General features: G+C 46.1%; 7 protein-coding genes across 15 annotated transcripts in view; 3 read left to right on the forward strand and 4 right to left on the reverse strand.

Annotated features, from left to right (window-relative positions):
* Cbs (Cystathionine beta-synthase) overlaps window positions 1-49,667 on the reverse strand; it is an 80,007-nt gene extending 30,340 nt beyond the window's left edge. For 3 of the 5 annotated variants that reach the window (XM_065432544.1, XM_065432541.1, XM_070537804.1), the window contains exons 1-2: window positions 22,371-22,460; window positions 1-24 (exon numbers count right to left, since the gene is read on the reverse strand). The exon at window positions 1-24 is cut by the window's left edge and continues 115 nt beyond it. In XM_065432544.1, the coding sequence (XP_065288616.1) occupies window positions 1-24; window positions 22,371-22,395 (49 nt within the window). In that variant the 5' untranslated portion in view covers window positions 22,396-22,460. Of the gene's footprint in view, window positions 25-7,232; window positions 7,372-22,370; window positions 22,461-49,492 lie in introns of those variants that run through there. The other 2 variants (XM_065432543.2, XM_065432542.2) reach the window with 2 other exon arrangements.
* A 24,043-nt stretch (window positions 49,668-73,710) lies between these two features.
* Window positions 73,711-140,553, forward strand: Fas1 (fasciclin 1). Its single transcript, XM_065432540.2, has 13 exons — window positions 73,711-73,901; window positions 94,630-94,774; window positions 106,427-106,521; window positions 107,992-108,173; window positions 108,851-108,980; window positions 109,514-109,664; window positions 112,012-112,195; window positions 117,468-117,624; window positions 120,902-121,046; window positions 132,737-132,884; window positions 134,012-134,183; window positions 134,769-134,877; window positions 137,498-140,553. The coding sequence occupies exons 1-13, from the start codon at window positions 73,788-73,790 to the stop codon at window positions 137,701-137,703; spliced, it is 1,938 nt and encodes a 645-aa protein (XP_065288612.1). The 5' UTR covers window positions 73,711-73,787; the 3' UTR covers window positions 137,704-140,553.
* A 7,279-nt stretch (window positions 140,554-147,832) lies between these two features.
* Window positions 147,833-207,356, forward strand: LOC135902456 (nephrin-like). Of its 3 annotated transcripts, XM_065432538.2 has the most exons (21): window positions 147,833-148,061; window positions 149,706-149,815; window positions 162,611-162,757; window positions 163,044-163,165; window positions 164,365-164,422; window positions 165,421-165,573; window positions 167,085-167,252; window positions 168,100-168,390; window positions 171,112-171,326; window positions 174,422-174,509; window positions 176,756-176,892; window positions 178,695-178,848; window positions 181,054-181,112; window positions 187,230-187,470; window positions 190,144-190,431; window positions 195,074-195,355; window positions 199,661-199,957; window positions 200,051-200,347; window positions 201,022-201,192; window positions 203,798-203,922; window positions 205,238-207,356. In XM_065432538.2, exons 2-21 carry the CDS (start codon window positions 149,755-149,757, stop codon window positions 205,466-205,468), a joined length of 3,585 nt encoding a protein of 1,194 aa, XP_065288610.1. In that variant the 5' UTR covers window positions 147,833-148,061; window positions 149,706-149,754; the 3' UTR covers window positions 205,469-207,356. The 3 variants fall into 3 exon arrangements, with proteins under 3 accessions (XP_065288610.1, XP_070393906.1, XP_065288611.1); XM_070537805.1 differs by lacking the exon at window positions 200,051-200,347; XM_065432539.2 differs by lacking the exons at window positions 147,833-148,061; window positions 149,706-149,815 and adding an exon at window positions 154,845-154,910.
* Window positions 207,357-208,508: 1,152 nt separating this feature from the next.
* Window positions 208,509-212,623, forward strand: LOC135902491 (uncharacterized). Its single transcript, XM_065432600.2, has 4 exons — window positions 208,509-208,639; window positions 211,431-211,564; window positions 211,845-211,983; window positions 212,448-212,623. Exons 1-4 carry the CDS (start codon window positions 208,615-208,617, stop codon window positions 212,522-212,524), a joined length of 375 nt encoding a protein of 124 aa, XP_065288672.1. The 5' UTR covers window positions 208,509-208,614; the 3' UTR covers window positions 212,525-212,623.
* Window positions 212,624-216,490: 3,867 nt separating this feature from the next.
* On the reverse strand, window positions 216,491-240,282 carry LOC135902453 (uncharacterized). 3 transcript variants are annotated; one of them, XM_065432533.2, is made up of 7 exons: window positions 239,300-239,896; window positions 238,236-238,318; window positions 234,298-234,400; window positions 227,842-227,927; window positions 224,044-224,151; window positions 223,177-223,230; window positions 216,491-217,097 (listed from the first exon to the last, which is right to left on the reverse strand). In XM_065432533.2, exons 2-7 carry the CDS (start codon window positions 238,308-238,310, stop codon window positions 216,819-216,821), a joined length of 705 nt encoding a protein of 234 aa, XP_065288605.1. In that variant the 5' UTR covers window positions 238,311-238,318; window positions 239,300-239,896; the 3' UTR covers window positions 216,491-216,818. The 3 variants fall into 3 exon arrangements, with proteins under 3 accessions (XP_065288605.1, XP_065288607.1, XP_065288606.1); XM_065432535.2 differs by lacking the exon at window positions 224,044-224,151 and having other exon boundaries at window positions 239,300-240,282; XM_065432534.2 differs by lacking the exon at window positions 223,177-223,230 and having other exon boundaries at window positions 239,300-240,282.
* A 7,643-nt stretch (window positions 240,283-247,925) lies between these two features.
* On the reverse strand, window positions 247,926-251,301 carry LOC135902454 (uncharacterized). Its single transcript, XM_065432536.1, has 3 exons — window positions 251,260-251,301; window positions 250,553-250,638; window positions 247,926-248,138 (listed from the first exon to the last, which is right to left on the reverse strand). Exons 2-3 carry the CDS (start codon window positions 250,629-250,631, stop codon window positions 247,972-247,974), a joined length of 246 nt encoding a protein of 81 aa, XP_065288608.1. The 5' UTR covers window positions 250,632-250,638; window positions 251,260-251,301; the 3' UTR covers window positions 247,926-247,971.
* Window positions 251,302-265,476: 14,175 nt separating this feature from the next.
* Window positions 265,477-285,679, reverse strand: LOC139059412 (uncharacterized). Its single transcript, XM_070537806.1, has 2 exons — window positions 285,628-285,679; window positions 265,477-268,460 (listed from the first exon to the last, which is right to left on the reverse strand). Exons 1-2 carry the CDS (start codon window positions 285,670-285,672, stop codon window positions 267,945-267,947), a joined length of 561 nt encoding a protein of 186 aa, XP_070393907.1. The 5' UTR covers window positions 285,673-285,679; the 3' UTR covers window positions 265,477-267,944.
* Window positions 285,680-288,358: the final 2,679 nt, after the last annotated feature.

The following is a 288,358-nucleotide window of genomic DNA, read 5'->3' on the forward strand; positions in this document are numbered from 1 at the left end:
ACGAAATTTGTGGCGAGCACTCGCCTACGCAACAATAATAATAAAAGAATCACTCCTCCTGTCTACAGAGTAGGCGCAACGTAGCGCTATGGACTGGTCACTAGCCATTCGATCACAGCGTTTATTCTTGTTTGCATTCAACATCAAATTATTTGCTCTGAGAAGCTTGAATGAGGCTTACACATTCATTGCCCATGCCGACGCATATAGCTTAAAGAGACCTTCACAATGTTTGCCCGCTGCAATCAAGCGTGGTACATAAATAAACCGGTGATAACCGCGCCGACAAAATATTACACATTATTACACATATGTATGCCGGGAGAACAGCTGAAAATCCAAACGAAAGTGTGCCTCTTTGTCAGAGAGAGAAAGAAAGTTATGCAGATCCAACGCACATATTGCACTCCATATGAAGCGAAGCTAATCTGAAGCGGCTAATTAAATGCGATACAAATAAATGGTATACGTACAACTGTCTTTATCGCCTTCCATTCTCCACAACGTCTAATATTCTGCCTTGTTTATGGTTATGAACTGCACAATTCATAACTATTTTCATGCAATGTTGACGTTTATCCACTGTACATCATTCACAAACTACTTCGGAATGCAAATAGCAGTTCATATGGATTCACTATGATACGTCGACGCAGCGATGTCAAGAAGCCGAAGGTAATGTTTGATGTTTGTTGATGGAGGAATGGTGAGGAGTTTTAGGCAGAAATAAGTATGCGACAGATAGGTAAGTACACATGTAATACAAGTAAATGCAAGTGTACCCTTTGTGTCCTGTGGGGCATACCCAGTCGCCAAAGAACAGAGTAGGCTAAATATTAAAAAATTATGCAGATTCAACGCACAAATATTAAAAAATTATGCAGATTATGTGGAGCAGAGCTTTCACGAAGCAGTTAACGAAACGCTATAAGTAAACAGTCAGAACAGAAACTGCACGATCAGGCGCCAGCGGCAGTTTGTTCCAGGCACAGAAAAGGTGGTCTACCCGATTCCCTTGCCCTGTGGCCATGCCTTCATGGGCCAAACTAGCAGGTGTTTAAATGAAAGGCTCAGGGAGCCCAACAATAACGTCACTACTGCCTCCAGACACCTAGGCACACATTGCCGGGACTGCAAACGGTCTAAGGAACAGGGGCTTTGAGCAGACTTCAATTCCGCGCAGGTGCGCCGAGATGACCCCAAGGCAAATGGTTGAAGCAGGCGACATAGGAAAGCTTAAAGAAAATTGAGTCAGTATGCAGTCGGTGTTGTTAAGTGATAAGGAGCGTCCCTTTTTAAGCGTAGTGACCCAATAACGGTTGTTTCAAGCCTGTCGGTTCACGTGGTGATTTGGTCTGCAGAGTACATTCGTAGTGCGGTCTTCCTTTTGTTTTATTGCGAGAGCAATTATACGGACACTCCAGGCGCATCTTTTTGTCATCGCCGTGATGTTCCGTATAAAGTCCAACCGCGACAACACTGTCGCCACGCGTCGATATGCTGTATGCACGAGGGAAAGCACGCGAGGGAACACGATGATCGCGGCTCAATCTGGTGCACGAGAAGGAAGAAAGCGGAGAGGAAACGTGCCGTTTTCCGCCGCGGGAGGGAGGGAGGGAGGGGGGCGCCGTTGTGCTCTGGCAACAACTGCATATTTAGCGACTGTTTTTAGATTTAGATTTTTAGATTTGTTTTAGTCAGCGCTTGTAGTGTCGTCCTCTCGTCTCGTGTCTCGTCTACATTTTCTGCGCTGTTAACATCAGGATGTTTTTAGATGCTCTTCGCACGACCGAATTAACGAAACTGTCTCATGCCACTCAGTTTCTCGTTTGCCGCGTTTATTTTTTTAAAAGCACATTTTAAGTTGCCGTCGTACTGTAGAGCGTTTGTCGATATTTTTTATGACATGATGTGATCGACTGACTCAGCCAGGAAGCGTACTTACTACTTTGGAAGCTTATTTGCGCCAGTCCCAAAAATTAAGATTTTAAGTTCTCCTCAACAGACTGAGCTTTAATGTCTCAGGCGTGCTTCAAGATCTCTGAAATAGGACAAGATGGCAAATCTTGTCACTCATGCAGTAGTTTCATCAAGAAGAATGAGGCGATCCAAGCGGCTCAATTTTTGTCACTCATATCCATGCAAAGCAACAGAATGAAAATGGGGAAAGCACAGGGGATATTAATCGTGATGTTTTAATGAAATGTAGAAATAATATGACTAAGAGAAATTCAACTTGAATAAATAACTTGCCGCAGGTGGTAGCCGATGACACATCTTCCACATTATGCGCGCGGATTTTTACAGCAATTGTGGCGGCCATTCTCTCGTCCATTTTCTTGGTTATTTGTGTATGCACGTACGTGTACATGATCAGCTTTGGATTTGTTAGCCAGTGGCGCTCATGGCCATGGCCGCAGATGTGGAAGATGTGGACTGCTTTAGGAACATTTCACAAACGATGTCAGCACCACCACAAAAGCAAGCAGCACATCCGGGCATGGAAAGTTAATTTGGCTCGAAATAGCTGGGCTGGCCTTGTCCAATTTCTCAAGCGAACGCTTCTACGACGTTCTTGTGAAAAAGACAAGAGACTGAAGTGTGGACGTGTCGCGCGGCTTTCCAGAAGTTGTAACAACAATGGAAAGGCAAGCGCGCGATCATCAGCTGGAAAGCACACAGCACGCCATTTTGTTTGTTTTTTTCTCTTCTATACCTTCGAGGCTGCTCAAGATGCCTCGCTTTGCTCACAGATGACAACTATTCCTTCGGCACGTTACCATCCCCACAAGGTCGCCCAGCTGGACAACAGACTGGTTCGGAGGCCTCACTACACGTGAAAACTTTGTTGTGTCCCAAAAGTCGTGTTTGGATTTCTTACTGCCTCTTCTGCATTACTTGTCAGGTGCGCCAGAGTTTTTCATGTACTATCTTTTGCATCTGCAGGTTGTGCGCCGACCAACCTACTATTTCGTTATTTGGCCTCGCATTGCTTTCTCGCACTTTGTGCCGTACAACACTCAATACGCGTATTCGCCGGCAGAAAACGAAATACGTTCGTGTGGGGGCACACCGCTCTTGATTGTTTTACTTCTTGTACGCCGCGAACGCTCTGTACAACTCGGGTGCTTCTAATGAATACTTACTTTATGATGAAAGCACATACAATAATGATGCTTAGATGGCCATGTCGATTGGCAAGGAAAGATGAGAGTTTGAAACAGTAACAGCCGCGAAACTGTTAAACTGAAATTTGCTTGAATTCTGGGGTTTTACGAGCCAAAATCCCAAAGTGGTTGAGGCCCGTCGTGTACTAGGGGATGGCTAACAACAGACAGCGCACTGAAAAAGAAGGAAAGCGTAGACAGCACAAGCGCGGGAGTTGGGTCTACGCCTTCCTTCGTCTTCGCTTTCAGTACGCCGTTTGCTACTAGCCGCAAACCAACTTGCCTAGTTTTCTTTCCTCGGCAGTGGTGGATTTCAGATTAGTTTAGACCACCTTGGCTTCGTTAACGTGCACCTAAATTTAATCACACTAGCATTCTTAAAATGCGGCCGTCGCGGCGGTGAATACAACCCGCGACCTTGTGCTTATAGCTGCGCAACGCCATAGTCACTATGAGCTACCGAGCACCGCGACGTCTCCGTGAAACGGTCGAAGTCACCGAATGTTTCAGGAGTGCTGGAGAGAGGAAACAGGTGCTTTTGGTGTCGTAATGAAAAGAGACAAGAGCTGTATCAAAAAGAAGGCAATGACGGTCGACTGCAGTGGAAAGATCGGACGGGATCGACATCAAGACTACTCTTTGATAACATGCGATACAGTACAGCCCCAGTGTTGCTTTAAGAAACGGAACAGAGACGCAGTTATATGGCTGCACTCCGCACGCGAGAGCAGCTGCTTGAGGCCGCACTATATAAACAAACTGTGGGGGATTTTAAAACCTTCCCATGTAGGGGCGCAATTCATCACGAACACGCGAAATTGTCACTGCGAAGTTGCGCTCTAAGAAACCGAACCACACTTGCACATAATCGACTTTGATATGAGAAGAAACGGAAAGAGTCTGGGCCGCTTTTGCCTCATGTTCATCTTTTATTGCACCCTATACGTACGTCATATCTTGAAAAAAATAAAAGCGAGGGCATATCAGAGCTCACGACTCATTACAACTCAGGTTGCCTAAGATTACAGAAATTTACCAGCCTTCGACAGGACGACAAAACGCGGCATATGGCTTACTAATTAAAATCATTATTCAAGACACGGGAAACGTTCACTGGATATTCAGCTGTGTGCTGTATTGCTTTCTTTCCCTTGTAGACCGTAACCTTTACCTTTTCACTACGTTAATCATGCACCGACTATCTCAGGTGAGACTATTAACTCGGGTCAGTCGTAAAGGCTGACCGAAGGTATTTCTTTATTATTTAGTATTATTGATTGGTTGAGTTATCGTCCCAGAGCAACACGAGTGACACCGTGGTTGAGAGGGCGGCGGGGGGGGGGGGGGGGGAATAATTTTGACCACGCACACCCAAACGCCGCTACGCGTGTTTTTGCACTGGGTTCCCATCAGAATATGCCCGCCGAGTCGCGGAATCGAAGCCGCGAGCGAGCTTGTGCTCAACCACGTCGCCATAGCCGCTGAGTCGGCAAGGCAGGCCACGCATGCGTCGTTGCACCCGAAGCAGCACGGCGTAAAACGACGGCGACGGCGCGCGCATCTAAAGTTTCCGCACATTTTCAGTGCTCTAGCACTCCATAGCACAATTGATATCGCAATGAATGGACAGTCAAGCATGGCACAGCGGCTTCAGTCGCCAAAATCTGCGGCTCTTCTTAAGGGACACGAGGGTTGCAATGTGGGCTTGTTGGTAATGAATCTTCAAGGGGGGTATGGCAGCGCGATTCAGACGGGACAAAAGAAAACACAAAGGGACACACACAGCGCTATAGCGCTGTGTGTGTCCTTGAGGGACATGCGAACTAGCCTTAAGGGACATGCGTATATCAGTGTAATCATTGTAAGGAGTCGAGCATAATGTTAGTGGAATGCATGAATACGCATATTAAGCCAATTAATTTACAAGTTTCTGTAAATAGGCTAGAACATAACACTACCTAAAGGACAAGATTTATACCCGCAGATCGCCTATATCTGTAGATATAGCCTGCTGCCTGGAATTTAACCGAACAGTCAAAGTTCGTCAAATTCTACATATTTCTCTTATTTGTAATGGCTTTCATGCTTTATCTCTGGCTTAAGTATTCGTACGCTAATGAATAAAGCGTATATTAGTCGAGATGTTAGGGAAGTTTCAAGGACACAGCTAGAAAGTAGCACAGTATTTCCCGTCCTAAAATAATTGCCCCTGAATGCAGCCATTTTAAAAGCAGCAATGAATTGCACGACATTTTTGAATATAGATTTTATGGTTCATTTGCGACAATGCGGGGGAAAAATGTGTACAGAGTGTTTAACGGTGCAAGTTTCCAGGCCAGCTATACAAACGAATGATCGGCACTATTTCGCCAATCTAATTTGATGTGGCACAGCCCCGTGACGTGATGTCGCCACATTTGGCAAGCGAAGAAAACAAAGCGAAGACAATACTTAGACACCAATTCTTCATTTTCATAAAATCATTACCTACAACCTACGTAAATCTTGATTCTAGTCTACCAAATCTCAAATTTTGTTTTACTTCCTTTTTCTTTCTTTCTTATTTTATACTGAACTAGCCATTTCTGGCCAATCTCCCAGAATTGGTATGTGCCACGAACTTCTTGGCTCTACAGTGGGAAAGCATTGGTTACGCGTAAAAAACGAAAATAAAAAGTCCTTTTGCAAAAGTCGTTTTCGTGCATGCGTATCGAGGTCCGTGTACACGATTATCGTACCGAGGTATTCGCATTTGTGCGGCACCACTGCAGACATATGAAACATTTACGTGTTAGTAAACGTGACTGCATTACCACGTGCAGGCATTACCCAACGATAATCGGCAGCTTTCCACTATCGATGAAAAGTGTGCAATCATTGAATTTTACCGGTACCAACATATGAAGCAGAAGCTCGGAGGCTAGCAACGAAGCCTGAGAAGAATTTAAGAACCGCGCAGCGAGCGAAAAAATGGAAAATTTTAGGAATGACGTTAAGTGACACGAAGAAAGCAGTGTAGCTTAGAAAGAAATCGGGGGCCGCCGATATTCTGATCGATTACGAAAGAGCACAATGCCAGAAAGTCGTGGTGCATTCGAATTATTCAAGCGCTATTGCTCTGGAGGGGCAGTTTAACTTGTAACATTCGTCTGGTTCGTTCCACCGTAGAGCGGTCGGAGGCGCTCGTACTTTCGAGCCGGGAGCGCGACCAAGATCTGACGGAACTTCGGTCACGCGACTTCTCCGATTGCACTGGGAGCAGCCGCTGAGCGTTCGGCTCGAGCAGGCTTTCCCTGGCTCCAGCTTTAAGACGGCACCACGTCACTGCAAGCCAAGTCGCAACGCGGTAGGAACCATTCGAATGTACTACCATAAGTTTTAGTTCTTCCTGAGGAGCATGCACTATGCACTCCGGTTGTGCGCCTCCACCCCCTTTTCTTTCCCGCGTAGCTGTCCTGGTTTTTCCGTCAGGCGTGCATTGTCAAGTGAACAGAATCGCATCCTGCGTAGCGAAAAGGGCAGCAGAGGCGAACGCACGCTAATCTTCCAACGCTCTGATAGCTCCGCTGCTCGATTGTCTAAAGAAGGTCCCACCCACCACTGCTCCGACCTGATCTTAATGTAATGTCAAACGACAACTACCAAATTCGTAAGTCTGTGCTACATTTCTTGTTACAAACATGGTCGATCACATTTCATTTACTTTCTGCTGCTCTTTGCAGACCCTCTGCAACCATCGAATGCAAATAATTTTTGCGCGAAACGTCCCAGAAGGGAAACGCGAATTTTCGTTTATCCAGACAGCATGCCATGCAAGCTGTGCGCAATTTGCCCCGCAAGAAGCATCAGCCCAATCGCTACCGGTGCCGTTTCCGCGAGCGTGTATTACTGCCCGCGTCAACTGCCACGCGCACTGCCGCGTGAAGACGAGCAAAACCTCGCGCACCCAGGGAAACAATCGTAGGCGTGAGCGGGGAAATTCCGGGCTCTAGGTGCACGTGTATCTATACGCACGGCGGCAGGAACCTACAAGCGGAGGTGTAGATCCTGGGACGAGCCACTCACCCTTCGGCTGAACCGGCGCCATGGCTGTCAGCAAGCAGCTCACTGACGCAGTCGACGTCGCAGATAAGTGGCGGCCGGCCTAGTGGCGCGATGCGTGGGCAGCGGGCGCGCCACGCAGCTTCGGCGGACGCCGATAGAATTATTGCGGCTATCGGGGCGCCGACAGATACACCGCTGGCCTGCTTTGCGCTGCGGAATGCGGAAAGGCCGGTGACGGCGCCTGACCGCGGATCGCTTTCCCCGGCAGCGTACCGAGCACGAGCGATAAGGTGAGCAAAACATGGAAGTGTACTGCAGAACGGACGGCGCCGGATGTTCTCTATACGACTTTGCTCAAAGCATGTAGCAAAGTAACGGTTTCGTGTTGAGAGAAACGTTGGTTGCGAAAACTAGTGGGGAACCCCCGGACTGCAAGCTTGCTGGCCAAGCGCTTCGTACAGAAGTGGTCTTCCGGGCTAAATGTACAAAAACAAACAAGGTAACAAAAAGACAGAGGGAGATATTAACGCATAAAACATGTGTGATGCTGTGTCGCTCTTTTCCTTCTTTCTCGACTCCTCGTGTAGCTGCCCTCGTGCTTTACGCTATGAATATTGAGAAGCCTGAGAATGTGGCCTGCATGCTTTCTTACGGCTTCGGCTGCTGATGACGATGGCCCCGCGTTGAACGAGTCGTTCATCGATTAGCGTTTAAGGAGCAGCCGTCCATTCATCCACCGCGCTCTTCAACTTAATGGTAGCTCGAAACACACCAGTCGAAGCCCATAACATTAGTACAAGGTCCGTGCGCTGCTTGACAATGATTACTACGACTCATGCAGCGACAGTAGCCTGCTACGGCGTCCTTGGGCTTATCTCTGGCCATCAGATCTCACTTTTGCTCAATAGACATGCTAAAGGATGGCTTTTCACTTGCCGAGTTAATTCCTTACGTTTCTGAGCCATCGAGATAACTGCGATCGCCTGTGTTTGATGTCGTAGTGCCGACAGGATTGGTGAAAAAAGACACTTTTTTCTCAAGTGCAATGGGTCGTTGTACTAGTCAATGCGTCATTATACGTGCCGGCGAGGCTCACTCTGTGCACGCCCATAGAGGCTCCGGCCTGTACGTATATCTGGCTTCTCGAAGAGGTAGAAAGAGGAGAATTTCTTCGAGAAAGCGCAGAGCGTTAGAGGCCTGAGGTCCTCTAACGTGCTATTCTGCTCAGACCGAAAGGAAAAAAAAAGGAGTATGAGGACTGGTGATGAAAATAGGCAGTAGGATGCGATCAACTACTCTAAGAAAAGTTTGAACCCTCTGGGGATTACCTTGTCCCCAAACAATAATCTTCATTTGCCTTGCGTGTCTTTTCTTTCTTTCACGCTGTGCGCCCAGCACTACCCAGGGCGAGCGGGGTCTGTTTCGCAAGTGTCCACCCATAGTGGACACGTCCACCTCCTCTGCTGCTGTAGTTCTTATTGGCTGGGCTGGGGTACGCGTCAGAAGGAGACACACGCCCACAGCCAATCAGCACTTCAGCACCAGAAGAAATGGACATGTCCATTAGGTGGTCTCTTAGAATAGTCTCATTGGTCATAAACGGCATGCGCATTATCAGACTGACATAGCATTTTTGAAAGAGACGCAGCGAGCGCAGAATTTTCAAGAAAGTAAACGCAGGGAAGACAGATAATGATTATCGCTTGGGGATAAGATACGACCATGATTGGACAATCTTTTTTTAGAGTCTACACTGCGTCTACAAAGGGCCCGTTTGCAGCCTTTAACCAAGGACCGTGTTAATCGATAATTCTATGTGAGCCCCCTCAGATAGTTTAAAGAGGAAAAGAACCGCGACTTCAGACGGGACGTGAAGGAGTGAACGGACATCCCGTCTGAAGTCGCGGTTCTTTTCCTCTTTAGGCATGTCAGACCAACTGGCCCAAAGTTCGCCCCTCTTGAACCTCTTAGATAGGTAACACATCGCAGCAAAGGAAGTGCGTTTTACAACGATAAATTTGATACTATGGTTTTACGTGCGTGCGTGCGTACGAGTGCGTGCGCTCGCGTGCATGTGTGCGTGCGTGTGTGTGAAAATAGCAAGAAATATTGTACAAAAATTTACAACTTGACAGAAGAAGGAAGCCTTTTAAACCCTTAGGCAGCACCTCACATGCGGTTAAAACACGACATATATGATTCATTTTTATTGGCTTCAAGCAACACTGATGTCTTCAGACTGCAACTTTTGCGAAACTTGTATTACCGAAATAACAAATACGTGCACACAGTAAAGCAATATGTTGGCTTTGTTAGCTTGTCCTATTAGGTGCAATTTAAAGAATTGTGATAAATTATGCTGTTGCCAAATTATCAGAAGTCAATCATGCTGCTGAGTCGCTTACAAATTTTGTTTAGTATACCCAAGAGGAGTTCTATCTAATTAGGGAGAAGTTACCCAGGCAGAACTATTCTCCGACGTACTAATGGAGGATCCCTTCTCGAACTTTCACAGACGTCATAATGCACCACGTCATTGGACTTGAATGCCTGAAAAGACGGCGAAGAGAGCCTCCATTCCCCTTCAGAAAGCCTCGAATTCCACTTGAACATTCCTTACACCGAGCGAGTTACCCGCCGCAGTGACTATGACGTTGCGCTGTTGAGCTCGAGGACGCGGGCTCGATTACAGGTCGCGGTGGCCGCATTCCCTTGTACGGTGCAGCACGAGTGCACCTTAAAGACAACCAGGTGGTCAAAATTAATCCGGAGCCCTGCACTACGGCCTACCCCATAATCGGGTTGTGGTTCCGACACGTAAAACGCGTTGTCGAAAGTGGACGAGATCGTCGCCAGTGAAGAGTAAGGAAGCTTACATTTAATCAGACGCAGCCGGCTGTGCGATGCTTCCATTACCGGCATAGCAGCAAGGTATTTCTCTTTAAAGGAGTCGTTCGATTTCACAGCACGCTTTCGAGCATATTGATAAGGGAAAGTTCCAGAGGGGGCTCTGTGGCGCGAAGGCATTCCGCGCAATGAGGGTGCTGCTATAAGAGCTGTTCGCACTCGAAACGTGTTGGTGTTCAGAACTATGCACAGGATTTTCAGCGGCTTTTTAAACAACACTGCAGATATTTTGGTGCACTTTGCACACGTCACGCCAGCCATGCATGGCTACAAGTAAATGCGCGTCGTGCAAACTCACGCACTACTAACATCGTTACGCATAACGTCGGCTCGAGCGCCAGCACGACGTCGCGTGACAGGACTATTTCTGTCACCGTTGAGCGCATTTTGCTACAGCGACGTGAAACATCATTTGTTACACTGTACTGGGGTAAAGGCGGATAACAGCGCGACGCGACGTCGACATCTGCGTGCGCGTGTACGTAGAGATGTTGGCATGACGCGCACGCGGCGTTGTATAGCAGCGCCATCTGGCCACGGTGGTCTTCGCAAATGGCCATTCACCGTAAGCTCTAGAGACCATCTTGTTCCTTCTGTCACCGAACCTACACGCTTGGTCAGTTTCCAAATCCTTGCGCACACTCAGTCAGCAAGTATGTAGTACACGTGATGAGCTGAAGCGCACATGCGGTCACCTCGGGCCAGCATAGATGATGTAGTACAGCCACAAAGTCCTTTAGTACGCAGGTGTCTCGGATCCTTCTGAAGTTTATCTGTGAGGCTGATATATAGCTTCTCCCTCAATTGTGACGCTTATACTATCATCATTTGAAAGCGTTCAGCGTCTGATGGTTGGTCCGGAGGGAACATAGCCGACGTGACGATGCGCTACCATTTATTGTGTACTCTCTCAGTTTAACACTGTGTTTTATGCGGTGAGCTGCAGCCATATGTTAGAATAATTATGGGCTTCTACATGTCAACACAGCGATCTGATAATAGAGCACGCCATAGTAGGGACTCCGGATTAATTTTGACCACCTGGAGTTAATTAAAGTGCACCTAATCTAAGTACACGGGTGATTTTGCATTTTGCCCACATCGAAATGTCACCGTGGCCGCGATTTGATCCCACGAATTTCTGCTTAGCAGCGAGCCCTATGTTGACCAGGTATTCAACTTCGTCATTGCACTGAATGTAGTATGTGTTACGGTAAAGGTTTTGGTGATGAGCATACGCCGAAACAGTTGCTGCTGCACAAATTTTCTATGCTAGTCATTTGCCAAGATGCATAGGGGTTTTATACACAGCGAACAACGACTAGTCCGCTCATTCGTCACACACTGTTCCGCAACCATACGTCACTTCTAGGATTGAGCCTGCTGTTTTAGAGCGCAGCTTTTAGGCGCCCGTTCCTGCATTGGCGTTCCTCGGCTTTGCTGGTAACCGAACGAACGAGTACAGCGAAGCATGAAAGAGCGGACGCGGAGCGCAGCGGAGAAGGAGGGTACAGTGAAAGCATGAGACAGAAAGCGGAGAAGGAGAGTAGAGTGAAATGGTCAGGAGGAAAGCAGAGTGCTGCGCGAGACTAAGAGATGGCACCGCAGTAATTGTAATCTGATTGTATGTACGATGGGAATAGTAAAGTACTTTCTGGAAGCCACGCTGGCACCAGTGATTACACTGGAATCTTCGACGAGTCATGTATAAAAACCGATGCGTTTAACCCGCAGGTAAGATTTTCGACGATCGCCGACACTGCTCGTCGCTATCCTTGTGCTTGAGTGTTACTTGTTTTGCTGGGCACAATTTCGACAAATAAAGAGCTCAATTTGTAACTCACAGTTTCGACACTCTATTGTTCTTCCTTTGTATTACCACGTGACAATATAACCATAATACCCCCCTTCAGTCACGGCGTACACGGTTGTGGACGCGACTAATGACGTTTTTCACAGGTCGATCTAGAGCGGCCGCCGAAATCCTCGAGCGAGCGCTCGGGTTTCACAAATCCGAATCGGCCAGCGGAGCGAAAAAACGCTCCGCGGAGGATCACGCAGGAAGTATGCGTACGCGTGACACAAATCGATCCCGGAAACCATACCCGACTTCCGCTCTGTACGTTTCCCCGGCAACTAAAGTCGCCGTCCCCCGTGCGTAATCTGACCGCGGCAGTCACAGAGTCCGTCATTTCCATGTCGTGCCCGCAAGGATTGTGCATGGGCAACGTGCATAAAAGGCTTCGCACAGCACCTGCGTCACCTAGTAATCGCTGTCGTCCGAGCTCTCATCGCTAAACGCGAGCTCTGCAGCAGCACCGAACGCGGCCATTTTGCGAAGCAACCGGGTACCGATTTCGCTTGAAGACGGAAGTGACGCGAGCTATTTCCGCCCGAATCCGCGCCTCGGCGGCGGAGCAAGTGAGAGCGATCCGGCGCGGAGCGAGTTGATCCCAAACGACCAGTGGAACGCGCGAACCCGCTCCAGATCGACCCGTGAAATTCGGATTCGTTGCCGCGGAGCAAGAAATCCTGCTCCGAATCGACCAGTGAAAAACGCCATTACTTTTGCCATTACTTTGGAGTGGTTGCAAGGAATGGACAACGAGCATTAAGCTTTGAGTAAATCGAACATTCGGCTCCCCTAAAGTACACCCATTTCACTTCTGAGTGAATTTTATTGCTTCAGACGACCGCTTTGGTGAAGGCACTAGTGTGTTTTACGGGACATTTCAAGTGGAACGTTTTGACAGTAATTGCAAAAAAAAAATAAAATTTTCCCTCCTTGCAATGCTTCCACCCAATAATTAACCTGTGCTTGTAATTCGAGCGGGTGATTCATTATTTTTAACGAAGAAACACTGCATGGCTGACTGTACAATAAATGAATAATTAATCACTGTGTAGTTATGGTGGCTGTCTATAAAATGCAGAGTTATTCTCATCCCACCTTGACTTACTTTCTATGAAGTCTCCAGCACCTTGGCATAAAATTATGTACATTTCACACATTTATCAACAGTCGAACGTAATTCGTGACTGAATTGGATGCAAAATAGTGTCGGCTAGTTCCTTCTGAACAATGAGCGACACAATCCGTGGAAGTGCTTCGTCTGCCGCGGCTGCTAGACGAGCTTGCCGAGCAGAGGCTCAGCGCTGCGCCGAGAGGACCCTGCCGTTCAGATTCAATTTTTTTGCCACAGTATATCGCGAATTTAAAACGCCTAAACAGCTGCGTTCAAAATTAGCATCAGAGAATGTCGTATACGTAGGGGAATTTTTTTTATTATATACATTGTTTCTGCTTCCACAATCTCCGTCCCATTTACATATAGATTTGCTGTTCTTTCAGGGTCTCTTCTAATTCGCCGGCTACTCGCTCAAATTGTGGGCTTTAAGCTTTTCCATTACTTCTTGCCACCTCACCAGGACGGAGAAAATGTGCCCGCGTACAATTTCCGCCATTCATCCAGCCCCACTCCCCCATGTCTGCATAATGATTGCCCTTGGAGTCACCGTAGCTGGCCAATCGAATGAACTGACCGCTAACAGGGACGTAGCAAGGGGATTGGGGTGTAAGGCAACTTTGGGACTTCACAGCGACCCATTCTTGGCAACAGCCAACGCCAAAACAGCTGTTGTTGTCCGAGTTTAGGGATACTGCCCCGGTGGTGCACATATCTTTTTTTGCACGCGTCTCTCATGACAGTGACAGCTGGCAAGGCTCCATTGTTTGCGACAGGGACACAACGGTCTAAACAGAAGATAAAGTAAAAGGCGTACCCAGCATAGCTTCGCTTACAAGCAGTCGTGATCACAACACGGCGCCATGCGCTCGGACTGAAGTCAATGCTTTTGACCAAGCGCCGCGTACCATTCAATGAAACAAGCTATAGATGTCCTAATTCTCCATCGATGAGCAAGCACAAATGCACGCGATGTGAACTGCGCCTGATGCCGAAAAGATTGCCGAAGCGAATAGGTGCCAAGTTACAGACAAAACGACACGATGCGCCGCGCTTTGGGTGGTCTGTAATTCTGTCTAAAACATTCTGTTGCGTCTAGGGGAAGCATCTCACACTTTAAGATGATAAATTTCCTCACAGGGCTTTGTTTTAGTAAAGCGCTTAGTTAAACCCGTTGTTGAAAGAGCTGTACGCTCATGCGTTCCATAATATTTTGCTTATTTGCAGCGTTAAGTCATTTGCAATGAATGGTCTGGGCTCGCTATGGACATGAATGCAAATTACTTCGATGAATTAATTAAATTATATTAAATAAATATCTCGAACACGTCATTGCCGGAAGTAAACATATTTGTGTTATTCCTAGAGCTACTAACTCACTCCATTTAGCACTGGCTCTTCTCTTGATCCATAGGAATGATGCAAACGCATTCGACGGAAACACCGCTAAATGACCACATATTTGAGACAGTGAATTTCGAAAAGCACGCAATCCCACACAGCTTATGTTTTATTTATTTATTTATTTTCAGATAGCACTGAAGTTGCGTGTGCCACATCACGCTCCAGACAACTTGAGAACGGCTAACATTACCTTGAAAAACTTTTTTTTCTCTCTAGTCAACAAGAATTGTCATGACGGGTAGCGACCGCGAGCCTCAGTGGTTGCGACAGAGAGCAGTGCGGTTTCATCGAGATCATAGCACGTGACTCTCAAGTGGCTAGCAACGCGCTTCAGCGCAGCTTGTCTCTGACCAGCATGCGGTTGCTTGTCCGATAAGCGCAGAGGGCGACTGCTCCAATAATGGCGGATACAATGTTTGCAACGGAACGCCAACAGGACTAAAGCGTCTTCCACACGGGAGGCCTTGTTGTCCGTACTAAAGCATCGCTATTAATGTCTAGCGTATTCCTTTTGTCGGCTTTCTGTGCTGTAAACCAAATGAATGAATAAGGCGCATACATACATACATACATACATACATACATACATACATACATACATACATACATACATACATACATACATACATACATACATACATACATACATACATACATACATACATACATACATACATACATACATACATACATACATACATACATACATACATACATACATACATACATACATACATACATACATACATACATACATACATACATACATACATACATACATACATACATACATACATACATACATACATACATACATACATACATACATACATACATACATACATACATACATACATACATACATACATACATACATACATACATACATACATACATACATACATACATACATACATACATATGAAGCGGTATGAGCCTTCGAATAGAAGATGAAGAAGCGCGGGAACCGGGGGGACAGAAGAAGAGAAGAGAGAAGTGAGAAATAAATGTAGACGAGATGGACGCCAGTTCCACAGCAACGCTTTAAGTCTACTGTGTCCTTTAACTAGGAACGCTACAATATTTTGGCGCAGTCGACAACTGACTCCAACATGTGGGTGACATTTTTCCTCGAGGAGACCTCCGCAGAGAAGATCATCTTTTCGAGATACCAAGCTCAAGACGAACCAGCGGTGGAACTACCTCGCGAACTCAACTCGGCAGACCTCGTGAACCTGGTTTTAGAGAAGGCTTCCATAGACATTGCTGAACTACGTCGGAAGGGTGCGGTGAAAGTGAACTTGCGTCTGGCGATCTTCGACAAATTAGTTCTTGAACCCATGCGTCGAAAGGACACTGCATCACGGTCTTCGACAGAAGAGGTGAGCCTCGTTTTGAAAGCTCTTCAGCTACAACAAGAACAGATGGCGCAACAAAACCAACTGGTGACGTCACTTATAAGCTCTCTAAACGCTGAGAAGCCGGCGACTAAATTTGTCGAACCCGATACTTTCGACGGCAAGTCTTCAAGCCCAGAAAGTTGGCTTGAATTCTATGAATATGCCGCTGGGAAGAACAAATGGCACTCTAATGAGGACAAAATTACCAACATGCGTAGTTATTTAAGAGGTGTTGCACGTAAGTGGTACGATCTGCACATTATTGAAGATGTTGGCAACTCTTGGCACCAGTGGAAGGAAAAATTCTTGAAGACATTCCGAAGCAACCCAGTGCAAAGATGGGACGCCGCGCTCAATTTCAAATTCACGCAGGGCTCCCCCGTCGAGTATTTCTTTGAAAAACGCCGCCTTTTAAAGCTGGCCGAGCCTATGCTTCCTCCTTCTGCCATAGTAGCTCTAATAATGCACGGATTGCCCGCGGAAGTCCTGGAGATAGCGCAAGCACGATCACCTAAAACTATAGACGGGCTCTTGGAGTGCCTTCACGACATACCATCTACTTCAGACGAAAATATAACCGCTGGCTCAAGCAGTCGCTTCAGACGGACCGGCGCGGATTGGTCAAGCCGTAATCCGCGAGAACCGAGCCGCCTTGCAGGCAGTACAGAGAGCTTGGGTTGGCGTGCTCCCAGAGGTCGAGTGAATAACGTCGACAACGACCCTGTCCCCATACTTTCAGACGCTCAAGATTCTCCGACAACAAAAAACTAATAAACAAGGGTGATCAGTCCGACCCGATGACCACAACTGAGACTGTTTATTTAACTTGCTCTAGCTTACTTCACATTCCTGTCAAAGTGGGAAATAGACATATGATGGCTTTGGTTGACAGCGGTGCTTCTGTGTCTATAATAAATGCCAAGCTGGTAGATTCAAGTCACCTGCATAGTGGAAGAGTACTACGGGTGCAAGGGTACGATGGAAAAGTGACAATGCATAATCAGTGGGCCTCAGTAAACATCGAGTTCCAAGGTCATGAAATAGAGAGTGACGTACTGGTGATAACGGGGGTGACGTACGACTTTCTGCTATCCAGACCAGACATAAAGAAACTAAAAATCAACGTATATTGGGACGATGCAGTTTTAGTGGAAGGACTATCAAGGGAAGAGACACAGCAAGATAGAAAAGATAACCTGCGAATTGTCAAGTGCGCGGAAGATATTGCAACGACCTACCCTGAACTGGTATGCGTAGGAAGCTATCCACAAGAGATGAAGTCGCACAAGGTGCCTTTCGAACTAACTGACAAGGCCGTCATCCGAAAATCACCTTATAACATGTCACGAGAACGTAAGATATGGTTGAAGAAAGAATTGCAGGAGATGCTAGACGCCGATATAATCCGGCCTTCGGTGTCACCCTTCGCTTCTCCCATAACTATTGCGCCGAAGGAAGATGGAACTTTCCGACTGTGCACAGATTACAGGGTTCTCAATCGCCAAACAGACCTTATACCATTTCCCATGCCGAAGATAGACACGATTATAGATGAGACAGGTGGTTGCCGGATTTTTTCACGCATTGACTTGTGCAAAGGTTTCTGGCAGATCCCGCTAACCGAAGAAACAAAAATGTACACTGCTTTTATCACGCCCTTTGATCTGTACGAGTATAACCGGCTTCCTTTCGGCTGGAAAAACTCGCCAGCATGGTTCCAGAAGATTATGAACGAAGTCCTGAAGCCTTTTCTGGGTGTCTTTTGTAACGTGTACATAGACGATATTATCGTCTTCTCCAAAACAGAGGCTGAACATCAGGAAATCCTTTCTCAGGTATTAAATGCCTTGAGCTTGGCACAACTCAAGGTTAATTTTAAGAAAAGTGCATTCTTTCAAAGAAAAGTTGTGTTTCTTGGAAGAGTATTTGATGGGACTACCAAAAGCACGAAACAAGAGTCCGTCGAGAGAATATCCCAACTGGTTAAACCGTATGACGTCCACTCATTGCGTGTATTTTTGGGATTAGCCGGACATTTCAGACCTTTCATAAAAGACTTTGCTATAAAAACAAGATGCCTCACGTGCCTAACGCAGAAAGAAGTTCCATTTGAGTGGGATGAGGAATGTGAGAGAGTCTACCGTGATCTGGTGCACAGAATCTCTGCTGACCCTATTCTACGCATACCAGATTTCACTTTACCCTTTGAACTGAATACCGACGCCTCACATTATGGAACAGGTGCAGTCTTGTACCAGAAATGTCCAGAAGCATCCGGCCGAGAAAAGCGACATGTAGTAGGCTACTACAGCTACACCCTCAAGCCACCTGAAGTCAACTACACCACTACTGAAAAGGAAGCTCTTGCTGTCCTTAAAGCAATTCAGTACTTCCGTACGTACCTAGAAGGTGCGAAGTTTACTTTGTTCACGGATCACCAGGCACTCACTCATCTCTTGAATATGACCCAACCTAAGGGACGTATCGCCAGATGGGTGAACTACTTGCAGCAGTTTGATTTCACCATCTCCCACAGACCTGGACCCCTTTTGACTGATGCAGATGCATTGTCTCGACTGATGATACAGGCCAATAAAGAACAATCGGAAGAAATCAATGAAGTAAAATTGTGGGAAGGCACTGAACAATTAATTTTTATGGCAGGTCGCTATCAAGTCCCGCCAACGCTGGTTCCCAAGGTGCTTTATTTGTACCACGATAGCCCAGAATCTGGAGGACACGACGGATTTTGGCGCACATACAACAAGCTAGTCAAGAGATTTACGTGGCCTCACATGAAAGAAGACGTCAATCAATACGTTCGTTCATGCCACATTTGTCAAGTCAACAAAGTGAAATACAAGCAGCCTACAGACGCCATGATAATACCTTGCCACTCGAACGTGCCTTTTGAAGTTATACACCTGGATTTTGCCGAGCTAAATAAGAAACGAGAAGGAGTCCGAAAAACGCAAGCTTTTCTTCTGGCCATAGATGAGTGCACCAGGATGGTCGCGGCACGGGCAGGACAAGAAGATGCGAATAGTGTCATCGCCCTCCTCAAACGGGATATGTTTAGGACAACCAGAAAGATCGTATGTGACAACGGACCAGCGTTCAAGAGTGAAAAATTAGCAAGATGGGCTCGAGACCACAATATATCAATCAAATTCTGTGCACCATACCATCCCGCGGCGAATGGGCTTGCAGAGCGTGCTATACGAGATGTGAAGCAATACATCAGGATGTACGATAGTTTCCCTGGTGGATGGAAATGCTCTTTAGAAGCAGCTGTAAGACATCACAATCGCTCCTACACCAGTGGCTTGGGATGCAGCCCGCAGTTCGCTTCTTCAGGAGAGACCCCTATTCTTCAAGCGGACCTTGAACTGGGGCTGTTAGACAATCTCAAGATCGTCGAGGAAAGGAAACAAAAATCACAGGAGGAGAGGTACCGTAAACGAATGAAAAAAAATTTTGACAAGAGACATTGCTCAGCTATCCCAGACATTCAAGTCACCGACCTCATCCTAGTTAGGAAAGGAGTAAGAGAATCCAGTGCCAAATTTTATGGTCCTTACTCTGTGACAAAGACAGCCACTCAGAAAGGAATATTGAAGACTGTGTGGTACATTGGTGAACGGGGCTCAGTTGAATGTGCTTCGATTGGAAACGTTTTCAAGTATTACCCCAGGAGGGGTTAGCAAAAGAAACCTGGAAGGGTGAAGCGGTATGAGCCTTCGAATAGAAGATGAAGAAGCGCGGGAACCGGGGGGACAGAAGAAGAGAAGAGAGAAGTGAGAAATAAATGTAGACGAGATGGACGCCAGTTCCACAGCAACGCTTTAAGTCTACTGTGTCCTTTAACTAGGAACGCTACAACATACATACATACATACATACATACATACATACATACATACATACATACATACATACATACATACATACATACATACATACATACATACATACATACATACATACATACATACATACATACATACATACATACATACATACATACATACATACATACATACATACATACATACATACATACATACATACATACATACATACATACATACATACATACATACATACATACATACATACATACATACATACATACATACATACATACATACATACATACATACATACATACATACATTTAAAAACAATCCTCAGCAGGACTCGATTGTAAATGTAGTTTCTAGCAATTCAGACCAGATCTCGTTTTTTTTCTCAAGCGGACTCCCGGCTTTTAATAGGTCCGCTTGTCATGTAGGAGCATATTACTGCGCCTCTGCACAATTTCCTCATCGTTACATGTAATGACATTTATCTCTTTTCCCTTTCCGTCAGTGAAGAATGTCTGGCTAGACGAATGCGCTATAGACCGACCTCTCTGCGTTTTTTTTTTGATAAACTACAGCTTTGTTTCTGAACAGGGAAAACGTACAATTAAGCAAAATATTTTATCAGATGTTGGTATAACTGCCTCCCTCAATTTAACGTCATGGCAACGCTAAATGTTTAAATATTTGTTCTCAAGGTAAAGACGGACGAGGAATACACCAAGTAACTTCAGAGAACTATCTTGACGGTTATCCCATCCCAGTGCCGAATGAAGTTGACAGGTAATGTTGTGGAAGGTGTATAGATGTACTAAATTAATTGTTAGTTTATTCGCAAGTTACTGTTACAGAGCCAATTAACTTCGCTTCTCAATAATCAATTATGCAGAGGACATGGAATAATTTCAAAAGAGCAGTCTGGTACGAAGTATCGCCCCCCAAATTGCAAGGGATAGGCAATGACCACAACTGAAATGAAAAGACTAGACGCAGCAGAACAAAAACTAGTCATGTTGGCGGGAAACACCCTTTTTCTTTTCTGGCAACTTTCTAATAACTAGGTTTATTTAAAGGTCTCGAACATGGCACTAAATGCGGACCAGCAGACAGGACATTGTGTTTGATTTTGCTTGGACAGTCGGTAAGCGGTGGCTTAGATGCTGTCACTGCTATGTAAAGGAGCGCGTTGACGCGAGGACCACTGAGATAGCTTGCACCAGGTCCCGCAGTTGCGACCGCACTTTGGCTTCGAGCAACAATCTCCACCACGAAACGAGCCATTCTTCTATGCATACACACGAAGCATCTGCAGCCTGTGCAAAGCAATCCAACATAACCGCCACGTCATGTTCGCTTGAGATACATTGTGAGCTTAGAGCAGGTGCTTTCCGTGCCCTCACGCTTTAAATTTCAAAACGCAACAAAAACAAACAGCAAATTAGGTCCCGTGACGTTTGAAGGTACACTAAAGCAGATGTCATTACCGTCAAGAAACAATTTCTATGTATAGGACAGCGTTCATGCATGCCATTGCCTTATACAACTGTGCTGGTGCTCTGCGAGACAAACAGACAAAACAGAGGAAGATTCAATTTACTCTCCCTTTCAGATATCTGTGAAGCGCATAAGTGTCCTCCTTAAAAGGCAATCGCTGGGCCTATTTGGAACCAAGTAAAGCAATCGCATAAGTTGAAAATGCATTGTATAAAATACTATTTTTCGGAAAAACTGGACGCTATAGCTAGAAGTGTCGTGTAGTTCATCGTTTACTTCATCGGCTACGACTGCGTGTCCTCTACGCGCGTTCTCACAGCTGATGGTCTTCATACGATTTTTCAGGGCGTTGTGGCAATGTCAAGTCATTTGCAGAGATTGTCTTTCAGAAGGGCAAGCGTTTATTCCACTTTTTGAAAAGAATGTAGTTGCATGAAAATCCAGCCAATGAGTTGTACGTCCAGTTCTTCCAAACCTCAGCTGTCCACGAACCTGCCGGCTAACGTCACAAGCTTCCTGTCTACTGATGGAACCTCCCCCCTCCCCTCCCCTCAAACGATGTGCCGATGGTCCAGCATCTGCCACCCCCGTTCCACTCGCCGAAAACCTAGCTGTTGCGAGCCAACCGGCCAGTTGCGCAAGCTCCCCCCTCGCAGGGCGACGTCCCGCGAACCACTTTCCTCTGTGTCCCACTCGGTCCACATTGAGTCGTCAACTAGCCCTTCAGCAATGTCAGAGGCTTTCCACCCCACCGGTCTTCATTTGGGCACAATAACAACAAAACCACTCCAACAAGACTGCGACCCCGACCCCAACTAACTAAGCAAAGCACCCTGCGGACCAGCTCCAGATAGAGAAGACGTCAGTAAAGTCGTTGTCGTATTTTTTCCCTTGCAACATGCTTCTAATACGCATGAATAAGGTAATACGAGGGGCTCAATTTTTCGTTAGTCACAACCCCACGAAAAAGACAATAAAGCCTAGCGCGGCAATGCTGGGTGATTGCCTACACACATTGTGACGGTGGTGTATGACGCAAATCCGTTTAACTTTTCGTTTCAATCAGCAAGTTGTGGTCATGTTTATTACAGACCGTAAGAGAGATTTTAAATAATGCGCTCGTACCTGCAACCTGAAGTACTGCGCGCATGTTGTCAAGTAGGTCTGGGTCTAGTTGCTTTCCTGCCAACTGTGACACGCACTTTTATGATGATGGTGATACCTTATTCAATGGCACAAACCCACTGTTGGGGATAGGCCATGAATCGGGTGGTAAAATGATTTAGAAATAAAATTAATCGAGGATTAGAAAGAAAGCGGAACTAAATGAAATTAAGTAGTGTACAATAAGTTAGTCAGCGTCGCATAGAAAGGAATAGTTGCATGAACTTAATGTTAAAAATACGTAAAATAAAAGATAGACGTAAGAAATGTGTAAAATAAATTTGAATAACGACATTAATAATATTATAACAATGAAGTTGTGTTATTGCTGTTGGAATTTCCAAAATTGTACTTTGTCCCGCTTCGCTTGACGTTCTCTTCCTTGTCTACTAAAGCAAGAAGCCGCGACGTGACAAGACAAGCAGTTAAAACTGGGACGGCAAATGGACGTTATCCGGCATCCCTTTAGGTGCAGCAGTGATGTTCTGCTGCTGTTACTGGGGCTGCTGCTGCTGTAGTTCTTGCAGGTTACATAAGAGACGTATGATGATGACTTCGGAACCGGTGGGTGGGTGGGTGGGTGGGTGGGTGGGTGGGTGGGTGGGTGGATGGATGGATGGATGGATGGATGGATGGATGGATGGATGGATGGATGGATGGATGGATGGATGGATGGATGGATGGATGGATGGATGGATGGATGGATGGATGGATGGATGGATGGATGGATGGATGGATGGATGGATGGATGGATGGATGGATGGATGGATGGATGGATGGATGGATGGATGGATGGATGGATGGATGGATGGATGGATGGATGGATGGATGGATGGATGGATGGATGGATGGATGGATGGATGGATGGATGGATGGATGGATGGATGGATGGATGGATGGATGGATGGATGGATGGATGGATGGATGGATGGATGGATGGATGGATGGATGGATGGATGGATGGATGGATGGATGGATGGATGGATGGATGGATGGATGGATGGATGGATGGATGGATGGATGGATGGATGGATGGATGGATGGATGGATGGATGGATGGATGGATGGATGGATGGATGGATGGATGGATGGATGGATGGATGGATGGATGGATGGATGGATGGATGGATGGATGGATGGATGGATGGATGGATGGATGGATGGATGGATGGATGGATGGATGGATGGATGGATGGATGGATGGATGGATGGATGGATGGATGGATGGATGGATGGATGGATGGATGGATGGATGGATGGATGGATGGATGGATGGATGGATGGATGGATGGATGGATGGATGGATGGATGGATGGATGGATGGATGGATGGATGGATGGATGGATGGATGGATGGATGGATGGATGGATGGATGGATGGATGGATGGATGGATGGATGGATGGATGGATGGATGGATGGATGGATGGATGGATGGATGGATGGATGGATGGATGGATGGATGGATGGATGGATGGATGGATGGATGGATGGATGGATGGATGGATGGATGGATGGATGGATGGATGGATGGATGGATGGATGGATGGATGGATGGATGGATGGATGGATGGATGGATGGATGGATGGATGGATGGATGGATGGATGGATGGATGGATGGATGGATGGATGGATGGATGGATGGATGGATGGATGGATGGATGGATGGATGGATGGATGGATGGATGGATGGATGGATGGATGGATGGATGGATGGATGGATGGATGGATGGATGGATGGATGGATGGATGGATGGATGGATGGATGGATGGATGGATGGATGGATGGATGGATGGATGGATGGATGGATGGATGGATGGATGGATGGATGGATGGATGGATGGATGGATGGATGGATGGATGGATGGATGGATGGATGGATGGATGGATGGATGGATGGATGGATGGATGGATGGATGGATGGATGGATGGATGGATGGATGGATGGATGGATGGATGGATGGATGGATGGATGGATGGATGGATGGATGGATGGATGGATGGATGGATGGATGGATGGATGGATGGATGGATGGATGGATGGATGGATGGATGGATGGATGGATGGATGGATGGATGGATGGATGGATGGATGGATGGATGGATGGATGGATGGATGGATGGATGGATGGATGGATGGATGGATGGATGGATGGATGGATGGATGGATGGATGGATGGATGGATGGATGGATGGATGGATGGATGGATGGATGGATGGATGGATGGATGGATGGATGGATGGATGGATGGATGGATGGATGGATGGATGGATGGATGGATGGATGGATGGATGGATGGATGGATGGATGGATGGATGGATGGATGGATGGATGGATGGATGGATGGATGGATGGATGGATGGATGGATGGATGGATGGATGGATGGATGGATGGATGGATGGATGGATGGATGGATGGATGGATGGATGGATGGATGGATGGATGGATGGATGGATGGATGGATGGATGGATGGATGGATGGATGGATGGATGGATGGATGGATGGATGGATGGATGGATGGATGGATGGATGGATGGATGGATGGATGGATGGATGGATGGATGGATGGATGGATGGATGGATGGATGGATGGATGGATGGATGGATGGATGGATGGATGGATGGATGGATGGATGGATGGATGGATGGATGGATGGATGGATGGATGGATGGATGGATGGATGGATGGATGGATGGATGGATGGATGGATGGATGGATGGATGGATGGATGGATGGATGGATGGATGGATGGATGGATGGATGGATGGATGGATGGATGGATGGATGGATGGATGGATGGATGGATGGATGGATGGATGGATGGATGGATGGATGGATGGATGGATGGATGGATGGATGGATGGATGGATGGATGGATGGATGGATGGATGGATGGATGGATGGATGGATGGATGGATGGATGGATGGATGGATGGATGGATGGATGGATGGATGGATGGATGGATGGATGGATGGATGGATGGATGGATGGATGGATGGATGGATGGATGGATGGATGGATGGATGGATGGATGGATGGATGGATGGATGGATGGATGGATGGATGGATGGATGGATGGATGGATGGATGGATGGATGGATGGATGGATGGATGGATGGATGGATGGATGGATGGATGGATGGATGGATGGATGGATGGATGGATGGATGGATGGATGGATGGATGGATGGATGGATGGATGGATGGATGGATGGATGGATGGATGGATGGATGGATGGATGGATGGATGGATGGATGGATGGATGGATGGATGGATGGATGGATGGATGGATGGATGGATGGATGGATGGATGGATGGATGGATGGATGGATGGATGGATGGATGGATGGATGGATGGATGGATGGATGGATGGATGGATGGATGGATGGATGGATGGATGGATGGATGGATGGATGGATGGATGGATGGATGGATGGATGGATGGATGGATGGATGGATGGATGGATGGATGGATGGATGGATGGATGGATGGATGGATGGATGGATGGATGGATGGATGGATGGATGGATGGATGGATGGATGGATGGATGGATGGATGGATGGATGGATGGATGGATGGATGGATGGATGGATGGATGGATGGATGGATGGATGGATGGATGGATGGATGGATGGATGGATGGATGGATGGATGGATGGATGGATGGATGGATGGATGGATGGATGGATGGATGGATGGATGGATGGATGGATGGATGGATGGATGGATGGATGGATGGATGGATGGATGGATGGATGGATGGATGGATGGATGGATGGATGGATGGATGGATGGATGGATGGATGGATGGATGGATGGATGGATGGATGTTATGAGCGTCCCCTTTGAACCGGGGCGGTGGGTTGCGCCACCAAGCTCTTGCTCTTATACTGCCTAGTGTCCTACCTAGGTGAAACAATTCAAAAAAAATGAAAACACGATGAACTCCCACAACCAAATTTTCTGATCCCCTACTGCAAACTGTACGTTTGTACGTTTCCCTACTTTTCTTCCAATAATCCTCCAATTGCCTCTTACTAACCTCTATTGCGGATATGTTTACTTTTCCACTGCTCTGCCTGGACCCAAGAACTTCAAGGAGGCCAGTGGCGCCTAAATTTACCGCTGGGCCTTCACATTCTAATAAAACATGCTCCATAGTTTTCCTAGCTTTACCACAGCAAGCACATGCTTCTTCTTCCTTCTTATATCTCGCTTTATAGGTGCGTGTTCTAAGGCATCCCGATCTCGCTTCGAAAAGTAATGAGCTTCCCTTTGAGTTATCATAAATGGTTTCTTTCCTGATTTCGTTTTTTTCCTCTTAAGTAGTTGCTCATGACATGTTTCTTTTCCATTGCCGCCACCCATGAGATTATTTCAGCCTCTCTGACTTTCCGCTTGACCTTCTTTGTTGCTGCGCTGCCCACCCTACAGGCCGTATACTTGCTGGTAAGCTTCCTAGTTCTTTTCCTCCACTTTGAATCAATGTTTTTCCTGTACACATACCTGAACACTCTCCTAGCCCATTTACTTTCTTCCATATTCCTCAGCCGTTCTTCATACTCAATTTTACTGCGAGCTTCCCGCACTTCAAAACTAGCTCCAGCCCATATCAACCTGCACAGCTTCATTTGTAGTCTTCTCGTGAGCGCCCAATGCGAGGCGACCCACTGACCTTTGGTTCGCGTCGAGTCCTGATTGTACCGCTGATTTAAAGCAAACAACTGCATTTCCGAAAGTAAGTCCTGGAACCATTACATCTTTTCACATACCTCGGATGACCTCGTACCTATTGTATCCCCATAGCGTTCTGTGCTTCATTATGGCTGCATTTCTCTTCCCCTTTACTGTTATGGTTTTTCCTGTGTTTCCATATATCTATTGCCTTCGTTTATCCATATACCAAGGTATTTATATTCTGGTACCCGAGGTATTTCTTGGCCCTGCATCTCCCCTGTCTGTTTAGTGTTTTCAGTGAATACCATAAGACCTGATTTTCTAACACTAAATTTCAGGCCTAAATTGTTGCCTTCCTGTCCACAGATATTAGCCAGACGTTGCAAATCACTTTGCTTGTTAGCTAGCAACACAATGTCGTCCGCATAAAATAAATCTGGGAGTTGCTGCTTTACTACTGTACCCGCCTGTTTGTATGGTATGGTATGGTATGGTAAAACCTTATTAATTAAAGTCCTGCAGATCGTGAGTCTTCACGAAGCGGGCCGCTCCCACGTGGGAACCGGAAGGCCGAGCCTCTCGGCCGCATCGTGGGCCTGCTGGACAGCCCAGAGTTGGTCAGCCAGAAGAGGGCTGCGGAGAACCGCCTCCCATCTGGCCGAGCTGTTAGCGATGATAGAGCGTGACCGAGCACACCGCCAGAGCATATGGTCTAACGTGGCTATATCTCCACAATCGTGGCAGGTAGCGTTGGTGTAAGTATCCGGATAGATTTTATTTAAGAGCGATGGATTCGGATAGGTATTCGTATGTAGTAGACGGAGCGTTAATGCTTGAGCTCTATTGAGGCGCGGATGAGGAACAAAGTAGGTTCTACGGCTGAGATAGTAGTGTTTAGTTATCTCGTTGTAGGTGGAGGGCGTGTCCCTGTTCTCTAGTGAGTCCGCTTCCGATTGGTCGAGGGTAGCGCGGTGGGCAAGTTCACGCGCAGCCCCGTGAGCCGACTCATTGAGGTTGGGAGGAGCACCCTTTATCTGACCCTGATGTGCCGGAAACCAATAAATGAAGTGGTGCGTGATTGCCGTGCCCCCAAGAAGTCTGAGGGCCTGTTTGGAAATGGTGCCTTTTTCAAATGCTCTGACTGCAGATCTTGAATCACTATAGATGGCATCCCGTGAGCTATCCAGCAGGGCTAGTGCAATAGCCATTTGTTCAGCTATTTCGGAGTCCCTCGTCCGAACCGAGGCAGCATTGGTGATTCCTTGGCGACCATCAACAGTGACGATGGTGAACACCTGACGTCCCTTACAAGAAGCGGCATCCACAAAGCTGACCTGTCGCTGATCATTGTGTATTTGCCTAAGGAGGTTGGCCGCCCTTGCCCTCCTTCTACCGCGATTATGATCGGGGTGCATGTTCCTAGGTATTGGCGCGACCGTAATGTTCTCACGAATCGACGGAGGAACGTCAGAGAACTCCTCTGCTACTCTATCGGGGTGATATCCGAGTTCCTGCAAGATAGATCTCCCTGCCTTCGTTGTTGTGAGGCGAGATAGCTGTGCGCGCTCCTGGGCCTCTGCGATCTCTTCAAGAGTGTTATGAATGCCAAGCTGCAATAATCGCTCTGTACAAGTGTATACGGGTAACCCGAGAACCCGTTTGGTAATCTTCCTAAGCTGTGCATTCAGTTTATCCCTCTCTGCCCGTTTCCATCGATGCATGGCTGCCACGTATCTAAAGTGGCACAGAACGAAGGCATGCATTAGTCGAATGAGGTTATCCTCCTTGAGTCCATGATGCCGATTTGATACTCTCCGGACTAAACGAACAGCACTTTCAGTTTTAGTAATTAGCTTGCGTATAGTCTTGCCATTTGTACCCCCTGACTCAACGATCATGCCCAAGACCTTGATTGAATCGACTTTGGGTATACGACAACCGGTTTTTGTACATAAGTTAATATCTTTGTCTTCTAACGATGTCCATCCCTTGGGCCTTGGACCGCGTTTCTTGGGACTATACAACAAAAGTTCCGACTTCAAGGGGGAGCATCTGAGACCGGTGAGTTCTAGATAGGTTTCAATAGTGTCTATTGCCTCCTGTAAGGCGCCCTCAACCTGACCGTCATTGCCTCCTGTGCACCATATAGTTATATCGTCAGCATACATAGTGTGTTTGATGCCTTCAATCTCGAGAAGCTTCCTGCTTAGGTCAACCATGGCTATATTGAATAAACAGGGGGAAATGACGGACCCCTGTGGGGTGCCCCTCTCGCCAAGTTCCAGTAATTGGGATTCGAGATCGGCCACCCGGATGGTAGCCTTCCTATCCGAGAGGAACGATCTAACATAGTTATAAAATCTCTCACCCAGATTGAGCCGAGATATCGAGGCTAGGATATGCGAATGTAGAACGCTGTCGAAGGCCTTTTCAAGATCAAGTCCCAAAATGGCTCGAGTGTCGCTAGAGTCGTTGTCTATGATTTGATTCTTAATCAGTTTCATGGTATCTTGTGTGGATAGGCCTGGTCTGAATCCTATCATACTATGGGGGTAAACGTCGTTATTCTCCAGGAACCGGGAGAGTCGATTCAGGACCGCGTGCTCCGCTACCTTACCCACACAGGATGTAAGCGAGATGGGCCTCAAGTTGTCAACGCTAGGTGTTTTTCCAGGTTTGGGTATGAGTACTGCGAGGGCAGTTTTCCAAGGTAATGGGACGGTTCCACTCCTCCAAATTTCATTAATGTCCTCTGTGAGGTATGCGATTGATTTTTCATCCAGATTTCGCAACGCCTTGTTGGAGATGCCATCCGGCCCTGGTGCGGATCTACCATTGAGTCCATGTAGAACACTTCGAATCTCCCCAACGCCAAACTCTGCATCCAGGTAGGAATTGGCCTGGCCCTGGTAATCGAGATGTACAGGAGACCGCCCTGAGCCGACTGGGAGATATTTGTTGGCAAGCGTGCGGATTAGTTCGTCCTCAGAGGTCATTCGTGCAGCCTCATGTATGGTTCTAGCAATGACATGCCTCTGATTGGACTTAGTATTGGTCTCGTTAAGCAGATGCTTAAGCAAGTTCCAAGTTTTACCATTGCGCATTTGGCCGTCTATCGAATTGCAAACCTCGTCCCACTGCTGTTTAGAGAGGGTTGCACAATGCTCCTCAATGTGTTTGTTTAACTCAGATATCTTTTTGCGTAGCCTACGATTAAGTCGGTGACATTTCCATCTGTTGAGAATGGACTGTTTGGCCTCTAACAGATGGGCTAGCCTGCTGTCCATTTTCTCAACAGGAAGGTCGGTGCAGACCTTAGAGGTTGCACGCCGAACGTCATCTTGAACCTGAACCATCCATTGCTCTATAGTAGGTCGGGAATCTGAGGGAGGCCTCTCCTCCCGAAGCTTGCGGAATTTATCCCAGTCCGTGTACGAGAATTCGCGCTGTTTTTTACCCACGATAGGAAGCTGGGCCTCACAAATATAGTGGTCACTACCAAGGTTCTCAGCCAAGTTATTCCATTTGGCCTCAGTCACGTTCTTAACGAAGATGAGATCGGGGGTAGAGTCTCTACACGTGGATGTCCCGATTCGGGTAGGAAAGTTAGGGTCAGTGATCAGCGTCAGGTCCAGATCCATGGAATTCTGCCAGAGATGCTTACCCTTATTGGTATCATAGTTATAACCCCAGGCATGAAACGGGGCATTAAAGTCCCCTGCGACAATAAGAGGGCTTGAGCCTGCCATGTCTATGGCCTTGCGGAGCAGAGTCTTAAATCTTTGCCTTTTTTCGTTGGGACTACTATATATGTTAAGAACATATATGCTGCCTCGGTTGACCCGACCAGGTATGACCTCTACCATAATATACTCAATATTACTACCAGCCAATTTGAGATCATGTGTCACATGAGTGAGTTTCTTACTAACAAGAGTACATAACCCCCTCCCTCCCGACTGCACGGAGACCGAGCAAAACCCAGCCATCGAGATGCCAGGCGAGAGGGTTTCCTGTAATAAGATAACCTGGGGCATCTTTTCACAATTGCGTAGATATTGCTGTAGGGGAGCCTTCTTCCTAGAGAAGCCCCTACAGTTCCATTGCCAAATTCGGAATGTCTCAAGGGGCGGAGCCATCTCTTACGAGCTGAACGCCGACTCTAGGTGGGGCTAGAATCGGGGCTACGTTGCTAGCTGTTGGTTCAGAAAGACGTATCGGCGGGTTCGGTGGCGTTAGCGGGCCCACCACAAACTCGAGAAAGGATTCCATTTTGGCCAACCGTTGGTTGGTGTTTGCTTCTAAGGTCGTCATCTTGCTTTGCATCTCAGTGATCCTATCACCTAACTGTTTCAGACTTTCGCTGAGAGCGGTTAGCATCTCGCGCACCTCTGATTTAGCTTTACGTGACACGTTCTCCTGATCACAAGCTATTGCCCTCTTCTTCGGTGGTCGTGACCCGTCGCTACCCTCGGCCATCGGGACTTCCAGAATTTCCGCGTTGATGGTAGCGGTGGGTTGCGAGTTCCTAGCGCCCTTAATCTCTGCTATCTCAGCCATTAGCCTATTAATGTTCTCTCTCATGGCCGCGTTCTCGCGCTCTAATCTCGTGATTTTTTCCAAACTATCATCATGCTCTGGCAGCGACCTCGACATCACCTCTGACGGTCCTCCACGGACCCGATCTGCCCAAGTGGGACGGCCCTCCTTGTGGACCACCTGATGCTGATGAGCATGTCCCCGGGCTCTGGATCTCGACCTGGACCGGCTTCTGGGCTCGAAGCGAACCATGGAAGCAGATCGTCCCCTGGAGCGACCACGGGAATGGCTCCGGGATAAACTCCAGGAACGGTCACGATCCCTAGACCGCGATCTCGAGTGACGGCGACCTCCCTCGGGGGCTGTATGCTGGGACCGATGCTGGTCGAGCTCCGGGAACTGGAGCTCAGCACCGCGGTAATCCGGGGTAGGGCTTCTCATCCGGCTCCTTTCGGCTCTGGCTCGTTCTTTTCGGCGACGTCGAACGACGTATGGGATCTTAAAGCGTTGTCTGCATTCCTTTCCTGCCGTGAGATGGCCCTCACCGCACAACTTGCATTTAGGCGTGCACTGATGCTGCTCGTCTGGATTCGAGGCTCCACATCCTCTGCATACGGCTTCGCTGGGTGTCGGACAGACGTCGGCACGATGGCCAAGCCGTCCGCAAACGTAGCAGATGTCGATCTGCTTACGATATAAAGTACATCTGACCAATGCATTGTCATACCTGACGTAGTTAGGTACCCGGTATCCGTCAAAGGCAACTATGACGGTGCCGGTGTCCTTAATCCTCTTGGCTGCCAGCGCCAGGGGGTTTCTTGCATTAACAATCTTGCGCTGCAACACCTCTGGCCCGTCACAACGGGCAACGTCTCGTATTACACCTTTGCACGTAGCATGTGGTGTGGTGCGGTATGCCGCTACCTCGTGCAGGCGACCCGCCACCAAAATATTCTTGATTCTCACATATTTGGTTGCGTTCTCCTCCTCGGGAGTACTGACCACGACTATATTCTGTTGATAGTTAGGACAGATCGTGTCGGCTTCACGCTTCGAACCTTCGATGCAAGCAGCGGTGTTGATAGCATCAGCCACCACAGTCGGGCCTATCTTGGATATATTCAGGCCACCCCTCACTCTGATCACAATTTTGATGTCCTCCCTGGGAAGCGGCGGCATTCTTCCACGACGAATAATGCGGCTCTTGACACCAGCTCCGGTCCTGCCATGATTGTTGTGCCCGGGCACCGCGTTAGGCCTGGCTCCATTGCTGGGCCTGTCTATCGACGATTTCGTCAAATGGTGTCTTCGGCCAGCTAATTGCCAGCCGGAATCCTCGAGGAAATCGTCGGGAAATCGCCTGTTTGTATGAGAGATTAAACCCGATATTACTTCCTTCTAGCGCCATCTCCATTCTCACCACGTACATCATAAACAGCAGCGGGGATAAAGGGCACACCTGCCTAAGACCCATGTTGATGCGAACTTTCTCCTCGCTCCTCATCCCTTCCCATTCAACGCAAACGGTATTTTCTAGGTAAATGTCTCTCAATAGCTGTAGACAATCGTTACCTAAGCATTCCGGATCCAGAATATCCCACAAGATATTGCGGTCTACGTTGTCGTAGGCTCCTGTAATGTATAAAAAGGCCACATACAACAGTCTGCTTTCTGCTTTTGATATTTCAATACACTGAGTAAGAACAAACAAGTTATCATCCAAACGTCTGCCTATTCTGAAGCCATTCTGAAGCTCTCCCAAAATGCCATTATTCTCTGCCCATGCTTGAAGCTTTAATTTGATTGCCTGCATTGCTAGCCTGTATATTAGCGATGTAATGGTCAACGGTCTATACGAGTGAATTCTGTCTTTCTCCCCCTTACCTTTATAAATTCATTCTACTTTGTCGCCAACTGTCTGGTATTAGTCTATCTTTTAAAGTTTTTTTCCACTGCTTTCACCAGAGCTTCCTTACTTTTTGGTCCTAGTTCATTTATCAGCCTAACGGGAACCTCGTCTAGCCTTGTGGCTGTGCGCTTAGGAATTTTCTCTTCCACTTTCTTCCAGTTTAAACTTGTCAGCACCAGCTCCTTTTCCGCTTGGGTCTCTTTCATGCTCTTTTTTTGTTCAAGTACAACCTCGTCATTGCCTTGGAAAGATTCAGCTGTTACTTTTCGGATGTAATTTTGTGCAGCTTCTCCTTCCACATTGTTTTCGTCTTCGTCTAGGATATGTTGTTGTATTGTTATTGACTTCCTACCTAATTATTTTATGTGGTTCCAAAATATTCTAGGTGCGGCCTTCTTTTTCTCACGTATTTCTGACAACCAACGTTCACTTTCACCTTTTAATTTTGCTTGCACCAGTATTTGAACCGTAAACTTTTTCTCCCGGTATATTTTCCATTTACTGGTTACTTCATCCTGCGGCAACTGCGCCTTCTTTACCTGCCTGTGCTCTCGAGATGCTTTCTGTCGTTCGGTGATCGCTTCTCGTATTGCCTTGTTCCACCAGCTTTTCGGTTTCTTTTTTTCTTTCCAACGAACATGTTGTTTCTCTTTCCATATATCTGTCGTTGTTACACTTAGAAGCTCAGCATATTCCCATCCTTGGCCATTTGCCAAGTTCTTCCTCAACTCTAGTGACTATATTTTTGCTATTTGTTCAGCGTTCAAATTTGGACGGGCCATTTTGCTCTCCTTGCTCTCTTTCCCAACTACATATCCCATGTTCAAAATGATAATAATAATTAATAATATTTGGGGTTTTACGTGCCAAAACCACTTTCTGATTATGAGGCACGCCGTAGTGGAGGACTCCGGAAATTTTGACCACCTGGGGTTCTTTAACGTGCACCTAAATCTAAGCACACGGGTGTTTTCGCATTTCACCCCCATCGAAATGCGGCCGCCGTGGCCGGGATTCGATCCCGCGACCTCGTGCTCAGCAGCCCAACGCCATAGCCACTGAGCAACCAATGCGGGTTTCAAAATGATGCGTTTATGGTCACTCCCTATGCTGCTAAACCCTTCCTCATCGATGACCATTTCTCTCAACTTATCATGAATTCTTTCTGTCATCAGGCAGTAATCAATGGTCGATTGCCAGTTTCCCACTTCCCACGTGATCTGTCCTTCACACTTAGGCCCTGTATTCACGATAACAAGGTTATGTCGCTCACAAAGGTTTAGCATTGACTACCCGTTATTGTCGGTATAGCCATCTAAATCCTGTATGTGGGCATTCATGTCACCTAATAGGATAATTTCAGCACCATTCCCAAAACCCTTAATATCAGCGTTTATGCATTCCACTAAGTTTTTATTCTTCTCTGTGCAATTTTTTCCGGTCCACAAATACGCAACGGCCAGCCAAGTTTTTTTCCCACTCACCGTACCTGATAACCGAAGATGCTCTTGACATTGTGAATTTACTCTTTTCCATTTGGCTCCCTGATGGATGAGCATTCTGACTCCCCCTCTCTTTCTTTCCGACTTATATCTGTTGCACCCTTCCCAAACATAATGCTCAATCACTGGCGGCTTTTCCGAGTCTCTAAGGTGCGTTTCTGTAACCGCATACACCCCTATTTGTTCTCTATGTAACTGCTCCTCAATCTCTGCCCACTTTTCCTTTCTTCTGCCGCCCTGCATGTTTATGTAGCCTATTGCATGGCGAGCTCTTGTTCTTGCTTTCCTCCTTTTTCGGATATCGACGGCGATGCTCTTCTGATGTTCCCCTAGGGGACTCGTCATCACAACGAGCGTCCTCTGGTGTAGATAACGAGTAAACTCGTCGTGAACTTTCCGCAATTTTTTCACACGTTTAAATGTGCAGCTTCTTGTAATTTTGACAAACAACTGATACACAATTACTTTTGCTATTTTTTTGTTTTCATCAAGACCAGTAAAAATTCAATAGGCATCCCTGGTATCATACTTGTTTAGAAAAAGATGGTGCAAAAGTATGCAAGTGCAGAGAAAAATTCGATCGTTAATTTTTCTTGTTATTGAAATTTGTAGTGGCAGTTAAGGGATTTGACGAAATCTAGTGGCCCTAGAATTGCGACTTTGATATTCAATGAAAGTGGCATGCTGCAGCGAAAATGATTTTACGCTTGGAACATATAGCTGAAAAGTTCATTTAAATCCTGGGGTATTACGTGTGAAAACCGCGATCTGATTAAGAGTGGGGGACTTGGGAATATCTCTGACCACCTGGATTTTTTATAGGGCACTTAAATCTAAGATCACCGGCGTTTTTTTGCATTTTGCCCTTATCGAAATGCGGCCGCCGCGGCTGCGATTCGCTTCCGCGACCTCGTGCTTAGTAGCGCAACGCCGTAGCCTTTAAGCGACTGCGGCGAGTGCAGAGCTAATAAAGGTCGCCCGCTATTTCACAGCAGGCGTTGCCGCCACGCACACGTCAGCCAGTAGTTAGCTTAAATATTTGCTGCACACATTGGCACTCGACCTATAAAGGTTGTCTCTCGCGAGCCATGACGTGTGTAGAAGTGGCGGACGCATCGACTGTACCAGCATGCAAAGCATAAACAACGTGAGGCTGAGGAGTAATAGTTTAGAAAGACATAAAAAAAGTAAACAATCAAGTGCTAAATGCTGTAGTCATGCTATGATCGAGAGCGAAATTGCGTCCCTTGCGTGATCGCCACATCAAGGATTCTACGTTGAAGGATGTTTTTCGGAGCCACTCGAAGCAGTGCGGCTAGGTTCACTGGTCTTCTCGAACAGCCCAGAGCACATTAGATTTATTTTGTCAGAAATTATACAGACAGTCGAGCTGTGTTCGTGCCGTTGTCGCCGCGACTGCCACCCTATTGCGTTCTCGAAGGCGCATGCGCGGACCGCACGTGGAGGGTTAGGTCTCCAGATACGCGAGAAACGCGCAGTGCGTTTAACTGCAAAAACGATTCAGCCAAGTAGATGCACCGCCACGCTGGGCTACGCTGCCAGCATAAGGGTTGTGCGCACACATACACTAGCGTGCATGTTGAGGAGCTGCATGGGGTGCATATATACAGTGGTCTCAGCAGAGCGCATCGGCAACTTCGAGCTACGAACGCCGATGGTTTTGCGATCTCTGCAACTGCCGAATATAAAGCAAAGCTTTCTTTGCCAATGCTGCCGAACTTATTCGACCGTTCCTGCTCTTGCTGGCGGCTTCTGGCAGCCAAAGCTGCCTTGTCGAATAGCTTATGCATAGCTCGTATAACGAATCTGTTTATGCGGCACGTAGGCCTCTGTGCTATATACCTACGAATATGCCGGTGGTCGGCTCTCTTCTCTGCAGAATCACGCAGTGAAAAAAGTGGCACTTTTATTAAAGCATTAAAGCAAAGGCTCCTATGCCTTTGTTTCCCGCAGTTTGGTGCGTCTGCTTGGTCAGTTTCCACACGTCGCTGTAGGCCAGTGTGTGGTGCTGATGAAGTCGCAGATTCTATCGGGGCCGCGGCGGCCACATTTCGATGAGACGAAATGCAAAGATGCTCGTGTGCTTATTTTGGGTGGACGTTACATAACCGCAAGTAGTTCCGGAGTCTCGCGTTACTGCATGACTCATAATCATATCCTGGTTTTGGGACGCGGACTCCAGAATGTTTTTGTTGTTCCTTTATAACGCGGTGTAATCACTTTTCTCAATAAACGCCTATTTGAAAAACGCGGTTAATCTTTATGATGTCACCGGGAGCGAGTGCCGGAGCCTCAATGTGGCGTCGCTGCTCGTCTCTCTATGTGGCGTCTTTTCTGTTTCTTCAGTTCTTTGCTGTCGGTGTGACTGTCCATTATTGTATTGAAAAAGCGTTGCCTACTAATCCAGCTTAGTGTTAAATTAAACACGGGTTATTCGCATGGGAACTGGCTGCCGTTAACCTTCAGAAATTGCGTTAATGTAAACATATAAAAGCAGCCTCTCCGTGCAACTGCCAAACACACAAACATTTGTCCCCCATCGAACACAAGATAGAACGGTTCCCGAGACTGAAGTTTAGAATCCGCAGATAAGGCAGGGCAAAGGCTCCTCAAAACAGACTGCGTACAGTCATGAACACAACTCTGCCCAGTCTTCTTTCTTCAGAAGTTATCTTCGGGGTGGCAAACTGCAGTTATCTTGAGTTGCGCACGATAACGTCGACGAGGACACTACAAGAAGGTAATAATTCGCAATAACCTTTCTTGGTTGGTTATCACATTTAATGTCGCCCAGAAAAGGCTTGCTTCGCGAGAGCAGAAAGAGGTTAGAAAATTCTTCAAGTAACGAAGCTGGAAAATATCAGCGATAGTTCTGGTGCGGGAAGAAAAAAGCCACCAGTACGATGTGAACAGAACTCCACAATGTCGCCTTCTGATGGCAACCGAGAATTTGCTGTTTCAACGCCGGCCAACAAAGAAGGACGCAAAGCTCACACAGGAGCAATTCAGTTTGCTTCAGTTCAGTCCAGCTTTCGTAAATTTCAGATAAAAAATAGAGTTGTGATTTTACATCTATATGTACGACTGGAACTCTCGTCTATAGAAAATAGCAGCCTCGGCAATTTCGCTGCCATATACCTGGATGAGCAAGCCAGTCGCCCGTTTTCGCCAATCTAGCGAGCGAGTCTTTTGTTTCTGTAAAGGTGCTGGAAATGTCTTTTTTTATGAGGGTGGCGAGCATTGCTGGTTCTCTTTCTCGATCGACTCAACGGTGCCAAAATGAAGGCACATTGAACATCATCATTTGCAGAAGGACGAGCACAAAAATAGATATGCGAATCAATGTCAAGCGAGCACGAAGCGTTGGAGCCGGCGGCTACGTTGGCTTTAGTAATGAAATCTATGGCGACGATAATGGTGAGGGGTACGGTGCTTTGTCGCGCCTGGTGCAACAGCAAATCTTGTTGTCGCACAATCTTCTGAGCGCTATATATACGTCCATTCCTGGCAGTGGTCAGTATGCGGAAACCAGTGTTTGGTTTATGAGGATGAATGCACTGTGTAGGATTCTCTTGGCGTCAGCTGGCGTGCGTCATTACGGCTTTTTCCTGCCGTCGGTACGGCCGTCCTCAGCTGTAGTTTTCTGGCCGTGAACTATAAGGCTGTCACATGATCAACTGTGCGCAGCACATATCTCTTTAAACACCTGTTGGAGCCTTGCAAAGGTCTCCACAGCGTTCTTTTTTCTTTTCAGGTTGTTCACAATATCTGACACACATTCAGTTATTTGTACATTAGGTTCGTAGCGGAAGTCGTTTAGTTTTACATTCACGAAGCACGACATAAATGGAAGTATCTACTGCACTGATCATCCTGGAATTTCCGTATAGGCTAGTGTTGGCATCTAAGTTGAAGTACGTTACTATAACAGCTGTTTACTCATGGGGGGAGGGAGAATTATCTGGGCTGGACTCGTCCCAAAAAATTTTTTCGCACGTTGCACGGTTTATATATTCGCGGTTAAGCGTGCCTGTCAATAATTCGAGCTCACGCACAGGTCCAGTAATAAAGTAATTATACTGGAACGTTCCCGTATACCACCCGGTGTACGATCACATTGGAAAATTAAAATGAGAACAGATCGACGGGAAGGGAAACAACTATGGGGGTTTTACGTGCAAAAAACCACGATCGGATCACGAGACGCGCCATATAGTGGGGGACTCCAGAATAATCTGGACCCCCTTTGGGGTTCCTTAACGTGCACCTAAATCTAAGTACACGGGTGTTTCCGCATTTCGCCCGCATCGAAATGCGGTGGCCGTGGCCGGGATACGATCACGCGACCTTGTGCATACCAGCCCAACACCATAGCCACTAAGCAATCACGGGGCGGTAACGGAAAGTGAGAAGGCTCAGGAACAGTTAAGCTTTCCTGTGTCATCTGTCGCTGCTGTCAGTTTATGTTCGCTGTTAAATGGCAAATATGTAAAGCTGCCCCAACAACCCACTTTGCTAATATACCTCCATGTACAATATACACAGCGCTGTTGTCTGTGTGCCTTCACTCGTCCTGTTGTTTAGCGCTGTTTTTATTGCTCGTAATCATGAACCAACCAGCCCAAATGCGTACTCTTCTGCAGTATACCTCCATGTGTCTTACACTCTGTGGTTACGGAATTGGATTCTGTTGAAATTCCACGTAATGTACGTAAGAAGTATACCATAAGCATGGAAGTATTGTACCATACACAAACCATTTAAGTAAAGCACGCCGATTAGAAACGTATTCAGTGGGCATTTACGAAGCCATTTCAGAATGGGCCCAGAAAAAATTGCGAACTATGTAAGACTTGAGAGCGGTATACTGATGAAATTAAGTCCCTAATGTCAATGCTTTCTGTGGTATTTAACGTTACGAAAATACACAGCCAGTTATGAAGGACGCCGTTATTAGGGCTACTGAATAACTTCCACCATCGGAGGCTCCTTAACGTGCTTCTATATAAGCGCGTTGTACGAGTGCTTTTGCATTTCGAATCCACCTAAATGTGGCCGCTGTGGCCAGGAATCTAAGTCGCGATTTCTTGCTCTGAAGAAGAACGCCGTCGCCATTGAAGCACCACCAGAGGTGTGTGTTCCTATAAAATCAATAAACTAATCGTTGCCTTATTGATAAAGTTGCACCTTTTTCTGCAGCCCGCGTTTTCGCAAATGCGATAACTTCTTGAGACTCTATATTACGTGGGTAAACACTAAAGAGTAACTCGGCGTCAGGAGGGAGAAAATGTCAGCTGTCAAAACTCCGATTGTGTACCGCTTCACTCCTCATTGAAGCCATGCGCAAGAAACACAAGGGAAACAAAAGAAAAAAAGAAAAAAGTAAATCAGTGGTGAGAAAAGCCAAACGGGAAGTAAGCGACGCAAAAAAAGTCACTAATCAAGGGTCGAACCACGTCCAGAATCGCATAAAGCGTGCAAATAATTCCGCATAGGTGAACTGGTGAGGCTGCAATGTTACTCACATCAATATTACCCCTATTAACGCCGTCGGCGTCGTACAAATCACACGGATACCCTTTCAAGCTTTGGCCGTAACTGCGGAGCCAACAGATAACGTACAGAAATTTCAAGGCCGAACACAGTGACAAAACATGTTTAATCAGGTGACTTGCAATCCAGCTACGGAAATGAATATTGAGGATACACTGATTTGCACAGGTCTGGGGGTGCTTTAAAAGGAACAAAACCAAGTAACATTAAATCGATTTACCCTCATAAAGTATTACTTGAAAAACTCTAATTTCATGAATTTAGCAATAATGAGTTCATTTAAGAAGAGAAAATTAAGGTGAAAGTTCCGTTAATTGAATTTCGCGCCTAAAGAAAAGAAGGAAAAAAAAAGCATAGCGTCCGCCCATTCTTGATGTGAGTGTGAGATAGGGAATTTCAAACTATCTTTCTTTTTTTCGTAGTTGAGCAGCATTGGCTCCGTAAAGGTCCCCAAAACTTCTCATGTTAAAGCTTAGGCATTTCTTTCTTGGTTCTTTTTCGAAATATTGTAATAGGAGAGGTTGGCCCCTTTAGGTGGCACCGGCTACTCCTCTCGCTTGGCAGAGAAAGATATTGTCAAAAAACTTATGCAAAACGTGGCACAAAAGTACAGCAAAAGAAAGCAGTCAGCCAGCATTAACATAAACTTCTGTACATGAGTGGAGGAACCGACAGAAAACGAACGTGTGTACAGTTGCATATGTAAAAACAAGTACTTCGAATTATCTGAGAACACATAAAGAAGTTACACAATACAGTTCATTCTTACCGATAAAGAATTAACAAGGTCCAAGCTGACGGCGTCAAAATAAATGACGTCACGGCAATCTGATGCGGGAACTTCAACGTGGCGTCGCCCCCTGCCTTTCCTTTTTGCGCCTTTTCTGGCTCAGCAAGCGCCTTCTCGCAGTAACAGTGGCGCCTTTGGTATTGTAAATAGGTAATTTTCTCATACAGGTGTAAGCATTTCTCTATTTAGAGTCCCTGCAATATACAACGCATATTTGACATAACCACTCTCCGACTTCTATTCTTGCGCCTCCTTCGTATACGCGGGTGTCGGCGTCACGTTCAGTTTGTAACAACGCGCTGTCTACGAGAGACGACAGTGAGCATGAATATAATGCCTCCATATTTCTACTCGCTCCAACTCGACAAGGTTATAGACATTCGGTTTGGGTTAGAGAAGCCTTAAGGCCCATTTCACCCCTTCTTCTAGGCAACATTGCATGTTTTCTTTTACTTTATCGCTTATGGCAATAGAATATGACGGCATTAGCAAACCTAATGTTATGAAAGCTTAAGGTGCGTCAATTATGCCCAAATATGAATGCGATAATTTATTGATTTCCATAGAACACGAAAGCGCGGGTCGCTAGCCACAATGGCTCTGGCGTTCTGTTGTATAACGCAAGGTGACATATTCGATCTCCGGACTGTCCTACTACAAATATAAGATGGAACGAACCCACTCAGTCGACACATCTGGTTCAATTTGCAGGCTCTCCCACCACGCGGTGCGCCGCGAGCTTAGCCACGTGATGTCAATTCAACAGCAAGCGATACCTACAGTCAAGCAATATAAATCCCTCGGCATACATCAGCGGCGTATACATCGGCGTATACATCAGCGAAGGAAAGACATACTCAAGCACCCACCAAGAAAATCTGAAAATAAAGAGGAAGCGGCATGCAGCAATAACAAAACGGAGAACTTTGGGGCCACAATAAACATGAGGTGGTGCGTGGAACCTGGATAGGAGTAATGGTGCCAGCGCCAACGTACGCAAATGCCATTCTGTGCTTCAAGTGAGAGATCTTGTCAGGGTTGGAAGTTAAGGCTTACGGTGAAACCACAATCAGGTAAAACAGCAAATGAGGCAGTGCATGTTGACAGGGGCTTCATCGCTGCATGGGCAAATCAAGGCAATCCTTGCACATTTAATTCGTTCCTTGCGAATGCTGCTTACAGGAGTTAAAACGCCCGTTGCCAAGGCTGCGGTGCATATTCTCGACGTACTAGAACCAGTGCTTGCTGCTATATAAAAGCTAGCAAACACAATGGCATCATCACCTTCAAGGTTATTATTTAAGGAAAGGGTAAACCACTCCGTGATATTTCAGTGGAATGCACGAGGTCCACGGGATTGCCTGGGATATTTTAAACAGAGAGTGCTCAAGCATCGATTTCTAGTTATCGCGATATGCGAGCCGAATATGACATCGCCATTTAGACTCTCTGGATACGAACAATTCGCGTCTGAGACAAGTGGAAATCCTAGCAAAGTTTTACTATGTGTGCGATGTGACCTCGCGCATTCGCTAAACCAAAGCAAGTTCCATAACAGCACATGCTCGTTGCTGTTATGCTTGTTGCATAACAGCAACGAGTACTTTTCTGTAACACTGAAGCTAAAGCGCCAGACAATCTCGATCATCGGTGGCTATATTTCTCCCTGGGGAAGATTTGACTCTGCACACCTAAAACTTGTTCTTGACTCCAGCCAAGGACCTTATATTACTGTAGGTGACTTCAACGCGCACCACCATCTTTGAGGTAGTAGGGTTGCAAATGTTCGAGGAAGACAACTTCTTGACCTGTTCCGTCAGGGGAATAACTTGGAAGAAACAGCGAGAGGGGCGGACCGCGTGGCTCCGCGGAAAGGTACCGGGCTCAGCGCGTTACCGCATCCTCGCGCCAACGACCGACCTTTCTCAAGGACATTGCCTCGCGAGCACCGACACACCTATTACGGCAGTCCTTCGGGGTGGATGACTGTAAACATCCGGGAGAAAAAAAAGATATACGTATAGAAGAATACAGGGCAAGTGACGGTCTTGAGAAGTAGAAATGTGTCGTGCGTTTTTTCGATCAGTGGGGACGCTGGAAACTTTTTTTCGTTAAAGGAATTTTGCAGTGCCGCACTAGAGCCTATCCTTATGTGTCTTTCATTCCCAGAACTTTCCAAGAATGAAACCACCTTACATGCACAGTTATTGCGATTGATGACAACGCAAAGTATCGTATGGCCATAACCGACATTATCGCTCCAGGCTTCACTTGACCTTAATCATTAGCACTTACTGCCTTATTTTGTTGTTTTTGTGTTCTTTTTATCCACCCCTCTATAATACCTTTGGTTTTGAAGGTACAATAAAGCAAATTTAGTTAGGTTGTGCAAAACAAAAACAACGACAACGACGATATCAACAACATAAACAGCCAAATGCAAACGGCAAATTTATGAAAAGCATAGTAAATAAAGTGGCTGGCCCAGTTTATAACTAACGAACACTCTGGCTTTTTAAACGTTCTCATTTGGAATAATATTGTACCGGGCTCTATTATCTTTATATTCGTTTTCCGAAAAGCTGGATGACAGAGATAAATATATAGAATTGGGCGAGAATAAGCTATCTGTTTCAGCAACATGATCATTGTCAGTTTTCGGGGTGAGAGTTCTTAATTAAAATATCACCGCCCCTTCCAGTCCGTGAAGGTGGTCGAATAACGAAGTTGTGTTAGTTACACCGAGTGTTACCCCATGCAAGTGAAACTTCGCAAGCAGTCTATATTGTGAATCTTTTGTTTCACCATTCTTCCACCTCATTTTCGCTTTTGGGGCAGGCAGCGTCTTCTCCAGGAGTACACACTACTCGTGGTCTTCCCATAGTTGTAGCTTGGATGGAATGTGTGAAACCACTAATCCAAAGCTCCGTATATTGCGCGCAAGGCCCACCACCGGAGATGCGGGCGCTGCAATCCTTTTGGCGATTGGTTGGATTGGTTTCACGATTGACATGGTGGCCGGCACTTCTTTCTGGCGCAAGCAGTTCTGGCAGCCACACGCTCCTGGTATCGCGTTTCAATAGCCGGGCACTGTTCGTCGGCTGCAAACCGCCAGCATAACATTTTCTTTCGCTGCAGGGTGGAATCAATCTTCGATAAATCAGATGGCGATCTGGCTCGATCGCCGAAAATGCATCGTGTGACAACTGTATGAAATTCACGTATAAGATAGCATTCTCACGGGGGGAAAGGGTCACTCCAACCCCTTTCCCCGTGTTGAGCTCTCGTTTTCCTCTGCCGTCAGGTCACATGGCTCCTCTTTAGCGAAGTGCGACAATGACGGCAAAGGGTCCGCATAAATAGCTTCGCTGTAAAAGCAATATATCGGTGTCGTATGAGAGCTTTGGAATCTTTAATTGACCCCATCATACCATTCAAACGAAACTACCTTTGAACACAGTTGCTCTGCCCGTCTGCTCGGTTTGCTGCGCCAGTACTGTACAGCTGTGACACCACGTCAATGTGGATGTGAAGGTGAATGCCTTTCATTTTTTTTTTAATATACGCCTGTCGCAGTGCCATCCTCGCCCCAGACAATGGCAGCTGTGTCGAGTATACGTTCACAACGCGTGAAAGTGCAGTGTGCTATTATACGGGTATAACTGCTGAGCTGCGTAGACGTGATGCACATTTTCACGGCTGTTTCCTGCGGGAAATATGGCAGGAAAGTTACCATCTGTCAGGATGACGACAAAAGAAACAAAACAAGAAGCAGAAAGCGCAAGGCCCCACGTTAAGCATGACTGACGGCGAAGCCGTCTATTGGTACGAGTAAGCAAGAAGATAGACAAACGGAAAAAAGAAACTTACTTCTTAGCGGTTCTTATGATCACAAGTTTTAACCATCTCCCTTAAAGGGAAGCTGAAGAGTCTGTCGAATTCAATAAGACGCTCATATACGGATGCGGGAACCTTATAAACCATGTAGGTAAAATTTGGAGTTTTTTTTCAATTAGGGGCGACGTAATCGTCGGTTCAAATTGCGCTGTAGCTCCGCCCCCCGTTGAGTGAGCGAGCGGAGCGGAGACCGGAAACCGTGGTGTTGTGACGTCAACTCTGTTTTTGTGACGTCAACTCTGTCCGCGACCGTGCCTGACCGCGCTTGTTTCTGTGTGCGTGCCATCGTAATCTGCTTCGATCGACCCTGCATTCCTTTGTTGGTGCGTCTGCGTGTATGTAGAGTGGTAGTCAACGTGAGTGGTAGTCAACAGATGAAGGTCACTACACGTACTGCATGAACCGGGAAGCTTTTCACGCGTTTAAACCGTTTTTGTAGATTGCTGGCAGATTATGCAGTAATGACTGAACTTTATAATTATTTCGAAATTTCTGTTGAAGCCAAACATCATCGTTACGTGTGGATAGTGTAATATGTATTTTTCTTAGAGATGCTAGATTCATTAGAAAATCTTGGAAAGCTACAGTGGAAAAGTAAAAGGAGCGGAGCAAGCGATACGGATACATATATTCCGCCCTAATCATATTTTAGCTTATAAAAGCACTTCGCGTGGGAGACTGGTAATCAAGGTTTGCAATATGTCCTCTTTTGCAATATGATCCTCTTTTGAAGTACACCGATCTTTGCAACGTTTCCTTTTGTCGTTGTAGCCCATACTAGACCACAGTAGTAAATGTATGAAGCAAACAGTGCATGATAAATTTGGATTTTAGCCTGTGTTGGAAGATGTCGGCAACGAGATAAGATTCCCGTCATTGCGGCTAAGGTGACAAATTCGTGTCTGTTAGTAAGGTAGGCTCTGGTCCGAGTAAGTATCTGTTCATTTTTTATATGATACCCTAATTTATGAATTAATTTCTTATGTGACACCTTGTCAAATGCTTTGCGAAAATTCATGAACACAATATATGTTTGTTTCGCTTCATTAATCACCTGTGCGAGATCGTGCACAGTCTCAACTAATTAAGTACATGTAGATAACCTATGTCTGAAACCATTTTGGACATCTGCAAGTACCTTGTGTTCTTCTAAGAAACCTAATATATGTTTATGAATTATATGATCTAAAATGTTGCATGATATAGACGTTAGAGATACTGGTCGGTAATTCTCTATATGTGCTTTTTTCCCGGATTTATGCAAATGTTTGATTTTGGCCGTCCTCCAGTCATCCGGTAGTGAACCATCGCGTAAAGATGTGGTGAATACGACATAGAGATACTTAGCACACCATTCCGCATAACGCTTATATTATCTAGCATATTATATTATTAGTATATTATCTGGTCCTGGTGACTTTTTAGTATCAACGTTCAAGAGCAAGTTAAAAACGCCGCTCTCAAAAATAACAACGTCAGATATAACAGGAAGCGATATGGAAAAGTTGGGAAGGCAACCATTATCTTTGGTAAATGCCGACTGGAAGAATTTGTTAAAAGCAGAACAAACTACAGTCTCATCACTTACACATTTGCGGTCTATCGTGTACTCACTGGTGGAAGAAGATTTAGGTGTGATTTGGCGCCAGAGCCTCTCGGAAGACGCTTTAATTAGCGAAGGCAGGATCGTTCCGTAATATTTTTCTTTGTCGCAAATTATTTTTTGTTTGAGTTGTTCTGAAGTGCCGTCCACAGTAGATTTTAAGGTTACATTTGTTCTTGATTTCGTTTTTAACCTTTTAAGCCTTCGCTGTAAGCGTAACGTCTCACGAGAAATCCATGGGTTACGGTGCACAGAAGCTTTTGCAATTTTGGGAACAAAACGGTGGATAAATTCAGAGAAAATTCCCTTAAAGGAAAGCCATAAGTCATTTATATTACAAGTGCTGTTTCTGAAGTCATCGAAGTAAAATGGAAGCATATCGAGAATAGATTCATCATCAGCACAAGAAAGATTTGAAACAAATGAACACTGTTTTGGCGATCAGGGTAGATAACTGTGACTTCACAGTTTATCGCATTTCGAATGGCGCCACTTACAAAAAATAAGTCTAGAATTGAGCCTACGGCTCCTTGTACTCTCGTGAAATTATTCACCATTTGCAGTAAGTCAAACGTGAATACAACATAACAAACATTGTGTTATCAACACTGTGAGCAGAATGCAATGAAAAGGTGTGCCAATCAATGTTTGGTAAATTAATGCCCCCTGCCAGTAGTATTCTGTCATACGATTTTACATGGCAGTGCATATATTCCCTTAAGTTTTCAAGTACCGCAACAACAGTGTTTGAAGGCCTATAAAAATCAGCGCGTACCATTTGTGTTACAAGTTTGTTGCACAAAAATCTCTTTCCATTTTTTTTATCCCCTGTCACTATACACCCCTCACGGAGCAACATCTTTGACGGGTGCAGAACGAAAATGGCTTGGGATGAGACTTGAGCTACGAAGGACGCCGTACAAGCGAAGCGAATTGAATTTGAGGATATCTTTCGGCTATAATGCTACAGCTACTTAGATGACTCCACGGCGAAATTATGCATTTCTATGTAGAGGTAGATTTAGCATATCCTAATTTAGCCCTGCATCTAATGACCAACTGAAGAGTACGTTGGCTTCGCCCTGACACAAACGCGCTGGCATACTACAGACTTCTTGTACGTTTCACTGCACTTTCTTTTGAGGATTTATTGTGTTAGAACAGAAACAACCAGAAGTAAGTTTGAGAACGGCGCCGTGAAATATAATGCCCGCCTGGACAAAGTTGCTTGAACATGACAGTACAAAATGGAAATGCTTATGTAATATATTAACGTGGCTCGTCCTGTGGTCGTGGAGGTTGGAGGTGTCGTACGCGCTTCTGCGACAATTTGAAAACAGCTCATGAACAAATTTAATCACAAACTGCACAAAGCAGGTCGACAGTGGGGTTCAAGCATACGGTTGCACCTAGGTGCCGTAAACCACAGTGATTTGTCTGGTATGACGTCTGGCCGTCAGAATGAGACAAATTCCCCCTGAAAAATGTTTAGAAACCCTATAGGGCTCATACTTGTTGTCGGATCATATTTGGCTTCTTTCTCTAGAGAGTATCCGATATTAATATTAATTATGCGACAGATGCAAGAGTGCTAGTAAACATACTTCGCTGCACGAGGCATGTGCTGAAATCAGTTTTTTAGAAAACAAAAGCTGATATCGATGTACATCAAGTGACGTTCGGGTTGGTTCTTTTCCAAACTAGGCCCGACATTCTCACGCCATTCGGTGCAGTACAGTGTGAAAGGTAAATAAGCTTGGGAAAACAGCAATCTGGCTCATGAAATAATAATAAGGGATTCTTTCCCTCGTTAAGTACATCGTCACTACACATCTAGTGACTAATCAGATTTAACAACGAAAATGACTTTTGATCATGTATTACTTCACACGAAAAGTAGGGAAAAAAGATGGTCAAATGTACTCTACAGGATATTTCGACTGGGATTTTCGAATGAGGAGGGCAGTTCAGTACCATGCGTACCGACTACAGCCACACCTCGCCGGAATTTCCTGGCGTCTTGTTAACACCTTAAAGATGCATGTCGCCGACGAGAAAAAGAGACCTTTTTTTCGATTCCACTGGGCCGAAATTCTGCGATCGCTCTTACGAGAATTCCGGGGTTACGACGAACGACACGTGAATATACCACATTTCCTTCAACCCGTTAAACTGACTGCGCTGGTCGAGAGCGCGAACACAGTATGATGTATTTCAGCATATGCCATCTAACGTGACCCGCATCCTGCCGATGGCGCGCCTACATAATCAACTCGATCATACATTCGTACGATGCAGGGCTCGGATCTCCCATTCGTAATAAGCCTCACTTTCGACGCCTTGCGTAACCGACAGCTCGTGCAGTGGATGGTGTCGACACATAGGCGAGGCAAAGTTCTTGTTTCTGGCCACTCGAGCAGCGCAAGTAACCATTTTGTTTTCCCTCTCGCTCAACTATATACGCCGGCAAAGGGGAGACGGTCCACTGTTGATTCCCTCGCAAACATCCGATGCTTTCGTCGATGGCATCACCCGTGACGTCACCGCGACACGACCGAGTCAGGAAAGAGTTGCACGGCTCACCTAGGCAGGCCTGCATGGCAACACCTGGGGGAAACGGCGTCTCCGGCGGCGGCGACAACTCCTGCGATCAAGCGACTCGCTGCTAGCTGCCTCGAAGAGCGAGTGGCTTGCGCGGCCGCCTGCTGCAGCAGACTCGGCGCGTGCCGCTGCTGCTGCCACCGCCGGTCCAGCCTCGCGCGCACAGCCGCAGCCTGCAGGCCGACCTTGAAGAGCCAGTATCCGGCCACGACACGAGAGCAGGCAGGTTCCCGCCCTCGCCGAGCGATCATCGTTTCCTTATTCGCCGCGCGCGCAGCTGCGAGCCGCGGTGATTACAATCGATGACTGCCGGCTCGACGGCTCCTTCATGCCATCTGCCAAGTTTGATAGGTCATAATGCGCCCAGGTGGAATTATGCGAGAGCGGCCTGAATGCCCTGATAAGCGATTGAGCCGTTACAAAGGGGAACTGAGTAGTAACAAGAACTCAGTGCGGCAGCCGTATCAGTTCTTCCGAATTTTTCGTAAGGTTTAAGAATCTGGACTCATCTTACAATTAAACGAATGTTGCATCAAATTTACGAAAAATCAATTCTGTTCACGAAAACCCTTCACTCATCGGTCTTCGAACGGTCCGTTTGAAGTGTTGTGATGGCGAAAGGACGCCTGGAATACTTGCTTCGAGCAAGTTAATACAGACCAGTTCCTAAATCAGGTGAAATAAGCAACTGCAGATTCCCTGAAAAAGTCACTGTAACCTAAAAGGTCCCTCCCTGCGATACCAATTTTACAGCTGCTTGTGTCCTGCGTCTAAAGGTAAAATATTGTTAAATAAATTCCTATGTGTCCATCAAAAGGCATATTCTGAGCGCTAGCTTTATGAGAAAAAAAAATGCGCAAGCCTACCTGAAGAGTGGCTTAAAAAGCACGCAAACTCGACGCGCGCGACGAAGGCGTGCGGCGTGCGGGAACATTCGAAATATCCCGCGCGCGCATTAAGTTAGCGAATACTCAGCAGATGGCGATAGAAGTAATGCGTTGTTTTTCCAGACTCTCTATTATTCCTGCGAGATGTTTCATTCGCGTCTTCTTTCTTCTTCGTCTTTTTTTTTTCTTTTTTACTCGCATGTACGTCGACGGTGTATTCTTTGGCGTGGACTTTGGTTTACACGCCTTTTTTGTTTTCTTTCTTTTACCAAGAGGCCAGCTGGGCAGACTCCGGATTTCCTCGACTCTAGTGTTTCCGGTCCTTACGCGATTCTCCCAGTTCTTACCCGACTGTCATGAATCATAAGAACAATCTGAAATGAAGATTAAAGACTGCTTGCGCGACGTGTCTTGCTCATTGCCGCATACAGAAATCGAGCGCGCCCATTGCCTGGGACCAGCAGTTGTCCTCTTGGGGGGCGAGGACTTACGGAGTCGCATGGATGGATGGGTGATTGAGGCTCAACCCTTTGAATCGGGCGGCGGCGGCGCGCGCCACCTAGCCTTGAATGGTACTATACACTCTAAGAACAGTTTACACCCTTTGGAGTGTCCTTTCTGCCACACAACGATAATCGTCATCTGCCTTGATACAATTATTGTTGTGTGGCAGAAGGGGCACTCCAAAGGGTGTAAACTATTCTTAGAGTGTATGCATGCATACCTATGTATTTACTCCTTTACTTTTGCGTTGATATTATCCACCAATCAGATAGCCTCCGTTTAGTTATTTCTACCTGTTCAAAGTCTATTTTACTTTCACTGTCTTTAAAACCCAAAGCTTTGAATAGTTCCCCGTTATTCAACTGCAGGGTGAAGTTGTTTACAAGCAAGTATCAGGTGTTCAGCCGTTTCCTCTTCCTCTCCACGCGCTTCGCACAACAAATCTATCTCCTGGTATCTGGCTCGGTACGTTTTAGTCCGCAGTGCACCTGTCCTGGCCTCAAACAACAATAAGCTTCCCTTAGAGTTGTCGTAAATATTTTCTTTGGCTATTTCTTGCTTAAACGTCCTGTATGTCTCTAATGCTGATTTGGTTTGCATCTCTGTTTTCCACATGTCCCTCTCTGTCTCCTTAACCTTTTTCTTGACGGATGATTCCTTACCTGTCCCCCCCACTGCTGGCCAAGTATTTGCTTGACAATTTTCTAGTTCGCTTCCTCCACCTTGGGTCAACATTCCTCGTGTTTAAGTAACTGAAAACCTTCCTAGCCCACCGCATTTCCCCCATTTTTCTCAATCGCTCCTCAAATGGTATCTTGCTACAAGTCTCTCTGCCCTCGAAAGAAGACCATCCCAGATCCCCCTGCACCCCATGATTTGGTGTCTTGCCATGTGCTCCCAGAGCAAGCCTACGCACACCACGTTGCCTAGTTTCCAACTGTGCCCGGGTCTCTGCTCTCATACATAGAACTGCATTGGCAAAAGTCAGACCTGGAACCATCACCTCCATCCATATTCCTCGTACTACTTCATATATATTGTAGTTCCACAGTGCCCTACTCTTCATAATCGCTGCACTTTTGTTACCTTTTGTCGTTACATATTTTTCGTACTCTGTCAGATACTCAATGCCATTATTTATCCACACCCCAAGATACTTGTGTTTATCGACTATCTCCAGCGCGGCCTCCTGTATCTTATGCTCGCCGCAAATGTTATCACTAAAAATCATGACTGCTGTTTTTTTTTTGCTAAACTTCAAGCCTAATTTGTCTCCTTCTGTACCACATATGTTAATCAATCCCTGCAGATCTTCTATATTGTCAGCTATTAATACACTATCATCCGCATACATCAGTCCTGGTAATGACTGTTCAATCAGTTTTCCTTGTTTGAAAAATTATAGGTTGAAGCCGAGTCCGCTTTGCTGTATTTTAGCCTCTAGACCTTGTAGGTACAGCATAAACATCAGAGGTGACAATGGACACCCCTGCCTAAGCCCCCGCCGAATCATTACACGATCCGAAACCTGCTTTTCCCATTGTATAATCACCCGGTTATATTCATAGATTTATTTTAAGAAATTGGTTACTCCATCTCGCATTCCTAAAGTTTCCATAATGCCCCACAAGCGCTCTTGAAGTACACTGTCATAGGCTCCCTTGATATCCAAAAAAGCCAGCCATAGGAGTCTGTTCCTTTTCAGCTATTTCAATGCACTATGTTAGTGAGAACAGATTGTCTTCTAGCCCCCTATGCTTCCGGAACCCATTTTGTAGCTTTCCAAGCACCCCCTCGTTCTCTACCCATGCCTGCAGTCTGTCCTTTATAATCTGCATAACCACCCTGTAAACCACTGACGTGACTGTTATAGGCCGGTAGTTATTTATGTCAGCTTTGTCCCCTTTCCCTTACATATCATTCTCATCCTACTTAGCCTCCATTCGTCAGGTACTTTACCATCCATTAGCATTTTGCTCACCACCTCCCTTAATGCTTTCTTAGATTTCGGGCCCAATTTCTTTATTAACATAATTGGAATACCATCGGGGCCTGCCGATGTGCTACTTGGTACCCTCTTCTCGGCCCTTTCCCACTCTCTTTGTCCAAGCGAAAGCAGTGGATTGACCGGGCTATACCTCTCCGACGTACTGCATGTACCGTTCTGTAAATTTTTCCCTCATCATGGTTCCTAAATGCTCCATTGCCTCCTCTCCTTCTAACCGAGTACCTTAAGCTGCTACTATATACCTCTGCTCTAGGCTTGTCCTATTACCCAAGGAGTTCAGATGTTGCCAGAATTTCCTAGCTGCCTGTTTATCTTTTTATTGCTTATTTCTGACAGCCATAGGGACCCTTTTGTCTTAATTTTCTCGTTGATCAAATAGGATGCCTCCCTTCTGCAAACGATCTCTCCATCGCTCTTCACAGCATGTTTACAGGAGGTATTCAGAGACCTGGATTGGGAACAATTGGGGATAAGAGTTAATGGAGAATACCTTAGTAACTTGCGATTTGCTGGTGATATTGCCTTGCTTAAGGAACAAACTGCAATCCATGCTCACTGACCTGGAGAGGCAAAGTAAAAGGGTGGATTCAAAAATTAATCTGCAGAAAACTAAAGTAATGTTTAACACTCTCGGAAGAGAACAGCAGTTTACGATAGGTAGCGAGGCACTGGAAGTGGTAAGGGAATACATCTACTTAGGGCAGGTAGTGACTGCGGATCCGGATCATGAGACTGAAATAATCAGAAGAATAAGAATGGGCTGGGTTGCGTTTGGCAGGCATTCTCAGATCATGAACAGCAGTTTGCCATTATCCCTCAAGAGAAAAGTATATAACAGCTGTGTCTTACCAGTACTCACATACGAGGCAGAAACCTGGAGGCTTACGAAAAGGGTTCTACTTAAATTGAGGACGACGCAACGAGCTATGGAAAGAAGAATGATAGGTGTAACGTTAAGGGATATGAAAAGAGCAGATTGGGTGAGGGAACAGACGCGAGTTAATGACATCTTAGTTGAAATCACGAAAAAGAAATGGCATGGGCAGGACTTGTAATGAGGAGGGAAGATAACCGATGGTCATTAAGGGTTACGGACTGGATTCCAAGGGAATGGAAGCGTAGCAGGGGGGCGGCAGAAAGTTAGGTGGGCGGATGAGATTAAGAAGTTTACAGGGACAACATGGCCACAATCAGTACATGACCGGGGTAGTTGGAGAAATATGGGAGAGGCCTTTTCCCTCAACTGGGTGTAGCCAGGTTGATGATGATGATAATAATGATGATGATGATCTAGGGGCTTTTGCTCCTTGAATATATGACTCTGCCTAGGCACTTAAAGAGGAGGTTTCTTAGCGCGTGTTGTACGCGTTTGTCCCCTAGACATGCTGACATTGCGAAGTGCGGCCGAGTTTGTTACGCTCCACCGCTGGCTACCCGCGCGATGAGGCAGCGCATGGACGCCCCATATGGTGATCGCTGGGTTTGAAGGGTCAGTGTTCTGACTGGTGCTGCATAAATCGCAAGTCGCCTTTTTCGTCGCGGCGATAGATTGGACTTTACAAGCACTGTTCCAGGAGAGCACATGTAACTGGCAAACTGAGGCCTCATGAGAGCACGATAGTTTTCATGTGACGTCATGGACGCAGCTCTCACTGCGCTAGTACCCAAACATGGCGGTCACGATGACGCGCGTGCGTGCATTGTAATATCACGCGCACATTGTTTTGCTTATTGATGGCGAATGTTTTTCACCGATGTATCACTGTTATCGATTTGTCGTTCGACACAATATGGACCCGTCGTCCTGTCAACACTCCTTATCGACGTCCTAGTGCCTAAAGATGGCGGCCTCGATGACGTCTGTGCAAACTGTGCGCAGGATCTCCAGGGCACCCAAGTGGTAGCGGGGAGATCAAAGCTCGAAGCATGGTAACCCATGGGTTGAGGCCGCGGAGGTGGTGGTGGTGGTGAAAAGGCTAAACCCAATGAGCGGCAATTTTGTGCGCGACAGCGACGAGCGACGGCTTCGAGCGACGAGTCGGGCCGTCGGTTGAACAGATCGCGCGGTCTTGTCGCGCGATCGCTCGGGTCTGCAAATATAGAATCTGTCGCTAGTCGCCCGGAAGTGCTATGAGCTACTAACCAATAGCACGAAGCCGGAAATGGATGTACATAACCCAAGTACTTCCTATTGTCGCACGGAACGAGAAAACGATTGAATTTTCATACGTGCAAGGATAAGAACCTACTGGAAGACCTTCAGCAATATTTTATGCTGCTTTTTACAGTAAAACACATCAACTTAAGTTAATAAAGCGCGCGTCACGCTAGTTTCGGCGATTGATTGATTGAAACATTTATTAGAAGGGATGGCCCGTGGCCTAAGATAGGGGTGGGGGTCAGGTGAAAGGAAGGATGCCTGCCTCCTTCGCAAAGGAGAGCAAAGCGTTGATTCTTCTGGTGGCATCTGCTTTAATCTCTTTAAACGCGTTAATCTCTGTAATTTCGGATTCTGTGCTGTGCGCAAGCGCTGTTTTTTCTGATGTGCATTATTTTCCACTGCTTCCTATTACCATTGACCTTGATGGTGCTGTAAAGTTGATACAGACCTCAAAAGTTTCTGCATGCAGTGGAATAGATGGTATCAACTCGAAATTTCTTAAGGGAACTATTACTTATTCATGTATAATTCTAAGCGAAATTTTTGCTCCAGTCACTTCAAACCACCATCCTTCCGAACGATTGGAAGGCAGGGATGGTGATTCCCGGACATAAGTCCGGCAGTCGGTAGCCCCCACTTAATTACAGACCTATATGCCTAACCAGCGCTCCCTGCAAATTAATGGAGCACATAATTTACTCACAACTGGTTTCATTTCTTGAGTGAAACTTATTTTTCACCCCCAAACAACCCCCCCCCCCCCCCCCCCCCCCAGATTTAGAAAACACTATTTCTGCGAAACAGCTTTTGTCAATCACTAATGATTTATTCCAGGCGATGGATGCTAACGTTATCACTGAATGCATTTTTTTAGACTTCGCCAAAGCCTTCGATACTGTTTCACACGCATTACATTTAACTAAATTAAGTAACCTCAACATTGATCCCAACGTGCTTGCTTGGTTCAAGTGTTTTTGTCTAACCGTTCCCAATTTGTTTATGCTAACGAATGCTTCCCTTCCGCTGGTCGAGTAACCTCCGGTGTACCGCAAGGGTCGGTTCTAGGACGATCATGATTTTTAATTTATAAATATGACCTCCCAAACCAAATTAAATCATCAATTAAGTTATTCGCCCATGACTGTTTTCTCTGTCGTGTCATTTCCAACTCTGGCGACTGCGATACTGCCCAATCAGACATTGGCATAGTAACATCATGGTGTTATAGATCCCAAATGAAGCACAATTCTAAGAAATGTAAGGCGATGCGTGTCTCCCGTGCTGTCAGGAATACCACCCTTCCTACGTACAATACTAACATACCTGTAGAAAATCATGCAAATATCTTGGTATCTACATTACAAACAATCTTACATGCAACATTCATATAAATTACATTTACGGTAACGCTAATCACATGCTTAGGTTTTTACGGCATAATTTTTCGTCGGCAACTGCAGCTGTCAAGTTACTTCTGTACAAATCTTTAGTGAGGCCTAAACTTGAACATGCATGCTGCATTTCCGACCCTTTTACTCTAAAGCTAAAAAATACCATCGAATCCATTCAAAACCGAGCTGCTCGTTTTATTCTTTCAATTTATTCTCGTCATGAAAGTGTCTCGTCAATGAAACTAACCCTTGGCTTGCCTAACCTAGAGTTACGTCGTAAATACTTTCGCCTATGCCTTTTTCATAAGATTTTTTACACTAACGAAACACTTAAGGATGAACTAATCTCCCCGCCATCATACATATCGTCACGCACGATCATCGTTTTAAAGTTGAAGTTCCAACTTGTCGCACCAACGTTTATTTTGATTCCTTTTTACCAAGAACGACGAATGACTGGAACCGCCTCCCTGCCTCCATCACTGCCATTTCTGACGCCACAAACTTCAAGAATATTGTTAACGAATGTGTTTGTAATTATCACCACTCCTCTCTGTAATGCTCCCGGGCCTTGAGAGTGTGACAATAAATAAAATAAATAAATAAATAAACCCACTCTGGGCGATCAGCCATGAATCGGGTGGTGAAAGAACTGTTATCAATTATTTTTAAATAAATTATGGTGAAATCTAATAAGCATCTTACAGATGGGATTTAGAATGCCTACTGTCGCGGATATGAATAATCAATTCTCTAAGTGTTACATAAATAATTATTAAGAAGAATTCTAGCATGCAATTCGTTTTGTCTCACGCAGAAAGATGCAGAGGGCTTCACGAACGTTCCTGTGGCTGTGACATAATACGGCAGCCACAAAGGAAAGAATTACAGGAAGAGTCAAATTCAAGACAAGCTTTTAGAATGGTTGTTCTAAAAATATTTTCCGTTGAATAATAAAACTGTGGCAAGTCAAAAAGAAGTGTTGCAGAGAGAGAGAGAGAGAGATAACTTGATTATGTCCTTGATGGGGTCCAGGGATGGTGGGGGTCGGGAGACTAACCCCCAGTACCCCCCTTCCTCAGACGGCGGCCAGTCCTTGCTTTCTGGCGGCGTCTGAGGAAGGGGGGCGGGGTACTGGGGGTTAGTCTGAGATTCACTCTCATTGCATTAAGGGAACAAAGGCGATATAGCCGGGCCACACCTGTGAAGGTAAAAGTTTAGAGGGGGACTCGGCACCGTAGTCTTGTAATCGTTACTTCAATTTTCCTAGAGGATCACCATTTGTTATTCCTAGGAAAATTGAGATGCAGGAAATCAGATGTTGCCAACGATGGTTGCACGATTTTCAGTAGTATATTGCTGACGTAGGTAAAATGGGGATTATAGGACCATCGTGGGATGCTACTGCTAGTGCAACTGCACATTCGTTTAAGGCTAGACCTTTGTGGCCTGGCGCCCACATTAAACGAACGAGACGTATATGTCTTGGGAGAAGAGAATAGAAAGTTTCTAAGGAATCTGACAATTTGGATGTGGTTAATGGAGAGCAGACAGACAGGAAATCAGTTAAGGTTACGGCTGATGACAGAGATGATGGTAATTTGCGTGAAGCTAAGACAATTGTCAATAATTCGGCCTGAAAGATAGGTGTGAAGTCAGGTAGCCGAATGGAAAAATACCAATTTAGATGTGTTATCAGAAGCCAACAAACGCTGACATCAAGGACAACGTAGGGGAAATTACTTGTGCCTAATAAATGAAATAAAGAAACGATAAATTAATGGAAATGAAAGTGGATGAAAAAACATCTTGCCGCACGTGGGGAATTCCCACAACCTTCGCAACGTTGTCGGATCGTTCCCCACCTGCGGCAAGTTGTTTTTTCATCCACTTTCATTCCAAAGCGGGTCTTCTAACTCCACCAAAGGTTACAAGACCCGCTTTTAGTGGAGTACACAGTGAATTGAGATTTTCTTGCAGAATCTTTTAAAACAGAAAATAAACTTATGACCATTTCTTCTTCATTATCCCATTGCTGATCCGATCAAGTCATGTGTCAAATGTGCTCAGATGTGCTCAAATTAATAAAGTTGTCTTAATTATGTAATAATTATTTAAATAATTAATAAATACCTGAGGCATCATCATCATCATCATCATCTGCCTGGTTACGCCCACTGCAGGGCAAAGGCCTCTCCCATACTTCTCCAACAACCCCAGTCATGTACTAATTGTGGCCATGCCGCCCCTGCAAACTTCTTAATCTCATCCGCCCACCTAACTTTCTGCCGCCCCCTGCTACGCTTCCCTTCCCTTGGGATCCACTCCGTAACCCTTAATGACCATCGGTTATCTTCCCTCCTCATTACATGTCCTGCTCATGCCCATTTCTTTTTCTTGCTTTCAACTAAGATGTCATTAACTCCCGTTTGTTCCCTCACCCAATCTGCTCTTTTCTTATCCCTTAACGTTACACCTATCATTCTTCTTTCCATAGCTCGTTGCGTCGTCCTCAATTTAAGTAGAACCCTTTCCGTAAGTCTCCAGGTTTCTGCCCCGTAGGTGAGTACTGGTAAGACACAACTATTATATACTTTTCTCTTGAGGGATAATGGCAACCTGCTGTTCATGATCTGAGAATGCCTGCCAAACGCACCCCAGCCCATTCTTATTCTTCTGGTTATTTCCGTCTCATGATCCGGATCCGCCGTCAATACCTGCCCTAAGTAGATGTATTCCCTTACGACTTCCAGTGCCTTGCTGCCTATTGTAAATTGCTGCTCTCTTCCGAGACTGTTAAACATTACTTTAGTTTTCTGCAGATTAATTTTTAGACCCACTCTTCTGCTTTGCCTCTCCAGGTCAGTGAGCATGCATTGCAATTGGTCCCCTGAGTTACTAAGCAAGGCGATATCATCAGCGAATCGCAAGTTGCTAAGGTATTCTCCATCAACATTTATCCCCCATTCTTCCCACTCCAGGTCTCTGAATACCTCCTGTAAACATGCTGTGAATAGCATTGGAGAGATCGTATCTCCCTGCCTGACGCCTTTCTTTATTGGGATTTTGTTGCTTTCTTTATGGAGAACTACGGGGGCTGTGTAGCCGCTATAGATATATTCCAGTATTTTTACATATGGCTCATCTACACCCTGATTCCGTAATGCCTCCATGACTGCTGAGGTTTCGACAGAATCAAACGCTTTCTCGTAAGCAATGAAAGCTATATATAAGGGTCGGTTATATTCAGCACATTTCTCTATCACCTGATTGATATCTGAGGCAATTTACGGCAATGAGCACAAGGGATTATTATGAAGATGATTATGATGATGATGATGATGCCTCAAGTAATGGCACAAACCCACTGTGGGGGGATAGGCCCCGAACCGCGTGGTAATATGATTGAAAAATGAAATAAATTAGTTAATAAATAAATAAGTAATAAAAAAGGAACAGAAATGAATAATCGAAGATGAGAAATAAACCCTTAATAAATGAAAGGCAGTAGTGTATGATAAGGTCGTCACCCTTGCCTAGAGAAATAGCATTCTGGCTTGGAGACACTTCATCTTCGTCGGCAGCAAAATGTTACAATACTTACCAGAGTCTCGCAGTTGTCTTACTCAAAAATTAGTGGCTCATGTGAGAGCGGTGTATACTACATTAATTTTGTCCTCTTTAGATGTAGTATTAGGTGCAGTTTACAGAATTGTAATAGTTAATTTTTCATTATAGAATTACACATCTGTAAACTTGATACTTTAATTTTTTTCTTTTTTTAATTTTGCAATTGCAATATAGTAATATGGCATAAATTGAAAGTTCGTTACCTACAGCTACTAGGTTTTACATTTTGCTTTTGCTTTTAAGTGCAACAAATCTCATCGAAATCAATGCAGTGGTTGCCGAGAAAAAGGATTTCTCTATTCCTATGAATTTAGATCAGAGATCCCGAGTTGAAGTTCAGAGACATTAGCTCCCATCTCCCCATTCAAATACATGTAAGATGCAGAATTAAACTTTCTCAACAGAGAACCACTGAAAGGATTTGAATGAGATTTGTCACATTTAAAGAGAGCAAGGTATACCGACTGCCAAAGTAGAATTTGGTTGAGGGCCTTGATTTTTTTCCAATAGTGGCCGGTATTACAGACAGTCACCGAGTTGGCCTGATCATGCGGCTGACTCCGCTTTGCAGCGGCCCACGAGTCCCGAAGCGGCCAGGCAGAGGACACGGCGATGACGTACCGATGAACAAAGACGTTTAGCTGCATCGCTACGGAGCGGTCAGCTCTGCAAGCATCGTGACGGAGAGCGACACCAACTCTCTAGGTTCAGCCGAAGGCTCCGCAGCGATTTCTTTTCTAAAAGTCAACCTGTTGCACGGAACGCAACAAAGATAGAATTCCGAAAAACTATGGTATCGCTTGATAAACTCACTATGGGTTTCTCTTTAGTGTCCTTTCAAACGTGAAATGTGAATCAAATGTGAATCTAAGTGTCCCAATTGCTAAAAGGTTTGCCCAGTGTCCGGTGAACTTGCTTTAGCCTTCCTGCATAACGACCTTGGCTCCATTACGCTTGATGCGTCCGGTGCAGAGCCGTCCCTCCTGAATGACCAGGAGGCGTTTCCGGCGGTTTCGTTCCAGTGTGACAGCTTGTAGCCTCTGGAACAAAGCAGTCTTGCACAGACTCATTCACGTCTCGCTCTTTGATTCGACCCCTGCCTCCGAGTACAATAACGAGCGTCGGACTTCGTTGGCCTCGCTACGTACACGTCTGTCGAGAGGCTTCAGCTGCTTTGTTTAATGTCAAGGCCATTGTGTTCAAATACACGCAAAGCGTGGAAACGTCACTGAATAAAATTCGTTGCGTCAAAGACAAACATGAAATTCTTGGACTGTCTGGAAATATTTTAGTTTCAGATTTAGATCTCCTGTAAAAAGAACGAAATTTACAAAATCAAGAAGGAAGAACCATCAAGTTTACAAGTTTGTAATAGCGGAACTAAATAGGTACTGCAGTGTAGCAAACAGAGGCTATGTACAGGCGGTGTAAATAATTGGACAAAAATTAACGTATAATGCCATAGATTAGGTGAAACTGCTGTCTCAATTACGCGAATTTCGAAAGCTCCCATTCACAATATATGTACTTATTCCCCTTTTATCAGTATGTTGTGCTTTAATCTCTCAAATGTGTCTACTTCACAATGTGGCGGCATCGGTTTTTGTTGGGTAAATCGAGAGTTTTACTTAGCGTTCTTTTTTCTTAACATTTTTTACGCCTTCTTAGTGCGCTACACGATCACTAGAAGCTTACCTTTTCTTTTTTTTTTTTTTGAACGATGCAAATGTCATTCTTAACAGTTCACTTGTTTCGAAAGCACAGCGTTCCTGCGTTCTGTACGTAACTTTCAAGAGACCATCAATCATGTTACATTATGCACATTTTCACCGATATCCAGGGAGTAAGCGGAGTTTGAAGGTGTCACGCGGTTTTTAAAGTGTATGCTCGTGCGTAAATTACAATGTTGTTAAAATCAGCTGCTCAGCAAGAAGCACTGTGGGGAAAAGCGTGCCTCTTAGGCAAATACGATTGTTTTACAAACTATTTGCAACCTATTTATTTATTTATTTATTTATTTATTTATTTATTTATTTATTCTTTCACTTTACTGATCCGAAACCGGAGGGACTACCTAAAAATGAGAAAAATTTCAATTTGCGCCTGTGTGAGACGTTACCTTGGCAAAAGTCAACGCCGTTATTAGGGAAAATTGAATAATTAAATGAGGGGGCGCCGTAGTCGCGGTCACAGTTGGACGCTATCAGTTTTGAAACGCTCAGTCAACCGATTGCATAATCACGACGTAACGTAGCCGCATGCGCTGAGAACACCCAGCGCTCGTGCTGGGACGTAGGCCGTGCGCATCTGACGATTGCAGCTAGCGAGGCGGTGACCACAAATCCTGCAAACATCGCAGATCGAGAGAACGCACGTAAGGCATTGCGGGCAATAGATGTTGAAGGCAGCTGAAAAGACGAATTGCGGACATGTAGTCAGTCAATCGTGAAACAGAGACATGCAGAAACGTGTAGCACGTTATCAGGGGCATCGCAAGAGATTTAGAGAACACACGAAGCTCCCGAATCCGGTGTCTGTCACTGCGCCTCGTAGTACGAAAAAGCCACCCACCTTTTAAAGGCATGCAATGTTTATAGGCTGCGCAAGCGAGGTTTCCAGCAAAAAGAAATCGCAGAGCCCGGCGCTCTGAGTACTTGGCAAACTGCCTTTTTTTGTTATCTCTCTTGGCTTCATTAAATAAACGATTTCCATGTGACGTGTACTTGGCCATGGTAAGTGGAAATGATTATATGAAGGAAAATGAAATCAAGTTGCGACTGGATGAACACAGAGCCTGCTTTGCCCACTATGTCGAAATAAGGCAGAAAGTAATGAGAATGGTCAAAGACAACATTATCAACATCAAAGACAACATTATTGTCAAGGAGCGCTGTTGTAGGTGACTGCTCTAGTAGGCCGCTTGGACTACATTTGCAAGTTTCAATCGACTCTATCTAATAAAAAAAACGGACTATTCACGTTCACTGCGTGTTTGTTGCTAATAAAGCACGAAGAGCGAAAATTCATCGTCTCATATAACACAAGTGGTCCAGATCTTTATCATATGTTTTGTTGTTTAACCATAATGTCTACACACATGTGTTATGAACGCCGGCAAATTATGCGCTTTTACGCATAGGTGAGCTCACACAGTGGACGCATAACTCGTCGCTCGACGCCGACGCTTCCGCCTGGAATCACGCAGCGTGTGCGCCGCACTGCGGGCAGGCCTCCATTGAACACGATGGGCACTCGCTCGACTGCATGCTCTTCGACGTAGTGCGTGCAGCCCGCTGCCATTGTTAAAGATTTGTACATGCAATGAAGCTCGCGTGCAGCTTTACTGAGGCCTGTCATTCTGAAGAGGATGGAATCAACTTCGCACGATACACTGTCCGGGCGAGAAAAATATTTTCCTCATAAGGCAGGAGAGATGTATCTTTCTTTCAAATGTGAAAACAGATTGCAATGATGTAGCGACAATACTAGAGGACACTGCACAAATGCTGTCGATACATTAGTTACACCCTTCCTTCTGAATCACTGCATCTGCTTATGCGGGCAGCTAAGGATTGGCTAAAGCTTGCGCTGCTACCACTCAACACAGGTTTTCTGGTCGGCATATTATGGCATGGATTGTCGGGAAGCGGCAGTGCAATAAAGTGCAGCACTAGAGTTCAGTTATATGCAGCAAGGTAGATGAAGCGGCCAGAATATACACGTTAGCACTCGTGTCATTATTTAACGCTGTCCTCACCCAGTTCCTCTACAAAAGATATTGGGGGTAAGTGTGGAAGCTGTCGAGTGAGGCTAGCTTAGCAGAACTCTTTGAGGAAATATCAGGCATTGTTTGGGATATCATTGGCCTTAGTGAGATTAGAACTGGTGAAGCTTATCCAGTGCTGGCTAACGGTCATGTCCTCAGCTATAGAGGTCCCCCAGATAAGAAGCAATACAAGGTAGGATTCCTAATCCAGAAGGACATAGCGGGCAACATTGACGAATTCTACAGCATTAATGAGAGGGTAGAAGTAGCCGTAATCAAACTTAGTGAGAGGTATAGATTAAAGTTGTACAAGCTTACGCTCCAACATCCAGTCACGATGATGATACAGTGAATCAGTTTTATGAAGATGTTGAACTAGCGATTACAAAAGTGAAAACTCACTATGCTGTAGTAATGGGCAACTTCAATGCAAAAGTAGGGAAGAAACAGCCTGGTGAACAATCAATTGGCAACTATAGCGTCGATTCTAGGAACGCTAGAGGTGAGGTGCTGGTAGAATTCGCGAAAAGGAATAAGTTGCGAATAATGAACACTTTCCTCGGGAAGTGTAGCAAGAGAAAGTGGACCTGGAAAAGTCCTAACGGTGAAACAAGAAATGAAATTGATTTCATACTTTTTGCCGATCCCAGCATAGCGCTGGGTGTAGAAGTATTAGGTAGGGCAAAGTGCAGTGACCGTAGGATAGTGAGGGCTAGGATTCACCTCAATTTGAACAGAGAAAGAGTAAAATTGGTCAAGAAGAAACAGGACAACCTAGATGCAGTAAGGATAAAAGCATACTAATTCAGGCTGGTACTTCCAAACAAATATGCAGCTTTAGAACGAAGAGATGAAGATGACATCGAGGTTATGAATGAAACTGTAACTAGGCTGGCTTCAAAGGCAGCAATTGAAGTGGGAGGTAAGGCAGCAAGGCAACCAGTAGGCAAGTTTTCCGAAGTAACAAAGAAACTAATAAAGAAACGACAAATAATTAAAGTGTTCCACTCAAGAGATAGGATAGAATTCGCGGAAGTGCCAAAACTGATCACCAAGGAGAAAATAAGGAATATTCTAAATTATAATGTGAGAAAGACTGAGGAAGCTGTAAAAAATGGACGCAGCATGAAATCAGTGAGAAGGAAACTTGGCATAGGACAAACCAAGATATATGCACCGAAATAAAAGCAGGGTAATGTCACCAGCCATCCCGAAGGTATAGTAAAAACAGCGGAAGAATTCTATACTAACCTGTACAGTATCTAGAGGACTCAGAACTCCATTCGAAACAGCACTGAACAGGGTACAGAAACTCCTCCTATAACTAGCGAGAGTGAGAAGGGCCTTGCAAGACCCGAAAGGGGGAAACCTATAGGAGAAGATGGAATAAGAGTCGATTAATTCAAAGATGGAGGAGACATAATGCTTGGAAAAGTGGCGGCTCTCTATACGAAGTGTCTATCCACTGCAAGGGTCCCAGAAAACTGGAAGAATGCAAACATTATGCTAATCCACAAAAAGGGAGACGTTAAAGAATTGAAAAATTATAGGCCACTTAGCTTATTTCCAGTATTATATAAAATATTCACCAAGATGATTTTTAATAGAATAAGGGCAACACTGGACTTTAGTCAACCAAGAGAACAGGCTGGTTTCAGGAAGGTATAGTCTACAATGGATCACAGTCATGTAATTATTCAGGTAATCGAGAAATCCGCAGAGTACAAACAGCATTTCTATATGGCTTTCATGGATTACGAAAATGCATTTGATCCAGTAGAAATGCCAGTAGTCATAGAGGCATTATGTAATCAAGGAGTACAGGCGCTTACGTAAATATCTTGGAAAATATCTACAGAGATTCCACACCTACCTTAATTCGACACAAGAAAAGTGGGAAGATGCCTATAAAAAGGGGGTCAGACAAGAAGACACAATCTCTCCAATGTTATTCACTGCATGCTTGGAAGAAGTATTCAAGCTATTAAGCTGGGAAGGCTTAGGAGTAAGGATCAACGGTGAATATCTCAGCAACCTTCGGTTTGCAGATGACATTGTCCTGTTCAGCAACAGTGGGGACGAGTTACAACAAATGATTGAGTACCTTAACAGTGAGAGTGTAAGAGTGGGGTTGAAGATTAATGTGCAGAAGACAAAAATAATGATGAATTGCCGGGCAAGGGAAGAAAAGTTCGGGATCACCAGTCAGCCTCTAGATTCTGTGAAGGAGTACGTTTACCTAGGTCGATTACTCACAGGGGACCCTGATCATGAGAAGGAAATTCACAGAAGAATAAAAATTGGCTGGAGCGCATACGGCAGACATTGTCAGCTCCTGACTGGAAGCTTACCATTATCATTGAAAGGGAAAGTGAATAATCAGTGCACTTTACCAGCGCTGATATACGGGGCAGAGACTAGGAGACTTACAAAGAAGCTCGAGAACAAATTAAGGACCGCGCAAAGAGCGATGGAACGAACATTGCTAGGCATAACGTTAAAAGACAGAAAGAGAGCGGTTTTGGATCAGCTAGCAAACGGGTATAGACAATTCTAATTGACATTAAAAGAAAAAGAAATGGAGCTGGGCAGGTCAAGTAATGGGCAGGTTAGATAACCGTTGGACCATTAGGTTGACAGAATGGGTGCCAAGAGATGGGAAGTGCAGTCGAGGACGGCAAAAGACTAGGTGTGGCGATGAAATTAGGAAATTCACGGGCGCTAGTTGGAATCGGTTGGCGCAGGACATGGGTAATTGGAGATCGCTGGGAGAGGCCTTCGTACTGCAGTGGACATAAAATAGGCTGCTGCTCATGATGACGATGCAGAAGCTGCCTGCTGCGTGCTTGAACAAAGACGTCTGCGTGAGAGGCGACCGCAGACTGGTATGAGCATGGTGGTTGTCGCGGTTGTCAAAGCGATTAACGACTACACGACTACAGAAAGCGCTGCTTCCCCGACACCGTCGTGAAACATAGCGATCCCAGAGGGGCTCCGCGTCTAATGCGCGGTGACAGTTACATGAACAGCCGCGAACTGCATAAACAGTTGTCGACAGCCACAGCACATGGAATGTAAACAGAGGCGGCGCACGCAATTCCTGTCGAAGGCCTCTGTTTACGACTGCTGCATTGACAAGAGTACATCGAAAATCTGTGACCCCATCAGCGCTTTGGGGCTTTTGGTGCCATGCTGTCGCCGAGTGCTCGACTAAATGATGTGGAAGATAACGTGCAGTAAGAGCTGACTTTCCGGCTGTTGTTTTTCCACCATTGCGATCACTTTCCTCTTACCGCCCGCTTCGTGGCCTACCCCTCGTAAAGAATACATGTCATTGTTTGCATACTGGATCACCCAACACCATTAGAGTCAAGAAGTGACTGTATCCTTTCATCACACACAAAATGTGTCCAGTATGTTAAGTTATATTTTTAGATTATGCTTTTTGAAATAAAAATATTTAAGTGTTGCTCTGTCCTGAGGCTACAGGTGCCAGAAATGACGTAAAAACTAGTGACTGGTGGAAACATCACTGAAGTTCCTTCTCCTTTACGTAATAAGTTTCGGCCTTGCAATGACGGGGCTAAATATATATTCAGAGGATCCACTGAATGGACAACAGAGTAATCGAAAACAAGCAGAAACTCACTTAAGCAAGTTTTATGGAAGCTTCATGCACAAAAAATAAAGTGAATAAAAATGATATAGAGAGAAATCTGTGATGTCGGAACGACTAATTTTGCACCATGGTTTAGCCGCAATCACACAGAACTAATAATTTCAACTTCTTTGACATCTGTAATTGCTAATACCATTCCAACCGACCAAATGTAGATCCAGCTTTGAAGGAGTAATATGCCTTTTAGAATGAGTTAGGGCATTTGTGCAGTGCCTCTTTAATAAATATTCTTTCATCACGCTCATATGGCACGGAACGCAAGCTTCCAATCAGGAAAGGACCATGAAATGGAGGATTCCTGGGGCAAGTGAGCATCTATGGCCTTATGTCATCACTCAAGAATGAAGAACACTGATCATTAAAACAGGGAGAAAGGTCTTCAAATATAAACATAGTGTTCAGCCAACGCCGATTCACCTACGTGCTACTCTGTAGGGAATTCGACGAAAGGAAACAAATGTTATTGAAGAAAATAAGGAGACACATGAACAAAAAATGCACTTCCTCTGGTGTCTGAGCGGGATATCAAGTGTCTAGCTGATGAAAGCAGGTATTTAGTATAGAATATGTAATCTTGATGGTTGATGACACACACACACACACACACACACACACACACACACACACACACACACACACACACACACACACACACACACACACACACACACACACACACACACACGCACGCACGCACGCACGCACGTACGCACGTACGCACACACGCGTGTACATTCTTGATGCCAGAAAGAGAGTGAGTAACTGTTTGACAAGCCAGCCTGTTGAATCGATTACAGAAAAAAAGAAGTCTGAACAATGAAGCTTATGTAAGGAACAGCTTACTTATGACATCTTAATAAATAAATAAATAAATAAATAAATAAATAAATAAATAAATAAATAAATAAACCGGCGCATCTTAGCAGGACCTGGGCACTGCCAAAACACCGTATGAACGTAAACTTGAGCTCTTTACCGGTCGGGTACCAGCAGTCAACAGTCATCGACACATCGGTCTTCGGCACGCAGATTTCAACGTTCACACCAGACTCCACTTTGTTGTCGTAGTGACAGGCACAAACAAAACAGAGAGGGGGAGTCACGTTCGTTTATGGATCGTCGAAAACAGGACCATGCGTCGCAGCTGTGATCGCGTGTCGCTCTGCACGCTCTGACGCTCGCAGGAAGGATATCGCGTATACCAAGAGACAGTGCGTAGCGCTATACCGTGGGAACGCGTCAAGTCACGTGATGTTCGAAGCGCCAACCCAATGGGGACGTTCACGATTCGTTGCTTCGTAGCCAGTACATTCAGCTCACCAGCTCGCTGCTGACATTTGAGAATTCGCGGCTAGCAGCAATAGTAGACACCGAGAACAAACTTTGTGACGTCAGTATTTATAGTTTGCAAGGTAAACCTCAAGAGATACGCGAAAAATTTTACCCTAACCTAAATTCAGGTGAATGCGGCACTAAGTAAAGGTAGTGTAAGTCATCTTATTGCCACCAGTTTTCGATAAAAATTAATATTATTTGTGTTATACCATTGTACCATCCCCAACAGCGGAGATCGCCCTTGAAGACTACGCTTCATATGCTACGAGATGACGCCGCAATCCAGGAGAAAAATATGCAGCTCCGATAAACATGTTGGAATCAATGTGAAGCTTCACGTTGTTCACAAGGTGTAATTTCACAAAACATTTGTTTATCCACCACAAAGGCCGCGACTCTCGTGCAATACTGCGAGAGCAATTATATGCTCACTTCAGGCGAATTTTCGTTGTCGCCATTGCCGTGATGTTCCAAATAAAGTACAAGTGCGAGGAGAATTAGCGATCCGCGCAGCGTATACGCCGCGGGTGCGTGGGCAAGCGTACGAGGGTAAGGCTAGGAGGATGGTGACTTGATGCGCGCCATCTGCCAGCGTGCCCAGTGTTGCGAGGTCACGGGTGCGGACGCGCGCAAAGGGAGGAGAGCGCGCGTTTGCTTTCCCTGGTCCGGCCGTGGCTGCGCATGACTGTCCACGCGACCGAGCGCTTACGCAGCACTGGCGCCCTATGTTGACGGTCATCTGCGGCGGCTGCCAGGACTTCACGTGCGCCGACTTCTCACGCAAGGAGTTTTGCAGGTCGCGTAATATGAGTTTTGTAAACGCCGAAGGGTTGAAAGGGTGAAAGGGCCAGCCTTCGCTTTTGGACGAGCTCCCACTCCTCGCCATGCTAGCGTTGCGACTGTGAGGGCTCGCGCGCACAGAATACGCCGAAATGCAAACACCAAATGAAGCGGATGCATAGCTTATTTAGAGACCTTTCAAGGACGAAGACAATGTATGCAGCTTGCCGATTGAGGAGTGTAAATGACGTGTATGAACACAAAAGTACCACACATATGTCCAGCTACATTTAAGTAATACCTGCCTCTAGTGTCATAGTGGCGCATGCCTTTCCTGAAGAAATGGACAAAAATGCGTACTAATCCATTGGCACATGCCGAATGGCAAAATGAAACAAAAGCAAGTGGGTCTAAGCACACTTTGAATATATTGCACTATACAGTTAAGGGGTTCATATGCTTCAGATATGCTTTACGTAGGAATTTATTTCTTTATTACGGAGAAAGCATATACTTTTACAGCCACGAGTTTGTCGGCCAGTGTGCAGCGATTATACTAAGCCTATTTACTGGTACTTGCATTTGGCGCACACTTAACTTTCGTGTATCCCCCAAGACGATGATGATGGTTATGATGATGCTAGCGGTAGTCAATGTGCATTTTATATTTTCCTCTATGTTCACATTATCTGTGCGTACTTGTGTCACTATTGTAATCTGATAACAAACTCCCTATCGCGCATATAGGTGAGGTTCCAAGGAGATGGGAAGAAAGCGCAAGAATTATCCATTAGTAAATTACAATACCTAGGCAGTTCAAGTTGGTAAGTGTTGGACTCATAAAGGCGGGTATAATCGGACGAATCTACGCATAACGTCTTAATCTGAATGGGAACTATAGTCATTGAAGAGAAAACAAGTCCTTCAATTCGACATTTCCGGTGATTTTCTTAGCACACAGTCGTAATTATGGATAGAAGATTAAGCCAAGTGCTTGAAGAACGTCTACTTGGTTCAACACTTTGTATTCTGCAGATGAGCACGGACTGAGCTTACATTGTGACTGGACTTTGGTCAGAGTGTTATCATACTTTGTGACCAGGGCCACCATTCAGAAAACTCTAATGTAGGAGAGCCTTCTCATTCGTCGGCTCGCGAGTATCCGCCACTCATGTTAGTTGATCGGCGTCATAGCCAGACGATTGACCCCCATGATGGCTAATCACGAATATAACTGCTGTAAGATAAATTTTGCGAGTGCTAAACCTCAATTGTTACAGCCAGCACTGTGCGCTTCGATATATTAAATGCTATCTTGACTCGAATATTTTCGACGCCCCGCGAAGCCACGTGGATCCGATGGAAGCTATCCTTCGTAAGCGCCGTCTCATCTCTCGTTTACGGAACGCTGAATAGACTGGGGCAATTGAGCAATTCCTTGGCTGCCTCGCCCGAAGAGGGGCGAGCGTTTCTTTGTCCGCGCCCGTGGGCATTGAACTTGTTGAATAGGTAGGGGACGCCTGGCAACCCTGGTTGCGCACTATGCGAGCGCACGAGGCCCGGAAGGCGCGCTCGCTCCGCCCGCCGTCGACACCCCTGGACAACTGGTCCGGCATTTCCCCCCTCTTTTTGACGCTGCCGCCTTGCAAAGCCTGAATCTTCTTTTACGCTGACCAAATGCGAAGAATAAACAAAAAGAGTGGCGTGCTACTACCTATCATTTATCGCTGTATATGCGTGCCGCTGCTCTTAGTCGCTTTAGCTGCACACTGCGGCAGCGGCGTTCCCCTGTTCTCGCAAATGGATCATCGGGCAACCAAGACGTGCGCATCTGCCCGTCTGCGTAGTAAAAGGAAATACAAAGGCGCCGCCCTTTCCAGCATTGCCTCTGTTAAAGACACTTAAGGGGGAGTCATTTTTGGAATAAACAAGTGAGATGACAGCCCCATTCGCGGATTCTAGCAACAACATTCCGGCCGCATACGATGTCTGACTACTCCGAACTGGCACAATTACTTACTGTAACCTGTAGCGGGTCAAACCAAGACTTCTGATACAACTGTGAAGGTACATGCAGACTGAAAATCGATTGCGGTTATAGAGAAAAAAGAATGTCAGCTGGAATGAAGCCAGATATCAGACACAGGCTCCCAAAGGGCATTCGATCTCTTGCTACAGAATCTTCTCTAACTATAGATGCACCCGACCTTGTCGTTTGTTTGTTTACAGTTTAGGAAGGTACTCTTAATATTAAGAGTAACCAATGTTATCATTTTTTGCGATTCTTTAAGAGATAAATACACTCAAGCTCAAGAAAATGCTCGCTGTATTTTCTATCGGTCTTCCCACGATGGTTATCGTGCTGTACTACTGACAAAGGTGTTACAAGTTTCATACCTTCTAGAGAAGGCGCGCACGTAGTTAATGATTGGTATTTCCCATACCTTGTCATGACTGAATTTAGTGAAACAAAGTAATGAGATCGTCATCAAAATTATAGCAGGAAAGTATTTCTTATAGCACAGCTGGGCGGTCCAAGAGCGACAGGATCACATGCAAATTTACATGACCCTATCTTCCTGTCACGCATTGCTCAGACATACGAAATTTATTACATTAATTATTGCTCAACACAGGACTAGAGTCGCTCAGTCGCAGCGCTCACGATGGTAGACGTCTGGATTAGAATGATGGCACGATCTTGTGCAGTATGCAGTGTAGAAATGGTGGTTGTGGAGAGTTCCAGAAGGCTGTGTGCGGTGAGCGTACTTTTTGATCGGGTTGTCATCTTCAAAAAATATGGACCGGAGATTCCACATTCTGACAGGTTAACATACATCAATACCAACTAGCTCAAGTTCTGACGCTAGTACATGCTATCATTCGAGGTGCCCCATCACCCACCAATTTATTACAGTCCGCGCGTTACTCACAAGCACACTGATACTGCTCTATCATTAGCTAAATGTAAACTCTGCCCTCCCTGCCAATTGACACGGATAATAGGCGACCAACAAATTCGTGGGAAACTTATTCCGTGGGCTGCAATTATATTACCAATGCTGAAAGTCGGCGTTTCGGCAAAATGTGGCGCCAATTTCGACGCTCACGTTCCTCCGCCGTCCCCGTCTGCCGTGCTGCCAATCAGTGCGAAACCCGAGTCCCGCCAGTGGTAAGCGCTGCTGGCACACCTGGCCGCGCACGCAGATCAATTATCGTTGAAAAACTCTTCGCTCGCACCGCCACTCGAACTCGCAGATGCGCAGTCGGGCGCGCAGTCGGCCATGCACTCGCGACTTTCGCCGGAACACAGCGGGGGGATTCTCGCTGTCGCGAGTACCTTTTACACGGCGGGTCTCACCGCCTGCATGAAACTTGCGCACAGTAGCCGGTCACAACGTATAGTGGCCGTGAAGACGTCTCGCACCACCGGCTCGAAGCCCGCTATAAGCGGCCGGGGTCCTTATAAAAGCTAATCCATTATGCATTTGCCCCAGCTCGCAGAGCCAGGGGAGGAGGCCGGTACCGTCGTGAAGCGGAGTTGCTGCGTCTGAAGGGTGTCTCGACGCGCGCGATGTTTAAGTGGGTCCAATGTAACCTTATTTTTGGTGGCGGTTGTTGTAAGACAACTTGAGAGACTTGCACGAACAGTTTTGTTGAGTGGCCAGGTGCCTTTAATGCGGGACACGTTTGCCCCTGTTTTTTGGTGCGAGGGAGAGGAGGTCAGTGCCCATGCAAAGCGGAGTCCCTTTGCCCGATGGGTCTACAATACGCGGCCAGGTTTCCTGTAGGTGGGTCCATTGTAGTTTTGTTGCCGGTGGCTGCTCGTGGTGGTGGGGGGTCACACACCGGTGCGCGATGACGGTGCAGCAGCGGCAGCCGGTGGGCGCCGCCCAGAGCGTGGTCGAGCGGTCGGGCGCCCCGCGGTGGCTTTGTTGCGCGCGCGCGGGCAAAACCGGTGCTTGGCGGGGGGATGACGTCAGCTGGACGCCACGAACGCCTTCCCCCCCTCGTACCCCTTGGTCCCCCCTCCCTGCCTCCCCTCTCCGGCAGAGGCAGCGCCGCTCGCGGGGGAACAATGCGCTAGGCGTCGTCTCGGCCGGCGTCGTTCCGCGCTGTGTCCCCGTGCCACGATCATGATGACGCCGCCGATGGCCGTGTGCTCCGCGCTGCTCCTCGCCATCGTCGCCGCGCTAGGAGCGGCCGAGAACGTGCTGGATGCCATACGCAACGACGGCGAGCTGTCCTCGGTAAGTAGACCGGTTGCTTTGCGCGCCGTGGCAGTGCGCGCGCGCGACCAGTTTGGCGCCATGTTCTGTGGACCCCATGCATGGGCGAGCCGTCATGGCGCCGGTCGATCGAAACCGCCGCAGCGGCCCGTGCGCGCGGCCCGGGAGCGCCGCCCATTCCGGTCTTTCCATGCCGACCCGAGCGAACGCTGGCGAGCCGGCCCGAGCGAGCGAGCCGTGAATGGGGCGCGCAATTGACCGCACAAAGGAGGAACCCTCTGCAGGGCCGGAAGAAGCGCTTCGGGTCGTCGGCTCCTTGGAGCAAAGCCGGCGCGGACGCCGCCGTCACAGTGCGCGCGGACACACTCGCCCCATGGGGTGGGGTCGCGTCTTCGCCGGCAACGGCTTCCATCGCCGTGGTCAGGCTGCTCATCCTGCCTTTCTGGAAGCAGCGCGGCATGTGGGGCAGGGACGAGTCCCTTGCAGTGCGGGGCGTGTGGGGTTCGTCCACGCGCTTCTACCGAGTCAGAATGCACAGCGTGTCGAAAGCCGAGGCGAATCTCCCAAAGATGCGCCGCCTGAAGACTCCTCCTTGGCGCACGAGTACGCCGCCGAAAGGGACGTTGCGTGAAGCGGCCGCCACGGTAGCATTCGCCGTGGGGCGGGGCTACGAGCCCTTTCGCCGGAGAATCGCTCCGTGCGGGGCTAATCTCCGACCGTTGCGGATGCCCTCCACAAGCACTTCCACGGTAGCGTCTCGGATTTCAGCGTGACGCACGGGCGAGTCCTTATTCTCGGTGCTACAGCACGGGAACCGTCGCGGAGTTGCCGATAGAAAATGCGAAGCGGCGAGCGTTAATAGTTCAGCATGAAATGGGCAGGCGTGCCCGTCTCTGCCAAAAAGAAAACAGCAGACAGCGTCTCGCAGGCATACAATGTTTCAAACGAGGATGACGCTGCAGAAAACTGTGAACGCTGACAAGCCGTTTAAGGTGGATGAGTCACGATATTGCGTATCCCCCACTAACGTGGTTCTCCAACCGTCATGGTGGAAGGGCGGTGCTGCTTGCATCGAAATTGGCTGCCTGTCGTCAGGAGCGGTCGTTTGTGTACCGGTAGTGCATCTCTTTTTCCTTATTTACAACGCTATGCTCGTGCCTATGCATGCAAACAGGTTCTCGTGGAGCGGCACGTGCTTTCATTGACGCCGCATGTCTGCGGAAGTCTCTCACCCTCTCGACGCGTCGGCGTGTTGCCTGTTTGGGGCGCGTTTTTACACTACGGGATTTCTCTTTCTCATATTCGATTCTCAACAGACAGGTGAGTCGTCGCTTGAGAACCTGATGCGTCACTCAAACGCCAACAGTGCTCCGTCGCTGGTCGCTCGCGAGTTGTGTTACGCACTGGCCGACCAGAAAGAATGGGCGAGGAAAGCGGGCATTCGGCGCTGGCAAACAGCGATGAGGAAATCGTCCGCGTAGTGACTTTCTTGGGAAAACCACTGTCGTTAGCCATTCTCTCTCTATTTCTCTTTTACCTTTTCCTTAAGGCAAATTTGGGTGCGTACAAGAATAGCATCGACGTCAACATTGAGGAACAGTCCACGTATGCCTATTTTCACAGCTATCGGCAACGTGTTTTGTTCGTAAGCGTTTTTTTTTAGGTCTCAGTGGCATAACATGGGATGCGTTTCACCATAACTGGAAGGTGGGCGTGGCATGATGTATGCTGCGATCAGTTACTCCGTCTTAATACGCAGCAGTGTTAAGCTCTTGTCCATGCGCTGTTTTCATGCCAGTTTATTGGCTGTTCCTAAAGTTTCAAGAGCTCTTACAATTTGTTTTTGCAGGGCGTCCTGATGCAATTTGGTTGGGAGGCAGAAGACTGTGCTTTGCCGTTGAGTAGTTCAACCATAGCTGGCTAAGCTGTGGCCAATCCAGATACTTTCTTTTTACAGTCGTTCATTTTACGTATCGACATTAAACGTCTATAGCCAAGCCTCTGACACAGTATGAACTATAATTAATTACGAGGCACCCCAGAGTAACCGATTATAAAGCGCTATTAAACGTAGCTTATAAATCGACTTTAAATCCTTTGGTTTACCTATTTCGTACGCCAATACAGTGCCATTTTCGACACACAGTATTAATTATAAATTTCGTCCCAGTTTAGACAAATTCCTGTTCTTTGTTTTGTTGAACTACTACAGCGTGCTGCTTTCTTCTAACTTATGTTTACATTTCGCGCCATGTGTCTTCTCGGTTCATGTTGTGACCTACGTATATTAACTGTCCTTTTCAATTTCTTCACTTCAGTATAATTATATTCACCTAAATTTTCCAAAAAAATCTTGAAAGGTTTTTCGGAAGACGGGGCTGAGAAAATTTTCTTTACTCGGATTGTCTAAAAACATACGAAATGATAAGCTTTTCCTCGCACCTACCTCCCGCATAAGAAATGGAGCACTCCTTCTTTCTTTTTCATATCAGTCAAAGGAAATAACAACACTGTGATTGCAGCCCACGCGTATAGTGATTGGTTTCAAACCTGTTCGGCTTTCCGATGTGCCTCGCCTATTCAGTTAATTTGAGCTCTTGTTTGAGCCTTCTCTCCTTGAGCGTGTGAGCATTCATTATTAATTCGATTTTACTATGTTTAACGTTCGAGAGCGACACAGATGTTACGAGATCCGCCACAGTGGAGGACACTTTCGATTACGTGCGCCCGCCGCCTGGTACTGTACAGCGGCGTTCGTGCGTTCCGCCCTCAACGGAACACGGACGAGGAGGCCGGGAATCGAACCCGCTACGTCTTGCTCAGCAACAGTACGCCATAGCCAATGACCAACCTCGGCTGGTCCCTGTATATGAGTGCGTCTTCCACGCAGATTATAGTGTCCCGAGCGTGATTGACCTCTGCCGCTGGCATCACCGCAATTATAACTTCTCGCTCGGAGCATTGAACTCTTGTGGGCCGTGACACAACGCGGCTAAGGAATGAAATGCTTCTATCGTTCCCCTTTAGCTTTCCTCTACCCGCCGAACAGGTACACATCGATTCTGCTGTGACGTAACATCGTTGTGCAATTCATACCGCAGCAACAGCGATTAGCCATGCCTCGTGGCAACGACGGACACTCAACACGCGCGGCCGCCCCGTCAGTGTCGGCGCAGCGCTTGCAACAGCAGGACGTCCCTTCGCACGTGCGCCAGCGAGTCTCCGTGCGCTGCTTGCATTTGCAGCGAGCAACTGAACGACGTGACTCCTTCAGCGCATTCGGCCGAAGGAGTCACGGAAATGGTTTTCAGATTGCTTTTAGTTGCAGCCTTCTCGAACTTGGCAGGCGTATAGAGGCTGCCTTGAAGGAAGCGTGTCGCCAGTGTACTGGTACGACGTGACATTTCTATAGCCAAAGTAATGTGCAAACTCAGATCAACTGCCGCTCTTTTTGTTTTATTCTTCTTGCGATTTTTCTTTCTCTCCTTACCGCTTTTGTAAACATAGTAGGCCGACAACACCGCTATTTTATGGCTTCAAATGAATTTTCGATTAAGAATGCCCTCTAACGTCTCCCATCGAATAAGATAAGTTGGCAGGACTATTTTGAAAATTTGCCCTCCCATATCAACCTTGCTTTAGGGTGCACCGCTTAGGCGCTCGTTCCTGTGGCGAAAGTCGGCGTCGGCGTAACCGAACGAATGAGCACAACAGCGAAGGATGAAAGACGCGAGCCGCGAACGGCGAAGACCAATGAGAGCAGCCCCTTCAGTGGCGTGCGCACAGGAAACTGGTGTCACGCGGACCCGCCCTACCGTTCCACGCGTACTCGTATCTGGTCTCAGCCGGAACGCTCGTTTCGTATAGTACCGCCTGCTCGCGTCGGCTTTCGCTCACGCTTGTTTGGTTAGCTTGGTTTAGTCTTGTTCGCGCTTGTTTCGATTGTCGTGGTTTGCGATTGTTTTGCGATCTGATTGTATGCGCGACGCGAATTATGTAGTATACTTTCTGAAAGCGACGCGGCACCAGCGATTACATTGGAACCTTCGACGAGTCATCTGTAAAAGCCGTCGCGTTTAACCCGCAGATAAAATTTTCGACGATCGCCGACTCTGCTACGTGTCTCGCTCAGATTCTTTGCTTTAAAATATCGCGAAATGAAAACACGTATAGAGCTGCACTCAAATTTCGCATTAAGGAGTATCATAATCGTCGGTGAATTGTTTCGAGACAAGCCATTATTCAGAATGTGAAGTTGCTCAGAAATGGTCTGGAATAGTCGTAGTTTCCCAGCAACGCGTAATCCTTCGTTTGCCTCGTTGTCGCTTAACGTTACGGTTTCCTGCATTTTCTTTAATGTTCACGCCAGGGTTAATTATTGCTGTGTTGTAAACTCCTTTATTTGTTGAAATATATTTATTAGGAAATTCCAGAGTTCGGTATAGAATAGCTTGCCTTGAAGAAAAGTGGTGGCGGGGGGGAGCTCGTTAGCGGTTACATAGAGCGGCCAAATTTCTGTGGCAATGAAGAGAAAGCTACGGAGGCAAAGTGCGCACAAGCGAGAGCGATTCTGAAAAGATCGAGTCCCGCACTCGCTGCCGCCTTAGTTTAAGAAGGGGAAGAAAAAACACAATATCCTTATTGACAACCGCTAAATAAGACAGAACGCACCATTGAGTGCTGAAGCCGACTTACTTTGCGACTTCTCCCTTCCGCGTCCGGGCAAACGCGAAACCGTCGCACGCGGCAGCTGAGTCGATTCCAGCCTCTGTTCCGAGAAACCGAAAGCGCTGCCAAACGCTGCCGGACTACTTGGCGCAGTAACACATGTGCAGAAGCTCCGCCCCCTAGATTTTCTTTCATTTCCATCGAAAGTTGCGTGCGAGTATAGTCTGGTCTTGAAAGTCGGAAATTAACAGTTGCTACACGCTAATGCCCGTTTAGGTTACCTTATTTTTTGTTACGCGTACTAATAATGACAGACACAGCCACGAAAGCTCGTAATGGTTCTTTAGTACACCAAGATGACTATAACTTCCCATTTATGCCCGTGGCGTTCTGTACTATGCGTCTTACATCTATCCTAACTTCGCGAAGCTATAGATCAGGCACTTAGTCGAGGTTGTTTTCTCTGTGGTTCTATAATTACTCAGGTTAGTGCAGAATTTCATTTTCTGGTCTGTGGTGGATTGTGGGTCCGTATTCCCAAAAAGCTCTCACGCTAGAATTGTTCGTAAGTCCAAATTTCAGTCTATGCTGACGCTGTACATATCATTAACGAAGGCGGCGGGCCAATAGCAGAGAGCACTTACGAACAAAAAGCTTTGTTAGTTCAACTCCTGATTAATGGATTCTGTCTTAACGTGTTGACATTTGGTTTTTAAACAGCCATGAATTCAATGGAAATTCCTCCTGCCTGAATATAAAATGCACTCGCTACGACACTTTATCAGCGATAATAAGCGATTTCATAGAGATGTTTACAAGGATTATTTTGGACAGGAAGCGCATATATGTTATGAACGACTATGTTCTTTCTTCCTTTTGCGCTTCAGCCGAGCATGTTTGTTTTGACATGGCTGTGGTAAATCTTGGCAGTCAATCCGCATAATTATACAAATGGCCTCATGCCTGCAGCCCGTCTGCCGTAGCTGGGTAATGTGGTAATGTCGACGCCCATGGGTCCGAAGCCGATGGTGGCTCATTACGCATACCCATGTAAAAAAAGTAGAAAAAGAAGAAAGCGAAAGGCCAACAATAATCGCTGTCGTCCCAAACACACGCCTACTCATTGAGCCTTTTGGCAGTCTGCCTTTTTTTTTTTATTGTGCAGCTAGACCGTTGAGGCCATATGGGGAAGTAGGCACTTGTTACCGGAATATCACAAAGACGGCATGCTTCTATTTAAGGTAGACAATATATAGAAATACTTTAAAATTCCTAATATGGATAAGTTTCTGCGCTCAGAAACCTACGCACGCGTTTGTGCGGATTACGCCTCTGTCTCTCACTTTTCCTTCTTCATCTCTGAACCTCAGCTTCTTTGTTTGCAATATATACATATCCTGCTTAACGATAAATCAGCGCGCGATGTGTGACAAGTACTGGTGGCCTCTACTTGTGTTGAATGTCTCGAAGCAACTTGGGTTAGGATAACTGCGAGACGCATAGTGTACAACGCTGTGGGTTTAGATTGCAATGGAAGTTATGGTTATTATGGTATACTGACAGGGCTTGATGAGACGCCGTGATGGAGGACACTGCATTGGTACCGACCACTTGGGCTTCCGTAATGTGCGCCCAAAAACACGGCGCACGAGAGACGTTGCACTCCGCCCCCATCCAAACGCGGCTGCGAGTCCAACGCGCGACATCACGCTTAACAACAGCTAGAACGCCATGTAGCCACTGAACCAACACGGCGGGCACTGAAGATAACGCGAGTGACACGAGTATTGTAGCGCCGCCGTGACCGATGCATCGGTCGCTAGAACCGCGCATGTTGAGTGGGGGACCAATTCTCGGAAAGCCACATTGAGGCGGACGACACGCGACAGAGTAGGCACACAATGTGTGCGTACTCTGTTGTGAGTGTCGTCCGCGCATCAGCACATGCTCCGTTATAAAAATCACCGACATCCTAACGTCGTGTCCCACAACAAGAACAGCTTGACATTTGTGCCTTTTCTTTTTTTCGCTGGCTGTGTGTTTGTTTACATTTGGTCCGAGAACACCCGTGTACGTACATTTGGGGCACGTTAAAAACCCCAGGTGGTCCAAATTTTCAGAGCCCCCCCAGTACGGCGTGCCTCATAATGAGAAAGTGGTTTTGGCACGTAAAGCCCCATAACCGTTTTTTTTTTTTTTGACATGTGGTTCTTGAATTCAAAGCATAACAGTCTCCCCAGTGGGGGTCGTTCTCCATTCTGGCTCGATATCGCCCCGGGGTGGCGTTGGTTAGCAACATTGTTTTGGGAGATTTCCCGGCTTTGCATATCTAAATTTTCCTTGCTATAACCAAACTACCTACATGTTATTCCGCATGAACAGGGGCATGTGAGTTGAAGAGATCCCGGAGACTGGCGGGAAAATGCAAAATAATGATAATAAAGGTGTTAAAGAACGTAGAAGCTATTAAGTAACTAGCGCATGCTGAAATTGCCCGAATGCATCTTCCTCTTAGTGCTTTTTTCTTCTTCTTACTATTCCCTGTAGAGCAGTCAGAAAAACCGACTGCAGACGCCTGCACTCAGCCGAAGCTGCTCTCTCGTTCCCCTTTATTTTTATTTTTTATTTATTTATTTTTTGTTCGAGAGATGCAGCTCTCGACCCTTGGCGAAGGGCGAAATCACCATGCGCCACCATCATGAGATGCGAAGACATCCTGTTTTTGTGCGCTTTCGTGACGTTGTCGCGGGGTTAGCGGCGCGCTTGCTCGTCCCATGCAGGCAGTGCCACTCCGGGCAGCGAGGCGTACGCGGCGGCTTTATTTCGGTGCCTCTAAATTAGCCATGAATTCTGGTGCCCTCCTTCCTTAGCGGGGGGTCAGAAAAGAAAGGCAAATAAGAAAACATGTTTGTTACTTATCTCCAAGGCGGATGTAATACTAAGAATGAAATTGAACGAGTATATCATGGAAGTACTGTTGGACAGACCGAATATTATATCGCGCAGCAGCGTTGCTCTATGCAATCTCCCACTGCATTTCTTCCACAGAATGTGTTACGCAATTATAAGCAATGTTTTCGTGCTTTCCTCTCCAACTCTCTCGTCAGGTATGTGGAGTGGTGTCCAGATATTGAGACACATGGGGGTAATCACATTCGCACATATCTAAACATCAAAGGCTTGTCGTCTAGATCTGGTCCACGGAATACCATTCTGACGATTCAATGGGCCAACTTCAAATCTGAGATGGAAGATGCCTGCCGCGAGGGCCTACCCTCTGGGTTAGAGCAAACAATTAAAAATACGATGCAAAATGCCACTCGCATGATGACGATCTCTTCCACGCGAAACGACTTCAACATCGAATTAGAGCAACTTCGAGCACTTCGTCGCCGGGCGGAACGTCGATATCGGCGTACAAAATCAATCGATGACCTTAGGGCAGCCAGGAGATGCAAAAGAAGATTCAGCGTCGTATGGATAGATTAGCGTCGGAACGTTGGAGATCGTTTTGCCAGACACTAGACCCCCGCAAGCCACTGTCTCGCATTTGGAAAACGGTGCAAGGTCTGCGTTGCTTTCCGGAACAGCGTTTTCCATTCAAGACGGTCGCGCTTTTCCAAGGGCGGCAAGACGTCGATGTCGCAGGAGACTTTTGTGCGCGGATCGCAGACCAAGCGACTCGTCCAGATCCTCCAGCCCGAGGTGACGTCCCCGATTCCCGTGATTGCTGCATGGATCTTTCTTTTACAATGGAGGAGCTCGAAGCGGCACTAGCTCTCTGCAGGCGCTCTTCATCTCCGGGTCCAGATGGTATATCATACCGAGCCTTGTGCTATCTCGGAGAATCCACACGGAGAGAATTGCTGAGTCTTTACAACCCCTCATAGCGGGGGAAATGTTCCTGACGAATTGAATGGAAAGCCGCCTGGTGCCACTCTTGAAGCAGGGCAAATCCCCGCTAGAGCTCACCTCTTACCGCCCAATAGCGCTGGCCAGTTGTGTACGAAAGATAATGGAACGGATGATCTTCGGCCACCTGGAACAGTACCTTGAACACTACAAGATTTCTCCGAATTCCATGGCTGTTTCCGACGTGACCGCTCTTCCATCGACAATGTAGTTGATCTCGTTTCATATGTCCAGCACGAAAGGTCCCGTAAGCGTTTATCTGCAGCTTTATTCTAAGATGTGAAAGGCGCATACGATAACGTATTACATGAGGCCGTTCTCGATGCCGTTGCGACAATTGGCCTAGGTGGTCGAGTTTTTTGGGGGATAGCAAGTTACCTATCTGCAAGATCATTCTTTGTGTTAACTGACGATGGCCCAACTACGCGACGCTATACCAGCAGGGGCGTTCCTCAAGGCGGTTCTCTCAGCCCGACGCTATTCCACCTCGCTCTTGTTGGACATGCTGAATACTTGCCAACTACCATCAAGATTTAAATATACGCAGACGACGTTTGTGTCTGGACTTCGGCAGTTACACGTCCTCAGATGCGTGCGCGGCTTCAAAGAGCGGCAACTTTGACAGCGAGCTACTTGTGTAATCGAGGTCTCAGCATATCACCAGAAAAATGCGCACTAGTGGCATTTACTCGCAAACCAATGACGCTTATGTCATCTCAGCCAATGGGCGGACCATTTCCTATGTCAGAACCCACAGATTTCTTGACGTAATTATTGACCGCGACCTCTGTTGGAGGCCGCACGTGGCCTACATGAAACAGCGCCTGACAGCAACTTCCCAGTTGTTTAAATACTTGACAGGAAAGACGTGGGGGATGCCAGTAGACGCAATGCTGAAACTCTACAGAGCTCTCTTTCTCAGTTTTTTTAAGCTATAATCTACCTGTACTGAACAACACCTGCAAGACAAATATTTGCGTTCCGCAGGCAGCACAAGCTCAAGAACTCATTGTTTGCCTTGTTTTGCCCAGATGCACGTCAACAGAGGCAACTATTGTGATTGCTCGGGATCATACAATGCAAACTCACATTACGGTGGAAGCCCTGAGAACGCACATCAGACATTATGCACTTGCCCCCTATCACCACCTTGCAACACTACCTTCAGACAGGCACCAAGCATCATTCTCTAAAACTATCGTCAAGTACAACGACAAACTTCCCTCGGGCTTCACCGCTGCATCTAAACCATCGATACCCCCCTGCTGTCTTATTAGCCCCACATTACATCTCATTGTACCAGGAATAGGGAAAAAGTCTGAGCTGCCGTCGCCTGTGCTGAAACAACTGTCTCCGCTTTTTCTGCATGAGAGGTATGCGGACAGCGTACATATTTATACTGATGATTCCACAAACATCCAGTGTTCGTCCGGTTTTGTGGTTGTCCCAGCAAGAGTTATTACCATCAGCTTTAGGACTGACCACCCAACGACTTCGACAGCTGCGGAACTAGCTGCTCTTCGCGCTGCACTTTGTTTCGTCAATCGGGAACCCCCTCGACAAGGGTCAATCTTCAGTTACTCAAAGGTATCCCTGCAATCTGTGCTATCAGCTCTGCGTCGCGGGCCATACGAACAGCTCCTATTCGATATTAGATGCCTACTTCATACATCACATGAGAAAGAACATCACGTGATGTTTCACTGGCTGCCAAGTCACTGCGGCGTCATAGGAAACGAAGACGCCGATAATGCCGCCCGGGCAGCTCTTGAAGACACACAGGAAGAGGCCATACCACTTTCACGGTCCGACGCAGCCAGCAGACTTGGAGTGCTTGCACATGAGATCACGCTCTCTCTATGGTGCACACCAAGCAGCCAGCCCAACCGGAGCTATCGTCAATACCACCTGCCCTCTTTGATGCATCTCTGTATGCCAACTGGACTCCGCCTAAGAGAGGCCACTCTGCTTTATCGCTTATGGCTAGGGGTGGCATTCACGAAATCTTGCTCATTTCGCATTAAAATGGATGACAACGCTCTCTGGAATGCCTGTCTTTGCGAGGAGACGCTAGAACACATTCTGTGCGACTGTCCTGAATATAATGTTCAGAGACAGTCCCATATGGCGCCCGTTCTAGCGCACCTTGCCAATAGACCGTTGTCAGTTGAAACGATTTCCACATGTCGCCGACAGAAGACATCGCAGCTGAAGGCGACGAAGGGACTTCTTCGGTTTTTGAAAGAGGTGGGCTTGGACAAGCCGCTGTGACAGTGATGTCACGTACCACGCAAGAGTGACGGACTGTAACTGACGATATGTGTGCTGTGCTATGTGCTCTCTCTCTCCTCCCCATCTTTCATCCCCCATCCCCCTCCCATGTGTAGGGTAGCAAACCGGTTGAGATAAACTGGTTAACCTCCCTGCCTTTCCTTCTCCACCTTTTCCTTCCTTCCTCCTCCTTGCGGTTCACTCATCTAAGTCGTAAAGGCGGGCTTATTTATCACTTAAGAAGGATTCTGTACAGCACAGACGACGCGCGTATGAGGAAAGAAACGGAAAGCACCACCGCTGAATTTCGGCAACATGTACTACTGAAAATAGAACACGCAGATATAAAACCACTGGCGCGTGACCTTCACAAGGGACAGTTTATAACAAATAACAAACGCATACATTACATTGGCGCAGTGGGAACACCTTGTTCGCGCTCTTGTAATCTGCCGCTTGTGAAGGTCATGAAATATGACCCGCGTATTTAGAAGCTGCTCACGACACGCTTTAAATTTCATGGTAATGTTACCCTGCCCGCCCAAGACGCGTTGCGCGTTCCGCCGGCACCATTCGTCAACATGCTTGTCTAGGACACGCTGTCCAACGACTTTGCGCTTACTGACCTTCTACATGTCTAGGAATATAATACGAGGCCTTTTCTGGCATTTTACGTTCACTGCTTTGTCGACAAGGATGTCCGACATTCTATGGCATCCGTGTAACTGCACCGTAAAACGTATAGTTTAGGAAGCGGTAATTGATGGACAACCGGTCTTCAAGGTTGTGTAAAAGCAGCAGTCTGCTGTAAGAGGAAAACATTGACGTTCGTAGGAAAGCAGTAAATGGGCAGCCTGTTTGGGGCCGTTACAAGTCTATCAACTAGTCATTCAGGGTTATTAAGCTGCTCTGATGAAGGCAAAAAAGAAGAAGCAGAAGGGGAGATGGGGGAGGAGCTCTGGAACGAGTGTATATCCATTCACCAGAAATGTGATCACGTTGTCAGCACTCATATAATCCCTCACGGTCTCATTTTTATATTTCTCCACTTAGAGTACATAATAGGCTCAAGGGATCTAAGGTCGGCTCTCTCTTTTTTTTTCCCTCTTGAATGAATATCTTATCTTTTTCTCGCCATTCATATAAGGCCAAAGCACCATCTTCCATGCAACTGGATAACGTATGCAGCGAAAGACATTTCCAGATTTCCTTCGTCGACCTCTATAGCAGCTAGCTGTTGTGGCCGCGGCAATAGACTCGGCGCCTATTTTTACACGTGCTCTCCATATTTACTAGCTCTGCCAAGTGACGGCGGTGGTAACGCATGCGCTACAGATTGCCATAACTTTCACTTTCAACAGCGCTCGTGCATTTCTTTCCTTCTTTCTTTCCTTCTTTCTTTCTTTCTTTCTTTCTTCTTCTTATTTTTTTTTTTTGGTTCGGTATGTTCCTTTTTCCTCTCTTAAGTTGGCCGCGACATGTCTTTATCCTGGCCGGTTTTGCCGATAGCAAAACCCGACAGCTATTGCGAGAAATGAAAGCGAGGAAAACTAAAACTGGAACAACTTCACTCGGTATGAAAATTTCAGTGGGGCTCAGGTGCAACTTACAAGCGCGTTTGAGGAAGAGAAAACTTTTTCTTTTCGCACAGCCTCGTCAAGCATCGCTTCGAATTCCCCGCAAATAGCTGAATCACGCTAGCTGTAGGAAGGCAATATTCCGCAATATGGGCGTCGCCATCGCCTTACGTTGTGCCGCTGTTTTGCATGCACGTCTTTTATATCCTATCGCCGAGTACGTAAATCTCCATTAAATTATTGGCGTTTGACGTCATCCGTGATCGAAGACGCTTCGCAAACGTAGAGCAACTTTTTTAGCTCAGTGATACTTAGGTAAAACTCAACAGCAACATGATTAATACTACTTTTTACTTACTTAGTGTCCAATTATGTTCGTTTAATTAATTAATTTATTTATTTATTTATTTTACATTGTATCTTTGATATCTCCTTGAGAAAGCACTGTTTAAGACTGAGCCGATACATCCTCACCGTCACTAAGCAAGACATTAAGAAACGCTGTGCGTTCTTCCACCAAAGAGCGAGTGTAGTTCGTTGAACTCCGCACAACGAAAGCGCGTTGCAAGCCGTCGCCGAGTGGAATACTCCAGGAGAATGATACTCTGCATTTGCTGTAGCGTAGTGCTCCTTTATGTGTAACCATAGCGAATTGCCTGGGTTGGAAGGCATCTCTTCCTCTCCGACGGGCCACCCCGACTCGAAGCCGTGCCCGGTCTCCTGGTAAGACCCGGCTGCCGGCGAGGCGCACCGATGCTGGTGGTCTTAACGTGATGCGTGATAAAACTTGCGAAAATGCCACAGGCATGACATGGGCGTGGTTAGAGGTATGGTACTGACTGAACAGTATGACGTCACATGTCATATACCTTTTGCGGGCGTTTCATGAAGTGTTAAACGTGGTTTTTAGTATTAGTTTCTGGACACTCTAGATGGATGGCTGCTCATATTCCCATTTTTCAGCGATTTGAAATAATCGTTAGAGCTGTTAAGGGTAGAGGCTTGGACGAGCTGGTAATTAATGCAAAACGAACCCAGCGCAAAAGACGGGTACACAGAAAGAAAGGCACACCCGGCATTGACTTGCAATGATCACTGTTGGATTGTCGGAAGTCAGCGCCGTGTGCTTCTGTCTGTGTCCACATTTTCCACGATGTGCTCGTCTTGCTTCATATCCAAACACCGCTATCCCCGTTTGGTGAAATTCTATATGGCACCACTCAGGGATTTATTTCTCCGTGTGTCGTGCTGTAGTGTCAACATTGATTGTAGGTCAAAAAAAAACTTAAAGCATTTAGGATTGTCTCATGAAGGAGCATTGGCGCTAGTGCTTCTTGTCATTTGTTGGCTTAAGCATATAAATTACGTTAGCTTTAATGGAACTCGTTGCATTGAACATGTGTGAGCGAAAGGAAAGGAATGCCCATCAAGCTTCAACTTGGATGAATTATCTTGCTCGATGGCAACGCTTTACATATATAAAATAACGTGATTTTTTTAAAAGCAATGTGCGTGACTCTATCGACCTGTAGTAGGGACTAAGGCTATTTTCTAGCGCATCGCATTTTTAAGCGTGCTCAAGTAAACAAATAAGGAGACCTTCATGTCCGCTCTCTTTCAGCCTTCCGTTATTTCTAATAATGCTTATGGTTCTCATGAAGAAAAGTGCTCCACTATTCTGTGCGCATTTGGAAGATTGGTGATGTGTTTAATTCTTTACACGAAAGTCGAAGATGAACACAAGATCACTTCCTGGATAGCAAGGCTCGCTGTGCTGAGAAGAAAAAAGGGCTTTAATGTCGCCGCCTAATTATTATTCTTTTTTAGAGGAAAGCAAGGGACGGCTATTAAATTGATTGGTTTCTTAGGTTGGAAGCCGGCAAGATCACCTGATCCGTGCCCTTTGTGCGCTCTTAAATTTATCCTTTGTAATAATTCTGGGAATGATAGCAATAAACCGCTATGGTTTGCAAAGGAAACGGGTTTTACAATAAGGTCCAAACCGGCATCTTCAAATACATTTTCTTCGTCCACATGCAGTATATGGGCTGAATGGGCTGAATATGAGCTCCTCCAACTTTACGAAAATATGTTCCTTTTAACGACGAAATGCCTCGTACAAGCCATATCCGTTCCAAGAGTGGCCTATAGATCTGCTTCTCGCCCAGCAGGATGTGATGTAGCACATCACCAGAATGATCAAACCGAACATCCAAAGTGGAGCGAGCGTGGCTGACTATCTTTGCGAAGACAACGAATTGGAGCTTTGGTTAGCAGCGATAGCGATAGCGCAGCTATAATGGGGGTCGTCGTCAACCGGTCGTCATTGGACGAGGTATCGGAAGGAGTTAATGCAGATTGCCTTCGTGTTCGCAAAAATAGCTTCATGGTGTCGATAGCGCGCAGCTAGAAGTAGGCCTAATCCTCTTGATAGTGCGCACTGTGCTGGTCATTTATTCCGCTGTACTCGCTTCAGCTGCTCGCTCCTGCAGTACCTACAGCTGACGGATCGAATGAGCCAGTTGCAGAGCTTTCCCCTACTTCGTTTAGAAGACTCGCCGTACTCTCTGAAGAGCTCTGCCACTTTAGAGAATATTGTGGTATATTGTAACGAAGAGAAAGCCTGACGCACAAACGTATATATACTTCATTACATAGGTAAAAGTTAGTGGTAAACACGCAGGCTGATACAAAGGTCACAGCTCCAGTATAGACACTCTACCACGTCCTCTTCGTCTCCCTCATACGCGCACGGTCCTGTCCAAATGCACCGTAACGATATAAAGAGGCACGCTCGAGAGAGTAGCGCACGCCAGTCGAAACATTCTGCCGGTCTGACGAGGCCTGTAGGTGGCAGGCATCGCATCTTTGTGACGCCGCGTGCTGGTGGTCGAGCGCCGGCATGCTTGCCGCGTTGGGCGGCCGGTGTGCCGGATTGCCTCAACTGGCGCGGCCTCGCCAGAACGAAGCGGACGCGCTCGTGGGGCCAAGGACGCCTCATCGACCCGGGTTCCACTCTTTCTCTGGCTCGCATCGGAGGTGCTCCCGCCGGGTCCTTTTCTTGGAGAAGGGCACGCGGCCAGAGCAGTGTGGGCCGCCGATGCCGGCAGTAGGCCACGCCAGTTTGGGGCAGAGCGTCGGAGAAGGGAACGGGCGCTTGCTGTCCCTCCAGGAATGTGCGCGTATGCCGTGGCATGCGTTTCAATAATGCGGCTCGAAATCTGAGAATGCCAGCGCGTTACGATTTCGGCGGGCGCAGTGTCAGTAGGCTGGCTGTCTTCGAATGTGTTCCGGAGCCCCGTCCAAGAGTGTGTATCGGGAAGCATGTTTCAAGTTGCGCGACGTACAGGAACATTTTTTCTCGCAGTGAGGTCATTACGCAAGCACTTTGAATATGTGACGGTGGTGGTGCCTTGTGATTCCGGGATGCACAATTCAGATATGTTGGAGGAATTACAAGCAAATATACCCTGGATGATGTGAACCACCCATTCAGGTTGACACTTGCAAACAAATATGCAGCCTTATAACAGAGAGATAAAGATGACATAGAGGCAATGAATGAAGCCGTAACTAGGCTGGCTTCAGAAGCAACAATTGAAGTGGTAGGTAAGGCACCAAGGAAACCACTAGGTAAGCTCTCCCAAGTAACAAAGGACCTAATAAAGAAACTACATACAAAGAATGAAAGTGTCCAACTCAAGAGATAGGATAGAATTCGCGAAATTGTCAAAACTGATCAACAAGGAGAAAATAAGGGTTGTTCGAAATTGCGACATGACAAAGACTGAGAAAGCAGTAAAAAATGGCCGCTGCCTGAAATCAGTCAGAAGGGAACTTGTCATCGGAAAAACCAAGATGTATGCACTGAAAGATAAGCAGGGTAATATCATTAGCAATCCCGCAGATATAGTAAAAGCAGCGGAAGAATTCTATACTGACCTGTACAGTCCCCAAAGCGGCCAGGATACTTCCATTCGAAGTTTTAATGAAGAGGTTACAGAGGCTCCTTCTATAACTAGCGATGAAGTTAGAAGGACCTTGCAAGACATGAAAAGGGGAAAAGTGGCAGGAGAAGATGGACTACCAGTCGATTTAATAAAAAATGGAGCAGATATAGTACTTGAAAAACTAGCGGCCCTTTATACAAACTGTCTATCGATTTCAAGGGTACGAGAGAACCGGAAGAATGCCAAAATTATACTAATCCACAAAAAGGGGGAGGTTAAGGAATTGAAAAATTATAGGCCCGTTAGTTTACTTCGAGTATATAATCTCCAATATAATCTCCAATAGAATAAGGGCAACTCTGGACTTAAGTCAGCCAAGGGAACAGGCAGTTTTAAGGAAGGGAAGCTCTACAATGGATCGTCCATGTCATTAATCAGGTAATCGAGAAATCCGCGGAGTACATTCAGCCTTTCTATATGGCTTTTATAGATTACGAAAATGCATTTGATTCTGTAAAGAATCAGCAGTCATAGAGGCATTACGTAATCAAGGAGTACAGGACGCTTACGTAAATATCTTGGAAAGTATCTACAGAAATTCCAAAGCTACCTTAATTCTTCCCAAGAAAAGTAGGAAGATACCTATAAAGAAAGGGGTCAGACAAGGGGACACAATTTTCCCAATGCTATTCACTGCTTACTTGCAAGAAGTATTCGAGCTATTAAACTGACAAGGCGTAGGAGTAAGGATCAACGGCAAATATCTCAACAAGCTGCGATTTGCAGATGACACTGTCCTGTTCAGCAACAGTGGGGACGAGTTACAACAAATGATTGAAGACCTTAACAGAGGGAGTATGAGAGTGAGGCTGACGATTAATATGCAGAAGACAAAGATAACGATGAATAGCCGGGCAAGAGAAGAAAAGTTCAGGATCGCCAGTCAGCCTCTAGAGTCTGTGAAGGAGTACGTTTACCTAGGTCAATTACTCACAAGGGACCCTCAACATGAGAAGGAAACTTACAGAAGAAAAAAATTGGTTGGAGCGCATTCGGCAGACATAGTCAGATCCTGAGTGGAAGCTTACGATTATCATTAAAAAGAAAGATGTACAACCAGTGTGTTCTATTGGTGCTGATATATGGGGCAGAGACTAGGGGACTTACAAAGAAGCTCGAGAACAAATTAGGGACCGTGCAGAGAGCGATGGAACGAATATTGCTAGGCATAACGTTAAAGGACAGAAAGAGAGTGGTTTTGGATCAGCTAGCAAACAGGGATAGCCGGTATTCTAATTGACATTAAGAGAAAGAAATGGAACTGGCATGCAATGCGTAGGTTAGATAACCGGTGGACCATTAGGGTTACAGAACGGGTGCCAAGAGAAGGGAAGCGCGGTCGAGGACGGCAGATGACTAGGTGGGGTGATGAAATTAAGAAATGCGCAGGCGCTAGGTGGATCCGGTTGACGCAGCATAAGGGTAATTGGAGATTGCAGGGAGATGCCTTTGTGCTGCAGTAGACAGAAAATATGATGATGATGATGATGATGATGATGATGATGATGATGATGATGATGATGATGATGATGATGTGATCAGGTGACACACGAGCGCTAGACTGCTACGGCGCGGTGTGCCAGTTATCACTTTACTTCATTGTCTCTCTCTCTCTCTTGCACGCACGCACGCACAAACACGCGCACACACACACAACACACCGCGCATAGACGCACGCGCAAAACTCACCTCGAAGAAACAGAGATCTGTCGTGCGATCGTTGGTGTTATCGCTATACAACGTATGTAATAAACATGCAGTTTTTTCAGCTTATACGAGTGCTGTGAACCTTACAACACTGTTGCCTGAAAAGTCCAACAAACCGATAATGGGAAACGTGGTCTGCAAAGCTTTGAGTGTTGCACGCAGTTATAATTTACAGAATAAAGGAGCTGCATTAAACCAAGTAGCAGTCATTCGGACATTAAGACAAATAAAATATTTTGTTATTATAAAGGTTTGACAGGGAAGGGGAGCGAGTTTAACAGTGCGTATGCGTAGCATGTTTCAGGGAAAAAAATATTGATTGTGAACGCAGTGAGCTACCAGAGAATAATGGAATAAATTTGGCCGCCCGGATTTCCTCAACGTGCACATGAAGCATGGTGCACAAGTGTTCTTGCGTTCCCCCTCCTTCGGAATGCCGCATTTATCGCGAGATATCAAACTCGCGACTTCGTGCTCATTAGAAGAACGTTATAGGCCCTGAAAAACCGCGGATGGTCCATGTTGCGTTTCCTCAGCCTCCCTCCCCCTATCCCTCATCTACTAAGTTACATTAAACTCAATCCAAGAATAGCCTGCCGGCCAATTCTATTGCGATACCTACTTGAACGTTGTTGCTCTTCGTGTCACTTGGTGGTTCGTACCTTGACAGTGCAGCGACGAGAAAGTAGATTTCCTGTGCACAGTATTCGATTTGCCCTGCTTTGCGTGAACTAGTTCGCACCAGTTCCGTGCTAGTTTTTACTCGCGCGGAACCCTCCCGGAACCGGTAACTTGCACGTGCCCTACACTGCCGACAACTGCGTGGAGTTCTGCAAGCTTGTCCCGTACTAAGCTGTGTGAAACAAATGCCGACGTCCATGCAGTGTCGAAGTGAATCGGTAAGGTGTAGCGGTAAGGTGCCGGGCTTAGGATGTGTAGGTCGCACGATCGAATCCTGGTCGGAGCAGTTTTATTTGAAGCGCCTCCTCACTAGTTCATCGAGTGGACGTTATAAGTTCGTCGAGAATGTTTCGCGCATGCACAAACACCACAGTCTGCGTTGAAAACAGCCAGTCCTCCGTGCATTTTCAGCGTGATAAACTGCTACACTGTTATTGCTGTGGTAGCCGCGGCAGACGTCATATCGCTGCCGTCACATCAGGCGGCGGCTAATGTCAGCAGAAGCTCCGCTCCGCAGTTCTCGCATTAAGCGCGCTGTAGCTCTGGTCTGGCTTGACGACTGTGAACGACAGGGATACAGAAGACCGGCTTCATGCCACTGCACAGTAATGCGACGAACGAGAGAGCTATCAGTACTGTAGCTGAACGTATACTTATGTCTTTGAGACGGACAACGAACGACAGCGCCCACCTTCGCGCCGCTGGTGTAAATGTTTTTTGAACAAGCACGGATACGACCTGCCCTCCTGCAGGGCCGCTCAGTTCTCGCGTCCAGCTCAGCGCATTTCGTGTTCCTTCTTGCATGACGCTCTTAATCGACCTACGCGAATTCCTCTAATCGCGTGCGAGTCTGTGCGCCGTGCCTCACAATTGTCGCGTTCCTCATAATTTATCCCGTTCTTCCTCTGCGTTGATTCGGCGCGTCGCGCCACTTGTGCTGGTTCGCGACGTCAGGCATCACGTCGGGCGTGTGCTCTTACTACGTCTTGGGATTTCTCAGAAGACTGTCGATAATTGCGTCTGATTGTTGAGTGACGCTACCTCTCACCGTCTGTTTTAATGCACTGAGCGAAGTTATACACCGGACCCAACGCGCATCGATGCCTGTGTTGTCGCTTTCAGTTGCAACAAAATTCAGCAGAGGTTAGCTGATCGAGCCTCAAGCGGCGCCTTTTCAAACAGCCTCAAGAAGAGGCGCCAACCCTGTCGAAGTCAATGGAAAGCTCTCTATATGCTCCATGAGCCAAGGCACATTGAACGAGGCACATGGAAGGCTGCAACGTCTCTTCCAATTTCCGTGAAACTCGACGACCTTTCGTACGTCGCGATTAAGATTTGAAATGTTCGAGCACTATCGAAAGCTATAGTCGCTACAAAAATAAAAATAACTATTTTCGCTACAAAAACACAAATAAGAAAGGTGCTTTGAGTATGAACGTGCGCTTCTAAGGGGCGCATAATAAATAGTTTCTTTGAAGTAGTGACGTAATACGAGTTTCCTAACGAGAATTGAGTGAAAGCGTCCAGAATTGCTGTGCTAGATAGATTACGCTAGAAGTTTCATTGAAAATCAAACAGCATAATTTCAATTTAGCTTACTCATATGAACCAGCTAAATGTCCTGTAATGCCTCCAACTTGAGCTAGCAGCATCTATAAGTTATAGCCTCACCGTGTTACATGCTAGCATTTGCACATAAATGTGTCTTCTCGTCTATCCATTATTTCAATATCTCCAGCTGTAAAAGAGTATTCAATGATGAAGTCGCTGTCGTAGTCCTGTCTTTGATGTGACCGTATTACGCTTTTTGAGCCGATCAAGGTGTACCGGTTACATTCCAATGACGCTATAAACACGCTAGATGTTGTGGAATCCGTGCAATAATATTTTCGTTTGCCCTCTCTTTTCTTTGCGCATGCCCAGTTCTACCAGCTGGCCGAGCGGGTAAAGCTGTTCGTGGCATACAGCGAAAGCACAGACATCACGTGCTTCGCGCCCACCAATGACGCCATCGACAGCTTCCGCGAGAGGTTCCCCAACAAGCACATCGAGGTCACCTACCATGTCGGTAAGTCAGTGCAATCAGCGCGCATGCGTGGACAGCCACGTGGGAACACGCTCAGCCCCGATGACGCCGAGTCCGTCGCTGCGTCGTCGCTAACGTTGGGTGCCCAGCAATGTTGAACGTTCGCAGCCTCTGCGGTAGACAGAAACTGTACCTCTCAACATCTCTTGGGTCGGTGGCCACATTACGTGACAATTTATTTTACCTTTGACCTCCCACCTAGAGTAGAACCGGAACTTACCCCGGGATACCCTTTCAAAAATAAGCGTTTATTCCTCCTCCTCCTCCTGCCCTTCTTCATTGGCTCGCACGAAGCCGCGGCCCCGCTATTACCAAGATTTTAAAAATCTGAGGTTATACATGTCTTAAACAAAGCCTCATTATGAGGCGAAGTCATAAATTTTGCTCTCGTGAAGTTGTTTAGTACGCACCCTGTACATGGTACACGGACGTTCTTGCATTCCGCCTCCATAGGAATGCGGCCCGGTACCGAACCTGTGACTGCATATCGCCGAGGTGAGGAACTCGGTGAGACAGTCGCATTAGAATTTAGAAGAACATGCATCCGGAGCGAAATGTGGGTAGAAGAAAGGCCAGGGGGGCTTGCCTGCTGAGACTAATTATGCTTCTTTTAACGAGGAGAGGAAGGTGTTTACCATAGTTGTCGTGGGCAATGAGGGCAATGTCGTTAACGCTGCTACCGTTCGGACTGATAGGCCAGAGGTCGCGGAGCAAGCGGCTATTGCGCTCGCCCTGGTTAACAGGCGCAGGCCATTTGTATATAGCGATTCAAAGTCGGCCGTTAGGGCCTCTGAGAAGGGCTCGGTGGCTAAGGTTGTTCTTAAAATTATGCAGACATGCATATCTCTCAACACTACTTATGTTAGTTCCCTGCTCACCTTGGGATGATTGAGGGAGCCCCTCCGAATCTCAATGAGTCCGCTCATGAGGCAGCGCGAGATCTTACCCTCCGATGCTCCGCGCCACGGCGTGGTGGTACTGCCCGAGAACAGACTCTCCCATTCCACATACAATGAAATCACGAAATATTACCTTCTTAATCGCAGGGTTTACGGTTTGCCGCATCTAAACTAAACAGGGCTCAGGCACTTACATTACGCTTACTACAGACTGGTACTTATCCTTGCCCACGGAGACTAAACATGTTTCATCCGGAGACGTATACAGAGCCTTATTGCCAATATTGTGGTGCTTTAGCCACGCTCGAACACATGCTCTGGTCTTGCGAAAGAAGTGAAGACTCGGCGATCAAGGATGCGTCCAGGGGGGAGGCTGCACTTCGCAGCCCGGACCTGGATGAACAGTTCTGGGCTGTCCAGCAGGCTCACGACGTGGCCGTGAGGCTTGGCCTTCCGGTCCCGACGTGGGAGCGGCCCGCTTAGTGGTTAATTATCACTACTTGCAGGACAAAATAAAGTTTTCCATCCATCCATCCATCCATCTTCATGATCCAGTGACCCCCTTCTAAGCGGTTCCCTATTTAGTACAGCGTTCCATTGCGCATAGCAGATGAGTCTCGCCTGTACTTGTTGAGTCAATTCGAGAACATCTACTACCACTCATCATGACAAATGTGTAATCGGATACGAAGAGCCTCTCTTGCGATAATACGTTGCAACAAACGTAACCTTACCGCGTGGGGTGTGGCGTGTTTGAAGTATCAGGTCGCACAACGCAAGCAAAAGGTCACGAACACGACGCCTGAAAAACAGAATACAAGTTGCGCAATGAGTAATGTTAGTCCTTAGCTGCTGCGTTTGTTCATCTTGACATCCCATTCATCGGGCTCGGATTACCACTTACTCACTGACAGCTTTCTGTGGCAATGAAGGGAAAGCTACACGGGTGGAGCTTCCCGGCAACGCTTAACTTCACCATGTAGTCCGGCACACTATTGCAGCGCTTTCTTTGCTAGCTCCCTACTTACGACGGTTTCACATTTACCAAAACGGGAAAGAGAAAAATAACACGAATCTATAACACAGGGTGTTGTATTTTGTCTCAGTTTTAAAGATAAGTGCTGTGTTATATGCAAAATGCTATTTTTTTTTTCAATTTCCAGCTTATGCTAACGCGAATTAGATTGCAAGTCTGTTTCCAGTACCGCAGTGAAGCATGGGCTTCGCCTCCGTATAGTTCTGCCTTCATTGCCACGGAAAGTTGTCCGCAAGTATAGTGAGAATTCCACTATGCGCAATTCATTGTATTAATGATGCGAATCAGGATGTCGTCATAAAACATCTGCTTCGATATTTACGTTTAACTTTTATCCTCCAGTGTGAGCAGCAGCTCAAAATGCAGGTAATTAGCGAGTGAGCGAATAACGCAAGAGCTTCTACAATCACGATCGCTATCTTTTTACAATTGGGCAGCAGCTAAGTTTAAGAGGCGTATTATTTAGCAGTAAGCATTAGTCCCGCTTTATTCACTCCATTAGAGCTACTAATCACGAGGGCAGATAGTTTAGCTAATGAGACATTTGCAACGGCAAAATGTTGCAAATGTTTACCTGTGGTACAGGCGCAGTGACGCGGATCCAGCGACCACCACAAACTTCCGTCTAGTTTGAGAAATTTCACAAAGAAAAAGAAGAACACGGACGGAAAACGCGCGGTTTTCGTGCACTCGCCCACAGGCGTCCAGGAAATAGCAAGCCCCGCCGCGAGCGGGAACGCATACCGAGGGCGCCTTTTGTCGTCGGAAGCGCCGTCACCGCGGTGCCTGCCACCCGGCACCGTTTTCCGCGTCACAGCCGGGGCATTCGCCCCGCCGCGGGAAAGCAACGTGCCGGAGCTTTTAACAGCACTCCCGCGCAAGCTTTGACGCTCTACGTGTCGAATTCGGTGCAGTGGTGTAGATGCTGGCGCCTCGGCCTGACTCCCGCTGCGGCATGCGGCATCGCTGAGAATGCCGTTGCACGCACGCTTCGTGCAGTCTTCGCACTTGATACAATACCGTAACGCGACGCCACGTCGTCGTGGGTAAGTGCCCCCCGGGTTCAGGACCTGAATTTACAAAGCCGCTCGCATACGCAAGAATGGTTCCAAGAAAAAAACTTTGGGGTCAGGTCTTGATGGTAACAGCTGACCGGATTCCACGCCCTAAAGCTGCACCTGGGCCATGACAAGGACTGCGGTGAGAGGTTCGGGGCACTATCGACAACGCGGGGTTCTTTAACGAGTGATAAGTGATAGGCACTGGAATGCGAACTGAGCCTGCAACTTCGTGCCACCGCCGTGTGTCAGTCGTGATGGGGGAGCAATGTTAGTGAAGGTGCCAACCAGTGACAAATAACCGCTGCGATTCAAAACTGTGTTGAACCCGATGCTGCAACATATTAGTGCTATAACATAGTAACGGGATAATAATATGGAGACGCGTTCAAATGTGTTTATCTCCACAAATCACTTCGTAATTATCGTGTGTGTCATTGAGTGTCACTCAACTTCCTCTTGACTGTTGCAGCTTGCTTTAACCACGTATGAAAACTTCGCGGCGGAGTTACAGAAAGAGACATGCTTTAATGGTGTACTGGATATCTGTGACTGGCCATACGTCCAGCGCAAGTGTGATGCTTAAAATGACACAATCATGCATAATACGCAGATGCGCAGCGTACACTAGTAGTATCGCAACGAACACACATGGTGACAAGGACATAAAACGTCTCGTTCGGGCCAGTGTCCCACCACAGTGGAAGAGCAATGTTTAGAACTACTTTGGGCTCTCAAAAGTTTTTTGTTTACGTATATTGATATGGCCAACACTTTATTGTAGAAACGGACCATCAGCAACTTGAAATCATAAATTGTGTGAAGCATAAATAACATAGTGAGCAAATTAACAATTACTATGACTGGAGTGACGGATGGCAAGGGACGGGAAGGGGGGGGGGGATTAGTCGAAAGCAAATGTTACCGTGTCTCACGCGACTGCTTCCTCAGAACGAAAAGGTCACTATAGCACCTTCTGTGGGTTTGCCCTGGCGGGACACATATATTTGTTTATGTATAGACCTGCGACTTCAGCACGCAAGTTCAAGCAAACAATCGCGGTATGCAACAGAGATTCGTATCTGACACGGGGTCGCGCCCATGTATGAAACATTAGTTGGATTTTTGGTACTGTGAGCTTCAACCCGGCCGTTTTCGAATTAAAAAGTATGCGTTAGCATTGTGCCACTTCCTCGTCTCCACGCAGCCCGGTGTCATAATCAATTTTTAACAAGGAAAGGCGGGCTAGTTGGTGGTCGATATCGGAATGCATCATGTAACCGCGCAAACGACAACGGACGAGGAAAGAACCATTGAACCATTATGAACCGTGACCAGACGTACTCACTTCGTATGGCACCGCCGTGCGGGCCGCACTTTGAAAGCGATCTGCGATGCCGACAAGTGTGTTGACTGCTGACAGCTTCCCGCACGGTGTTCTCGCCGTTTGCTTAGCGTTGAAGAGAGACGCGCCGTCCCGTATCTCGAGGGTGACGTGCGAAAGTGGCAGAGTGAGGCGTGTGCTGAGAGCGCTGTGTTCTCGCCGCTTCGTTGGCGTTGAAGCGAGAGGCAGCGCAAAGGTGAATTCGCTCGCTGCTGCGGACGCTATTTCGAAAGCGGTCGTCTTATTACGGGACGGACGAAGGGACGGTTTTCTGGTTGGATGAGCTTAGAAATGCTTGCGGCTTAAAAGAACACTATAGTCACGAGAGCCACTGGACTCCGTGACAACTTTGTTGTTCGTATTGCAGCGTGGCGAGCGTACCTACGCACTCGCCGTATGCAGTCCTGCACGAAACTGCTGAGAGAGCGCGCAGACAACGCCATGCGACGTGTTCGTGTGCGCGATTGATTGCGTTATTGTCCCAGCCGGAGTGCCCCCACGCGCCGCGCCTCACGGAGTGCCTGCGGGCAAAGCTGCCGAGCTGCGCCGACAGCCGTGGGACGAACGGCTTCCGCATACGACGATGGACACACCCGAAAGTTTGCTCCTTGATGTGGGAATATGGAACCATTAAAGCTGTAAACGCTTCTTACACGCCGTTTACTTTACGAAAGGAGAACGTGAGCGTGACAGCTGCGAGAAAGGAATAAGACACACATCCTTGCCACTTGCCACTGTAAGCATTAAAATTGGTAAAATCCCACGGGCACGACAGTGAGCAGAACGGGGGGTACCGCACATTTTTTTTTTTCTTTTTTTTGAAATGATCCCTTCGACACACGCGTTTTGTGGGATATATGCGCACTTTACTAATGATGACTGTACTTTGGACTCGGCGCGCAGCAGCAGCAAATTTGAAGAGAAACGATCGAAAAAAGCAACTTTCTAGACCACAGCAGCTTTCTGCAAGTTCCTAAAGCAGCGATTTCAGCTGCTTTGGGAACTTGTCTGTGTAAACTTGCTCGCAGTAAGTACCCACTGGCGTGCTCACCCCATCAAAAGACTTCCAATGATGGGGCCGGAGACCGACTAGCAATACTTTTACGCAGGCAATATTTTTCGTAAATATTTATTCGACACCCGTAAAATCATAAAACTAGCCCTATTTTAAATCGTGAGAGTTGGCAGGTATGAAGATAGTAAGCTTTTGTGAGCACTTACGATCCGACAATATTGTGATTAGCCTTTCGTTTGTTTTTATTTTTTGTTTCCATTTATTTTTAATGATGATTCTTGCGCAACGACAGTGAGAGGGGGAAAATAACCCGCTGTAACAACTGTTAGCCAACGAAGCCGTTATAACGGGAGCGCACTGTACCTTGTCGACGACACAGAATCGTGCGCGGGAGCTTCTCTGGCGCCTGTCCATCCGAAGGAATAAAACAACGAAACACTTTGTGAACGACACTGTTTTAAAGATTTTTTTCTTCTCTTTGCATTAAAAACTCTAGGTGGGGAAAAGTAACGCGGACCGAGACCTCAACCACGGCGTGCCTCGTAATCAGATTGTGATTTTGACTCGCAACCCCCTAGAAATAATATTTTAAAAATTGCTCAAATACTCTTCCACAGTCCACAATATGCGAAACAGTGATTAAGGGAAAGAAATAGCGTTGTTGAAAATTGTATTGAAAAAGAAGACGCACGCATCCTCCGGACCAGCGATCATCATCATCGTCATTAGTTCGTTTCGTAAGAAGAAGAGTCCCGGCGAGTCCGCCAGCTCCCTTGGCTGTTTTTTTTTTTTCATGCGCACAATATTCTAGAGCAGTGTTACAGTTATTTTTTGTCTGCATCGTCGTCTCACCTGTTGTGACAGGTGAAACGCATGGTTGCAGTTTGGCGTTCTGGCAGATATCAGAGTCAAAATAATTTCAGCAATGATGCTTATCGATAATTTATTTTCGCAAAGCACTAAGGAGAACATGTTTGCCTGAACCAAACCTGAACTGAAAAAAAGAATTGTAGCGTCGGCACTCTACAATACAGTATAGAAATCGCATACTCAACAAAGCGTCATAAATGACAAAAGAGCAGCAGCTACGTTAGCAAAGGTGGGATAACTCAGGTGCTGTGCAGAAACCGACGGTGCTTTGTAGGACAAGTGATTTTCTGCGTGCGTATGCGATATTTTTGGTTGTTGGTCCACCTGAAGTTTCTTGTACAGTCGAAAGAAAGTTGGAGTCTCCTAGCTCTATGTGCTATTTTTCACATATAATCTTACTCTGGCAACTCTATCCGGCATTCTGTGTTAAAAAAAATAAATAGAACATTGGTATACATTAAATGTTTTGCTAGCTGTCAAAAGTATTAAATGGCGTGACACTATAAAAAATAAAACGATAGAACTTGGAAGACATAAATGTATTAATTCTGACACTATGATTGGGAGCATTGTCCAACGTTTCTACCTGAAGTCCGGTACATTGCAACAAAGTAATCAGGTTTAATATATTTCTTGTTGTACACCACGTGATAGTATATCAGCTGTCACAAGCAGTCCTGAAACGCGAGGCATACTACAAATATTATAACTCCCAATAGAGTTGTGTCACCATACCACCTGTGGTAATGAACATCCTAATAATTGTTAGTTTACGCAGTCCAAGACTAAACAAGAAACGCGGGCGTAAAATATGAGCACTGTTTTTAGTTACCACATGTGTGTGTACCAATTCATTACAGTTTAATAAAAATGAAGAGTAATTTAGTGCTCGTATCAAAACTTTTCAGGCAAACAAGGAGACCTGAAAACATTAATAAACTTTTCGTGATAAATAAATTAGGTGAAGATGGGAAAGCGTATACTTAAGCAATTCTCATAACCCAATTTATAGCACGAGTTGGGAGTTGACTGAAATAGGCCTTCGTACTGCTGTGGACACAGCCGGGCTCTAAATTATGGTGACGATGAAGATGACTGCGTATCAGGTCGAACTAGTGAACCCCTTCATTTTGTCGTAAATATGCATTATTTTTATTATAATGAAGATGCTTTTGCCGCCGACAATAAACGCGAGATGTAACGCCACCAATTTACAGATTCCAAAACTGCGATATTTCCCAGCACAAAAAACAAAAGAAGAAGAAGAAGAAGAAGAAAAAGAAGAAATGGAAGAAAGAAAGAAACACTAGAACGACAGTGACTACACTAATGTAATCACGAGCCATTCAATTCTGTGAAGGTGGATGACCATGCTAAGCTGTTTAGCACGCGACAGACATGCTGCATGAAATTTTGAATAAAGGTAGAAACATATTTATTGTCCCCATCGGTGGTCATCGTGACGCTAGTACACACATACATTCTCTCATCACTTGTGTTATTAATGAGTCCGCCACGTAAAACAATAACCAGCTCGTACCCCCTAACACAGTGGATCATACCACCGTAAATAAAGAAAAAAATTTGACGCGGCCTCCCTATTACGACGACAGAAGACAAATGAAATTCTACGCTGGAATGACGAGCAGCAACGGAGCCAGCCGTGGAAGACGACGACAATGCTCGAGCCATTGCTGCTGCTGCTGATGATTATATATATATATATATATATATATATATATATATATATATATATGTGTGTGATGAGAAAGAAGGACAGCGGCGGCGTGACCGAGCTATCGAGGCAGGCGGGGCATAGCACGCGCACTTCTTCCTTCTTAGCCTTCCTGCCTCTTCTTTTGCACTGTCCCCACTACTGCACGTGGCAATATTAACGCGACAGCGTTAAGGAGCTCGTGTCGCAGAAAAGCCGGTGTCGTCGGTGTCGGTGTCGGCGGCGTTGGCCGTGAGCGATAAATCCCAGCAGGTCCTTCATGAATAAAAAACAACTTGGAAGATGGGCTGGGTGGTAATCGAACCAGGGTCTCCGGAGTGTGAGACGGAGGCGCTACCACTGAGCCACGAGTTTTTTTTTTCTTTATTGTCTGAGCCACGAGTTCCATGCTTCAAAGCGGTACAAACGCGCCTCTAGTGAATGCGGTGTTGCCTTAGAGGCGTGCGTCGCTTGCTCAGGCGCACATTTCGTTGCCGCGCCGAACGCTGCGTTGCTCGACGCTCACGGCGTCCGATGCGGGGCGCGTAGTCGCTGCGCTGAAGCCCATTGTCTTACATCCCTTGGCGGGTCGACGGGAACGCTGTCGCGTTCCACTCTTGAAGGCGAAGCTTAAGCGTCCTCCAGTTTTGCTGTTGTTGTTGTTGATGATGATGATTTCCCCTTACCAATAAGCGGCAACGGAGCAAGCTGTGGAAGAATACGACGACGAGCGCGTGAGCAGTGGTACGAGCGCGTTCGCGCGGTTGCGGGTTGTTCGCGGACGACGGAAATGCCTTAGCCACATACAGCTTCGCTGTAAAAAAATCGCAAGCGGTAAGCACTGTAGTATCTTTCGTGTTGGCCAAACTTTACCACAGAACTGCAGACGCGAATAACTGTAGATTAAAACTACCTCATTTCTAAGATTTTGTGTGCTAGAAAGATTGACCAATAATAAAGCAATAAGGAAATTCGAGTTCACGCGAAAGATTCTTGTCATATACCTCTACGTACATGACACTGAATATTTTACCTGTCTTTAATTGGTTTGACCTCGAATGAGGAGTTGGGCAGGAAGTGCTAGAGCATTTGCAAAACTACGTTATGAAGAGTGCGAACATTATTACCGAGATTTTTTTGTGTAACGATTTCAATCTCCCGGCTATTGATTGGTCTACGTTTTCAGCTGGTAATAGTGATTACACTAATCATGAAGAACTCACTGACATTGCGTTTCGCTTTGATTTAAACCAGCTGGTCAAAAATTACACGCGCATTGAAGGTACCAGTATGTCTGTTCTGGATCTTCCCTTTGTATGTAGCAACATCCTCGATGAAAGTCAATGCGATGTCATTGATGGTATTTCAGATCATAAAGCTGTCTTAATTAAATTCAGCTCCATTACATAAAGTTGACTATTGTAACTCGCTTGTCAGTTTTTAATGCTGCCGATGAAAGAGCAGGTTTGAGGGCATTATCAGACCGAAATAAGAGAGCGGGCTTGAGTTTCTTAAATGCACTTCTTGTTGGGCTAGTTGGTAGCTGTTCATTATAAAATATGAAGACGCCAAATAAACAGCGCCCTGTCCCGTTCTCTTCTCTTGTGTGTGTCCGTTTATTTGGCGTCTTCATATTTTTGCGGTTCTTGTTTAAAGTTGCTTAAGGCAAATTAAAAACCAACGCTCATCAATACGTCACACATTCTCTTGGTTACGCTACGGGACGCAGAAATCATTTGACTTTGCTTCCTTTTCAAACAGAAAAAATAATGTTTTTAAATACTGCTTTTTTCATCGCTCGCTGGTCGAGTGGAACAACCTTGGTAGTTAGAGGGTTGAAGTGGTTGTACGTTGATCAATTTCAGGCGTTCATTGAACAGAGTATGTTAAGTCTGTTCAGTGCCATTTCTTGATTTTAATGTTTTGTACTGCCATAATTGTGTTTACTAATTATGTACAGTGTTATTGTCAAGTTTTGTTTTCTTTATTCGTTTACTGTTTCACTATTTTGATGTGTACTGATGTCAATCCCACCCTACCACGGCCCCTAGTCTGGGCTTGGAGTATTGTAAGTAAATAAATAAATAAATAAATAAAACAGTGCTTGACTGCATAGTTATGTAGACCAGTTGGAAATGCGCCGATACCCGCCACGTTCACATCTTTGCACTCATTGTCTACCAGAATGTCATACGTGAACTGTTGAACATTCCAACACTGTAAGGCTGCAAGGCAGGCAGGCAGGCTTTGATCAAGCTGGTGCGCACATAAAGAAACATTTTAACTCCGTTATGTTAGCAGCAGGCCCAACCAAATTTTAGAACCTCGCGCCTTAGTGAACATACTATACGACGCCATGTACATCATCATCATCATCATCTATTTATGTCCACTGCAGGACGAAGAGATCTCTCTGCGATCTCCAATTACCTCTTCATTTACACTTTTCGTTACATTAAATTTCTCGGTGTAGTTCATAAATTTTTGTTCAAGACAAATTCTCGTGACCAAAGATTTAGAACGATACTGGCAACTGCGATTCTTACTTCCGCTGTTTGGTTTGTGCGAACGAACCGCAGACATTACTAAGGTACCCCCATTAAAGCTGCAAACTGTGCGCACTCATAACGTCGTCAAACACAGTAAACCAATGCAAAACAATATATCCATGCTTGCGAGAAGAAAAAACTATGCATGAAAATCAACATAAGAAAGAACGTCCAAATTTAAATAAAGCCAGGACCACAGAACGACACTGCCCTTCCTGTCCTTAGTTTGTTTCTAGGTTACTTCGCGTTCCCATGAAGCTATAAAGACCAACGCAACGGAATTCCGAAAGACCAGAGTCTTACCTCATTGATGAGACTGCAGAGTGATGTAAACTACGGCTGCAAGAACTCCGCAGCAGTTCCAGTCACAATCGCGCGTCGGCATTACGAATAAATTCACGGGTGTTCACGAATATCACGGGTGTATTCGCCGATAAAATCTGGTGGCGTTGTAAACACGGACCCGGCGAGACACGAATCGCGGTGCTTGCTATCGCATAGTGTGCACAACAGCTTTCCGATAGAGCGACAAGCGTTCTATTACAACGCGTATTTTCACTATAGAAGCCAAGCTGCACTTAACATCGCTTGGTGAACGGAAATATTTGAAGCCTCTGTTTAGCTTTCTGTTTGGAACTAATCATCATTTCTTGCGATTGTCTAACCATTTTTTGTGAGCTGATCCCGACAACGGTTCAGTCTCACACAACGCTAAAACCCACACGGTGGTACGGTACCGCCAGCACCGCTGCCGATAGTACCGTGCGGTGGTAGGTTTCTCGCATTCTTCCCTGGTGACTGTTAGTGTTTTGAGACGCTGTCATTGAAACGCTGCGCCTCGGTTTGAGGACGCCGACGCTATATATCAGTCCAGATGCTGGGCCTCTAGTCGCCAGAGGCTGTCACATACGAATATCACGTGCAGCACAGGATTCCGAAATTATCCTTGTTGCGCTAGAAGTACCGGTTGATATCCCAGTTGGGATCCCACGTACGTGTAAGGCACAGGTGTCAGAAATAATTACTTCTCAAAGCAAGCTAAGCGCATTCTTGGATATAGAAACCCGAGCTGGTCCGTCAACATTTTTTTTATCCCTTCTTTCTTTCAGTTTCGCTCAATTTGGCGGAGGACAACCTTCCTTCGTCGGTGCCAACAATTGCCAAAGGGTCACCGCAGCTCTACCTCACCAGGGCGCGGGACAGGGTAAGAGCTCACACTCTGCCACGCGGACACGCAAATGCAGATAAGAGCGGGCTTCATTTTCTCTTATCGTTGACCTGAATGCGCCTTGACCTGAATACTTCCCGTCAGACTGCGCGAGCGCTAGCAGCCCGAAACCGTGTTTACGAGTTTCCACGCGGCCTTTCTGGCATAATTAATCGACAGCGTCAAAGAAGCAATCTCGTAAAAGCACCGGCTAGTTTCTGACCAAACTTTGGTCACCAGTGGTGTTTCCCAGTTAGCCTTGTTTGTGGTTGGGTTTAGGCGTAGCTGCTCGACCACTGGAGGTTTCGTGTAGCGCAGTCCGTGAATTAGTCAAAAGGTAAGCATAAACCTTCGGCCGCCTGAGCAATGTATATATAGCAACAAGGTACGCTTCGCCTCTGCTCCTCCGCGCGCACCGGGCCACTTCCAACAGGTGCATATTGACGTGTAATTCTCGCAATGTGTCTATGTCGAATGGCTCGACGTATTTAGTGTCGGTAAACGGACGTTGTAGATGGGGCTAACCAGACTGATCAATTAAAGTAAGTAATTTAGGGTAGCGAGAAATCCGTCTAAGAGTTTGCAATTTTGCAATATCTACATATATATTGTTCACTTCTTTTGGTATGACTAATAAAAATCGGGACCCTCCGTTTCCCTTCTTCTCGTTTGTTCATATATATATATATATATATGGTGCTATATTGGTCTTGTAGTCCAGCGTAGCACTCTCATAATAAAACCTGCGATGCTACAGAACGCTTTTTACGAAATCCGTAGCTACGCACTTAATTTTGCCATGTTCTTACTATGGCTCTATCTTAAACGCACATAAACGTGTATTGCAATGGATTACCGAGGCTTCAGTCACAAGTTCTGTACACAATGTATATACTTCTGCAACTTCTACCACCGTTACTGCATACCGGAGGTGAACCACATCGCCAGGCAGGCGGTCATCGTCCCTCTTAGCCTTGCGGTGATCTCGTTCAAGACGCACATTATAATCGCTACGAAGTTAACGCCCCTCGAATGTAGTATCCGGTGTGCTAATTTTCTGTCAACAAACTTATACGAGAGTCGTTTTCTTTTTCATATTTTGTACGCAGAGTGTTGAGTAGAGAGAAGGTAGGGTACTTCGCTGCATCACAGCGGTCCCACTGGTGTAGCAAACCTAAGAGAGTTGAAAACATTTTATGTATTCGTTTATTTTTTTTTATTTTATTTATTTATTTATTTTTTATTTATTTATTTATTTATGGCACCCTCAAGACCCCAAGGTATTACAGAAGGGAGTGCAAAAACGGGAAGCATAACGATGAAATACGAAAAATAAACAATGCAGCATATTAATAATTCCTAATTATACAGTGCTACGTAATATCTTGCCTAATGTTTGCAAGTGCGGCACATAACGTAAACAATGGGGATTTTGATTAGCACTTTCTCCGTTGTCGTGTCTCGCAGTTCTTCTTCGTGAACAACGCCAAGGTGATTCGGCGGAGGGAGCTCACGTTCGAGCAGTACAAGCAGAAGCTGTACGTGATTGACGACGTGCTCGAGGCGTTCATTCCGACCAGCGGTGTGACGCCGAACGCCTTCGAGTTCCTCAACCAGCCATCAATCTACAACATCAACCAGAGGCTCGTGTGAGTATTCTCAGCTTTTATTTTTACTTTCTCCTTGTGGGTGACACTGTACTACGCATGCTGTGAGCTCACCAGCGCTAGTGTGAGCTTTCATGAGGCACCGTTGTTTGCGAAGTGTGTAGCGTATTTGAGACGGAGAAGCATCCCGATTACTAAAAGGAAGTGCCACATGGATTTTGCTCGAGCAGTAAATTCAACAGTAGCGAGAAAATTAGGAATGGCATTGACGAAATCAGTAAGATCTTGGCTCGACCTATAGCTAGATGAATAGAAAGAGAACAGGTTTTTGCTTGATTAGTGACTAGTCTATGGGATAGCCGGTTGTAATGTAGCGCACCATTCCATCTTTATCCCCCTTAATACATAACGAAAGGTGGAGTGTGGGACATGCCCCACTAATGCAGAGAACAACGGCAATATCTATCAAAGCCTCCGCTCTGGAAACAACCAAGGACTACGGAGCGCATTCAGTAACAGTGTCGATTGCTGGTCCGAGATCTTGCCGTACTCTGGTGGGAACGTTCAGCAGACCATTAATAGTGTGTATAAGTTGATCCAACGAGAAATTTCTGCTTGCACGTGTGGCTTAGAAAACAGCTTTCGGCGGCCGCGTCTTCGCAATCACGTGCTTGCGCAGCATTGTGCTAAGCACAACTTTGTCGCCGGGGTCTGCGCAGGTTCTTTCACTCACGCGTCCAGATGGCGTACGAACAGAGCCTCTTCACAGAGGACGGCATGCACACGTTCTTTGTGCCTGTGGACGACGCGGACCCGGCCAAGCGCACCCGCGTCGAGATTGACAAATACGTGAGTCTTGCCCTCTGTTTACGTCATTTTCTTTGCCTGAGACGTAAGATCCACAATGTAGCAGAATGATACGCGCTACAGACTTGGAAAGGCTGAAGGGAACACTGTCGCAAACTCACTGTCAAAAAGACAGACTGAAAGCAGTTTCTCAGTCTTTGTTCTGTCGACTTCGTCTGTATTTGTTCCGTTTCAATTCTAACTGTGGGTTATATCGTTTGCGTGTTTACCGTTACACGTCTGTTTGTTTTCTATATTACCACACTGTGAAGCAATTAGGCCAAGAAGATTGGTCTCTTGACTGTTTCACTGTCATCTTCTAAAAACAATTAAAGAAAAAGACAGGCGGCACTGCACTCAAGCGCTGCCTTCAGAAAAGTTGCTACATGAGCGCGTAGCGATTGCGTACTGGCATGGAAGTTTTCGTTCGAGAGGCCAACATTTCGAAAAAGCGCGGCTGCAGCCGCACGTACTCGTCGCGGTTGGTTCGTGTTCCCCGCGCCCGTCGCAATGTTCTCGCCGATCGTTCTTACCAGGTGGTTCGCGGCCACGTGATCAAGAACCGCCGGCTCTTCACGCGCACAATGGGCAATGAGACGTACGAGTCAGCCGCGTGGGAAGAGAACGCCGTCAAGGTCGAGCTGTCACTCGCCAACCAGTCGGATTCGGCCGGTGCCGAGTACACGTGTGAGTTCGTTCTTCCTTCCCCGCTCACCCCCATCACGTAAGACTGGCAGCGAAAGGCAAGAACGACTTAAATGTTGTCGCAGTCACTGCCTAATGCGAAATATGATTGTGTTTGATGATTGAATTTGATGATTGAATTTGATGATTGTATACTTGATATTGTTCAATGTTGTTTACCCTGTCCGAATTACATTGTGAAAAAAATAAAATTTTTTGGACCCAAACTAGCCTAGGACTATGGGTATACCCAGTGTGTACAAGCTTTGTTGCAAATGAATTAAATAAAAGTCAGACAATCGATAGATCGATCGATCGATAATGGCGACACGTATTCCACACTTCCTTATCGAAACAAACTCAGTCATCGTATAAAATGTGTGTGGCAATATGTATATACCTTGGAAACAAAATCTGCATACGAGGATTTTCGAATATGCTGTTGAAGTTATAGTACAGTTTTTTAGGGATATATTTCGAAAAGCTCTAAACAAGTTTGTCCGGGCACCAGGAAATTAGTTGGTTAGTTGGTGCTTGCCACCATATGGACGTAATGAACTTGACTTAACATGGCGGGTTAGTTTGTTAGAATTCATGACAGAATGTGTAAGCGCTACTGAACGAAGACGTATACATACAGAAAAGAAGAGACACACAGGTACGGCGCTACTTTCAACTATAGGGTTATTTTCGCACGCATAAATAAGTATGTACCAAACGAGCGGAAGCAAAAGAGACAAAAAAGAACATTCAGTGGTGCATATCGAAGAACCGCAGGCGTTTACAAGGCATGAAAAAAATGTACACTACAATATTTACAGCGATAAACCGAGAAATTGCATCTCTTTTTCTGAACACTGAATGATTGCTTACGCACTTTTCTTCTAAATTCACAATTACATCTGGCCCGCGACGCGGCAGAGGGGCATGGCCTCTCTGTCCCGACGTGTGAGCGGCCCGCTGAGCACTAATCGCGCGCACCGACGGACCTCAAGAAAGTTATTCATTTATCCATCATCCATGGGCTTCCACAATTTCTCTTGCCATCCTACTTCAAGCCTTATACAAAATAGAAGTACTTTCAAACATGGGATTGCAGCCGCAATTTCGGCAATCAATGCCCAAATGGCCTGGAATTAATGTATTGTAGTAAAATCAAATTAAAGCTTGGGATTTTACGTGCCAAAATCACGATGAGATTATGAGGCACGCCGTAGTGGGGGGCTCCGGGAATTTGGACCACTTGGGTTCTTTCACGCGCACCTATATCTAAGCACAGGTGTGTTCGCGCATTTTGCCCCCATCGAAACTATTTGGCCGCCGTGGCCGGGATTCGATCCCTTGATCGCGTGCTTAGCAGCCCAATACTGTAGTCACTAAGCAACCACGGAGGGTGTGTAGTCACTGATGTTTATTTAGTCCGTGATTGGTGCATCTGCCTGTTTGACCGACATACGTTTTTCGCGCGAAAGCAGAATGGCGTAGACAACATTATGAATGCAGGTTACAAAATATTTGCGATCTTGAGTATAACCTGCGTTCGTCGTGTTATTTTCTGAATTAACCTGTTTGCATAGCTTCTGTAGACTCGCAAGGGCATAAAAAAAAAAAAGAAACCCACGTCCGCTCCTGACTTTCGCGCTATTATTTTAAGATTATGCGAAATACAATGAATCTACGGCACTACAGTAACTTTCTTTGCTCTAGCAGTGCTACTGCTTCCCCTTGACGCGTTTTTATACTTCCTGCTCAAGCGCTCAGCGACCGAGGTGAGTAGACGCAACCGGTAACCAAATTCTGTCAGGCGCTTGGCTTGATCCCTGAAACTGGTTTCCACCTTGGGTCACGTGACTTTGTGAGAGAATTATTGAACCAAGATATTACTATAGCGCGCTTGACGAGACTTAGATGAGCGGAAGGAAATGGTATAGGACTGGCTTATTGCCTCTCGGATGGTAACTGCAGCAGACCTTTTGAGGTGAAAAGTACAATTGTACTTTTCTCGGTTTAATTCCTCGGTTTATCGTTGTAACTATTGCAGTGTATGCTTTGATCATGGCTTAGACACGTGTACGGTTGTTCGATATGCACCACTGAATGTACTTTCTTTGATTCTTTTGTTTGCCTTCGATCGCTACGCATTGACCGGCTCGTGCGAAAATAAATGCTTAGTTGAAAGTAGCGCCGTCTATGTGCGTCTCTTTCTATCTACGTCCTCGTTCCGTCGCGCTTACACATTCTATCATGGCATAATGCAGTGCAAGGCACTGTAGCCATGCGCCTGTTTGGGATCTTTCCTGAGGCGCTGGTTGGTCCGCATAATGAAGTGGTCGCCCCGTTCTGGCCGAAGTGTTTGCGCAGAGCAACACCATGTCGACCGAGCCGCAGCGCCAGAAGGGTGTGGTCTTGTCGAAGATCGTCAAGCCAAACATCCCTGTCAAGAATGGCGTCGTCCACTTGATCGAGAAGCCGCTCATGGTCGTCGACACCTCCATCAAGGACTTCTTCCACCGGGAGCGGCACGGACGCCTCGAGTGAGTTTTCACCTTTCGGGTGGGGGATACAGGACATCGTCGGCTACTGTATATTTCGGTACCTTATATTCACAGTTCACACAGTTGCGCAATGTGGTTACGAAGCAAATCTCCTCTTCCAGTTGCGTTTTTTCGACAGACTACGTTACGGCAGAGTCAAAGTGGCGAGATAGCCCCGTCTAGGTGAAACACGTTCTGCGTTTAATAATGTAATCCCGTTGATCCGACAGTGTGTGCTTTGTTCCGTTTCCATACACATGCCGCCACCAAGTTGGACCACGAAGCCAGGAACCTAAAGGATACGTCTGCTGCCGCGATGCGCGAATACTGTGTTACTCATAATTATTTCCGAATACTCCTTATAACAAGGTGAGGCAGTGCCATATAAAACAGGCGCTTTAAGAAAATTTTCGAGTTTAGTCTGCACATCGAGAAACGGTATCGCAACAACGTGTCTACCACCAGACAAGAGATTAACGAATGGCTGCAGGAGCCAGGTCGCGTGATTAGAGTAAAAAGGTGCAATCAAAGTGACGTGTGACAAAATGTTTGGACACATCTGACATAAACTTCAAGCTTGCTCGCGAGCAGTCAAATGCATGCCAAAATTGTTTTCTACCGAGTCGTGCAATTGAGGATACCCAGAGAAGTTACTTTAACGCTCTGCTGCTAAACACGAAATTCCGGATGGAATTCCGGGCCTCGGCGGTCGCATACGGATGGGGGCGGAATGTAAAACGCTCATGCTTTGGGGGAACGTTAATCAAGTCCAGATGACTGGCATTTACCGGAGCTCGCCATTAAAGCGCCGTGGTGTCATGGCCCACGAGTTCTTTCGAGATGTTAAACGCCGCAATTTAATTTTTGATCCTACTGCCGAGCCAGATGTCGCTTACTGGTTTCGCGATGGCGGCGTTCTCGTCTCAACGGAACGGTGATCCGAAAACGCACACGCGCACGTACGTAGCTTGGTGAAATGGCGGTGACCGATGTTAGCCGATGATCCGAAGTTTTCATCCAACTTTGTTCAACTTTCGTACTCTGTTTTAATAATCCTGAGGCACACACGCGCCTGACTGCAACTGCCCCTTAGATGCCTGCACGATTGCCCACTCGATTAGTTCACCGCCGCGAGAGCAGAAGGCAGGCGCGTGTTCCGCCTGATGCAGGGTCCTCTCTCCGCCGCATTGAGCGAACGGTAGCGCACTCCTCATATCAAGCAAGCGACGGTCGAGATAAAGGAATAAGTGCGTCCGATATAAAGTACCTCACTTGCACTCCCTTGCAATACAAATAGATTTTTTTCGTGAACACGTACTCGAAACGTAATGATAATGGCCTCGAAGTGTCTATAGCTACGTCGAACGAACGTGCGAACAATCCGATTTGTCGGTCTAGAGATACGGCGCAATGGCGCATCCGTAGGGAGAACGCCCTTCCATAACCGCATTGCTCGAAGATACCTTAGGAATACAGTGCGTAAATTACGTACAGAGCTGATTATCACACACGCATACCTTGCCGTCATAGTGTGCGTGAGCTGGAATTCGGCACAAACAAGGGAGAGAAGTATACGTGCCGTAGCGCACTTCGATGACACTCTGTGCTAGCGCGGTGAAGGGCTCGCTATTCTGATGAAAAATCTGTTTAGAAGTTTCTGTAGGGGTTAAATATGTTATAGGTAAAATGTTAGAGCAGAATGTGCGTAAAGTAACCGGCCTTCAACATGCCAAAAGTGGCAAAAACAAAGTGGCAGAGACCCGAACGTTTTCAGGCAATGCTTACAATTACCGGAGTCCTTCCATGGAAGGACTCTGCTATTATACTGATGGAGAAGGAGCATTTCAAGATTATGCGGTGCAGCCGCAAGATTTGATGGAGATGTTCAATGCATGCGTATGCTTACCCGATTTTTAATTCTTTTGTGTAGCATTCTTGAATTTCTGTTTGTGCGGTTTCCATGTATGGTTTCCCATATATTAAAGAAAAAAATCTGCGGTGGTGCTAAGGTAACGTCTTACGTACCCCCTGTGGCCCAAGGTTTGATTCTCCGACAAAACGTTCTTTTTTTCTAAGTTAAATTTTGTTTCTTTTTCTCTGTCCTCTTTTTCAGCAATGTCTCTGACGTGGCCAAAGTATTTTCGCCATTTATATCTGATAACGTCAAATGACAGCAAGCAGCACGTCCTCACTGCGGCGTGGCATCCCGATCTAATGCACCGTCGGGTCATACGTACAAGTGGCATTGTTGCTTTGTTTCTACAACACGTTTCTTCCGGTGCTTTTACATGTACCGTGTATAGCGCATGTAAGGACGGCGCAATAAACTTACCTAACCGCGTTACCCGACCGTCCGATGAGTGCGGCAGTCCGGCAGCAGTGATGACGCACTGTTTCGTCTGGTCCTGCCTCGTCAAGTGTGATTGACGAAAAGGTTTTCGCCACGCCAGGCAAACTGCCGCAGACAAAAAGAAAGGAAACCAATGAACAAGCAATTTAGCGAACTGGTATTCCAACCAAGGTGCCTAGCGTAGCAGTCGGAGATTTTACCACAAAGCTATAACAAAGCGGCCGACTTGCAATAGTTTCTGAACTTGTAATATTAACCACTGACGGAAAACTGTTCAGCTTCCTACCGAATTAGTTTTCTTGATTGTGGTATTTCTAAACTAATTATTGGGCTCTTTAGGTAAGTTGTACCCTAACCTTTAATCTATAACGTAGTGAATACAAACATACACTGGATTTCTGGTAAGAAAACCGAGCCTTCAGCCAGCGTTGATTACCTTAGAAGTGAGCTACAGAACTATTCTTCATCACGTTTGCGCAGAACCTAATCGGTAGAGTATTCACTACTTTGAACAAATGAAACAGCATCAAAGTACAAGTTTGTACATGCGGACACAGCCGAAACTGCCTTTAAGCTGATGTAGACAGCGACGTCTTATACGACGCTGTTACATATGCTACCAATTTTCAGGCTTTCACTAGTGGTCTGCGTAGTGGTAGGATTAAAGCAATCTTCTGAATAAGTGTCACGAGATAACTACTTTCAGCGACAAAGTGGACGGTATGACAAAGGTCACTCGCGCGTTTTCGCGAACGAAAAGTGAATGCGACTTGAAAGGTGGTCAGCAGAACTAACTATTTGGATGAAAGTTGCACTTCTCTGCTTCCGTTAGTGAACGACTCTGTTAATTTCTAGATTGCACTTTCGACTTCGGCATCTTCGTGATTACGAAATGTGGCAACATGCACGGATTTCCACCAATCGCTTAAGTCAGAATCAGAATCAGAATCGGTTTTTATTGAGATCATTAGAATGATTACAAGTCATGATTACAAGTGGATCGATAGAGGAGCGTAATTGCATCCTTGCTCTTTTAGCGATAAGCGCACTTTGTCATAGTATCGCGTTGAAGGCCACCGAATGGAATGCCTTTTTCGGGCTGTGAGAGCGCTGCATCAACCTTATGGAGGCAAATACAGCAGTTGCTACGGCAAGGATCAGCGCTGTCTGCACCGAAGGCAGGCTGCACCACGACACACACAGAGAATAAGCGCTGGCGTGAAGCAAACATGTGTTCAGCTGTTCGACGTGCTTTTGCCCGACGTATCCAAACGCGAAACGTACTGCGAAACGCGAAACGTAATAAGAACATCGCCGGATCCGTCTAACGCACTCGTAAAGAAAGCTTTAGTAAGACGTAGTATGTACCATTAGTCAAAGCCAAATAGCCTAATCATTCGCATTTCATCGATCATCGGCGAACCTTAGCTATAGTAGAGTCGCATGGTTAATCTAGTTTGCCAGAAATTGGGTTCATTCCGAATGGTTATAACATATCGCACTGCAATTTGTGCCTCAGGATTCATGGCGCGTGAGCAAGGTCTTGCTTTTCGTTTTTCTTGTGCCAGTTTATCGCGGTTACTCCCTCTACTTTCCGACCGCGCTTCGTGCAAACATTCCACTAAGCGTGTCAGTGAAAGCCGCAATACGGTCCAGCTGTTCGACCAAAGATGGTTGGACACGAGAACAAAAGAAGGTACATTGGACGTGCAGGAGCTGTACCTGTGCCTTTTGCTGTCGTTTTTGTGTTTTTGTTGTTTCTGTGGCTTTTTTTGTTGGGACGTTAAATACCGCCAACGAATGAATTTGAGAAAGAAAAATACATACACAAAAGAGAAGGGAAACGCAGTCGAAGACGGCGAAACACTAGGTGTGGTGATGAAATTAAGAAATTCGCAGGCGCAAATTGGTATCGGTTGGCGCAGCACAGGGGTAATTGGAGATCGGATGAACAGGTCTTCGTCCTGCAGTGGATGTAAATTGGTTGGTTGTTGTTGTTGTTGATGATGATGATGATGATGATGATAATGATGATGATGATGACGACGATACAAAAATCAAAGGAAATATCATCGCCAATTCAGATATTCTGGCAGCTTTAACGGTTGTAAAGCTTTTGGTCAAATGATGTGTGTAAAAGCCCCAAAGAAGTCGTCTGGACGCTCAGCACGAAAGAAGAAGCTTGTAGAGCAGTTGAGGCCCCCATCAGGCTAAGTCGATCAAGCGTTTACCTTGAAATTACGGAGACGTTGATTTGACCATAGTTGAAATTGATGTGGCGCTTATTATTTTATTAACGGTGGACAGCTTGCAACGCATCGACGCTGCAGTCACTGGTACAATCCGCTCCAACATGCGACGTGTCAACGTCTGTAGTTCCTGGAATGGGGCATGGAAGTGGAGGCGGGAAGTCTATATAGCAATTCTATGTCAGCCACTCTATGTGTCGTCGCCTTATGTTGCTAATGCTGAAGTTCCTGCCGACTGTAGAGTGTGAAGGTGAATTTCGGTTATATTTGTACAGGCGGGACTGACGTTTCGCGAGAACATTGGGCCAGGCAGCACAGCCTCGGTCACCGACGCTTAGGGCGCGGAAACAGTGCCTTCCGCCATGAACAAAAGGTCCCACCGTTTCGAGGTTGAGTGGACGCATATGTTGATTGCCAAACATTCGCCTCCGCTTAGGGCATGTCCCTCTTTTCATTGACTTTCGTGTCGCCAATGCCACCCTTCCACAATGGCATCCTTGACAAGAGCGGTGAGTGTAACCGTTGAAGGCACGTTCGCATTGACTTCGAGCGTCTTTGTCACCCTCGTGCACGTGCGCGTAATATTTAGTCGTGGTTTAAGACAGCTACTAAAATGCATTAAAATAATTAACAGGAGCGGGCTGTTTACCTGCGTGGCCTTTCTTTCTGCCAGAGACTTCATGCGACTGGTGGACTACTCGCCGGATTTCCTGATGGACCTGGATGGAAACCAGCCCAAGACCGTGTTCGCGCCCACTAACGAGGCACTGAAAGTGATCCCGGCTAGCGTGCTGGACGCACTGAAGGCCAACACGTCTGGACTCACACAGGTACGTTTGGCTGAACGCTCCCCCCTCTTCAGTTTATCGAGAGATGGGCTCCTGAAGTTAGGCTCGACGGAGCGTATACCATGGTCATACATAAGACGATTGTTAGTCAGTTGTCAGTGTTCATGTCCAGGTTTTCGACTAAATGCTGAACGCTTTCCGAAAACGAAAGGCTTTGATCGGCGCCGGTCAGCTGCTACACTCAGCAACAGCGACTATTATCAAAATGTTCGTATATATCAACAAAAGACTTAAAGGGACACTAAATGTTAATATTAGGTCAACGTGGACTGTTGAAATAGCATCCCAAAAACCTCGGAACGCCTGTTTCATGCGAAGAAGAGACTTATTTCAAGAGAAAATGTGTTCTGAAGCGTGCGCGCACCTCTAGCGTAATTCAAATCGCCCGCCCTCCGATCGAGCAGTGGTGACGTCATGGTCTCATAGTGACGTTGCGCCGTCGGTGAGTAAAACGGCACCCGCAGACGGCGCTACGGCTTTTCTGCGCAAAACACAAATGAGAGGCCAGAAACAGAGCCAAGACAGAGTCTACAGCAGTGCGAAATTGGAACTATGGTGGCTAGCAGAAGGGAAAGCGCGCGACGATAAGCATGGTTCTTTATTTGTTGACGCCAACTTTGACGCTCGTTGCAATGGACGACCCTGACAACGAGACATTGGCTCGCGATGCTGGGCTCGACTTCAGCGATTTAAGCACTGATGAACGTGACTTGCTGCTGAGGGCTCGCGCTGCCGGCGTCGTTACGTACTACTACGACGGCAACTGTATGTCATGGCTGTACACATCGCACATTTGTAGCTTTTCCTCCGTGAAAACCAAATGCCGCACTTACCGCCCCGTCTTCGACCTGCAGTTGTTCTTGCGCTTCGGAGAATGCAGGCAAGACCGACGGAGCAGCGCTACGGGAAAGCATTGCTTAGAAAGGCACTCCACACGACTGCAGTATGTCGGCGTTGAACTAATAATCCTCTCGACGAAAGTGCAGCGAGCACACTATGCGATTTTTCGGCTATTTTCCAACGCACTGTGTCAGAGGTACGACTTAACCACTTCGAACGGAGAGGTTCACTCGTTGGGACACAGTGATAAGTAACGTTGGATTCGCCGCTGCAACTGCCCTCGGCCAAGTTCCGCGGACCGTTCGCGCATCCCACGAGATCACATGGACATGGCATCCTCGCTGCTTGTTCCAAATGCAAATTTCGCGAGCCAGCAGAACCAGCGCAGCACGACACGATAACAAAAAAACCGAAACTCCAAAGCGTGCGGCGCAGAGTCGAGTGCGCAGAGTAGAGCGAAAACGAAACCTTTCGATCACTCATACTACTGAAGGGTAACGTCAAAATGTTATTTTTTTCTTAGAATCGAACAGAAGTGGACAAGTAGCATTTTCTTACGTCTTATAACCTAATGAAATTATCTTTTTAATACGAGTAGTTGAGTACTAGTGACATAAGATATGATGAGTGCCTTCGTCATCGGGCTAATACCGGATGTCGCTGGGGGGGTCTCAAATCGCGTCATGCATTTACCTCAATTTCTCGGTTACTGAAGGTCTGTTCGCGATTATATTGGCGCCTTAGACGTTCTAGAGCATTGCTTTATCACTTTAACTTGACTTCATAGTAACCTTTAGCGTCTCTTTAAAGCAGGCGTAGAGCTAAAGTTTTCTGTTGTGTTTCTCAATCTATCTTTCTTTTTTGCTGTGTTCCGTAATCAAGTGTAATGCTGCTTGAGAACACCGCACTGTTCGGATAATAAAAAAAAAATGGTACGACCGGGTTAACAACAGTCCCAGTGATAACGCTTTGGTTGCGATACTAGCTTGAACAAACGCGTCTGGAGTTCTCGACGGTGCGTACGATGACTGGCACATCTTTGGCGTTGAGATCTGCTTTTCGGACGCGGACGCGTAGATGCTACCTAATGATCTCCCGAGGCATAACATGCTGTTCACCGCGTGTTGTAAACGGAAATGAGAGGGAGTAATGGAAGGTGGAGTACTACTTGAACATATGCAAAACTTGATAAAATGCGCGGGCTGGTTTAGCACCTGGATACCATTAGAATTTGCTTTTATTGAAGACTCCGTGGAACGAAAGAAGCTGTCTATTCTTTTTTTTTTTCTTTAGAGGGAATCACATACCCTGAGATAAGAGCTTTCTGCCGTGCAACCATACAATCTGGAGAACGCCCTCTGCGAGTGATCCTGCAGCGCCTCGGTCGTGCTGGGTGATTGGCTACCCTGTGAGATATATGTTTATAGTCGAGGTGGCGAAGTCGCAATACAGAAGATATCACGCTCATGCCGAAGCTTCATTCCTTGCATATTTTCTCATCATTCTATTTTCTTTCGTGTCACGATGACATGACAATCTGTGCGTAAGTAATGCGAATAACCGTGCCTTCATGTTTGATGCACATGGTCTCTGTCAGTCTCTTCTAGCATTTACCGTACGCTGTTCCATACTGGGCTTTTTTCTTGCCTTCATTTTTGCTTGCTTGCATTCCTGTGAGCATCCCTTTTATTTATCCAATTCTCGTTAACGTTGCACGTTTCACTCCATGCCAACTGGCTGTGTTATGCGCCGTGAACAACTTTTCATTCGTCGCCTCTACACGTAGTGTTTTTCGTCAAATCTGAAGTTTAGGGATAATTCGGGGCCATCGATTTTTGTGCAAGGGAAGCGCCGGATGTGCGCTGCGATGCGCGGGCCGACGCGCACGACACGCGCGCTGCGCAGTCTTTTTCGCGCTCTCCCTGTGCAGGCACGCGCCTTGACAGCAGTGGGCCTGCGTCATCGCAGAAACCTTCGGTCTCGTGTTCTAGCAAGGCATGTCGTTGGGCTTATTGGTTCGTGATACGCAGTATGGTGAAAGAGCGCAAGAAAGACGCGGACGTGTACCAGTCTGTTGTGCCGAAGAAAAAAATAAGCGTGTTTTCAACTTAGCTCAACGTAGGAGCCGCACTTTTATATGTTCTCGAGTAAAAGAAACCACCATCGTGCCTCAAGTAGGCATATTTATACATTTTCATGTATTACGTGGTGAAGTCGATAAGTGTATTTGTGATTATCTGCAGATTACAATTGTTAACTTTGCAGGGTTATGTTTCGGCGCGCAACTGTGTCTCGCCCTTGCCTTTCTTGTCCGTTCTGTTTCTGTTGTGAAAACCGCAAGCTTTTCAGGGTCGCTGTTTCTAGACAGCAAAATAGCAACGTCCTTTTCTCTCGCGTCTTATGCGCCCATTTCTCGCAGCTCCTCCGGTTGCACATGATCAAGAACGAGGCGGTGGCGTCTGACGAGGTGCTGGACGCGGGCCGCGCTGGAATCTTTGAGCGGGAGTCTGCCAGCAGCCGGCGGATGCTCTACATGCGCGTCGTCGAGGGAGAACACGGACGCAGTGAGTTTCGGCGTTCGATACAAAGGGCGTGTTCCAAGCGGACATGGCCACCCTCTTGAGGACCTCACGAGGTCGTCCTCACCCTCATATGCCATCCCTCTCACGGAATGAGGTGAGAGTGAAGTGAGGATCGCCCTCAGAAAGCTTTTGTAGGCAAGAATGAGGGGGGGCGGACATCGTGATGTGAGGCCGATGATGGGCGACTTCTACAAAGTGAGGTTAAATGAGGAGGGCGCTATTTAAGCAACGACGAGGGGTACGGCGAGCACCTTATTGTCGTTTCGATTTTAATGCGTAAGAATTTGAGAGCTACTTCCCTCAGAAATCTGTCCGTTTCTGGTGCGTGTGCAGCGCAAAATCCTTGGTTATAGAATGAACTCGGTGATTTACCGCTGTTTTGCGCTGCGAGTAATATTTGTATTAATGCTCGTTCCGCCTGCCATGTAATGGGGAGAATTGACGACGATAGTGGATTTCGCTGCCTGGCCTCTTCGCTCGTTTCGCTGCGTTTTTGCGCTCCGTTACTTCGTCTGCGGTGTACTGACGTGGACGGCCACATATCGCCTCTGCCGAGGTTCCGGCCGCCGACGATGCGGATGCTTCTGACACCATAGCGATACGAGCCAGCAAGCGCGAGCCAGCGTCGCGTCGTGGCACATTACAGTCACATCTTCCATGTGGGCTTAAAATAAGCCACGTAGTGCTTTTATTACTCCTCAGCGCTAAAACACAGGGAAGTATTTGTTGTAACTTTTTCCTTAGCTTAATTGTGTTAATTAATTATTAATGTCATATAGATCTGTTAAGCCAGTCATCGACGACGCAAATGCTCGATAAACGAAGTTTAACGTTCAGCATGTTCAGTAAATTGGTCTCTTACATGTCCATGCAGACTCTTCGCCACGAATATTGACAATTCCTGCCTGTTTCAATGAATTCTAATACGAACCGAGTTGCGATCCGGCGGTAGTTTTAAGACGCAGTGCCACTGTTTTTTTTTTAAGTTATAAAGCTGTTCGAAGCGTCAGTGTTGGTACGTTTCGGTCGAAGATATGGTGTTGCAGTCCAGTTTGGCAGACAAAACTAGCTCGCACTTGTAGTAAGCGGTGAAATAGCTTCTACTTTACTATAGTTCGAGAAAGAAGACGTTGCCTGCATTCTTCCACGGTGTGACGCTAGGATAATAGAGTATTTATTCTTATTTTGTCGCCGTTTCTCACCTATAACAAAAATGTTTCAGAAGCCACGTTTCCTCAAGTTGGCTTTAACTTTTCCATTCCTGACATTCCTTATCCGGCAACATCCTCCCTCAGACATTTTCACAAGGATATCTGCTCATCCGTCAATGAACTTATGTTTGTTTCAAGGCTTGCTAAATTCTTAGCACATTATGTTACTTTCACATCATTCAATATTTTCTGTTAAATGATTCATTTGCTTTCAAGGCAGGAGTAAATGTCATTTTCTAATTCCATACGAATCTTGGCTAATACTGGCCATTTTTACAAAGCGTCATCTTTAGAATGGTACCGAAAGCGCAGTGCAGGTTGACCGTTACCATTATGCCGCATGGCGTACTCTATGGCGCCCCCTGGCAACGAGGCCGACTTGAGAGAAGACAACAACATACCAGCGATAACGCTCTTACGCCAGAAATATGAGGAAACAAAGGGTATAAGTGACGCGAAGAACGGGAAGAAAGCTTGAAAAAAAAAAGAAAGCCGCATATCCTTGTGCGAGTATATCACAAGGATTTACGTCTATATTTATCATTCCAGTGTTCTATCTAGTCGCAAGGAATAATTACACGGGGCAACAGTTGTTGCCTACTCGAATTTTTTTTCTTTTCGCTCAAATTGCATTTAAGGTACGCGGAAGGTGTGCCAACCTGAAAAGTGACGACGTTTAGCAACTCGCAAGGACGTTGGGCTCGCTGAATTGCCCGCTTTGCTCGTGCACTTTCGAGATTCGACCAGCGTTGCAGCAACGTCAGCGCGCAGCTCGGCGCTCAATGGCGCGGGCGTGACGACGCCGAGAGCAGATCGCTGTGGAAGGAGCGATCATCACCCGAGGCGCGGCACGGCCCGCCGGTCGCGTGACGCGCCTGCACGCGCTGCGTGCGCCTGGAAGACCGGAGGTTCCTCTCCGCATCGAGCAGCGACGCGAAAAACGCGTTTATCGACGGCGCCTTTGTCAGGATGACGAAACCCATCGCTGCCGGCAAGCGCTACGCCGGGGTGCATACGAAAAGGGCGGCGCGCCCGGTCTCTGAAGCCGCGCCGTGTTTGTGGCGCCAGGCGCCGACTCCGTCGCTCTTCGAAGGCCAAATGTTGCTCTACAAAATAAGTAGAATAAAATAAAGTGAAGCGATCAGGCGAAGTGATATCACTTTGCGAGAAAGTACAACATCCGAGGCCACTTACTCTCTAGCTGTGCTGCCCTCATGCTGCCATTAACGGCCCAAGAACTGGCGGCTTGTCACGTATGGGGGGCCAACATCGACCCCAGATTTCGCAGTCTTTTGAACAGCAGCGCCATGAGCTCTCTATCGCTTTTCTTTAATAGTGGTGACCCGAATATACGTGACCACCTCGTGCTCGTGTGGTACTCTGTGCAGGCTAAAGATTTCTCGAGAGTTATAGTCATCAGGCAGTTTCGTAACAGGAGACCGTCTAGCGTCCGCGTGCAGAGAAATGAAGTGTAGTCGTGGTTTTTGTCCAACACGCGCCAACATTTTCCGTTTGCGTTTGGGTATGACGCACATGTAAACGTTGAGAAATGCCATGTGTATTTCAAGCTGATAACGTATTATAACGGTAGCGTTGGTTCTGCAGTGGTCAATATTAGGACAAGAACGTTGTCAAATTTATTTAGGTTGCTACCGTTTGAGAAGACTGTTGTTATTTTTAATGATTTGCCTTAAAGCCTGACATATTGCACACAGCGAGCACTTCTGCACTCAGTGCTGCCAACTTCGGGAAATTTGCCAATATGTAGCGATTTTAAGCCTTGTTTAGTGAAAAGATAACTTGTCCAATTCTAGGGAAATTTCGTGCTGAGACATTGAAACGGAGAAACTGCTGGCGTGACGGCCGCATTTTGATTTCAGTCACCGCAAATTACCTTCGCATTAGCAGATGAGCTACAGCTTTTGATCGTACAGCAATACAGTAAACGCACCTCGCTAAGTAAAGGAGAGGCTGTGGGTGCGCTGACCCCTTAACGAAGTACTGCTACTGCGAATTTCCCGTTCGTACCTCTAGCCGGGCTGTCGATGTCTGTAATCTCTGAATGAAATATTTATCAGTAACCGGCGAAACAAATGTATCCTGCAGCAACAAACAAACCAGCGCAGGTAAATCTGGGCGTAAGGGAACACATATACCTAGCGCCGAGCACTACAATACTAAACAGTCAACTATGCATGCGTACGCTAAAATTTACTGTACACCGCTCATAGGCACAGCAACCTTGGAGACAGTCCCAGTGACCATATGTGTGGGCGAGCTTTGCTTTGGAAGAAAGAGATTACTTAGCCGCGTATCTTCGTGCTTCATTACAAATGACGCGTAAACGCGCGTGACTATTGTGGTGCTGCGTCAGTACATGGCGTTACAAAAAAGTTGCGCGAAAGTTCATTAGGCCCGCCGGCAGTGAAGTCGCCGATGCGATGTTTGAACCCGCGAAGTAAGCGAGCGCCGGAGGAGGAAAGCGCCTGGAGGTGGAGAAGAGAATCGCACGCCGGTAAAACTACGGAGGAGCGCTCTGAGGATGGATGGATGGATGGATGCATGCTATGAGCGTCCCCTTTGAAGCGAGGTGGTGGGTTGCGTCATCAGGTTGTTATTATTTTTCCTAATGTCCTACCTCTATTTAAAAAGAAAGAAGAAATGAAAAGACAGAAAAGTTCACAGCATTAAGCTTTCTTAACCACTATTGGGAACTCTCTACCACCAAGCTTCCAATCGCCTCTTACTAATTTCTATAGTGGATATGTTTACTTTTTCCCTGCTATCGCTGAACCCAAGGGCTTCAAGGAGCCCAGAGGAGCCTAAATTAACCGCTGGGCAGATATCTTATAAGACATGACCCATCGTTTCCCTAGCTTTACCGCAGCAAGCACATGCTTTTTTTTGCTTCCTATTTCTGGCTTTATAGGTGCGTGTTCTAAGGCATCCTGATCTCGCTTCGAAAAGTAACGAGCTTCTCCTTCAGTTATCATAAATTATTTATTTCCTGATTTCGTTTATTCCTCTTAATTAGTTAATTATGGCAGGTCTCTTTTCCATTGCCGCCACGCACGAGATTATCTCAGTCGCTCTGACGTTCCGCTTGACGTTTTCGTTGCTGTGTTGATCATCATCATCATCATCATCATCATCTTGGTTACACCCACTGCAGGGCAGAGGCCTCTCCCATACTTCTCCAACTACCCCGGTCATGTACTACTTGTGGTTATGTTGTCTCTGCAAAGTTCTTAATCTCATCCGCCCACCTAACTTCCTGCCGCCCCCTGCTACGCTTCCCTTCCCTTGGAATCCCACAAAATGTTGCGCTACGGTGTCATATGCTCTTGTAATGCCTAGAAAAACCACATGTAACGGTCACCTTTCTGCTCCGGATATTTCAATAAACTGAGTAATAACAAATAAGTTATCATCCGGACACCTACCGATTCTCAAACCATTATGAAGTTCTCCCAGTATGCCATTATTCTCTGTCCACGCTTGCAGTTTTCCTTTAATCGCTTGCATTGCTAACATCTATACTATCGATGTAACGGTCAACGGTCTATATGAGTGATGGTCTACGGTGTATATGACTGAATTATATCTTCCCCCTTGCCTTTCCTTTATAAATTAAATTCATTCTCCTATGTTGCCAACTGTCCGATATGCACCTACCTTTTAAGCATTTTTTACTGCTTTCAATAAAGCTTCCTTACCTCTTACTCCTAGTTCGTTAACCAGCCTAACGGAAACCTCGTCCAACCACGTGGCTGTACGCTTAGGAATTTTCTCTTCGGCTGTCTTCCATTTCAAATTCAGCACCAGCTCCTTTTCCATATGCTGAAGAGAACTTGTTGGTCAAGTTGGTATCGATCGATTATTCTAAGACAACGGGACAGGCTCTCTGTCCCGCTGTCTTCTGTTGTGTGCTGTGTGTTGTTCTTTGGTACCTTAAAATAGTTTTCCGTCTGGTTCTCATTCATGCTCTTCTTTTTCTCTAAAGCTACCTCATCATTGCCTTGGAATGCATCGGCTGTTATTTTTCGGATGTAAATTAACGCCGCATCCCCTTCAATATGTTTCCATGCTCGTCTAGGATATTTTGTAGCGTTCCAGACTTTCTGCCTAATAGTTTGTGAAGGAGTACGTTTACCTAGGTCAACTAACCACAGGGAACCTTGATCACGAGGAGGAAATTCATAGAAGAACAAAAATTGGTCGGACAGCATACGGCAGATATTGTCAGCTCCTGACTGGAAGCTTACCATTATCATTGAAAAGGAAGGTGTACAATCAGTGCATTTTACCAGTGCTGACATATGGGGCAGAGACCTGGAGACTGACAAAGAAGGCTGAGAACAACTTAACAACCACGCAAAGAGCGATGGAACGAAGAGTGCTAGGCATAACGTCAAGAGACAGATAGATAGCGGTTTGGATCAGAGAGCAAACGGGTATAGCCGATATTCTAATTGACATTAAAAGAAAAAAAAATGAAGCTGGGCAGGTCATGTAATGCACAGGTTAGATAACCGGTGGACGATTTGGGTTACAGAATAGGTACGAAGAAAAGGGAAGCGGAGTCGAGGACGTCATAATACAAGATGGTGCAATGAAATTAGGAAATGCGCTAGTTGGAATCGGTTGGCGCAGGACAGGGGTAATTGGAGGTCGCAGGGACAGGCCTTCGTCCTGCGTGGGCCTAAAATAGGTTGATGATGATGAAGAAGTTTATGTGGTTCCAAAATATTCTAGGTGCGGCCTTTATCTTACGTATTTCTGACAACCAACATTCACTCTCACCTTTTATCTTTGCTTGAACCAGTACTTGAACCACGAATTTTTCTGCCGGTATATTTCCCATTTTCTGTGTAGTTCAACCTGCGGCGACTGCGCTTTTATGCTTAATAGAATATCGGTTATACCCGTTTTCTCTCTGATCCAAACCGCTCTCTTTCTGTCTCTTAACGTTATGCCTAGCATTCTTCGTTCCATCGCTCTCTGCGCGGTCCTTAATTTGTTCTCAAGCTTCTCTGTCAGTCTCTAAGTCTCTGCCCCATATGTTAGCACCAGCAAACTGTACTGATAGTACACCTTTTCTTTTTCAATGGTAACGGTAAGCTTCCAGTCAGGAGCTGACAATGTCTGCGGTATGCGATCCAACCCATTTTTATTCTACTATGAATTTCCGTCTCATGATCAGGGTTCTATGTGATTAATTGACCTAGATAAACGTACTCCTTCACCGACTCTGGAGGCTGACTTGCGATCCTGAACTCTCGTTCCGTTGCCCGGTTATTTATCATTATCTTTGGCTCCTGCATATTAATCTTCGACCCCACTCTTGCACTCCTTCTGTTAAGGACCTCAATCATTTGTTGTAACTTGTCTCCAGTGTTGCTGAATAGAACAATGTCATCGGCAAACCGAAGGTTGCTGAGGTATTCGCCGTCGATCCTTGCTCCTAAGCCTTCCCAGTTTATTAGCTTGAATACTTCTTCCAAGCACGCAGTGAATATCATTGGAGAGATTGTGTCTCCTTGTCTGGCCTCTTTCTGTACAGGTATCTTCTTACTTTTCTTGTGTAGAATTAAGGTGGCTGTGGAATCTCTAGATATTTTCCAAGGTATTTACGTAAGCGGTCTCTACTCATTGATAACGCAATGCATCTATGACTGCTGGTATCTCTACTGAATGAAATGCCTTGTCGCAATCTATGAAAGCCATATAGAGAGGCTGATTGTTCTACGCCGATTTCTCGATTACCTGATTATGGCATGGATGTGATCCATTGTAGAGTATCGCTTCCTGAAACCTGCCTGTTCCCTTGGTTGACTAAAGTCTATTGTTGCTCTTATTCTGTTGGATATTCTATTGGTGAATATTTTATATAATACTGGGAGTAAGCTTATAAACCTATAATTATTCAATTATTTAATGTCTCCATTGTTGTGGATTGCTACAATCTTAGCAATCTTCCGGTTTTCTGGGACGCTTGCAATCGAGAGATACTTCGTATAGAGAGCCGCCAGTTTCCCAAGCTTTATGTTTCCTCCATCTTTGATTGAATCGGCTGTTGTTCCATCTTCTCCTGCCGCTTTTCCCCTTTTCATATCTTGCAAGGCCCTTCTGACCTCATCGCTAGTTATAGGATGGCTTTCTGTATCCTGTTCATTACTGTTTCGAATGGAGTTATCCTGAGTCCTATGGGTACTGTTCAGGTCAGTATAGAATTCTTCCGCTTCTTTTACTATATCTTCGAGATTGCTGATGATACAACCCTGCTTATCTTTCAGTACATATATCTTGGTTTGTCCTATGGCAAGTTTCTTTCTCACTGATTCAGGCTGCGTTCATTTTTTACGGCTTCTTCAGTCTTTCTCACGTTATAGTTTCGAATATCACTTATTTTCGCCTTGTGATCAGTTTTGAAAGTTCCGCAAATGCTATCTTATCTCTTGAGTTGGACACTTTCATTCTGTGTTGTTTCTTTATTAGCTCCTTTGTTACTTGTGAGAGCTTGCCTACTGGTTGCCTTGGTGCCTAGCCTCCCACTTCAACTGCTGCCTCTGAAGTTAGCCTAGTTACGGTTTCATTCATTAGCTCTATGTCATCATCGTCTCTCTGTTCTAAGGATGCATATTTGTTTGCAAGTACCATCCTAACTTTGTCCGCTTTTACGCTTACTGCCTCTAGGTTGACCTGTTTCTTCTTGACCAATATTACTGTTTCTCTTTTTAAATTGAGGTGAATCCTAGCCCTCACTAACCTATGATCACTGCACTTTACCCTATCTATCACTACTGCATCCTGCACTATGCTGGGATCGGCAGAAAGTATGAAATCAATCAATTTCATCTCTTATTTCACCATTAGGGTTTTTCCAGGTCTACTTTCTGTTGTTACGCTTCCTGAAAAGGGTGTTCATTATTCTCAGTTTATTCCTTTCTGCGAATCCTACCAGTATCTCTCCTCTAGCGTTTCTAGAATCGATGCCGTACTTGCCAATTGCCTGTTCACCCGCCTGCTTTTCCCCCACTTTTGCATTGAACTCACTCATTACTACAGTATACTGAGTTTGCATTTTTCTTATCGCTAATTCAACATCTTCATAAAACTGATCTACTTCCTCATCATCGTGATTGGATGTTGGAGCGTAGGCTTGTACTACCTTTAATCTATACCTCTTATTAAGTTCAATTACGACTACTTCTACCCTGTCATTAATGCTGTAGAATTCGTCGATGTTGCCCGTTATGTCCTTATAGATTAGAAATCCTACCCCGTATTGCTTCTTATCACGGGAGACCTTTATAGCAGAAGACATGGCCGTTACTCAGCAATGTATGAGCCTCGCCAGTCCTTCTAATCTCACTAACGCCGATAATATCCCAAACAGTATCTGATTGTTTGCGAATTCAATGGTAATTCAATGTTCCAAGGGACTGGCGCCGCCTGCAAACGAACACATACCCACACTTGTCTCGTCTACACGCAATCTCCCCAGACAGTTATACGTCCGGGACATATGTCCTTGGTGTAGCAACGACACAGCGACACTCGCGCACATAACACACGAATGCACCGACCGTCTGGGCGACCCAATTTCGCCACGAGTCACAGCACACACACTCACTACGTGGTCTTGGGAGGCGAGACTCTTCGAACTGAACCTGGGAAGCCAACTGGCGACCCTCGACCAGGCCCGGTGAGCTGCGATCGCCAGTGGAGCCCTGTCGGAGGGAACCACCCGGGAATAAACCACGCAACGACTTCTGTAATAATAATGTTCCTCCTCCTCCTCGTCCTCCTCCTCCTAAAAGAGTCCTGCTAAGCTAGCCTAACTTGACAAAGTTCGGCAATTAAAGGTTGACAGGGTCAGTTTCCATTGGCCTGTCCGGACCCAGAGATTCGTAGCGCCCTCTGCTGCGTTACAGGTCTGGCCGCCGTCTAGGTCAGGTGCTCCGCAGCTGCTGGGGACTGAGGGCCGTGGATTAGTCGTAGGCATCATGAGGGAGGTAGTGACCGAATACTGCACCAGGGAGGCCAATTTCTGTTCTGGCGAGGGAGTGTCTTTGTTCGAGCTTAGTGGGCCTTCCTAATTTGCTTTACCTGGATTAGTAAAGCCCCACTCGCTCCCGGCATCTTTTGCCGGTGTGAGGCGTCACTCCAAGCCTGCAGATGTTATATGCAGTCATACTACATATAACATAATATTTGCGTCATAGACTTGTTTACTCCATATATTAATTGCTGTTTTCTTTTCTTTTGTCAATCCCACCAATAAAAGATTGAATAAGCATTGAAAGTTCACTCTATTCCTCTATTTCGTAGTCATATGTGCCTATTTTCTAGGCGATGGTCAAAACGTGAACGAGATGAAAGCCAGAGCCGACGTTTCGTCAAGTCCACTTGTCGGAACGATGGCTCCTGCTTTCAGCTTGTTCACGTTTTTATCATCGTCTTTAATTTAAATCTCCGGCATTCCCTCTGTTTTCTCTACATTCCAGAAGGCATTCTTTATTTCATTTTGCTGAGTATTGTTTTAGTGAAAAATCTGCAACCATATAATTATTACACATTTCTAGTTCCATCAAAAACATCAACAGCGGCATACCGTAGATACTCGTGCAAGGGCTGCACATTTTTTCTAGAATCTTGGATGGGTGGGCCACTTAGACGAATCAGGCCAATGACGGCCCGTTAAACGTCAACTCCTGCGTTTTTTAACCATATTAGAATACTGTCGTTTCCAAATAGCATTGACAATCCTGCCACTGTTCCGGGTGGTTCAATTTGCTTAGAATTTCATCAATAATTTTAAATAACCCATAAACAAGATACCGAAACCGAAACGGGTAGCTGCTTCGTGTGAGGTCATGATCATTCGATCATGTGAGATTCTACACAACCATAATGTAAGCACGCAGAACGCGTGCTAAACACGCAGTGCACGTGGTTCTAACGCCAAAGAAGGGAAGCTGATGATGTCTCCTGACGACACAGGGAGCTTTTATAGATTTTCCGAACTAGACAGCGGCGATTTCAGCGACGATTTCAGCTACAGTGGGGTGTAGTCTCTGACGTCACGAACACAGAGTGGCCAGTAAAGAAATCATGAGTCGGGAACGCACCTAATCTTTAAAATTCATTTTCAGGAAAACTAAATGACTTGCAGCCATATTGTTTAGCACAGATAGAGTGTAAAAGAGAACGTATATTCAAAATTTTGTTAGAATAAGTGGACATTGATAAATCGCCTGAGCTGCCCTTTAAATGGCCGTACTGATTCCGCAAGTGTGGCAGAGAGTAAGAGAGGCGTAAATGACATAACGCTGCAGTAAACGACCTCAGATGCCGGCCCATCGTTCCTGACCAGCGCTGACCCAAATAAAGCTCCCTTCATTAGAGGCGAAATGCCACCGATCTGACTGGAAACACTGCCAACACGGCCTAGACGACGCGCCACACAAAGAAATAATAGCGTGGCGGCGTCTGCATGAGCGGCGTCGACGGAAAAGCAGCTAACGTCATCTAGCGACAACGGAACCAGCTTCGCTTTCCGGCGGAATGTTTTGAATATCTTTCCAAAACTTTGCCCTCCAATGTGGAGGTGCGGCCCTTACATGAATATATACGGCCCGCAATCAAATCAGTATGAATAAAGTATTGTCACTAGTATTTTTAGTGTGTTCACCACAATATTTTACATCTATGCGGCTGACATCGATGTCCATGAATGTGAACATTGATGTGTCTTGCCGTTCGTGTCTTGATTTTGTCCCGTTTAAAGGAGTGAGTGATCGAGAAAGCAGTCAAGAGGGAAATGCAGAAGGGGTAATGTTTCCACTATACCTTGCCTACAAATCAGCGATCCCTTAAGATCTTGGAAAGGTCAGTGAGAGTGAAGCAGCGCTGTACCGTGAATGTGTAGCCTGAGTTGCCGTTAACAACTGCAACACTGCCTTTGTGACAGTAGTACTTAGTAATGTTAACTTGTATCTACGCGGTGTCTATATCTCTCTACTTCCTTCTCATCTTTCCGCCTCCACTCCCTTGTCTCCCATGACCAGCCGTGGTTGCTCAGTGGCTATGGTGTTAGGCTGCTGAGCACGAGGTCACGGGATCGAATCCCGGCCACGGCGGCCGAATTTCGATGGGAGGGAAATGCGAAAACACCCGTGTACTCAGATTTCGGTGCACGTTAAAGAACCCCAGGTGGTCGAAATTTCTTGAGTCCTCCGCTGCGGCGTGCCTCATAAATAGAAAGTGGTTTTGGGACGTAAAACCCCATAATTTAATTTAATTTTTTGTCTCCCCTGAAGCCCGACATCTTGCTCTGTTGGCCTCTTTACGTTATTCACTTTGTCGCCCTCTCGTTATGTAGCTTGAACTTGCGTCACAGGCAAATATAACTGCTGCCCGTTACATACGCTCACTCCACCGGTGATACTTTTGCAGCTCTAACCGTGGAAGGTGGCGGCGTGAATGCCACTGCCGTCCAAGCGGACATCGGAGCCACCAACGGCGTGATCCACATCATTGATCGCGTGCTTGGAATGCCTTCGCACACCATCTACGAGAAGATTAGCAATGACCCCGAGCTTAAGTGAGTATACTGTGACCACGGGTTCTGGAGGCGATGGTAAAAAGGTCGAAGCGAAAACAAATTATAGTAAAGAAAAAATAAATAAATCCTGCTTGAAAATATTTGAAATTGTAGGAGAGAGCTTAAGCCTCTTTGCAAATGTATTGCGGTCTGCTACGAAATACCGGAATACCGAATACTTAGGGTGCTTTGCTCAACCGACATGCGCTAAGGAATGTTTATGTTTTCTTTCTTTTGTTATATTTTTGCCCGTGTCGCGTGACCGTTCTTATCGAGTCACCAAAATAAAGCCACTTTGCATTAATGACTATGTTGCTGGCCACGCCTTTACGCGACGCGCTAAATAACCACGTAGTCCGCCATTGCAATTATAACCCAGAGCACTCCGGTTGAGCTCAGCATCGCAAGATGGCCCCACAGGCACTTCGGCTGACATCCGCGTCTCCGGCAGTGCGGTGTTCCAAAAAGCGTAATTGGTATATGCACAGGCCAAAACTCTATTAATTGTCACAAAACACTTTTTTTCATATCATGATAATGTTGTGGTTCTCGTCACATCACTGAAGCTTAGCAGCAGTGGTCTTGGTCAGTGAATGTTTGGGATGCAGTCCACCTGGAAAAGCTCAACGCTGTCAAGGAATATGTATTTATTCCATGACCTTTCTGTCACTGAATATGTCACGTGTCCACCTTAAGGTAGACAGTTACGGTATCAGCGGCTCAGGGGATCTGCTTTCGTATTCTCTCATACGTTGACATACTCTGTACAGCCTCAAATTTGATAGCAAGAGTACCCAAAGGCTTTCATTGAGCCAAAAGTACTGAGCGAGAATGTGGCGCTAAATGAGCGACGATGGGCGGGGTCTAATAATATTTTGTCTAATTTATTTACTGTTACATAAGAATCCTAGCGGAAGTGCTTTCTGTGAAAATGGGTCCAGGTTCTGACCAATCCTGTTCTTGCAAGTTTTAGGCTCATGGGCGGTTTCGGACTGGTCAAGACTGTTACGCGTTGGTCGGTGTGGGGTGCTTAATTTAATCAATTTCGTGTGGAAATATTGGCGTGATGCAAGGCACAGAGGGATGTCGCGACAATTAATCAACCGGCTCTTTGATTTTTGCCGCAGGGACACGAGGCGTTTCGCCCAACACAAGGGCTGGATTGAACGGCTGAAGAACACCGACAAGCGGTACACATTCTTTGCGCCGAGTGACAACGCCTGGCACGACATCAAGCTAGAGTTCCCGTCTGAGTACAAACAGCTATCTATGGATCAGTTCGGGTACCATGCGGAGAAAGTGAGTATTTTTTTATGTGCCATCACAGGAGCCATAAAACTGATTCCCCACATTAGAACACAATATTTTATTCAGCTTTTGTCACGTCTATCGTTATATTAGTAGCATCGCGATGTTTCGAAAGCTAACTTAGCAGTATATATGTCCGAATTTTCCGTGTGTATAACATTGAAAGTAACCACGTTAATTATTTAAGGGTATGTATACAACAACGAATAATCTCTTGAGCGTTGTACAGAAATAATTAAATAGGCAAAATCGAGGGCGTGGTTGAGATGATTGTACTGAATAAAAACACAGCACTAACCAATGTAAAAGGTTGATTAGCAAGGCATCAGTTCGTCCTTTTGAATAAATTTTGCGTAGATTGGCGATGTGCTTTTACGTAACAGAATAGAATATATGGTAGCACATGTTCGAGGATGTTGTTTCGCAACATGAAGGCTGTTAAACGAAACAGGACCGATTAACAACAGCGTTCCAGTGACTCTAATGCATGTTAGGAAAACTAAAATTTTCAAGAACAGTCTTCAGATCAGGTAGGCTGTATTGTGACCATGTTCTTCTTATTTCTTTTTCTGCCAGATTCTTGAGCGTCACTTAATAGTAGGACGAGAAATACCTCAAATGGAACTGGAGAACTTAAAGTCCATTGAGACAGCCAGAGGCAAGATGGACGTCCGAAATGTTAACGGTGAGCGCAGTGATTGTTTGTGTGGCTGGTCTAGAAATTATAATGCGACAACTCGTGGAATTCGTAAGACCTCGAGTTACTTAGTAATTAACCATCGTGCTTCAGATGAGGCCACGGTACCTCATATTAGCCGCCTTTACATGAATGCGACAGAAGCAAATCATACCGCATAAATTGCGCCAAACAAGGGTTTATTGTGAGATTGAAAGTGTGCATTTCAGCGGCGAATGTAAACATAAGTGGTGCTTGCATTTCTTTTTCTTCTGCCTTTTTTATAATCAGGAATCATTAGGGCTATCTTTTTTAAAAACTTGCCGCGTCATTTCACGCCAAAAGTCACAAACGCGTGGTTGACCGTCTGAGATTTTATTCTGAAAGTTGCAGTCTAGCTCATGGCGCGTAACGGTGACATGCTGGTCTGGAACGTTATTATACCCAGTATGTATTTATCGCATGCAGTTACGTATGGCATAAATTGGAGCAAACATTCGCAGCTACGCTCGAGTAATCTCCTTTCGAGAGGAAAACTTTCAATGTTTCAGGCCGCATCAACATGTCGACCTTGCTCCACGTCTTCATTTTTGGAGGTTGCGCTCCTCGGTGGTGGTGGAGCGGAGAGACACGGCTGCTGTCTCCTTCTTCTTTCCCTATCGCTTCTTATCGCTGGCTTCGTTTCATCTCGGTGCTGGTTTATAGATCAGGGCGTGGTATCATGTCATTCATGGCGGATCAACCAACCATAGCCACCCAGACACATATTCTTTTCTTGCAACAACTGCACCAGCTCAGTGTCATCAGTAAGTCTGGCGCTCTTTAGTGCAGCACCAATTGTGGTAAGCATTCGCAGACACGCGGCGCAATTTCCTCTCAACTGGAATACTTGATTCATTGTGAAGGTGGCGCTCCCCGCTGGTGGTCAGCCTTCGAGATAAGTAAGACACTTAGATAATTGGTGACTATAAAATCGTAGTCATTGCAAGCGTAGGTTACGGTACAGTATAGTGGTAGAGGTTTTAAATGCGAAAGTTAAAATGAAATCTGATAGGCACAACGCTAGATGACAATAGATGTCAAACCTGATTAAATGAAGCGGGCTAAGTGACCATTTGTCGCCGCCTCGTTTCAAAGTGGATGCCAATAAGCCTCATCATAATAATAATCATCATAATTCACGTTAGGAGACAGTTATTACTGCGAATGGCAATTATACGGACACTCCAGGCGCATCTTTGCCGTCTGCGTCGCCGTGATGTTCCGCATAAGCTCCAAGAGCTGTAACACCGTCGCCGTATGCTGTATGTGTGTGCGAGGGAAAGCCTACGAGGGGAGCCGGCGATCGCGACTCATCTTGCGCGCTCAAGGGAGGAAAGCGGGGAGGAAGCGTGCCGTCTTCCGTGGCGTGCGAGGCACCGAGCGGAGGGGCCGGAGGAGACAAAGGGAGGGAGCGACGTTGTACTCTTGGCAACGGCGTATTGCACGGCGGCGCGCAGTCGCGCAATATATTGAATGCGTTGGGGGCAGAGTCTAGGTGCGTCGACGGCTCATGCGTTCGTGCGTGCTGTGTTCTCGCCCCTCGGTTTGCGTTGAAGCGCTCGCTGCTGCAGCCGCGCTTCCTCGCGTGTTTTGATAATGAGTGTCCGTGGTCATCGAGTGTGATGTGTTCACGTTTGCCTGTGCGCGACAATACCATGATTGTTTATTTAGATAATAAGCGAGTGCTTACAAGCTTATACGGACGATAAAACTACTATCGTCACTTTATATAGCTGCCTACTAATTTGCTATCTCAATCAATGCTTCGCCTTTCAGACGAAAGTGCGACTGTTTTTTTTTTCTTCCTTCTCTTTCCTATCCTGCCTTTCAGATTTTATCGATGGCGTAAATTAAATTATTTTACCTTGACGCTCTTCCATAGATAAGCTGCAGAGAGTTCCGTCAGCCAATCATGACAGCTGGGCGAGTATTCTGTGTTAGAAGATCAGCGGAGTAGCTGAGATGAAAAAGCTTATCTTGAAAGAGTCATTGTACTGCGATAAACCGACAATAAAGAAAAAGAAAATGGCGTGCCTTAGAAGCAAAGTCTCCGAGTGCCACTGTGTGGAAATGGAGTTCAAATACACAGTGTGTACTGTAAATCTTTTTCGCTGCTCCTTTCTCTATTTCTTTATACAGTTCGCGCTAAACACTTTGTTCGTCCCGCAACGTACACCTGTGACGTGCACCTTTTGTCACCCTTTCCATTATGCTTTCTCTCCTTTCTGTGATCATTACTTCTTACTCGAATGTGTGCTGCTTAAGCTATGTGTTTTCCAGCCGCCTGGCCTGTTTGTTCAAGATGCACATTACCCTACACCCTCGTGTTGGATTTGTATTTAAATAAAGTGCTGGTGGTTCAAGGGAGGTGCAGGCAAGGGGGCTGGTGGGTGGGGGGATACTAAAATACTAGAAGCTGGTGCTTTCTTCAGCATCGTTTGATTGCCGTTTCGCCTACATCATTGACAATTGCACATTCTGTTTCGTGTTGTCTAGGCGATCTGTCTGCCCGTTTATTCCACCAACGTGCCACCCCCACCCCACCTTCCGAAGTATACTAATGCGCGTGTTCCTTTCCGTGATACAGGCAAAATCCACCTGCTGTGGGAAGGCCGCGAGGCGGTCGTCGTGCGCCCCGACGTACAGGCCACGAACGGAGTCATCCACGTGATCAGCAAGGTGATGATGCTGCGCAGGGACATGACTTCGGCGGCCGCCGCGCCGGCAACAGCGCTCGCCGCCGTGTTGCTGGGGCTGGCCGCAGGGCTCGTACTCCGGACGCCGCGCGCCTGAGCCCCGCGGCCGCCGCCACTCATCCGCATTCGCCCCGACCCACTTCCTTGTTTCGAAAAACAAAGCCGGCTCCATTCTGTTTCTGTCTCGGGTGGCGCACGGCGACTGCGCATTCCAGTAGCACACGTTGCTGGACAGACAGCTCTCAACGGTAGAGCAAGTTGCCCTGCGCACTTGCTGTACGAAACGACGGCGTACTTTGTCTAGCACGTCGCTGTGCAAGTCGCCGTGTCGATCCCTGGCCAGGGGTAAACCTCATTTTTGACTCGTTCTCTTTCGAGCACCTGTGTGAGTGTGCGTGTTAAGTTCGGATGCTTAGTGTGGCGCACAAAGGAAAAAAAGATAACTGCTGGCAGCTCTTCATTCAAGGATGGGCGACGTTAAGTTCTTATCAGCTTGAAAAAAAGAAAAAAAAAGTGCTTCTTGTCGAAATGGTGCGCCGCGCTGTCTGTTCGCTCCGGCCCGTTTTAGTGTCATTAACGTTGACTTCGATGTTCGATCACCCCTCTTCACTTTACTCGTCAAGCAGTCTTCATAAGGCCCACTCCTGGAGAGCGGGATTCTCGAGTGCTCAGCGGTCACAACGTGTCCCGGCTTTATACGCAGCGCAAGGAAGGGACGAGACAAGCCAATAATGCAACACATTCCGTGCCCCACTTCTTCCAACAGCTCTTTCGTGCTTGCTCTTGGAGTGGTGAGATGCTCGAGTCGACTGCGCCACGCACCCACACGACCTCCGGTGAAGCGCTAGGTAGCGGAGCTCGACACGGCCAACCCCCACCCGGAGCGCGCGAGCTGCCACAAGTGATGCGCCTTTGCTTTGCTGCCGCGGACACGCGTTTCTCCCATTGTTTCACTGGCGTTGGTGGTATTTTGTTGTAAGAGGTTTTTAGGTCAGCATCTCCATCACAGATATTATTACCCTGTACATAACGCACATTCTACGGGGTCTCCTAGAAATGCTTTACGAAATGGCACGGCGAATCTTTCACTTCTGTGCTGTTGCTCGGGCTTTATAAGCACCTATTTTTGTTTTCAGCAGCATAGCTAAAGCTCACCTATTCTAGCCGACTCGAGTCAATTGTTTTATTTTTGCGCAGTTATAGATAGGAGATAATTAATTTTGGTTCCTCTGCGAATGACTCGAAAGGGAACTGTACTGGCAGTATGAACACTGTATAGTCTATGTGTGACGTGCGTCATGAAGTTCGTGTGAAGCTTCCATTTAAAGAAAGCTGAGCCAATGCTCTAGATGTGATGTCTAGCGCGAATAACCGAATTGCTTCTGCCAACTTTATTCTGATTGGAAAGCGTTGCGTCGGAGCTGTTTAGAAAAATTTTGACAGAGCAGGAGAGAATGCGGGAGAGATTGGCTACTTAAGTCGTGGAATTTCAATTCACAGCGTTCATCAACAGTCAATTTGAACAAAATGTATTTTAACAGTTTTTGAATATGCGCTCAGAAGAAGTCATATAATTCGAAGAAACCTATTGCTGCTTTCCACATTTAGTCTGAAATCCTTTCATCCGCTAAGCTTTGTCTTTTGGAAATACCACAGAGATTAAAACATGTTGCGTCTCTCTCGTGATCCCTTAAACATCTTGTACATAGGGATATACATTGTAAGCTTATCTCTTGTTCGCGCAACCCGCAGAGATATTTTGGTGGCTACCATCCTTTGTGAAAAAAAAAAAGTTGGTGTACAGTAGTGTCACTTAATGTTAAACACTTTTCTTTCTGCTCAATTAAGATTCCCTTACAAGTATAGCATATTATATGTACACATAATGCAGACACTCTCTCATATGCATAACTATCTGTATGGAATACTCCACTGTTCTCCCATGTTTCTCTCGAGCTTCAAGTATTTGTGTGGCTTTGTTCGTTTTTCGTGTCTCTCTCGGGGGCGCGCCTCGCTCAGCGCCTCGTCGACGGCGTTTGCGCGGAAGCCTTCCCCGGGTTTGTGCGGTGTGCCGGGGGAAAGGCGCCGCCCGGTCGCACCTTCGTGGGACGCCTTCCTGTGCGAGGCGATAGCTGTTTTTGTTCCGTGTCCTGGTAGAACCAAAGAATAAAAGGGAACTATGCTTCAACTAAGAATACTATTTTTCTGTCTGGGGTCGCTGCCGGGGCGAATCAGTCACTCGGGAAGCGCGGCGCAGCACTCCCAATCACAGCCTGCGTCACCGACCTGGCTGGGTCGCGCGCGCTTCTTGCTTGGTTGATTCGCGAGGCAGAGGCCTCGGTGTGATACGGGCGCTAAAATGCGACGCATTGGGCCTGGATGAAGATTTCACGTAAGCAGCGCTAGCTCACCACGAGTGTCCGATTGCCTCGAGGTCACAAGGACACCGGCGGCGGGGCAGCACGGCCCCGGGGGAAACCTTGGCGGCCGAGTCACGAAAACGGCAAGATTCCTGCGATCAGGTCAAGCAGAGAGGGTCTTTATTTTTTTATACACGTTGTTGTTGGTTTGTTACGATAGTTGCTGCTATTTATATAGACGCATAGTATTTCATTTCGCTTTTGGTTGGCCGAGCGCCGTCTGCTGGTTGTCGAAATCCCCCTTGGGCTTCTCATAAATCTGGCCCTGTGGCCACGCAAACGATCAGGGTGCGCACAACACGCCTCTGGTTATTTACACGAGAACAACACTGCCATATTTTGAACGCATGTCGAACCAAGTGTGTCAAGGTGTGGGTCCATCTAATTTAATTGTACATCCCCAGCATACACACAGAACGCAAGTTCTCCATGATTACCATTGTGCGATAATGTTGCGGAGAAAAATGTTTTTTGTGCAAAGTATGAGTGTAAACTGAAAGATTAAATAAAATAGTGCTTCAAATGTTGACCAGCCACTCGCTTCCGCGTGACGCCTTCCTTTTTCTGTTCGTGTAACACCACGGGCATCGCATGTTCATAGATGCACTGCATCACTTTTTCCTACACTTCAGTCAACTACGCCGTCCTACAAAAAATAAAAGGTTATATTGTTCCGCTCAGGGCTTACATTATGCGGCGAGATTCACAAAAGATTGAGCATTGAAAGTGGCCACTCCGGAAAGAGATTTGAAAAGTTGTGGCAGTACGTCACTAGGCTTTTGGTCCTTTGCATTTACATAAATAATTCCTGCAGCTATGCCAGCGGAGATATAGGCTTATCTACTTATTTACCGCCTTGACGCCCTTTTCGTTTGCAATGACACTGTGCTTGGCAGCCGTTATACAGGGCATTTTTAAGCTACACCAATCTTTTTAAACAATTGTCTGTGACAGCACAATTCTAACCCTCCATCTGTTCAACTAGATGAGGCTCTAATTACTTCTACGAGAAATCAAAATGCCTAATTGAATAACTAGCATTTTCATGAAGGCGTATCCACTATAAACAAGGCAAATCCACTTGGAACGAATTCTCAGGACTACGCCAGCTTCGACACATTAATTTTCAATGTGTCCGACTGAATGCATTTGCGTTCCAGTTACTTTCGTGCTTCAATGCATAAAGCAGCGTTTTAATTAAAAAAGTAAGTGGAACAACAGTGCATTTTTACCGCAAGTTTGACGGTGCATATTTTGAAACCGGTGCCGTCCACGGAATTCTATCTAAGTCGATATGCCTTGCATATTAACTAGCTGCAATCGGTAGATGGAAATATGTTCCGTAAATTATTTGATTAATTTATGGAACAAATTTACGGAACAAACATTTACGGAAAAGTGATTATTTGAATTATTCAAATTAAGCTAGCTGCCACCAGCAATCGTGAAAAAAGTTCATGCAGCTAAAAAAAAAACCTTGTATAGGAGCTACAACGAAATCTTTCAGGTTTTATGTGATGTTAAGCTGGGAACATCTATGTACATGTCCATGTTCAGCTTTCCGGTAGTAATGCCGAAGACGCAGTTCTTACAACTATGCTGCGGTATTTCTGCCCATGTGTCCGGGGTTTTCAGGCAACAGAACGCTACTGGGCCTTGTCTATAGTCCAGTTTTCAAACGTATATATGAGTTTTTGACAAAAAACCTCCTTGGTAGCTTAGTGGCTATAAAACGTTGCGCTGCTGAGCTGGAGGTCGCAGCTTTGACCTCGACAACGACGACCGCATTCCGGCGGGGTTTAATGCAAGAAGGCTGTTGTGCTCAGGTTAATGTGCATGTTAAAGAACTCCAGGTGGTCGAAATTAATCCGCAGTTACCCACTACGGCTTGCCTCATGATCTGATCTTGGTTGTGGCACCTAAGACTTTGTAATTTAATTTTTTACTGTTCACAGAGCGTTTTAGAAAACTGACCAGCTGTTCACGCCGACGTGGAGCGTTCGACGCGTGCAGTTTCCTGGCGCACTCAGTCGCTATTGACTGTTTTGATCTGTGAATGGATGTGGCGTATCGCGTCGTTCTAACAAACCGTAGTAAAAGCGCGAGAAAAATTCACCGACGATCACGGTACTCCCTGATGTGAAATTTGGGCGCAGCTCTATACGTGTTTTCATTTCGCGATATATTGGCTGGCACGGACAATCCATCTCGTGCAGCACTTTCCAAACGGAGCGAAGTGTGGCGCGAGTGCCTCGCTAATCGGGAGATAGCGAGATGCAGCGCGTGGCTGACGCATGGCGCGTTTCCCAGCAACTGCCGCAGGCATACCTCTGCTCGTGCAGTGCTTTGCTGAGCAGGCGACGCGTAGAGTGCCTCGATGCGCGCGTCCGCGCGAATGGAGCGGAGGTGAGCGAGCGCATCGAGGCACCTTGACGGACTCTGGCGCCAGCTCGTAGCAATCGTCTCCATAGTCCGTCTTGCGCGGCACTACGCTTCTCACGCTTTCACCACACTCTCCTCCTCCGCTTTCCTCCTCACGCTTTCTTCGCTATTGCCGTCTTTCATCGCCCGCTGAGCTCCGCGTTCGATCTCATCTTTCGCTGTGCTCGTTCGTTCAGTTACGAGGTACGACACCGACGCTCGCAGCAGGAACAGGCGCCCAAGGGCTGCGCTCCAAAAGAGAAACTCTGAGGTGCACAACATTGATTTTAACCTGTCAAAGCGACACCGAAGACTACTCCGGTTTAACCTTGGCTACCGGGAGGTCTTTACATGCGCTCAAAGCGGAGTCTGTGCACCCTTCTCCACCAGAACGTCGCTGACGCAGCCGGAAGTCTAAACCGCAATTTCGTGCTGAGCTGCAGAATGCCGTAGCTACTGACTGGGCGATCGCGTGGCGGGTGAGGTGCGCGAGGTGGGAGCAACAGGCAGCTGGCACACATTTAGAACACATATTTGCTTGAACGATTAGGCCGCGCATTTTCTTCTTTCTTGGTTGTATTCAACTTCTTTAGTAAGTTGAATAAGATTCATCAAAGATTGAAGCTGGCAGTGTGATCAAATGCTTTATGCGTGCCTGCACAACGGCAGGATGCCGCGGGCTGTGATGCCGGCAATGATGAGAAGAAAGGCAGGCACACCTGACTACTTCTGCCTCAACACTGAGACACTGCATCATGCTCTTTCACGGCCTTCGATCGAAATAGGAAACCTAAGCTGGCGCCATGGCACACCGGCTGTTTCTATTTCTTCTTTACTGGCTCCGGCTGAGAGGGCTATCGCACAATTTGAGCTACGAAAAGCAGCAAGATATAGAACACAAGAAGTAATAAAATAACAAAGGGCTATGAAAACAAGTTAATAACTAGCGGCTGTCCCAGCCTGATTCGCATGTTTTCCGTTCGTATGTGAACGTCCAGCGGAAATGTTCAGTGGCATCCCCACAGAACGTGCCGTATTTTCCTCATGACATCATAGCATTGTTTCATAAATTACGATGCCCATGCTGTCATACAATTATAATGTTTCACAGCTCATTGTCACCTAAACCACAAGTTACATAAAACGCAGCTCGGCCGTGATTGTGGCCAAGGCGTCCCGCATCACGAAACAAATGTCGGGTATACCCCACGCCGAATGTATGCATCGGGGATAACGCGTACGTTGCTGCCGCGTTAATTCATAGGCCGGCACCTTCACTGACAGTTCCGGTGACCATTCTTACGAATGTGAGAATGGCCGCCAGATAACCGTGACTGGCCATATTTCGCACTGGAGTGCCTTCACCACGACAAGACTTTCCATTTTTTTCCTTCTTTTTTTATTCCCGGGATTACTCCTTGACCCTGCGCAGCACCATACTTCAAAAGGTAAGGCAAATCGTACAACATTCTACGTAAACGGCAACTGCGCACAGAGCATGCGCAGTCATTGGCCCACTCGGGAGAGGCGCATGAAGAGACAAAAACTGAGGGCCCAACGCTGACTCGTATCCTAAACTACCGACTGCAAGGAGCTGAATGCTAGCTTTAAATTGATGCTTCTTTTTGCAATTTGTATATTTTTTGCCACCTTGATATCAATGGCTTTCCAATCGGTACCTACGAATAGGATACAAGAGTAATTAATTGTTCGTCTGGTTTCTTTCTGTTCTTTTTTTTTTGGCTGTGTGTGAGGGATTATTTTTGCATTCAACATCAGCTTCCTTAAGTTGTTCTGTAGATCTGATGACACATCCCTGTTCAGTTTCAGATCTGATATCATGCGCACAGAAACACGGCAATTTTCATGCAGTAACTGCCTCACATGTTCAAGATTTGTAGCGGTATGTGACGTTGACGGGTAGCCGGCTCGGAGATCGCCTTGCGCCGAATCTCTCCCGAAAACTTTGTAGTTTCTCGATAATGCGTCATCACCATTACTTTGTGAATCACGTTTCATGTCTCGATAGGGGTCTTTCCCCCCATAACGCATAACTTAATGCTAACCTGCTCGGAGTGTGTGCCCTTCAAGTCACTCGTGTAACCTCCAACTAAATATGCCAACAAGCCGAACAGTGCATTGTTGAGCACAGCTCTGCCGCCTAGTGATATTACATTGAAACCCTTCCATGTCTATACGTGGCCTATACATGCCAAGCGCACCAATAATGGCCTTCTTGTGTTTGAATATCACAAATAAAACTCAAAATCAGTCCTTGAACTTTTCTGGCAAAGTGTATAATTGTCTGAAAGCGGTGTGAAGGACAAGCCTTTGAACATCGTGTGAATGGCACTCGCACAACAGATGCTTACTATTTGTTCAGCACCACGCATTGCAATTAGCACAGCCAACCATAAGTATGCAGTGTAGTACATCCTTGAACGACCTTGTGTCTTTTTACACCAGCTTTCTCGAAATTGATTTGTCACCGACTGTTCATTGCGTGAAAATAATGTCTCGTTTTGTCTTCTCTTGCCATTTGCTTGTCTTCAGGAGGTTACAGCAAACGAATATTGCATTCGTAAATTTCAAAACCTTGATAGGGCGCCGCAGTCCTGCAAGGATGGCGTCTGGATTGTCGACTTCACCGTTGTGGCAGCTGTGTTTGGCCCAGAGAGCTGCTACGGCCTCTCTGATTGGCTCAAAATTCCTCCGTCACAGAATTCAACCATGTGGCGGAATCTGGGGATGTCGAAAATAGCACCCCGGGACTCGCTTGATGCGGCAGTTTTAAGCTCTATAACACATTTTCTTCATTGTTATATTGAATCGCGGGGTCTTGTAGCACGCCAATGTCTAATGTTGACCAAGCGCTTTGCGGTTCTTGGCGCAAAAGAAAGAAAAGCTTGTTGGCATATCTGCTTGCAAACGCCTGCCGTAGAAGCGAAGTCGCATGCCATCTCGGAGCGTTTCGGTGATGTTTTCACTGAAGTCGGTGTCAGCCACTGTGAAAGTGCAGATACCGCTGCTGGTAAGAAATAATGTAATTTGCCATTTATTATTTGTGCGATACAGAAGGCAGCCAACTGATACGGCTCACAACAGGGACTCGCTTGCTTTTCAGTGCAGAAATTTAAACCGTGGTTATATTAGACGCGCTCGCAATTTAGCGAAAGCGAGTGTTTGCAGATAATTGATTTCGGTATCTTGTTATGAAGTGCAGGGGTATACGTGTGTTAGCAAAAATATCAATTGGTCGTCAGCTAATACGCGGCAAGTTACCACTTCGACCTGTTGGCGATTCTACGCGTCAGAGGCCGCGAATGCGTAAAGCATAATATGTGTTGCTTTATGGTCGCCTGACAGTTCGTGTAAGGCATGAACTTTATAAAGCGCCGCGTGGCTGACTTTGGATGTAAGCCAATCTAATTGGTAGTACTGATTAAGAAGTAGTTTATCGGTATTGGTGTTCAGTGCGGGTTTAAAATGTATGTTTATTTACTTAGGTTTCCCATTATCTCAGCTCCCGCATATTTGTAAAATACATAAATTGCGCTTTCTAACATCGTTTTTCTTGACAGAAAGCCCCCTTCCAGAGCGTGCAGCGTAAAAATTTTCCAGCGATCGATCTGCCCAACGACCCAATAAAAAGCATCAAGGCGCTCTTTTGATCGGTTTTTATGAAATTTGTCTGCATCTGTGATTTTGTAGTTACAGGTTTCAGAGGCACAGAAGACGTGAAGCAAGAGTTCTCATGTCCTTTGAGCGTGCATCGACAATATTGTCTCGTGAATAAAAACCCATAAGTGAGAAAATCAAAGTGCCAATGCTTTATTTATTTCTTTAAAGTATTTATGCTCCTAACCTCAGCGCTTTGTGCAATCTCTAGCGATGTGTGCATATAAATCGGTACGGTGTTTCCGTCTGCAGTTGCCACCAGCAGGCACCTTTAAATATGTGCCCAAAAATTCACATCTTTAAGCGCTAGCCAACATCAGTGTCTTCGAATAATCGCATACACGCGTCGTACGTCACGAAGATGCATCGGCGATGGCATGAGTTTCAGTGTACGTAAACAAAGAAAAAGAAACAGACGACGTCAGACATATTCTCTCGGCGTTCTCAAGAGATGATCTCAGCTTGGCGACGAATATCCTAAAGGGAACTTCTGTTGTCCGAAACGGAGCACAAAAAAAAAGCAATCAATGTCAACGTATTCGTCGGTCTCTTCGCCTCCATGCGCTGTACCATGCCGGCTCAGTGGCTCTCGTTTTCTGCTGCTGGGCGCAAGGTCTATTGCCCGCCACGATGGTCGTCGCATTTACACGGCGACAAATGCTCGTGTACTTAGGTTTAGATGCACGTTCAATCACCTTAGGAGGTCAATATTAATTCAAAGTCCCCCAATACAACGTCACTCACAACCCGCTGTGCCGTTTCGTCGCAATGCTACCCCTCCGCCCATTTATTATTTATAAAATGCACTTGAGAACATATTTCAGTCAATCAAGAGGTTCAAGAGGTCTCATTCCCACCCATTCCCAACAATTCGATGAAGGCGGCTCGCAAGTACAGCAGCAGTAAAAACAGATGTGCTTTATTCGTTCTCACTAGAAGAAATGGCACAATTTCCGTGTTGAAAATAGCACGAGAACAAAGAGCAGCAGATCTGAGATGTGCACTGTGCACAAACAATAAGTACACTATATAAACTAACATGGACATATAGACATTTTGCTAAACTGTAACAATTTTAATTATGTCGAGCAAGAACTTAAAATTAGACATAGCAGAGCAAGGGAAACAATACCGGCAGTGTCAAATGTTATTCAGATACCAAAACAGAAGAATGGAACGCATAGTACATAGCTGATACAGAGCATTCGTGCGTTTGTTTACGGAAAAGATAATTAATGTCAATCGTATCCTTTTGTTGCAAATCCCTCTTTCTTTCTTTGTCTTTGCTTTCTTTTCTTCTTTTTTGGCAACGAGAGAGTCGTGCATGAATTATCGGTTGTAGTGGTCCCGAAAAGAGGGTGCAGAAGTTCATACGTGTGGCAAGTAGGGCATTATAAATCGACCCGGAAGAAAATGGCTCCCTCATGACAGCGCACCTGTAGCTGATGACAGAGGTTTGGCCCATTTTTTTTAGGATAAGCACCAGAAACGAGATATTTGACGAGGAACACCTTCTACCACCCATAAAGATCCTTCGATTTTCTCGCTAAGGTTGTTTAACGACGTGATGGCAGAGCCACCGAGCATATTCGATTCGAGCGGCCTGCAGCGCGTATGGATTTGGATCGTCCCTTTCTTCAGCGTCATTGAGAATCATCAAAAAGATCTGGAGCAAGAAAGAGAGAAAGAGGAAGAAAAGGATGGAGGGAGGGAGGCTGTGCGATAAACACAAACGGCCAAAACAGTGATGGCACGTCCGTTGTTTTGTTCCGGAAACGGAAATGTCACGTGACCCAGCGCACCGATCGATGACGGCGGGGGAATTCGCAAGCCAGAGGCCTACCGGAAGAACTTGGGCCCGTCCTCGTAGGCAGCCCTAGTTGGTCAACCACAGAAGAGCAAGGAATCCCCATCGGCGGAATTGCAACCCACAAAGGTGCGCGCATCGCTACCTGACGGTCATTTTTCACACTGTTTCCTGGTACGGCTTCTCACGGAAAAGCACACCCGACCTCTATGGGTGGCGTCGTACGACGACTGGGTCGCACCGCAAGGAAACGCCACCAGAATAATTAACGCTTTGCTGTCCTTCGCTAAGCAGGCAGGCATCCTTCCTTTCACCTGATCCCTTACCCTTGTCTTAGGCCACAGGCCATCCTTTCTAATAAATGTTTTCAATAAATCGATCGGAGTTGTCTGCCTGCAACGTCGTTAGGAGGCAGCCGAGTCTGATTTTTCAGACGCGATGGTCTGGTGGCGCAGACCCAAAAGATGGGAATGCTTTTGTCGGACTAAAGATGGTCTGCTTCGGTGGGATCGCTGGGAGAGGTGGGGCCTCACAGCCGGCTCTGACGTCTTGCCAGTTCATTTCCGGGTCATGTGCGTCGTCTGCTTCATTCGGATATAAACTACGCCCGTGTTTCACGAATGAACTGCTTTATGTGCTTGCAACGTGTCATTTACGCATACTATAAAGCACTACGTCCGTAATCATAATATCTTTTTCTGTATTTTGTCTGTATCGTCTATAGGCAGTATTTTCTGTATGTATATTACCTTGAGAGGAAGGGCTCACTGCTTGAATAGGACTAATTAATCGTCATTAAAGAGAGCTTTCTTGCATTCATGTATAGTTTTGCTTGCAGACACCTCGGCGGCAGGAAACGTTCTTGAGAATTATATTAATTATGCACTCAAGGTAGTGATAAAGCGAGTAATAAAAACTCACGTGTAATTTTCTGAGTTCCTTCCGCACTTATACATTCGTGAAAGCGCTGTGTTCGCAGATTCACTCAATGTGCTTGACGTTGCAGAAAGGTAAATGTACACCGAAACGGCCAGTAAGACACAGCGGCAATGCCAACTCAAATAACGCAATCTAATGCTTTTAAAAATGCGCATCACATCTAGATGGCTAACCAAGCTGCACCGATTTCGGGCTTATAATCAATACGCAAAGCCCGGGTCGACGCGCGGGCAGCACAAATCGCAGTCCGAAACGCACATATGATTATCCAGCCGCAAAACAGCGCTGCGCGTCTCTTTCGTGAATGTCTGCACACACGCGGCCTGCTTCTGAATGGCAGCTTCACCGTCGATCTCTTTATTGTCAGCTTGCTTACCCATATCGGACTGCGCCTGGGAGTTGATCGAAACGTTGCTCCCGGGCCGGAAGTCTGCATTCCCTCTGCGCACTTGTTCCCATCAGATAGCTATCGGTCTGGGGTTCTCTAAACCCTTCAGCTGAGAAGCTCCCCTTCAAAGTGGGGCCATCTGCGGTTGCCAATATCAAGCGACGGTCGGGCGTACGCGCCGCCTACGAGAGGAAAAATCGTTAAGAATTTGTGTTGCACCAGCAAGTCTCGCCCAAATAGTTTCCTTTTCAGCACACAGGTGGCGCTAATAATGTGAGATGTCTAAATTAGGCGCTAATTTTTGCAGTTGTTAAAACGCAAAATTTCGGGAGAGTTTCACGAATGTTGTGATTGGAGAGCTTCAGTATCGGTCCTCCGCCCACTTTCCCTCGCACGCTCCGACGCACCCTGGGCTCGCTCACCGCCCTCTCTCCTCTTCATCGCAGCGAGTCCCCGGCCGGGCGGCCATCGCAGATTACAGCGGCCATCGACGTGATGGGTGCGCGCGGAGGTTGCGCGCGGCTCTCCCTGGCCTTCGCCTTTCTCGGATGGCAAGGTGAGCGCCGTAGAAGGCCCCGCGTTATTCATCAATCAGCCTTCTTAATTTAGACTCAACACACTCGAAAGCACTGAGGGCCACCGGTGCGCCTCCTATTCCTTGCGAAGTGATGCTCGGACGCTCGCGTTCACCTGGCGTGGGTGTTTCGGTTCTACGATCCATGACCCCTCGTTTAGGAGTCGGCTGCTTACGCACACTGCGAACCTCGTAATGACGCGTTTCTCAAAGAATATAGCAACTACGCCAATTCAATCACCGAATATATGTGACCCTTAAATCCTAAAGCACTGCCTCCCCCACCTAATGATGCCGAACAAGGAGAGATGGCCCGACTGCGGACGGCGCAGTGAAAATATAATTTTTGTAATCTCGGCTATTTCTAAATTAAGGACGAGAAAGACACTCGCACTGATTGTTGGTATTAACTGCAATTATCCTTGTCAATTTCTAATGCCTCAGTCATTAAGAATTTAGATCACGAGACAAGCCGGTAGCCTCGTTGAGGCCACGGCTTTCCTGGTCTTGATTTCGGCAATGCCTACTTGTGCATCCAACATCCTGTGAAAACAAGCTAACATGTTTCAGTTCCCTCTGAGCGTGCTTACGTTAGATACATGCTTCATTAGGATCATGTAAGCATGAAAGCAGTACCAATTTCAGAGGTACAAGTTAGATTGCTGGAGCAAATTTTCAAAATAATTTGTAAGCTCTCCAGATAATTATCACTTAATGTCACATCATAGTGCTGTAGTAACTTGCGTCCCACTGTCAGAAATCAAAAACATTGATGAATAGCAAATGTGTCAGCAAATGCGACTGCGCGTGATTATCTGGCGCCGACGGTATTAAGAAACTTGTATAGGCCACATGGACGCTCCAGCGCCAAGAATGGCACGATTCTTTGTAATTTGCGATGTGCGTATCAGATACGTAACATAAGATTGCGCTTAATCGCGCTAAGCACCCGTTCTTAATGTCAGGTTGGCACAGAACTGTCTGTTGAGGCGGATTGGGGTTGTAAGTCTGGAGCCTATCATCTCGTACTCCTTTGATGATGGCTTCCGCTTTTGCCTTTCAGGTAGCTGCAATTAATGTAATTGCTTTATACTTTCTTTTATACGATCGCTGTATGACAATGTCCAGACACAACTTAACACTTCAAGACATTCGCGGGTACAAAACACGTTTACAGAGCTATGGAGGATGAATCACGAATGCGAAATGCACTGCCAGTGGCCTTGTTTACGGTGCCCTGAAGTCGTTTCTGCGCGAACATTCTTAGACACGCTACAGCTTCAGCTCCGTGAGGTAGTCTAAGTAGCTCTGCTCTAGTCACTAAGATTGAGTTCGATGACATCTTTTCAAATAATGCTAAAGATTTGCCAGTACCTAAATGGTCTTTTGGAAGACCACCTATAAGCACACCTTGAAATAAAAACTTTTATTGCGGCTTATGCGTCCTTCTGTGAAGAGAATGCCGGTGTGGGGATTGCATCGACGCCTCTCAATTGATCTTCGCTTTATTCACCTACCTGACCTCAGGCCCGCCTTACAGGCTGAATTATTGGCAGCCGTTCTATATATTATAAGTTACCTTCGTCCTTGTTAGCTGTAATTTTAACAGCTTACCCGTCTGTTCTTCGCAGCAACGTCTAATTTTTCAACACCCTTAGAAGCATTCTTTATTTTTGTCCCAAGATGTTTACGCTTCGTTCGTTTGGTGTAGGTGCCAAGCTCCAAATATTTTATCATAGTTGAATCTGCAGATGTTCTCGCAGTGGTAGTCCATGATGATCCTATAGTCTCTGTTTAACCAACATCTCTCTTCGTAATCGCGGCGCGATTCATAAAGATTGCCACTGCGAACAACTTTTCAGAATCTTCATTGTTTTCCCCTGAGTTCCAGATTTTAAATTTCGTTGGAGCAAGATACGGTGCGCCACTAGAAAGTTGGAAACCTCGCTCGCGAGACTAGGTTGCCGAGTCCACCCCTCACCCCATATTTTAACTTAGTACCTACTACCTCAACAGGTTTGGTCTAGCTCCATCACTTTTATGACATTTCTGCCAATTAGACTTCACTTCTAGCGCATATATTCTTAGCGTGTCGCCGTTTTACTATTCAAAAGATAACATCTTCAGAACCATTGTACAAGCTTGGAGTGAGCTTCACTCATCCGGTGGTGCTTTACTTTAGAGGTCTGCTTTGAGTTTTAGCTATAACATTTGTGATGCCATCTTCAATTTTCTACACGAGAAATAAAGAATCGCATGCTAAGTTTTGTTTCTTTCTTGCATTTTCATGTTTTACACTATTATTTAGTTATTGTACTTTCTACATCTGTATCAGTTTTGGATTTCACAATGCCCGGTTAAATTCTTCTCAGCTTACTTCCTTCATTTTTTTTATTATCTTGAGCTCTCGTACCACCCAATCTGTGGCCGATTCTCCAGAATTGGCTGCGCTAATTCACTAAGGAACAACCAACCAAACGACTCACCGACAAGCCGACCGACCGACTGACCGATTAATTGCAAGACAGGTGCTGGATCTGCCACGTCCCATCCACAGAACGTGCATTTCATATTTATATTTCATCTTTCTCAGCGCGGTAACCATGTTTCAGAATGTCGGTAACCACACTACAAAATATTTCATTAAAAAATGATTTTTTTGGCAGCGGCCTTGCCGTAAACATCGGTAAAGCTCTGTGTTCCATTTTTTATTTTTCTGGTATTTTGTGTTAAAGACAGTTATCTGTTCTGTATTACTGAAAAAGTTCTTTTTCCTGTTTGATTTTTTTCTGTTATGCTAATAATTTGTTCTGTCTTATTTTACAGAGAATGTATGTGTAAAACAATTACCCTTATTGAGCCACAGGAAAAGTTATGTGTTCTGTTTCTGGTTCACTTCTTTATTCTGTTCCACTGTGCATAAATATTATGTGTTTTCTGTTTCCTGTCCCTGTTTGACATTTTTTTTTCTGTTCCACTGTACAAAAATTTGATTTGTAAAGACAATTTTCTATCGTGATGAATACTGGGCGAACCAGGAATGTCGTGTGAAACTAATGTTTTGAGGACATTTCCCTTCGTGAAGGCAGTGGCCGCCCTGACGAAGAGAATTTCCTTTGAGGAAACGTGGTCTGCGGCTGATATTCCTTGTTCGACCACTGCTTATCACTTGTAACCTCAATTTTCCTGTGAACTTCCATCCTGTTTCAATTTTGTGTCGTGCCTCACAGAAACGTGTTAAAATAACAAATATCCTGTAAATATGCAGTATTTCTCAAAACGAAAATTGGACCATATGGTAAAAGCTGAAGATATTTAACTGTAGGGCAAAAAGACAAAGGTCATACGTAGCGCTCCTGTGTATCCGTTACTTTTTGTTTGTCTTTTTTTTACTTTAAACAGTTTTCTTGCGCTACTGTTAAACACGGTAAACACTTCCTTTCTCAGTGGCTGTAAAAGGTCATTTGTAATTTAGAAAATTGTACAAGAAAATGAATTTCCGTCTTATTTTACATCAAGAGATCCTATGACAGCAACATGAAAACAGAAATGTCAATAGAACTGATTATGCGCCCTAGTTTCAGAAAACGAGCAACATCAGTTTTCCTCCTGTTGTTATAACAACTTAAAAGTCAATTTCCCAATCTGTAGAAAAGCTTCTGCTTGGCATGAATCGCAGGCGTAGGTAAAGAAAGAAGAATAAAAAAAGTACGTGCCCTTTGAAAATAAGGCAAGCGAAGTAAGTAAATACGCACAGCCTTGTGTATAATGGCCACTGGTAGCCAATTTACATAACTCTCCCGACGCTGTCAGTAAAATGTCTTGAATTAGTGACCGCATGTATTCATGTACAAATTTGCGACACACAATAGCATCAAGCTGGGTGTGCAGTGTGTATTATGTCATAGTGTACAGATATTGTTAAGTACGCACTAAGCAGATGGGCGTATTTTCAAAATGCAAATATAATCGAATGCTTTTTTTTGATGTAACAGCAAACTGTTATAGAGAGTCAGATATTAGTTTAGGTATCATCGCTGACTGGAAAATTAGCAAAACTGTCCTCACCTGAATATTGTTTAACCTAATTTGATTTTTACGCTTGTCCTTTTTTTCTATAAACCAAGGAACCAGATGTTTAATAGACTCACGTGTGGCAAAAATGAGGTGCCAGCTCTAACACTGCGGTAAATGACGCTACAAAGAAGAGCCAGGCTACAGTTCGTTTCGTACGAAAAAAGAAAATGGTTTCATTTTAAAGCAAGAAAAAGTGTTTCCTAAATAAGCTACATTAAAACAAAATAAAAGAGAAACAGCGAACTTTTTACTACGATACAAAAGAACCAGCTTACATATTGTTATGGATAAGATGGGTTTATTTACAAGATGGTCGAGGGGGCATAGAGATGAGATCGTAGGCAGTCAGGCATTTTCTACACCTCGCGCAGTTCAATCTCCTCTTCTTCGGCTGCGTCGCGGAGCGTAACATCTTCCTCCGGCGCGGACGAATTTCCCCGGGTGAGTTAGGGAACCACGTGATTTGTAATGCTTGATTCGGGAACCCTATGATAACAGTGCTTCAGGTGATCCACATGAACCACCTGTGTCTTCAGCGACCGGCGATTATTGGAAGTCAAGTTGATTATTACGTAGCTGACGTCACTTAATCGGTTGATCATCCCTAATGGGTCGTTATACATCTACCTTGAGATAAACTTGCGATACAAGCCTTTCTTCCGTAGAAGTGTCCACGTGATCGCCTGGAGCGAAAGTTGCAGTTATATGCCGGTAGTCGTAGTTCGCCTTGGTGAAACTTTCGAAGAGAGTGTTCTTAGGTGAGCAAGCCGACGCGCTTCTTTGGCACGACCCATTGTTCGTGCAATGAATGTGTATTCGTTCAGTGCGAATGCCAAAATTGTGCCCAAGAACGTTAGGGAACTGCGAGCGCACAACATAGAGAAAGGTGCATACCCGGTTACATCATGCTTGGCTATATTGCAGGCGTACACGTGACGAAGGGCAGCACGGCATCCCAATACTTCTGATCAGCAGAAACGTATACAGTGACAACATGTTGGTAAGCGCACGATATACGTGAGTTCGTTGAGGCCATCTGTATGTGGATGGTATGGTGTTGAATGACGATAAGTATAACCGCAAAGGCGCAGAATAGCTTTAATAACGTCGGCGGTGAATTGCCGTTTGTGGTCACACATAACACGCGGAGCGCCGTTGTGCAAGATGACAGACTGAAGCAGAAGGAGCGACAGATCGGCGGCGGTATAGCAGAGGTTAGCGCCGCAGTCTCAGTACTTCAAAAAGAAGTCGAGCAAGTCGATACCAACTTTTTCGAATGTTTAAGTAGGCGGTTTCACTGGTTGCAAAAAGCGCGCAGCGCAACAATATCAAATCATAATGGGGCTGAAAAAAAGCTCGAAGTGGTCGCGGCATTATGTTGTTGGATAGTTTTGCTTTAAAACACTATCGCGAAGATACCTGATTATGGAGACATCTTTTGGTGAAAGGCGGTGCTGCTTGCTTGGGCGCTGGACCTTAGTTCCTTTCGCAAGGTATCATGCTGCGACTGACCTGAAAAACAATAATGGTGCCTTTAATATACATATGGCGGCACTGTGATTGTACAGAGCTCAGTGAAGCGCTCTGGCACAAGTATCTTTGAATTCGTAAGCATTTCTATGCCTACCCAGCGAGAAAACCTGCCCGTCCGTCATGTAAGGCGATTGCTTTCAAGATAGGGCCCGCAGCAGCGAGCGAATTGGCCTTTTTGCTGCCTCTCTCTCCAAGGCGAACTAAGCGGCGAGAACACAGCGCACGCGAAGCTACCAGCACTCGGCGCTCCCTGTCCCCATCGCAGATCGCTTTCAAGATGCGCCCGCGCGGCCGCGTCATACACAGCCGCCGCCGGAGTACGGTTGATCGCGGTTGATAATTGTTCGACGGGAATGGATAAGGCGCTAAAGAGCGATAATGGCTTTTAATGATCGAAAAGCCATCAGCGTACCTGGCACCGCCACCTGCAGTAGTTCGCTTGGGTTATCATTGTTTTTTAGCGTTATCTGGGCAGTTTCTGCGTGAATCTTTTTTGTGAGGAGTAGTCAACAAAGTTATGCAGCGTGTGCGTATCTGAGTACTACGTGGCAGGTTACTTACAAATAATTTCGATTAAACTAGACGTGCCACTATTTATTTTCAGGTAACTGCAGAATATTAGTACGTGACCAGTCAGTGGCACCGTGTACACTTTGACACAAACAGCATTCACTATGAGACAACATATACAGGCACCCACCAACACACAACACACACGCACACAGCGCGTATACAACACGTAAACAGTACACACACGCACGCGCGCGCGCACACACACGCACACTCATACACACACACATAACAGATACACTACTCCATGTTGGTGGTCGCTGTTCGTTTAAGAAAATTAAGCTGTTGGTTCATGATAGCAGAAAACAACCATTGGCTGACTTCGTTGCACAGAAGGATACCGCAAGCTCACAATCATACTAGCGGCACAAAGGTCTAATGAGGTTGCGTATGACTGCCCGATCATCGCAAGAATCGCAAGCTGCACATGGCCGACCACTTCGTACAGTCGAAAATTACATGAAGGTTACCGCATTGGGCTTATGTTACATATATTAATATTCTCGAACCACACTTTCTTGCCAGGAGGCATAGAAAGCGTTGTGCAATTCGTCCGTGAGTAACTTTTTTTCGCACCTCTCCTTTCACAGAGAGGCAAGTTATCGCTCACAAAACCTAACTGAGCCTCTCGGAAAAGGGTAGCGATAATATAATATATTGTTACGTAGCAATCAGAAGTGGCGTGATTTACTTTCCGTCCGGCCGCCACCGTACTTTGTCCTTCGACACACTCCTTCCATTCTCGATGAACGCTCCTACGAAATATCTGTCCATACAATGTGTTCTTTTTTTTTCTTGCACGTAACAATATGTTGAGTAAATCTTTGCCCGGGTTTACGTGGCTCGCCAGATTGCTCTTTCCCGGTAAACGGCGTCACAGATCGCTCAGAAGATCGGAACGTTTGATTTCCTCCTGGGTGCTCCTACGAATACCGTGTCGACACATCGGCTTGTCCAAAAAGCTGCTGCCTGCCGTGCTACACAGGGCCCTACAAGACCCTTCATCACTTTGGCGATGAAAGGAAAAATTATCGTCTACCCTACTTGTAGCACCAAGCTTCCCCAGAAATTCTTTGCATTATTACGCTTGACGATGTTAACTACGAAATCGCTGCGCTGGACTTTCCTTGCTCGTCAGCAACTCCATCCATTGACTTTGCGCACGTGCTTCAGATCAATTTGTACACTTACGCGCAAGTTCGCCTCCATCACAGCTATGGAGTAGAACCTTTACATCCGGAGCAGAGGTTACAGAGCAATCAGAAGAGAGCTATAGATGAAGTTGATCTTCAGTAAAGAAGACGATTTGGTGGGACGAGGCGGCACCGGTTTTCACAGCCGCCTTGTTTTATATAGCGTTGCCCCCATTTTAAATAACTTGCCAATATGCTTTTATACTTGATCCCTTCATTAGTTTCGCCATGAAATAATATGAACAGCCAATGAACTTAAGACCTCACGTATTTTTGTTCAATATTGTCCAAATTTTAGAAAACTACACAATTTGGAGTCAGTGGAACACATTAAGCGTGAAGGAACATAAGGACAAAGAAGTCATGGTGGACACACATTGCTTTCTCTTTTGTATTCCTCCTCGCGTTTCTTTGTGCTTAACTCCCTTTAGTCAATATTTACCAACAAGCCCCCATCACTACCCTTGTCGACAGAAATAGACAGATTCCTTGACGACTTCTGTGCATATACAGTTGGGGCTTTACAAATATAAAATAATAAGTTCTGGTAAGATAAAACCACATTTCTACAAACAGTCTATGCATAGTACATCATCATCATCATCATCATCATCATCATATTGCTGTGTATGTCTACTGCAGGATGAAGGCCTCTCCCAGCGATTTCCAATAAACTCTGTCCTTCGCTAGCTGATTGCAAGTTGTGCCTGCAAATTTTCACATTTTATCACACAGTACATCAAAGATCTTGCGTACTACATCAGCAGCAGCAGCAGCCTGGTTACGCCCACTGCAGGGCAAAGGCCTGTCCCACATTTCTACAACTACCCCGGTCATGTGCTAATTGTGTCCATGTTGTCCCTGCAAACGTCTTAATCTCATCCGCCCACCTAACTTTCTGCCGCCCCCTGCTACGCTTCCCTTCCCTTGGAATCCAGTCCGTAACCCTTAATGACCATCGGTGATCTTCCCTCCTCATTACATGTCCTGCCCATGCCCATTTCTTTTTCTTGATTTCAACTAAGATGTCATTAACTCGCGTTTGTTCCCTCACCCAATCTGCTCTTTTCTTATCCCTTAACGTTACACCTATCATTCTTCTTTCCATAGCTCGTTGCGTCGTCCTCAATTTGAGTAGAACCCCTTTCGTAAGCCTCCAGGTTTCTGCCCCGTAGGTGAGCACTGGTAAGACACAGCTATTATACACTTTTCTCTTGAGGGATAATGGCAACCTGCTGTTCATGATCTGAGAATGCCTGCCAAACGCACCCCAGCCCATTCTTATTCTTCTGATTATTTCAGTCTCATGATCCGTATCCGCCGTCACTACCTGCCCTAAGTAGACTTCCAGTACCTCGCTACCTATTGTAAATTGCTGTTCTCTTCCGAGACTGTTAAACATTACTTTAGTTTTGTGCAGATTAATTTTTAGACCCACTCTTCTGCTTTGCCTCTCCAGGTCAGTGAGCATGTAATGTAATTGGTCCCCTGAGTTACTAAGCAAGGCAATATTATCAGCGAATCGCAAGTTACTAAGGTATTCTCCATTAACTTTCATCCCCAATTCTTCCCAATCCAGGTCTCTGAATACCTCCTGTAAAGACGCTGTGAATAGCATTGGAGAGATCGTATCTTCCTGCCTGACGCCCTGCTTTATTGGGATTTTGTTGCTTTCTTTATGCAACACTGCGGTGGACTGCGGTGGCTGTAGAGCCGCTATAGATATCTTTCAGTATTTTCACATACGGCTCCTCTACATCCTGATTCCGTAATACCTCCATGACTGCTGAGGTTTCGACTGATCAAACGCTTTCTCGTAATCAATGAAAACTATATATGGGGGTTGGTTATATTCCGCACATTTCCCTATCACCTGAATAATAGTGTGAATATGGTCTATTGTTGAGTATCCTTTACGAAATCCTGCCTTGAAGTTTGGTTGACAGAAGTCTAAGGTGTTCCTGATTCTATTTGCGATTATCTTAGTAAATACTTTGTAGGGCAAAGGACAGTAAGCTGATCGGTCTATAATTTTTCAAGTCTTTGGCATCCCCTTTCTTATGGATTAGGATTATGTTGGCGTACTACATATATTGTCTAAATTTTTTCTTATATCGCGAGTGGTCGTACAAGGTGTGGTATAGGCCTGATAGGAACAGGACAATTGTAATAATGGGACTAAAGGAGCCTACATTGTGGTAGTTCCTATTAATGGGATCTAAGGGTCAGTCAGTTGCAGAAGAATGTTAAAGCTGGACAGTACGTCTTTGGATGGAATCGTCTGCGCGTGGCCCTTTTAGTGGCCAACGCATTTACTCCAAGCACACCTATGACGCTCCCAACGCAACTACTTGGGGTAAGTGACTACTTTTCCCGCGGAAAATACACAGATCCAAACTTAAACACAGCTTTATCACAGCTCTCTATTGCAGTCGACTAATGAACAATTCTCATACAAAGTCCCTGCCTGGCGCTGAATCACAACAAGCTATGGTTGCCCGGCGTCCCCGTAATGAATTATGCGTTCGATTGACCAACTATGCTCAAAACAGCTACTTCTAGTTTTTCTTTCATTCCTTGCTCTTCATTATGGCGTGATATTTCTCAGCATCGAGTGGCGTACGTAGAGCTTTTGAAACCTTCGAGGCGTGGCCGCCATTTCACTATCGTTGCATGGCTTTACCTGTCGACAGAAAGGACCGATAAGCAGTCTGGCTTCCCGTTATGTGTATGTCATGCTTTAAGGTCAGCATGAATCACGATGTAGTGCCCCTGCATCCATCTTGATTGCTTTCTTTCGCATACAGATCGACATTAGATAAGTTACGGAGGCGTTAGGTTGCTCATGGTGATGACAGTGCACATAGAATGCAACGGCTAGAGCGTTACTTTCAGAATGGCAAGGCGGTGCACTTGCACATGTTGCTTGTACTTTCTCACACCACGTATCACTAACGTCTATCATTAAAAAGTACCATAGGCATTGAAGACTTGGGAAGCTCCTGAAGTTAGCGATATTTCTGCGTCAGTATACAATCACGTGACACCGCGTGAACAGTACTTTAAATTTATTTATTCATTTTCTGTATTCACGGTGCCAGACGGCATTGAAGAAAAAAGTGGAGGCGGTTGGTGACAGCTTCGTTGAAGTTTGTGGCACCTGAGATGGCGGTGAAGGAGACATGTGACCCGAGTCTCAGTACGTCGTTTGTTGTACTTGGAATGAGGTCCAGACATTGGTTCGGCATTGCGGGAGTGCTATAACGTAAAGCTATTCCAATCTGTTTCTATACCATTTCTGCCACTAGCCCTCCTTGTTTCAAAAAACTCGTTTCACTGAGTGCAGGCGCAACGTTACCTATCAGATACCGCTCAGCTGTGGAAAATCTTATACAGATCGAACGGGACAGGTGCTTCAATGAAAGAGCTCGTCAGCACAGCAGTAACCTAAAGAATGGCTATGGGAGTCATTTAGCCGGACACTGTAACAAGTGTCGCTGCACCTCCTTATTTTAAAAGACAAAATTCATAGGGGAAGAAAAGGGTAAGAGGGAAAGGGAAATAGTAGAGGCCTTTCACATTAAAAAGGCAGGAGATAAATGTGTAAGCACTCCCTCTCTTGCCTTGTCGGGAAAAGAAATCGCATTTTTGGAAGAAAGATTATAATGTCGTTGATTTGCAGATGTTTTTGCGACTGTGCGCATGCCTATGCTAAAAAAAAGGTATAAATGTCCGGTGAATTTCAAATAAACTTCCACTTGGCAGTCAGCGTTTGTCTGTGGTATTTGTTTCCTTGTGTCCTCGTCTTTTTCGCGCTGTTTAACCCCAGTTCTTAGTCGTCAAAGTACCACACATTTGAAAGAAAGTAAATCGAACACCAGAAACTGCAGGAAGTGGGTCAGGTTGGAATAGGCACGCTGTAGTAGGTAATTCCGTTAAGACACGGTCCAGTTTCGTTGTCTTCACGGTGTTTGTCCTAAGCTCTCCTGATTTTGAACTTGACCGCTTCACCCTTGCAGTAACACTTAAACAGCAGTATCGTAGCGGTCTTGTACCCTAACGTGTTCGTGTATAACTCCAGACATGCTCGCTCTTTTACATTGCCATATGAGCGTCAACTTTCCGCATGTCTTAGATGAGTTGCTTCTAGTACGACCTGGTGTTAGATACGGGACCTTTTTCTGAGCCTCCTTCGAGTTCACCAGACCACATCGAATCGCGCCACAGTCAATTAAGGAGCGCAGAAGCAGATCTACCCCGTTCCCGAGGCGCGGCACGTGCAAGCGAGTTGGCGTCCCCTACCTCGTGCGCTGCAGGCGGAGCTATTCACTGCTTGACTCTTCCCGAAAGTCTAGCGGGAGCCTGCCACGGTTCTAGGTAACGCAGGGCCCGAGCAAAGCTGCTTTGTAGCACTGAAACGGCGCCCCCTTCCGCCTATTGTGACGGCGCTTGCAAGTCAGCAAGGCAATACCGCAGAGAGAAGTAAGCACTCGGACAATTGGGGCCCAAGGAGCGACCCTCGGCGCCGGGTGTGACACAATCGCATGGGCGCCTACTATTGGCCGAAAATGACGACATCTGAGCGGGCTCGCCGATTGGCCGAACGTGACGTGACTTCGAGACACCGAAGGGCTTAAAAGCCGGAGACCGGGAGCAGCAAGGGAGCATTCCTTCATTCATCTCTTTCGAGCTTCTTGCCACGGGCCGCAGCGTACGAGTTGCTGCCGGCCTGTAATGACTTTATGACTCTTAATTTCTTTGTACTCTCATTGTAAATAATGTAAATAAACCTCCTGTTTTCATCTCAAAGTCCTCCTCAACCTTGGCCAACTCCCGCACCCAACGGTAAGGTCCAAAATCTGGGGGACAGCAACTGGGATCGTCTTCCAGATCCAACACTGGGCGCAACACAGGCGTTTGTTTTTGTGGGCACTGCCAACACTTAATATTGTATGCTTTCATCGCAGCGCAGCAGCTCGTATGAGAAATCTCATAAGCGATACTCTAAGCTCCCTACTATCACAGTGTTTTAAATAATGAAATCTCAACTTTTAACCTGTTTGTAAGCGTGATCATTCTTCTATAAATGCAGCAACAATAACAACAAAAAGACCCAGACATCATTACTCAATAAAGTGGTCGTAGTGCGTTATAGCGCGCACGAACGTTTTGGCGGCACATATCGCCTTGAAGGTCTAGAAAAATCAATTTAGACAGTGTATATATGTCCACATGCCACTCTCGCCAATTTTTTTGCAAGCCGGCACATCCGACCTGACGACGTATCAGGGACACGCTACGTGCACCACGACCCCTGTTGCGCATTCCAGGTGGTGCAAGCACCGTTACTTTATTCTGGAATTATCTTTCGGTTCAACGACGGCATTCTCCGCCACTCTCGCAGCGCTGTGCACATGGGCGGGCGGTCAGCAGTACTTCCGCGTGCGTCCCCGCGACACCCAAGCAGTCGAGGGACAGACGGCCGAGCTGCAGTGCCACGTGGCCAACCTGGCCGGACCCGTCCAGTGGAGCAAAGACGGATTCCTGCTCGGTGGGTGTCCGTGCTCTACACTTATTACCAAGCAGCTTAAGACAGCGCCGCGGTGCGTATGTGTTGGCCGCCTGCATTGTTTGACACCTAGCGTTGACATGACGTCGTTTGTGCTGCGAGCGTGTAACTTCTACCAGAAGAACCTTGTGAAGTTGTTCTTCGAGATTTAGTTGATCTCTCTCGTGACAATATGTTCCGTGGAACCGTGGAAACGGAACTCCATAAGTTGACTGCTTTGGGCACCTTGCTAACTTCTGCATATCTTATTCTTCCTTTGCTCCTACAGGTTTCGACCCGTCCATTCCAGGTTTCCCGCGGTACACAATGATCGTAGACAATCAACGCGGTGTCTATAACCTGCGCATCACCAACGTCCAGATGGAAGATGAGGCGGAATACCAGTGCCAAGTAAGAAAAACAACTGCGCGTGTTTATTTTTCTATGTTGGTTAATCAGTTGGTTAATCTCTGGATTCATTGGGAGATTGGTTGGGAGTATTTATTTCCACATCACAGGACACAGGTAAACATAGCCCTGTCGGACTGTAGCCATAGGCTAGTTGAAGGTCCGATAAACAAAATGCAGGCAATACCTAGCATAATAGCAACATACTAAGTAACACAAGGACTAGAGTGAATTCACTAGAAACGCAAAACAAACCAAATTGAAAATAGCGTACATATAGATAACAATGAACGAGATAGGAATGCTATGCAGAATAGTAGCAATTGCGATTAAATAACAAATACTAATAGCTTAAGAAGCCAACAAACACTGATACCAATGACAACATAGGGGAAATTACTTGTGCTTAATAAATGAAATAAACGATAAATTAATGGCAATTAAAGTGGATGAAAAAACAACTTGCCGCAGGTGGGACCCGAGCCCACAACCTTCGCATTTCGCGTGCGATGCTCTAGCAATTGAGCTACCACAGCGCCGTTTTCCCATCCACTTTCTTGGGTACTTATGTGTCCTAGTAGAAACCCGGGAGTGTTAGCCAGCGCCACCACTCACAGACCTTGGCGGCCGACGTAGAACGTCCTTTTTGCAGAAGGCGTCACGAGAACGTGATCTTTTGGGGTGAAGGCAACTGGCAACAGTTGAAGGCAACAGTGGAAAATGAGAATCCTAACTTTTTCTGTCTTTTTCAGTATTTGACTGCCTAAGACTTGTTGCGTTCCTATCTTTATAAAAATCAGCAAGCACATTTGTGCCTTATTCTTCATGTTCTTGCTGTTTTGTACATTTTCTGTCACTCTATAGTGCGCTCAGCATTACGGTGTGTGTGAAAACACATGAAATGAAATGACTGCTATAATGTAAGTAACTAAAGTAATTGTACAGACTGCATCTTCAGAGCAGAAAACTTTTTTGTTCGTTTTACGTTCGCTGAAATAGGCTTTAGGACTACCGCAGATGCTTCTGTCAGACATTTGGAGTTAGTGCTATAAAGATGCACTTGAAGTACTATTAATGCAGTCTTGAAATACTAGCGATAAACTTGTCACTGCATATGTAGGGAGTTCTCACGAGTTAGCGCTAGACAAACGATGGTATTCCCTACGCGAACGCGTAGTGAAGGTACATTTTAATCCTTGCAGGTAGGACCAGCCTACAAGAATCATGCCATTTGGACTGCAGCCCGCCTTACAGTGCTCGGTATGTCAGTAGCGTATCCAGCGAAAAACAATGATAGCGTGGCTACTGCAAAGAGATACACGTAGCGTGCCACCTGCTGTGATTACCAAGAACATTTGTCTTGATTAGCTTTCTTTACACTGAAAGCCGAACTTCTGTTGATTAGCAAAACTATATGCCCTGGTGAAGTGCGTGAATCTGGTAAACCTCTTCTCTGGATCTTGAAGGCTGCAAGAGAGTAGTAGCACTCTTCTCTCTACTTTTGGCATATTACAGTAAATCCTCGTTATAACTAAGATGAAGGGCGAGCCAAAGTTACGTCGTTATATTCATTATTTCGTTATAATGAGGTATGACTCTAATTGTATTTCTGCTTAAGCTACAAAAACAATGTTAGCCATGCCATTCCGGGACCTTGAACAAGAGTGAAATGGGCAACGATTAAACAAAATATCACCAAAAAAAGATCGAGTCATCAAATCCTGAGTGGTATCAAACTGCGCAGTGTCTTTCAAAGTAATAAAGTGATTGATACAATATTTGATCTAGACACCGGGACTAGTGTCACGCTACACTTCAAGGTATCTGCGACGGTGATCAACCGTGATATTCTGACAGCGCGGAGGTCTGTCAGTGCTTTAGATTGCATCCTCCTTGGTAGTATCAACGTTGCTCATTTTGGATATTTATACTACGTACCATTCGCTGCTGTTATTTAGTGTATGTGGCTGCTGTAATACGTATACATGAGCTACCAGTCATCAGCCTCGTCATTGGATGAGGTTGGAGTTTGAGATGCCGTCGCTTACGAGGGCAAGTACGCGGGTTTGCGGTCGTCACGTAGATTTATATTTCTGAAAGTGTTGCGGTAGCTACTTTGAAAAACACACGCAGGTGTAATAAACATCCATAAGTAATTCCCAAGCCAGCATCGCCACTTGATTGAGAGCTTGTCGCGCCCTATTTATTAACAGCATTCGTTTTTTTTTTTGTGTGTGTGTGTGTTGTCGACCTTCTAGTGCCGACAAAAGAGATCGAGCTTCGTCACCGAGGAAATGGCAGTGTAGTGGAAGTCAGAGAAGCCGAGAGCCTGGCCATTGCCTGTTGGGTGCGGAACACCAAGCCCGCAGCTAACATCAGGTGGCTGCGGAACTCCCTCCCTCTCGCGCAAGGTATGCTGCCAACGCTCATGGAACAACACTTGTATCAGTTAGTCTACAAGGTGTTCTTATAATCATTATGGCACGTTACGTACCCATTCATGATGGTGACATCAGTGAGTCTGTTATTCAAGCGCTTCGTGTGCCCTGTGCCTATTCTTGTGTGGGTGTATGTCAGCGTTATGTACAATGCGGCGTTTGCGGAAATGCGTCAATGTACGGCTCTCACATTGCTGGCACTCCAACTGAAATGCCGGCTAAATTTACTTCAGTGTGCTACATAGGGATGCAGAAAGTGCCAGAGCCACCAATCACACGTCTGCCGCAAAGCCGGGCGCTTCCACACTTGCCAGAAAGAAAAATTTCCACGTGCTCTAAAATCATGTATTTCCTTTAACTTCAGACTCCACCGTTCATCTGCATGATCACGATAATACGTAAGCAATTTGAGAGGGAACAACGAATGCGTTTTCAATTAATGGGTGCTCGCGATGAGCGAATTCGAATGTGACGTCTTAATATGCAGCAAGCAAAGATCCCATCGTCCATTTACTCGCTCTCAGCACTCTTATGTTTAGCCACTACAGCCTGTTGAAAGAAATTTTGGTGCTCCCCACCATATTGCTAGATCAAGTACTTCCCTGCTTTAAGTTGGGGACGTTGATCTAATTGTCCCTCTCAGAGTGCTTCAGAGCTTTCCCGTGACCTGCGGACTATGACATACACCTTAGAAACTGCAGTGCACATAATATGAGCAGAACTTATCGGCTATCTTCGCAACAACGAAACTAAATCGAAACGTATGGAGAATATTAACCATGAACAGTTACGACTGCGTCTCTTCTGTGTGTATTATCCCGTGTACGCTTGCACAAATCAGCGCTTCAGCGTGGTACATTATCGTGACATGAAACAGAAAGCGGCGTATAAGAGCAACCTTACATTGCTCTAGGCAGTTATGGACGTGGAGTTCGACGTCATTCAGAGCGGCGCGGAGCAGAGGGAGTCAGAGGATAAGCTTTTCATAATACAAGTTCGTCTCGCACAGCTGCAGCGCACACGCGGTACGTTTCCGGGCAAGTTGAAATTCTAGGCCCAAGAGCTGAGACGTCTTTGGCGAAGAGACAGAGACTCATCGTTCGGGGCGCGCTTTTGCCCAGCCATCGACACGCAGCCTTGCGAGCTATAGGCGCGACAATCAGCCACGCACGATCCTGTTCGGGCCTGGTGTTGCTCAGTGTACAGTCATTGATTCCAGGCTCGAGAGTCTGTCTTATCAAGTTTTTTTTTGCTTCTGCATGGTCGCTTTTGTTTACTTGTTATTTGGCCAGTTCACAGCTGCTCGCTACATTTGAATTCCAAATGTTTGAGCTTTGCGAAGTTTGAAGGTCGTCAATTATCTTGATTGCAGCTTGTGCATTTTGTGTTTTTTGAAGCTTACCTTGGCTGTGGCTTACTATGCGGCCGCCTAAACTGTAGATGAAAACGGAAATATGCTCGAGTTCTGCCTTTGCATATTTCAGAAAAAGTGCTGACGAGAAAGAATGCCTCCGGAGAGAAGCTATTTTCTGTGTACAGTTCTGTCACGCTGTACCCCAAGCTGGACGACAATCGAGCAGTCTACACCTGTGAGGCAACGCACCCCGCCCTCGAGAGCCCGCTGCATGCTTCAGTCACCGTCAGCGTGTTATGTGAGTCACAGTGAAAGCATTTCCTGGCTTTACAAACGGTCATATTATGTAGAGTGCTGTAATTCTGACAAACATTGTTGACGAGAAAAAAAAAAAAGGTTTAATGAGAAGAAATGCGGTGAGGACAGTTGGGTGTGTTGGTATTTATTTATTTATTTATTTATTTATTTACTTATTTACTTATTTAACGATACTGTCAACCCCCTTGCGAGGCTCCTTACAGAGAGGGTTATGAAAAAATATAAAAGAAAAGAACATGTGCAATAATCGCAAACACAGAATACTTCGGAATCAAGCGGCGCACTCGCACAGATAGTCATCCAGATATGCTTGACTTGGGACAGATCAGTATGTTCCACTAAACACTTAGTATGACCTAATTTCTTCAAGAAAATCGCAAGAAAAAAGAAAAAGGATGCCGGTGAAACACCTAAATGCGGCGGAGACCTTCTGGTGGGGCGGAAACGAAAACGCTCGTGCACCGAGCCTTTATTACACGTTAGAGAACCCCGAGCATTCAGTCAACCCTCAAGACATCAATACGGCATTTCTCATAGACAAACTATTACATTATAGGACCATCTATTAAGACGTCCTCACGGCACTCTTTCTCTCCCTCTTCCTTTCACCCGGCACGAAGTAGCTGGCTAGCGGGATGGCGAGGCATGCAAGTTGGTTGAAATGCATCAGGATCACTTGAAATCGCAGCAAGAGACCGAGACAGCCCCGGGGGAACAAGCGCACTCAGGCTAGACAAGCTGGGGGATTGTACCTTCATAAATTTTTCCTTCTACATTTCTTTTCGGGACGTAAAAGGCTCGCACGTTTACTCGATCCTCGCACGCAGACCCACCGGGGGCGCCCGAGATCGAGGGCTACCACGAGGGCGACATCGTGCAGGTCGGGGACACGCTCACGCTGGCCTGCATCTCGCGCGGCGGCAATCCGCCGGCCGCGCTCGCCTGGAGCCGCGACGGCCGGCCGCTGCGGGCGCGCTACAAGGCGGCCTCGCGCGAGGCCACCAGCGCCTACACCTTCGCGGTGACGGCCGCGGACAACAACGCCGCGTACCGATGCGAGGCCAGCAACCTGGTCACGCTGCAGCCGTCGCAGGCGTCGGTCACGCTGAGCGTGCTCTGTGAGTGTGTCGAAGCGGCGCGTCAATTGTGCATTCTCCAACGACGCTAGCAAGCATTTTTGCACGCCTTTGGTCGAAGATGCATTCAACTAAATTAACTGCCGCAAAATAAATTACCAACGTGGACGTATACTGGAAAACGTGGCGACACCAGCAGCGCTGGTGGCGAGATTTCGTGGCAGTGTAAAGCCCTTTAGCAACGGCTGTGACATAATCGCGATAATATTCTTCTATATTTTCTCTTTCCTAAACAAGAGCACTAGTCGAACGACACAGTAGGCCACAGAGCCAAAAGGTGCCGCCAACAACGTTGCTACTTTCTGATACGTAGTGCGGCATTCCGATGTACTTCCACACTAATATCTCATTTAAAACCTGTGCTCAAAACTCTGCGTGATAGATTATTCCTGGTACATAGAGCTCTAGGCAGGCACGTACCCTGGATTTTTTTCGGGGGGGGGGGGGGGGGTGGTGAGGGGGGACAACCCAAGGTAACATTTCTATGCAAATGAGGGGGGGGGGGTACCTTTACTAGTACAAATGTGAATAATGCCAACCATTTGCCGTAAAGACGCGTAAAACCGCAAAATATAATTGGAAGAAGGTGTACCTCACAAGTACGCCTGTGAGATACACCGCTCCTTTACTTGGCAAACAAAGAACCACATCAAATGGACTAGAGCATTACAGAAGCGCAGGAAGAACGCCGCCAAAAACAAGTAAATAAAGATTTCTAGTAGCGTTTTTGGAAAAGCTCCGGAAGAATATATATATATATATATATATATATATATATATATATATATATATATATATATATATATATATATATATATATATATATATATATATATATATATATATATATATATATATATAATTCTTTTGAATCCCTCGTTTACTGCTCTACCAATTTAAGTTGCCAAAACCGACTCGGGTTGTTATTCGGGAAGTTGTGTAACGATGCATGGTCACCAGTCCCGTACAACCACGTAGAATGCTGGACGCTGTGGTTCTAGACGCATTGCGCCCACCGCGGAAGGTTATAAAAACACCCAAATTAGCACAGCAGAGAAGTGGCTACATCAAGCGGCTTGACTGATAACCGTAGAAGCGTCATTCAAAACACACGGAATGATTCTCCACTTCCGGCCACCGTTTTCTTTACTTCAAAAGGTCGATCCAAAAATATTTTCGCAGAAAACTACTAAATTTGTTCATTTTCGCTTTTTCTTCCTGTGTGGCCGTTGCCTTGGATCTTCCCCTTAGTAGATCGCTTAATTTCTCAACTCATTGAGACAACTCAGAAACTCCAGTTGCCAATTTTGTACGAAAATTGCTGTACGATTAGGGAAAAGCCAGACGAGGTAACGGGTGCCAGTCATATTGCTTATGAATTTAATGGTTATTGCAGGGTGTGATGATGAACACTATTTCGCATTATTTTATTTTCCACCTTATCTAACCCGTATCACGGGTATACGGTTCCGAGGATCTGCCAGCGTCGCAGCGAGCTGTCACTTGAGGAAATAATGAAGCAAGAGGCAAAGTTAAACGTAACGTGCGTTTTATCCGGCCGCAACTCGTTCCACGAGCATACAGACCAGCTGACTACGAACCGAATCTCTTTCCTGGTCCCTGGATCAGTCTAAACAAAGAAGGTTGAACTAACACAGCAACAGCGATGCGCGTGATCGTTGAATAGATGGTGACAACTGAACTCATCTCAGTTTAATCGCACGGGCACCGAATGGATGATAAAACTGGCCTTCACACCCCAAGAGATGCCGATAACTGCCGCCATCCAAAAAGAGTGAAACAAATGACAACTATTCGACACTGTGAAGATAAAATGGCAGCAAGAGCTGACGACAGTCAAAGCTCTCAAACGAAAAGCAAAATGTTTCACCTCCGCCGCAAGTCGGCCCGAAGGTAGTGCAATGCCGGGCCGACCCGCGGCGGAAGTGAAGCAGGCGTTATGCACTCCCCATACGTGGGCCCATCCCGAAGTTTCGAAGGGCGCCTTACAGGTTCCCGAACGCACATGGGTATGTGCCATTGAGCTTGGTCCCTTTCTGGAATATCGCCAGGATCGGCCCACATGATGATTTTTTTTCTGTTGAGGGACGCCGAAAAAACTACGGAAGGTTAGTCATGTACAGCTTTCGCTGTAGAAGGCAGCAAAATGTTGACAGCCGAATAGATTGATTTGTCGGCGCTTTAGGAATGTATGTGCGGAATTGTGGCGTGGGCGGGGATGATGGGGGGGGGGGGGGGGCACCCCCCTCCTTCCTAGGTACGTGCCTGGCTCTAGGCAATATTATTAGATCGTGTCATCACGTCGGCTGCTTACAATATGTTCTTTCTATTTTTATTTTTGCGTTGGGAAGGGGGTGTCGCGTGTCTTTAATACATGTGCAAGGGAGCTGCTTACGCAGTGCGCTAGAATGTCTAAAATATTGATGTCTGAACACCTGTCGGTAACAATGGACCTGGAGAAGCTGACAAACTGGGTTGCTTACGGTTAGACGATGGACAAGGAAACTCAGAACCGAAAATCGGGCATTTCGTTTCGTTTGTACTCATGTGATGCCAATACCTCGTGAATACATGCAAAACGTCCTTATAAGGCGTAGCAGGTTTACACATGGGCACTACGCGATCGTTTGGCTAGGTCGCCTTTCTGTTTGCAGTGCACTGACGTTCCGACGCGAAACGCAGTCCCTCCCGCTCGCGTCTTCATGGCGGCACCAAAGGAGGCGAAGGCCGGCGACCTGGTGACCGTCTCGTGCACCACGGCGCCCAGCAACCCGGCGGCCGAGGTGTCTTGGAGGCTGGACGGTCGCGCCGTGCAGCCCGCTTCAGACCAGTCGACGGTGCAGAACAAGAATGGCTGGATCACGTCGTCGAACCTCACCATCACGTTGACAAGGCAGGTATGCCCGCAGCCCTGTCAAGCCATGCTCGGGGCTTGCCGCAGCTCTCTCACTTATGTGGGTCTTCTTGGAAAGATGGAGTTGCTGCCGCCCCTATTCCCTCTGACACTCGTGTATCTTAGGCGAGTTGTAACAAAAGACGATAGGCCACATTTAGTCAAACAATGATAACTGAGCTCACCTGATGCGCTCAGCTTATCCATACGTTCAGAACAACGCGTACCTTCACTTTGCGCTCTAAACTCACGCTTTTCTGCCAAAGGTTCGATAGCTGTTAACAAAGCGGTAACAAAATCTACAGGTCTTCATCAGTATTCCAGTCAGGTAATACAGTATCACCACCAGTCATCATCAATAACAACACATGCGAGACCTTTGCTGGACTAAAACCGCCACGAGCGATCCTGTGTACTCTATACAGCATCAGCCGACTGCATTCATTGCCTATGAATTTTCGCCCGCCACTTTCCAGTGAGTTTACCTTGCCCAGGCATAAATTTCTACTCTAACGAAATATCGCATATATCTGGTATCCTAATATAATTTCCTTGATTCACGTATTAAATTGCACGCGTAAATCGAAACTTGATGTGCATCGCGGCGCTAGGCAAAGCGTTTAAGAACATGCATCGCCGCATGATCTGCTTGTAGCGACGTGTTCAGATAGACAGGCCTTGCAACCTGAGCCGGCTTATAGCTCTGCCGCATAGCTTTCTTCTACCTCACCCCTCCCCCCCCCCCCCAGTGACGCAACCATTTGTCAACAAAACAAGTGCTGAAAAAAAAATGCAACGCAGGATGGTTTTCATAAAGTCATACGCCGGCACCCTATTTGTTTGTTCGATAGGCGTCAAATAGCTCAATGTCGCGTGGCATTGCAAACAAAAAGCGAGGTATGCCACATCTCAAACTATATTACGGCTTCCATTGCGAACAATGGTAGGATAACACTGCGCAGGAAAACATCTATCAATTCACTTCTCGTTACAATAATATGTATGTACACTTCCTGTACTTTACGTAGCAGCTTCTGGTTCATCTCTGGCGTTTAACGTCCGCGTGCCTGTTCTAAAAGTAACATATGTTTAAAATTCTGTGCCAAGAGTGTTTCAAGCTTCGAGGTAGTTTCCTTTAGTTTTAAATGCCGTTCAACCCATTTGCGTGAAGGCAGTATAGTATTGCCACCTGGCCGATTGAAGCTCAACATGTTCGAAAAGTTTAAGCGAATAACACGTTAGATCCTAACTGCACCTTTTCGGTTTGATGCCGGCTTGCTCTAGACTATTCTGTGTCGTATTCTGGCAAAAACCTTTCTATCATCTTCGCCAATACTCTTTGTTATGCGACACCGGAATTTCAGATAAAAAACATTAAGCATGCTCCGCACTAAGCTGTGCAAGAGATGATCACACCAAGATATTCGGTAAAGGGTAACAACTAAATAGTATAGAAAATAAACGCGTGATTTTTCTGAGCTAGCAAAACATTACGAAACACTGCGCAGGACATGGATCCCAACGTCACAAATGTATATATTTCTTAAGTACTCCACAAGGATAAGTACTGGGTGCTTATTGAAGGAAAAACGTTAGTCTTCCTTCTTTGCGCATAAAAGCCGCTGAATAGACAGATACTAAAGCACATCGTCTATGCCTCTTTATTTCGTAGTAGGAGCTGCCCTCTAAGGTAAATGGAATACTTGTTACATAATTCTCCGATAAGATATTTCTACAACAAGCAAGCTCCAAATTGCAAGAACCGACATTGGTTAGAACCCTAATGGTACTCTATCCGTTAAAAAAGAAGGCGGTTAGACGGACGTTTTATGGAGTGCAAGCACGTCAACGCAAGAATAAACCAGTGAGGAAACGAGAGATAACATTACATAACACTTCTATAGTCATGCCGATGGAAACCTAACCTGCCGAGAGACCTAACTGATGGAAACGGGTCATTACTGCTGAAGGTATTCCAGATAAACCCTAACATTGAAAAATGGAGCAACGCTACACTTTTGTACAGGGGACGTATGTGGTATAAGGCCTGAGTGCCTGCCTTATGAAAGTAACCTTAAATCGATATCGCTTTTCTCCATTCAAACTCTAATTTCGTCCGTAGGCTGGTTTTTTATAGGATCATCAACGTTACGCCATTCGCTAACCCGACGAAACGAAAGTCCTCGTGGCTTCTACCTTTACCAGCTTGAGATAACGGTGCTATGCGTGAAGCGGTGCCCATAGTCGTGATTATCGAAACCAAACGGTCATTCACAGCGTGGTATTCAAATAGCAGCACGTGTATACGCACACACAAAAAAAAAGTGTTCTCGTGCCATTCTGTCGGTTTATATTGTACTACATCTTAGGCACAGAAACAAATCGCAAATCAGTGGCGTTCCATGGGGCTGTATACATTCCTCTGCAACACCAGTGTAGCAGAAGATTTGTCTAATTGTCGCTTGGAGTTACGCTTATTATTCGCCCTCGCACTAGTTGCTAACCAACTTATGTGTAAATCTGCAATCGCAAAATGTAGACCTGTGCATGCGTTCATAATGTCTCAATTTCAAACGTATTTTGATAGTTTGGTGACTGATGCTCAATAATTAATTGCACGTAGGGGTTATATATTTGCACCAATAGATATACATCAAAATTGGTAGCGAATATTTCCATTACGCTGTTAACTACAAAATTACAAACAATAGTTTCTAGCTGGCAATTTATGAAGCACGGTAACAGCTATTGCTTCATAAGGCAGCGCTCAACTTCACATTGTATTCTTGTATTTTTGTTATGAATAACCGCGCCAGTCTGCATCAGGCAGAATACTAGGCTCCGAGCATACTTGAAATGTTAGTGATTCGACGTTCTTACTACTGCCTGTATTTATCATCAACAACGCAAAGAAACATTTGTTCTTACATGACGTTGGTTTTACAGGTCACGCGCTACTGCTTTTAATAGCTGCTCGACATATTCAGTGCAAGAAAGGCTTCTGCTAAAATAGTAGAGATGCGCACGCTTACGTCTTCCACTGCCCACAGTGCATCCGTCCTTACTGCAATCCCCCACCCCCACTTTTTTCTCTCGTAGGACCCCGACGTCAAGTCTTTCACGTGCATAGCAGAAAACCACAAGCTGCAGGCAACAGTCGTCCAAACGGTGACAGTCAAAGTCATATGTAAGACACTGCTCTTCCTTGTGTTTCCTTCTTGCCGAAGCTGACGTATCTTTCTCGCGCATTATGTAAGTGTCGTGCCAAAATTATCCAGCAACAGCCTTTTACAAATGATGTATCGCGCCCGGTTTTTCGCAGCCTTGTCTTGATATGTGTGGCTTGACCCACAAAGCTTGTCAAGCTTGTCAGGCTTGTCAAGGATAGTATAGTGGTTGCTCGCTTTCGGTCTGCCTTGTTTAAATCGTGTTTTCACTCTGTGAACCAAGCATTTGATCGATAGGTTGCCCGTTTACGGGATGCTGGCTAACTACTCACAGTATTGCAGGCGTCGTGTGGCAGACTAATGAAGAAGCTAAAACAAGAAAAGGAACCAACCACAGAAAAAAGCAGGCAGAACGAAGAAAATTTATATTTTTCTAGAATTACTTATGTACATGGCCTCTCCCATAGATTAAAAGAAGTACCAGGAAACTATGGAGTAAAGGTGTTTTTTTTTTCGGCAGCAAAACAATAACAAAATATAAGTGTTTGTTTGAAGCTAAGGATGACGTTAGGAATTATTCTATTATAAGGCACAAGTATCAGTTTGCTGAATGCATAAAGCATGTGGTTTATGGGATCCCTGTGAATTCCGCAGACGTGTAAGTCGGACAAACCACCAGATGTGTGAACACAAGGTACAGCGAACACTTCTCTATTTTAAAAGGACGTCCGAGCACACATTTGACTTTGCATTGCAACGAATGTTCATGTAAGCCCGGCTTCGCCAACACTACCATTCTATTTAAGCATTGTCAGAAAACATCGGGGGAAATCGTGTAAGCTTTTTATATTTCGCAGCAAAAAGAAGGTTGTGTGAGTCACCCATCCATTGCTATGTTAGACAAAAAAGTGTTGCTACTTTCCTTGTATCTATACATTTCCACACAATTCCCGTGATCGCTCTGTGCGCCCTATAAAGAATCCTGAGATGTGTTGCGCAGTTCTGTGGGGTACTTAAGTCTAATGTTTCCGAATAATAAAACCAGAATCTAGAAAGCGCTCGTCCTTGTGTGTCTTTCTTCGCCCCCGTTTGTGTATAGCGCAAAGTTTCACGATGAATCAATTCAAACTAGGCCGACTCGCAGTGATGCTTAAATTCGAGGTGTTTGCCGATGGAACATGATGAGACCTGTTGCTTCAATTGACTGAAAGTATTATTCGTCATCAGAGCATGTTTACAATCACTTAAGCATGCCTTTCAAAAAAACTTTCTAACTGCTTGGCTTCTCAACGCCTGTCCCGAGTACACGGACGTAAAAAATATAAATGAAGTGATGCATTCTTTCTGAAGTTTCTCTTCAGTGTTACGACGTTCGGTTTATTATTATTATTATTTCTTGCTTCATAAAGCATGCGCTTCAACCTACATGCAGACAACTGAGTCGAATAAAAACACTATAGAAAAATTGAGACCAACGTTATATAGATTCACTACAGCTGTTTGCTAAATGCTTGCTAAATCTGTATGTGGTTTCTTTCTTCTTCTTCAAATTGACCTGGAAAGTTTAGTTGTTTACCGCATTACAGCTTCACTTAGCGTTTAGCGCACTATAGACAGGTACAGTTTAGACAGACGCAGACGAAACTATCCAGTGTCCTTTGTGCGCTACATGCTAAACTAAAATACCAACATGCCCAAATTTATACACTCTTTTATGGCCTTTCTTTGTTTTCTGAGCATTTTCCGCTGGAACGTTAAGAGGGGAAATGTGTGCACATCCTTCCATTGAGAAGGGCCATTAGAGTGCAGTCCGTCACTTGCCGCTTAGCTTATAAAGGTGTACACTGTGGGTCAAATGTTTATGTACCGCAAGATCTGAGAAAATGCTGAATATATCTGCAGCCTGGACACGCAGTCTGATAACCAGGATTTTTAATTAATACTACTACATGCTGACAGAGTGCTGTGCAGCATTACTGGCTGCGTTCAGAAATTCATGACATCGTGGTCATCCACGTTTCGATGTCTGCAGGCTCATGTTTGTCACCACATTTACTAAGCACCGTAGGGTTACCCTAAATCACCTGATGATCGAAACACCGTAATAATTTCTCTAGCACAGATATCGTTGGCAGTGCTCGTGGCATATGCCACGAGGTGCACAAGCCTATCTACACGTTCAGGTCCCACGTGGGTAACGTGGCGCGTTTCTTCCTCGGCGGCAATGGGGAACACAGTGAATCACCCTCCCTGCTTTCGTGCGCAGATCCTCCCCGCGCGCCTGTGATAATCGGCTACGACGAAGGAACCCCTATCGTGGCCAACTCGGTACAGCGCATAAAGTGCGTCTCAATCGGGGGAAACCCGCTGCCGTCGGTCAAGTGGTACAAGGGCACCAAGGAGGTAACGCCGCCGCTCTCTCCAGAACTTTACCAGAAGTCATGCATTTGGAAATGCGCAACGGTTACATTTGTGCGGACTTGTGCCGAACTGCCTAAAGGGTGCGACTATGGCCCCTTTACGTGCTTTATTTCAGGCCAGGGCGATGGCCAGAAGGGACTTACGCGTCTACCCCGCAATGAGCATAACATGTGTCAGACTTCTATTTCATTTTTTTTTTCAGTTCGCGAACATGTAACATAATGTCGGCTATCCTAGTCATGTGCTTTTACTATTCAATTTAACGCAATAGGAGCATTAAAAAATTAAGAGAATGCGGGGCGGTCAGTCGTAATTCGTTTTTTCGTTCGTCTTTTTTTTTTCCTTACCGTTTCCCACCTGCCCTGCTGCGGCCATTGTAAACGGAACCTGGGGCCAGTCAAGCTGCTTCTCCGCAGCTTTTTTCCCCTTGTTTTTTTCCGCCACAACCATGTACCTACTTGCTTGTGGAAACAAATAAATAAATAAATAAATAAAATAATTTAGTTATTAGACGCGAAGTGAGAATGCTTGTGTCATGTATGCGAGAGTTTTCGTTCTATTTTCATTGAGGTCAGAGAATGCATGTGAAGTTCTTACTATGAGACTCATTAAGGCTTTCTTTTGTAACACTACGATAATAAATGCCTCGTATTTTTCTCAACGAAATTTGAAGTCAATAAAATTGACTTAGGTAATTAGAGCCTGACGGGACCGACTAAACTGATTTAATTATCCGGTAGGTAGAATTAAATAAGAATCAAGAAAAGCACCAGAACACATCGCTAATTCATTTGGAAGTACTTGTCCGATTCTAATATGTGCCTAAATCAAACGCGTGGTCACCCGCCGTGGTTGCTCAGTGGCTACGGTGTTTAGTTGCTAAGCACGAGGTCGCAGGATCGAATACCGGTCACGGCGGCCGCATTTCGATGGGGGCATAGTGCGAAAACATCCATGTATTTAGATTTAGGTGCACATTGAAGAACCTTGGTGGTCCTAATTTCCGGAGTCCCCCCACTACGGCGTGCCTCATAACCACCAGATCGTGATTTTGGCACGTAAAACCCCATAATTTAATTAAACGCGTGGTCACTTTCTATCTGTCCAAAGTAATAAATCAACGCATAAATGACATTATAGCTCTTAAGCAAAGTAGAAATCTAACGCGCACCTTATTTTCTTTAGCATTAAATATAGGCAGGGGTCTAATATGTGTACGAAATGACGGCTGGTTTTTAAAGTCAGCTTCGCCGCATTGTAGATGTGTCATGAAGTAAGGCATACGAACGCCGCGAACGTGGTTTTGTTTTAGTATCCGCTTGAACTGCGTGGGTAAATTCCGTTCCGATTCTTGTGAAAAGAAAGTTCCCGTTAGGATTGGGTAAATACCGTAATCAGACATTGTTAGCTATCGTCATTGCTTGAACTTAGTCCTGGGGTAAGCCGAAAATAGGCGTTTTCGAAGGAAGATCGATGCTGTGCAACGCACTCACTGTCTCTTCTGAGACAGACGCTGCCACAAAAGGGGTCGCTATTGGAGTCACCATAGCAGTCATGCGCGTTAATGCTAACTGGTCGAATGCGAATTATCTGGTGAGGGCCAATTTTGTGAACGAAATAATGAAAGTTCTGCCCCATAGATATGCATGGGCACCAGCCGGGCCCTTCAGTTGGGATCGAATAAACCGAAGTCGAATTAACAGAAGTCTACTATATGTGAAAACTACAATGTGCGAGCCGTTCCTTATTGCGGTTTGTTCTGCTGATTTCTTTTTTTTTTCTAGTACTCATCGCTGTCTACGGTCACAGGAAGCGGAGTGTCGAGTGTGTTGGAAATCATGGCGCAGCCGGACGACAATCAGGCGACGTTTCACTGCAAAGCCTCCAATTCGGCCACCACGGAGCCGCTGACGACGTCCGTCAAGACGACGGTTATTTGTAAGAGGCCTCTGAAACTTTGTTCATTTTACTGATTTTCGACTAACCGCTGACCGCGCAAAATAAGGAAACTGGATTATTCGCTGTGACTTCATTTGTAATTAACGAATCATGAAACAAAAAGAAAATGCAAGGACAAAAGTGCGGAACATAATGCAAGGGCTTACCATCCACTAAATAAATGTCATTTACGAAAACTATATTGCGTATGCAACATGACTATTACTGACCTACAGCTGTAGTTAATGAGGCCATATGTTGTCAGGAGCCATTTAATTTCGATAAAGCTTCCCTTGCTACCATGGTGGCATCCATTGCGCAAGAGTGATCGATGCCAGTGCTGACGGCTACGGGGCGACCATGATGGTAGCGACGTCCGATGCATGACGAAGGCCGACAAGAAAGAGAAGTGCAATGGGTCGTTACAAAATACAGCTGCTGTTTATGAGTGAACTCAAACTGTAAGCCTTAAACTATACTGATCACAGTGGAAACAGCTATTCTCGCCTACTACGTGTTTTCCAGAGATTCGTTAATTATTGTTTTCGCCTAACTGCTGGTGGCTCATCTGATCAAGAAAAACACACAAAAACATATACAAGCACACACTATTAAAAAAAATTAAATTATGGGGTGTACGTTATGGGAGCCCGGAATAATTTGGACCAGCTAGGGTTCTTTAACATGCACCTAAATCAAAGTAAACAGGTGTTTTTTTCATTTCGCCGCCATTGAAATGCGGCGGCCGTCATGGCCGGTATTCGATCCGCGACCTCCATGCTTAGCAGCCCAACACCATAGCCATTAAGCAACCCCGGAAGATAACATTCACACACACAAAAATAACACACTCGCTCAAAAGTGCATTTCTTATGTGTTGTCTGTGTGCTGTCTTCCCTATTGATCCTTTTCGCGGCAATCCTGTGTGCGCTGCCACGTTTGATCACGTGGTGACGCGTCCATTGCTTGCCTCAACTGCCTCCGTTGCCTCCGTGTTTACAATGGCTGTGTACGACGCCGGTGCAGCTTGGCAAACCTCTGTTGCGGGAGATATCGTAGATGGTGACTGGGCGGACGACACGAAGCTTTGGCCACTGCTTCAGGGAACATGCAAAAGCGCATGCGGCGCTGATTAAGCTATGTCTAAACGGCGCGAACAGCGCATATGGTGTTTGTTCTAAAAGCGGGGCTAAATATGTATTCCAAGCTATCCAAACTTTCCGCTCATGACTTGAATTGGGATTAGTCTGTTTTGCACTTCCTTCTTTATTTGGCAAATATTTTGAAGCAGCAGCTTGTGAAATTTCTGACTCAGTAAATTTGTTGATTCTGATTATTTCTGCCTAATCGCTCACGAGTGTGCTCAGTCCCCATAGATTTGCTCTTGCTATGCACAAGACTTGAAACGTAGTTGTTTTGCGCGTTGCAATGCCTCGTACCAAAGATGCATTATCGCTAGTAACTCGCTTACTCTTGTGGACCGTCATGAAACATTCAGCTTCGACCATTGGTGCTCTATCGGTGTAGTCCGTCATTTATTGTGCCTATATAGTGCGCATATATTCAAGCGTGCGCCCACTCACTCATTGACACGTTGGCGCTCGAGTGGGCGTAAGATTCCGCGCCAGTTGGGGTAGATGTGTATTCATTGTGCACGAAACTTACTATGAGAGGACGTGGCGCTACTCCCTTTGTCATTGTTTAACGAGTGGTACTAACTCTTGCCGACCTTCCGGGGCTGAAGCGCTTTCTTTGAAGGTTAGCGATACAACGCTCGCGGATGAGCAAATTTATGTATCTTCAAGCAAAGCCGTACATATCGAAGTGCCGGTAACACGTACGGACAATTGCAGTAGCAGTCCGCGAACTTGGCCACACATATTCATTCAGTTCCTTAATATGGCAGTCACTATTTTTGCAACCAACTACTGCACATGTCTTCAATCAACATGATTCAATCGAGCACGATTGAAGCACAGTGCGTTAGCGAAAACGCAGTTGCATTTGAGACAGCTGATCGCACAGAAGCAAGGTGGAAGCGCTAGTGGTTTCGTATTCGTGCGCCGCGTCGCCGAAATCGCCACCTCGCTTGTCTAGAACAAACTGCTCCGCGAAAAGGGTCAATATCACTCGCAGCAGTTCGTCATCATTGCGCTGGTTGAGATAACGACTTATGAAAAAAAAAACATCATTTTTATATCGCAGTTCCTCCGAAAGTAGTCTCTATCACGGTGGTTCCACAAGCTCCGAAAGAAGGTGACACGGTGAGTGGCGCCTATTTCTTGCTTGGTTGAAAGGAAAAGCGCCACCGTTCAACTAGATTACCTGAGGCTACTCATACAAGCTCGTGTTGAAACTCATTGCCATATAAGCACGTGCAAGAACAAAAAGCTCTTTAAGTTATCAAAAACATTTCTCTGTGTACGATGTACTGGTGGAAAAACCTTATTTTATTTGGATGGAGTTACATGACCGAAAGCAGATATAAATTCAGAGCGCGTTACTTCTACGAAAATGAGGAAATTTGGCATGAGCACATTTCGCGATTTACTCTTCTAGCGCTGCTTATTGTCATTTCCTTGAGTACCGTAAAAATTGTTGAGCGAGTTGGAGGTTTTCATTAATAATGTATTTTTAGTGAAGACACAGTGTGAGAGACCAGAATGAGAGTAACTACATGTGCTTTAAAGAAGGTAGCTGCTGCTTCTTTCTCATACCCTCGTCCTGATTGGGGCTAAAATACAATCTACGAAGCTTCCAGCAAACATTCAGTTACTGAGAGGTAGACTTTGATTACATGGGACACTGGACTCTTCCTTTAAGAGCTTCGTTCGTAATGCACTACAAGTGTCATTGTTTACTTATATTTTAATAGAATATTGACTGCAGTTAGTGCAGTTAATCTGGGAGTTGGGTATGAAGATTAAAAGCAACATATAGTACACAAGCATGCGTTCAAAATCATTTAATCAGCTATGACTTCATATTTTTCAAGTTTGTCATATGCAATACACACGACGTACAATTTCATTGTTCGTTTGTTTCATGAAGGCTTACTTGATTGGCGTGCGTCTTCGTTAGGCGAGCATCTCTGCGATGGTATGAGTTGCCTTCATATCAAGATAGCTACATCAGGACTCTGGTGAACAATGGCAGTCTAACAGAAAGACGCATAAAGCTCACATTCAGCTTGTTAGTGCGCTTTTCTTTTCCTTTTTCTTCGAACATTTCTCCCTTTCTCTCTCTTTCAGTACGTTGTTTGTGTGTGTGTACGAACCTCGACAATCTTTGGGGTGTCTTGCCAATGTTATACGACGCATACTTGTAAAGCTGGTTTCCTCAGTTAACACGAAGTGCGAGGAGAAGCCCATTTCTGAGGTTCCCCTCGCATAGCATGAGACGATCACCACGAATATCGACACCATATATTTTCTTTGCGCGTAGCGTATAAAATTACCATGACAACGTGTAGAGTCATCAATAAGTAAAACCTCGTCGCCTGAAATTTTACGTGGTACCTCTAACTTCTTAAACTGACGGTCAGTCGATTGCACCTTCAAGAAAGCGGTGTCAGTACACCTCTTCATAGCTAAATGGAACGCCGATGTCTATGACATTTCTTGCCTCCAAAAGAAAGAGTCAAATTGTATTCATTGATTCTTACGAACAGTTTGCTTAGTGAATTAAAAATTTGATAAAAATTGACAAATATAGCAAAGACATTCCCAAGACATTCCCAAGACATTCCCCAGACATTGAACGCCTCATTTACAGCGCTGTAACTTCGAAACAAAGACAAGTATTTCCTTCTGTAAACAAAGCCTCATGGCGCATACGAATTGTAAAACATGCCCACGTTATTTTGCATATTATACAAGGTCTCTTACACGACGTTCTCAATTTTCTTTCTTATGGAAACGTTCGTAGGCTGTACAGTCAGGCATTATATGTCACTTTCCCTGCAACCGGAATAATATATATATTACAGCGCAGCTGTCTATGGGTAGGACCTGGCGCGTCGCGTCCGCGCGTGGATCAAGAATTTTTCATTCGTGGGCCGCCCCCGAAGACTGTGCAATACAAGGCCGACCCGCGGCGGGGGTGCAGTTGGCCATTAAGGGGCCCCAGGGTGTCTATCAAGTTGACATTTCCAAATTCCCCGAGTTTTCCAGGTTTTCCATGAGTGCTTTTGCAAAATTTCCTGAGTAACACAGGACTTTGTTTTATGTCAAGACAGGCTGCCGCCGTCTCGCCCGATGCTGTCACTCTGTAATAAGCATGCTAAAAAATAAAAAAAAACATGACCCAGTTTGAATAGTAAGGAGTAGCGTTTATTTTAATCAAAAAGGAATCAGAAGGGAGGGTTAGCAGAATGCGCAGCGAATAAGATATATTTGAAAAAAAATTCAAAACTCATTCCAAATCCACTCGAACGTTCTCAAACCAAAAGAAAGAGATGCATACAGAAAAAAAATATTTTCGAATGTCCCCTTTCGTCCCGAATTATTAACGACTGTAGACACACGTGTGAAACATAGGTAGTGCTTGAGACTCCAGTGAAAGCAAATCAAAATGGTAGACTGACTCTATGAGCATTTTATGAAGGCTCATCATAATTAGAAAGTAACTCAATATTTGAATATTGTAAAGTCAGTCATGCTATGTTTCTTCATTTAAAATCATTAACTCGCCTGCTCAAATTAGATGTCCAAGTTATTCAGTGGCCTCGAGCATGTCAACAAAGAAGGAAAAATATATGTTAAGGTTGCTTCTGACATGCCCCATGCTAAACACCACATAAAACACGGTAGTGCATTCACCAATGTGGCACTCTGTAACGAGACATATTACACAGAAGTAAAATGGAATTTAGGTTATCAGAATGTTCAATTTGCCGTAAGTTCAATGTTTGCGCTCTATTCCTGGCTACGACTGCACAGAAATAGCAACAATAGGTCACGTCCTCAAATGTGGACGCCGTGACTGAAGGGGATATAAGCTATTTCTGTCAATTGATGACAAGCTCATTGGTATAAGGCCCGAACTTTCTCACAAGTGAGATTAGCTCTGAACATGTGGTGCGTCAACCTAAGCTGTCCTGACATACTCTCAGCCCACGTACAAGACCTCAGTGTTGCGTTTCAGTGCTTTAAAGAGTTTATTTTTATTTGGATGAGGGACACCTGCATCTCGGTGTCAGCCATGACTTTCATTGTTTGGTGCTCAAGCTCCTTGAAAGAAGTGGCGGCACACTTAAATTCCTTTCCTGTTCATTCATCAATGCGTAGGTCCTTTCTGTTCGCGTCCTCTTTCCACCGCGCGTTCTCCCCACGGGTCATCTGAATCATCCTCTTGGTCAGTTGTACAATCAACGTCCGATTTTTCGGACTCCCTAGGGGCCGCGAAAACGTCCAAAAAATCAGGCAGTTCGGAAAAATGAATGTATGTCTTTTACTGCTCTTAAGGGCTAAAAGCGCCACAGGTACATCCGAAAAGGCCTGCCAGTATGCTTATTAGGCATATCAGTGCTCGTACTGGGACAGGAAATGGCGGGTGGCCGCGTTTATAATTAAGGAATACATACTGCGTCCCGTGACAATTGCCCCGTTCCACTATTGTTATGCTACACTGCGTAACACTGATATATTGAGGCGAAGCTGATTTCGGGAACCGGTATTATGCATGCAACGCGCTGTGCTTTCCGAGCTTCGAAGCAAATGGCGTAGACCATAAATACGGAGTCGGTGCCATTGCTGACAGCGACGAATTCTTTCAATAAACAAACACGGCGGCGAGCAACGTCGAAGCAGCTAGGCCTAGCGTTTGCCGCGGTGGTGGCTACGGCTGCCAGCGGATCTGCGTGCGAGAGCGCCGGTTCGAAGCGGCGAGGTAATCAAAACGGCGGCGGTGGTGGCTTTGATTAATGCAGTTTCTGACCTGCGATCACGGCAAAAATTCCGGAAAATCGGACGGCGAAGGGTTCTTGCGTCCGAAATTTCAGGCGTTTTTGTACATTGACTCCATGGGGTACGTGGTGGTGCCGCGAAGCCGTCCGAATTATCGTGCGTCTGGAAAGTCGGTCGTTGACTGTACATTGGCAACGCCTCCAGCCGACGACACGGCGTCAAAGACGATTAGTTACGATCCCTTTCTGTTACTCGAGCCAGCATTGCCACGACTTTCGTTCCCTTTCAATAAAATTACAGCTGATTTCCCCTGATAGAAGTACAAAATCCCTGAGTTTTTCCTGAGTATTTCCAGACTACTCAAAATCCCTGAGAATTCTCAGTTTTCCCATTTTTCCCGGTTGGTAGACACCTTGGGCCCGCATACACAGCTTCGCTTGTCATCCTTCATCACAGAGTGGAAGGGCACGGAGCTTTATATATATATGCAATGAATACAACAACGTTACAGTGACATCTCCCTTCGTAAACGCGGGTGATGCGCAAACGTGTGGATGCTGTAGCGCACACGAAGCTATTGGCCCTCGGTGCGCCTAGGCTGTCCACATCGGAGGTCGCTTTCAAGAGAGGGCTCGCGCCGCTGCACCATACACAGCAGCCGCCGGAATATAAACTCTCCCCCACCCTCCCGGTTGGAAGACGGCGCGCTTCCTCACCACTTTCCTCCCTTGCGCGCGCGTGCTTGAGCCGCCGCCGTCGGCTCACCGTAGCCCGCTTTCACTCTCACATACAGCATACTGCGTGCGGGGACGATGTTATCACGACCCGAACCCGCTATACATCCATACTGCACACGGGACACGTAGCAGCCCAGCGCGCATCCGCCTACCCTCCTCCTCAGCAATCCTTTTCTCCTTCCCCGCTTCGCTCAATGCCACCTAGGCTTTCCTCTAGGCGATGTTGCTTTACCGCGAGTTCAGCGAACTGCTTCGTACTTTCCCCAGCGCGCGATTTTCTTCTCCACCTCTAGGCGCCTCCCTCCTGCAGCGCTCGCTTCCTTCGCGGCTTCAAACTTTGTAGATTTCACTGGCGGGTCATTTACGTTTGCGCGTAAAAGTATTATTCTAATCGGCTTCTAGTTTGAGTAATGAGAATGTTTCTTGCTTGCCTGCTAAACGTTGAATATGAATGCCGACTACGGGAGAGATCTAAAGTTTCATCTGAAATTTCTACTTGGTCCTCCAGGCTCCAGATGATCTTAATGGAGGCGTCTCCTGTCCGCGCATCTTTCCGGCGTGTCGACAGTGCCTACGATAGGCCACCACTCTCCCTACTATACGGTGAAATCCCCGGCTGGTCGTTCCAGAGCGCTACGACTGGGCTAAAGCTCCATGTAGGGAAGAGACGAAGCTTCATTAGAAAACTAAGCCGGCTACAGTGCGTATTACGAAGACTGAATGCCAGCGAATTAGGGCCCTCTTATCCTCGAAATGCATATTTAAGCAGCAACAGTGGTAGGACAACGGATCTATTTGCAATCAATGTTTCGACATAGGTACATTCCTTCGTTAAAGAAGCAACTGTTTTTATCTTCTTCTTTTTTTTTGCATGCAGCCTTTACGTACGTAGCTCACCCTCCTCTATACTCAATGGGGAAGGATCATAGGTGGGTGCATAGAGTAGGAAGAGGAAAACCAGTCTTCAAATGGCGGGTGCTTAGTGGGGATGGCGAGAGAACTGGAGGTGTGTTTGGTGCTGCCGGTTCTTCCAAGGAGTTGTAGTGACAAGACAAATGCAGTGCTAGGAGACGGGACAATATAGGAAGGAGCACATAGGCACTCAGAGCGATTTTGTCCTGTCTTCTAGGGCTGCTTTTCAGCGATCATGAAACAACTAGCCCACTAGTCAATCCTTGCTAGATGTGGCAAAAGCTGTAAAGAATCTTAATGGCTAAGGAAGCGTGAAGCGTTAATGCATACATTATCATGTATGCAATGTAAAACAGGAGGTCACCCAGACAGTTCTACTTTGGGGCCTCCTAATGTACTGCTGAAGATGTATGATTGTTATCTCTTGCGTTACAAATAAACTTCAAATTTGTCCAACCTGGTGGGCCTAATTTTCCCAGAAAAACAGGAACTAAGAAGAGGTACGGGATGGACGGCTGGAAAACGAGCAATATAGGAATTTAATAAAAAGATAGTTTAGGGAGCTGAATTTTGCCCATATGTGTTCTTTAAGAGTAACTTATACAAATGGGAAATGATAGCAATGAGCACAAATGCAAGTCTTGTCGAAAGTTGAAAGAGAGAGACATAGAGAGAGAGTGAGAGAGAGAGCAGTCCAAGTGACGTGAAATACATCTTTAACAGTGCTTTTCACGACGTTGTAGTCCTAGCGCCGCGTCCTTTAACGACCTGACGAAGATGCCATCAACAGACAATGAAAGCACCTGTCCCTGTCGTTCGCCGGCAGGTGGTACTGACGTGCGAGTCCGGTAGCTCGAACCCGGAGAGCAGCATCCGCTGGGAGCGCGACGGCCGCACCCTGTCTGGCCAGCACCAGAGCCGCGTGGCGGCCCAGCACGGCGGCAAGGCGACACGCAGTCGACTGCGCCTCAACGTGACAGCCGCCGACGACGGAGCCACGTTCACCTGCCTCGCCTCCAACCAAGTGCAGCCGGCCGCCACCAGGAGCGTGGCGCTGCGCGTGCGACGTAAGGGACCCGACCTGCCGCAGCAGTGAACGACGCAATAAAGTCACCGAAGGGAGGGCGGCGCTCACGTGGCTCAGTCTCGGTGTCGGCAGCGACCTCGCGCACGCGCGCACGGAGGACGGGAAGCCTTGCTTAGGGAAATGGGCTGTTTTTTTCTTTTTCTTTTCTTTTTATTTTTTGTAGGCGTGACGTGCTAGTAGTGAAAGTGATATTCATTTGCTCTACTTCCCCGGTAATAGATGCCATTACAGGTACACTAGAATCAGAATGCGAGACAGAAGGGCAGCGCCAAAAAACGACGGTCAAACGCAGTAATTTAAGACACTAAAAGCTTTCACAAATGCGTTTAGAAGAGGAATTATCTGACAGAACGGTGTTTCCTAACCTATTCTCAGATTTGTGTTTGCTTACATTTGCGTGTCGCGTCGCTGTAACTATTAACGTTGCCTTTCTTGAGAATGACAAGCTTTCGGGCGACCGGGGTGTGACCCACACTCATATAACCCACACTCCCAAACATGCCGGAGCTGTTTAGGAAAAGCCCGGCTTCGGGCAAACAAAAGCAATGACTTGTGCATCACGGTCAGAGCAGATTTCTTGCTCTTTGGGCTTGAGGCGACCTCGAAGCAAAGCTGTCTTGATTCATAATCTGACATTCCAATAATAAAATTTGTCTTTCTGCCTAACGCGCAGCAATCACCGCTTGAAAAGAACCGTTGTCTTAATGTACATTTCTCAAGTTACATTATTCCTGCAGCGATTCTTCGTATTCGTGTGTAAAGTGCTCACGTATTGCTTCGCATCCCCATGCGAGCACAGGCATCCCCTTTCGCTAGAAATTGAAGGCGTTGCTAAATCCTCTAGCACTAGCTGTATTTGTGGCGGGTTATATTTATTGGAATGCACCTGCAATGTAAATCCCATCTAGGTGAATCTGTTAATGATCGCCCAGGCAGCCATGTTTTTTCTACGACACTTTGCAAGATGCTTACAAGTCCTGCGAAATAATTTATGTAATTTTTTTAAATAGTCGACAAGGTATGAACTGACAGCACACGACAGCCTGTATGACGTAAGTTTCGATAGGACGCCAAAACAACAAATTGTTTGTTGCGTTGTTTTACTCACTGCTAGGTCAACTTGTTCCTTACAAAATGTGTATTATTCTTTGCAACATTAACTAAATGGTGTTTGCTGCTGTAGAATCTTTGATAAAAATATAATAACTCGTAACTAACTCCACACATGGATAGTTCTCAGGATACAACAATCATGTTCGGGATTTTCCATAGACGGCATTCTAAGCAAGCCGCCTTGCGCGAAAGCCACAGGGCTTGCGAGTGACTGCAATAAATATTTGGCGCGTAGAGAAGAGACGAAATTATTATTCTTATACGTAAACTAGTAGTCCGGAGCTTTTGGCTTTTGCTTTCAGATGTCGCTGCTTAGCAAGTGTAACCCGCATTTTGTGCGATAGGTTTCTTTCCTTCTGGCATTGATGCTTATATCATAACGAAACTTTTCATGCACTACACCACTAAAGGGAACGTAGTGATAAGTGTTGTCATAGGCGTTCGGTGGATGAAAATATACCAGGGAGGTTTACAAGTATGGGAATGCAACGTTAAAGGTCAACTCCAGCGTTTGAAGGCAACACCGTGTTAAGATATTGTCATATTCAAATGGCATTGACATACCTGTCACCGGTAGGGTGGTTCAAATTGCTTAGAAATTTATGAGTAATTTCAAATAAGTAATAAACAACATACCGAAACCGGAACGGGTAGCTGCTTTGGGTGACGTCACGATGACTCACTGACGTCACATCCTATACTACCATGATGCAAACACGCAGTACACTTGGCGCTAACGCCAAAGAAACGAAGTTGATGATGTCTCCTGGCGACACAAGGAGCTTTTACAGATTTTCCGAACTAGACAGCGAGGATTTAAGCGACGATTTCAACGACAGTGGCGGTGTAGTCTCTGACATCACAAACACAAGGTGGCCAGTAGAAAGTCATGAGTCGGGAACGCAACCAATAATTAAAATTGAATTTCAGGAAAACTAAGTAACTTGCAGCCATATAGTTTGGCACAGATAATCAGAGGGCAAAAGAGAACATATATTCAAAATTTTATTAAGATAAGTAGACATCGAAAAATAGCCGGAGTTGCCCTTTAAGGGATGCTGTCGGCGAGGCGTGTAAAGGAACGTAGAGTACAAAATAATGGAAAACGTGTACAAAGAAGTTCGTGCTTCTGTGTACGCAAAGCCGCTTGGGAACGCTATGTATTAATATACACGCTGCCTACGCTTTACTTTTGAAGCTTCTCAAGTTTTTCAAAGTATTATTGTGACGCAACTTTGAACACAGACCCAATCATAAAAAAAAGACACAATGCTGAGACACATTTCCGCCAGTGAGGCCAGTTCCAACACATGACGTCTCTGTGCGTTCGCGACTGCCGTCGCTGTTAAATGACCGCCACTCAGAGCTGGGTGCCGAAGCAGTTGGCATGTGTGGGCGCCAAAGGCGAGAATCTGTCGTCACTACAGTCTCATTCCTGCGATTTCGATCGGCAAAAGTTTTGTAAGTCCACTTTCGCAATGACGTACGCAGGCGAGGTTTAATATTGACGCGCCTTCGCCTCTGCTTTTGGTCTTCCCAGACAAGCCACTGTTCCTGCACCCGCCCGTGGCAAAACACGAGGTGAAGCAAGGCGACAGCGTGCTGCTGAACATGTCCGCGAAGGCTTACCCTTCGAAGATAAGCTACGCATGGACCAAGGAGGGCGTTCCGCTGCCTTTGGAGTCGTGGCGGGAAACGCGTAGGGTTTTCCACCGCGCCTCGGCGCTCTTCATCAACCACGCACAGAAGGACGACAGCGGACGCTACGAATTCGAAGCCAGCAACAGCATCGGATCCGCCAAGGCCACCGTTGTCGTCAAAGTGCATTGTGAGTACTCGTAGAGGTGCATGCACGAACACTTCGTGAAGGAATGTAAGCGAATTACGCACGGTTTGACTACCTGCCTTTCCACAGAGTCGGCACTAAAGCTGACACTAGGGTGGTCTGTTAAGATGTTTAACTCGACAATTCGCCAGTTTACAGGGACCGAGGCACCAAAAATTAATGACAAAGGTTTATATCAGTGAATTCAGTTATTCACCAAGAAGAAAAATAATAAATATTGCCCAAAGGCAGACATGTGTACGCACAACCTTTGAACAAGAACCGGGAGCACTCAAAAATAAAACTGTTCTACTGCCGTATAATGTATAAAGTACTTCAAGAAGTAATTCACACGAATACAAGCAAAAAATCAATATCGGCCGTAATAGCATTTAGGGCTGCTGCTTATTAAGCTAAAATATAATACGTCTAAGCGCTATCGAATTTCGTATATTTAAACCATGCCGAGGCGCATAACTTATTCAACTAATAACGCGGATACCACGCGCTCCCTGAAAACGGTCTTATTTTCAAAAAGCGAGAAACGTGAGAGCTGATCCAAAGGTGAGGGGGGGGGGGGGGGGGGGGGGCACGTGCTAATCTTTGATCAAACACGAGTCAGCAGTCGTTCCAACTATCCACTTGAATGAGGGTGCTTGCACTTGGGCATCTTCCTTCTTTTGCAATACGAGCGGCATAAAAGTGAACGCTATGCAAATTTAAATACGATATTTCCTGGCCTGCCATTTGTTCGAACGTTATAATGACGCAGTCTCTCTGGATAAAATGGATCGAAAGATTTCTAACGTCTCGCACCCAAATCGTTTTGGTAATGACTGTAAGTCACTCGTGTGTTCTGTCCCCCCTGGAGTACCACAGCGCTCGGTCTTGGGACCATGGCTATTTCTTACTTTTAATAATGATTTGTTTAATGAAGTCTCCTCCCCTATCAGATGATAGGCTGGCGGCTGTGTTATTTACCGCGAAATAGCCAACTCCTATGGCAGTGTCTGGCTTCATGCCGATCTTAACAATGTTGCGTATTGATGATGTCACTCAGTAATAATAAATGCAAGTCTATGAGAATATCACGCGCAGGTGAGCTTTCGCAGCTTTACCCGTATGTACTTAACAGTGTATCCCTACATTCATATAACTCGTATCCATATTACCTTCGTATCCATATTACGAATAGCCTGTCACGAAAAATGCACAGTGCCTACGTAATTAATAATGCTAACCGTAGCCCAGATTTCATACACCGTAATTTCTCCTCTACCCCGACATCTTTGAACTAGCTCTCTGCAAAACTCTCGTCAGGTCAAAACTCGGATATGGCTCATGTAACTGGGATCCCTGTTCTGTCCTATCTTCTTCCCTTGAATCAATCCAGAATCGATATGCCCGTTTTATTGCGCGCAACTACGCCTGCAACGCTCGCGCGTCAGCAATCAAGCGTTCTCTCGCTGACTTAGCAATTACACGGAAAGGTGCTCGACTGTGCCTCTTTCGTAAAATATTCTACCATATTCCAAAGCTAAAACGCGAGCTTATCGCTGCTCCTTCATGCATTCCCTCCCGCATTGATGACAGTCTTAATGTCCATGTGCCCAGCTGCCGCACAAACCATTACGCAGATTCCTTCATACCGAACACTGCAACTGATTGGAACCACGTCCCCGCCTTCGTCGCCAGCAATTCCGATGAGTCTTCATTCAAGACCACCACTTCTACATCGTTCAAGTGCCAACCACTCTCTCCCTTATTCTCTAGTGGACCTGAGAGTATCTAAATAAAAAATAAATAAATAAGGCCGTTTGTTATCGGCTTCAAGAACAAGCGAGTTTCACCACTGTTGCAACAAATGAGCATAAAATAAACACCCATAATATATGTGCTCGTGGAAACTGCATCGAGCAAAGCATGCCAAGCATTTAAATTAAGAAGTTTCGCGAAGGACTGGGGATTAAATGAATTTCGCCACATAAGCAGGACCTTTACTTAAAAGCTGCTGGGCACTCATGACCACAAGGTGGCAGCATATCTGGTTCGACGTTATAAGAGAACACTTGACCTCGGTCCTTCCGTGCTACCATGCATGTAGACAGAGAGAAAGATAACCGCTCATGTCTTTAATGCCGAGAGAGTGAGATAGATCTCCTCGCCCTCAGGTGGGCGGCTTCCTACTTCCAAGAATCCGTGGGCCCTTGCTACCACCAAGGCCTGCTCCACCAGCTTTCGCTGGTCATCCAGTTCTGGACAAGACAGCATGTCCTCCCACCTTATGACCTACCATGCATGTGGCAAACAGAATTTTAGCGAACTATAGACAAAATCGTAGCGACCGCTGAGGAGCAGATATTCATGTCAAATTTCATGTCGCATAACTCGGCAACACTATCAGAATTCAAGTTCTACAAAGTTCTGTGAGTGTGTAAAGGAGACCAATTGATTTACTGTACACAACTCCTCAATGTACCTGCGCCCTGCAAACACGACATTTAAACAAATTCAAATAAACGAACTAATTATTTCATGCAAGCTGAAAATTAAATACATTAGATTTGTCTAATTCAGACAGATTATATTGATTCTTGGTGCGGAGTTACGAAGTTGTAACCTTGACACTTTATTCGATATTTTTTAAATTGATGATTCTCGACCAATTTTCCAGAACGTTGAGTTACCTTAATAAAAAGTCTGCTCCCAATCATTTATCAGCTAAGTTTGATTGTTAAGATGCAGCAAATTTATACATAATTACTTCTGCAGGTGGCCTAATGGGAACTCTGCTTCATTTCACAGGTTAAAAAAAAAGCTGATTATCACTGACACCAAGCTTAAGTCTCCTCTTAAGAGGAAGCTTTAGCTCGTGCTCAACTCCGACGCGGCCTATTCAAATACATGTAAAATGCAAAAAACGCTTTTCTGAGATAACCCCTAGACCGATTTTAATTAAATTTGTTGCACTTGAGGGAGAAAGTTTAATTCTAGTGACTGTTGGAAGCGAAATTTTAATTTATGGCCTGAATTTTATGAATTTTTTTTAATTCGGAAGTTTATAAAAGATAGACGCACGAAGTGTATAAATGAATAGTTCTGCATCAAAAACAGATATCGTGGTTCTGTAAACGGCATCCATTAGATCACTCAAAGCGGACAAATTCTATATCTCAACTTATATCTTACGTGAATTTGTTACGTTGTGTACAAGGGTTCTGCAAAAGCTGTATTTACGGATTACTAATTTTTTTTAGGTTAACGTGCAACATATCAATTTTTTCCGCTTTAGATGTTCTATTAGATGCAATTCACAGAATTGCATTATTTTTTCTTGCTGAGTTACAGAAATGTAAATTTGATAGTTCCGTTTCTTCAAAAATTTTCGATTTTTGGCAACCTTTAATAATACCTTTACGACCTAAATAGAAAATTCGTAACCAACAGTCACTAGAGTGTAAGTTTTTCTTTTAAATTCAAGAAACCTAATCAAATTTGGTGCAGTGGTTGCTGAGAAAAACTAATTCTCCTTTTACATGTATTTAGATAGGAGCGCCCCAGCTAAATCTTCCTGTTAACGTGGAGTGTAAATAGCGCCCAAAGTACGAAATTTTAGTGGAACTTCCAGGAGCGAAAGCCGCGGTCTTGGCAGATAGCTAGTACTTCCCATAGCTGAAGACGAGCTCTTTTCTAGCGTGTGGGACATGTTAAGCATGCCTCAGCTCGCGATGGGAATATGCAGGACTAGGGACATTTTTTGACTAGCAGATACCCCATAGGGCAACTTCCTTCAACAACTGAGTGCATCAGTGGGCTAACATTAAAAACATTTAATTCACTACTGTGCTTCGCATGCAGAGAATCCATAGTGAGTTGTTTTACTAGTATTTTCCCATTTTTCACCAAATAGGCAGCGAACCATGTCCTGTCCTTCTTTCCTTCTCACCTTGGCATTTAGTATACTCAGGTTTTGTATTCTGTAGCACGAACAAACTACTTCACTGAGCTCATTGACGTTATAATCTCCAATACTTTTATGCATGGGCGCGTGGCTATACTACTGACATCCCCATATACGAAAGAACTCCTTGAGGGTACACTGCGACGTACGCATAGCCATGCAGCAGAGTGCTTCTCTCGGCGTCGTCTGAAAGGATAAATGTACACAGCTTGACATTATCACATGATGAGTGAAGAAGCTTGATGGTGGCAAAGGTTGGTAATACGATGCCCCAACGTATCCAGTTTGCTATCAAGACCTTCTAACTGCTGGCGGCTAAAATGAGACGACTTTCAGATCAACCAGTCTATTTCATGCCTTATCGATTGTTCGTCCGCCAAGCTTGCACAGATAACTAGGGCAGTGTGTGAACATCGAGTACGAGTGCATTATATCGTTTGACCACGTGTGCGCCTCTTCGTGGCTTGCATGTCGAGCTGCTCCGAAGCCAGTGCGCGGGCACTTGCGCTTCGAGACAACCAACCGCTGATCATGTCTCCGAACAATGTCGCTACATAAAGCCGTTAAAGAGTGCTTCACTGCATCACTACGACGGACGGTACGGCGCTACAGCGCCGTCAGTTGCGGAAGTTATACTGCGCCAGTTCCGCGTGGAAAAAGAATGTCGGCTTGGCCACTGCGCAGACCCTGCCCGCATCACCAAGATAACGGAGCAGGTGCTGGCCGGTGCGGGCGAGAACGCTTCGTTGGCCTGCGCCGCGGACGCGGACCCGCTCACGGGCGACGTGGTCCGGTGGCGGCGGCCAGGGTTCGACCTTCGTCATCGCGCCAGGCTGCTTCTGGAGCGGGGCCGTGCCTTCCTCACGCTGCTCAACGTGACCCGGGAGGATGAAGGCCTGTTCGAGTGCGTCGCCCACAATGGCCTGGGCAGCCAGGTGGCCCGGGCCGCCAGGCTGGTCGTAAAGTGTGAGCGGAAACTTTGTGTGGCGACGGTTGGCACGAGCTGGCTGGGTACGACACGACAGCATCGACAGAAAGTGTTATCGTTAAGTTACTGCAGGAAGCAGTGCACCTATAGGGTCTGTGCACGGATGCAGTACTGCGACGAAGCCGATTTGATTGGCACTGCATGCGTTTGTCTGTGCGTCTTCCGTTGCCTTCGAATTTCGTGGCTCTTTAAAGGGACACTAAAGCGAAACAATAAATCAGTTTAGACTAATGAAGCATTGTTTGAGAACCCTGCAGGCAGTCATTTCAAAAAAATAGTTTGATTATTAGATGAGAAAATGAAGGTCCAAGTATCAGTATTTGAATTTCGCGCCGAAACCCCAGCGCCGGTACATCAACGTGACGTCAGGGATTCCAAAGTTTGTTTTCGCATTTGGGCCGCGTTGGCTGAATAAAAGTTCCAGAAACTTGCCATGTTTAATATTTGGTTCCTTTAGAACACAATGTAGTCAATCTATACCGCTATATATAGTTAGTAGGCCCTAGAAGATGCCTTCAAAATCCAAGACGTCACAGCCCCCAGGTGCGGGAACTTAAGTAGGCGTCGCCACCCGTATTTCGTTCTTGCGCTTTTTCTGGTTTACCAAACGTCTTAGCGTTGCAAGAGTGGTGTTTTTGGTGTTGTAGAACGATAATTTACTGATGCAGAGGAAATCATTTTTCACTTTAGTGTCCCTTTAACACAACATTTTTGAAGCTGCTTTCATAAGTTCGTTCTGCAGCAATTAACACCATTGTGCATGCAACCGTTCTCAAAATTTTACTGGCAAAATGGATATTTATAGAACATGGAAAGTTATTTACCATGGTTACGGTGGCTAGATGGGTAAGTGAGCCGTCTCTCGTGCAGGAAGCGTAGTTCAGCGCTTCTCCGCCTCATGACGACAAACGTGGCGCTGCGGTCAGAGGCCTGTCGCAAGCGGCGCGAGTCGTATTTCGGCGTATTTGTCAGTGTAGTTAAGCTGCAAACCGTCTTCACGGTGACATCATAGACAGTTGCAAATTTCTGAACGCAGCGGAGCTCTGTCACTTGCGAAGGAAGGTAAGTACTTGCCTTGTCCATCAGCTTTCCCGGTTTAAGAGGCAAAAATACAGAGCTCTTGACACTGTTTAGTTCAGTAAACAAGTTAAGCATGATCATACTAGAAGGAGCACAAGCTCTACGCGAATGAACTAGCTTTTGATCAGTTCTTATAAACCGCGAAAAGCGAAATTTCTTTTACGAAACAATATGTATAGGTGTACGCGAACGTAATTCGTCCAGGAATTATCCTTATACCACAAAATGCGGAAGCGAAATGATTTCCTTTAAAGGAATGTAAACTACAATCGAATAAATATTGATAACCGCACAATTAAAGCCCCTGGTTTCCTTTTTTTTCTTTATAGGCCCTATTGTAAACGAGCCGTACATGTTTACAACCTAAATCAAACATAATTTTTGACAATAGAAATTAACTTGTTTCTATAACAAAAAAAATATTACCTTGTTCAAAGACCTATGCTTAATTCCATGAGAGCAGTAATTGTTAGCTTGCAAATTCACATTGTTTGTACTCGTGATGATCGTGCACACGTATATTTGAGTGCAATAGGGCAATTCGTCAGTCGCACGCGCAAACCAGCCACACCAAGCTTTTACAGCAAACTATATATATAGCTTTAAATGAAATACGGCACTGCATCACAGCGTCCTAGTGTAGCGTAAGGTGCTTTATTTTTTCTTTTATGGAATACGCTCAGTAGCCAAGTTGCTCTTGCCCTTTGCAAGAATTAAAGTTCAACCGAGCAAATGATTAACTGCATGATGCTGTTTGTAAGTAAGTTTGAGTTCGCGCTGCTCAAAACCGACCAGTCTTGTAGGATTGAGCTATGGAGAAAGGAAGAAACATCAGCCGATACATGCGGCAGTCGTTTTCTTGTGAACCACGGTCGCTGCACTTGAAAGCATATTTAGCGCCAGCAAACAAGGACTGAAGGGAGATGACAACACAATGCGCTAGCGCATTGTGTTGTCGTCTCCCTTCAGTCCTTGTTTGCTGGCGCTAAATATGCTTTCAATTTACCAACACGCCCAACAAATGGCAACGCTGCACTTCACGCCGAATTTTGCACTGCAATGTTGATATTTTTCGTCGTACTCATCAAAACTTCAAGTATCTCACACAGAATCGTTTTGTGGGCCTTATTTCAACAGGTTCACTTCTTCACTTATCTACATATACTTATTCTTGACCGGTATATACAACACGCGTCATTTTCATTCTCATCATATTTGCTTGAAGTGTGTGAAAGTATGGCTGGCTGTCTATTCAGGATTATTTCAAAGGCCGGCATCTGGTCGGATCGCATGTTCCTTTAGGGGTAGTTTGCTTCACTATGTGAGCCGGAGCGTCTGGTAACATCGAAGGCACCGAGGCGGAGATACACCCTCGAAATCTGCACAACCTTCCAGCCTGTCGTGTACACTCAGTGAAATACACCCCTCGAAGCGGCGTTCGTACACGACTAATGCAATTGAACCATTTTCTCCACACGATGAATTGCAAGCTCACGTTTCTCGGAAAGTTCTGGGTCTCGCTGCATTGAAACCAGCAAAGTTTTCGCCCGTGGCCGGCATTTTTGTAGCCGAACTTAGAATTCGACGTAAAGCAAGTGTTGCTTCTCCGATTAGTTTTCTTCTTTGCAGGAACTCACTCTGTCCCGGCGTCTCAGGAGCTTAGCACCCACGAACATCACCGTATTCCCTTAGCTCCTTAAACGTCGAGGTGAATTACGGGAACTTGGAGAGCTATCGCGACTGCGAGCGCAACGCACCGTACCGTCGGCGTGTGAACAGACGATATAAATGACCGATTTTCAAGATTACTCATTGCAGCAAGGAACCTCACACTTTTATACACTCTCTAACCATATGGTAACCATTCTTTTTCTGAAGTTTTAGTGGAAAAGCAATTTATTTTAAATACTACACACACACATACACACACAACAACAACAGAATGAGTAGCAAACGACGCGCTCTTCGCGACAGGCCTCTGGACGCAGCCCCATGATCTCCTGCCGTCATAATGCGGAGGAACAGTCAACTACGCCGGTCGGCACACCTACCCATTTAGCCACCGTACCATGGTGAACGTTGCTCTGCCAATGTCGCACATATTTAGCAATAAACACGTGCGAAAGCGTCGGAGTTTGGTTATCTGTTAAATATTACGGGATCAAAGTAAGGGACCACAAACATAAGAAACTTCATCGTTATAAAGAAACGTTTGAGGCAGGCGCATGGGACAACTAATGCTGAAAATGGGTGGAAGGAGCCACAACGTACATTGTCAACGAAGCAATGCCAAATCAGTAAAAACACCTGACGACAAAACGCACCTGACACAAAGGGCACCTGACGATCGCGGCTCAATCTCGCGCGCCATATATGGAGGAAAGCGGGGGAGGCAGCTCGGGACGGATGGGGGGAGGTTCAACTCCGCCAACAAGTGTTTTTATCGCCTCGGAGCTGGCCTCACCACATATTTTTTTTTATCTAAATACCAACTGTAATGCAGTTGTAATTTAGCGCGCTTCTTTTTCACCCTATTCTGTTGCATTGTTAACATGTGCCGTTACCGAATGGACTGTTTTGGTGACATAACTCAGAAAGCACCGCACGGTGTACTAACGAAGCACGGAAAAGAACTAGAGAAATGTCACTACAATATACCGTAATTCATGATTAAATGAATAGTTAGTTAGTTAGTTATTTATTTAGTTAGTTAGTTAGTTAGTTAGTTAGTTAGTTAGTTAGTTGGTGAGTTAGTTAGTTAGTTAGTTAGTTAGTTAGTTAGTTAGTTAGTTAGTTAGTTAGTTAGTTAGTTAGTTAGTTAGTTAGTTAGTTAGTTAGTTAGTTAGTTAGTTAGTTAGTTAGTTAGTTAGTTAGTTAGTTAGTTAGTTAGTTAGTTAGTTAGTTAGTTAGTTCAGCGTCCCCGATCAACAGCGGGCGTATGAGAATTGCCACAGTTAATCGTGCGGAATTCTTTGATTTGACGTATAGCACCAAATCTGTATTATGTATACACGATCGCTTTTGCATTCCGCTTTCATCGGAGTGCCGCAGTGAATCAAACCCGGAACTTCTTTTTCGACAAAGCTATAGCAGCGGATACAGCTTGGTGAACCGGGACAGTGGTTAAACGAGAGCGTCCCTGACCACCCATCGATGCGGCGACCCCGTAGCGACGCGATGTCCTGTTGCTTTTCGCGGCGCAGTCAAGGCGGCCATGCTGCAGGCCCGCGAGACGACGCTGGCGGCCGAACTTGGCCGGCCGCTGTCGCTGTCCTGCACTGCCCACGGTGCGCCGGGCCCCGCGTTCGTCTGGTCGTTCGGCAAGGTGGCGCTGGACAGCGACATGCGGCGCGTCGTGCGCAGCGAGCAGGAGGACGTGGTGCGCTGGAAGTCCACGCTGTCCGTGGAGAGGGTCGAGCTCGGCGACTACGGCCGCTACACGTGCACCGCGCGCAACGAGCTCGGCTACGACTGGTCCCGGTTCACGGTGCGACCAAGGGGTAAGCACTGCATTGCTCGCTCCATCCGTGGACATTTTCGTCAGCTCGGGCGCTCACTCCGGCCGCGCCTCGTGCGCCCCCTTCCCGACGCAGGAAAACCCGACCCCCCCACGGCCGCGCGCGCGCTCAACGTGACCCACTCGAGCGTGCTGCTGGTGTGGTCTCCGGGCTTCGACGGGGGGCTCGAGCAGCAGTTCCGCGTGCGCACGCGGCGGCTCGGCGGCGGACCGGGCTCCATCCGCTACGAGCACACTGCCTCGGCACAGGGCGTTTTCGAGCTGCTCGTGCAGGGACTCGAGTCCGGCGTCGAGTACGCGTTTAGCGTGCAAGCGCGCAATGCGCTCGGCGATAGCGTCTTCAGCCACGAGTCACCCGCTGTCACGACAAAGAGTAAGGGGTCGGATCTATGCTTTCCACCATCATGAAGTGTTAAACACATTACAAAACATCGTATGCCAAAGTCTTGAGCGTTAACCATGCGAACTATTGCGAACACAACACAAGGTGTGTCCCAGCTAACTTTAGCCAAGCTGTTAAAGAAAACACATGAGAAAAAGCAGGGTTCATGATATAATTATAAACCTACGGTGTTCAGTCGTCATACCTCTGACGAACGAACACCATAGCTCTTAAAATCGTGTATCGCAACGTGTTTTTTTCTTATCTTTGGTATTCATTTAACAGCATGGCTAAAGTTAGCTGGGATATCCTTCCGGAGCTCTCGCCATTTCGAAGTGGGTCGGTAGAGTAGCGCTGTATAGTCGAGTCCTTGTGTGGTGCGCTGAAAACGGAGGGTGATGACAGGAGCTGGGGGAATGCAGTGTCGTCACGTCAGTGCCAGAGAAAATAGGAGACGTCTACTTTCACTGCGTGACGTGCTTGAATAAGCTTGTAGGCGCGACAAGCTACAACCATCTTTGCCGAAAGTCAAGATGAATAGTTTAGACCGCTTATTAAATGCGTTCTCCTCATCATTACCATTCAAATCGGCAGACAGCAAAATCCAAGCACGGAGTTGTCTATCCACGCCCTCCAGAGCTCACCCACGTGACTTCCCCTCGCAGCCTTCAGCTGGCCTCACAGCGGCGCCGTGATGGACGCTCTTGGCGGACGCCAGGCGACGGTGGCACAGTTCCTGCTCGTCACCGTCGCTGCCGGTGCCACGCTGCTGCTCAACGGATTGCTGGCCGCCTGTCTCGTGCGCCGTCGACGCAGGAGGCGGCGGCGGCTGGCCGGTGCGTTACCAATAACACGGCGCCCTTGTCATTGATCATTCAATACGTACCAACTCGTCCACCTTAGGAATGATTCTGTTGCCTTTCGCCATATTTTGATACATTGAAACTTGGTTAACTTTGTAGATACTTGCTTTGTTTATCTTTTCACCCACTCTGATTGGACTTGCACAAGGTTGGCAGTATTGAATAAAGAAATTAAGAAAAATATTTCCGTTATACTTCAGTTCCTATCATAATTTTATTCTGACAGTACTAAGCCCATTATTCGTAGGCGCTTGACGTTGTGGGTTGTCTGCCATCAGCCGCCTGGAAAAAAAGGGAAGGCACGTGGAGGCCAAAAAAATTAAGGAAATAGGTCAAGAGGTGAGGAGTACGGAGCCGGAGAGAATGCGGGCGCAGGCTATTACGTCAGCGTCACGTGACGGCGCTCTCGTAACGGTCGTAAAGGAGGAGGCGAAGGCGTTCACGCCTGAGCAGGCTGCTGCTGCGGCGGCGATACAACCGTTTGCTCAGCGCAGATTTATGGGCGTAGAACATCGTATGATATACCCTCTCAAATGTTATTGCTTCACATCTCTTTTAGTCGATAAAATTAGCAGTTCATGATCCTGTTAAAGCGAACCTTTCTTAGCGAATTCACTCGAAATTTGCTGACCGTGGCTACTAATTGTGCCTATATGGCTACTGTCTCGCCGAATAGTTCACACACAGAAAGAAAGTGTTACGGTAGTTCCGATGCATTTGTTGAAATCAATGTTAACTGATACTTTCGGGAAACGTCTCAATTAAAGGCTATGCAAATACAAAAATATGCGTGCAATTTTATTTCCGAGCACACAGAAGGAACTGTTCACCTTTGTCTTCCATCACAGGGGTCCGCTGCATTTTCTGTTGCACCTCTCGTTGCGTGCACCCCATCTCATCTTCTTACGTTGACAAACATCAAACATTGCCTCTGTCGCCGTGGTATTACTACATCGACATCTCACAGTCTGCATTGACGTGAACTGCTGTTCACATTTGGACATAGCTTGTAGACGCGGTAGCGTGGAAAAATAAACATTGCGTACTTACATCACTTGGCCATTGCATCAGGCCACTGTAGCACATTTCAGTGCATACCGGCTCATTGTGGTATTCTGCCAACGAAAAAGCAGATGAAGCTTCTTCAACACATAAAATATAAGCGGATTTATTTCACTACATCTGATGTTTCTCAACTAGCTAAAAGATTTGCTTCTGAAGAAAAGGATCGGCTCTGCAGCTCGCCGACCCAACATTACCTTTTCCTTTGCTCAATCGACCCAAATCTCAGATCTATATCTTAGGATTTTACGTGCCAAAACCACTTTCTGAATATGAGGCGCGCCGTAGTGGGGGATTCCAGAAAATTCGACTAGCTGGTGTTCTTTAACGTGCGCCTAAATCTAAGTACACACGTGTTTTCGCATTTTGCCCCCATTGAAATGCGGCCTCCGGAGCCGGGACCAAATCTGAGATCCAGACTCTCATCCAGCATTGCTCGCCATTTGTAAACTCTACATCACCGTCTTCGCCTGAGCACCGCCTATGGAAACGGCTTACGGTACCGTTTCGGTCAAGTGACAAGTCCACACTGCAACAACTGTGGCTCAATAGGAACCGTGTAGCTAATCCTGTTTGAGTGTCGAGCGTATGTCGACGAGCGTGCGTTCTATCAACATTGCATGCATTCACTTACACAGAGACATTTGTCATTTAACTATGTCTTAGGCCCTTTAGCCTGCCTCACGCAACAGAGGCGTGCGATGAACTTTTTATTTATATACTTAAAAAACATTGGTCCACTCGACAAACTTTAGTTCTACTCTGTCACCCTCATGCACATCTCACGCGGCGAATTCTGTCACCTCATTGTAGGGCGGTGCATACACCGAAAGATGGACTCTACCATTGCACGCCGTTGCCCAAGAGTCAGAAAATTCATTGCTCTTTTTTTTTTACTTATTCCTTCTTTATGCGCCTCTCGTCTTCTCTCTTTCTCTCCCTCATTCCCTTCCACGCGCAGAGTAGCATGCCAGCGATGTCTTTACGCCGTCTAAAATCTCTCTCTCTCTCTCTCTCTCATGACATTAGAACTGTCACCATTGCATTGCATAAAAATTTACATAACATGGAGGAGGAGGAGTACATTTTAATTAAGAGAAAGGAGGAGAGGCTAGCATTTAATTTTTTGCGCATCGTATTTAGTTTTATAGCATCAGGTAACCGCTTCTCTAAAGGCCCAAGTAACATAGATTCCCAATGTGCGTTGCATCTACATATATTTCCAAGTAATTGTTCGCATTACTTGTATTATTTACACAAAGTACAGGGCGGAACGAGACAGAAGCAAGGACACAGATGAATTTCGCATGCGTTTAGAGAAAATAGAATTCCCAGTAAACTATAAGATCCGCTTATTCCGCCTCACTCAAGAAAAAAAAATAGAGCCTACGTGTTTTTTCTCTGCAGGCCTGTTTAATTTCCTAGTCGCTTTTCTTTTATGCTTCTGCTTGTACTTCAGCTGCCATCGCCTTCAGGACGTTAATTACATTAACCTCCTTTTTTATTATTATTGCAGCATCCGAGAAGAACTCTGTCGGCCATTCAGCGGACATGCAGTTTTGCAATTCGGCAAGCCATGAGTCCACCTTCGACGGGCACTCCATGGCGACGAGTGATGTTTACGTTGGTCAAGCCATAACTGTAAGTAAAGGCCCAGGCTCGCAAGGCTTCATTTACCACCAGCAGCAGTGCTATCAGCATACTCTTGGCACTAAAGTTTAACAACGTGATAGTTTTTGCCGTAGTTGTGCAGCTCCTCTGCATGATGGAAAAAAGTCTTGTTCGTAAGAGACATTCGCATGGACACTAAATCCCTAAGACGGCAACACCGGGCGTCCTCTGTCCTGTTCTGCTAACTTGTAATCACCTTTCCACTATGCTGACTTATGCTATGGCTAGTCGCGAATGTCGTTAGCTAGCTGAGAAGTATAATATGAAAAGTTGCGAAAAGTAAAGGTCGTCAAGGCATATGATTTTGTAGCTGACAGAATCCAGACAGTCGACAAATGCCATTTTCATATGCCATTCTTGCTTGCATGAACTGTCACAAATCTTCCAGAGAAAGAGTCCACCCATGCGTACCGCATAACACTATTCACAGATGCTTGTGTTGTATTGACAGTTTTTTCATCTATTTGTTAGATACAGGCTGCAGCCTGATCTAAACATTTTTACGAGGGGTGTTCCATGTCTGACAAATGTAAGTGTATAAGCGTAAAACAGTTTGCTAGGTTTTACAATGCTGCGTCAAAGGTTTTCCTCTTTATACCAGTCGCCATATACAACTGTTAAGGTGTCCATGTCATTATTTTTTAGTAATCCCTCTTCCTGTGATGTGCTTATTCCCCATATTATCAACAATGTTATTTGCGCGCACTTTTCTTCTGAGACCACCAACCTCCACCACCGCTTACACAGAGATAGAAGTTGTAGAACAATTATTTCAGCAGGACATGGTGATTCCAGCAGCTTCTCAAGCAATTAAAACAGTGCCGTAAACGTAGTCCACAGATTACGTGAATGTTGTTTCGTTTTGTCTGTGCATGGAACGCATATTTATAGGCATTGTGTAACGATCGCAAGTTTGACGTTGTCGTCTCTTCTTTTTTTATTTAATTTTTCCCAGAAAAATATATTGTCATGCTGCCTGGATGTAATTTGTTAGTGAACTGAAATAAACCACATTGAACAAGTATTTATTCATCTCATTTGGCGACCGTTCAAAGCTAATGCCGCTGTCATTGCTCGTTACATCGGCGCCTCGGGATCAGCGCTGTCTGGGAGTGGCTCCCACCACCGTGACTATCATACCGGTCAGTATTCTGAGTGGTCAGTAAACGCTCTTTCGTGGGACCAGACGTCACAGTGCTTACACTGACGCGTTAGAGCGGCATGAGCCTGTTTGAACATGTGTGCGTACGACCCTTCATGGACCCTATGCCCTGGTCCTTCGCAGGAAATACCTCCTAGTGAAGAAAAACCTGAGATCGAAGAGTGCTGCACGGACGCCATCTATGCGCCAGCTGCGCCGCACGAAGTGTTCGACCCCAGCGAATCACTGCTGCCCCGAGGCTCAAATCACGCACCGCCGGTCGCGCAGGACTCCATTGTGCGCACAACGCCCAGCCATCCGCATGCTGCGGCCGTGAGCTGCGTTCTCGGAAAGCTGGGCAGCCACATGGTGTGACCGCTCTGCCGCGTCAAGCAAAGCAATGTGCAAGCTTTGCTCACGGACACTCGCAGAATGCTGCAGCCACGCCGTATTGTGAGAGACTCCCTTTGAATTCGCTCCATTATTGTGACGGGAACAAGCGGCTGGAACATCGTATTTTTCCCGGCGTGTTTTTGAGAATGATTGAACAGTCTTTATACATATGTAGAATTCCTCGCGTTCATATTTTGCCGCGCAGACAATGTGATTCAGAGACCTGTTGTCATGATGCCGTGTACTCTGTGGTCCCTGTGATCTTTCAGACACCTTGAACTAGGCACTACCGGGCATTATTTCCGCAACCTCGGGCCAAGAAGCGAACGTTATGAGCCTGGTCAAATTACGGACAAAACCTTAATAAAATAACGCCGGCTTTTGCCGTCCTACGCCATTGCAGCCGCTTTCTCAATAACCTGAGCGTGAGCGAGTGCGTTAAGGGCTGCCTCATCGCTCTTCACGTGGGTGGCACACTGGTGGGTATATGAAACCCCTTGGCGCCCCTTCCGCACTCCAGGATTTCTCGCGCTCGCGCGTAGACCTTCGTATTCCATCTGTTCTTAAGAATAACGACAGGAATGCTCCGAAGAGGGCCAACGAGGGCAGAAAATGTTGACTGCAGTGTAGTTATGGCGCTGATATGGACACTACCTACACATAATAAGCAAATGCCGCGAAGTGCTGGAGGCGACCTTTTTTTTTTTTCAGAGCGCTTTATCACTTTGTCACCTTCTACTTTTTTTCCTCTCGCATAGGCGGCTGTTTGCAAACTTACAGCAATCGCTGAACGAGAGATAGGCCGACAAGTGCAGCAACCGAACTGCCTCATCCTCCGTCACCAGCTCCATTGAGCATTTACAACAGTGTCGAATAACTGATCAGTGGCGACAATGCTGAAGTGGCTTTAATGGCAGTGAGCACAGCTGAATGAATTATTTTCATGATGCCACTCGCCAGCGGTGCTCTGAGAACCGCGACTAGTTTAGATCATTTCAGCAATGCTCTCATCACGCTATATAACGGCGCTACGGAGAGGAGCACTGATCAATGCGGTCCGCAGAACCGAGCATACAAGCCGCGCAGCCTATCGAAAAGGGGGAAACTGAGGGCGTCTCCGGGCGCTGAGAACAAAGCGAAGTATGTAGTCGGGAAACGATAAAGCCAAACCCTATCAAAACACTTGGTTAGTCATTCCAACACGGCAAACATGACGCCTTAGCCATGTTCTTATGTAAGCAATTGGCGCGTTTCATTCATCCACTACATTTCCTCTCTTGCACAAAAAGCAGGCCGCCCCAATTTTTCCGACAAACACCGCCAAACCATCTTTCCAGCATTGTCATAATTACGAAGAAACCTAGTGATTCTTGGGAGGCACGATCAAGTTGCACAGCGTGGCAGATGCGGTAAGCTCGCTAGGAAAAGAACGTTCAACAATGAAGCACAGCTTTGTCCCAGTTTCTTACCTGCCTTTAAAGCATTTCTTTTATATAAATGGCGTATTCCTTGGACAATACTTCGCTAAGTACTCGCCTATTGTGCCTCGGACGTGATTGTGATAGTTTGTGTTTATGCGGACAAGCACTCGCTAATTGCCAGGATTTATTCTCGTGGCTCCAACTGAGTATTCGATTGTGCCGTTGCGCGGGACGTTATGGAAATCCCTGAAAAAACAAAAAAAAAACTCCTCATTCAACCTGCCACCGATCGTTTCTTTTTGTCTTCATTGAAGCAAAAAGGCGTTGGCACTATGGTGCCAGGAAAGCAAATGCAACATAAATGTTCTGGTACACTATGCCATACATCCTACTTGGTGTAAAAAAGAAAGAAAAAATATCTGTATTCAGCTAAGAAACCATATTGTTAACTGGACGACTTTGTACATAATAAAATGGTTGCACAAGTTTATTTTTGTGCACAGAAGTTCTCACTCCTGCGTCCGCATTTTTTCGTTTTCTTTCTTTCTTCTCGTGTGTTTGATTGTCGCATATTGTGGCACACTCTACGGCTGCCAGCACAAGCTTTTAAACAAGACTGTCTGTTAGCAGAAGATTATATAGCCATGTTTGTATCAGAAACGGGGCTTTTCCCAGAGACTATGAAGACTCCACGAGAAACAGCCTTGCATTACAAGCACTCATTTCAATGTGTGAAGCATCGCTTCAAGTTTTATATCAATAAAGAAAGGTGATGATTATACTTCCAACAAAAGACAAGAAATATGGTTGAAGTTATTTTTGACACGCATCGCTGCTATATGTATAAAAAATACTATACCTGCGATAGCTTCTTTTCTTAAAGAGAAAGCTTATATATATATATATATATATATATATATATATATATATATATATATATATATATATATATATATATATATAAAGCGCCCGCTAGTCTCGTAGCAAGAAAATTGATTGATCAAGAACGGTGATGACGTAAATTCAACTAAAACGAGGCATTTCAAGGTTTTCCGGTGCCTGTCCTGCTTTAAAAAGCCGGGTTCCATTCGGCGCTCACACTGGCTATCTCCTTGAATTTCACTGAATGCAGGCATTACATGCGAACGGCCTTTGCGAGGAAGGTGACATTGTGTTTGGAGCTCATGGAAGCTCGGTGCAGTGGACCAAACATGGTTACTGTCTGACACCTTGGTCAAAATAGGAACGCCGCAACGCAAAAAAAAAGAAAGAAAGAACGCGAGCATCGAAGGTAGTGACGTCCTGTCACGTGCTGGGACGCTGACAGCGCGATATAGAGGCACTCGGGAGCGTTGTGTGGTCCGTGCACGTATCTCAACCTAAGTGTCTGTGAAAAGCGCCAAGTATGTACACATACGAGTATATGGAGACGCATTAGTAAGGTACCAAATCGGTAGCAGTATGACGCGAGGTAAGCAACAACAAAAAAAGACAAGAAAAAAAAGGGAGGAAGCGACTTGCTAGCAGCGCCTGCTGACCTCGATTAATGTCGCGGGCGCCCGCTTGCCAAGTGATAATTGGGTTTCGCCCGCTGACTTCGCGAGGAAGTAAACCGACCAAGGCGCGTGCTCCCTGCCTGCATATAAAAGCGTCGCGCGCGGGTGCTCCAACGCAGAGTCCAGCTATACTCTGCTCCGCAGGGCTGCGATGGACAACGGACGTGCCCTGAGAGGTGAGCATATTCTCGCTCTTCATGTTCTAAGGAGAAGTGTACGCTGCAAGTAAACTTTCGTGCCACTATAGTTCTGGAGTTCGCTAACACCCACTACGATTTGAGCTATGTAAGGGGGCACTCAAGAGAAAAAGAAATAATTTCTTCTGTAATAGTAAATTACCCTTTTACTGTAATGAAGAAGACATTCTCAATGTTTGGGGTGGCTGAGTAAGCCAAAAAAGGCGCAACGAGGAAAAGGCTACAGTGGCGGCGCCGCCTTAAATTCCCGCAACAGTTCGCCGTGTCACTGGTTATTCATCGGCAAAAATTGATAAAGTTGTATCTGAAATGGCCAGATACTGAACTCGGCAGGTTGAGAGAGCTTTTAATGCCCCCTCCCCCCCCCCCCTCGACAGCCTTAAAACAAAAAATACTTGAAGCTTTGTGACGTCACGCTCGTGTACCGGCACGGTGGTTTCGACGCAAGATAAAAAACAAATCAAATTTAGCCTTCATTTTCTGTTTTAGTAATCAGCATCTTGCCACATAATTATTAAAAACGATGTTTTGAGATACTTCATCAGTCTAAATAGGCTTAGCCTTTTTTTACGCGAAGCATATTACGAGAGCTCAACCCAGCTCCTCAGGCGCGGCGGTGTCGCCTTGAAACCACGTGACACCGTGACGTCACGACAGAGGAGAAGTGGCTTTGGCTCAACTCTTGCAAGACGGGCTGGGTGGGAATCGAACCAGGGTCTCCGGAGTGTGGGACGGAGACGCTACCACTGAGCCACGAGTACGATGCTTCAAAGCGGTACAAAAGCGCCTCTAGTGAATGCGGTGTTGCCTTAGAAACGAGCTGTTTCTAAGGCGTGCGTCTCTTGCTCAGGCGCACATTTCGTTGCCGCACCGAACGCTGCTTTGCTCGACGCTCACCGCGTCCAATGCGGGGCGCGTAGTCGCTGCCCTGTAGCCCATTGTCTTACACCCCTTGGCGGGTCGACGGGAACGCTGTCGCGTTCCACTCTTGAAGGCGAAGCAGTAATGCATGAGTTGTTTCTTCGTCTAGCCGAACCAAATATAGCCAAGCAACAGCAGTTCACCAGGCTAAACAGTGGTTCAACAACTAAAATAAAGGCTAGTATGCTTCGCATCCTGGGCTTAACCTTACCTAAGCCACAGCCATTTTTTTTTTCTTTTCGTCCAGTATCCTTTTCAGTAGTCTGCCCCGTCTTTGATCGCTACCACCCCACACCCAACTTGCCCCACACCTAGATGTGCCGCAGTCGTCATAAGCTTGCAAATGCAACGTGCCTACCGCACGCTGTGCGTCACGAGGTGTTCTTATCGCATCCAGATGGCCAATGTCCTCGTGGTTTTCAAACAGGTCGGTGCACCTTGTTTGAGTTTTTCCTTACTATCACTCACGCACACACACGAGAGACGCACGGACATGCGAAGCGCTGTACCCATGTAAACACTTCCGTTTAGACTCGTTTCTCTCTAAAAACACCACGTTGTCTGTAGGGAGCTCTCGCTGTCTCGTCACCGTTTCTACTCTGGTGACGTTTGCTTAATGAGGCTTCCTCGTCGCATTTGCGGTGTCAAACAACGCCACGGGCATTCGTGACAACGGTACAACTCACAAGAGAGGCACCTTTTCACATTTCCGGTGTCCAAGAAAGCAATACTGCCGCTGCCAGTCAAGACAGCAACTGCGTATAGATTTGAACACCAGAAAACGAAGGGATTTCATGTCACCGCCCATCCACACCGGGTGCTCGTTTTTCACCAAATAAAGCGCGTGTGTCCCCTCCCGCCAGGTTAATTATCTGTGCCTTGCAGCTCATGCAAAAGTTGCTCTTTCTATTTCTCTCACAGACATACACTATTCAAACGCCTAAAAATACGTCGATGTTATTGTTCTTTGTGCATAAGGACGTCTCGTATCTCACGTACCTTGCGACAAATAAGGTAAGTATATTGTAAGTGTGAAAATTGCGCACAACGAGCAGCGGCGCCCAACCTGAACGGAGGAAGTCACGCGCCACGGCGAGTTGCGACTCCTTATCGCGATAGGGAGAATCGGCAATGCCTCAGGGAATGAGGCAACGTTTGGGTCTGAAAGAAGTTGCCGTATTCAGGTGAAATTGGCGCCCTACGTAAGTCTCGGGCAAGTTTTTCATTTGCATCTCAGAGGCCCCAGTTATGAGGCTTTCAATTCAACTCAGTTTTATTCGTGATCATTAAATATACACAGTCGCAGTATTATGGAGGAGGGCGACCCAAAGTCGAAACTGTACACTAGGCCTCCTAAAAGAGGGATGTGGGATTTCTTAATTTCAGGGTCGACTCGATGGCATTCTTGAAACGATGTGGATCGGAATAGAGCGCGGTGTCAGTGAGCAGGTCATTCCAGTCAGCACGTTTGTGGATTCATGCAGGAAGTCCCCGAACATGCTAGGAGACTGGAATGACCTCCCACATGACGTAGGATTGCATTCACATTTAAAAGTTTCTTTTCTACACTTTTTTTTTCCTTGAGACAGCCCTCCACGAAAAAGAAATGTTTGTGGATTTGCTACAGCGTAAACTGAAACTGACACGTCTACAGGCGGAACAGCAATCACGCTGGCTGCAGCATTTCTGTTGCACTCACGACAGTGCACGCGTGTGCATGCAGAGGCCGACCCCAGCGCCTCAGTACCCAAGGCTTTTACTGGGTCACGTGTTCTCACTTGTAGACATTTTCATCGTGGCTCTCGTGTGCCCGGGAACATGCTACCCAGAAATCACGTTGTTCCTCCAGGCTGGCTGCGTCTAGACGTTCCCATGAAGCTTTGCTGCTGCCTAGCCCTTCTAGGAATGACACAGGGACAGTTCTTTTCGAAGACAACCAACACTATACCTCGTATGGGCAGAAGGGCTTTTGACTACCCTCCGGTGAGTGACGTTCATTATGACGCGGCGTTGGCCGCTTGGTTTACAACGTAAAAAATTTAAAATAGTAAGGCCTTAAAAGGGGCGTTGAAGACACGTGCGATGTGCCAGTTGGGAACTAAGTATATTTCTTATTTTTATTTATTTATAACAAATAGCCTTCTGTTAATGACCAAATAGATCGCCATATTTTTCTACCGCTAACGCTATACTTCTACCGCTAACACGTCTGTACTAGCATGTCCCACGTCCGGCGTTGACATCTCCGACATGCGATTCGCAGTTGGAAGAACAGAGGTTGGGCCGCGTTCTCGGCCTCCTGAGGGCAGACCCGTCACGTCAGTCGGTGGCAATGGCCGACCTGGGATATCTACTGGGAGCGGATGGCATGCAGTACGGAGCCTGGCAAAGACCGACCAATGGTACGCAACGCGGCCCTGAGTGCCATACGTATAGCGCGTGTGAGAAGCCTGGACTTTGAACGCAGCTGTCCCGCGCGTGTATTTGTACTGGCGGGTGCCTGCTTTTTAACGCACCTGTGCGTGTGTGCGTGCGCAAACATCAATGATAAACTTGTGAAGAACAACTTTTGCGAGCAACTCCAACTCGTTAGTATCATGCTTTACGAAACGTTGATTGATTGATTGATTGATTGATTGATTGATTGATTGATTGATTGATTGATTGATTGATTGATTGATTGATTGATTGATTGATTGATTGATTGATTGATTGATTGATTGATTGATTGATTGATTGATTGATCGATCGATCGATCGATCGATCGATCGATCGATCGATCGATCGATCTATCTCGTATGCGCTTGTCTGCTTGCCGCTCTGACCAATTGTCTGGGCGCTTGGAAATTTGCATGCTTCGCAACAGGTTGCCGTGGAAGCCAGTGCCGAGTTCGGGGAGCTGTGCTGCTACGGACCTTGCAAGACGCCGACAATGTGCAATGATGACCCCTGAAGAAGCGGTTCCTCTTCATCGTGGCGAAGAAGCGATTATTGTTGGAAATTAATAAAACACACAGACGCCTCGGTCGGAGGAGGTGAAAACTTCATGCATTGTGAAATGCCACGTGTGCGCTGAAGCGGAGCTCACATGAGCTAGCTGTTTCGCAAGAAAACTCGCGTATGCCTCGGGCTCGGTCCCATTCACGCAAATGTGTATGGGGTTCAGCCACTACATGTAGGATATGGTTCCTGAGGCACGCGATCTTTGGCTGCAAGCGCCAGTTTCTCCGTCATTCATACTGCCATTTTTACACCTTATAGACACTTAAACTAACCAGCGACATCATGCCATCGCTTTTATGTAATGTGTCAGTGAAGTCGGTAATCTCGCATGTCTCGAAGAACGACGGTGGATCTCCTGAGACGAAAGCAGCGGCGGTGAGAAGGCTACTCAGTGAGGAGGCAGCTTAATTTTCTCTTGCCGTCCGAATCACCTCACGGTAGACAATGCGCGTCACTCTGACTTCGAAAATACAGCTTATGACATCGCAAAAACATGTCTGCTTCTCTGGACACATGAAAGATAAATGTAGGTGCCCTTACATTCGCTAGCGTGACGCGCCAGCTATACTATGACATTCCGTTAAAAGACAACCGACAAAAAAGAAATGAAACAGAATAAAGAATATTACTGCTCAAGTATTCTATTTACAGTAAAATTTGACTGATGTAGGACGCATCGTAGCATGTATTGAGCAACAGAAGCTGGATAAGAAACTTTTCATTGTAGTCTACAATATTCTCGTTTGCTCTTTTTCCCTAAATGTAATAAGGGAGAAGTTAAATTAACTGGGAGTAACTAATTGTGTAGTAAGGCAAACTACAAAAAATTGGCTGACTTGCTCAAAGCCACGATAAACAACATTACCTTGGTTCTGTCCAGCCAAGCGGCTCTTGCATATATATATATATATATATATATATATATATATATATATATATATATATATATATATATATATATATATATATATATATATATATATATATATATATATAATCTTATTTTGGCACAAGTTACGTGGCACACGTGGTATGTAATAAGCATTGCTGAAGTGTACCAGTAACTTGTTTCTATATTGTGGTAAAACTTCATAGCGCAACTTTGCCAAGGGGCGAGTATGCGCGCCGGCGGCCGCCATCATCGGCAAGCTCCGGCTTCAATACCGCGGCAGCACCATCCGTATCAAGTGGTTCCCGGCGCACGCCGGCGAGTGTGCATTTTCACCGAACCACAACGAGACGGCCCATTCGGCGACGCGAGCGCTTACCCTCCGCACCCCTCGAGAGTGACCGCTCCGTGTGGTGGTTCGAAACCAAGGACCAAGTGACCAGTTATGGCGAAGTTACCAAGTGTTACCGCTTAGCTCAACGAACAATGCCGCCTCCCCACCCGATGCTCAGTCGGGAGGAGGCCGTCATCCTAAGGCACATACAGACCGGGTCACTCCTCGCCCCGGCAGTACTACATGGGCTTCACCCAGAACTCTATCCGAGTGGTGCGTGCGGTGTTTGTGCAGTGGTTCCGGCGGACCAATGGGATAACATGTGGGACTGTGCCAGATTCCCGACCGAAGCTACCTCCGGGACATACCCGCCCGAACTTCAAAGTGCAGTGTAGTCAATTGATAAGGACACTCCACTATGGGCCATCCAGCAGGCCCGGGGTCGACCTTAGGTCGACGCTTGGCCAACGGCACGACGCGTTAAACCGTCAGTTGCCGGCATTTTAAAAAAGTTATTTCTATCCTATCCTATCCTATCCTATCCTATCCTGCCCTATCCTATCATAGAAGGTTTGGAAAGTCAACATTATGAAAAGTATAGTTTCATAATAAGTGATATATGTATGATGCAGGTGTCCCTAATGGTTCTTGCTCAGTTTCGCTTTCAGCGAAGTGCCTTGATGAGGGGATGCTACTGACAGCTCCTACAAATAAACATTGCTGGTACTGCAGTGTTGCGCGCCTCTGCTCTGCCTTATATGGGGCGAATCTACGCTGTTGGCTCAAAGCGACTAAAGACGATAAAGTTCAAACATCTTCGCTCGGGATTTCGAGGCTGCAGAAACCTTTCTGCACACATACCATAATGATATTGCCTATGGTGCCATCGAGTGTCGTACAGCAAAGGCGAAATAATGTTGCTGAAGAAGCACAGGTTTCTAAAGCAGAGCACTCTGCATCCGAAAGCAAGCTTGTCTCTGCGGGCCTCCCTCTGAACAACGCATCAATGCACGTGGCAAGCTATTGTTGGTGGCATCAATGTTCTTAAGTTTTCGGGGTTGACCATGAGGACAAAACACCACCCAACTCCACGAGAGCTAAGAGAGCTTCTTTCGCTTTCGTTTTGGACTGCGCTGCTGCAAGGAGCTTTAGAAGTGTTAGTATTTGACCACTGACCTTAAGGCAAGGACATTTCAGCGCCCCGGGCGTCGTTGCTGCCACTGGTGGCTCAAGCACGGAATCTTGATTCAAAGCGTGCGTGCGTGCGTGCATTACGCCTCCGCACGCATGTACCACAGCCTCCAAAGCTGTCTTCTCCCCAATAATATAATGTATGAGGAGAAGCCCACTTATTATTGCGATAGCATTTCTATGGACACTCCGGGCACATTCTTGCCGTCGCTGTAATGTTCCGTGTAAAGTCCAATGGCGATAACCGTCGCCACGCGCCGTGTGTTGTATGTGCGAATGAAAGCGCACCAGGTGAGTCGACGATCGCGGTCGAATCTGGCGTGCGCAAGGGGGGAAAACTGAGAAGAAACGCGCCTTCTTCCGTCGCGTGAAAGGCCGTGGCGAGATGGGAGGAAGGGAAAGAGGGAGGGAGGGGGCGGCGTTGTTCTCCGGCAACAACTGTGTATTTGTGACCGCGCGCAAGGGGATCCGACGATAGCGACTCAATCTCGCGCGCGCAAGGGAACAAAGTGGGCAAGTAGCGCGGTAGGGATGGCAGCGCGGCCTACCTATCTTGAAAGCGATCTGCAGACGGCTCATAGCTCTGTGCGTGTGTTCTCGCCACTCAGTTTCGGTTGAAGCGATAAACAGCACGAAGTTCACTTCGCTCGCTGCAGCTTCCGCGCTTCCTCTCGCCAGCATTTTGACAGCGAGTGTCCGTGTTCATCAAGTGTGACGTATTCATGTTCGCCGGTGCGCGCGGACACCATGGTTGTTTATTTAGTAGGCGAATTTTACCAAGTTTATACGGCCGATAAAGTTATTATCCTTACTTCGTGTAGCTGTGTACTGATTTACTATCGCAATCGCTCGTTTGGAGATAGATTGTTTTTTTCACTCCGCCAAATTAGATAAATCAGTCTGAATTCTTTAAGCAACTTTTCAAATATTATAATTAGGTGAAAAGTGCTATTGAAGAAATGGTAGAGCAGCGTGAAAAATTTCCGATACAGCTTTCTGTTGCTCAATATGTGTTACATAAGTCGTTTTCCAAGTGTGAAAGAAGCCCGCGAATACGCGCAAAGTGCCTCGAGCGGCCAGTCATGCGGCAATATTGGGTGCATTTGCGGGCTTCTTTCACACTCGGAAAAACACTTTTATGTAACACGTATTGAGCAACAGAAAGCTGTATCGGAAGTTTTCCACGTTGCTCTACAATCTTCTGACACTTTTCATCGAATTAAAATATTTGAGAAGTTGATTATTTATTAAAACTAATTATCTAATTAGTTTTATATTATAAATCTGAATAATATTCTGAGTATCTCCAAGTGACGGCGAACAACATTACCTTGGTTCTGTCCAGCTACGTGACATTGGCATATTTTTAATGTTTGGCTCCCAGTTACGTGGGACGCCCTGTATAGTGCCCGTGACGGCACGTTGGAGAAATATCATTTCGGCTGTGTTACAATCAGCTTAGTCCCTCACACCACCATGAACATGACCAGAGTGGGCTCTCAAAGCCTGTTAGAACTGAAATCTGCGTGCATAGTACTCATGAGCGCTAGCCGGTCGGACTGAGCAAGCGTCGTGCTGGACTGGGTCACCCTGCTCGAACGACTCAGCGCGATTCCCTTCTCAAGGTGATTGCAAGCGTGCGCTTGCCATTGGCATCCAGACACAAGGAGCCTAATGTAGCGTTGCCACGCCGTTTCCTCGCCTCGACGTAGTTTGCCGCTGAGATACCGGGCGCGTAAATGCTGACGCAGTAAATGCCCAGAGGACCAAAACCGAGGGAAGCAGCGCGACTGACGTCTTTTATGGTTGGTCTTGCGGCTTCATTGTGGAGGACTCTTCTTGATAGCGGAGGACTCCTCGCCACTGTTCGGGCCGGGCTCTCGCTTGGTGCTGTCGGTCACGTTGCGGCTCTCGGTCGTCCTGTGCGCGGTCTTCGTCTCGGTCGACTCCTCGTCGCCCTCCTTGCCTCCCACTTGGCCTGGCGTGGGTCCCGGCTCGACCAGGGCCATGTTGCTGGGCATCATCTCGCCGTGCGCATGTATGCGCACGCTGGGACGCACCAGCGAGCTGTAGTGGAACACGCGACGCGTGAAGAAGCCCTGCGCACAGCGAACGCTTCTGAGAAGGAACGGAGGAGAGAAGCCGCGCCCACGCGCAGAATATGAAGGGTGCGCCCTTTCTTCTTGTAGCCAGCTTACACTGAGAACCAATTTGAAAGAGGCGAGCTAATGCTAAGGAAGTGAACTAATGTGAAAGAGGCAATGAAATGCGCACGATGACATGACCTTTAGCTAAAGACAGAGTGCGCGCAGCAAGAGCTGCGTAGAATCTGGTCATTTGAAAGAAGACCACGTGGTAACTCCACAGACATCATAGAACAATCATGGCGCGTTCAGCGAAGAACGCAATACGTAAGGTGTTCTCTTTTCTTTTTTTTTTCGCTGTACCAAGTTTTTAAAATTGCCTGTGGTAGTTAGCACGATTCCAACCCTTGAGATAAAGTGCTTGATGGAGAGGTCGTACTTCTACGAGAGATCAAAAGGCTTATTTGAACAATTAAACTAATTCACTTTTTAATTAATTACTTTACGACGCGCATATAAATCTACGAATTGTAGCGATTATTGTGGTTCGCGCATCATAGCCCTACTCGCTTTTGCGGAATTAAATCCTACATACCGACCAACCAACCGAATTGTAGCGATTGAGCATGCAAGGCATGTCGATTTGCAAGGAATTCGGAGAATGGCACCGGTTTCGAGGTATGCGCCGTCAAAATTGCGGTAAAAATCTACTATTGTTGCACTTACTTCATTACGAACACGCTGTTTTATGCATTTAAGCACGCATGTAGCTTGAACGCCAGTGCATGTTATCGGACACTTTGAAAATGAATATCCCGAAAGTGGCATAGTCCTAAAAATTGCTTCCAAGTGAATAGGCCTTGCGAACTCACTGGCTACGATTCGTGAAATGAAGTATGCACCCTAAAGGGATTAATAATAAATGTAATTAGCTTAGTTATTGCATTAGGTACTAGATGTTTCATAGATGTAATAGCCGCCTCATCGAGTAATTTAGCTCGAGGGGTGGAATTGTGCTACCTGCCACAGGCAACGTTTATAATGTTGGTGCGGCTAAATAATAAGCACCTGGTATATATAGCGAGGAACCGTCTAGCATTCCTTTGTGATAACATTTTGACGCAGAAACGGTTTTTCTCGGTATCACCCGCAGTCATCCATTTCACAGAAGTTATGCCATCGCCCGGCATGGCTCAACACCGCGCACACGTGACGAGCCGGCGCATCGGTACTACACCGCTACAGATGTGGCTACCACCGGCTCTACGGAGCGCCTCACGCGAACATTTAATAACGAAAATAATAACAAATTTGCGAACGCGTTTTTAAATGTTTCTTGGGCAACTCCTAGTCCGCACTAGAACGCGTTCTTAAATTCATTATTATTTTCTTTATTAAATGTTCGAGCAAGCCGCCCCTGTTCTTTACGGTGTTACACTACGACACAGCAAACGCGGCCTTAAAGGGATACAAAATAAAAATTGAAGAATATAGAGAAAGCCCCCCAAATGCATTCCTAAGACACGATTGCTATAGTATATAGTCATTATTCGGGTTACTTTTGAGCGGATGGCTTTATTTTTGACTCTCTATGAGCGGCCACCGCGTCACTCGCAAAGCGCTCCCGACAACAAGCCGGCGGATCTGACGTCACACCTACCCTCAGCCGCCGCGGAGCGAACTGGTCGGCTGCGCAGTTTTGTTTTTCTCGCGCTGCGCAGTGCAAAATGCAAAGTTCTATCGAGAGCGATAGCATGAGCGGAACTTATGACTCCGACTTGAATGAGCCGCCTACTGCACTAAATATCCAAATACACGCAGTCAAGAGCGTCATTCCTTTAAAAAAACCTTCCTTTAATTCCTTTACCATTCCTTTAATAATAAAAAATTATGTTTTTAAAGTTGTCCCAGTTTTAAAGTGGATAGTTTTCTTTGGCGCTTTCATCCGAGTTCGGACTTGCGACCTCCGCTAAGATCACCGAACTCCGACCAGCTCTTCGAGATTGCTCGTGCTGACACGCGAGAGCTTTGTGGCGTCTGAAGGTTTTGAGACTGCGTCGCGTTTCTCCACCGCCTGGGCTGACGGTTCCGGGCCGCGTATGTCACCGAAATCCGCCGCGCGTTTCCTGTCGAACCAACGTATCATGGGCGACACACGCTTCAATGCAACATAAATGCAAACCTATTTGGGAGTACTTTGTGTTTATACGGCACTCAGCGGCCATGGCAATGGCGTTAACCTAGTTTGGTTCAAAAATCAAATAGTCCTCGATTTCAAATGCGTAAGCATTTTTACGTCGACTCACTGACGAAAACGGTCGCTGACGCGTGACTTGTGACGCTCAGAAGCCAACGGTCTTGCCCACTGGGCTAAGCACCCGCGATTGCAAAAGGCGAATATATCTGAACCAGATCAATGTATTGTACCGAGTTATCTATGCTGCAGCGCAACACAGACAGATAAGCAGTCAATGAGTTTATAAGGGTGATAAGGAGTGATGAGGGGTTTTATGAGTTGTTATCGTGGTTGATAATGGTTCGACTCGGTTGTATAACGTGCTAAAGAGCGCTAAGGGCTTCTAATGGTCGGAGCAATTCTGATAAGGTTGATAAGGACCAATAAGTGTTGATAAGGGTGGCATCAAGTCGGACTTTTACATGTATTTGTCTTGTCCTCCCCCCACTTGTGTAATGCCTTCGGGCCTTCAAGGTGATAATAAATGAAATGGAATAAGGCTCATAAGGACCGATAAGGGTTGATAAGGGTCGGATCGAGTCCGATAAAGTTGATAGCAGATAAAGTTAAATAATAGTCGTTTCATGCCTGATAGGGCCAATAAGGACAGATAAGGGTTGTTAATGATCGAGAAGGCTTGTATCGAGCCCGATCAGGTTGAACACAACCTATAAGGGTTGATAATGGTTTATACTAGTCGGACGAAGAGTGAAAAAAGATTACAAGGAGAATAAAGCATGCACTTAATGAACCGTCTACTGCTTCCTGAAACGCGGTAAACAGCATACGTCGCGTCATATGCTCGGAGATGAGCAAGTGGCACAATGCTTACGCATTATACTTATATAACTCCACTGGAGTTCCTGCATATTCTTTAAATGCATAAATCTAACAAGAAAACCGTCCGTCCGTTCTGTAAGACGACCGCTTTCAAGATAGCGCCCGCAGCAGCGAGTGAATTCACGTTCGTCCTGCCTCTCGCTTCAACGCCAAGGAAGCGGAACACAGCGCCCACGGAGCTGTCAGCACACGCCGCGCTCAGCCACTTTCGCAGATTGCTTTCGAGATACGGGCCCGGGTGTCTCTCTTCAACGCTAAGTAAGCGGCGAGAACACAGCGCGCGAAGCTATCAGCAGTCGGCACTCTTCGTCGACATCGCACATCGCTTTCGAGGCACGGTCCGCGCGGCGGCGCCACCGGCCGGAGGCGGTTTTTTTTTTTTTTGCCTTTACCCCACTACCCGCCGTGGTTGCTCAGTGGCTATGGTGTTAGGCTGCTGAGCACGAAGTCGCGGGATCTAATCCCGGCCACGGCGGCCGCATTTCGATGGGGGCGAAATGCGAAAACACCCGTGTACTTAGATTTAGGTGCACGTTAAAGAACCCCAGGTGGTCAAAATTTCCGGAGTCCCCCACATACGGCGTGCCTCATAATCAGAAAGTGGTTTTGGCACGTAAAACCCCATATATTATTATTATTGCCTTTACTCCTACTTTGCTGTTGGGCAAATTTTGCCACAATATCGCAATTATTGGCCCGCACCACTCTCTAAAGCGCTTCGTTCATCTCTGCTTTCACCAGACAAAATGAAGAACACCGTCGTATGCTCGCCTCGCCATCCAGACAACGAGCTCCTGCTGAAATAATGTGTACAAGTAAAAGCCTGCAGAAACCAGGCAGGAACTATGGAGGCAAGGATGCAGTGCGGAAAGTTATAATAATGTAATGATAACAGTTTACTTCTACCCCAAGAAATACAGACAGGGGAGCTGCAGAAAGAGCTCTCATAAACAGCTTGACTCGGCTGCAGCTCCGAAATACAAAGCAGTGACTCGGCCGTAGCCCAAATACAAAGCGCAAGTTGAATTTTTTACGTGAAATTTGGGTGACGATCAAGCAAACATGCCAATTTGAGGTGAGGAAGGAGTGAGTTTAGTTTGCTTTATTTTTCACCTTAGAAAAAAAAGGAACTCTATTCGCATAACCTAACATAGCCAAACTAAACCTATTCTAGGCTAACCTAACCCCAATTATGGGAACTTAGAGGATTTACTTAAAGGCATTAGGACAACCCTCGTCGCTCCACCGACGAGGGTTGTCCCTCTTGAGATTTCGGTGCACACCTCTGCGACAGTTCTCGCCCTTTATTTTTCTGAGTGCTCAAACACATGACACACGAAGGGCTTCAGACAAAAAGACAATAAGTAAACTAAACACTGAGTATAACTAGCTATAGCAAGAAAACTTTTTCATGATTAGACACGTCGGAGACACACACGACGCATAAGAAGCATCAGACAAGACATTTCACAAACCACTGCAAGCACTGCGAATAACTTGATCAACAAAACTGGCTACTTTCCACTGCGACTTGTTTTTTTACACTGGCGCATCGCGCATATCTGCACTTCAATCCCTTAGAAAAAGGCTGTAAAGTAGATCTTCATTTACATCTGCCGTGCAGAGTATTATCATTTCAGCTAGCTCATTTTTTTTTTGCAACACATGCTGCGTCATGTCATGCCCCCGTAGTGTCTCATGAAAAATTCACCATGCAAGATTTTATCGGGTGTGATTTACGGTTAACGTAACATGTGCCACATTTTTCAAAGACAGAAAATTATTCAGACCTACGAAGTTCATGACAAACAAAACGACTACATTATTCTGCCACACGATACGCATATAGGTATCCCTACAGTAAGCAAAAGGTATACACGATCAACAAATGCTTGCGCAGGAGCTTCTCCAGCAATTCTGTACTGCCACGCAAGCATCTCAGTTATTTTAAGGACAGGATAAACCACAAAAGGCCAGTTGTGAACCTCCTAGTGCGACAACAAATTTCAGGTAAATGCGACTGAAAATCTAAAAAGACTTTTGGGTGCTCGAGATGCGTCCAGAGGTGTTCGTAACAGCAATATGATATTGTGCGTAAAATAAAAACTGCGTTTAGCAGTTACCCTCTTAAAGATAATTTATGTAGGTTTCTGCAACGTTTTATTAGCGACAGCAGCTGGTTGTCGTCTGTACAGGGGGTGTCCCAGCTAACTTTAGCAAGAATTTCAAAAATATACGAATGCCATGTAGCTGTACAGAACCAAGGTAATGTTGTTTGCCATCGCTTGGAAATACTTAATTTTTTTTTCATTCCGTCTAATTAGATAGTCTTGGCTAATAATTAACTTCTCGAATATTATAATCACATTCAAAAATTTTAATGAGAAAATTGTAGAGCAACATGAAAAATTCACGATGCAGCTATCTGTTGCTTAATACGTGTTACACAGAAGTGTTTTTCCGAGCGTGGAAGAAGCCCGCGAATACACGCGAAGTGCCTCGAGCGGCCAGTCGCGCGGCAATTTTGCGTGAGTTTGCGGGCTTCTTTCACGCTCGGAAAAACACTTCTGTGTAACACGTATTAAGCAACAGATAGCTGCATCGTGAATTTTTCATGTTGCTCTACAATTTTCTCGTTTACATTTTTCATCTAACTATAATAGTCTAGAAGTTGAATAATTAAGTCTAATTATCTAATTAGGCGAAATGAAAAAAAAATAATTTGAGTATCTCCAAGCGACGGCAAACAACATTACTTTGGTTCTGTCCAGCTACGTGGCATTCGCATACTTTTAAACTTTGGGTAATGTTAGCTGTGACACCCTGTATAGTGCATATTATGAGGGTGTGAGGGAAAAAAGATTATCCGAACAGTCACGTAAACTGTTTACCGTGCTCAACAAATTTTTCACCGAAGGAATCAGCAAGAGTTGTTTTTCTATCCGGAATAATGGTGTAACCGTTGCATCGTTAAATCATTAAAGGTTCAACGTAAAGAAATGCCATTTCTTTGTTTACCTGAACAAGAAGTGTCAGACCCAGGCACGACAGGAAGGACATTATGAGAGTGAACTGCAAAACGGTAGATGATCATTGAAACAGCGAAACCATTGCTTACAGAAGATGCGATCACCTAGAATGCGCGGTACAACGTCTGTCACAAGTGTTGTTGCACGCAGTGTCGAGATTTCAAAACAGGCCGCGAGAAAAAACCGAGAAGGGTCTCCAATTAGGGAAATGCAAAGTCCTATAAAAAAAAAAGTTGTGTGCTGCGCAGTAATAGCACCGAAAGGATGCCTCTATACGCTTACTCAAACAACGACTAATGGAGCGCCAAGAAACATTTACAACCAGTTAATCATGCAGCTAAAACCGTTTTTTCATTAGAATGCCCACCGACTTCAGTGCGGGAGCGTTAACTTGCCCGTAGCAACCAGCATTGAAAGGACATCGGTTAGCGAGGAAAGTAGTTTTTGCGTTCAGAATGCAGTGCAACACGGTGTTCGATTGAAACTCGCGAGCGCTCATAATGGCTACGTTATACGCAACCATGAGCACTTTTCAAATCCTCCTAAATTATCGATCATGGGTGAAAGTACAGGCCAGAAGGTTTCGTGCTGATATTTTAAGTATAAGACTTCATGCAAGACCCACGCCGACGGCATCGAAGGTCATACAGACTTATAGCAACGCTTATTCGGCAAAACTCGTAATCCTCTTAACGCGAAAGGTGAATCGCTGGCTGACGCCGCGTATTGCTTAAACTTTTGAACTTCACAGCCTTTTCTACGATAACGACACGTGCATGAAATACAGCTAAACGCAGAAGTGATGATCTTCGACTTCGTCAGATCATATAAAGCGCGAGTATGAAGATATACTAACGTTTTCGCTGGTGCCCTTCCATAATCCCACGCCCACGATGGTAAGGACTTCGAGGAAAATGCGAAACGAGTTCCACCATATGAAGGTCAACATGCCCAGCCGGCAGTTCTGCATGGCAGGGAGAAAAAAAAGACGGGCGTATTATAGCTCAAACAAGCATACGAAATCCGTCAATTTTGCGCTGAGCATTCGTTGCGCCCCTGTTATGAAGGCTCGTGAAATGCTGAAAAAAAAAATATCTTAAAAAAAATCTGAAAAAGAAACAACATTCTGCACCTGTGCAGTAAAATTCAGAACGCGCCATCCTTAACGTCTTCTCGTGCTTCTTCATAGGGTAACAACTACGTTTCAGAACAAACTAAGGACCGCTCAACGAGCGATGGAACAAAAAATGTTGGGCTTCATAATGCAAAAAAAAGGGGGATAAGGCGTGCAGACACGGACACAAGAGAAGTGGACAACACGAACGGCGTTCGTGTTGTCCACTTCTCTTGTGTCCGTGTTTGCACGCCTTACCCTCTTTTTGCATTATGAATCCTTACCAACTAGCTCAACTTTCTGTCGTTCAAATGCTAGGCGTAACGTTAAGAGAGGGGAAAGTGGCTACATGTGTATATAAGCGTAATCATGCATTTATATTGTCATGCATCTTTTTTATTGTGTATTTTCATTTTTTCAGAGGAAGAAGAAGAAGACAGCTGTGTGGGTTAAGAAGCATACGGGGGTAGCCGATATTCCAGTTGATATTAAGAGCAAGAAATGGAGGGGCTGGTCATGCAACGCGTAGAGCAGATATCCCTTGGTCTGATAGAGTTACAGAACGGTTGCCAGGAGAAGCGAAGCGCAGTCAAGGAGGGCATGCAATTAGGTGCTGCGGTGAAGCTGGAAATTTATGCATGAGATGGGGGGCCAGCTGTAGCTAGGAGTGATTGGAAATAACTGAGAGAGGCCGTCATCCTGCAGCGGGACATAAATAGAATGATGAGATAATGATGATGATGCGATGATGAAATCTCTAAAAAACGCATTCTGGTGCGCTGTCATGCAATCAGTCGTAGATCGTGTAAGTGATAGATCATGACGCCTTACTTATCAGCGGCATCTGTCATTGAAAAAGGGGTTTCCTCCTTGCTCATGATGGCGCACTATAGTACTGTGGGAGCCTTTTGTGCCACCACGGATAAGGAACAAAACTGTCATGTGCTAAGTACGGACAGCTGGGCTAGTTGGTTGTGAGTAGCATTATGAAACATCGTTCCGGCGCACAATTAAACACGGACGAGAAGAGAGAACACGCCGGCGTTCGTGTTGTCTTTCTCTTCTCGTCCGTGTTCAAATTTGCGTTGGAACGATGTTTCATAATGCTAACCGTCATGTGATCGGCCGCACAATATATATCGGTCTGTGTCTATACTAGGGCGGCAGTGGAAGGAACAGGGCTTATCTGAGATTGTACAGTAAGCGTTCTGTCTTAAAGGGACACTAAAGGTTAATATTAAGTCAACGTGGACTGTTCAAATACCTTCCCAAAAATCTCGAAACACTTGTTTCCTGCGAAGAAGAGACTTATATTAAGAGAAAATGGGTTCTGAAGCGTCCGCGTACCTCTAGCGCAGTTCAAATCGCCCGCGCTCTGATCGAGGAGTGGTGACGTCATGGTCTCATAGTGACGTTGCGCCGTCGGTGAGTAAAATGGCGGCCGCAGACGGCGCTACGGCTTTTCTGCGCAAAACACAAACGAGCGGTCAGAAACAGAGCCAAGACAGAGTCTACAGCAGTGCGAATGTGGAACTATATGGTGGCTAGCGGAAGGGAAAGCGCGCGACGATAAGCTGGTTCTTTATTTTATGGCGGCAACTTTGACGCTCGTTGCAATGGACGACCCTGACAACGAGACATTGGCTCGCGATGCTGGGCTCGACTTCAGCGATTTAAGCACTGATGAATGTGACCTGCTGCTGAGGGCTCGCGCTGCCGGCGTCGTCGTGTACTGCTACGACGGCAACTGTATGTGATGGCTGCGCCTATTTGCACATTTGTAGCTTTTCCTTCGTGAAAAGCTAATCCCGCACTGACCGCCCCGTCTTCGGCCTGCAGTTGTTCTTGCGCTTCGGAGAATGCAGGCAAGACCGACGGAGCAGCGCTACGGGAAAGCATAGCTTTGAAAGGCACTCCACACGACTTCAGTATGTCGGCGTTGAACTCGTCATCCTCTGGACGAAATGGTAGCGAGCACACTATGCGATTTTTCGGCTCCTAGCCAACGCGATGGGGCAGAGGTACGGCACTTAACCACTTCGAACGGAGAGGTTCACTCGTTGGCACACAGTGATAGGTAACGTTGGATTCGTTACTGCAACTGCCCTTGGCCAAGTTCCGCGGACCATTCGCGCATCCCACGACATCGCATGGACGTTGCATTCTCGCTGTTTGTTCCAAACGCAAGTTTCGCGAGCCAGCAGAACCAACGCAGCACGACGCGATAACGAAACAACTGAAACTCCAAAGCGCGCGCGGCGCAGAGTCGAGCGTGCACAGTCGAGCGAAAACGAAACCTTTCGGCCACCCATACTACTGAAGGGTAACGTCAAAATTTTATTTTTTCTTAGAATAGAACAGAAGTATAGAAGCAGCATTTTCTTCCGTCTTATAACGTAATGAAATTATCTTTTTAATACGAGTAGTTGAGTACTAGTGACATAAATTATGATGAGGAATGCCTCCGTCATCGGGCTAGTACCGGAATGTCGCTGGGGGGTCTCAAATCGTGTCATGCATTTACCTCCCTTTCTCGGTTACTAAAGCTCTGTTCGCGATTGTATTGACGCCTTAGACTTTCTAGAGCATTGCTTTATCACTTTAACTTGACTTCATAATAATCTTTAGTGTCCCTTTACATATGCACCCGCAGGCACCCATCAGGCCATTACAGCGGGCTCACTACCCCCAACGCTAATTGAAAAGAGCGACATAACAAATACGTAATAACAACGTCAACTCATGTTGGTCTTATTTCTAATCCCGAACCCTTTGTAATATAACTTTTTTGCCAGTGCCCGCGGTGTCCAGTCTTATGGTCCTTGCGTTTATTTTATTTGTGCGCGGCAGGTCTACAACGCACGCACACCTCAATTAGCGATGCCTTTCCTGATGCTATTTCTTTTAGCGCTTTTCGGTTTTCGTGAGTAGTCAGAGCGCACTCCACCCGTGTTATCATTGGGAGTAGCCGATCGTGAACGGTGGATGATAAAAGTGGCACAGAATTGAGCAGAAGGCATCGCTACGAAATCGCCGCCCCATACCGGCCATGACTTAAGTTGCAATGAATCTCTCAGCTATGAGATTAATTGTCCGGGAACAAGTTATTTTCCTAAAAGAAAGGTGGTCTCAGTGTACAAAATTTCGCACTTTTCAGATTGTAGTACTTCTGTAAATGGGATCTGCTTGGGCTTGAAATAAAGTTTATCCCTACCAGTTAGCATCTGTAAGATGAGTGCTTTCTACTAACGTCTCTTGCATAACCAGTCCTCTGCAGGAACGTCACAGAACATGAGGCGTGCCGGAAACGATTCGACCTTCTCTTCCTCTTTCGATATGGCCTTGTATTTTGTAGTAACCAAATGTGGAACAAGAAACATTTCCAGCGACAAGGTCACTCGCATATTTTAAAGACTGGCGTGTACTTCCTCCTGTTTCCCTGTACTTAGTGGAGAAAAGGTAAAGTAGTCACCTGAAACGAAAGCTGCAAACTAAACTATTACAAAACATTAATGTGCTACTACAAACAGTTCTACTCACATCTTCGATGCCGATGATGAGAAATAAGTCAGCAAATATTGTTATGTAATAAAGGACAAAGCGTGAGCCCCCTGCGATGTGAAGCTCTGAAACGAGATTCGTCGAAATGGTTGAGACACGTAATACTGAGGCAGAGTCAACGCGAACGCGAGCATCAAAATCTATCTCGAATGCCCATAGCGATTTGCGCCGTTCGGCTGTCCGCCAATTATATGTAATGCCATTTTTTTTATTCCCTCTTAGGTTTCCATCAATCAAGGCAGCTAGAGAAGCGGCATCCAAAGAGACCACCCACAACTCCGTGAGTCAATTTCTCACATGTTTGCTTCTCTTGAAAGTACAAAGCGGCGCTCACCGAGCTAGGCCTACTGAGGTTTGCCAAGCTTCTCTCCCCGAGGCCACGCGCCTCGTGCCCGTGCTCGAGCTTCGGGACAGGGCTTCGTACCTTGCCATCTACGTGCCCGTCCTCGCCGCGCTGGGAGGGCGGAGCGAACGCATGCAGTTACCGAAGCCGCTGCACATATTGAGGGGACAAGAAGGCGAGGGAAGAAATGAATGGGGAAACAGCCTTCGACACAAAGAGTGGCCGAACGATCGAGACTCAGAACATATGGCGGTAGGTATGGAGGAGAACAAAACCGCAAAGAAGGGAAGCCCCATGGAGCGGTCGCAAGCAAGACAAGCAATGAACAACCTGGAAGCCAAGCAGAAAAGAACCAAGCGCAAGTCTCAAGGAAACATGCGATCGACGCAGCCAACAACAACAACAAAAACGTACAGGCCGCCACCACTGCCGGAAAAAGACCGAAAAGGCAGCAATCCACCTCAGCCCGGACTGCAACTTTCAAGGTGGTCAACAGAAGCACTCGCCTATGCCTTAGCCAGGGCAAGCAAGATGAACCCCGAAGCATTCAAAAAAAGTTACAAGAGAAGTGCAACGAAGCCAAAATTTCATCATAGCGAACACTCCGGACAACAACGTCGCTTTCGAAATCCTGCCAAACATTAAAACCATTCAATTGGATGGAAATGGCTACAGCCTGACCCCATACATGAAAACCCTGGCAGAAGCGTAAATAGGAGTCACTCACAGCCTAATACCAGGAATGACAGCGGAACAACTAATGAAATCCTCAGCGTCAGAAGGTTCAGAAGATCGACTTCAGCCATCACTTACTTTCACAGCCCGCATGTCCCATTCTACGTAAAAGAAGAGGGAGCCCAAATGAGATGCCGACCATACCGAAAGACAGTAAAGTGCTACAAAACCTGCGGAGACCTGGGACACAGGCAAGATATCTGCCCGCATTCAAAAGTCAATTTCTGTTAAAAGTTCTGTCAAGTCAACCAACCAGCTGAGCATCAATGCAATCGCATATGCAAGATGTGCAACCTCCCTCACGAAACTGCGGGAAAATGACTGCAAGAAAATACTAGAACTGGCTCCCCCTCCCCTGTATGTAGGGAATCACCAATTCAAACAACAGCAGAAGTCACAGCTGTCTTGGTTCATCATCTCAGTCTCGGACTTCTCACACACTCTCCCAGGCACTACGGGTAGCAGCATCGTCAGCACGCCGAGAGGAAGGCCCATATCGAGGGGAAGATCACGCTCCCGATCGAAATCAAGGCCGAGATCAAAGAAAACAGTGAGCTATGTAGAAGCTACAAGTGACGGCTCCACCTTCTCTTCTCGGGGACCCACAAAACAAACGCCAGAAGAACACGAAGTCGAGGAGCTCCGCAAAGAAATTGAAGACATAAAACGTGACAACTATGAGTTAGCCAAAGGTTGCAAAGACCAGCAAACTTACACCAAGCAACTTGAAAACAAGAAAAAACAACTAGAACAGGAAGCCAAGCTGCAAGCAACCCTCGAACCTATCTTGCAGCAGCAGCAACAACAGGCCATTGAGACCTTCACGGCAACGGTCAACCTACTCAAGGCAACCATAGTTCTGTTCATCGCCCATGTCAACAATACTTTCGCCGAAAAGGGGGTATGGACAGCAGCTTTGGAGAAAATGCCTGAGCAAAGCAGAAAGAAGCCATAGTATCCAGCCAAAGAAGCACGCATGAGCGAAAGCACGGAAGGCCAAGATAGATATCAGACCTAAGGATACGATAAAACAAAAGCAAACAAGAATAATGATATAGCACTGTAATTGTAGATCCATCCGAACCAATACTAAGAACGACGAACGACTGGAACCGCGTCCCTGCCTCCATCACTGCCATTTCTAACGCCACAAACTTCAAGAATATTGTAAACGAATTTATTTGTAATAATCACCACTCCTCTATGATCCCAGGCTTTGAGAGTATGACAATAAATAAATAAACAGACAGAACCTGTTATAACTAATTACACAAGAGAATACGGACGTCATAGCCCTGCAAGAAACCCAGACAGACAATATCAAAATCAGGGAGTACGAAACTCGCATAGCGGAAGGGAGGAACCGACAGCAGTCCTAACACAAAACCTACTAATCGCACAACCGCATCATATTAACAATCAGATCGGATACACCTTCGTGGAGACACTTCCCGCCGAGAAAACAGACCAGAGTCGTTTTCTACTCAACGTTTATAGTCCCGGAGGGAATCTCTCGCCAGCTTCGATGCCTTCGTGAGAGAAGTGAAAAAATGTATGAGAGGGCACAAGCTCGTGGTGTTGGGGGACTTCAACGCCTACCATACGGCTTAGGGCTATCACAAGATGGACAAGAAAGGAACGAATGTCCACAACACAGCACATCACGAGTTAACGTTATGGAATGACCTGCATACCATAGCCATGAATTGGAAACAGTGTATTAAGAGACACCAACTCAGATCTAACTTTCACAACGGGAATACCCCAAGTGGAGTGGATGAGACTCCAAAAAAACTCTGGGAAGCGACAACTTACCTGGTACGGACGGAAGTCGCTTACAGGAGAGCAACCCTCAAAACTGGCAAGGCAAAAATGATAGACTGGACCGCTTTCCGAAAAGAATGCTCCACACCAACTGCCGAAGACCTCGAAGAATAGACGAAATTCATCATAGAAAAGGTAGAGAAGTGTACCATGGAAATTCAATTCACCACGGAAATCCCAGCAGTAGACCCGCACCTGCTCCATGTGTGGGAAGCTCGTGGAAGCCTTATCCGTAGATGGAAAGAAACAGAAACGGAACAGACTCTTGAAAAAAAAACACATTGCGGAGCTGACCAGGCAAGCCGAAGAATACGCCAACCAATTAGAAAGGCAGAACTGGATCCAGGTATGTGACAGGCTTCAGGGATGTCCAAGCAACGGCAGGATATGGAGCATCATCTCACTGTCAAACACTAAGGAATCAAAAAACAATACAAGCAAGAACGTCACGAAGATCCTCCACAATTACGGAGGCTCAGAAGACGAAATCCTGGAAGAAGTAAAAAAGCTGACAGGAGGCACACAAGGCACGGCAATTTCTTAGATACACCTAGATTACACAGGCAACACAAATGAAGAACTATATCGTCCTTTCACACAGGCAGAAATGGAAGCGGCATTGGCAAAGCTCACTCGAAGCACAACCCCATAGACTTCATAAACGATATACGCTGCAACCTAAGCAAGAGTGAGGCAGAATACCTCTAAAAGCCATCAACAAAAGCTGGGCAAGTGGAACAATTCCATCAATCTGGAAACACGCGGAGGTCATCATGATCTCGAAGCCAAAGAAGTCACAGGGAATAGGAAATATGCGACCCATATGCCTAACATCATGCGCAGGCAAGCTGTACGAGCACATGGTCCTTAACAGACTAACTTCATACATGGAAGAAAACGGGTACATGCCCGACACCATGTATGGATTCCGCTCCCACTTAATGGCTCAAGACATCTTGCTACAACTCAAGGAAGACGTCTTCCATCATCTAGGGAAAACACAGCAAGAGCGTAATCCTGGCTATGGACATGAAAGGAACCTTTGACAATGTCTCTCACGAGGCTGTGTTGAAGAATTTTCAGGACATGCACTGTGTCGAAAGGACTTACCGCTACATAAAAAACTTTTTTTACCAGCAGAACAGCGACAGTTGGTCTGGGCAACGTGAAATCCGACATATTTGAAATGTCGAACAAAGCAACTTCGCAGGGCTCTGTCATCTCACTCTGCTTTTTAACATAGCTATGCTGAAACTACCAAATATACTGAAATGAATACAAGGGATAAGACACGCCCTCTATGCAGATAACATCACCATCTGGACAACAGGCGGATCTCCAGGAAGTCAACAGGATGCACTTCCAGAAGCGGTGGACCATGCAGAAACCTACCTCAAGGCTTGCGGTCTCGCTTGCGCGCCTGAAAAGTCGAAGCTTCTCACACGACAAATGAGAACCATAAATTTCAACCAGTCGCCAAAAGGCGAAACCCCGGAAGCAGAACTCCGCCTGGATGGGGTGCGAATTCTTAAAGTAGCGTCGCTCAGAATCCTCGTCCTACATACACACAAGGATGCATCAGGCGCCGCCACTCTAGCCAAAATGCAAGATACTGTCACGCAAGTAGCACATTCGGTACAACGGGTAGCAAACAGAAGACACAGTTTGAAAGAACAAGACGTGGTCAGAAGCATCCAAGCCCTCATCTTCAGCAGAATCACCTACTTAGACCACAATTACTTAGACCTCAAGTGTGCGGAAGTCGAAAAACTGAACACCCTCATCAGGAAGGTCATCAAGATTGCCATAGGGATCTCTGAACGCGCCTCCACACGACTACTTTGCTTATGTCTCCACAACACCCGGGAGGAGCTAGTCTAAGCACACAAATTTAACCAACTCGAACGTTTCAAAATTACTGAAACAGGTAGAAGACTACATTAGAAGCACACTCAGATTAGAAAGTGCTGAAGCTATGCAACTGGGGCGCGATGAGAAAAGGGTAATCCTAGAAACAACTCAAGAGTTCGTCTCTGTAGCCCCCATTCCAAGAAATATGCATCCAACCCACCATGAAAGAAGAAGAAAAGCCAGAATAGGGACTCTCCGAAAAAAAACTTACGGGCGAAATATGAACGCACACCAATGCAATGAAATATTCCGAAACTCCAGCACATGCTATCAGCGTCATCGATAGTAAGAGCAAAGAGAGAAAGGAGTATTATCTTAACAAGGGAAATAGATACGGCAGAAGACAATAGCAACAGCCCTGGGCATCTCAACCTGCGGGAAGGGAGCAACAATACTCACCGATTCACAAGCGGCTTGCAGAAATTTTCAGAAAGGGAGAATCTCCAGGCAAGCCCTACAAATCCTCACAACCACGCCAAAGAAGCACATACTAATTATGTATACATCGTATGGACCCCGGACCACGAGTTCGTGCTGGAGAATGAGGCAGCCGATGCCTCTGTCCGAGCTAACGTTCACCGCGCTTCCTCACACGACGCGCTATGGAGGAAGGATGAAGTCAGTACACCACTCTTAAGGCGAAAACCTTAGATGGCTCATGGATCGAAAAAGTGACCGTCCGGCTTTATAAAAAATTGACCATCCGGCGTTATGCCACAAAAATTCAATGGCTCCAAAAGTGATGGGAGTCGAACGCACGAACATTGGTGGGAGTCGAAACCACGACCTTTGGTATTAATTAAGGCGAATTATGGCATACGTTTTTTTAAGATAGAGTTAAGGCACTCTAACAGACGGCCTTTGTTGTTAATTGAGAAGTTAATTAAGGCACAGTTGATTATGATATAGGTAATTAAGGCACTTCAACCTATGGCCTTTTATGGGAGTCGAACTCTAGACTTTTGGTGGGAGTGGAACCACTAACCGAGGAGCAGTTGGAGGCCAAGCTAACAGACCCGGACCCAAAGAAACAGAGCAGCCTAATCGAACGGGCACGAAAGATGGCCATGGCCCGTGGCTACCTGGAACAAGGAGGCCGCCCACCTAGGGCGCACACTGCGCTTACTCAAAATTAAAGTTTATTCTATCTCTCTCTCTCTTAGGTTCAAGGGCTGCTTCAATCTTGCAGTAGGATAGCTGACTAGGCGTCTTGAACTCTCGGAACAGCGCAACGTAGCGAGGAATAGGAGACATGAAGTATAGCAAGCACTTAACTCGGAAATAAAATTTATTTCTGAATTAGAGTAATCAGTGTATGTTTGGAAAATCGCGCTTATGTGCCAGTGAGCTGGATTCCAACAAAACCAGCTCAATATCAATGTTCTCGTGAAATGTAATGTACTTGCAAGTCAACGCTTGCTGCATTTTGTTTCTGTGACCCTTGCTATCACCTGCGCTGTTCTGTTTCTTTCAAATGATCAAATGCGAGAACAAGGTGAAGGACGTTTATGTCAGAGATGGGCCCTTCCATACCGCCATCACTGCAGTACAAGTACCCATCCTTGAAATGTCACTTCGTCAGTCGGCAGTACTATAGTACTTGCTGCGGAGTACGTTCATACCCGTCACTGTCGATTCGATGCCGTTCAGCTTGAGCATCACGATGGCGTCATCAGCGCTCATGGCGGCGTACAGCACCGCGACGAGATGAATGCTGTTCATTGCCTGCGATAGCGGGTTGGGAGAGAACAGCCCGCAAGTATACTGACCCGCCATAACAAAACGACACGCATCATTTCAAACACGTTTCCCTGCATCACAACGCCATGGTAGGCCTTTACCAATGATGTGCGTAGGCCATAGAGATTTACAAGAATGAGAAAAAAGAAATTAGCAGGGACAATCTGTAAGATAATATGGAGGAAAGTGGATTGCTATTTTAGGCTCGAGTTGGTTGCCTAAGGACGAAAACATAGCGGAGCAAATATTCGCATCTAGATGAGGCATGTGCATGCTGCAGCGAAAATCTGGAGACCGCTCAGCACATCCTAATTGAATGCGAAGGGATTCACCCTGTGAGACCCGGAGGTAACGTACTCCTCCCAGAAGCTCTTGGATTTAAAGCGGACGGAAGCATCAACCACTCAGCACTCGAAATAAGCAAGGTACGTTAAGAGCATTGGTGAAAAAAAAAAGCAGTGTAGATACTGATACTACCAGATTCCTTACAGACATATGTAGTGGTCCAAGGTAAATAGAGAAGTATTGAGAAAGATAAAAAAAGGATTAAAGAAATCTAAACAAAAACGCTAGAATAGATAATAGCATAGAATTAAATTCTGGGGTTTTATGTGCTGAAACCACGATTTATTATGAGTCACGCCGTAGTGAGAGAATCCGAATTAATTTTGACCACCAGGGGATCTTTAACGTGCGCCCAATGCAGGGAACATTGGCGCTTTTTCATTTCGTCCCCATCCAAATGCGGCCACCATGGCCAGGATTTGATACCCCGACGTCACGCTTAGCAGCGCAACGCCATGACCGCTAAGCCACCGGGGCGGATATAGCAGACCTGAGCAACTCAAGCACGCTAGGTGACTATTTGTCACCGCCCCGGTTCAGAGAGGATGTCATTAAATAATAATAATAATAAATGAGCATAAAAATTTGACCGTCACCTAAGTATCCTTACGGGATTTTAATGAGAAAGCACTATGGTTGATCCAACTTATCACCATTAAAGGCTTAGAAACCATAACGTGTTTGCGTTGCGTCCTCCGGTTTCCTTGCTTTGCGTTTATTAATTGTAATTATCACGTGACCATAATACGTGACGTCATACATTGTCATGTGTCCTTAACAACTCAAGCTTAGCCCACCTTAATTCTCCTTAATCCACCTTGATATAATTTGTACCAACCTTAATTCATCTTAATCAACTCTAACGTCGCAGCCTGTTCTCTGCGACGTGACGTGTGCAATGACGCACGCACTTGGCACACCTTTAAGTATAGACCACATGCAAGCGATCTTGCGCGTGTCAACGACAAGCGACGCGATGGAGACGGCTGTCGTGTTCGCTCGTCGCCTACAAGTCGTACCCCATGCGAGCGATGACTTCGAATGACGTCTCCTCGGAGTTGCCGGTATCAGGGCAGCAATATAGGTGCCGAAACTAGCGTGACGCGTGCTTTGTTAACTTGATTTGATGTTTTTTACTGTAAAAAGCAGCATAAAATATTTCGGAAGGTCTTACAGTAGGTTCTTGTCCTTGCACTATAAAAATTCAATTGTTTGCTCGTTCCGTGCCGCAATCGGTAGTACTTGAGTGATGTGCGCGATCGCGCTCAGTATGAGCTGCAACGCGAAAGCACGTGGCAAAGCGGTCGCGCGTTGTAGGTCATACAGAGCGCTATAGTACATCCAGTTCCGGCTTCGCGCTATTGGCTAGTCGCTCATAGCGCTTCCGGGCGACGAGCGAAGAATTCTATAGATTTGCAGGAGCGAGCGATCGGGCGACAAGACCGAGCGATCTGTTCACGCGACGGCCCGATCCGTCGCTCGAAGCCGTCGCTCGTCGCCGTCGCGCACAAAATCGCGCTCAGCCACGACTGTGCAGCGCACGTGGCGTCGGAGAAGCGTGCTCGTCCCGCACCCCAGACCCGGCTTCTAAGCCCACCCAGACCCAAACGTAACAAATTTTCTTCTCAAAGCCGTTAATTTACTGTGTGTACAGGAACCTCCCTGATCAATCTGAGCATTTTTTACATATTGCAGTTGCAATATTGCAGTTTACGGCGAGTCTTGTCGCACAGATCGCCGAAGCCACAAGTGCTGTCAGCGCAAATGGCGGTGCGCGTGGTGCAGTTTGCACCGTCATCGCCCGCACCGTGCACCATCATCACAAGGTAGATTCGCCCGCGCGGTGCGGGCGATGACGGTGCAAACGGCACCACGCGCACCGCTGTTCAGGCCGACAGCACTTGTGGCTTCGGCGATCTGTGCGACAAGACTCGCCGTAAGCTGCAATACTTTAGTTTCGTTTTTATTTTTTATTTCCTCCCTTTCAAATGTAAGAAACAGCCAGGACAGAAGCGAAATTATCTCACTAGAGGGGGATCGCGCAGTGCGGCCAAATCGGATTTGCGCGCTTGTCAATGGTGATGACTGGACGGCGCGCACTATATCTTCACTTATGCTTGGGCCACGCGCTCCGCTGTTCAACTTTTATTTGACGCTGATAGTACAACACAGTTGAACCAGAACATGCATGACCATATAAAAAAAATTTGGAGGACGCTTAAGCTTCGCCTTTAAGAGGAAGCTTTAGCTCGGGTGTTCCTATCTATATACATGTAAAATGAGAATTCGTTTTTCTCGGCAACCACTGCACCAAATTTGACGAGGTTTGTTGCATTTAAAAGGAAAACTTAAAATCTAGTGACTGTTGGTATGGAATTTTAGAGTTAGGTCGTAAATTTTTTATTAAAGAATCGCGAAGATCGCAAATTTTCAAAAAACGAAACTATAAAGCTAACAACTCTGTAACTCAACAACGAAAAATGATAATACAATTCTATGAATTGTATCTTATAGTACATCTAAAGCGAACAAAATTAATATGTTACACGTGAACATAAAAAAATGTAGTGATAGGGAAACACAACTTTTGCAGAAACCTTGTAACCAACGTAACAAATTCATGTAAGATGTAAAATGACATATCGAATTTGTCCGCTTTGAATTATCTAATGGATGCCGTTTACAGAACAGCAATATTAGTTCTTTTTGCAGAGCTATGAATTTGTAAACTTCGTGCTTCTATTTTTTTCAAACGGTCAAATATTTGAAAATCTGTTTAACAACATTCAACCCCGAAATCGAAATTCCACTTCCAACAGTCACTAGAATTTAACTTTCTCTCTCGCATGCAACAAACTTCATTAAAATCGGTCCAGGGGTTATCTCAGAAAAACGTTTTTGCGCTTTACATGTATTTCAATAGGCCGTGTCAGAGTTGGGCCCGAGCTAAAGCTTCCTCTTAAGAGATCCCTGACTTTCATCTCACGCTTCCGGGCAGCTTCAGCTTATGTAACCGCAATGTTTACCGGGAAACGCTAAATTAAAGCGGAGTTTTCCAATGAGGCGTCCTTCATAACCTGCTGAGCAGTTTCGGGATGTTAAACGCCATTATTTATCTTGGTTTCACGCGCGCACGTTATATATACTGTTTTGGACAACGTGATACAAACGTTCCTTGGGTTAAAATGAGATGCTTGTTGGCAAGTTAGATAGCACGGTATCCAAGCCACTACGTACACGAAAATAAACGACACGTGGCCCTCTGTCTCTAGTATTCGATACGCGGTTCTAAATGAGTCAAACACGACTTCATCTGCACTCGTGTCGTCCTATTTTGAGTGTAATCTGTTTCACGCACACTTGCTAATTTGAAAACAGGTCGTAGTCAGATTTTATGTGTCTACGACCCGTTTCATAGTCTCTATTCAACAGTGTTCATTAAGCCGGAAACATAAGAAAATCTTGAGCCACTCACAAAACAGACGCTCGCCATCGTCTGGATGCTGGGTCGGTCTCTGAAGTGCAGGAACTGATAGCAGCTACCTCCCATGACGAAGCCTTGTGAAAAGGAAAGCGAAAACAGAGACCCAAGGTCACAGCATGACAGCGAAACATGATGTATCATGGTCTGGCAGAAATCTGCTGCCTCAGTTCCCAGAACCTAATCAAACTACGATACATTATTTAGTACCCGATCAGGAACCGCTGGGTAAACATGTAAAATACAGAAGGGCCGACAAAGTACCCATATTAATGGTATATTTGGCTGGTCGCATTCGAGCGCCCTGGAGCGTTGTCGCGGTTTGGTTTGCATTCGGCTGGTCGAAATCGAACTCTCGGAAACCATTCAACTGGTTCCTTCTGAACGCCACGCTCCAGCTCCGGGTGCTCGGTGGCGCTCCCAGCGTCAACCTGGGAGCGTGAGTGACCGATATCCGACAGATACTCGATCACGTGGCTACTCCAATTGCTGAAGGAGCACATAGCGCGTTCCGCTAGAGTAGCCATTCGCTGGCTCCAGCCTAGGGAGCGCTTGGCATCACTGCAAACCGAGTTGGAGCGTGGTAGGAACCATTGGAATGTACCATAAGAACAGGTGTGTCTGATTTATCAATGGGGGTTCCCTGCCATTTATGCAGAAGTGAGCGCGATATCATATAAGGAGAAACACCTGCAAAACCAAGACGAACCAGACTAGGAAGTAAGCGCCCTGTCTACAACTCTGTTTCATTTGGTTTTCTTCTTTCTGGCTCACTGGAGGGGAATTGCCCCTCTTCGAACTATGCAGCGAATTCATATTTGCCTACATTTATATCATTTCTCGCTCGTACTATGCGTAGTATTACAGCAGCAGCTTCGAACGATACCGGCCAATGGAACAAGAATGTTTACCATATACGCGCGGAATTATCATCTCAATTCAGCATTAAGTATAAGAACGACTCACGAACGACGCGATTAGTATGATTCACAAGGCCAGTGCATTCCTTTTAGCATATTGGGTAAAATAACTTTCGGAAAATGGCAGATCGAACATACCTGCGACAGCGATAAAAGCCGACGGACAGCCCCGCTCACCCCGCTTGATCTTCTTCTTCTACAAAGTGAAGACGTCCGCGTTGAATATTTCTTCCTCCTTCCTTGCGATATATACTGGTTGCCGCTGCTGAGAAGTAGCAATGCGTCGAGAAAAAAAGGATATCAACAATTCCCTGCATGAAACTATGTGCATCTGCATCGTGCTCCACGTACTACGTACACTTTCTCACAACCCCCACACACAGCCACTTCTATTCGCAAGCACCCAATGTCACCACAACGGCGTGCCTTTGCCCTGCCTTTGCCCTGCAATCCTTGCCACATTCCGTTCTCCTATTCGTCTATTCTACGCTTCACCATGTCGATACCACGGGGCTAGCTATCAGCGCGTGCTTTTCTTGCGGCCTTAATTGGCAGTCTCATATCCCGGGAGTCGTCTAACGTTCGGTTCTGCCGCTCCTTGCCTTGCAAGTCGTCTGCTGTCTTCGCGGTCTGCTCCGCACTTCATACGCTGCTGCGATGCTTCCGCGGCCTCTTGTTCCGCTTCTTTCGCAAGAGCACTTGCGCTGGTGGCGATCACACGCAGTTGACGAACATAGTATATGTATAGTCCAGCATGTGCAGCCTGCCCGCAAGCGGCCGGGGAAGTCGGATACATCACGCCGGTGACGCTAAGATCGCCGAAAATTCGCCATCTGTATAGGGTTCAGCGCGTTGAACGCGTCCCACAACAACGCGGCGATAAACTCCGCGCATTGTTTTCAGTGCACCCGAAGTGTTTAGGCGAGCACGCTGCCGGCTAGCCAAGCTACACAGCGCGAGGTGCACCTTTGTCTAGCGGCTCTGGCATGAGACACGTTCACGTTGTATTCCGGAGCCAGCCACGCCAAAGCGCGCCGAACGCCGCCTGTCCCGCTGGCTTCGTTGTGGTGCTTACGTGGCGTATACTGTGCCGTGTGTGGCGCGCGCCCGCGCTGCGCCGGACTATGTCCGCGCCTCATACACCCGAGATGACGCTTCCTTTTCGTGTTGCGAGTGGCGCGAGCCGTGGCGTGGTCATGGCTTTTGCGTGACATGCCTGAACTCCGTCGCACAGGCAGATGACGTAGCGCTCACCGGCGGCTTCGCGTTTATCTGCGTCATTAGCATCTGCCCGTGTTTTCCGTGTTGTAGTGGGCACAAGGAAGGGCGTAACTCATGTCTTTCAGAACAACTGAAACTTTTAGCATAGAATAAAGAACCAACAGCATAGAGTAACATAGTAAAGGATAAGAGTGGACCCTCAAGCCGTTTCGCGGCCGAGCGATGGACTTTTCTTTCTCTATGCTATGGAGCTTCGCCGGTTCCGCTAGGTGGCAGAGCACATCAAGAAAAATGTGCCTGCGGCTGCGGCTAGCACCTTCACAGGTGGCACGACCCAATACGTGCGAAGCCTAGACAGGTCTCGTCGCCGGACTCGCGGTTCTGTAAAATGCGCCCGAGGATCGTTGCTGGGTTCTTCTGCTAGCGTGTGACACTACTGCTTCGTCGCTGTTTCATGGTAAGGCCACAGGAAGTTCTTTTGCACACGTTTTTCACGTTGTTAAAGACTTATTCTATTCGTATTTCGTTATGTCACTGTTAACCGCATGAACGAATGACGGTGGCTTTGAAGCCATAAACAGCTGCTGCCCATTTGCAACGCTGGGTTTCATTTCGCATTCTTTTTCTTTTATCATGCGCAGCAATGAGTGGCGATGCTAGCGATAACAGCGACGCGGCAGCGTCCGCGCTGCGAGGCGCACGTTCGAAACCATGACGAAGTTAGAAAAGAAAATGGTTCGATAAGAAATGCTGCCGGTGAACGCAGGCCGTTCGGTGCAGGTATATTTATGTTACGTGCAGCGGCTTCTAATAATAATAATATTTGGGGTTTTACGTGCCAAAACCACTTTCTGATTATGAGGCACGCCGTAGTGGAGGACTCCGGAAATTTTGACCACCTGGGGTTCTTTAACGTGCACCTAAATCTAAGCACACGGGTGTTTTCGCATTTCGCCCCCATCGAAATGCGGCCGCCGTGGCCGGGATTCGATCCCGCGACCTCGTGCTCAGCAGCCCAACACCATAGCCGGCAGCGGCTTCTGAAAAAGTATGGTGCTTCACTTTTGCAAAAGAAATGTAACTATTTCTAAAGCGGTACACGTGCAATATTTGCAGTATGGCAATAGGGCGCGCTCTCTCAGCCTCTGTAGCAGGATATGTGCGCTCGAGCGTTGTTAGCTATTTTGCATTGGGCTGAAAATACGTGTTTTCATGTTTTAATTGTGCATGGAATCCTTGCCGTAGAAAGTTCCTTGTTTTTTTACTAGCATTTATAACAGTGCTTCCTTGACATTAGATCAGAAAATATGCATTACACGAAGCAATGCAGCATCACCATTGTAAAGCTTAATTTGAAGGCTCTGTATTGCTTACACGAAGGATACCAAATTCCGGTAGCGTTTTCTGCTCCTCAGAAACTGTCAATATTGTGCAGCCGTATTTCTAAAGCAAGTAAAAAACCAGCTTGTGAAAAGAACCACGCGACGTTTGTAGATTGCAGCGTTGGTGTGGTATATAAGATTCCCTTGTCATGTGGCAAAGTGTATGTAGGGCAGTCAGGTCGCTGTGTTTACGAGCGCCTTAGACAACATGAGCGATCCATGCCAACAGGCACAGGTTCCCATTTGGCTCAGCATTGTAAAATATGCAAGAGCAAATTCATGTTTCGTGATACCCAGATTTTGAAAAAGAGCCGTGACACCACCGCCCGAGAGTTATCGGAAGCATTCTTCATTCAGTCATTGGGGTCACGGTGCATTAGTGTGCCTTCCTTAACCTTGTACAGCGCTCAATATGGCTTCTTTTTTTTGGGGGGGGGGGGGTGATTCTGTCGCATGAATTCGCTCTTAATTTGTGATCGGATGTTAGTGGCTCCACCACATGGCGCTCACTTCACATGTTCCTCTAGTTTCAGCTGTCTATAAAGGAGTGACTTAACAAAATGATGTCAGTTGAGAGTAGCGCCTTGTCCTGGGGGGGGGGGGGGGGTCGTCTTTCTTGTGTCCGTTGTTTTGCGCTAAACAAAGTATTAATGGGTAGCGTCTACATTCAATAGATTTGAAGCCTCCAGTATTGCTTACCTTCTGCCTGTCATTCTACGTATTGCAGGAATCTCCACTATTTCCTCAAGATATGCTCTAGCGCCAAATGATATCATGCATATTCAAGGGCAAGTTTCCAAGTATCAGAAGAGTTAAAGACGGTTGCAAGGCTTCGAAGATAGCAGGTGAAGACCCCCAACACAGTCAAAGGGCTTAATTGACTGAGGTGCCAATATTTTGCAGCTGTTTAATGAAGGACGCACGAACATACACATTCTAGATGAGGAGGTTGGTGCGTGCCCAATTATTTTTGCAGCCATTTTATTTTGGCATGCAACCAGTCATATAATTCTGCTACCTTAATTCACCCTCCTTCGCAGAAGTACACGGTCGTGCACTTCCAATTTGAACACGGCTCCGGGCGGCCGGCGAGGCCGGCGCTCCGCGGAGCGCCGCTCGTGGGCGCCGGGGTAACTAACGCGCCGGCGCACTGGCCGCCACAAGCGTGGCCGGAGCCGCGTCGTCTGCTACAGCGCGTCTGCACTAGTGTGCGCTGGCGGCTGAGGCCAGGCCTGTGGCTACCAGTGCGCCGGCGCGTTAGTTACCCCGGCGCCCACGAGCGGCGCTCCGCGGAGCGCCGGCCTCGCCGGCCGCCCGGAGCCGTGTTCAAATTGGAAGTGGACGACCGTGTACAAGAAAAAGCGTCAAATATTTCCCTTCTAAAACAATTCCATTTTAAGCAAATTAATAGCTGGCGTGTCCGTGTAGCTTTCTTTTCGTTCTCTGGATAGTTGCAACGCGTCTTGTATGTGTTTTGCTTGTGTGAAGTCATTGCCATCACGCCATTAATTTCTGACTATTCTACATTACTTGCATTTTGCAGTTTCTTCCAGTTTCCATGTCTGCCACTTTTCTCACAACCTTGCTGCAATGAACTGCCTGCTATTGTCGTGTCCGCGGCTCTGCAGCAAGTTCATTTATATTCAAGGAACATGGCACATTTATTTACGATACTCCTTTTGGTGTGAGTTACAAGTACAATATCACAAAGGATAAAGTTTTACTTCCTCAACAGTTGACATGATCGTTGTGCTAAGTTGCAGCTTGAAACAGCAAATAGGAATTTAAATAAAACTAACATAGAGTGAAACACCTTTGCGCGCTCATCGTCGGAACATATAAACAGCGTCAGGAGCATTTGCATGAAGTCACTCGATTTATGCTACGTTATGGGTCACACAAAAAATAATAAAAGAAACGAAACTTAAATTATGACCTCCGAGATACGGCGGCTTGCGCTCACCATCTTGGAGGCTAATACGTTTTCCAGCGTACCAGCGCTGAATAGGCGGCGCGTCGAAAAGAGTGCGTTGCACGCCGCCCTGGCGACGAAACGCGGCATATTCCAGCCGTTCGACCAGACGACACACACGTGCGCGGCCGTACTATAGTTCGTATGTTTCCGTTTACGCGCCGCTTCAAGTGGGCAGTTTCCGTTAAGAAGCTAGCGCCATCAAGTGAAGAAATGACGAAAGAAGCTATTTAAGCTTTACATATTTTTCACAGTGTGTCGCGGTGAGCACGTGTGTTTCTTTAACGGGTGCGCCGTGTGCCGTTGCCATGCTTGCGTGGCAGCCTGCCTCGCAAATCTAGCAGATATGGCTCCGGTCTTGCTGCGCTATGGTTACGGAAGTATTAGTTGGCCTGAAGACATTGCATATTTCTCTGGCTAGACATAAAAAATTCTGATGTTACTTTGCCGCAGCAGTCAATGGACAAGAAGCTTTATCGCATCAGCTGACTTGCGCAAGCAAAGGCTTGGGTGCTCCGCTGCTGGATTCGTAACAACGCTGGCTACATTTAGCAGTAATTACATAAATTTACCCGATGCATCTCAGCGCCGAGTCTTCATCCGCATGCGCATTTTTAAAAACACATAGACGGCTTAGTCGCGCGTGCGCCGGCAGTGTGTGCACACAACTCGTATTACAACGCAGCTTCCCCTCCACATAATTCTTGGCAATAAATGGATAATGTTTACCTTTCGTATCGTTCGCTTGGTGCGGTGGCGTTGGTATTGTGAAGGAAATATGGTTGGTACATATGCCGGATGGTGCATGCTATTGCTCATTTTGTTTCCGACGATATGCCGACTGCAGATTCTGCTGTTTGGTACTGTCTGCCATGGCTGACCGTCTTCACTATCGAATAAACCAAGCATACACGCGAAATCCGATTTAGAAACCAGCCCGACACCGCTTGACAGGGCGACAAGACGGGAACTTACTCCGCTCGCCTTACTGCTTGGATCCAACGCCGCCTCCGTTCTTGTTCGTAGGGTTTAGATGGAAAGACGCAGAAGGATAATAATAATAATAATATTTGGGGTTTTACGTGCCAAAACCACTTTCTGATTATGAGGCACGCCGTAGTGGAGGACTCCGGAAATTTTGACCACCTGGGGTTCTTTAACGTGCACCTAAATCTAAGCACACGGGTGTTTTCGCATTTCGCCCCCCATCACAGAAGGATACACCCTCCCTCATCCCGACGTAGTTGTGGCACTTGTATACGCAACAGTATTGTCGGCGTCCTTTTGTTTTCCTTCGACTTTCAGGGCACGCAACGCCACTAGCAGTAGCAATTTCCGTCCGCGGGAGCGGCTGCATTGCGCACGTTCTGACCGCCAGAGCGGCGCTGCAGGCGTCGTCAAAACTCCAGCGCTGGTTCCCCATATTACTCTATGGTTATAGCTCAGTGGGCCAGCGGGCCAGCGCAGACGCCAGTGCGCATGCGCGGTGCAATATGCGCAGTGGCGTCTACGCTGGCCCGCTGGGCCCGCTGGCTCGCTGAGCTACAGCTTTCTAATAACACGGTGGAAATGGGGCATATAGCTTTTCTTTGCGCCCTTGTGCCAAGGATGTTGCTTGTGCACTCACCAATAGCGCTGGTAGTTACCGGTAGGTGACACGGTTGGTACTGTCGGCTTTATGTCGGCTACATGCGCTTGCGCGCTGTTAGGTCAGGGATCCGCTTTCACATTGTAGCATCCTATGATAGCAGCAGCCATTGGAATCTACGGCAATGTAAGTTTTGAAATCAGGTGTCGCTCTCTGTATTTTTTTTTCTTTTCAATGTAATTTTGGATTACTCACTAGTAATGGCATGGATGCCGGCCGTTTCGATGGACACTGCCAACTAACGCTACTGCCAGCTCTAGTCCTACTGCCAGGTCTAAGTGATCGGTTTACAATCCACTTTTTTACGCCATCACGCTCGTGTCGCCCTTCGAAATAGTCAAAAATAATCCGTAATTACGGGAGAGCAGACTTTCAAGCCATTAATACTTCTTTAGAAAAGTTTCGTGAGTTCTTTCCGCAGTTCTGGGAATGGACAGTGCATGAAAACTGGCGGTTACTTCAAATGCAAGTCAAAGCGCTCATCGATAAATATATTCCTCTGCGACAGATATCTAGCAAGAGACGTTCGCCCTAGTTCAACCTATCCTTAATATGCCTGCAAGAAACTTAACACTGATAGAGCAAGGTTGGCTGGTCAATTTACCGCTGCGGGGTATAGACGTTCCCTCATCCGTGCCAAACACAATTATTTTCAGTCAACCCTTACTTCTTTAATTACTTGAAATCCACGCAAGTTTCGGCATCTTATCGGCATGCGTGAATTCGATGAAGTTCGCTTGAAGAACGATCGAGGATACTTTGTCCCAAATAAGCAGTGGTGTATCCTACTCAATACCACGTTTTCATCTTGTTTTTCACATGTTGCACCAATAACCTTTCCTATAATTTCTTCCCCTGACTTCTTGCAAATGGCCCCTGTTCTTGTCGACTGGGTAGACATTTCTAAACTCATTCAAGTTGAGAAAATTTCATCGTCAGCTTGTACAGATGGTATTAACTACAAGTTTCTCAAAAGCACCCAGACTTATTCATCTATTATATTTTCGTATGTATTTTCGCAATCATTGCAGAGTGCCACGTTGCCGGACGACTGGAAGGTGGGGGAGGTCGTTCCGGTGCATAAATCTGGTGACGTTCATAGCCCCCACAACTACAGACCTATTTCAGTAACTTCAGTTCCATGCAAGTTGCTTGAACACATAATACATTCTAGCCTAATTTCGCATCTCGAATCGAACTGTTTTTTCGCACCTAATCAGGATGGTTTTTGCAAACACCCCTCCTGCGAAAGTCGACTACTCGCTTTTACCAATGACTTGTTTTCCATTTTGGATCATTCATCATTTGTGGATTTACATACCTATCTGTATCTTTATATATTTTGCGAAGGAATTTGATACTGCGTCACGCCAACTACTACTTTTCAAGTTTAGTAAACCAAGTCTCGGTACCAATCTGATGAAGTGCATCGAATTCTTTTTGCAGGTCCGTACCCAGTGCGTTACAATTAGTGACTGTGACTCACCTGTATGCCCCGTAACGTGCGGAGTTCCCCAAGGCTCCATACTGGGTCCTCTGCTTTTCATAATTTATGTTAACGACCTTCCTGATTCCACTGACTCACAAATTAGACCCTACGCTGACGACTGTGTATTATATAGACAAAAACCTAAACCTTCTGGTGCAGTCACTCTTCAATATAATCTGGATAACATCTCCACTTGGTGTCACACCTGATTTAAGAAGCTAAATATTGGTAAATGCAAAACAATGAGAATAACGCGTACGCCTAAGCAGTCTTCATGTACCTACTTGCTTAATAATTCTCCTTTAACGTCTGTCTCTGATTATACGTACCATGGCGTGTATATTACCGCCAACACATTATGGAAAACGCACGTTGAAGATATCACTAATAATGCTAACCGAACACTTGGTTTCCTTTGCCCTAATGTTTCCCTGGCTCCTGCGTCCCTAAAACTACTTCTATATGAGACTCGAAAGTAGAGTATGCCTCCTCCATTTCAGATCCCCACACAAAATGACCCATACAAGTCCTCGAATCAATCCAAAATCGCCCTGTGCGTTTTGTACTTTCTAATTATTCTCGTTCAGCCAGTGTAACGGTGATGAAAAAACATTAGATCTTTCTGACCTTTCCCTATACGTCGTCGTATTTCTCGTTTATGCCTCTTTCACAACATATATTTCACCAATGAAATTTTAAAGCAATTAGTTTTTATTGCTCCCACTTTTCATCCCGCATGGAGCAGAGTCTCAAAGTTGTGCCAAGCTGTAGGACTCATCTTTATTTTCATTCGCTTGTTCCGAAGACTAACCAGGCAGGAACCACATTCCCGCCTCCCTCGTGTCCGTCACAGTACCCGAAGCCTTCAAGTGTGCTGTATATTACCATCTTCACTAACCTGCCTACTACACGTGTATTCTTGTCTATTACCCACTTCTCTCTGTAACGCCGAAGGACGCTGAGGGTAAATTAATGAAATAAAATGAAATGCCTGTGTGTCGGCTGTAAGACCAGAGCACCGCCGCACTGGCAATAACAGTCTTTCTGCAGGAATGAATCATCGGTTTATTTCACGCATAGAGAGCGAATTCTCTCCGTTCAGGCTGTCCGCTGAGCGTCCCAAGTCCTCGCCTCGTTCCAAGCCGGATCCGAGCGGCGTCCAAACCGCAAGCGCAGGGTCGGTGTGTAGCCGGCCTTGCGCTCCATGGCATGGCCGACACTGTCCTGCTCACCCTTGGCCATCAGCTCGTACAGGTCGCGAAGGTCTGTGTGCATAGGCGAAGTGACAGCGCGGTCAGAAAGGCAGGGCACAGTCTTTCTTCCGAAGCAATGCAGGCGTAACGAGACCTGCTCTCTGCTGCTGTGCCTCTGTAGAACTTACGATTATCGCCTGGTGTGAACAGCAGAAAACGTAGACGGGGGCACGAGACGCGAAAACGACACCACGAGGGCTGACATTTAACAACGTTCATTTGAAAGAAACACGGCTTCTTATACATTTTCCCACAGGAATCACATGTATAACAGACAGTTCATGGCACATCATATGACACGCGCACTTCTGCGCACTCAAGAAAATGATTGCACCTGCAAACGTCCAAGTTCTTTTTTTTTGTTGTTGTTGTTAATAACAAGGATGGCATACTAGCACATCGGTCATGAAGTCTGGCAATCTCGGCTGCCTCACTGATCTCCCTAACCAGCTCACCAGCCATCAGTTCCATTTTTAACAAGCATGAAAAGTCGTTTCTGAGAAAAGGAAAGTAAGCTGATAAGAAGCTATGTGGAAAACCCCAAGCTCGACCACCGAGTGCGTAGCATCGGAACAAGCAAAAAATCATCCCTTGGCATGTTTTTCACTGTAGAAACGCATAAAGCTGAATGGCCCCGGCAGGTTAAGGTTTCCGAGAAGGACACATGGCTGAAAACGATTGCCCTGTTCTTGCAGGAAGAACTAAAACTACTAACTGTTGAGGACCCTTTCCAGGTGAAATCCTCAGACGATGCAATAAGATTTTTAAGAGGCAATTCTTGCACTGGCTTTGCATAGACGTTAGAGATTTGTATTATTCGATCCCCCGCAATGAGATTCTGGAATGCGTGGAAAAAATGTATAGATGCACACGGTGCTGTCGCTTTTTAATATACCTGCGGGGTTTCGACTGGTGGGTTTCTGGAACTCCTTTCTGTATATCTGAAGTCCACTCAAGTCCTGTCGACGAGAAGGTGTACTTGCAGAAACGCGGCATGTGTATAGGGTCCTGTATTGCACCAGCACTTAGTGATTTGTACCTTGCCCAGAAAGATAGATTACTTCAGAATTCCCTAACCTGAACAAGCGTCGAAAAAGTCTTTCGATACATCGATGATTACTTAGTTCTCTGTGATGGCCGTTGCAGAAATTTAGATAACGCAGTTTTGAAGGCAGTAACGTGCTTTAGTCAAGCGCTTCAGCCGCTTGCTGTTACCCACGAGGTCCTCATGCAAGCGTCTTTGAGATTCCTCGATCTCATTCTAGAACTCGGGGGAAGGTTTGCTGGGCCTATGAACCCAGAGGCGACAACGCGCCGTTGCCATTTCAATCAGCGCATTCAAAACTGATGAATAGAGCCATTTAAAACTTTTGTTTATCAAAAAAGATAAAAATGGAGCGCATAACCAATATTTTTTGTCTTTATTAATATGTCCTCAGGTTCCTTTATTTTTGTTTGATAGCGTTGCTCCTATGTACCGTCTTAAAGTTCCCAATGCAAATTTTCTGCGCGCTACAGATGGACACTCGCAATTCATCTATTCTTGTGCTTTGTTTAATGGTATTTTATAGTTTTCTTATTTGATGCCGCCTACCGAAATCAATAAAAATTAGAAAGGCTTGTTCTAATAACCCTTGTGGTGTGTGCGGTGTGCTATACATGGCGTATAAGTTTCTTTTTTTCGTTCTTAGTGTGATGATGTGGCGCCTGGAATGCTCATCATAGGTAGACATGCCACACATAATGAAGTACTTTAGCTATTTGGAGGGGCACATGTGTCTCACTTATTACATACAATAAGTGAGACATTGGTTCCCTCCAGCACCTTAGAGTACTTCAGTTCCAGCTAACAGAGTAGTCGGAAAGCCCGTCTTCCGGCTTTTATGGAAAAAAAATCTATTTTTAAGAATGCTATGCCAGAAAAGCAGCTAGTCATAAAGTAGCTTCTTTAAAGCTTCCTAAGATGCACTCCAAAGGTTTGAGCAATGAGCTAACTCGAATGACGGCATCTTGGTAGTTTACCAGAAGCAAAGGTCCTCTATCATTAACCGTTCTATAGACACGCCGAAAACTCCATGTGTGATTCATGGAACATTACTGTATAACACCATTCTGTGTACGCTCCGTTTCACTAATGCTGCGGAGGGTAGCGAAGGGTATAGGGCCTGTGCCAGGCAGTGAGTAACGCGAGCCAGCTGGCTTCTCCACAAACGCGAGTAGGGCTCGCCCGTGATGCGTCTCCGTTCAATCAGCGTCGCGCGGAGGGCGCAGAGGCAGGAGCGGAGAACGGAGGAGCCCTCCTTCGGGTTCCATTGTTTTGCATGACTGGCTTGACCCAAAGCTTTCGCTATACTGCACGGACTTGTAAGATGGAGGACAGTTTTATATTGAATGTTGTAGCATTGAAAGGCTGCACGCATGCTCACCTTTGTAGTCAGGAAAGGCAAGCGCCGCTTGTAGCAGGAGCAGGAGGACCAAGCAGCGGGCGGCGGCAGGGCTGGGCATCTCGTCTCTCCACGGAAAAGAACGCAACGATGCGATTCGATTGAATCACTTGTTTGGTAAAGTATGATGAATTGAATGGAATACGAATGTCACTCCTTCAGTATTGAAGCGCTTGCCACAAGCACCAGGCTCATTCGATTAATGTTAGACACCCGCCCAATTCTTTTTATGCAAATTTACGATCCTGGCAGGAATCTCAGGCAAACTTTATGGCAGCCAATTTGCCATCCCAACAGGACTGCCAGACAAGAAGTAATGTCATCTAAGTTAACCATTTTCTGCAGTTCAGTGCTTGCCCGTGTTGAATGTGTTTCAGCAAACGCTGCATACCTATGTTCTCTATAAGAGTGTTTGAATAATTTAGCACCTTTCTCGAAGGGTGTAACAAGTGCTTTTTCACCCTTGATCACTCACTTTGGCAGCAAACGTTTCTTTTGACGTACTACATAATAGCCCACGCTGTTAGGAAACTGTTTACGGTCTTAAGCTGGAGTGCACTTCTACAGATAGTGGTATGCAAGGCAAGAAGTTTCATCCACCCGATTTGTAGCACGAATCTAAAAATGTGCTTGTATGTTGCATACATGGCGACAAATAGGGAACGGGAAGATCAGCAAGCCAGACCCACCTTGTAGCTTCGGGGACTCGCTGCTGATGGCGCACTGCTGAAGGCTGGATTGAGCGACGCTTTATATCCTTTTCCGTGGCTGAACGCGAGCAGATATCGCTTTCATGTCGCTACAGCGTGATTGCTGCCACTGGGATAATCAGACGGCGCCAACGTGGGCACCTTGTTTGATCAGGCCCGGCTCGGTCAGTCTCCATGTTGCAGTAAAACAAGCGCGAACGAAGCTTTGATCTGTCGGATCTCTTTATATTTCCTTCTTCTCTGCGTGCGAATATGACGGTGATAAAACGGTTTAGTTGAGCAATCCACGAGACCTGAGGCTACGTCTGACCCAGCAGTCAAAATGGCCCTTATGACGTGCAATTTTTTGTCATAGTTTGCATGCGCGGGGCTGATTCTTGCTATACGGCTGTCGCCATACTGCTCCTAGTGTGTTCGGACTCTAAATTAGAGAAAATAAATATCTGTCGTCAATGCGGCTTCACCGCTTACTTCAACATATTTATTTCTTCAATAAACAGACTGTCATGCCGTACCAGAATCATCTTCAGATCGACTACATCATAGACGCACGCTGACAGCTGAACTGTAGTTAAATAACGCGTGATGTCTTTATTTTAATTTTATTTTTCATCTTCCAAAGATTGATTTGTTAGCCAGATATTTAAGCAGAAATAGTTATAATTTGTCTAACCGTCAATTGGTGATGAACAATTTAATGAAGGCATGGACCAGAAGCCTGAGAAATAGGATTGAATGCACACCGCTTCACTAAAACTTTGGTTCGCATACATTCCAATATTTTCTTTGGGCCTGCACACTTCTTTCAGTCGCAAGGTTACGCCAACACGCAACGGGAAAGGGTGCACGGCGAAGTCTCCTGACGTTTTCTGGCCACGCTAGTAAGAGACCAGTCCTAATATTTTATTTTTAATTAAAAAAGAACACAATTTTTGTGCCACTGGTCAAAATTTAGTGGCGATTTAGCGGCAAATGCGAGAGAAATGCGTTAGCATTATGTCGCACCTTGTTCAGGACCCTGATCAATGTTTCAAACCACCTTCACCACATCGCTAAGTGTTGTTCAGGTGGTGCTGTGAAGCCAGCACGTCCCAAGTTCCGTGAGGTCAATCTCAGCGCTGCCTACCACTGTTGTGAAGATGCGGGTCCATGCGGCCAACGAAACTTCCATCGATGGTGCCGTGCCAGGTGCCGGGAGGAAAGGTTCCGAGCGACGTTTAAGAGAGCGAAGAAAAAGGATCATATTAAAAACAAAGTACATGGTTGAGAGTTACAAAACGGCTCCAACTATCGGAGCACACCATTGTAGCGTCTTCGCATGTCCGAGTCTCCCACTGTTTCCGAGCGTCCTCCTCTTCTTCAGACCACCACCAGACCACCACGTAAACATACATACATACATACATACATACATACATACATACATACATACATACATACATACATACATACATACATACATACATACATACATACATACATACATACATACATACATACATACATACATACATACATACATACATACATACATACATACATACATACATACATACATACATACATACATACATACATACATACATACATACATACATACATACATACATACATACATACATACATACATACATACATACATACATACATACATACATACATACATACATACATACATACATACATACATACATACATACATACATACATACATACATACATACATACATACATACATACATACATACATACATACATACATACATACATACACGACCAGCTTCCCACACTTCTCACACCAACACTTTTTTCCACTTTGACATTCCTAATCAATAAAAATGCAAAAGAAACCAACCGTCTCTTCATGCGCATCGTGGCACCATCTCGAGGCTATTTCGCTCGAAGCCGATCGGCAGTCTGAAGTAAAAAAAATATACGCCAGAGAGAGTGCGATTGAATTACGCCTCATAGCTACAGAGCAAAATTATTCTCCTTCCATCATGCCAAGTTTAGAGTCCATCCTGTAGATTAAATTCAATGTTTTGCAACGAAATCCAAACCACGCCGTGAAGGGCGCCTTTAAAGGGCAACTCCGGCGATTTTTTTATGTCAACGGATGTTGATGAAATTCGCTGGGTACATTCCTCTGAACACTTTCACCATGTCCTCAAAAAACAGGTTTGAGAGTTGCGCATATTTTTTACAAATGAATTTCATTAATTGCCTCGAACTCCCTTGAACACCCTGCATTGCCTCCTCTCCAGTTGCAAGCCACATTGTGTATGACGTCAGGAGTGTTCCATGCAGAGCCTGCCGAGATTTTGCAGACGAAAGTGACGAGAGCGTCGAGGAATCGACGGTCGCGCATCGCATGAGAAGTTGCTGTCGCGAGAAGTTGTGTTCCCTGTAGACGTAGGCTGCAAGAACTTCAGCACTTGCCATCCGCACACACAGTTGAGCCAATGACAATCGCGCTCAGCCAAGGTTAAAGGGTTACTAAAGGCAAATACTAAGTCGACGTGGACTGTTTAAATACCTGTCCAGAAATCCCGCAACGCTTGTTTCGTGCCAAGAAAAGACTTATATTTTACGAGAAAATTGTATCTGAAGGGTCCGAATACCTTTTTTTTTTAATTCAAATCTCCCGCCACCCAACCAGGGGATGGCGACCTTGAATACGCTATCAACACCCTTTATTACTCCTATCGGCGAGTAACACCCCGCCCGACAGACGGCATTACTTACCCAAGACAGAGTTATACGAAAGGGATACGAAAACTTAAGAGCTGGTGGAAAGAAGAGGTTAAGAAGGCCATAAAGAAACGCCAGGAAGCCTCCAGGGAACACAGGTATTCCAAAAGTAAGGGAGAACCTGAGCCAGAAGTAGAGAGAAAATGGGTAAACTACATAAAATGCAGAAGGGAAGCATCCCATTGGATAAACGAGAAAATCAAGACAAAAGGGTCCCAGTGGCTGTCAGCAGTAAGCAATCAAAAGGATAAACAGGCAGCTAGGAAATTCTGACAGCATCTGAACTCCTTGGGTAATAAGACAAGACTAAAGGAGAGGTATATAGTAACAGCTCAAGGTACTCGGTTAGAAGGAGAGGAGGCAACGGAGCATATAGGAACCATGATGAGAGAAAAATTTACAGAACAGAGAAATGGTACATACAGTATGTCGGAGAGGGATAGCCTGGTCAATCCACTGCTTTCGCTTGGACAAAGAGAGTGGGAAAGGGCCGAGAGAGGGTACCAAGTAGCACATCGGCAGGCCCGGATGGTATTCCAATTATGTTAATAAAGAAATCGGGCCCGAAATCTAAGAAAGCATTAAGGGAGGTGGTGAGCAAACTGCTAATGGATGGTAAAGTACCTGACGAATGGAGGCTAAGTAGGATGAGAATGATATGTAAGGGAAAGGGGGACGAAGCTGACATAACTACCGGCCTATTTCGTTTTTGTCGCCACTTTTGTAATGTACCGCGACCTTGGCCTTTTTCATACGCTGAGGGAACAGACCTGTGCTTAAAACAAGATTACATATATGGGTAAAACAATTAAGGTACTAATAAATCGATGGCAAAAGTAACCGGTTCCATTTTTATGCCGTCAATGTCTTCGCTTTTACTTTTTTTAATTTTCATAAAAACATTAGTTAACTCAGATTGTTCTGTGGGGCAAATAAATATATCGGCGTGGATAAATAACGTAATGCATTCCCATCGTGAGTACTGTCCGATGAAGAACTAAAGTGGTCATTAAATTTATTGGCCAACGCTTTTCCCTTAAATACATGTTTGTCAAATTTAATTTCTTTGACGCGGGGCGCTTGTTTACGTGAAAATATAATTGTCTTTAGGGTTTTCCACATTTGCTTGGTGTCTATGATGCCGTCGAAGATAGTAAAGTAATAATTACGTTTGGCTTGCCTTAATATTTTGGCAAGATTGTTTCTGTAAGTCTTAAACATTTTTGGTGCATTCAAATCGCGATTTTTCAAGAACACCTGGTACAGCCTGTTTTTTGTACGTATCATTTTTAAGTGACTTATTGTTATCCAAGGTTTACGTGCACGTGTTGGCTTCGTTATTTCTTTGTAAGGGAAACATCGTTTATAGAGAGAGGAAAAAAATTCAATGAAACGCTCATATGCTGTATCAGCCGAAGAGCACGCAAGAACCTTGTTCCAACCAGTCGTGACGAGTTCATCTCGGAACTGAGACAGTGCAACCGTGTTGATGCCTGATATATTATTTTCGCAGTGATGTCTTTTGCCGTATGAGGTGTGTCAGTGACTAAATAAATGAGCAAATGGTCGCTAAGGGTCACATTGATGGTACCAGAAAATAGGTCATCAAGTGATAGGTTGGTAATGAAAGGGTCTATAAGTGTTACGCTGTTTGCAGTAATACGTGTAGGAGCAGTTATTATATTAGGCAAAAAATGTGAATCGAGCATTGCAGATAATTCACTTTGCTTAGTGGATTTAACCAACATATCGATGTTTAAGTCACCTCCTAAAATTAAGGTGTATTGATTTGCATTACCATACGAAAAAACAGCATCCATACACTTGAAAAAACGCGCTCAAATTACCATCAGGTTTGGGTTTTAAAGCTTTGGGTTTTAAAAACGGTGAAAGTAAAATAGACTTTGAACAGGTAGAAATAACCAAACGGAGGCTATCTGATTGGGGGATAATATCAACGCAAAAGTAAAGAAGTAAATACACAGGTATGCATACATATAGTACCATTCAAGGCTATAGGCGGCGCGCGCCGCCGCCGCCCGATTCAAAGGGTCGAGCCTCATTCATCCACCCAGAGTGGTGGATTCTTTTTGGTCAAGTGGCGTAGACCGTTCGGGTAGAATTCAGGACATCACATCGAAGTTTAATTCTCTGCTACTTGCAGTTTTTGCGAGTTTTGTGAGCCAGCAAAACCATCGCAGCACTGCGCGATAACAAGACTATGATAAAACGCGAAAGCGTGGGCGGCGCAGACTCGAGTGAAAACGAAACCTTTCGACCGCCCGCGTCGTTGTCGATGCTACTTTCAATGAGTTCTTTTTTCTAAACGTGACATGGGACTGGACAAGTGGCGTTTTAGTTGATCCTATAATACAATACGAGGATTTTTTTTTTTTGCAACGAGTAGTTGAGTACTAGTGAGAGAATTTAACTCAGGAGTGCTTTCGTCATCGGGCAAGTGCTTGTAGTCCCGGGGGAGTCTCTAATCAAGTCCTGCATTTTCCACTATTTCTCGATTATTAAGGTTCTGTTCGCGATAACATTGACGCCTTAGAGATTCTGGAGCACTAATCTATCACTTTAGCTTTACTTAGTATTTGCCTTTAGTGTCCCTTTAAGCCTATACGTCGCAGTCGCGTACTCCATGCGTCTGCTGCTGGCGGGCCTGAGCGACTGGCATGAAGCTAATCAAGCCAACAGGATGAAGAAAACTCCTTCTGTGGTTCAGTTTTGACCATACGTATTTGAAATAAACCATTCATGACTTCCTTAAATTAAATGCCACTATACGAGCATAGGTCCAGAGAAAAGACGGGGAATGCGGGAGATGTAAATTCAAGACGATGAGCAAAACGCGAACAAGGTGAATGCAGGAGCCAACGTTTCGACAAGTGGACTTGTCTCTTCAAGGAGCATGGGTGTATTTTTACGTATTGTCATGCATACTCGTTATTTAGCTTCCGAGGTGCACTGCTTGCCTCGTATGCCAAATAGGCAGCAAGCGTAGGCCCCTCGATACAGCAGCGTAAACAATCCCGTAGTTCAGCTGCCAGCAGTGTCTATACTGGCAACGGCGTTTCCGCGAGAAAACTTCGCGTTCTCGCAAGGTCCTCATCTATGTCCACTTTACGGAACATATTGTGTATATGAAGAGAATACAAAGAATAAGTGGGCAGCCATAACAACGCTCCCGTACTACGTTCTCCCGCTCGCTGTTTTCGAAGATGGGTGGTAGCTCATATCAGCGCCGTTCAGAGTGAAGCAGCGGTGCTTATACATGCACAAAATACGCCTGTTTTTATAGGTCCTGACATTAATTGATGTCACCGATGAACGGCTATAGCGTTATATCTCAAGCGAACGAGGAGTCGTCGCTGTACCTGCCGATGTAAACAAATGCACCGTTCGGCGCTTTGGGCTGTCAGCGGCGTTTTTGCGGGATACAAAAGCGGAAAGTCGTGCTCAACATCTTACAGTGAGCATGCGAAGCGCTTAAGGGTTAAAACACTTAAATAGCAAGCAGCACGTATAAAATCAGTGGTTAGGGGCACCCTTGGTCTTTACGTTGCAGCACGATATGTAGAGCATGGGCGCTGGCTCTCGTGGTGGCGGGTCGGATGCGAACGGCGATTCGTAACTATTGAATTCGTCAGACTCATAACTGTCAATATTTGACAGATTCGAAGAGCTATTGTAGCTGACATATTGTCATCTGAAGGTCCGGCGTGGTTACGATTCAGCCGAGCGTCTGTTCTTCGCTTACAGCGGGCGAGACCGGCATGCCTTGCGCGCCTTTCCGGTGGCGTATTTCCAATTGCTGGTAGGTACAGCGGGGCGTGGCACTTGCGGGGATGACGTACGTGTGCGCGCATGCGCGAGTAAGAGCGGGTGTGAGAGAGGAAATGTGGGTACTTTTGCTCCTTGAAAATACGACTCTGCCTAGGTACTACGGAGGAGTTTCTTGGCGCGCGTTGTATGCGCTTGTCCCTAGTGGTGCCGGCAGAAGTCGCGGGGCGTGGTAGTGCTGAACTTAGCATCGCAAGTTGGCAGCTCGACACAATTATATTTATTCAATCATGTTTTTACTAATGAAAACAATGAATAATTATTTCGCATTATTGGCGGCTCTTCCAGGACACCAAAGTGCCAACGGGGACATTAAAGCTAGAAGCCGGACTGGTCCGTGGGTTGAGGCTCGCAGAGGCCTGCACGTGCCAGGGGAGTATAAGATCGGCTGTCCGCGATAGCGGACAGCCAATTTTTTATGCGAACACCCCCTGGCACGCCTCGGCCTCCGCGGCCCCAACCCACGGGCCGCCCTGCTTCCAGCTTTGATTCCCCCGCTACCGCTTGGGTGCCCCGGAGATCCTGCGCCGCCTGCTTTAATATAACCTCAGGTGCTCTCCTGAGGCCTCCGTTTGCCGGTTACATGTGCCTTCCTGGAGCAGTGCTTGTAAAAAATCCGATCGATCGTCGCGACGAAAAAAGAAGCGACCGCGACTTATACAACACCAGTCAGAACATTGCTCCTTCAGACACAGCGATCGACAAGCGGCGTCCGCGCCCACTGCCTCACCGCGCGCGTAGCCAGCGGCGGAGCGCTCAACCGCACTCTGCAATGTCGGCATGTCTAGGGGACAAACGAGAACAACGCCCGCTAAGAAACCACGTCCGTAGTGCCAAGGCTACGTCATATATTCAAGGAGCAAAAGCCCCCAGAGTTTCTCTCTCGCGCCCGCTCTTACTCGCGCCTGCGCAGAAACGTCGAGCGCCGTCAAAAGCACCACGCCCCGCTGTACCTACTAGCAATTGTAAAAGCGCTTCCCGGTGGAGACACTCGTGACGTCACATGAAGAGGTTCGCTCGGCTGCTTGGTTCCGGTTTCGTTTTTGCTCTTTCTTGATTATTTAATATTGTTTGCGAATTTGCTTAACAATTCTACTATCAGACGCGTGACAGGGAACCTAAACATACCATTACCTTGACATGATAAAAAAAATCGCCGGTGTTGTATTTTAAGCAACATTTCAAAACTGTGCCACAAACAGTATGCTGTGCAGCCCTCATCATATTCACCATACCACTAACCTCCTTCCTCTTCACATCCTTTCTCTGTTATTCCCCAAACCCCTTCCCCGGCGTGGAGTAGCACGCTAGAGGCACTTCACTCAGGCCGACCTCTCCACCTTTCTGCCAATAAATAATCTCTCTCTCTCTCTAAATATATATAAATGTGCTGCTTCATGGCGTTCAATTGCTAAAAACGGCGCTCTGGCAGTATGTCACATTGCTAATGTGTTTTAGTCGTTTTATCTGCCGCACCAACCATTTCTCGAGGGGGGGGGGGGCAAACCGCAAACGATCTGACCTCTCTCTCTTATATATATGTGCGTGCGTGTGTGTGTGTGTGTGTGTGTGTGGTGTGTGTGTGTGTGTGTTGTGTGTGTGTGGTGTGTGTGTGTGTGTGTTGTGTGTGTGTGTGTGTGTGTGTGTGTGTGTGTGTGTGTGTGCGTGCGTGTGTGTGTGTGTGTGTGGTGAATTCCTATTGCAAATTGTCGCAGTTTCTCCCGAGAGGCGAAGCATCGATTGCTATAGCAAATTGCACATTAGTAGACAGCCATAATAAGTAAGGACAGTAGTATTATCGGCCATATAAGCTTATAACCACTCTCTTAGTAACTAAATTACCAAGAATGGTGTCAGCGTGCTCAGGCAGACATGCACACATCGCACTTAATGACCGCTGACACTCGCTGTCAAAACGCTACCGTGAGGAAGTGCGGCAGCAGCTGCGAGCGAAGTTACCTTGGTGCTGTCTATCGCTTCAACGCAAACTGAGCGACGAGAACACAGCACACGCAAATGCCCACCTAGAGTGTGCCCCCAAGGCTGATGGCTTTCAAGACAAAGCCCGCTCGAACGCACGCGGCCGTCCCATACGCTGTTGCTGCCGAAGTACAACGCACCCGCTACCTCCAGTCCCACCGGTTCTTTGCACGCGACGGAAAATCGCGCGCTTCCAGCCCGCGTTCCGCCCTTGCGCACCCGAGATTGAGCCGCGATCGTCGGCTCAGTCTCGCACACTTTCGCTGGCACATACAGCATACGGCGCGCGGAGACGGTGTTATCGCCCTTGGACTTCATAGGGAACACAACGTCGACGGCGACGACAACAAAAATGCGCCTGGAGTTTCCATATAACTGATATCAGAAAAACAAACGAGAAAGCCTGGAAATGCTTCTGTCAGTTAAATTTATATTTAGCAGACATAGGCATATTTATCAATCACACGTGGTGAACCATTGGGGCCCGAAAAATTATTTGAATCTTCATTTATTTCTTGCAAGTATATAAAATTTGATGAAGATGCAGGAACAAATAGCAATGAGTGCCTCAGAGAGTCCCCGGATCCCGCCCAGTAGCAGCAGTACAGCACACAAAAAATGGACATCTGCGACAAATAAATTTAATTATTAAACAAGGAATTATACTTGGTGTTTAAGTACGAAGTATAATGAACACAAACTACTTGCAATATTCACAACAAAAGGACAGCAGATGTGTGCAACCTTCAAGAATTACAACCCGATTTCCAGCGAAGCTGTCTTTCAAACAGCCGCAATAAAAGTTTGACTTTCCCTTAATTATTTCGCGTACTTTATATATATATATATATATATATATATATATATATATATATATATATATATATATATATATATATATATATATATATATATATATATATATATATATATATGACTGTCCCACTTGAAAACTTGCCCCATGAAATGCTTTGGAGCACTTCTTGGGAATTTTTAAAAAAGCCGGTAAGTCATTATATCGCCATGGCATTTACCATGGTTAAGAGACTTAGAAGGGCTAGTTCGTTGCTGGCTTGATGATTTACCATGGTGTCCTCCCTCCCTCCCGGCCCCCACCCGACTCAATTCCCGCTGGATTTGATATCGTTTGAGTTCCCAGTTCCTCAAGGCAACGGTATAAATTCTTTGTTCGCCAAACACATTCATAAAGTTCCAAATCTCTTGCATACGTAATTTACTGCAAATGTCATAATTAGTCCCGTCTTTCAAGTTGACCTACATATTGCTCATAACGCACCTTTATTTTCGCCAGATATAAGCAAAATTCCTTGTTTAGTTCAACGCGGACATCGCTCAAACCAAGACGTATTATGACGCCTGAAAATAGGGAAAGAGAGACAATGGCTTAGTAATTATTTGCAACAATTCTAAGAGTTCCAGGAATGTAAAAAATTTGTCACATATTGCAGTTACCATGCCCCTGATTCCTTTTCCACAATATATAAACCTGTCGTACTCAACAACTATGTCAGGACGTAGCATAGCTGATAGCGGCCATATCAGACGCTCTAACACTTGAATGAGAATTTTTTGCAAAGGTTGTCTCTAGTCCAACCACATTTATCTTCGCACAGGGAGTTTCTATAGCATACCACCAATTTTCGCTAAATTTTATCTTTGTGGTTTTTATAGTTCTGCCAGGGCAGCGGGCTCAACTCTTCCCGGTTCGTTAGACACGCTTATAATACCCTAGAGTGCTTGCATTCGTAATTTGTTGCGAAATCCCCAATTCCTTATCTATTTTGAGCCTCACCTGCACATCACCCATTAACTTGTTCTTGGTCACCAAACATAAAGAAGCGGTCTCCTTTTGTTTAGTGAGGACATCATGCGAAACTAATATATATCACGCATGAAAAAGTAAAAAGAAAAAAAAGAAAGATGAGGGTACAATAATTATTTACGACGCTTCTAAATGAGTTAGCGTCGTTAGAGCTATGCGTCACATAGCATTTAAAGTCCTGCCTATTCCTTCAAAGTATAAACTATCTGAAACGCAGAGTTCTCTTGGAACATTGGGAAACCTAGCTAATAGCAGCAGCGTGATACTTTCGAACACTTGCTTACAATTTTTGTAACCTTGTAGTTGATCAACACTCATTTACCATTGCAAATGAAGTTGGCGCATTATTCCCCTTATGTTCGCAAAATTTCACCTCAGTTGTAGCTGTAATTATGCATCGCAGCCATCTAAGTTTTACAGCTTTTGTAAAACCGACTAATAACGTTCTGTGCCATTTGCATACACATTCTGCTAGAAAATTCGCATTTAACCCACAAATTTGGAACATTGCCTACAGATTGGCCACAGCATGCCCCTCATTTTCCCAAGATATAAACAAGGTTCCTTGTTTAGCTCACCGAGCACACCGGAGAAACAAACAACGAATTTCATAAAATACACGAAAAAAACGAGGGATTAGTAATTGCAACACTTGCATTTACAGCAAGAAAGTGAAAGTATCGCAATGCAGTGCGCTTGAAATTCTCTCTATTTTCACGAAAATTCAACCGTCATTCATGTTGTTGTATTAGGATTCTGGGAAACATTTCTATTAGCGGCGGTACGACACCCTGGAACGATTCGATTAGTAACTTTCTACAAAGGCTGTATTGAACCTACACAGAACAAACATATCTCGCTGGTCTATCAGAACATTGCTTCGTACTTCGAATACACTGTGCCCCACATATTTTACCGAAGATACCGGGGGAGAAAACTAAATAAGATGTGTAGCGCATAAACATTAATAGAAAGCGATTATTCAGCAAATGTTCTCAGAGCACAAAAGCAACCTACACAGTGCAAATTTCACTACACAGTGCAATTGCACAGTGCACTACAAGTCACCAAAATGTGGCCTTCATTTTTTTTTCAAAATACTAAATATTTTCTTTTTTCTTCCTGCCTCGAAACATGTAATAGCGTAACTTTTATGTAGAAACAGCCTGAAAATGAAATCTTCAAAGTAAGAAGTGACACTTGCTTTTAGAAAAAATCGCTACTGAAACGGCTTTGCACGTTAGACCAACGTCATTTTCACGAGCTTCTCTGCAATAATTCCTGATAATACAATTATATTCTACAGTTATACCTGTAGGAGATTGATTAGACTTTTCCTGATGATAACATACTGAGACTGCATCGCTTTGTACGCTATCTTTCGACAGAGATAAATAGTTCCGGCATTTCAATATCCTATGATTTCATGCCGTAAGGCACACAATCACTGGGTGCGGCTATTTAGAGTGCTTTATCCGAATCTCCCCCTCGCCCGCAGGTTGAATGTAGCAAGCTGATTCGCATACGTATATAGTGGTCCCAAAAACTGGGCATGATGCAAGTTGCGCAAGCTGACATTTGTTACGGCGGGAACTGCCCAGCGCCAGGCGTTCTCCGTAACGCGAACGTGTGCGGTCAATCCCACGCGTCGTCCGCTACAGCGCGTGCCGACAAGGCACAAAAGACGATCCTCGCTGTCCAAGCAGAGGATGCGTCGTAAAGGAAAGCCTTACTTATGTGGTGGCTCTGCCTTTCCCTTTTGCTTTCTCTCTCTCTCCCTCTCTCTATTACGAAAGAAAGTTTAGCTTCATCTGTATTTTCCTTGGACTTTCCAACATGCAGCCGAAAGTGCCCGCTTTCAAAAGTAGGAGGGGGGCAGCAAATGACATACTTCCCCCCCCCCTTTTGACAGTGGAAAGGCGGGGAAAGTGCCCTCCTTACCCCCCTCCCCCCCCCCCCCCCGGTAGATACGCCTATGTTTTCAAGTCATGTAACGCGTTTCCCGTTCTTCGCCCGCCGCAAAAATCTTTCACGGCTCATTCAGTGTCTACTAACTACAAACTGGCAAGCACCTACATTTTCATTTAAGATAAGAATGAGAATACGAGTGAAATGGCATCTTCAACTATATACAGCACGGAGTTGCACCTTTGAGAACAGGAAGCGCGTGAGCATGATCTTCAATATATAAGGTGTCCCACATAACTAGAGCCAAACATTAAAAATGTGCGAATGTCTCGTAGCTGAACAGAACCAATGTATTGTTGTTTGCCGTCGCTCGAAGATACTCAGATTATCTTCTGCATACCGCCTAATTACATAATTAGTCTTATTTATTATTATACTCCTGAAATATTACAATTAGATTAAAAGTGTCAATAAGAAAATTGTAGAGCAACATGAAAAACTTCTGATGCAGCTGACTGTTCCTCAATACACGCTACATAAAGGTGTTTTTCTGAGCATAAAAGAAGTCCGCAAATAAACGCAAAGTGCCTCGAGCAGCTAGTGGCGCGGCAATTTTTTCTGTATGCGCGTACTTCTTTCATGCTTGGAAAAACACTTATGTGTAGCACGCATTAACACAACAGCGTTAAGGGCCCCGTGTCGCAGAAAATACGGCGTCGGCGTCCCGCGTCCAGCGTCTACCATCTTGTGAGTGAAACATCTTTCCGTGCCACGCATACCCAACCAACGCAGGCCCTCCGTGTAGCGCAAAAACATTACTGAACTAATTGAATTTCTCAAGGTAAAATGCGTCAGAAAAATCGTAAAGTACGACTTACACACAACTTACAGACATGATAGCGTAATTTGAATATAAGAGATAACATTCTGTTACGCGGAAATTCAAACACAAACCCCTCTTCTAGCGCTTCGACCATTCACAGAGCGCCGCGCACGGGTCCTTGCAACACCATCCAGATGGCGCTCGCCTCCGTGCATCCGCGGCCCACGCAAGAGGCCGCGTTTCTACCAGAAAGCTCTCCTTCTTTAACAGCGTTCCCTGCCAGCGTTTCCCGGTAAACATTACGGTTACGTAAGCTGCAGTTGCCTGGATGCGTGAGAAGAAGCCAGCTGTATCGGAAGTTTTTCATGTTGCTATAGAATTTGCACATTGGTACCTTTCATATTATTATATGTGAAAAGTCAATCAATTAATTAATTAATAATGAATTGATTAATTAATTAAGCCTCTACTTATACAATTAGGTGGAATGCTGAAGGTAATCTGAGTATCTCCGAGAGGCGGCACGCAACATTATCTTGGTTCTGTCCAGCTAAGTGGCGTTTGCATATCTTTAAATATTGCTCAAGTCACGTGGGATACTCAGTAGACTAGCTCACCCGTTATCTCGGAGGCGATGGTTTGTCGGAACCTCATGGTCATGGAGGTCTGACTAGAAGGCATCCCAGTCGGCTTGAAGTCATCGCGCAAGCCATTGTTTTATAAGGTTCGAACCACTTAAGAACTGCCTGAAAGGAGACGATAGATACTGTGCTTGAATTTCATTCTGTTGTACAAGTGATAACATTTCACTTGATTTCATCCTTTTCGGTCATTATCATTGACACTTCGTCATTGCGTTACCAACGCGGTTGCGGAACCTTGAACTACACTGGTTACAGCGTGGCTCACATGTCTGCTTACGTCGCACAGATTTCACCTTCGGTCTGTCGCCCTCTGTAGAAAAGAAAAGGCAGCCTCGTATACAAATTAAGTCAAGCGGAGACGGTAAAGACAGCACACAAATTTATTAGAATCAGGGCACGCATAAATATTGTAACGCATACAGCCAAGTGATATTATGACATGTATTTCATCTAAAAGGACTAAACGTTATCAGGGGAAGAAAACGTCATGTTGCTCATTTTGATATATGGGAGTGATATTTCTCGGCATCGACATTTTGAAACGACGACAACGGACTCTAGGCGCATGACGAGAGCTCGCCGCAACAGCGCTCGTCTGTGGTCGCCGCACCTGCTTGTGCTGCTCGTTTGCCTTCGCTTCCTGCCGATTTGGCATGATCCCAGCGCCGCAGATGAAACTGCGCAACATTTTTGTCGTCATACCACTCATTTTGTATGCTCACATTGTTCACTGCTTCACTTCACATGACATCAAGCGCTAGCGCATATCCTAAATGCATTCTTACTCAAATACGAGTATTTCGAGTATCGCGGTCAACAAATCACCTCTGGTTGTCATCTTATTGAGTTCGGCTTACGCCGTCGCGCGTTACATGTGCTAAGCGAACGTATAATTTATTTACCTAGCTCTATCCACAATTCCTAACTTGTACTACTAGGTCGCGCTTACTAGACCTCATCTTTTTACCCAGAACAGTGCACGGTGAAGTATCCGTCAGTGATGAAAAATTGTGGGTGGGTTTCGTGATAGCCAAATGGAGCAAATAAATAGACGATTCTCTGAGCTATTTTCATTTTTGGTTTGTTCGATACAAAGATGCTGGTACACGCACGCACGCACACACACTTAATGGCAATACACTTCTCACCCATTCTCCGTGGTAAGTCTGAAGGTAAATGTTCCTTTTTAACAAATGGCTCAGCGCATGACCTAAGGTTTAGAATCGACTCAGAAGAATCGGGTAAACTGAGCGGCTCGACTTTAGCCAAGTTCTACCGTACCGAGTAAGCTTTAGATGGTAGTCACCGAGGCCCAACATGCTTTCTCTTTCATGTCACAAAGGCTATACAGTGGTTCTCGTACCTTCTATACGCGGCTACGTTACAATGGTCTTCTTGCCTCACAGTGGAAGCTTATAAAGATCAAGAAGTTTCGCAGGTCGAACAAATAACTCTTAGCATATAGGCACAGTAGTGAAATAAATTTCATCACTACGTAAGCTCTCACCCTTCAGCTCATCACACGCAGTGCACTGAGCTTCGGTCACTGTTGACCTTTCAGCCTTTTAGCAAAACGCTTGCCTTTACATCACAACGATAACTCGGCTAAATGCAGTTGTATCGAGTTTCACGAGAACAATCGTTATATCGGGTAAGAAACTCGCATTGAAAATGTGTACTTTCGTACAAATACTGTCCGACTTCCACTTGAAGTGTCATCGAATCTTTACATGCGTTGGGCCGCTCTCAAAAGCAAGAGTGGTTTCCACTAAGCATGGCACAACGCAAATTTGCAACAGCAAACGGTGGATGTTATCAAACTGACTGCGAAAAAACGGGCGAGGTACTACAGACTGTTATACGCTTAATACACCCTACTCACACTGTCCTGCAAAAAAAAAAAAACATAAGTTCTCAATCGCTTTTATTTTGGCGTCTTCATTAAAAGCTACATGTCAGGATATCTGCACTAGATAATACCCTTGCTACTATGCCTCCATTTACTGCGAGTTGGCTTCTTTCTTGCGCACTTCCACATTCCATTCCTAATTTCAGACGATATGAGAGTCAATGCTAAGTTGTACCCACGAGCAGTTTTAAGACTACGAAGTTTCATTTTAATACATCATGCTGCCGATCTTCACGTGGGCCTGACACATATGTGGAACTTTTCGCTTCCGTTGGTAACAATTATTTACGATGACGTCTTTCTAACAATTAATAACAACATGACATGCTAAATTGATATAATTAAATTACGAAAGAGAACGTCTCTGAAAGAGAACCCGTATGACGGCGCCTCACTTGAACGAACACCATTCTTGGTGCCGTTATTCCAGCTTTCTCAAAATGCTTTTGAACACGCCTCGTGGTACTTGCGCCAAGTGCAAGAGCAGACGCACATTCCTTGCCACTGGCAGGGACAGATTCTGAGAAACCGTTATGCCGTTTTAGACAAGATTTCGCGAGTTCTGGCACTTTTGTGGGCTGGCTGACAAGCACTAAAATGGCAAACTCCTTGTCGTCAATCTTGGCCATTATAAACGTTGACTCAAGGCGCTCATAGAAAGGACGAGGAGGCAGCGCAAATATGACGAATGTCACCCAATCGTTGACTGATGCCCGTTTGTTCGATATGGATAACCATAAATCGTGGAGTTGAAAGCGATGACCCTTCGACCTCAGCAGTAACGATGCCTTCTGATGCTAAACGGGCGCTCTGCAAGGTCCACGATGATTTGCTGAATGTCTCGAAGGGTGACAAATGATGACAGTGAACTTCATCACAATTGAGAAAAAAAAAACGACGCGCCAGTGAAAGCGCTCAGGCCGCATCCCGGTCTTTCAGAGTAACATCTGTCCGGGGTAGTCAGGCCTTGTATGCTCCGGCGAAGGGCTTTGCGGCGTACGTGTTCTTCGAGGTCCCATAAAGACCGTTGTAGAGTTTTGCCGTGGAAAGGTAGGGGTATGCCTGGGCGTAGGCTGCCTGCAGTCCCTGCTTCCCGTATCCCAGTTTGTCAGTCTGGAAGGAGCCCGGAAAGTGGATCTTGTGCACCGAGTGGAGCAAGGGCTTGGACGCCGCTGCAACCAGATCGGGCTTGACGGCGGCCGCTGGCTTGAAGGTCGGGTAGCCAGGCTGCTGCTGCTGTTGCTGCTGGCGGCGGAAGAACAGCGCGTTCACCAGGCCCCGAAGGCGAGATCCAAGCGATGGCCTCGCAACAGGCCTGGTCAGGTAGGCGGTCGGAAACCCTTGCTGGTACGCGAGCCCGTACACTGTGGGGTACGAGCCCAGCGGCTGCTGCTGCCGGAACGAGGCAGGCTCTCGCTCGGTGGCCGAGTCAGCATGCGCGCCCCTTCCAAGCGCCAGAACCACCAGCAGGGATAGCTGCGATCAGGAAAGCAGGAGACGGATTATTCACTTCATGCTCAACAAGCGCAACGCCTTTTTACGCGCGTTAGCGTTGCTTGATACGCAATGCGCACAACCCTTGTGCAGCGCTATAGCAGCACGCGTATGCATCTTTCGAGCTTTTTCGCGGCTCTTTCCACACATTTGACGGTATGGCACATGTAAGTGCGTGTTCGAACTAAATAGCGCTTCTCTCCTCAGATGTGCCAAGCGGTGTTTCTTTAAATGCTCCCACGCGCTGCATGCACCGCTTACACCAGTATTAAATGTTCCTATCATTTAAAGGGGGATGAGGGGGGGGGGGGTCATTTAGTGTAGATGACCACCTAGTAGGCGTGTCCATTGCGGCTGCCGCTGAATTGTGCCAGTTGGCTGAGTTGGGGTGCCAGTGAGAAGAAAACAGGTACGCATAGCCGGTTTTCCTTACACTGGTTCAGCTCTAGCCAATGACCGGTGGCCGATACCCCACCAGGATAACTTGTAGCACACTAGCACACTACAGCCATACCGGCTTCTGTTTCTATAAGTATTGGTATCATTCCCGTCATGGCTTTCAGACGCCCTTACAGAAGTTGTTGGCGCGTTTGCATTGTCGCGAGATACAAAGCGTAACATGTCGGAGCACAACGCAGCGCAAAAATACGAGTACTTCTCTCTCTCGTTCGCTCTATATAGAAGAATAACACGCAGTGGAGGGTCTCGACAAAAGAACACTGGTAGTGCGGCTCCCTCGTACGCGAACCTTCTTACAACACATGCAAACATTAGACCATCCGTTTTTCACAATTTGCTATCCTTGAAAAGCGACAACACGAGGCCACAGATATCTCTCGAGGACCGAGGGCGGCTCGATGAAAGACGGCGTGCGGTTCAGCCGCTGCGGCCTTTGTTTCGCTTCCGTGGATTCCGCGACTGAATTCAGCGTTCTGGGCAGTCACCGTGAACGTGCTTCGCGGCGAGCATTAGGAAGCAGTTAGAGTGAGCTAATCGCATTTGTTCCCGTTCCCCGCCCCTCCTGCGTTCCGCGCTCGGCAGCGTGCACACGGATGCGCACTCCCGTCCGCATCTGCGCACGCGAAGCCCCTTCGCCCAGCGAACGGAGGGCGAGTCAAGCGGGGAGAGGGGGTCACCGCGGGGCGCGTCTTTGTCTCGCGCTGGGACGAGCGATCCGACCGGGCAGGAAGTGGCCGTGACCGCCGCCGCTTGACCCACATCCGCAAACGCGCCCGCCACCTGCACCGGCAGTGCAGCTCCTTCTCGCTCCCCCAGCTGAGGCTGCCCCTCAAGTGGCCCCAACACTGGCCCCCTCCTCCTGGTCCTCTAGCCTGCCCCGCTTCCGAAGCTTCGCGGACGCTTCCCGCGAGATTGTTCGCATTGTTCTCGCCAACTTTGTTGCCGCGATGCTGATTGTGGCGCAAATAATCCTATCCAGTTCTAACTTCTTTGAAACCGGCGATTTACGCAACTTCCAATGGACAAGATACAACCGCCATATAAGGAGCAGCTGTGGAAAATCTGTACTCGCTGTCAGTGTAGAACACAAATTACGGAGAGTCGTCTGCGCTAATACGAAAACAAGAAACTGTCCACACATAGGCAGGACTGCGCTTGTTCTTCGCCATGGAAAGAAAGTGCACCATGAATTATAGTTGATTTAGCGTTAACTGCTAACTACAGCCAACTCATATCTTTTTCAGAGTGTCTGCTGGCGGCGACAAGGTAGCAAACTAGCCGGCCCCTCGTTGATTCGCATCTGCTATATGCGTGTCGGAAGATGCCCTGCGCCCACGGTGAAGTTCGATTAATTTCCCTAGTGAAAACGCAGAACAGGCGAGTTCATCCTTTTATGTTTGGTATAACCAAGGTAAAGCATTGCCCCTTCTCTGACTTGCAGCATGAATTTCCGGCTGCTACCATACAGTTGTTTCGGAATAGAAATACCGAGCAATAGCAAGACCTGACAGGTAAGTGAAGGAAGGCCTCCCGACTGCCTACTAGGCACATTCCTGCTCCGATGATTTCCTTTCGGAAAAATTACGTGTATGCGAGCAGTTCATTAACGATAAAGGCACCTCGCGTTACGAGTGCGTTCCCTTCCCCCCTTCGAAATCAGTCGCTTCCACGAGTTTTTACCCGTAAATCCACACATCACAGGGATGTTAAACATTGCATTACCCTGAGCGTATAGGTTCTGGTAACGGCTTTTATCTTGAAGAGACCATAATAAATGTGCACACGTTGCGAAGTGCTCGCATTCTAGTTCGAAGTATGCTCTTGATTGGAATAATTTGTTTTCTCCGAGTTAAAAATCTCGTCTCGCTTTGTTTTACATTTTTATATTGAATAATAATGTTTCCAAAGTTTTGCTACAATTCCAGCGGCCCCACAAAGCGATGGTTTTAGTTGATCTCTGCATTTAGGTCTCTCTCTTTCTTTCTCTCTCTCTCTCTCTCTCTCTCTCTCTGTGTGTGTGTGTGTGTGTTTCAAACCTATATTGAGAGTGAGAGCCGTAATGTATAGTTTTCTGTGCAGCTGTCGATGTGAGATGAGCATCATATGCGCACGCAGAGCAGTGCAGGGAATTACTGTTATCACCTTTGGCGTTCCGCGCGTGCGTATATTAGGACGCATATTAACGAATTCTTTCTGTTAAGTGCTTTCGGAAGATGATGACGTGAAAGATCATTCCCCTTGTTCTTCCATGTGTTCACGGAGTTCGCTGACATCAAGACGTCATCGGCATTAATCTCTATTCTGTTATGTCTTAGGCTGCTGCTGAGAGCCTGTTGTAAGTCATACGCAGAGTTCCATGCTAGAGACAGAAAGACAGAACGCCAGCATAAGTGGTGTACTCAGAAGGGTTCACATTTCGGCTTCCACACGGAAACCTTACCCGCTTGTTCAAGTGAACAAACGAAAACCTTGTTCTACACGGGAACCTTGTTCAAGTACACCCTTTGGTCGGCATTCTGTTTTGCTCTTTCGAAAATGGATTTACTTCCCGAGCAGAGGAGAGGTCGTCCAATCATCGATTTCATAGGCAGTGTTTACTTGAATCCGACAGTAGCGTGTCGCATTTCCCGGCGCGTCACGACAACGCGATGCGCCAACGTTTGCATGCGGAGCATGACTTTTTCTGGCGACGACGACCGAGACAAGCTGTAACCTATTTCTGCCTGTTTTGATATGCAGCTGAGGAGAGGAAGGCAAGCGTCAGGATTTTTTTTCCCCGTCTCCTTCGATGCGATTCGCCAGCGTCTATACTTGCGGCGTGTGAACCAACTCGCCCTTTTTTATTTTCTCTCGTCCGGAGCACTGATGCGCTTCCAAGCGCATTACCGTCGTTTAACTTGGTCCAACGTGCCGACAATGAGATGCGATCCGCCGCTTTAGCACTCATGAGCGCGACTATTATTCGCTGGCTGGACGCCTCCTTGTTCTGCACCAAAAGTAAAAGCATTTCTGAAACCTGCTGTGCAGAAAGGTTCACGATCTCCTTCCTTGTAAAGCAGCAGTGAGGCTTTCAAAGAGAGCTTATTCCGTAGTGCGTGTGTAAAAAGTGGGAGAACAAAGAATATTACAGGCTAGAAGTATGCAACGTTTAGATAAAAGGACAAAGTCCTATTGCCGAAGCGTCGGCTCAAACGCGAAGTTTCTCTTCTTCGCGCTGTTGGTCATCACGAAATAGCAGGAGTAAAATGTTTTCTATCGAACGTGATAACCTATTCTAGACGCATTAGGAGTAGTGGTGCTTGTTAACATCTATTAGGGACACCTTATGTGCATTGCAGAAGACACGATAGTAGTATCGAACACTATGTGAAGAAAAACGAGATTATTCGCGGATTCTACTGCTCATTTCCTAACTATAGATAGCGTAGTAACATTCACAGATTTATAATAACGAATTGAATGTCATTCTGTTCGCAAAAGAGTCCGAATTCGGGCTGTTTGGAGCATGTTACAGTTAAGCGAAGTTACAGCGAGACAGCACAAACGGAACGAACAGACGAAGCGTTGACTATCAACCAATATTGCCGCAAGAGAGCAATATACAATTTATTTGCCGCTTCCGTCTCCATTATCCTCGATACCGAAAACTGGAAAACTGATATTCACCGCGCTTTTTGTTAACCCATATATGCCTAAACGTTGGCAACTTAAATATTTAAGAATATTTTTAATATAAAGCATTTCCGAACGTTCATAATACAGTATCAGCCGTTTAGTGACATGAACATAATTTTAACCCTTGGGTCTGAGTCGTCCTACATAGAGGACACCAGGCAAATGCACTTCTTATCGCGTGTGATTAAATTTTAGCTTTCGTACGAACTCCTATGTCAAGTTTCTCACAACCGATGGTAGTATTAACGTGGAAGTGCGAAGAAATTATTTGTTTGTCCTGCAGAATCACAAAATGAACGAACCAGGAAATCCACTTTTTGTTTACTAAAGATATTGTTGTCTTTTTCCATGTAATGGCTTATAGCCATATACGTTCTGGCATATGACTGCTAGAGGCCTTTGGCATGCTTCAGGTGAGCTTTATGACTTGCTACCCTCTATAGCTTGAATGCATTTTTTTACACACAAATCGAAAAGTTAAGTAGCGAAGAATACCGCTTCTTGTCAATATAGCAGCGCAGTAAATTGCACTGTTTTGGTCATGTCTCGCCATTCCGCAAGTGCTAGCATTATATCGTGTGATTGTAAAGGCTTTTAGTTTTGACCATGACACTTCAATGAATTTTTCTCAAATGTCTCAATACCAGTTCGTCAGATTGCACGCCGGAATCATTGGACGTGACTGCAAAGGTTTTGGAGCGTTTACAGTGAAAGACGATTACCTTAGAATCTCAATCACCTCGGTAATCAAAAGCTGGTAGTCATGCTTTGAAAATTACTTGGAAATATTTCGCCTATATTCTACCACTCTAGGTAAGGCACGCCTAAGATAAAGGGCCTGAAACCACCACCTCTTATCCCGTGTATCGTCGAAGCATTGATCACTTTGCTGTCCGTAGCACTTGGTGTTATCTACAAGAAAAGTGGCCATTTCATCAGTGAAACATTTTTCGGACTTGTCTGTTGCAGTCAGGGCTGCTCCTTCATGAATTGGTGTGCCACAGGACCGGGTGCAAGAAAAACACGTTCAGATTGCGCTTGTGCTCACTTTCTGCAAAACGTCTGACATTTTGCTGGTGGCTCAGTGCTAACCTTACTATCGTCACTGGACTGCGAAGCTTTGCCTATTACTGCAACCGAAAAAGTTGTGTCTGCGAATCGTTCATACTGGTAGCGCATTCCTCGCTGCTTTCCTCGTTACTTAGTGCCGCAGCTTGATGTTCATGTGGAAGAATAAAGGTGGATGATGGCGCCTCATCACGAGTGCCAGTTTGGCTCAACATTATCTTCAACCTCTGTAAGGCTTTGTTTGCAAAAGACTGAGCAAGGAATCTCTACTCTCCCAAGTATAAAGGAACCAAACAGTTAATATGACAGACGCGAATTAGTGGTTACGTTTGACCCTCTTTGGCATCATGCATTACGTATAGGCTCCCGAAACCGCACCTAATCTGCCTATCGTCCAACATGTAGGACGTTGCTGTTTAAAGCGTCGTAAATTATGCAGTTTTAAATTCAAGGCACCCGCCGCGGTTGCTCAGTGGCTATGGTGTTAGGCTGCTGAGCACGAGGTCGCGGGATCGAATCCCGGCCACGGCGGCCGCATTTCGATGGGGGCGAAATGCGAAAACACCCGTGTACTTAGATTTAGGTGCACGTTAAAGAACCCCAGGTGGTCGAAATTTCCGGAGTCCCCCACTACGGCGTGCCTCATAATCAGAAAGTGGTTTTGGCACGTAAAACCCCATATATTATTATTATTAAATTCAAGGTATTCATATCCTGTCGTATAGGCCGTTGGTCCCTTGTAGACAGTTAAACACTATCTTGGCAAAAACAAATTATATTCAGAGCAATTTTACAAAGTTATGTGGCGAGGTGACGCCCCTCTCTATGTTCGCACGTTCACAATGTTGCACCTTTCGTCAAGCGAAAAGGTCGAGAAACACACTTGCCAAAGTGTGCACAGACAACATTATGACATTGGCATTACAGGCTAGTGGCCTCAAGCTTTTCCATAATAAAAGTTCGAAGTAATTGGGTACCAAAACAGTGTACTACATGACCACATGTAAGGCACCATGTGGGGGACACCCGTCGCGGTTGCCGCGTGGCTGTGGCGGAGTGCCTGCTGAGCTCGACGTCCTGGCCGCGGTAGCCGCATGTCGACGGAGGCGAAGAAATTCAGAAATGCTCGTGTACTTAGATTTAAATGTACTTAAAGAGTCCAAGGTGATCAGAAATTATCCTGGGTTTACTACTATGGCGCGCCTCATAACCAGATCGTGGTTTTGTCAGGTAAAACCTCAGTAGTTGTTGTTGTTTTTGTTGTTGTAACATATAATCTTAAAACACTTAATCGTTTTCTTAGAGACGAGCGGCATTTCTTCATCTAACCAGCAGGAGTTCCGTAGTAGATTATCGACTATAACGCAACTAGCAGAGGTTGTTCATGATTTAGCACTGTCTATTAATAACTGCGCGTAAACATATATTACAGTACTAGACTTTTCTAAGGCCTGTGATTTCGTATGCCACAACAAACGAATTGCAAAGCTCCGAAATATTATTGGAGGTGGATTATTAACAAGTTGGATTGAAAACTTTTTAACTGACCATTCCCAATATGTCCTGTTTGAGCAAGTACCATCAGAAACCCGGCCTGTCACGTCCGTTGTACCACAAGGCTCTGTTCTGGGGCCTCTGTTATTTCTTATTTTTGTTAACGATATCACAGACGATATCTCTTGCAATGCTGGGCTCTTCGCAGGCAACTGCATTATTTACAAAGAAATTACTAGTCATTCATATCACCTTGCACTAACTGATTCCTTAAACCATCTCTCGAACTGGTGCGACACGTGGCAAATGTCGATTATCCTCAAAAAGCAGTATGTGTGACGATGACGCAAAAGAAAGAAGCTATCGAATATGATTACAGGATTAAAGGTACTAGGCTTCAAAAAGTGAATGAACAAAAATATTTAGGTGTCACAATTGCTTCAAAACACAAATGGGATGGGCACATTTCTAATATTACTTCAGTTGCCCTGCACAAGCTGTTTTATCTTCGCAGATGCGTCCGGCTAGCTCCTCAATCTACCAAGCTTTTAGCTTATACAACCTATGTTAGACCTGTATTAGAATGCGCTAACACAGTATGGTTTTCTTATACAGTCACTTACTAACATTAAATAACTAGAAAATGCACAGGGGTAGGCTGCAAGACTCATATGCAGCAATTATAAGCGCTCTGATTCTCCCACAAATATGTTGACAAGCTCTGGCCTCGAAAGACTGGCGATTAGAGCAAAACAAGAGCGTCAGAAATTTCTTTTTCAGCTACTTCACAACTATTATAAAATTGACACGTCATTGTACATCCGTCCATCAGAATCCCGCGTAACCCGGCACAAACATTCCACACACATTAAAAGAGTACTCTTACCACAATGACACTTTCAAGCACTTCTTTCCACTTGCTGTCAGGGAATGGAATTCTTCAGACCCCTCGATTCCTAATGCGAATTCATTATCGGACTTTGCCTCAAAAATAGAAAATATCATCCGTTAATGCAGTAACATTCTCAGCCCCAGAGGCATTTCGCCATCATTGGAAGCATATTAGTAGCCGAATGCTCACAACAGAGTGCTATCATATTTGTTGTTATCTCTCTGTGCACTTTGTCCATTTCATGTATAAAAAATTGGCAGTGGCTTATCTCCGCTATGCCAGGATATACGTAGCGAAAGCTAATGCATATCATGGTTAACCTTGGTTTATCTTGATTGCAAGTCCAGGTTAGTCTGGTTGTCTAGCTATGTTGCGGCGTTTAGCCAGTCATTCGGCGCGCTGTTCGTCTGTTTCCTGGGCGATTCGTTTCCTCTTCACCTCGTTGCGATGTCGATTCCAGGCCTCCTCCTGCTTATCAGAATTGTCGCCGTCCATACTGCCGCCTCAACTGTGGTTGCGGCGCACGTGAGCTCTCCTTTTCAATCCTCCGACATGTTATCAAGCATGCGACGCAGCTCGCAAAGCGAGCGGAGGCGAGCGCAACGACGAGGAACGCGTTGAAGTCTTACCAATCGGCGGAAGCGGAAAAGCGCGGCGCTGCGCAGCGGCGGAACACCTGTGGCTTGGTGCTACTAGTGGCGCATGCGCAGTAGTGACTAGAGAGCGAGAGAGAGAGAAATAATATCCGCGGCGAGGCACGCGTTGTGACGTCATGTGCCTCCTCGGAGCACCGCCACGGCGAAATCGCAAGTTCGCGGCCAGTAAAGCTTTCGCTTTAATATCTGGTATCTTTTGCTGTTGTTTACTTTGTGTTATCTGAGCTTAAAGGGACACTAAAGCGAAACAATAAATAAGTATAGACTAATGCAGCATTGTTTGAGAACCCTGAGAAGAATCCATGTCAAAAAGATAGTTTGATTATTAGATGAGAAAATGAAGTTCCAAGTATCAGTATTTCAATTTCGCGCCGAAACCCCAGCGCCTGTACGTCAGCGTGACGTCAGGGATTCCAAAGTATGTTTTCGCATTTGGGCCGCGTTGGCTGAATAAAGCTTCCCGAAACTTGCCATATTTAATACTTGGTTGCTTTAGAACACAATGTAGTCAATCTGTACCGCTATATATAATTGGTAGGCCCTAGAAGATGCCTTCAAAATCCAAGACGTCACAGCCCCCAGGTGCGGGAACTTAAGTAGGCGTCGCCACCCGTATTTCGTTTTTGCGCTTTTTCTGGCTTACCAAACGTCTTGTCGTTGTAAGACTGGTGTTTTTGGTATTGTAGAACGGTAATTTATTGATGCAGAAGAAATAATTTTTCCCTTTAGTGTCCCTTTAAAAACGTGTGCAGCTTGCGCTAGTGGTGCAAGGTTGGAGTCAGCAGCAGAGCTTGTGATCACCTAACTTTTACGTGGCTTGCTTAAATTGTTTGTAGGTTTTGCGAGGTTATGCTAGGTTTTGCTAAGTTGTTGGTAGGCTTGGCTAAGTCGTTTCTAGGTTTTGCGAGGTTATGATAGGCTTGGATAAGTTGTTTCTAGGTTTTGCGAGGTTATGCTAGATTTTGCTAAGTTCTTGTCTCGGCGGGCTTGACGCTGGAGGTATTCGAGCAGTCGCAGGCCGAGAACGCGTTTTCGGCGACGTCGACCGTTCAGGCGCCGACTCTCGCGTTCCCTGGACTGTAACTCGGGATCCTCGACTCGGCGTCGTCTCTTCTCAGCCGCAGCTTCGGCGCGGTGTTCCGGATCAGCTCGGCGGCGACGTATCGCTTCTCGCTAGCCAGTACGGCGCTCTTGCTGGTAAGCCACTTCATCTTCGGGCGTCCGGACTTTCTTCAGTCTTCCCATGGCAGCAGCATGTACACACGCAGTAAAGAAGGCGAGAGGTGTGTCGCCACGCCGGCTGCTTCGAGCTTTTACTCGCCTGTGACGTCACGACTTCGCCCTACGGGCGCACAGGTGGTTGCTAGGCAACGCGAGGTGGCGCACAGCTGGGCTGAGTTTTCTGGTAACGCTCCACGGTGGAACTAAAAGCTTAAGCAGCTCCGCTGTTAAAATCTGTGCTTTTTAATTTATTTACATTATAAGTGTGTATAAGTTATAGGTATTATAAGCGTGTTGTTTATAGAATTTCAGCTCGGCATTCATTCCTATTATCGTTAAGGAAAGTTGTGCATACTCTTAGCTCTTTGGTCTTAGATCTTAGATCTTAGACCTTTGTGATGAATGTCACTGCACTGGATTCCTGTTTCTGTCTTGCCTTATGGTGCTGATTTATGATACCTGCATGTACAATCTGTACGCCCACCTGCTATGGTCTCGGAAAGAAACTGGCAGTATTGAAAACAAATTATTATTATTATTATTATTATTATTATTATTATTATTATTATTATTATTATTATTATTATTATTATTATTATTGGTAGTAATTGTAGTAGTAGTAGTAGTAGTAGTAGTATACCCCGTTGTTTTTCATGGGCACATTGATTGATTGATTGATTGATTGATTGATTGATTGATTGATTGATTGATTGATTGATTGATTGATTGATTGATTGATTGAGGAGTATGGCAAGGTACGTTGCCGGGCTACGTCAATTGTATAGTTCTTCATTTTTAGTGTAAACTTGTAGAAGAATAGAACGCAGCCGTTATCTTTTGTTCAGGTGCTGAACCAAGAGCCTATCTCCACGCTCACTTTGACTTCGAAAAGGGTTAGTTCAGGACGTTGTCCGCTCTCCAAGATGAGGTGCTGTGGAGCACGACGAGCGTTAAATCCTAAGCGTTCAATCGCTTTGGTGAACAACACAAAAGTAACAGCATGTCCTGCACATCGTTTTTTTTTTTTTTGATAGGTTACAAAGTTATTCTTAGTCCAATGTTCAACGGAGGGCCATCGGGTGAAAAAAGGAACGTAATTGAGCAAAAACATACACATCACCAAATAAAATTTTGAAAGTGATTGCGTAAATCCCAAGCGTAATTATCATGGACGTATAAAATGCAAATCAGCAGTATTGAGCTGCCGCAGTGTTGATTAGACAAATTCAGCCATTTTGGTTCCAAATGAAGAAAGTCTTAATGGAACGTAAATGGCAGCGCACGAAGTGTTCGGAAACTATTGCTTAGTATAAGTAAAAATTTAAAAAAAAAGAACATTCGTTCGTATATGGTATTTGATTCCGACAAAAGACGAAATTGGCAGCCTGTCACTTGGTCATAGCTCGACGCGTCCCTTCGCTTTCATTTCGAGCATCTTCTTTTCTTGGCACGAGCAGATACTGTTCCAGGATTAAATATGCAATGACAGGAGCATCAAAGGGGCGGATCAAGTGCGACCTAGACAAATCTGACTTCTTTTTGCTTCGTTTCTTTTTTCTTTTTGCGTACAGCACCCAAGGTAATTAGCTCGCGTATGGTCGTTGAAGCGAGCGTAGATATCCTGTGCATCACATGTCCACCGTGAAATCTAGACCATGCGCTCCTTCGCATTCTCTGTCCATCCCGACCCCAGCAGGGCTGCTGCCAGAAAATATACCGTAGCGAGCGAGATTTCGTCAGTGGTGCTCGGTTGCTACGGCTCATCGCCAGCTCAGGCGTTTCATTCCTCGCAACGGCGGTCGCGTTCCGGTTCGAGCAGCAAGCAAAACAGAAGCACTGGTGTGCATGGATTTATGAGCACATTAAACAGCCTCAAGAGACTAAAATAAACCCGCATCGCTGCACTACGGCGCCCCGCATAGCCGACGGTGCAGCTGTGGGACGTAGAACACCGTCGGCACACGTGACAAGCGCCGAGACGTAGCGAAGGGAGCTGCAGTGGCGGCAGCCGCTGCGTCTTTTTCCGCCCCGTCGTCAGATTGCGCAGGCGCGGTTAGGTCGGTCAGCGACGCTCTGGTTACGCATGCCCGCCTTCATCCGCCTGTCCCGCTTCTTGCAACACATTAGTGGTCTGGTGACCTTAAACGCCGCCGTCCTCGGATCAGCGGGCGTCAGGGAAAGGCCACCGCTGCCGAGCGCGTCCGTTGGACCGAGATGCTTGCGTCAGCCAGCATCGTGCAGGAAAGCTGCTTTCAAGGGAAGTCGCAAAGATGCGGCGGCGCTGCCCAAGGCTCCGGCGCGCGCATATCGACAGGAGGCGCTCCCTTTGAGTGATGCATGCGCGCGTCATCGTCTCTCACCTATTTCGAACAATTGACACAGGTTCGAAAGGCCATTAAAATCAAGAATATTTATGGACAACTTTTTCAATGTAATCCGAGGCCACATTTTGTAGCGACCCATTTCTTCTCTTCCCATTCTTCTTGCCCTTCGTGATTAGTCCGGATGTCGCCGCGCCGCCGTAATCGCCGGGATTGCCCGTTATATATAGGCGCGGCGAATGGTAATAAAGGAATGAAAAATGAACGATGGATCGTTACAAAATACGATCCCCGTACAAGATGTCCGTTCAAAGTGACAGACAATGCAAAGAAACTCTAACGATTTCTTGTTCTGCTTCTGGTGCGCGCTAATCAGGATGTCCACGTTTCTGACAGCGGGTGCTTACGACGACGAGCCCTGACATCGTGTGCTCCTTCTGCAGCCCGTCTGCATTCACCCGTCTGCTTCCCCCGACTCTTTCCTTCAGCCTCGGTTCGTTTACTGCTCAACTCCAGTCCGGCTTTCACTTGGAGAAGAGGCCGCACACGAGGCATTCTGCACGTAGACTTCCTTCGACACTTTGGGTCGTATCTTGAGGGAATTATTTTTATCCGCTCCTGATCATTCCGTATCATCCACGCTGCCGAGTGGCCCATTCCAGCTACAGTGATGCGTGGCTTCGTGCGGGCCATAGAAGAAGAACAAAAATATTCAAAAAATGGATCATTACGAAATACCGTCGCAGGCGTTGTTCTGGGGTATGTATCGCAACGCTTCAGTCGTTTGCAAACACGCTGCTTGTCCAAATACAAGATGCGAGGTCTTTCACGAATATAAATATATTCGAACATATATATAAGCTCCATCTGCGCTTCCACGTGTCATCCGCTTGTGGAATGACCTTCCCGATATCCTGGTAGCTGAAGCTAACAAAGAAAAACTCCGTCACGACATAAACATTCATTTCTTAATTTAAAAAAAAACTTCTTGTCTGCTTTGTTTCTTGTATGCTTTTTTTTCTTTTTATCTTAGAATTTTAGAGTTTGTGTAAACTTGACTCTTCGTTGCAAAGGATTGGAAAGGATTAGCAAAGGATTGTATAATTGTATAATTTTGTATAATTGTTGGCTCTTTATACTGTGTAAAAAAAATTTTCCCCTTACCCAATTCCCATTCTTCGGGCCTATAAGGTATTTTGAATAAATAAATAAATATGCGCAGGCTCTACAGTCACCGCGGGTGTTGGCAGATGAGATGTCCTCTTGCTCAAAGTGAGCAAATGATATTGCCGGCGTGATCGCTCTATTACGGCTAACTACTGGAATGAGTCACATTAGAAAACCAAATGGTGATAAATACAATAGCTCTTAGATGCTTAGCGCGGTATTTTAGGATGACACACGAAACACAAGACGACAGACACAAGCGCGGTCGTTTCGTGTTTCAAAAGGTCCTAAAAGAACTACTTAAAAACCAGTAATATTTTAGTCACTGACATTCGTTCGTTGAATAAAATCAATTAGCTCAATTCTTTCTTGCTGTTATAATTGTCCATATGTTAATTAAGAGGCTGTAGATAATCATAAAAGACCTAAAAACGAAGTGTTTCCAACAAGGTACACATCGCGTGTTTACTGTTTTCGGCAAATAGAGAAAGCCCGCGAAATATGAAAGATATGAAGTGGCTGCGCAACCGTAGGCACGGACCTTGGTGAGCACTAGGGTGCCCCGCAATGTCCTCCTCCCCCGCCGCCGGGGAGGAGGATCGACATCGAGGCCACGCCATCAAACAGTCTCAGCAGGAGAGATATTCATCTGGGCCGGGCGGCGGTGATGTGGGCAGGCGTGTTCTCTCCACGACGCGCGAACTGCTCCCGACGATTATTGCGAATCAAGAATAAGAAAACCCGCTGCACTGAATGGTGAGACTGAGAAACGGCTTGCTTTCCCGCTGAGTCTGCTCGATGGCAGTGCGATTCATGGGCGCCCGAGTGCGAAGTCACGTGGTGTCTGTCATATTTCGTGGACTTTCTATATTTTCTGAAGAAAGTAAACACGCGATATGTGCCGGCCTTGCTGGAGACGCCACATTGTGACGTCTGTTACGGTTCTCTACAACCGCCTAATTCACAACTTGACAATTAAAAATGTTAGATAATTACCTTTTAATAATAATTGGGTTTCAGAGAGCCGGTGGTTTCTCAAGAATACTGTGAACGACATGCGCTTGTTCTCATTCACATAGAATAATACCTTTTCTTTTAAGACTAGGTGCACAATAGCTAAAAAAAACATACTGGCATCTTCTCAACGAGACTCCAAACAACATCCACTTGCTCTTGTTCACGTGTTTGTGTGTGCCTGTGTTCTGTTTTCTTTCTTTTTTTTACTCTGTGCATGACAGCTGGGGCACCCTGTACTACACACGAGACGTGCGGTAGCTTCTGTTTGTTTTAGAGACAAAGCTTGTTTAAATGTTTAGTATGCGGCGTCGCAAGTAGAACTCTGGAGTAGCACGTCTAGATTCCGTCCCACTGCAAATTAGCGAATTTCCCTTACTTTTTTTGTTGTTGTTGTTAGTCGCTCAGAACAGACGCGATGGGAACACTTTTGAGCGAATATATTTCTCATACCCTCCAAGAACACTTCAAATAAAGTGCAGCGATTTAAGTCGGCATCTTGAAACTAATAATAAACAGGAAATGAGACAGCCGCCCAAACGTGGCATTTGCTACGAAGGGTTCCTCGAAAGAAAAGCCTCGCAGTTGAAGAAAACTTCCTTCTAGTCTAATCCAGCCAATTGGTTTGCTGTCTAAAGCATGACTCACGCACGTCGTCTCATCAAGGCTGCGATTTTATTTCATTTTGCATTTACTGTCTCCATTCGTCGCACCGGACACTTACCCTACTGCTGATTACGTCACACGACCTGCATTTACTGTCTCCATTCGTCGCACCGGACACTTACCCTACTGCTGATTACGTCACACGACCTGCATTATTTTTTCTTCTTCCGCCCACCTTTTTCCAAGGCATTTCTTCTCCTTCGTCCCATTCCCTAAAGAGCAGCATGAAGGCGAAAATACGCTGGCTAAATACTCTGCAATTTCAATGAAGAGCATTCCATCTCACACTTTTTTGAAGAAGAACCACCACAAAGTCGAAAACCGGCAAAGAGCGAGTTCATCGCATCGAAGCCACCGGAGGCTGGCGAGAGCGGAATCGGGTAACCGTGCAACCCGAATATCGCGAACTAAAGCGACAGGAGTGCTACAGAACGCAACAAAGCCAATTATGATGGCGAAGCTTGCGTCGTTGTAAGTTCATCAACATCGCTATATAGCAGTGTTCCATATATATATATATATATATATATATATATATATATATATATATATATATATATATATATATATATATATATATATATATATATATATATATATATATATATATATATATATATATATATATATATATATATGCATGGGAAAAGTGGTTGGCGAGAACTGTGCTGGAATGGGAGCTACGTACCTATAGTAAGCAAAATCGGCACAAATATGCACCATTGAACGGCCGTGCTTGACGCCGCACTTGTTTTGTATGATGGTGCAGAGAATCCTCGATTTTCTTTCTTTATATTGCCGGAATACATATATTTGCGAATGTGCTAATATGCGGCGTGCAAGCGTAGCACGTGAACCTAATAAAAATCAGAGAAACAGAAAAGTCTTTGGTGACACCTAAGTACTCAAGACAAGCTACGCCCATAAATACACAATGCACCTCACATGCAGCAGTAAAATGTCCAGCGTTCAGTCTGAAAATTTTCGCGCTGACAAAATTGACCGCAAAGTGAGCATCCGATCCCCTTCTTCAGTTTTTTTGGTGACACCCTCTTCTCAATCTCCTTGTTGCTACCTCGATCGGCCCCTGCTTCACGTGGATTAAGTGCAAGAGCCCCAGGCCATGTGGTGTAGTTTAAGCAATGATGTTGCTTTTTGCTGACGGCAGCTGTCGTGAGCGTTATGAAAGGTAACGAGCGTTCTCGTGGCGCTTGGTCTCGTATTTGTACTGTTTCTGAGCACATTACGGGGTCTCTACTCGTACGGCACTAATAACAACGCTCTGTGGCCTTAACTGAAAAGAAAGGGAAAGAACAGTGCCATTCTCTAGGCTGCTGGCAATAGCTTAAATGCATCCAGAAATTGATTGAACTATATGTCTAAAACGCAGACGCTTAACAAGCTACAAATTTAGTTTGTGTTTGACAAGTATTTGGTGTGAACGACCTTATACGAGTTGTCCGGCAATTTCTTGACTCAAAGCTGCTCGCCAGCGCCATGATTGCGTGGAATCCTGCAGGACGGGTAAGGGTACAGCTGACCCCCTGTTACCCGAGAATGGAAAGGGGGAGGGTGTAGTGCTGTGGCACTGCCCCGGTGTAAGTAGCCTAAGGCACATTCTGAGCGCCTAATTCAGATGAAGGGGCGAATGTGTGCAGCTCGACCTGTTCGGTAGAGTCTCACTGCTCAGTCCAGATTATTTGTACAAAATTAGCGGTACTGGGCTCGATACGTGTGGACCGCTATATAGAGCCCTGCCTCTTGCGTCGCTCTGCACCAAGGGTCACTCCACACTTTGTCGCGGATCACTGTCGCTCCTTAGCAATGGACAGAAAACACGCACAGAGATTCACCGCACTGTAGTGTGACTCCATGGCATGAAGCGAGGTGTAAATGCTGCAATTTCGTCAAGCATTATTTTGAGTTCCCGTTTTAGGTTCCTTACATCACTCACCGTGTTCTGTCGTCGTGCTCGAACTGATGCAATGTGCATATCACCATGAGTAACCTCTAGCACGGCATCACAGTTGCACTGCGAGTATTCGACTATTTTATCCTTCAGGTATTAAAGCGTTACCACAACAGTGTCTGCAAATGAACAAATATAAATGCAGAAAATATAATGCGATGCTCAAGCTGCAATACAATAGATGTTGATTCTGCTCACATTCATCGGATAGTTGGTTATACGGATACCTTTTCGCAACACGCCGTCTAGTTCAAAGAATTCGTTCCCATAGCAGGAGTGAGCAGTATATGCGAACGAGGGTGGGACAGGGGAGGAGGTCATTAAATATATGGGGGGTGGGGGGGGGGGGAATACTCACGTCGAATCACTCGTAACACAAGAAGGAGGTACGAGCGAAAGGTGGACTGCGTCACCACCGCGATTACGGCAAGAACACGGGATGCCACGAGCGCCCGACGCGCGCGGCAACCGGGCGATGCGCGCAGCTCGGAGACCCGACGGCCATATCCGGCGTCCGGCCAGAAGCGTCGTCGGCCGTTGCACTCACCGTGACGGCGGTTGCGAAGAAGCGAGGCGGCGAGGAAGAATCCATGTCTGCGCGTGCGACTGCTTTCCGACCAAGGGGGGCGTCTGGGGGATGCGCGCTTCCGGATGCGCCTCTTATACGAGGTCGGCCTCGATTCGGGTCAGGTTCACGGACGAGGAGGGGAGCGGGGGGTGGGAGGTGCGACCACCGGCAGCAGCCGAGCGGCGCTGGAAGACCACCGGGGCGACTTTCACGGAGCTCACCCCCCCCCCCCCACAGCCTCCCACTGCAGAAGCCCCTGCTACCTGCAGTGATGGCAGTGGAATTCCCCCGTTGTCGTGAGCCGCACCTGCGAGAACCGCTCCGTGGAGCGAATGCTCGAATCGTCACCGCGGACAGCGGGTATGCACGTCGGAGAGCACCGTCCGCTCTCCTGCGGCACCGGCAGAGTTCCTCCCAGCTGCGCAGTGTGCATCGACGGCCGAATGGTGGGGCCAGTATACACAGGCCGAACAGGACACGCCAGAGGACACGGAAGCTGTAAACGCGACCTATGATAACAACTGATGGTTTGCTGCGCCTCACTGACATTGTATACAACAGAATGTTAAAAGGGTACCACCCAGGAAAAACAATCTGTCGCAAGACGTACCTAGCCGTCTTCCCCGTCGTCATGCCTGTATTGTTTGTGCTAGACTGCATGCAACAGTGCGTGCAACTGCATGGTGGCATGCTCACTATGAGAAACTCAAGGTGAAACAACACGAAAGAAAGTTAACGCAGAATGTATAAGCACATACACATGGCATCACACACGCGTGCACAGGGCTAGCATTGTGTTCTGCCGACTGAAACATTATTTTTGAAGACAAACTTTGATTAGTTGGACTTGAGAAATGTATATTGCGCAGCAATGCGCTGTGCTGCGCATCATGTGATAATGCGCCTAATTATTTTAAATGTAGCAGGGGCGGTACTTATAAAAGCTGATAGTTGAACTGAATGTCGATCTAGTTGGTGTTGATTCATTATTAAGTGCAGCGAAACGGGTAAATAACGAACAAACTGAAGCGCCCAGCGTGTTCACTTTGTCTCTGCGCGTATCCTTCCTGTCGCGCTGCAGTTAATTAATTTATTATGAAATATTATCTTCAGAATTGAAGTTTTTGTGGGTAATAGCTTCCAGCATTAGTCGTGTCCATTTTTCTGCATTTTTCGTTGATTGCGCTGTTACACCTTGGCCTTGAGCGTACAGCCAACGTGCCCAGGTTCTTCTTCTTGTAGGACGTCGGCGAGCATACAGGAAAAAAAAGTGTACATAAACTGCATGGTTTCGTGGTGCTCACTTCACTTATGGTTGGCGGCTCTATCGAGTCGCACCGGTATACGCAGGCGCAGGGCTTCTAGATAAGAGGAGTGAGCAGCGATTCTTTATATATAGCCAAATACGTGAAGTAATTGCCAAAATATGCGAAAGATAACGAATGGCAGTGACTTTGTGCCTTCGGCAGCTTGGGTACGGCCACAGTGTTCAACTTAGGCCAACGCAACTCTTCTTCAGGACTACTGTGTGGGTTATGGGCCTGGCAACGGAACAAGAATTCATGATCGCCAGTCAGCCTCTAGAGTGTGTGCAGGGGTACGTTTATCTATAGGTCAACTACTGACAAAGGACCCTGATTGTGAGAAAAATATTTAAAGAAAAATAAAAAAGCGTTGGAGTGCATACAGCAGGCATTATCAAATCCTGAATGGAATCTCACCACTGTCGTTGAAAAGAAAAGTGTGCAGTCATTGCGTTCTACCAGTGCTAATATAGGGGGCAGAAACTTGGAGGTTAACAATGAAGCTCGAGAACAAGGAACGCGCAAAGAGCGATGGAAGGAAAGAAAGTTAGGAGTAATGTTAAGACACAGAAAGTGTGGTGTGAATCAGAGAGCAAATGGGGAAAGCCGTAATTTTATTTGGCAGTAAGAGTAAAAAATGGAGCTGGGTAGGCCCGGCCGTCTAACGCATAGGGCAGATAACTGGCGGACAATTAGAGTTAACAAATGAGTGCCGAGGGGACCCATTCATGCCATGCACGCTAGCACGGCAGAAAATCAAGTGGGGCGATGAAATTAGGCAATTTGCAGGCGCAAATTGGAATCAGCTAGTCCTAGACAGGGGTTATTGGACATCTTTTGGAGACGCCTTCGTTCTGCAATGGGCATAAAAATGGGCTGGTTGAGGCGATGATGACTGATGGCACTATATCAAATAAATATTCCTATAATGTAGACATTTGCATATTTCAGTGCCGTTCAAATGAATTCAAAGAACCATGTCACAAGGCATAATATTCAGGTCTTTCTCCTTTTTTCTCTTTTATTGTCCTTTGTTGCACTACAGAATGTACGCAAACCACTGTCTGGACCCGTTACCAGAGGCTAGTAAATGATCCAATGGAGATAGATATATAAATTGCAGGCAACCATTTGTCAAAATTAGAGACGTCAATACACAGAAGTTAACAAGAAATATGCAAAAAGTTAATAGTCACTCTAAAGACTCGCTAGAATACCAATTGCCAGAAGTAATAAAATTGTATAATCTAAAACTAATAACTCTAACAGGAGCGTGTAGAACTTATACAAGGATTATAGCAACGTAAATTGAATGTATACTATCACATCACAAAGATGACAAATAATATCACATCCCTCAGGTCGCAAAGTATGCATAAAATCACACCACAATAGCTCACAGAGAA

The sequence above is a fragment of the Dermacentor albipictus genome, chromosome 4 (assembly GCF_038994185.2).
Source record: "Dermacentor albipictus isolate Rhodes 1998 colony chromosome 4, USDA_Dalb.pri_finalv2, whole genome shotgun sequence".
In the NCBI taxonomy this organism is placed as follows: Eukaryota; Metazoa; Arthropoda; class Arachnida; order Ixodida; family Ixodidae; genus Dermacentor; species Dermacentor albipictus.

What these genes read in the sequence shown, in the direction of transcription:
- Fas1 (XM_065432540.2), top strand. Translation starts at nt 73,788, where the DNA reads ATGATGACGCCGCCGATGGCCGTGTGCTCCGCGCTGCTCCTCGCCATC. An exon ending in CGAGGTCACCTACCATGTCG is followed by an intron (nt 94,775 to 106,426) that starts GTAAGTCAGTGC and finishes TCTTTCTTTCAG; the next exon opens with TTTCGCTCAATTTGGCGGAG. An exon ending in AGCAATGACCCCGAGCTTAA is followed by an intron (nt 132,885 to 134,011) that starts GTGAGTATACTG and finishes TTTTTGCCGCAG; the next exon opens with GGACACGAGGCGTTTCGCCC.
- LOC135902456 (XM_065432538.2), top strand. Translation starts at nt 149,755, where the DNA reads ATGGGTGCGCGCGGAGGTTGCGCGCGGCTCTCCCTGGCCTTCGCCTTT. An exon ending in GGTCACGCTGAGCGTGCTCT is followed by an intron (nt 168,391 to 171,111) that starts GTGAGTGTGTCG and finishes CGCGAAACGCAG; the next exon opens with TCCCTCCCGCTCGCGTCTTC. An exon ending in CGTTGTCGTCAAAGTGCATT is followed by an intron (nt 190,432 to 195,073) that starts GTGAGTACTCGT and finishes GCCACTGCGCAG; the next exon opens with ACCCTGCCCGCATCACCAAG.
- LOC135902491 (XM_065432600.2), top strand. Translation starts at nt 208,615, where the DNA reads ATGGACAACGGACGTGCCCTGAGAG. An exon ending in GGGCTTTTGACTACCCTCCG is followed by an intron (nt 211,565 to 211,844) that starts GTGAGTGACGTT and finishes TGCGATTCGCAG; the next exon opens with TTGGAAGAACAGAGGTTGGG. An exon ending in CTGGCAAAGACCGACCAATG is followed by an intron (nt 211,984 to 212,447) that starts GTACGCAACGCG and finishes GCTTCGCAACAG; the next exon opens with GTTGCCGTGGAAGCCAGTGC.
- LOC135902453 (XM_065432533.2), bottom strand. Translation starts at nt 238,310, where the DNA reads ATGGGAGGTAGCTGCTATCAGTTCCTGCACTTCAGAGACCGACCCAGC. An exon ending in GGAAGGGCACCAGCGAAAAC is followed by an intron (nt 223,231 to 224,043) that starts GTTAGTATATCT and finishes ACCGTTTTGCAG; the next exon opens with TTCACTCTCATAATGTCCTT. An exon ending in GTCTGACACTTCTTGTTCAG is followed by an intron (nt 217,098 to 223,176) that starts GTAAACAAAGAA and finishes CGCTGTGCGCAG; the next exon opens with GGCTTCTTCACGCGTCGCGT.
- LOC135902454 (XM_065432536.1), bottom strand. Translation starts at nt 250,631, where the DNA reads ATGCCCAGCCCTGCCGCCGCCCGCTGCTTGGTCCTCCTGCTCCTGCTA. An exon ending in TGCCTTTCCTGACTACAAAG is followed by an intron (nt 248,139 to 250,552) that starts GTGAGCATGCGT and finishes CTATGCACACAG; the next exon opens with ACCTTCGCGACCTGTACGAG.
- LOC139059412 (XM_070537806.1), bottom strand. Translation starts at nt 285,672, where the DNA reads ATGGATTCTTCCTCGCCGCCTCGCTTCTTCGCAACCGCCGTCACG. An exon ending in TCTTCGCAACCGCCGTCACG is followed by an intron (nt 268,461 to 285,627) that starts GTGAGTGCAACG and finishes TCCTGATCGCAG; the next exon opens with CTATCCCTGCTGGTGGTTCT.